We start from the raw sequence: 288358 nt of genomic DNA, 5'->3' as shown, positions 1-288358 counted from the left end.
TTAAACAAAGCCCAAGAAACGGTGTAGCGAGGAAATTCTGGGATAAATTAACAACGCAATTACATTACACGACAGGCTGCAAGATGGATGAGGAAACCTTGGCTGGTATTATGTTCTGTTTTCCAAATTGCAATTTATTTGAGGGCTTTAATGGATGCCGTATTAAAACATCCCGGGCTGTGGTCAGGTTTCATTGTGTGTCACGCGCCGGTGATTGATGAGCCTCTCTCCTTCGCTTCCATCCTCCCCCCACACACTATTCTCAGCAGATTTGTAGGGGATTTTAAGCATTAGCTACATTTATACGAGAGCTGGAGTAAGCCATTGATTTTCTGATCAATTCATTTCCTTACTTGCTGCATTATGCTGATAAATTTCACAGCAATTAATGTGAAGGTCTCTCCGTCTGCTATTAGACTGAATCTATTCTAGCAGTACCAGTGCTTGTCTGCCATCACATCTGACCAACCGACTGTGTGTATGTGTGTGTCTTTGTCCTGCTCTGTCGTTTAGTCATTAACTCATATGCCATTTTTCTTTTTGTTTCTCTTTAATGAAAACATAATCATGCATTACTTCAGGGAAATAATACAGCTCCAGTAGGATGCCATCACTGGGCTGCTCATACTAGGACCATCTGATTTTCCTTGAATATTTCATTAAAGATACTATATATATATATATATATATATATATATATATATAATTCTTGTAAGGTGACATTGTTACAGTGTAATTACATATATACGCACTGAGTAATATTAATAGTTACAGTTTATTTTAGTGTCCTTGTTACAGTGTAATTATGCATTTAAACTGTTTAGTATTTGAACAATGTTTTAACACCAGCTCCAAACCATTCCACAACCTCATCCCACAAATCGAAATGCACATACTGGCCAAGAACTACATTATTTCTACTCTGTTTTATAATTGATACACTGTAGATATTTCCATTAATACCCCATGACATTTCTCATTCAAACCTGGTTCATTCAATAGTGTAGTGCAAAAATGGCATATCATGACACTAGTTAACAAACATCACTGCATCACACTGCTTCTGAAAGTTTGTAATGTAACGAATCACTGAATGTTAGACTGCAGAGGAACTATCATGTGGTCAGAAAGGCTTTGATGATGTCACGAATCTGGTCCATGCTCTCCTGTTTTACCACCACCAGAGGTCACCCGTTCACCACATTGACTCTCACACTACACAGCACACTGGACTCCATTTCCCACTATGCATTGCACAGATCACAGCTGTCACCATTCACTCATCACACGCACCTGATGCTCATTTCACAATCACACACACTATTTAAACCATGGACTTCCTCAGCATCAGGGCCGAGTATTGTTAGCGTTTATCACTCTTCTAGCGATAGCAACTCTACAGAGCCATAATTCTAGTCCTAGTCTTGCCTTGTTTTCCTGCCGTGTCTGACCCTGCCCGTGTTTCCTGGATTAACCCTTCGCCTTGCCGTTTGGACTCTGTTTGCTCCCCGTTTGGATTATTGCTCTCGTCTCTGGATTATCTCTCTGCCTTGCCCCTTTGGATACTGTTCGCCGATCGTTGACCCACGCTTGCTCCACGGATTGCTCTGTCTTGCCCTTGCCATACCTGTTTGCCGATGTCTGACCCTGCCTGTTTCTGACCATGTTTCTTAATAAAGCTTTGCACATGGATCCGCACGTCTCACGTCTCGTCAGCCCCGTAACAGAATACTCGGCCACACAAGGATCCAGCGGCTTTTCAAGAGGACATTGGCCAGGTATGGACTGTGCACGACTGTTATTAACCCTCGAGCAGGGCTCGCGACCGCTCGAGGATTATATTCAGGAGTACTTAGACCTCGCCTATTTTTCTGATCTGCCGGACTACGCACTTATTGACTTTTTTTGTGAAGGCATTAATCAGCCGCTCCGGTCAAGGTTAATCCGCGAGGGTCCCCGTTCATCTCTCAGTCAATTTATGGACTATGCTTTACTGTGTGTGGGCTCCTCTTTTACTGTGGGTGTCGCGGAGGAACGCGACACCTCACTCACTCACAAAATGGCGGCAGCAACAGCACCCCTTCACGTCGTCGCTGCCAAGCCAGAGTCTGCTCACGTCGTCGCTGCCAAGCCAGAGTCTGCTCACGTCGTCGCTGCCAAGCCAGAGTCTGCTCACGTCGTCGCTGCCAAGCCAGAGTCACACCACGTCTCAGTGCTCCAGCCAGAGTCTGTTACCACAGATTCAAGGTCAGTCCTTCGAGTTCTGATATCCAGTGTGATGGACCCACCACTGATGTCGGTGCGAGTAGCTGGCATTCCCAGGGCCTCAACCTTGGCTGTTACAGAGACTGTTCCCCTGACCTCAGTGCTTCCCGTTATGGCGGTTGCCATTTTGAGTGTGTGGGCTGCACACTGTGCTCCTGAGGCCTCTCCTGTCCACGAGTGTGCTGCTGAAGCCTCTACTGTCCACGAGTCTGCTCCAGTGCCTCCAGAGGTGGCGGCTTCCGCTGCAGAACCTCCCGAAGTGGTGGCACCTACTCCTGAACTTCCTGTCTGCCCTGTCACGGCCACGGAGGCCGTTCCTGACCTCATGGTCTGCCCTGTCACGGCCATGGAGGCCGTTCCTGATGTCACTGTCTACCCTGTCACGGCCACGGAGGCTGTTCCTGAACTCACGGTCTGCCTTGTCACGGCCACGGAGGCCGTTCCTGACCTCATGGTCTGCCCTGTCATGGCCATGGAGGCCATTCCTGAACTTACGGTCTGCCCTGTCACGGCCACGGAGGCCGTTCTTGAACTCACTGTCTGCCCCGTCACGGCCATGGAGGCCGTTCCTGAACTCACTGTCTGCCCCGTCACGGCCACGGAGGCCGTCCCTGAACTCGCTGTTTGCCCTGTCATGGCCTCGGAGGCCGTTCCTGTACTCGCTGTCTGCCCTGTCACGGCCACGGAGGTCGTCCCTGAACTCCCTGTCTGTCCTGTCACGGCCAAAGAGGCCGTCCGTGAGCTCACGCCCTGTTCTGTCACGGCTCAAGAGGCCGTCTGTGAGCTCTCGCCCTGTCCTGTCACGGCTAAAGAGGCCGTCTGTGAGCTCACGCCCTGTCCTGTCACGGCCAAGGAGGCCGTCTGTGAACTCACACCCTGTCCTGTCACGGCCAAAGAGGCCGTCTGTGAGCTCTCGCCCTGTCCTGTCACGGCTAAAGAGGCCGTCTGTGAGCTCTCGCCCTGTCCTGTCACGGCTAAAGAGGCCGTCTGTGTTCTCTCGCCCTGTCCTGTCACGGCTAAAGAGGCCGTCTGTGAGCTCTCGCCCTGTCCTGCCACAGCCATAGAGACCGTCCATGAACTCTCGACCTGCTCTGTCACGGCTCCTGTGACCATGGGGACTCTCTCTGTGGTGTCTGTCTCTGTTCTCCCCAGATCCCTGATCCTGTCATGGCTTCCTGACCAGTCCGCTCTGCCGTGGAGATACTCTGCCCTGTCTACGCCACACTGCTGGGCTCCGGCTCCGTCTACTCCGCCGTGGTGGTCAGTTGTCTGGCTCTGGGGGTCTCCTGCTCCGCCCAGGTGGGCTCTGGTCCCGTCCTGCCCTGCAACGAAGACTCTCCCAGTGTTGTCTGTCTCTGCTCTCTCTGTGTTGTCTGTCCTTGTTCTCCCCAGATCCCAGTCTCTGTCATGGGTTCCTGCCCTGTCTGCCTCCCTGTGGTGGTCTTCTGCTCGGGTCTGGTGGTCGTCTGCTCCGCCATGGGGGTCTTCTGCCCGGGTCTGGTGGTCGTCTGCCCCACAGTGGTGGTCTTCTGCTCGGGTCTGGTGGTCATCTGCTCCGCCGTGGTGGTCCTCTGCTCTGGTCTGGTGGTTATCTGCCCCGCCGTGGTGGTCTTCTGCTCGAGTCTGGTGGTCTTCTGCTCGGGTCTGGTGGTCATCTGCTCCGCCGTGGTGGTCCTCTGCTCTGGTCTGGTGGTTATCTGCCCCGCCGTGGTGGTCTTCTGCTCGAGTCTGGTGGTCGTCTGCTCCGCCCTGGTGGGCTCTGGTCCCGTCTGCTCCGCCCTGGTGGGCTCTGGTCCCGTCTGCTCCGCCCTGGTGGGCTCTGGTCCCGTCTGCTCCGCCCTGGTGGGCTCTGGTCCCGTCTGCTCCGCCCTGGTGGGCTCTGGTCCCGTCTGCTCCGCCCTGGTGGGCTCCGGTCCCGTCTGCTTCGCCCTGGTGGGCTCCCGTGCCGTCTGCTCCGCCCTGGTGGGCCTCTGCTCTGTCGGTCCTGAACTGGTCTCTGGCTCCGCCCTGGTTTCCTGCTCTGCCGGTTCTGCCTCTGTCCCCGGTCTTCCCACTTCCTCAAGGACCTGGCCCTCCGTTCCCTCCCCCTGTACCGCCTCCGCTCCACCACCCTCCTGGACTATATAGGAGCGTCTGGAAGCCGCTCCTTGGGGGGGGGCTATGTCACGAATCTGGTCCATGCTCTCCTGTTTTACCACCACCAGAGGTCACCCGTTCACCACATTGACTCTCACACTACACAGCACACTGGACTCCATTTCCCACTATGCATTGCACAGATCACAGCTGTCACCATTCACTCATCACACGCACCTGATGCTCATTTCACAATCACACACACTATTTAAACCATGGACTTCCTCAGCATCAGGGCCGAGTATTGTTAGCGTTTATCACTCTTCTAGCGATAGCAACTCTACAGAGCCATAATTCTAGTCCTAGTCTTGCCTTGTTTTCCTGCCGTGTCTGACCCTGCCCGTGTTTCCTGGATTAACCCTTCGCCTTGCCGTTTGGACTCTGTTTGCTCCCCGTTTGGATTATTGCTCTCGTCTCTGGATTATCTCTCTGCCTTGCCCCTTTGGATACTGTTCGCCGATCGTTGACCCACGCTTGCTCCACGGATTGCTCTGTCTTGCCCTTGCCATACCTGTTTGCCGATGTCTGACCCTGCCTGTTTCTGACCATGTTTCTTAATAAAGCTTTGCACATGGATCCGCACGTCTCACGTCTCGTCAGCCCCGTAACAGATGATGTAACTCCTTCAAATACGATGTCAGATCGATCAAAGCAGTATTCTTTAAGGGACATGTTCTAATAGACAGCAAATCTCAATGTGAACACACTGAGATCCAAGTGACAGTAAAACATAACGGCTTTCACAAATAGACATGAGGTATAAAAAAGAGTGTCCAATGGAGGTTTAGTTTTGAGAGATTTCAGCTCTGACTTACATGACAACAACCCAACAAACGTTCATAATTCACTGTCAGCGCGGTACAGTAGAGACGACGAGGTGTCTTTCAGTTCTCTGTGCTTTCATCATCTGAGTCAAACACGTCTCACTTTGGTCACTTTTGAATTATAAAAAATCACAGCTTCATCAAAATTGTACCAAACAAGGTGACTTTTATGGCATTTGGAATGTGAAAACACACAAAAAAAACTGAGGGCATGATTCGAGCAGACTAAGTGGTCGTAAAAAAATAATCACACTTGTGGTCTTCGGTCAAAAATGACCGACCATAGGAAATGAATGGGAAATTGACAAAAACACAAATATTTTGATTTTTTTTGTGTGTACAATCTTCAAATCTGCCACAATGCAGAAAAAAGTATTATTATTATTATTATTTATTATTTAGTCATTTAGCAGACGCTTTTATCCAAAGCGACTTACAAATGAGGACAACAGAAGCAATCAATTGTAATATTAAAACAACTAAAAACAGATCCAAAACTAAAAGCTAAAACTTTATAAATACTACCTATACACATTTTAAAAATAAAGAAATAAAACAAATTACAAATGCATACAACAAAATTTCATATTAAAGAACAAAAGGTATGAGTATAATAATGATTCTAACATAACACTAAGCCAAACACACAAAAAACAACTATATACAGGTCCTTTTCAAAAAATTAGCATATTGTGATAAAGTTCATTATTTTCTGTAATGTACTGATAAACATTAGACTTTCATATATTTTAGATTCATTTCAACACAACTGAAGTAGTTCAAGCCTTTTATTGTTTTAATATTGATGATTTTGGCATACAGCTCATGAAAACCCAAAATTCCTATCTCAAAAAATTAGCATATCATGAAAAGGTTCTCTAAACTAGCTATTAACCTAATCATCTGAATCAACTAATTAACTCTAAACACCTGCAAAAGATTCCTGAGGCTTTTAAAAACTCCCAGCCTGGTTCATTACTCAAAACCGCAATCATGGGTAAGACTGCCGACCTGACTGCTGTCCAGAAGGCCATCATTGACACCCTCAAGCAAGAGGGTAAGACACAGAAAGAAATTTCTGAACGAATAGGCTGTTCCCAGAGTGCTGTATCAAGGCACCTCAGTGGGAAGTCTGTGGGAAGGAAAAAGTGTGGCAGAAAACGCAGCACAACGAGAAGAGGTGACCGGACCCTGAGGAAGATTGTGGAGAAGGACCGATTCCAGACCTTGGGGGACCTGCGGAAGCAGTGGACTGAGTCTGGAGTAGAAACATCCAGAGCCACCGTGTACAGGCGTGTGCAGGAAATGGGCTACAGGTGCCGCATTCCCCAGGTCAAGCCACTTTTGAACCAGAAACAGCGGCAGAAGCGCCTGACCTGGGCTACAGAGAAGCAGCACTGGACTGTTGCTCAGTGGTCCAAAGTACTTTTTTCGGATGAAAGCAAATTTTGCATGTCATTCGGAAATCAAGGTGCCAGAGTCTGGAGGAAGACTGGGGAGAGGGAAATGCCAAAATGCCTGAAGTCCAGTGTCAAGTACCCACAGTCAGTGATGCTGGTGTTGGTCCACTGTGTTTTATCAAGGGCAGGGTCAATGCAGCTAGCTATCAGGAGATTTTGGAGCACTTCATGCTTCCATCTGCTGAAAAGCTTTATGGAGATGATTTCATTTTTCAGCACGACCTGGCACCTGCTCACAGTGCCAAAACCACTGGTAAATGGTTTACTGACCATGGTATTACTGTGCTCAATTGGCCTGCCAACTCTCCTGACCTGAACCCCATAGAGAATCTGTGGGATATTGTGAAGAGAAAGTTGAGAGACGCAAGACCCAACACTCTGGATGAGCTTAAGGCCGCTATCGAAGCATCCTGGGCCTCCATAACACCTCAGCAGTGCCACAGGCTGATTGCCTCCATGCCACGCCGCATTGAAGCAGTCATTTCTGCAAAAGGATTCCCGACCAAGTATTGAGTGCATAACTGAACATAATTATTTGAAGGTTGACTTTTTTTGTATTAAAAACACTTTTCTTTTGTTGGTCGGATGAAATATGCTAATTTTTTGAGATAGGAATCTTGGGTTTTCATGAGATGTATGCCAAAATCATCAATATTAAAACAATAAAAGGCTTGAACTACTTCAGTTGTGTTGAAATGAATCTAAAATATATGAAAGTCTAATGTTTATCAGTACATTACAGAAAATAATGAACTTTATCACAATATGCTAATTTTTTGAAAAGGACCTGTATATGTATATGTACAACCACACACACACATACATATATGCATATACATATACATGCACATTTATTAATTCAATATATATATCATTTCATTTCCATTTAGTTTGTTGAAGTATTAACATAACTCAAATTAAATAAAACTAAAACGTAATAAAAGACCTATACAGACATAATAAATTCAGACATTATTTAACTAAAATTAAAATAGATAACAAATACAAATCACGACAGTATAGTTTCTCAGTAATCGGTACACACGGTAGAGTCGATGGTCTTTACACTCTTCGGTCTTCACACGAGGAGGCCTTCACATGACAACTGCCACGACCGCTGCCACAGTAAACTAAGCTTTTTTTTTTACACCCATCTAGCAAAATACTAATTGAATTTAGCTGGACACACTTTCATTATTTTTTCACAACAAATGGCCAAGCAAGCGCAGACACTGACAAGATACGCGAGACAGAACAGACCAAATGCGATATCAGCACATCTCCACACAGTAAAAAAAAAAAAAGTACACAGCAATGATGGGGTGAAACTCTAAAAATTCAAGAGTGCAAAACAGACACATCCACACACACATACACAATTATACAAACTCAAATGAATTGGTATGACTATAACCATATAGCCAAAACGAGTTAGAAAACTGAAATCAGATCAGACCCAGAAGAATTAAGCTCTGATAAAACATTCCTGTTCAGTTTTGTTACATTTTTATTGAATTTGAATGTTTTGTGTAACAAAATGCTTTCTCTGTGTTCAGGTTTGACTGAAGTAATAATAATTCAAAAACTGACGCTTCAAATCAACATTTCAAACCAAAAAAAAATCTAAACCTTTACAAAAGTTGTCTTTGAGGATGTCTAAATATATATCTAAACCAGGGGTCACCAGACTTGGTCCTGGAGGGCCTTGAAGTTTCAAGTATACCAAGAAAGACCTTGATTAGCTGCTTTAAACATTTTTAGGTTTCCGGTCACTTTTGACCGTGAATATCACAAGTGTTACTCCCAAATGAGGAGCACCAGAGGGTTAATCAAGCGGCTACGGCTAACCTGTAGCTCAGTATATGAGAGGCCATTTTATTCATCTGAACGGGGCTATTTTATGACCTGGCGTCACCTGGCCGGGGCAGGAAGGATTCCACACCGATGAGGTGAGGAGCTGTCAGCACACGAGTGCCGTGATCAAAGCCTGACAGCAGCTCCTGAGGAGACCAACCGCAGCAGAAAACAAAGCCTTCACTGTCAGAGAGAGAGAGAGAGAGAGAGAGAGAGAGAGAGCATCCTCACCTCCACATCATCAAACCACCATGTGATAGAAGAACAGGCCAATAAGAGCCGTCCCTGGAAAACCCTGACACTACTAAATACTACACAATGATGCTTTCTGGCGCTCATTTTGACCTCTGTGTTTAGCAGAAAATATGAGATTGTTTTTGGTTCATCATCTGATTCTTATAAAGTTTCAACTGTCATCCATTATGAAATGATTTTGCAGGTATGTTCATATAAATATTTGGTGTACGGTTGTCTTGGAAAGGTCTTGCCTTTCATGAGACTTTCTCCATTGTCTCAGGGCTTTTGGGGGAAATTCTTCCCTTTTTTACGTCTGTGATCATGAGTGTGATGCTACATGGTACAAGTGTTTATCCAGAACTTTAAAGACAAAGTTGTTCCATCAAATAAGAATTTGCTCAAAGGTTGTAGGCCAAGGTCTTGAGAAACTTAACTTATAACAGTAATATATTAAAAATCATCACATTTCATGATGCACTAAATGAAAGACTGGTTCCACCTGAAGAGAGAGGGCTGTTGATGGATTTGCCATGCAAGGAAGTATTTCCATTGGTGCATTGCAACACTGTATTTCAACTCATCACTTTTTCTTTTTTTTTTTACAGTATTCAACATTTCTGATTTTGAGAAGTATCATTTCATATTGATAGCTGTATTTTGTTGTGCATTGTGAAATGATTGATTGAAAAAATATATTAATTTGACCACAGGTTGTAGTGTCTGGTAGAAATATTTGCTTTTGTTGCATATATTTAAAGTTTTGAGAGTGTTAGGGTATTTTGCAAACAACATTCGTCATTTTGGCCAGTGAGCTTCAGTTTCAGCCTGTGTGTTAACAATTTGGAAATGTGATGTCTGAGTGGACAAATGTGTTCAAGTAATCAAGAAAAACCCTAAACCAGAGATACAGAATTCCACAGTTCAATCAGGATAATATATATATATACATACATAAATATATATATTGATACATACACATACATTTAGAAATGAAGGCAAAGATAAATCTAATATTCATAAGGTTTGATCCCAGCATGCTTTTAAGGAGAGTAAACTTTTTTAAATTTTAAAGTGTTATGTCATGTCATGCTCAGTATTAATAAAGGGGGAGATCTTATGCATTATTCAATATATTGTAATATATTTACACAATATATTATTCTGTATGATTTCTAATATACCGTTATGTCATTTAATATATAGATCATTCCTATATTAGGAAATCTATTTCCTTGCGTAAGGGTACTTGGTTGTCTCATTCAGTTCTTTTGTTAATCGTATCTGAAGGTTTTTCTGTGTTAGATACACATACTCTCTGTGCTGTTTTTACAGTGTTGTACTGCTTGCATTGCTCTTACCTGCATCTGTAACGTTTTGTTTTGACTAGTTCATTAAATCTATAAAAATACTATTTATACCCATTATACCAACAAATCCAGCTCTTTAAGCTCTTTAAGTTGACAGCATGCAGAATGCTGATTGTTTTTTGTGATTTTGCTGCAGAGGCTCTAGATGTTTCTCAGTGTTGGGTGTAACGCGTTACTGTAATTAAATTACTTATCCACTGAAAAAGTAAAGTAAGGGATTACTGTTCATTTTTAGGTAATTTAATTACAGTTACTTATAAAGTACTTGCGTTACATACAGTAAATAATTTCAACAGTTCTAAAAGCAATATTGAATTTGAAATCTAAATTTACCGTCTAAAGATATTGAATGCAGCGGCTTTAACCCTCCGCCTGCGGGTGCGTTCACTTTCAGATTTTCCTGATTCACAGAGAAACCTTAAATACTCAAATCAGGGCCGGCACCAAGAGGGGGCATTCGCGGGCAGAGTTACGGTGCCCCCCACTTTCCATCCTCTCCCCTTCTTGCTGAACGTGATTGTTTCGAAAGCGAAAGTGAAACCGGTAAAACAGCGCACATAAGAAAGCGATTGCACGCTTTAGCGAGCGTCAGAAACTGCACGCAATCACAGATTGCACGCTTCCCATCCCACCCCGAACCCCCACCACCACCACCCGCCACACACACACACAAAATGTGATTTGTGCCCCCCCCCCAGAAATTCAAATGCCCCTCTGATGGAGGTGCCCTGGCGCCGGCTCTGACTCAGATACATATAAGACTAAAATCAATAGAATCTAAAAATCTTGAAGTGTCTACTTGACACTTGAACGAATTCAAATTAAAAACTAATGTTTCTGATTATGCAATCCGTATGAAACTAAAGCAAGGTACAGTCTTTCCCGTGTCTGAGCTCATTATATGCAGTCACCTGCGCGCATATGCCCTCACCTAGATACAAAAAAAAAAGTAAAATATTAAGAAAAAAAAAAATCATCTAATATTCATCATTTTTGAAAGAAGACCTGCTATGAGAAATTTACCTCATAAGAACAGCGCGATCTGACATTATTCAGCAGAGAAGATCATTTCTGTAATTTATTCTTTCCTACATTAGTTAACGTGTTATTTTGACATAAACCTGTACAGATTTTACTAGTTGGGCTTTTCCTGAACATCTTGCCAAACTGAAATGTACTGTTTAACTTTTAAGCCTTTTTGTTATTCAGATATTTTGCAGAGTATTTCTATTTGTTAACCAAAGGTGGTTAAATTTTTTTCATAAAAATGTTTAAGTATTACAGTTGTTTTAAAGCTAAAAGGCTAAACTATTCTATGTTTGACTCGAATTGAAAGAATATAGAGTTTAATTTCTATTAAGGTTTATAGGGATTTTAAGATGTAGCCTAATTAGCGATTTGAATAATTAAGTTACTTATTGAGTAACTAAGTTACTTTTCAGATAGAGTAATTAGTAAAGTAATTTAAATACAATATTGATGAAGTAATTAGTAACTGTAATTAATTACTTTTTGAAAGTAACTTACCCAACACTGATGTTTCTGCATATCTCTGAGACGATCTTGCATTCTCTGCGATGGTTTTTATTTTTCCAGCGTGTTCCAACATCTCCTGTATCAGATATCAGCCGCCTCCCAAAATAAATTGAGATGCAGTAATTAAATTTGCAATCAACTTGCTTTTCCGTTCTGTCGTTTTTAATTTGGAGTGTCACAGTGTAGTAAGCGGCATATTTCTACAGTGAATAAAGGAGCTCTTTCACATATGTGAGTGTTTTAAATCCTTCCACACTCATTTGGTTCTTGGCTGGATTTTACTGCGTACAGAGAAACCACAGGATGTTTTGAGCTGTAATACATAGACTAAATGTTTATCAGTTCCCTGAAGAACATGTGAGGGGCGTGTCCTCTGTTCCCTCCGGTTAAGAGTCTGTGGGATTTTTCACTTCCAGCAGGTGAAATTTGCATCTTACTTGCGTTAGGCTTTTTGTGACCCCTGTGAAAAATAAGCACACTTAATTGAATTAACTGTGCTCTTCAAATCTTTAAAGTCTATTATGTTTTTAAAGTGCACTTTTAAATAATGTCAGATTTTTATTTCAAAGTACGTTAGGGCAGTCGTGGCCTAATGGATAGAGAGTTGGACTTGTAACCTGAAGGTTGTGGGTTCGAGTCTCGGGCCGGTGGGGATTGTAGGTGGGGGAGTGAATAACCAACACTCTCTCCACCCTCAATACCACGACTGAGGTGAGACCCTTGAGCAAGGCACCGAACCCCCAACTGCTCCCCGGGCGCCGCAGCATTGGCTGCCCACTGCTCCGGGTGTGTGTTCACTACTGTGTGTACACTTGGATGGGTTAAATGCAGAGCACAAATTCAGAGTAAGGGTCACCATACTTGGCCACACACCACTTCCCTTTCCCTTATTATAAATCATGGTGTTTTAATAATCTTTAGTTGTGCTTTAATAAAGTACACTTATTTTACTGGGCACTACTAAAGCACATGTACCCTGTCATTTTGTTTTCTCTTGAAGAGCTATTTCTACCTGATTTAACCCATAAAACTTTTGTAAAATTATAAGAAGTTTATTATTGATTATTATTATTATTATTATTATTATTGATGTGTTTAGGTTGATTTGGCAATATTAATATATATATATATATATATATATAAATAAAAAATCACAAAATCACTATAAAGTTCAACTAACTGCACTTAATATAAATTTAAACTATAATACATTTTTATTTAATCATAAATAATATGCAATTAAGTGTCTGAAATCATTAAATTCTGTTCACAGTTAAGTATACTCTTTTAAAGTATATTATTTCTGTAATAAGTCCTCTTTTTGAAAAAGTATGCTAATGTGTATTTCTTTTTCACAAAGGGCATACATTAAAAAAATAGGGGGGGGGGGGGGGGTGCAATAAGAAATAAAGGCACTGGATCATGTACTCCAGCATTCAGTGACGTCTCCAGGCTGAATGTGCTGAAATGTAGTTGTGTGTGCAGATTTCGTCAGTTTATGTGTGAGCACAGTGGGAGAGGAGGCTCATTACCGCAGTACAGCCGCAGTCTATTTAACCCCTGTATGAGGCTGATAAAATGTTTATGTTCACTGTAAGGGCTTTATGGACTCCTCAGGCCGTTCACAATCAATGACTCTCTCACCGCAGCTCAGCACGAGCGTGTGTGTGAGTGTGTTGTGTGTGTGTGTGTGTGTCACATCACATCACAACTGACAGCACACACACACACACACACACACAAGATTAATTTCTGGACAGACACTGAACTGTGTAATCAAGCTTACAGACAGCTTTTAAAATGTAAACACTTTTACAAATGAACAACTTTAAAGAAATTCTGTGATGTTTAGAAAATATCAAATACATGGATTTAGGGCTGATCGCACTGTAGGCTATTTATAACAAATTACATTACATGTTTAACAGCAACAATAATAATTTCAGTTTTTATGTGTCTCTTTAATATAATTTTTCTTAATTGTAAATCAGTGTCTATCAGTCATACTATCTTACTAGCGGATCCTTATTATACGCTTTTCAGTTTTAATCATTAATCAAATTAATTTTAATTATTAATTACATTAATGTTTAATTAATTAATTTCTCATAGAAGTGATTTTTATGTATGGGATGTATGATTTCAATACCATCAGTATTGAACATAAGATGGTGCATAGAGGATTCATTTCTGACATATATTATAATATATTTTTTATTGTTATTGCTTTTATGAAAAGAAAAATGTAGACAAAAAACAAAACTAAAGAAAAAACATTAAAATGGTTCCATTCCATTGTTTGAACCACTGTGACACACAGTAACAAATCAGTAAATGAGTCAAATGTTATACTATAACATCACTCATGCTTATATTTCATACTCTTAACAATAATTGAATTCCTCCATACTGTCACGCTAACACTCAGTTTGGACGTTGTTTTCAGTTTGCACCCTTTTCCTTAGTTTGTGGTCATGGTTGTTAATTGATTTGTCGTTTGGCTCAGCTGTGTTCACTTCATTATCACCAGTACTTAAGTTCTCTCAGTTTCTGTTCAGTTTGTCTGGCCATGTTAATGCTTTGTAGATGTTACCTGTGTTTCTATGGATTGAGTGCTATATTAAAAACACTACTGTCTCTTCGTCATCATCATGTTTGTTTTCGAGTTTACTACAAACCGTGAAACACACAGTGTAAATGATTGCATTATTCGAATCTAGATTTCATTCAGAAATGAAGTTTCCCCATCATTTACCGTGGCTAAGTTGTGCTGTGGGATTGTGTGTGTTTTGACCTCCATCACTCTATCCATCACTCTTCTGATTCTTTGTCGCTAAAGTTTCTCTTATATAGAAGTGTTTGTGTATTAACGTCTATCCAAACGTGCATACAAACCCTTACGAACGCTAATGCGATCAGCTCATACAGGAGAGCAGCAGTGAGAGGAAGACTTTCATCTGCCTCAATATGAGATGAAACGCTGCATGTGGCGAACACACTCTTCATAAACATCCTTCAGATCCAATTTAAGCGAATCCATCAGCGTCTGTACTTCAAGTGCTCTCTGTCCGTCCCGTCTCATGAATACAAAGGAAGTGCTGACCATTTGGTCATTATTTAATTCCCGCTGTCTAATGATGGCGACCCATCTGAATGAAACGACCTGCGCTTGTTTGTTTTCAGTGTCTCAGCAATGGATGCTCTGCAGTGAATGGGTGCCGTCAGAATGAGAGTCCAAACAGCTGATAAAAACATCATAATAATCCACACCACTCCAGTCCATCAGTTAACATCTGGAGAAGACTCTCATTCTGACGGCACCCATTCACTGCAGAGCATCCATTGCTGAGACACTGGTGCAGTGACACATTTCTCCAAATGTTAATTTTTAGGTGAACTGTTCCTTTAAAAAGTTTCTGTCCCTACTGACTCTTGTAATGTAACACATCAGTTCAGATGAATTTGTGAAAATCTTCAGAACAGATTTCAGTCCATAAGGACTCTGGACGTGAAATGAGACTCAGGACTTCATGAACACTAGAACACTAGAGAGACGTTCGGCTGATTCAAAGGAAGTGCTGACCATTTGGTCATTATTTAATTCCCGCTGTCTAATGATGGCGACCCATCTGAATGAAACGACCTGCGCTTGTTTGTTTTCAGTGTCTCATCAATGGATGCTCTGCAGTGAATGGGTGCCGTCAGAATGAGAGTCCAAACAGCTGATAAAAACATCACAATAATCCACAGCACTCCAGTCCATCAGTTAACATCTGGAGAAGACTAAAGCTGAAACAAATCCATAATTAAGATGTTTTTACCATAGAGTCCATAATCCATAATAACACTTCCTCCAGAGAAAAAGTGTTCTGGTCTGAATCAGGAGAGAAATCTGCACATTATTATTTTTCACTGGAGGAAGCTTTATTATGGATTATGGACTCTATGGTAAAAACACCTTAATGCTGGATGTGTTTCAGCTTTAGTCTTCTCCAGATGTTGACTGATGGACTGGAGTGGTGTGGATTATTGTGATGTTTTTATCAGCTGTTTGGACTCTCATTCTGACGGCACCCATTCACTGCAGAGCATCCATTGCTGAGACACTGATGCAGTGACACATTTCTCCAAATGTTCATTTTTAGGTGAACTGTTGCTTTAAAAAGTTTCTGTCCCTACTGACTCTTGTAATGTAACACATCAGTTCAGATGAATTTGTGAAAATCTTCAGAACAGATTTCAGTCCGTAAGGATGCTGGATGTAAAATGAGACTCAGGACTTCGTGAACTCTCCTATATAGAGAGACGTTCGGCTGTTTCCCATATGAGTTTGTTGTTGTCACTTCAGTATCTCCTCTTAACAGCATCAGTGTAATATTCTGTGAGATTTACCAGGTCAATCTGAACAGCTAATTAGAGAAGACGTCCTCAACAGCAGCCGGTTAGATTAGACAGCCACCAGACAATTCGCATCCCGACATTAATGCTTAAACACACCAAGAGTCAATTATGATTTGCATGTTCCTTTTGCTTTTCTCTCAGTGGAAATGGTGTTTAGTTGCACAGCCCAAGGCTTCAAGTGAATTGGCAAAAGACAGTGAAGCAACTAAATCTGTCCAAGAACAAGATCCTCATACTGAATATTCAAATACATCATGTGAGCGAAAAGCTGCTTTTGTCTTCCTTGATTTGATTTGAAGTGTTTAGTGTTTCTCACACTGAGGTGTGGACACAGCTCGTTCATGTTTATATGGGACATCACGTTTCATTAATTAGATCACTTCAACATAAAACCACACAAACATAAACAGACAGACTCATAGTGACCTTAGAAACATAGTGTCCAGCCGGACTGATCAGCATGTATGTGTTTGTGTTGTGAATCCAGCAGATGAGAAGGTGAATCGAGCTCTGGCACAGTGGACACACACACTTCTATCATGCTCATTCATCAGCGTTCATGCTGGGTTAAAACACAACCCACTTTAAATCATTCTCATGCCGTTTTGAGCCAGCGCTGGGTTGCCAGAATGACCTAAATAGTTTTGACCCAGCTGGATTGGGTTAAATGTTTTTCTGTTTCTTTTCAACTCTATTGTTTAAAAATGACTATGTAGCTGGGTTATAATTGTAAAATGAATACAAAATGGGTTGTAAATTAAAACTCAATCTCAACTCAGTTTATGTTGAATAACTTATGTTTAAGACTAAATTTAACCAGGGAAGCACTTTATTTTAAGGTGAGGCAGTTACATATTGTCAGACCTCTGTTGTGTGTGTCTTGTGTTTCCACGTGCTCCCTGTGTTTCCATGCCCATATTTGATTTGTTTCCTGTCCTCGTCTAGTGTGATCATTAGTTAATCCTTGTCTAGCTGTGTTTGTCTCGTTATCTCTGATTTACCTGTGTATTTATAGTCCTGTCTGTTCAGTTTCGTTACCCCCGGTGTTTGATGTCTGTGAGTTTGCCTTGTCCTGCCCTGTCTCCAGTAAAGTCTGTTATTTTGAGTTACATCCTCGTCTGCATGTTCCTTGTTCCTCCCTGCTGTGTGCACCGTGACACACACACATATATATATATATATACTACAGCAAATTATACATATATTATAATCAAACAACTCCAAAGCCTACAGTAGTCTTAGCCCTATAGTAAATCAACTAATAATTATTATCTGCTTATACTACAGGACTGTTGAGTGCTTGAATCTGATTGGCTGATGAACGTTATAAGGTGTGCAATTATTTTTAGGGAAATGCACAGCAAATAGTTCCAGGCAGCTCTTGACTGCATTACATGTCTGTATCACTTCGTCAATTGATTTCAGTTATTTCAAATATTATTACCGCCTCAAACAGAAAAAGAACCAAAATCAACAACGACACTGAGCAGGGAAGTAAATAAAGTAAACAATAAGATAAAAATGACAAATTATTTCCATGGGTTTGCCACAAAATTACTCCACTTCATGGACCATAAACATGGTCACATCCCCTCCTCGGGTGTGCATTATTTTTTAATAATTCAACGGCCTGTCGTCAATTATTCCTTACTTCTTCTCTCTTCTTCCTATGAAAATAGTTGTTTGCACTTTACTGTACAGTATGTGCACGTACCTAAGAAAGTACTGGGTTATGTAAGGTAACTACAGGGTTTAAGGTTAGGTTTAGGGGTAGGCTCAGGGTTGGTACCTATTATTACCCAGTTATTGTAATTACTATAATAAGTACATAGTATGCACATGCAGAGTCGCACTGAGTCACACTGAGAATCAATCCTCAGGCTTTGAGTGCAACCAAGAAACACACCGACTGAAAGTCAGGGATAAAATATGTATTATGAAGAATCGACAGGATTAAAGCATATTAAACGACTTCTCTTAAAAAGTTCCACTCTGGCTATTTTTAAGTTCTCACCAGTCACCGCTCGAGTGGTTTTCGTGTGAGAGAAAATATTCCAAACACTTGAGTTTTATTAACCCAAATTGGCTCAAATTTAGCACAGCTTCCTTAACCCAGTGTTTATTAGAGCGTAAGAGTAAGAACAACTCCCAAAACATCCAGATGTTCCTCAGAATCTGATCAGATAATGTGTCCATATGTGTCCAGCACTTCTCTTCGTGAGAGAAAATGAAATATTATCGCAGTCTCCTCACTCCAGGAGTGCCACTGATGCGTCATTTCTACTTCAGTACCAAAACATGAAAGAGAACCGTGTCCGTATTGTTTGTTGTCCTGCGTGCGGAGCGGTGTGAATAAATCTGGTAATGCTGCGCTCTGTAGCTGGACTTGATCAAAGCGCTGTGATTAGCTCCGAGCTAGGGCCAGTTTCTGCTGAAATCTTCTTAAGGTATTGTCAGGCTAGCATTACTGACAAAACTGCTGATGTGCGTTTGGAGGAGATCAAGTCAACACTCAAGGTTTGAATCGTGTCTTGACTCGTGAGCTTGTTTTATAACATTTCACATGAATGAATGTTGTGCTCTCTGTGTTCAAATCCAGTCCAAAAAAAAATCAGCACTGAGAACATCTGAACAACTGATCATCCAGAGTCGAACCCGCGGCTAGAGTCAGCCAACAAAACACAATCAGTGTCATACTCACAGGAAAGAGCTGTCACAGTTGGGAACTCAATGTTCTCAATGTCAACAACTCATTTACTCATAGATTTAAAATAAAAAGGTATTTCAGGGGAAAACAACTACTTTTTTCAAGCAAATTAATGAATGACAATGATCAAGATTTAAAAAATATCATAAAATTCTTTGCTCAGTCAACTGTGTTTGACTAGTTGGGACAACATTTGGGGGATTCTGTTGGTCTAAGATGGTATTTTTATGTAATTCATATTTCTTAGGATTTGGGATTGAAAAGGTATTATATTGTGTTATTCCCTGAAAAAATAACCAATTGCATTACTTTTTATGGAAAGTAATGCGTTACATTACTTTTGTGTTACTTTTTCTCACCTGGCATAGGCTTGCTTGTTTGTTTCTATTATAAAAAGTTATATTGTTTATGTAAAAGCACTTTCACACCAAGAGTGAAATGAATAAGCCTCAGGCTGAAGGAAATGTAGGTACAAAATACAAGCGTGTCAGCTGTGCTGCTGTTCTGGATTGCATGAAAAATCAGACGCAAGAGATTTATTTATTTTTTTTAAGAGAAAAAAAATGTTTATCTAAAGTCATTTTTTTTTTATTACGATTGAATTGCATCATCAAAGGTCAGCAGTAAAGCCATCGGTTAATGAAATGGGATTAAATACTTAAAGGATATTTCTGATATTTATCATATTTATTCATTGCAGGTTTGCGTCATATTTTGAGTTTACAATATTTTTTTATTCATCTGTTTTTGTTCGAGTGAGATGAGAACTACAGCATGTTCACACACAACGCTCTGCACTTACTCCTGATTTCTCTCAACATGGCAACCCCAGAGCTGTCAGTCAATACATCAGAAACACAGGAACCGGTGTAACTTATTTGAAAAAGTTACTCAGATATTTCCTTCTAAATTAAAAAGTAATGCTTCACTTTAGTAGGTACTTGAAAAAAAAATCTGATTACCCACAACACTGACTATAATGTAATATTAATACTCAACTTAAAATGCAAGCTTGGATCCACAAATTGTTGAGTTTATTGAACGCTATTATGTTAGTTGAAAGGATAGTCTAACTTTAAATATTAGGTTGACACAACTTTTTTTTTTCTCAGAAAAGCTCTGAAACTATATGCCTCAAGTTTTTACGTTTTTCCTACTTCTGATTTTTTTGCAAAAGAGGAGAAAGCGAGCGATTAGGCAGAAGGTGTTTAGCACTGAAGCCCAGTGGAACGTGTGGATTGTTTTTCTGTCTCAGGTCTGTGGGTGCCGCTGGTATTGAGAAATAACTCTGTCAATGCACAGCACTCCGACTATACCAGCATCATTCCAGCGTCACGCGGCGTCCATCATTTCCTCCGTCTGTCTGCCGGCCTTGACCGTCTCTGGGATGAGGGAATTCCCTAATTCCTGCCTGGAAATGGAGCAGACTGAGAATAAAGCGAGAATGGCTTCACAAGAACCCGCAGGCCTCATTCATAACGTGTGTTTTAACTGGGGAGAGCGTGACTTTCCAATGTTTTTACCCATCCGTCAAATGCTCGCGTGGGACAGCTCTCTCGTTTTGGACGGAGCAAACAGAGCTGCCCTTCATTACCTCTCTCAACAGGTCCAGCGTCTCACAGCCGTTTTCATTTCCCGTCTCTGTACGGGGGGATATCACTTAGAGAATTTACATCGCTTCATGCGGCACAAAACTGATTAAAACCACTTATTGTGGGCTCTCAAGAAAAATGGCCATCGAGCCAACATTCATATCCTCTGTGGGCTAAATAAGTTTTCCGTGGCCTTTCTCTGGAAGCGCCGCTCTTATTCTTTTACGACGACATATTGTGTCAATTAGTCACCGAGGCCGTTCCCGGGAACATCCCATAAACTTGCCTTATTCAGTGTCTTCATCACAAGTCTTTGTTTAACATTTATGTTTATTGATACATGAAGATACATTTAAATAATTCAGGGAAAACATTAGCCGTGTGGTGGCTTATTAATAATTGATAGGCTGTGGAATGGGCCGTGGCACTCTGGGAATTGATGATATTGTAGTAATGCAGGGCTGCAGCACGTGTAATGGATCTGCCTGCTTTAACTGATGATGGTTATTGTGGCTCAGATATGCTCCGAAGGCGTTCTGGGGGGGGGGCGGCGGGGTTGACTTGCACTCGGCACATAGGAGCTGACACTGCAAATTGTGGCTTTAATAGCATGTGCTCTACTCAGGGCCCTTAATGGACCACGCCATGATTAGTGCGAGAAGAAAAAAAGCATGCGGCGATATTAAAGGGAAATCCAAGAGCATCCTCTGAGTTCCTCTGTCAGGCTTTCCTTAGTCTCCCGCCTCTGATCTGCTTCTTCATTGCTGAAATCTCGTATCCGGTCAGTCCTGAAGCGCACGTCACATTTGTGCCATTCAGACGCACGCTCAAACATAACCTCAACTGACAGACGCAAACAGAGAAAATATTTGCAAATGTCTGGCAGCACTACTCTTCATTTCTACCGTTTAAACAGTAAATTAAATTGAATGAAGCCTCTGAATCATCGCAGGATAATGTTTCAGACTTGAGTTGAAAATCTGGACTTTGCTTCGGGGTTATTATAGTTAAAGAAAACTAAACCAAAAAAAATTGTTATTTGGAAGAAAAGAAAAAAGAAAGAAATAGAAAAAAAGAGGAAAATTTTAACTTATTTTTGCTTGTTTTTGCTAGTTGCCAAAGGAAACATTTCTTGTTATTTTAGTACTTTATGTTAAACTAAACAAAACGGTTTAGCTAACTTTAAGTACTAAAATAACTCAATTTATTTATATAATATTAATATATAATAAATTAATAAAAAACAAATGGACACACACACGCGTGCTCACACACACACACACACACACACACATATACTATATATATATATATATATATATGTGACCCTGGAGCACAAAACCAGTCATAAGTGTCAGTTTTTCGAAATGGAGATGTATACATCAGCTGAAAGCTGAATAAATAATTTTTCCATTGATGTATGGTTTGTTAGGATAGGACAATATTTGGCTGAGATGCAACTATTTGAAAATCTGGAATCTGAGGGTGCAAAAAAATCTAAATATTGAGAAAATCTCCTTTAAAGTTGTTCAAATGAAGTTCTTAGCAATGCATATTACTAATCAAAAATTAATATATTTTGATATATTCATGGTAGGAAATGTACAAAATATCTTCATGGAACATAATCTTTAATTAATATCCTAATGATTTTTTTAATTTTGACACATACAATGTATTGTTGGTTATTGCTACAAATATACCCCAGCGACTTAAGACTGGTTTTGTACTCCAGGGTCACACACACACACACATATATATATATATATATATATATATATATATATATAGTTACAGACGCAGACTCCACACACGGGATACAAAAACAGGTAAGGTTTATTTTAAGGCAGATGAGCAGAGACAAGAATGTACTGTTGAAGGCAGATGCAAGGATGGAGTATGATGCGATGGGATTTCTCACAGAACCGTGGTGTATTCCGACAGGAGCTCGAGGACAGATGGGAACCACACACCTCAATGCTTCGGGGGAAGCTTCCAGGAAGGACAGACTGGGGTCCAGGACACGGATGGAGACAACACTCGGAGGAGACACAAGAGGTAAGTTCACAGGTATGTATATCACAGGTAAATCACAGAGATAACACTTAGGAGTCCACTGCGTACGAACGAGACCAGACATTTGGCTGTTGTGAGGTGTGTGGTTATATGGGGTGTCTTGATGACGTGCAGATGATGTGCAGGTGTGCTGATTAGTATTCCGGTGAGGGTGCTCGTTGTGATTGGCTGGATGGGGAGCCTGGCCGATCTGTGACATTACCCCCCTCTCCACGGCCCGCTCCAGAAGGCCAAACGCCCCGACGTCATGGTGGCCTACCGCTTCCTCTGGGAGCTGGACGGTCAGGATGGGTCGCATGGAATTCCTCCAGTAGCATTGGGTCCAGGATGTCATCTCTGGGGATCCATGATCTCTCCTCTGGGCCATAGTCCTCCCAATCTACGAGGTATTCCAAGCGGCCACCACGGTGCCGTGAATCCAAGATCTTCTTCACCTCATACACCGCTCCGTCTTCCAGGATTAATGGGAGAGGGGGTTCCTCACTCGGACCAGGCTCTGTGCACGGAGAAACAGGTGGGTGGTAAGGTTTCAGGAGGGATACGTGAAAGGTAGGGTTAATACGGTAGTGTGGGGGCAACTGCAACTGAAATGTGACTGGGTTGACTTGCTTACTGATGGTGAAGGGGCCAACATATCTGGGACTTAGCTTTCTGCAGGGCAGGTGCAGCTTGATGTCCCTGGTTGACAGCCAGACCTTCTGTCCTGGTTGGTATTGGGGGGCCTCGGATCTGCGAAGGTCTGCTGTCATCTTGCGCCTGCGTACTGCTCGCTGGAGGTGATAGTGAGCATTGTCCCAGACCCTCTCGCTCTCCCGGAACCAGTAATCCACTGCAGGCACTTCAGAAGGTTCTCCAGACCAGGGGAATAGTGGTGGCTGGTAGCCGAGCACACACTGGAAGGGAGTGAGTCCAGTGGCAGCTTGACGTAGGGAGTTCTGGGCGTACTCGGCCCAGCCAAGAAACTGGTTCCAGGAGTCCTGGTGGCTGTGGCAGAAGGTTCGCAGGAAGCGGCCAATTTCCTGAATCTTCCTCTCCGTCTGCCCGTTAGTCTGTGGATGGTACCCTGATGACAGACTTACGGTCACATCTAGGAGTTTGAAGAAGCCTTTCCAGACTCTGGAAACAATCTGAGGACCACGATCAGAAACAATGTCTTCGGGGATGCCGAAATACCTAAATACGTGATTGAAGAGCAGCTCAGCTGTCTCCATGGCGGTAGGCAGACCCTTCAGAGGAAGCAATCGACAGGACTTGGAGAATCGATCTACAATTACCAGGATGCAAGTGTTTCCGTCCGATGCTGGCAGGTCGGTGACAAAATCCACTCCTAGATGTGACCATGGACGGTTGGGAACAGGCAGCGGGAGGAGTTTGCCTGCTGGTAAGTGGCGAGGGCTCTTGGATATGGTGCACTCCGCACATCCCTGAACGAACCTTCTCACGTCCCTGGCCATGCTGGGCCACCAGTAACGATCTTTCAAAATCGAGAGGGTACTGTTGGCCCCTGGGTGGCCAGTGCCCAGAGAGTCGTGAGCAGAGCGAATGACAGAGATGCGTTGTAATCTGGGAACGTACTGTTTACCAGGGGGACAGCCCGGCGGAGTGGCGGTAGAGGCATTGGCAGGAGTGGTGGGTTCTTCGGTCCACTGGATGGGGCAGGTGAAGATCTTCTCCGGGATGATTGACTCAGGAATTTCCTCGAATTCTTCGGTGGCGTGTAAACGGGACAGGGCATCGGCTTTGGTATTATGGGAACCAGGGCGGTATGATATGGAGATGTTGAACCGGGTGAAGAAGAGGGCCCAATGTGCCTGACAGGGGTTGAGTCGTTTGGCCGCCTTCAGATATTGCAGGTTCTTCTGGTCTGTCAGCACGGTGAAAGGATGTTGGGCGCCCTCTAGCCAATGACTCCATTCCTCTAGGGCGAGTTTGATGGCCAAGAGCTCCCGATTGCCGATATCGTAATTCCTTTCCGCCGGGCTGAACTTCTTGGAAAAGAAGGCACATGGATGGAGTTTGACTGGATTCCCCAGCTGCTGAGATAGAACTGCTCCTACTCCAGAAGTGGAGGCGCCTACCTCCACAATGAAGGGTTTCTGGGGATCAGGATGCACGAGGATAGGAGCGTGGGTGAAGGCTTCCTTCAATGTCTCGAAGGCCTCCGTGGCAGCTGGGGTCCAGGACAGAGACTTGGGCCTATTTCTGAGCAGGTTGGTGAGGGAACTTGTGATGGTGCTGTAATCTTGGATGAATCTTCGGTAGAAATTGGCAAAACCTAGGAATCTGTGGAGTTCTTTGATTGTGGAGGGAACCGGCCAGGTTTGGATGGCCTCCACCTTCCCCTCGTCCATTCGGATGCCACCACTGTCAATTATGTAACCCAGGATGTGCACGGATGGTTGATGGAAAGAGCATTTCTCGGCCTTGAGGAACAGATGGAAATTCCTGAGTTGCTGGAGGACCTGAGGATGTCATCGATGTAAACTAGCATGAACCTATGGAGATACTCCCAGAGGACCTTGTGCATGAAGTCCTGGAATACGGAGGGGGCATTGACAAGGCCGTACGGCATGACCAGATATTCATAATGCCCAGTGGGTGTCACGAAGGCTGTCTTCCATTCATCCCCCTCACGTATCCGGATGAGGTTATACGCGCTGCGGAGGTCCAGTTTGGTGAAGATGGTGGCACCTTGGAGATGTTCTAATGCAGCTGGGATGAGAGGAAGATAACATAATTTGACTGTGATCTGGTTAAGAGCCCGGTAGTCTATGCAAGGCTGCAAGCCTCCGTCCTTCTTGGCCACGAAGAAAAAGCTCAAAGCAGCAGGGGATGTGGACGGACGGATGTATCCTTGCTTTAAAGCCTCGTCGAAATACTCCTCCATGGCCTTCTGCTCTGGAAGTGAGAGTGGGTAAATTTTACCCTTGGGCACTGGCTCACCTGGCAACAGATCGATCGCACAGTCCCATGGCCGATGAGGAGGTAGATTGGAGGCTTTCTTCAGGCTAAATACGTCACTGACGGGGGCATAGCAGGTTGGAATTTCAACATATTGTTTCTCGACTGGACTTTCTACGGTGGTGGAATTCACGGGGATCTTGGAACAGACTTGGTTGAGTGGTTTCGGGAGGTTTGGGAAGCAGTTAGGGAAACAGTGGATGCCCCACTTCAGGACCTCCCCAGTGCGCCAATAGATGTGGGGCTCATGTTGTACAAACCAGGGGCGTCCGAAGACGATGTCAGTGTGCGCTCCCTCCAGAACCAACAGGGTGATGTCTTCTTCATGTAATTGACCCATCTTGATATGAACCGGTCCAGCACTGAATCGGACGGTGGTTCGCCCAATGGGCTTTCCGGTTATTGCATGGACTTGGTAAACGGTTTGGTTGGTGACTGTCAGGAGCTTGAGTTGGCGGCAGAGGCTACCGGAGATGAATTTACCGGCGGAACCGGAGTCAAGAAGGGCTTGCACCGGAAGGGATACATCGGAGGCTGTAAGCAATACTTCAGCTGTGAGTGGCTTCATATTCTGAGAAATAGGTTGAATGGCACTCACCAAGAGCTGCGGTGGGCGAACGGGGCAGGTTGCTCGAATATGTGGATGGGTAAGGTGAGTACGATCCGTTTGCATTGGTTCAGGGTTGGGTTCTGAAGGGAGACTGACCCCTGGTTGGGCCAAGGGAGGAGTACAACGGGCTGACGGTGAAGCAGGACTGCATACGGGTGGAAACACGAATGGCTTGCTGAATGAATTTCTCTATCCCACAGGAATCATCCACATTTGCCAGCTGCAACCGCAATCTGGGCTCTAGACCTTGACGGAAGGCGGTGAGATCATTCCATCCACTAGCGGCCACCAGTCGATGACCCAAATATTTAATATTAGACAAATATTATTCATTAATTTTATTAAAGAATCTTCAATGACATCATGATTACTTAAATGTTTTCTATTGATGATTTGAACATTTATAAGAATTAAATAATTATCAGAATTATATAAGGCATCTGCTCATTCTCATTTAAACGGTGGAGTCTCTGTTCTGTTCAGCCCTGTTATGCTGTGACATCTTCACATAATGCTTTGGTGTTTCTGCAACATATTTAAGTGAGTGGACATACCGTATTTCTTTTGGACTTTATAATGTTAAATGGTGTAATGATATTATGAGCTGAGGCCATTTAGGCTCTGATCTTCAACCCAATAATACTGAATATAACAGTAACCTTTTCAAATCCAGAAATCTAGAAATGTTCTAGCACAATTGGCAGTGTTTCCTGTGAATTATGATTACTGTACGGGGCAGTGTGAGGAGGAACATCAGAGGATGAGAAGATCTTCACATCACAGAACACATACACACAAACATGCTCATCTCCCCTCCAGCACACACCCTTTAGTGCTCACTCAACACACTTATTATGCTTTAACTTATTCATGTATTGCTGAACACGGCCTCCTCCCTCACAGCGAGTCCAGTATGATCCATTCTTCTCTGGAGATCATCACAGACATCACTGCTCTGCACAAAGCGTGACCTGCTGAACACGGATCACTCGGGTCATGCCTTTACTGTGTTTAAACTCACATTCGTATCAAATAAAATGTATCATTTCATTTACATGCCAAACTAACAGCAACGTCTTGGCATTCGGACAAACATTTTGTTTTATTCAAAGCCCTCAGTGAACCGCAACTATTTACAAGACCATGCTGTCCGATGGGGTGTGGTGCATTCTGGGATGCCTTCACCATTACATCTGTATACAGTAAATCTTGAAATTACAAGAGAATTGAACCTAACAAATCATTCAGATCACACAGTTTAGAGGGTGTAATGTACTCTTCTCTCATTTACATTGATGCATTTGGCACATTCATTTAATCAAAGCAAGTTATAATACATTCAAAGTAAGCATTATTTTAAACAGTTCATGCTCCCCATTGGAATCAAACCCATGACCTCGCTCTACTCATGCTTTACTGTTTGAGCTACAGGAGGCAAACGCAACACATAACCTTTACACAACTATATCGTATCTGTATAACCTGTATGAAGTTCCAAGTTTGTTTGAGATGAACAAGCACTACAGCTCAATGAACGCTTCCTCCAGTGAAAAAGTGCATCTCCTGTTGTCTCTCACAACATCACAAAATCCAGCCACATATCTGTTTAGAGCTGTTTTGGCTTGTAAACGGTACTTGATCTGTGCAGATTTCTCTCCTGATTCAGAACAGAACACTTTTTCACTGGAGGAAGAGTTATTATGGATTATGGACTCTATGGTATTTTAGTTAAAAACATCTTAATGCTGGATTAGTTTAATCTTTTGTCTTCTCCAGATGTTAACTGATGGACTGGAGTGGTGTGTATTGTTGTGATGTTTTTATCAGCTGTTTGGACTCTCATTCTGACGGCACCCATTCACTGCAGAGCATCCATTGCTGAGACACTGATGCAGAGACACATTTCTACAAATCTGATGAAGAAACAAACTCATCTATATCTGGGATGGTATGAGGGCAATTTCAGCTAATGTTCACTATTGCTTTAAGAACACGAGATTAAATAAGACAAAATGATGCATGTGAGAGCTCCATTGAGTTTTGTGGTCTAGGACTCAAGAACATGCAAAGAGAGATGAATGATTTGCGGTGATCCACTGCTGATGATGCGGTTTCACAGAGGTTAACTCACCACACACCATCACTAACTACCCAACGCGAGTCCTGACCTGCTTCAAAACATCACGAGTGTGAGCGGCAGCTCTTTATAGCCCACGCTCGGCCACACGGCCTCCTTTAATGCAGCGACAGCATGTGTACAGTGACAGCGCTCATTTACTCACGGCTCCAGGGAACGTCTCGCTGTCAATAATTTAGGGCCGAGGTTCATTTGAACCTTTTCCCCTCAAACAAAACAGCCTTTGTTTCGGCCGTGTCTGACAACAGCGTGGGCTAACAGAAATGCTGGAGGCCTGAAGCGCATAAAGCGCATTATTAGCCCAGACGCGCTCAGAGCCGTTAGACTCACGCCAGACGACGCGCTCTGATGCAGCACTGTTGCTGATGCTGGCTTCACCTGTCACACGCCTGTGATGTCATCAACACACACGCTCATACATAACCAGATCTATCTATCTATATATTGTGACGAGTCGGCTGCCTCCCCCCTGTCCATCATCACCACCCCGTCCCATATTCGCCGCCCTTCACCAGGCTCCCGACAGGAGTGGGTGTGTGAGAGAGGAGGGGCGCTGAAACAGCCAGGGCTGGCGGCGTGTGATGAGGAGCACCTGACGTGAATAGAGCCTCATCACCGCCGCCGTTAAATGCCGAACGCGCCTCTCCTCGGGAGACCGGTCTCTTCCCCGTGCATGCACGCTAGTGTCCTCGTGGGTCCAGTAAGGGTGCGTCGAGCAGGACTGCCGCACCCGTTAGGCGGCTGACGGGCCAGGATGCCGAGCCGCCGAATCCCCCAGAAGTGCCGGGAATCCAGGAGATGGAAGGAGCCGCGCAAGAGATGCCGCCGCCACTCGCTCCCGGCCCCGAGAGGGGAGCGCGTGCGGCCACCGGACTCCGCCCCTTCCCTGGACCCTTCCCTGACGAACACTACCCTCCTTCACTAGCCCCGCGGCACAACGAGGACACCAGATTCCCCGTTTATTTGGACACTTTTCCCCTTGGACACTTTATTTTCCCTTTTTATTGTTTAATAAAAACCTCTCCGAGGCTTGACGCCCCGCCACAATATCTATATACAGTGCCCTCCAAAAGTATTGGAACAGAAAAGACAAAATTGCTCTGTTGGCTGTGGAGTCAAGACATTTACAAATATGATTACAGTTTTTCTCAGTCACTTTGGTGCATTTCTCAGATCAGAAATGAAATTTTCAAAACTACTTATTCAACCTCCACATCATCTAGTCACTTGTACACATCATAAAAGCAGTTTCTCATTCTTTTGAACAAATTGCGATTGCTTTGGTACAGTCATGCAACTGAGTATGTACATTTGTCTGTGGTTTCCTACATTTTCAGTTGCTAATATCATGTTGCTCAAAAAGTATTATATAGTTCTCTGTGCTATACCCTTTCCCCTCAAAACATCTAGTCATTAATTCATCGTATAAGTCATTAGATGCAAAATGCTTGATCTAGTTGTCATAAACTGTCAAGCATATTTCTACACATTTCTATTAGACTTTTTGTAAATTTGCCATGAATTGTGCAGATGAATCTTGACTTTCAGTAATGAAGAGAATATAGATCAACCAATTGTAAAACAATTCTCTGAAATAGCTCAAATGTGCATTTCATGAACCTTCAATTGGAAAGCATATATAGACAGAGGACTACACAAAAGTTACAAATTCTGACGATGGATGAACATCCAGAAAATGATCAGGGTCAACAGCCTAGAGGAAGAAGATGAGTAAGGATGCATGGAATTGTACAGAGGAAAAACAGAGGAAGAGGCAGATGAGGCCAAGTATATAGTCACATATCAGATCAAATAAGGGCCACTATTGTGGACCATGCTGTCAATCATGGCCTTACAATGGCTGAAGGCTGCAGCTAAATATTGGGAGATCGACCATATCCTCAATAATTCAAACATTTCTAAACCGTCTCTTTCAATCAATTTCCTACATAAAGTAATGTGTAAATTTGCACTTTTGAAAGGATATATGGCATACATAAGAAGTGCAGCCTTCTGCATTTGTCATCTAAAGTGTTATATAAAGCAGGAATTGTGCGCGCTCAGAACAAACAAAACAAAAGTTCTCAGGTGCGTAGAACAAAAAGTAGAACGTTTTTAGGGAAGTGGTGTGTGGCCAAGTATGGTGACCCATATTCTGAATTTGTGCTCTGCATTTAACCCATCCAAGTGTACACTCAGTAGTGAACATACACCCAGAGCAGTGGGCAGCTAATGCTGCAGCGCCCGGGGAGCAGTTGGGGGTTCGGTGCTTTGCTCAAGGGTCTCACCTCAGTCGTGGTATTGAGGGTGGAGAGAGTGTTGGTTATTCACTCCCCCACCTACAATCCCTGCCGGACCTGAGACTCGAACCCACGACCTTCAGATTACAAGTCCAACTCTCTATCCATTAGGCCACAACTACCCCAATAGGTAGCTGAATTTGTCTGCACACTGCAAAAAAAAAAAAAAAAAAAAAAAAAAAAAAAACAGACCAAAAAAGGTCTAGCAAAAATCCAATTATTTATTTTTCATATGCAAAAGTGAAAAAGTGACAAAAGTGTAAAATGTACTAAAAAACAGACCAGAGAGCAGACGTTTCAGCCCATGCTTTCTTCAGTGCTCATGAACTTTTGTCACTTTTTCACTTTTGCATATGAAAAATAAATAACTGGATTTTTGCAGTGTCACATTTTATTATTGGGTGATTCAACAGATAGATGTTTTACCAGCTAAGAAGTTCAGCACTTCTATAGTTTAATCCCTCTATCTGATGTGAGCATAAGTATTGGAGCAGTTGCCTCACAGGTCTTTCTAAGTGATCAGCTGTGTCCTGTTGCATTAATTCTTCAGATATTAAAAGCAGGGAATGTGTTGTATCAGTTATATACATTACTTCTCTATTCTGCATTCGATGATGACACACAAACCAGGATGAAGATGAGGGAGCCGACTTTGAGAGAAAAGCAAGCAATTTGGATGCTAAAAGAAAAGAGGAAGTCAGTTAGAGCTCTAGCAAAAACAAAGGGCATGGAGAAATCAAGAGTTTGGAAACCACCAGCGACACCAGCTACCAACAACGACCTGATCGGCTGAGAAAACAACAGTAGATGATGACAGACAAATCATAAAAGCTGTGAAAATGAATCCTAAAAGACGTGTCTGTAAAATCAGCAACAACTTCCAGAAAGCTGGGTGATGCTCTGACAATCTACTGTCCTCAGGAGACTTTGACACAGAATTACAGATGCTACACAGCAAGATGCAGACCTCTGACCAGCACCAAACATAGAAAGACAAGAGTTTGCAAAAAAGCACAAAGGTGAGCCAGAAGAGTTTTGGAACTGTGTTTATGGACCGATGAGACAAAGATGAACCTTTATCTAAGTGATGGGAAAGCAAAAATGTGGAGAGAAAAAGGGAACTGCAATGATCCCAAGCATCCAGCCTCATCTGTAAAGCATGGTGGAGGTGGTGTCATGGCATGGGCATGCATGGCTGTCTCTGGAACAGGCCCTCTCAACTTTACTGATGACTTAATGTATGATGACAGTAGCAGAATGAATTTGGAAGGGTACAAAACCATCTTGCCTACCAATATTCAAGAAAATGCCACCAGATTCATTGGGAAGTGCTTCATATTGCATCAGGACAATGACCCAAAACACCCTGCCAGTTCAGTCAAGGAGTTTATAAGAGCAAAGAAATGGAAAGTGTTAGATTGCCCAAGCCAATCTCCAGATTTAAATCTGATTGAACATGAATTTCAGCAGCTGGAGAGGAGAGTAAAGGCAGAAACTCCCCAAAACAAGCAACAATTGGGATTGGCTGCATTAAAGGCTGGGAAAAGTATTTCAAAGGATGAGAGCAAGAGTCTGGTGATGTCTATGGGTCACAGACTCACTGCTGTGATTGTGTGCAAGGGATCTGCAACTAAATAATAGCTTTTAATCTTTTAATCTTTTATATCTGCCTTATGTTCAACTGTCCCAATACTTATGCTCACATCAATGAGTGGGATGAACTCTAAAAGTGCTGTTCTTTTTATTTGGTAAAACATCTGTGTGTTGAAACGGCTAATAATAAAATGTGACATTCTGTAGTTTTGTCTCATATTCATCTTTTAATCATATTTGTAAATGTCTTGACTCCACAGCCAACAGAGCAATTTTGTCTTTACTGTTCCAATACATATGGAGGGCACTCTATCTATCTATCTATCTATCTATCTATCTATCTATCTATCTATCTATCTATCTATCTATCTATCTATCTATCTATCTATCTGTCCGTCTGCCCGCCCGTCCGTCCGTCCATCCATCCATCCATCCATCCATCTATCTATCTATCTATCTATCTATCTATCTATCTATCTGTCCGTCTGCCCGCCCGTCCATCAGTCCGTCAATGAGATGATTGTATCCAATCCGTGTAAGAAGGTGTTTTCTTTTACCTCTCAGTAAACAGCTGGTTTGGTTTAGGGTTTATTGCTCAATCTATTCTTCAAAACTTCAGTTCTTTTAATAAGCGTGAGGTCGGTGTGGTTTAATTCATGAACAATAAACACCCTCCAAACAACAAATGCATTCATTGCACATGCACACTTAAGTTCTCGTTGTGCTTGTAAAATCTCAAATCAGAAGCTTCAAGATTTGTTCTTCTTAATCGTTAATTGAAATTAATAGGCCTTTCCCACAATAGACGGCAGACCTTTCCAGTGCTATCAGGGCCTGTGAGCTAACACGGCTTTTACTTAATGGATATTTTGGAAAAATGACAGGCAACAATGTGCTTTTTATCCTTCAGCTTGTGAAGAGAGCATAAAGACGCTTGTGACAAAGGAGGAGGCAAATGCCGTATGCAACCCAGAACATCTGCAAGGCTTTGAGAGCCAACAAAACAACCTCTGTTGCCACAATTTGGAGAAACTTTACAAGCTCTTTTCCAAGTGTGATGAGCGCTTGCCAGTTGAAAGCACTAATAGCTTGTGGATGAAGGCAGAAAGACACGGCAGTCTTTAACCAGAGATCTCAGAGTTACTGCAGAATGAAGCCAGACCTCGCAACTCTTCAACACAAGCAGAGCGAAAACAGACACTTTCAACCCAGTTAAAGTTTCAACTGCATGGAAGTTTATGAACAACCCCCTGTTTGCTCCAGGGACACAAAGAGGAAAAGTAATGAGAAGAAGAGCACACACTTCTGAGAGAAATGAAGCACACTCAGATTACATAAGAGAGAAGATTCGCCTACTTAAACCAATGTTTAACACGTCTTTCTTTACTCTAAACAGACACTAAAGATCGCAAGCATTCACCAGCTCAGACTCAGTATAGCTGGATTTGAGAAAAGCCACGAATATAACAAACACAATCAGAGGCGCAGGCAGAGCTACACGAGAGTAATTGTGGCCTTGGTCCGATGCACCGTGTAAATTCATCCCCGGCGTTTGCATCAGTGCACAGACATCAAAATAATATGGAAATTCTGTCTGAATTAAGTGAATAAGCCCTTTTCATCTGGTGCCATAAGGCATGTAAAGCAATGACGTGGAATAATCTGTCATTGGTTTTTTGTGGCCGTCAGCACTAAAATATGAGGCTTTATTCCACTTGCCTTCAAACGCCTGTAAGACTGTTTAATGTGTTAACCAAACGCCCCGCAGGACTCACGCTGATGATAATGGATCAGGAAAAACAAGCAATATTCTGCTCGCATAAACTGATTTGTTCTCTGAGGAGATGCATAGAGAAATTATATTTACAACTGAGATATCAATAAAACACACATCCCTCCGAGAGAGCAGAAAAACATCTGAGAAACAAATCACATTTCAGAAAATATTTCATTAATGATATTTGTGCAGGACTCCAATTATATCTTGTTTATGCACTAAATCAAATCTATATCTTGTTTTCTAGTAAAAAATACAGAAATATCCTTAAAATAAAATACATTTAAATTTGTTTGTAAACTATTGCATTAATAATTGAAATAATAAACCTCATTTAGTTTTGTTGCATTTATGTTTAAAACTTCATTCAAACTATATTCTCGGAAAACAAGACTTTTAATCAATTAATTTTTTTTGCAAGTGAAGTTCTCTTGTTTTGAAACAGAGACACAGATTCTAATTTTTGCCTTGTGATTTACTAATCCTGTTAAGCATCATCGCTGAAGTTAGCAGTGAGTTGAGATTTGGTCACCGTCTTTGTCCTAAGCTCGTCTCTCAGGCTTGGATCATATAGCTCATAAATCCTGCATCGAATCTAGTGATCAGATTACATTAAATGCTTTTTTAGTACAAGTCATATGTGATAAATTAAAGCCATGTGAGAGGCAAGGAGTGAATTTCATTTTCTCTTCGCTTCATTCGTGGTAATACAACCTCTCTGAGCCCGACACACACACACACACACACACACATGCACTGCAAGCAGTGACATTAAAATGGAGCATTGAGATTGAAAACGGGACGGGGCATCAGATAATGTGGTAGAGATATAATGAAAGTGTAAACAAAAAACAGAAGAGAGATGGCTGCTCAAGAAAACGCTCGAGCATCTCTCTCACGGCAGATCAAATCTCACACTCTTGCTCACAAACCTTATGAATTGCTGACCAAATTATGCTTTAAAAGTTCTGAACTGATCTGATTTCTTTCACCTCACACAGACTCATATAGATTAAAAAAGACAACAGGAGTTTTACACACAGTTTGTAGAGACTACAAACACAAATGCTATAAATATCCGCATAACAGTACTATCTGGTGCTATCTGGAGTACATCTTTGAATATTCACGTTACTGTAACAGAAATACCAAAACTCAGAGAAGCGAGGATCTGATTAGCATTTTACTGTGGCACCAGACACCATAAATAAGAAATGAGAAATCAATACAAGTCATTATACAACTATGAAAGATGAAATATTAACAAGTTGTGAAACTGACCTGAGTTTTGGCCAAGTGGCCAAGCTTGTTGGTAACACACACACACACACACACACAAATGAAGAGCACATCTGTAACAAATCATGTGTTTATTGCTGCTTTTTGTGCTTGTTTGTTTATGCGGGTTCAGTCTGACACGTGCACGCTGTAATATTCTCCTCTCCAGCTCCACGTTTCCACTGGTAGAATCAAGGAGGATTTCACAAACAATTTACGGTAAATTGTAGGAAAATTGGCTGCAGATCCTGGAGAAGAAAAAACTGGGTTAAGATGATTTGGGTATTTATTCTCTGAGACTCTCATGGCTGTTCCTCAGGGTTCTCCTCTTTCAAAATAACCCGTGGCTCTCCCCTCATTTGCCGTTTCAAATGTATTAATGGTCCGGAACTTTCCTGTATGATCTTGGACCTCTCCCTAATGAAAACGCTCTGTGTCCGGGTCCCAGTACAGTAATCAGCCGGGGCCTCTGGAGCAGCAGCAGCCGCTCGGTCCTGACCTCGAGCCGAGCACATGCAGCATCGCAGAGCAATCACTCATCTGTGGGGCTCACAGATAAACCACCAGCTCCAGCAGCACCTGTGACACACAGCACCTGGACCAGGACTTCTCAGCGTTTAACTTCTGATCAAACACTGAACAAGCTCATCAAGGTCTTCAGGATCACTAGACAGCTGCATGCAGGCCAGTTTGATCAGGATTGAATCAAAACTCTGTAAAATTCACTGGAACGCAGCAGAGTAATTAAACTAGATCTACTACTAAAACCATATAATAACTTTTGTTACTTAAAATATCATATCGATATAATACTGAGCTCACAATAAAATTTGATGAAAACAATGATATGCTCTGGAGAAATATATATATATATAATATATTTTTCATCCATGTTTTAATACAGTTCTGTTTGTACAGCATTAATTGGACAAAAAAATAAACGTGCAATGTTTTGTTGTAAATTATTGTACTTCTCAAAATAATAGTAATATATGAAGAGTTCTGTCAGAGTCACCGCAGTCTCCACCAACGTCACTCACCAGATCCCAATCCGCTGATATCTGATCATCGCCATCTGTCAGCACTAATCATCAGCACTATATCCCTGCATTCCTCTCGTTCATTTACTGTCTGGTCTCAAACTTTCCATGTTGACTAACCTGACCCACTTACCTTTTGTCTATCTACCAGTAGCTCCTGTGTTCCTATCCCTGTTCTCCACCGTCTCCACGCTCTGCTGTTCCCTCTGGATCCCCTGGATTAGGAAACAAGGACATTTACACTCAGATAAGCCCCAAGAGACTTTCCCATTCCCCGCCTGCTTACCCGGACTTACTGCTCATCTCATTCCCCTCTGCTGCTTTTCAATAAACCTGTTGTTTGTATTGCACTTACCTCTATGTCCCGTGTCTATCTGCTGACAGATCAGATGCAAAACCTTCTAAGTGCCATCTGAATTTGTTTCCTAAAATGAGCATTTTTATCAGGCTGCTATATGTATGTTTAGTATTTAGTATATATTTCACTTTAATCGCAAAGAAAAGGACCTATACATTGCCATTAGAATGCATTTACTGAACCTAACATAGGAGCGTTACAAAAATGCTTATTTTAGATTAAACTTCCAAACGGCTTTTGCATCTGAACTCTTCATATATATATATATGCAGCATCTTATTGGACAAAAAATAAAAGTGAAATATTTTTTTGTAAATTATTGTACTTCTCAAAATAATAGTTATATATATATATATTTCATCCATGTTTTAATACAGTTCTGTTAACATTCTAAAAAAATAAAAGTGCAGTGTTTTGTTGTAAATCAATTGTTATATTTTCATTGGATTACTTTTTAAATGATTGATTACATTGTTAACTTTATTAATTCCTTTCATTAGACACCAATTTTGATGATAAATTTGTATGAAGTCATAAAACCCTGAATCCAGGAATTGATTCATTTGCAAGGTCTGACAAATATGTGGAAAGCATCTGCTTCCCCATTAATGGTAAATAAAATCATGAGAAATATCGATATAGTATGATATATTGCTATATCATCAATCACTACTTGAAATAAAATATTTCAAAACAAAACAAGGCAACAGTTCTCGTTTTCATTTAGAGGATGTAATAAAAACCAAAACTAAACTAAAATTAAAAGTAAAAGAGAGCTAAAAAGTTAAGTAAAATTAATATGAAAACAGAAAATAAATAAAATAATTTTAATAGTATCTCAACTATACTAAAATAACACTGTAACCCAGCATTTGAATATTTCCTTGACCATTTTAACTGACCTTGACTGTTAAAGACAGACAGTGACCACAAGGTTCCACGATCCAGAGCACCAACACTTCGATACACCATAACGGCAGTATTCTGTTGTGCCTTCAGCTCAGAATTAAACATGGTGAGGAAGCAGATACTGAAGTCAGCGCGAAGCACATAAAACGGCCTGCATTATTCAGAAGTGTGAGCTGAGTGTTTACAGGGAACTGTCCCGACAGCTTGATGGACTCTTTAATAGTGATTCACTGCTCATCTTCAGACACAAAAATGGATTTCTAAAAGATATTTAATAACAACATAAAGCATTTAGCAGGTACAAAAGCCTGAGGGTGGGCTTCTGGGCTGTGTTTGGTGAACAAAACTGAATTACTTTAAACTTTTACAGGCATTCATGTAATTCAAATTGTGCATTTCACTGAGGAATATAACCATGGACCAAAAAATGGGTTGAGTTCCTATTAGTGTCAGGGTTCTGTCACTTCGGTCTAGTTTTTTCATGGTTTTGTGGTGGAGCCCTGACACTTCCTTCTTGTCTTGTTTTCTGGTGAGCGCGCGGCTTCGAGTGTGCTCTGTTTCATGTTGGGGTGTGGTGTTCGGATCCCGGCACTCCCGTCTTGTTCAGGCTCAGTTCTGGTTTCGTGTCGGGGTTCGGACACTCACGCTCCAGGTTTGTTCTCGCTGTGGGAGCGTGCGATTTCGAGTTCGCTCGGGCCGTGCGCTCCTCTGTCCTCTGTGTGTGTGTTTTGTTCGGCACGCGGTTCGGTTTCGGCCTCGTGCTTTTTCTCGTGTGCTTGTGTTTTTGTTTTGTGTAACCACATGGCTTGTCTTGTTTGGTTCGATGCGCCATGTGCTCTCATGTTAATTGTCTTGACCCCACCCACCTTTTTTCCTGCTTGGTTAATTTGCCCCACCTTTACTCGTTACCCTCCTCATTTGCTCCCTTTATAATCTCCTTGTGTTTGCAGTCCTGTGCTGGTTCGTTGTCAATGTTACACTACAGTATGTGAAGTCCTGTCCAGCCTTGTCCTGCCTATATGTCTGTTTTCCCCTGCGGGGTCGTTTTTGTTTGTTTATTTTATTTTATAATTAATAAAGCCCTATTTCCTCCTGCAGTTGAGTCCTCGCTCTATCCCTTGACCCACACCTGACAATTAGCATCATAATATCAAGCATAAACGTGACCATAAGATGGATCCAATGATCTTTTTTCCCTCCAATAATCTTATTAGTTTTCACAAAAGATCTCATGAAACAATTAAGGTAGAGTAATTGATGAAGGCTCACTTGGTTGTCTCTGTTAAGTCTACAAACCTGGCACAAAATACGTAATGTTAAACATCATGTAGCCATTTGCACCTTCGTATGGAAGATGAGGCTGTAATACAGAGGTTTTATTGATTACCAGCTTCATATATCTTTAATGAGGGCATTAAATACTTGTTTAGGAAGCACAAGTCTGGGCTTAAGTGGTGTTTGTTGCAACAGCTCATAACGGTGGAAACCCAGGCTAAAATCTCCCTATGGTGAATCAATTCACTTCCAGGGAAGCTATTAGTGCAATGATGTCATGGTGTCCTGCATCATCCAAGGGCAAACAGCAAGACATGCATTATAACCGGCTGAAAAAAAAAGAGAAAAGCATATGATAAAGGACAGCTAGAGACCTCAGTGGAACAGCTGCAATTCATAATCTGTTATAAAGAGGAAACACTAAAACGATACGGACAAGATGATGCAGCATGAAGCTGGTAGGTGGTGTTGTGTGGATTAAAGTCATAATGCACAGCAGCATATCGATTATCTTAAAATCTCACTGTTGAGTTATCATCACATCGTTAGCATCTGCTCCATGAGGACTTTTGGCCGGGATATGGCAAATGGAGCTGCTATTGATCTGGAACGCCGGGGCAAACGGCAGATGGAGAGAGGAGGCAACAGGCGGGTCTGTTGGGTCTCCTTTGGGTCCTGCTCCAAAAGTGACGTCCCATTCACCTCCAGCTGAGGAAATCCTGGGAGACATGAAGCTCGGGTCTAGAAATTCAGTTTTGCAGTTTCAATTGAATAAATGTTAGTGTTGATACTGTTTGTTATGGGAATAAACATGGCATTAAGCTTAAAACAAACAAACAAACAAACAAAAAAGACCACCAAGAATACCCTAGCACAGACCTTGGCAACATCTGCAATCTTTGGCAACCTACAAATCAATCCCCTAGGAACAACCAGAACACCACAGAAACCATCTAGTAATGTCACAAAAAAAAACTCTAACAAAGTAGCCTCAAAAACTAACCCACAACACATAAACAGCTACACAGAACACCCTAGCAACCACCTACAAACACCCAACAACCACCCAAATTTCATTTTGGCAAGATCCAAATTCTTTGGCAATGTGCATAGCAACGCCCTGGCAACCACTTACAACACTCTAGCAAAGTTCCTAACAACCAGAACACCCTAGCAACCATCTTGTAATGTCCTAAAAACACAAGCAACTACTCAAAACATCCTATAAATCACCCACAACACCTGAACAACCACCTAGGAACACCCCAACAACCACCCAAATTTTAACTTGGCGATGTCCAAATTCTTAAGCAACGCACATAGCAATTCCCTGGCAACCACTCACAACACCTTAGCAACGCCAGAACACCAGATAACACCAGAACCAGAACAACCCAGAAACCATCAAATAATGTAAAAAAAACCCCACAAAAAAACAGAAGACCCTAGCAACCATATAGAACACTCTATTAATCACCCACAACACCTTAGCAACTACCCTTAGCAACATCACTATAGCAATGCACAGGCAACCAAACATAATACCCTAGCAATGTCTTTGGAACCACCTCAGAAACCATCTAATAAAACCTTCACTGTGATTTCTAAAACACCCTAGCAACCACACTGACAACTTGCCAAAAGCTGCCAGGAACACCCTAGCAACCACTCAGAACACCATAGCAACTTTCAATAAATAAATAAATCAATAAATTATATTAAAGACAGAAGTCAGAAAGAGCTTTACTACAGAAGTACTTTTCCACACACAAAGAATTTGACTTGGCGACAAGAGCGTCGTAGAATTACACAGTAGAGATTAACACCAATATAAGAAAAACTGAAAATTAAATAATAATGCACTGAATACAGAAAAAAACATACAATTGTTTAAATGAATGTACAGATATGTTATTTATAAGTGTACTGCTTATGTATCTTACAATGTAGAATTTCCAGATGCTATGCTAATAAATAAAAAAATAAAAATAATAATAATCTGGAACACTGTAGCAGCCAGATTACCCTAGTGAGCATGCTGCATGTCAGTGTGCTAATACTCTCAGAACACCTTGGCAACATGCATAATGATATACTGTAAATCACGCACAATACCTTAGCAATGCCCTAGACGTAGCATGGTAATAACCACCCACACAGCAATTCCCTGGCAATCACCAAAAGTATAAACAATGCAGTTATGAAATGATTCAGAGATACTTGATTGGTGAGATGCAGTTGATGTGTCCTCACAACACCCACCACACACCGCTCTCTGTGCCATTAAAACAGCAGATAGGGACACGATACTTCCTGTCAGGAAAGGGATATCCTGAGGCGCAACCATATAGACCTTAAGTGCTGACAAAGAGTATCTAGTGTTTTTCCCACAATGCCTTTTGAATGTGCTGGTGGACAAACACAGAGTTCAGACTGGTCCTCCCAAGCTCTGCTCTTTTCATGATACACACGTCCATGTTTAGGACATTAGGACGCCCGCTCTGACGCATCGACACGGCCCAAAATAAGGACAGATTTCCTCTGAGATCATCTCGTCCAGCAGCCAAAGTTTCTTTCTTTCTCTGCGCCCATTTGTTTTGTAACGCCTGATTACCTGAGAATGTTCTCAAATATACGTATTGTTTCCGCACCATGAACGATGTCGTAAATATTTGCTGTGCTCTAAATATTTTCTCAGGCAATCAAAATCCTTTCAGCACCGCACATCCATGTGAACAAAGACCAACACAAATAAACGTCTTGAGCATGCAGGCGGAGGAAAACACGTCAACGCGCCGCTCGTCGAAGAGTTCCTGTCTGTCAGGTAAAGCTGACTGGCGGCTAAGATTAGTGAGGATTTGGTTGATGTAGCTCAACTTTGACACGGAGCTGTGAAATAGTTTCACGCAACATTCTGAGCGAGGTGTCTGTCAACTCTTCTCGGCTCTGACGGATGATTATCGAAGCACCGGTCTAAGGTGCAAATCTGGCGGCAAACAAACGCTTGTTTTGGCATCACATACTAATGCAAGGATTACTCACTGAAGTGGATCAAAACTTTTCATCAAAGTTGTCCTAAAACCAAAATGCATTCTTGTCTTAGGACAACTTTGATTAACTTTTTTGATCCACATCAAATGTTGACTACTGTAATTCGAAGCCCACAGATGTTGGAAGAATGCCACGGCTGAGCTGAACCGTAGAAAGCGATTTCACAAACAATTTCACCTTTCGTTGTTCGAGTCCTTCCTCTCGTGACATGGTCCTGAGAGAAGTCCTTGAGCGCGAGCCATGCCAAAGACTCCAGCTGCAGAGGATGTGCCCTCGAACCGACCGCCGAGACCCCGACCGCCTCGTTTCTGACTTTCTGTTCATTTGAGCCACTGCAGGTGGATCCTCAGTCTTAGAGGGTCATGTGACGCTTCAAGCTGGTACCAAACACTTTTTATTTTTGACAGCGGTGGATAGCACTGAATTGGGAGGCGATGTGAAACTCACGTTAACCAGGAAACACATTTTTCAATACAATACATTTCGGGAAGCACGTTTCTCAAATATCTGCATTATTAGTTAACCTCAAACTGCAGGTCACATGCATTTCACAAAATGTTCAAGGCAGAGGAAAAGCATTTAGGAAGGGTATCATTTAGCCTAGAGGGAAAATCACAAACAAGATATCATTAACATCTCGACTGTTTCTCATAGACAATTAGATAAACATGGAGATCACATAGATACTTTTGCCTTATTTTCCAGAGGGCAGTTGCATAAACCTAGCCACTATGTTAAGACTGTGTCTTAAGAACTAGTCTGACCAACTAGCAGTTAACTGAGGGTTAAGTCCTTTTTTTCTGATTCCAATTGCACCGATCTACATTCTTATGCAACCGAACCAAACCAAAAAATAAAATTATGACCAATCTTGAAGAAAAAAAAAAATTGACGACTAATTAACGACGTAATACGTGTTTAAGCATTTTATGCAACCGACCACAGTTTTCTAGATAAAGAAAACTTTCCCAAGTTGCAACCAAGTTTAATTGTCTCAAGTTTGTTGAATGGCATGTTGTAATGGCCAAATGCAGCATATGTATTAAAAGAATCTGAAAAGGTAAACTGGAATGTGTCAAGTTCTGCAGTAAAGAATGTCATAATTTACTTGTGAGTTCAGTTGAATTGTTCGCATAACACACTGGGACCCCTAAAACAAACAAACAACTTTAGAGCTGTCGTTTCTCGCCTGCAGTGACACACGCTGTACAGCAGGCCATCAGACAAAAACGAGCAGTTGTGGAAGCCCTAATATGAATGCAAACATCTCATTGATCAAATCATCTGAGCTGCCATCCACATTTATTTTACAGGTCTATACTTTCACGGCATGTCTCCTGAGCTATGGAAGAGGATGTTCTGAGCAATAGACACTTCCCTCTGGGAGGCTGCAGTGCTTCTAAAGAAAGATGAAGATGTGGAATAAGAAGAATCTTATCTTATGTTAAACAATCCTATGTTAGAGCGCTGTGGTTAATCTCAGGTTGAGTCAGAGAAGTGGATGGATGACAGTGCAACAGAAGGAGGCTCTAGATATCAGGTGACTCAGTGCACAACACATGTTTGGTTCTGGCTTTATTTCTGCAATATACCTGACCTGAGAACATGAAACGAGACACTGAGATGCCTCGGTAGAGAAATGACACATTCATGTATTGTATCTGTGTAGGGGAGCATCTAAGAATCAGATAACCCGCCGGCTAAAAATAAAACAGCAATGGTGCAAAAGATTGTGGGCAAATTCTGAGAGTTGTTACAGTCGGCAGGAAACAGAATTCCATACTTTTCCTCATAAGTTTTTCCACTCGGTTTGAGAGGAAGTGTATGTGTTCTGCTACAGGAACTGAGGTCGGCCCTGTCTTTCACACCCCACTGGGTAAAGAGCGGATACTGGGGTGTCAGCACCGATGCGTGCTCAAGCATGACCTCTCGCATGAGGGCAAACAGGAAAAGATGAATGGCCACCTAATAAAGCGCTGTTATTGTTGATAAGTGGATGAGGATAACGTGGCGAGACGTCCTTAGGACGAGCTGCTGATGCTCATCTATGGAGGTAAGACTACAGCGAGGAAAGTTATCAAGCAAAAGCTGACTCTGGTTGATGTGGGACGACTTGACAAAGGTACGAGTCAGAACATGCCTCTGAAACTCTACAAAGGCCTGCGGGCCAATGAAGACTGCGACGGAAGCGCAGTGCTAACGGGATCCGGCTCAGAATTTCCCTCAGGGTGCTGGAATAAAGTTGTGCCTTTTGAGCCACAAGAGCAGCCCTGACAAGCACTGGCATCCACTTTGACATCCCCTCATCTGTCCCATGATGCCACAGGGGTCTTCGGAGGGCTTGAGAGGAGGACACAATTAGGAGTGAAATCGCCCGGTGGCCTAGCAGCCTGATGAATATGCATGCTGCTAAAACCGAACGGGGCATGTTCATCAGAAAACTGACAGCGGCACTTTGACTTCTCAGGACTGTCTACCTGTCATCGGCACTGACATTTGGGGGACAAAACCGCAGAGATCGAACAGACGTGCTGTTTGAGAGACACGGGAGCCTCGGGCTTCTGATTAATAACATGCTCCATGCACATCAGAAAGGTTCAACACTTGAATATTTACTGTGGAGAGAATGAAGTCGACGAGTAACATGAGGCATGTATTTCCTGACATGGTAATTTCGATTAGACATCGGGATGCAGTCTTGAGTGTTGAGATGTTGGCAACAGCCTTAACAACTACAATCTGATACTGCTGCAACTGGCAGTGCATAATTAGCTGGGTTTCCATTCAAAGTTGTGAATTTAAAATATCGATTGCTTAAAACATTTCCATCCAATGAGTCAAAGAGAACAAAATCGTCACTTCCTGATAAACTGGCACTATATATCACTAAGAAAAGTAGGAGAAGCCATTGAGTATAATAATTTTCATATATAATAAATTACTTGCGCCTCAGAGCGAACAGACGAAACACAATAAATGCGGTCATTGCTTTCGGAGGTGGATGCCTGCAGTCGTATAACACTTCTGGGAGGCAATTATACAGAAATACTTTGACAACAGACTTTGCTCAGGCATTTAAGAACGACCATAACAACATTCCGTCCCATAACACAGTCACATGACTTTTTTTGATGCACATTGAGGAATTTATTCAGCAAATGTGTTTCCATCACCCATTATTCGCATTAACCCTTTTTCGCACAAGTCAAAAACCACCTCAAGCGAGTGTAAAAACTTTTTTTGGAAATTAAGGGATTTTCATTTTGAAATTTGGTGTTTCCATCACTCGTTTCTGGTGCAATACTTTAAAATGCACATAAAAACAGGGTGATGGAAACATCGACAATAGACTGTAGGCTCTGATAAAGGGGTGTGTATCGAATAAAAGCAGGCTAATTTATTTTAGAAATAAGCGATAAAATGATTCTCCAGACGTTTCTTAGATGATCCAATAAATCACTGAAGAAGCTCAATAATTCTCTTTCTCCATTGCTCTTCATTTTGCCGTACTCTCCACCACCACCATCACTCCACCCAAAGTCAGGATGCTCCTCAAAGCTGATTGAGGTTAATTCAGTGGACAATGACTGAACCACTGGCCTTCTGTTCCACATTATGTTCCTTAGTGAGGATGTGAAGCATTGCCTCATAATAAGATTCACCAGATACACACGTGACCCAACATATGGTATCACTCTCTCAGTCTGGTGGCATCATCAACATCACCATCCTCTCAAATAATTCCTCAGTTTTTCCTTCTCACAACACATACTCTTTAAAATGCCTTTGCACAATTTGTTGCTTTCCTTGTGTTGAACTTTCAGGCTTGTGAGGAAATGGATCTCCTGTGGTGTGGGTTAATGGGAGGTCAGATGAAGGTGTTGACTGGTTAAGGATGACCCGAGACGCCTGGATATGTGTGTGATCACGTGATGTCCAGCCTCGGCATGAACGCAGGTGCTGCGACTGACCTTTCAGTTGCTGCTCTAAAGGAAATGTTTTGCAGCTGGGAGACACGGATGCTCTGGATCTCGTGTCAACACAAATACAGGGTTTATCTGGAAGCCTTTGGAAGCGGACATAAGACAATACTGAGAGGCAACAGCTTTACACTACTACATTTGCAGTTCCAGAAGGAAACAGCAGTGCATGCAAAGCAGCAGTGGAATAGTGTTAAAGGTTTGGATTTTAGATTTTGGTTCCGTGTAGACAAAACACAATCGCAATTCAGCATTCAAACAGATGTCAAATGAAGACCAAGATACTGTATAAAGTTTACAAAACCTCAAAAAAGATGCACACCTGAAACTAATATGATGTATGTGAGAATAGAGGGTTACACTTTATTTTGATAGTCCACTTTAGACATTCTACTAACTATAAGAAACTACATGTCAACTAATTCTCATTCATTTGCAACTACATGTCTACTAACTCTCAGAGTAGACTGTTAGGTTAGGTTTAGTAGAATAAGTTAACACATACTTGCAAAGTTTCTAATAATCAGTATGTTGTGGACCCATCAAAATAAAGTGTATTAATAAAGTAATAAAGATATTAAGCAGACGGTCTACTTATACTCTAATGACTGCTAGATGACGTGTAGTTGCAAAGTTACTTACTGTTAGTAGAATGTCTAAAGTGGACTATCAGATTAAAGTCTTATAATGAGTACACTGAAAAAATTATGTTCTTCTTTGGTATTTTTGACTTATTTTCCAGTACAAATCAGGATGCATTTACTCAAAATGCACAATGACTAAGATTAAGTCTTCTTTTCTGAAGAATTTTACAAAATTAAGTTACGTGTTGTTTAAAACAATAAAATGTATCAGAAAATATATGCCAATGGGGTAAGAAGAAAGGGTAAAAAGTGAATGATTAATTGAAATGTCCAAATGCCTTGAATGTACTGCATTGAAAAATAATATATATATTGTGGCGAGCGTCCCGAACCCTCATCAGCGTTGCCCTGGAGACGGACGAGAAACATCTGCACCCGCTCATCAATGGCTGATCGGCCACAGCTGAAACCGGTTTGCCTGCGGCCAGATAAGCCGTGCGAGGCTGGCTGGAAGGGAGTCTGAACTCCCTTATGCTGAGAACTAACGTACCTTCTCCTCTTGATTTCCAGAAGCCAGTGTGTGACCGATCAGCACCGCACGGAATCACCACTCACAGGAAACCCTCACGGAGAGCACGTACCCACCTCAGCAACCCACTCTGCACCTTACCACCCTTCTTTGTGAATAAATCCACCCTCCGGGGTATTTATTTTGAGCTCTCCTTGTCGTGTGATTCTTCCACCCTGTCACAATATATATATATATATATATATATATATACAAAAAAAATTAAGGTAAGTGGTTGCAATCAATTTATTTTAGCTACATTTAAATAAACAAATTTAGTTGAATAACTTAAAGCAAAATTTGTTTATTTAAATGTAGCTAAAATAAATTGATTGCAACCACTTACCTTAAACAAATTTAGTAAATTCAATGAATAATTTTTTCCAGTGTGGATGCAAACTGTAAAAAGACACAAGAACAAACCCCAAGCAAAATGCTTGGTGTGATTAAAATGTTTCCATGACGTTTCAGTACATATTCTTACCAGCAAGCAATATTCTGTATAATGCACAGATAAAAATGGCACCAAATGTTCTTGTCGTAACGTGAAATGCTCACTTTCCATTCTAAGTCACACATAACGCCGGCCTCAGTCGGCTCATGAAATGAAAGCTAGGAAACCCAAGCAAGCAAGCTGTGCCGAGACAGACAAAAGCCTTCTGTGCTCTGGGCTCCTCTAATATGCCCGTCTCTCTCATGGCACCGGCCCAAGCGTGGCCCCACGTCCACTCAGCCCCCCAGTGCTCCAGGAGAGCCGTGTTTGGCTAAGCCCGTCTCCACTCATCAAAGTGAGCGGAAACGTCGGATTGATGACCTCATGCACAGTTTGATGGATTTATCTTCCCAGAGCACTTCCATCGCCGCTCCGTACATGCTAGAGAACACAGGATTCCTCTCCTACATGATCAGAATATCTGGTCCAAAAATGCGCAAGCTCTCTGCGGTCTTACATGAGTTCATCGCCTATATATGCATCTCGTTTGGCCTGAGCCTTGTGCCCATATTTCATGCGCTCAGTGTATTTGCCAAACGCTAAGCTCGTGAGTTGTTCAGGGAAAATATTCCTCCAGAGTAAATAAACCAGGCAAAGTTGAGGGCAAATATTTTGCAAGGGGGTCTGGATCCGGGCCAGACATGTGGGAATGCACCGTGCGCAGGCCTGTACAGTTCCTCGCATGCTGTGTAATGCATCGAAGTGTTTTGAGAAGTTGAGCTCACCTGCGCCTGAGGCTGAAGCTGTCACTTCTTTATGCCTGCTGGACCGGCTGTTGAATGAAGCCGTCCGGGTATGAAGCTTTGCTAGCGCTCATCTGTCTTGTTTAGAAATACACATCCATCAATAACGTGCCGCAGGAGTCATTAGCACTCGAGGCTTCCAGGGAGACATGTAAAGCCAGGGATGTTGATAATGGGGTGAAAGGGGGAGTTCTGTATTTGGTGAGTAACAGAGCCTTGAGAAGGTTCAAGGGGCGAATCAGAAGGAGTGAGTGCACATTTTGAGTACCAGGCATATACTGTCCAAAGTATGGGAGCTGTTGTTGCCTAAAATGGTTTCTTTGTTCATTGAGTTCTGCCTGAAATGTTCACAAGAAACAGAGTTGCTGTTTGGAGGAATGCATAAAGCATTGCCCTTTGAGTTTACACCATTATAATACTTTCCGGTAACACTTTATTGTGATAGTCCACTTTAGACTCTACTAACAGTAAGTAACTTTGCAACTCCATGTCAACTAGCAGTCATTAGAGTATTAGTAGACTGTCTGCTTAATATCTTCTAACACTTTATTTTGATAGCTCCACAACATACTGACTAACCTACTTTTCCAAAATGTTAATGTGCATTAATGCTCTTTTTATTTATTCACTGACAAATACAACTGAAAACCCGTAGTCACTGCAAGCCAGAGATGCAACGTGACGTGACAAATCTACCCTTACATCCAGAGGGAAATTAAAGGTTGTTCAAGCCCAGTCATTCAAAAGTAAGTAATGCATTACTTTCCATAAAAAGTAACAAAGTAATACAGGAGCAAAGGTTTTGGGGGACATTATAAACCCCAACAGAATGGCTAATTATATCAATCACTAAGAAAGGCGAGCAGGTGTTAGCCTCTGCATGATTGATGCTTACTGTTGCGTTTTGACGCAAAAGGTTAAGTGATCTGATTTCTTTATTTGCACTGTGGCTGCATTTGTGAAGTGTACTTCATTGTACTGAATGTGCACTTGTATGTGTACTTCAAATCTTTAACAGGTTTTTTTTTTTGTATCTGTACTCGCAGATAATATAATATTAATAAAATTAAAAGGCCACTTGAGTGTGCTTAAAGAGAGACACTTCCATGGCCATGTTTCTAGCACACTTAAGTACATTTACAATTGTAATAATGCAAAATTAAAAGTTTTTAATTGTATTTTAAATCATTATAAAAAAAATGTCATACTTTAAAGAAGTACACTTATTGTGACTAACATACTAAAGCACATATAACATACTCGATTATAATTTTAACGATAACACTATTTCGATACTCCACTTTCTACTAACTATAAGTTAGTCTACTATTATTAGTAACTGCTAACACTTTATTTTGATGGTCAGACAATATACTGACTATAAGTAAGTATTCTACTATCTCTAACCTAACAGTCTACTAATACTCTGATGAGAGATAGTTGACATGTAGTAACTTTTAGTTAGTAGAATGTCTAAGTGAACTATCAAAATAAAGTGTAGCCATTTGAACTGTAGTGTGTTATTCAACATTACATTCAAAGTCAATATATTTCAAATGTATTAAACTGCAACTATCATTATAAATGCTACAAATAAATTTAGTTACATGACATACAAGTTTTAAGAAACAATGGCAAAAAAGTGTATTTTAGTTTATGATAAATGCTTGTCGGTACATTCAGCAGTACTTTAACCATATTTCAATGACAATAGAAGTAATTATGAAATTACACATAAAGATGTACTTAATCCTGCTTACAGTAATGGGTCATAAAAAGCACTCTAAAGTTCAGCTAATTGCATTTAAAATTTATTTAAACTATAATAAAGTTTGGTTTAATTGTAAACAATATACAATTAAGTGTCTGAAAACATTGCATTCAGTTCACACTTACATATATACTCTTTTAAAAGTATGCTAAAGTGTACTTCTTGTACAAGTGGAAGCACAATGAATCTAGTAAAATGTGATTATTTCCCATCATGTATTCTGTGATTTAACGCTCCTGACTACAGAGCAACCAGGGCAGCATCAGAACAGATCCTGCTCCATTATATTAACCGGACCGTGTGTTCTGAGCATGCTCAGTATCTGCTGCATTCAGACGATCTGTCCAGAGTGAACGTATAGGAGACCCGCGGGGAGGCTCCGCTCCCTTCCACTGTCTCCTGATTAAAAACCACACACAACAAGAGGACAAGCTGAGCAGCTGAGCTTTTGTCACTAATATAAATGATACCCATGTGACACTACATAGGTATAAAAGAATCCTCTTTCAGAGCACCTGACTTCCACATGAACACGCTGCAGGTAATGATTAAAGTGGTATGCATGGTTAAATATAACTCATTAATTCTGTTGGGAGGAAAATAGTGTCTAGCTCTGCAGAATAATTTGAAATAGTGTGTGCGCTACGATACACATGGAGGGTTATGAATGACAGCGCAAGACAGCTCTGCCTCTCATTACCTTCAGCCGTCTCTGACACACACACACTCAAACGCTCATTTCAAACCCAGCACTGCCGAATGAATGGCAAACACCTCACAGACGCTTGACCAAACCTTCAGCAGGTTTCTCTTCACACACTGGAAGAGTTCACTGTTCACTGTTGCCTTGCTGGAGGATGTAATTTATCTAACACATCAGTCCAGCTCATCTCATCTCATCTGACTGTCATCTAAAACAATAGAGCGCATTACTAGTGCTGCCCGCTTTTACAGCAGCGCTGCTTCTGTTTTGCACATTCATTTTTTTCCTACAGGGATTTTAAAGAAGTCTTTGTTGCATCATCATAAGCCATGAACCAAAACAGCCAGCTACGAGGAGAATCACAGCATTACAAAGTTTAGATCTGAAGCAAAACTCAGACAAAAACACAAAGGTACAAGTCTATGAACTTAATGGTTGTAGTGAGGCAATGAACTGCAGTGCAATCTCATGAAACAGTGCAAATGACATAATTAAATAAAAAACTATATGCTCAAATATAAAACTATTCATTTAAAGTTGTTTATCTATATAGAATATATTGTAAGTGTGTTGCAAAAATATGCATATATATATATATATATATATATACAGGTACATCTAAAAAAATGTGAATATCGTGAAAAAGGTCAATATTTTTTGTCACTCATTTCAGAAAGTGAAACCCATATATTATATATATATAGATTCTCTATGGGGTTCAGGTCAGGCGAGTTTGCTGGCCAGTCAAGCACAGTAACACCATGGTCATTGAACCAGCTTTTGGTAGCTTTGGCAGTGTGGGGCAGAAGGAAGCATGAAGCAGAAGGAAGCATGAAGTGCTCTAAAATCTCCTGGTAGATGGCTGCGTTGACTGTGGACTTCAGAAAACACAGTGGACCAACACCAGCAGATGACATGGCAGCCCAAATCATCACTGACTGTGGAAACTTCACACTGGACTTCAAGCAACATGGATTCTGTGCCTCTCCACTCTTCCTCCAGACTCTGGGACCTTGATTTCCAAATGAAATGCAAAATTTACTTTCATCTGAAAAGAGGACTTTGGAGCACTGAGCAACAGTCCAGTTCTTTTTCTCCACAGCCCAGGTAAGATGCTTCTGATGTTGTCTCTGGTTCAGAAGTGGCTTGGTAGCTCTTTTCCTGAAGACGTCTGAGCGTGGAGACTCTTGATGCACTGACTCCAGCTTCAGTCCACTCCTTCTGAAGCTCTCACAAGTGTTTGAATCAGCTTTGCTTGACAGTATTCTCAAGCTTGCGGTCATCCCTGTTGCTTGTGCACCTTTTCCTACCCAAATTCTTCCTTCCAGTCAACTTTGCATTTAATATGCTTTGATACAGCACTCTGTAAACAGCCACAGCTTTCAGTAATGACCCTCTGTGACTTACCCTCTTTGTGGAGGGCGTCAATGTTCATCTTCTGGATCATTGCCAAGTCAGCAGTCTTCTCCATTATTGTGGTTTCAAAGAACAAGAGATACACGGATTTTATACTGTAGAGATGGTCATTTAATCAAGCTCAAATGTAAATATTCTAATATTTTGAGATACTGATTTTTGACTTTCATGAGCTGTAAGCTCTAATCATCAAAATGAAAACAAAAAAACTTTTGAAATGTTTTACTTTACATGTAATGAATCTAAAATATATGAAAGTTTCACTTTTTGAAATAAGTTACAAGAAAATAACTTTTTCACGATATTCTATTTTTTTTAGATGTACCTATATATATATATATATATATATAAAATAATATATATAATTATTTTGAAAACGTAGCAAGACTGAATCAAGTACATCATTTGTGGTGCTTCAGGGGAGTGACCGGGGCTAAAGAGCTCTTTTGGTGTGATTTGCTTGCTGCGACTTTCTGATTGCTGTACAGCATTATGGGTAATGTTGCTTTTCCCCATAAATCCAGCATTTAAACATGGATTATTTTTAAGACAAACTGAAATAATGCAAATTGACATTAATCATCGACATCATCGATTAACAAGCTGAGAGCTCACAGCAGATCTGTCTTTAATGGCTTATAAATGATCATTAAAAATGAAAGGAGTTTTTACTACTGAACCAGAGAGTTGTACATGTTGCACTGTTGCTCATTCTGTCCTTATTTACTCACCCTCAGGTTGTTCCAAACCCAGATGGCTTTCTTTCTTCTAAATGAGATGTTTAGCAGAATGTCCATGCTGCTCTTTTCCATAAAACAAAAATACATGTTGACCAGGGTCTGTCAAGCAACAAAAAAGACTAAAAGCACCTTAACAGTAGTGCATGGCTTTCTTAAAGCCTAACGACAGCCGTAGGCGATGAACAGACAAAAAGTCAAGCTGTTATTCATTGCTTCAGCTCTTTTTTGCACATGTTTATACTCAAACTGGCTGCATTGTAATCATTCATGTGACACTCCAGAGGCATTCAGCATCAGTGCTGTCAAAGCCATCATGAGGTCCTTCGTGATATTTTTAGATTGCTTTGGTGCTCAATACACACTCCATATTCACTGTCAATGATGGTGGACATGCATGGCCTCTACCAGGGGAGCATAATGTTATATAGCTCTATATGTGTGTGTGTGTGTGTGTGTGTGTGAATTATTGCACTGTTAAATTGTTGTTCAAAATGGTTAAAGGTTGCTATCCACCCTACTTTGCATCGTGAAAGAAATGTATTCTCTGTGAATGTACAAGACTTCATTGGCTGCTGTAGGTAAATAACTGGAAGAATAACAAAGTACAGTGACGATAAAACTATTTACGCTACAAATCAGTGTGTTTATGATTTTGATAATAAATTATAATAATATAACAAATCACACAGCATAACGGACTGTTTTTGAACAGGTAAATTAACTGGAAGTGAATTAAGCCGTGCACATTCAAGATACAAACAATCGGGAGTCTCTTGTTAAAAATAAGCAGGACTGAAAATATGTGCTGTTCATGGAATTAATGCAACTTCACCGTTTACCAGTATATTTTAAAATGTTTTTATATTATATTAAAATTTATATATATTTTATAACAAAATCCATTAACATATTTGCAAAATATATTTTGCAATTATATACAGTATATATATATATATATATATATATATATTATTTTTTTATGTATTTTTTTGATGTATCACAATTACCAAATATTAATATGAGTTCATCTAGAATGCCTTTGCAAATTAACATAATGTGATGCAATGCATATTGCAATGGTACTATGGTCTTACTACTATGTCAGTAGTGTTTTGTGATATATAAATATATTTGTTGTGTTTTACATGGTTTCATGTATTGAGGAGTTTCGAAGCAGGATTCAGTGTGAGTAGTTTGCATGCTGACAAGAGCGATTGCTATATTCTCTTAATAAATATTTTGCAGAGAACAAAGTTCTTTGATATATGCAGCCCTCTGTGAGTCAGTGCCCTTTATGCAGGGAAGTGCTGCGGATGCGTACTCTGGAGATGTTTGTGAGCGAGTGCACTGCTAAATACAGATGCAATGGCTCAAACCAAAGCTGAACCGGAGCACACACATGAAATGGAGAACAAATAGACAATATTTCCCCCCCAGTTTAACCCCTGTATGTGTAAGCAGGGCATGTGTGCGAGTTGATTGACAGCAGGGTTTCTCCGCAGCATTCCAGAGCAGTAAGAGCATCCCGCCACACATGGGAATGCCAGCAAAGCCTCTGGTTATTGATGATTGTGGGGCACAGCTGAACAGGGGAAGAGCGCTCAGTCTCTGGGCTCTCGTCCTCGTGGGTCTGGGCCGCAGATGAGACGGATTTTCTCTGGAGGCTTGATTGAGTGCTGGAGATCTCTGATTGAGCTCTTCTGGAGGACGTCCTGAAGCAGGCATGTGTTCCTCGGAGCCAAGCGATGCCCGTTTGAGTTCAGCTCCCGCTGTGCTTTTTATTTTTGAGCTAAACTGTCATCTTTATTTGTTTAGGCTGACAAACTGAAAAATAAATTGTGTATGACTGACTTTGAAACAGTTTTCACTCAGAAATCGCTAGTGAATTTGAACAAATAATTACAAAGCAAGTAGCATTGAGGTAAATGTGAAATTTTGAAGTAAATAAAACAGTATTTTACAATGATCTTCATTAACAAACATTTTTTTATGAAGGTTTAAAAATTGCAAAAGGTTTCCAGACCTCAAATAATAAACAACACAAATAACAGAAATTTGGTTTCTCAATAGCACCGTTTAGAAAATGAATCACTTTGTCAATCAATGTTCTCAATAATTAAATGCCTGGCAGTCTGTTTTCTGTTTGCGGTCTGCCGATACACGCTAAATTTATGACTGAGGTAAAGCAGGAAGTCAATTTTTATTGCTATTCAATTTTTGAGAGGAAAGCGAATAATTTGAATAGGGCTGGATTAGAGGATTCTGAATTCATGGCAAGGCGGATCAATAAATGCTGTGCTATAGCTCTGACAAACATCATCCGGGACACTGCTTAGCAGTCATCCTTTACAAAACCAGTGTCTCTAGGATAAATTAGTTTGTGTATTTGACATCAAATGTTGTGACTCTGATGGGTGTTTTCAGGGCTGGTGCCATCATGCTGTGCATATTTCTAGAAACGAATCCGGTCCACCACTGCAAAGACGTTCTGCTGTTCTATTCCAGTGGATTTCAGGGCTAAATATAAGCAAATAATCTGGACAAACGGAAAGAACTCCTGACATCAGGAGCCGGGACAGAGTGAGACGACTCTGCACTTCTTCAAACAAAGGAGACAAAAATACCCTGCAATCACAGAGATGTTAATCAAACCAGCTGCTTAAAGGAATAGTTCATCCAGAAATCAATGAATATTCTGTCCTCATTTACTCATGTCAGTCCAAAGACTTACGACTTCACACCAGTGTTAATTTAGTATCACTAATATGCTGTTATAGTTTTTGTTAATAACCTGAGTTAGACTATTATATATATATATATATATATTATATATAAATATATTTAACATAAACAATGCATTTTTCATAAATATATGCATGCATGTTTTTGTATATATATATATATATATATATATATATATATATAAATATACACAGCACACACACATAAACAAACTTTTATTTTGATGCGATTAATCGTTTGACAGCACTAATATATATATATATATATATTTATATTTTTTATTTAAGTTTTAGTACTTTTGTTCTGTTTTGATCATTCTTAATTACTTTTTATATAGACTATGTAGTTTTTAAAATTTTTGTTTTTAGTTTTGTTTAATATTTCGTTTAGTTTCCGTTTAATATTTCAAACTAAACAAAACAAAAATGGCTGAAATCAAATCAAATAAAAAAAAAATTATATTTTAAACACACACACACACACACACGTTGGTTTTTGTGGTTTATGGGGACTCTCCATAGGCGTAATGGTTTTTATACTGTACAAACTGTGTGTGCTATTGCCCTACACCAACCCTACACCTAAACTTAGCCCTCACAGGAGACTTTGTGCATTTCTACTTTCCCCCAAAAAACTCACTCTGTATGATTTATACATGGGGCAATATCCTCATAAGTCACTTTCACCTTGTAATACCTGTGTCATTATACACATGTCCTCATTTGTCGCAAAAACGTGTGCGCACACACACACACACACACACACACACACACTCACACACACACACACACACTCACACACACACTCACACAAATGGTTATGCAAAGCATGCTGTCCAAGTTGTTTTTTTCCATAAAATGGCAGTGATTGGTGACCATTTTCAAGGCATGAATTTCAGGCTATTTCTCACACAAAGCTGTTATAACACTTTGAACATGGAGCAGTACAATTATACTTGGTGCAATGTTTTTTTGTTTGTTTGTTTTTTAAGCTTAAAGGGATAGTTCACCCCAAAATGAAAATGTCCTCACCCAACACAAAATCCAACAGTCTAAACAGTAATCAAACAGTCGACGGTAGCCATTGACTTCCATAGTATGGAAGAAAAAAAACATGTTAATGGCTACCAGCAACTGTTTGGTTGTACACATTCTTCCAAATATCTTCTTTTGTGCCCAACAGAAGCACGAAACTCATACAGAACAACATGAGGGATATTAAACGATGATGTAATTTTGATTTTGGTGTGAATTTAGCAGTCTCCACTCCCCATTGGCTTTCAATAGCCTATACGTAGAAGAGCTGCTCTGCTGCTTTGTGTTTCACAAGAGAAGAAACATTTGGACTGACACGATGGAGAGTAAACGATGACAGAATGTGCATTTTTAACGTCTCTGTCTGACTCTGGATATCACAGGCAGAGTCAAACAGCTTTCAGGACTCTATTTTTGACCCTCTCAAACTCCTCGGGAGAAAAAAAAAGAGATGTTGATGGAACGCAGCCATTTCTGTGACCCGCTGGCCTCTCTGGGAGGAAGGCCGGAGACAGGTAGATATATGGCCGGTTTGTTATTGTGAATTCCAGATCTGCTGGTTATCTGGGAGCGTTTTTTAATCTCAGATTCCAGAGACTGTTCACCCGGGGTGTCGCCGCTCACCTTTCCCTGACCTACGGGAAAAACCAACGAGGGGAAAGAAGAAAAGAGGCACCTTACAGATTCCAGGGCCCGGATCGGGTTTCGTTTTAATGTCTGTTCGCATGTGGGCCGTTTGGCGGGGGAGGACGAGGGCCATTCCCACAGCAGCCATCCGTTGGGTGATGTCACAGAGAGCCTGACGAGAAACAGCCGCGTGACCCATTCCAACGCATTTATTTTTACTGTTGACCAAGGCATCAAAACGCTCGAGCTCTCCGAGAGCACCACAGACAAGACAAACACGCATCGCTCCGACAGCTCGCTCACATCCACACAGAGAGAATCACCTTTCTGTGAGCCGCTGGAAAGAGAGAGCGCTGATTGAAACCAGATAAAGACAGAATGGAAGTGTAGAGCAGAGTAATGAGATTCCTCCAGTGTGTGTTTGGATTAGCTGATTACAGAGGGGTCTCCATCGTCCAGCTCCAACTCACTAGTTTACAACAAACGCCAAAAGTCATGTCCCCAAAATGGAAAATCGACATCTTTGCCCTTTATTATTAAGCATTTTGTAAGCATATTGCGTAGTTGCATTGTAAAAAGTGATAAGTTGACTTAACTTTTTTAAAACTATTATTATTATTATTTACTTCATAATTTTAAGGCAACGGGTTTGCTCAATTTTTTTAAGCTAAGTTTTTACAGTGGAGTGTAAAGCTAATGTATGCATTGAATTGTTTAATTGTATGATGCGATTTGTCATGTTTTGCATTGAAACAAATTACATCATGCAAAAAAACTTCTTTAGTACTGCCTTGGAGAAAGGCCTACTAAATATTACAGTTTTTTCAGCTGCTTCCACAATCTTTCCTTGTCACACAGTTTCTGAAAGCTGTCACTCAAACAGCAGAAGCACTCTCCAAATCTACAAAACCAGACACTAATTCTCAGACTTTGACTCATAAAACACTTTTTGCAAAACACAACACAATTCTCTCTGTAACACACAAAACTCTAACAGGAATTTATATTAAGGCAAAGGTGTTTGCAAATGTTTGAGATGTATTTGTGATATTTTGAATGCAGAGCTTCAGTTTGCAAGAGATGTGAGGTGTGTTGCATTTTTGTGTGCAATTCTTGAATTTGTGTGTAAAGTTTTGAAAAAAAAGAGGCAGAGTTTTGAAAATGTGTGTAAGCAGCTGAAAAACTGTAATAACTGATTATATTCTTGTGTTCATATTTCCTGTGAGCTTTTTGTTTTCCTATGCTTTTTTATATGCATGTAAAACTCCATAAGCTGTAGTTTTGCAAAATAAAATGCTAAAATAAATTCAAAAGGAATTAATCAGTTAAATACTTTAACCAAGTTAGATCTTTCTTCTTCCCAATATATTCTGATCTTGAAAGCAAATGCCGAGAAATATCCTCCGGACAACACTTTTGGCCACTGCTGTATGTGAAGCAGGCAAAACGCAAGCAATCAGCAACTGATTCATTTTGAAGGTCTGCAGGACCTGACAAAGTCCATGAAATTAGACTTTCTGACTAATTAACTTTCTCAGCAAGATCACAGTTGTTGTTGATACAGTATTGAGTCTCTTGCAGTGAGAATGCACATGTATCTGCGTCGCATTAATAACACACCATAACAGTGTGTGAAACCTGGAGCATCTGCGCTTGTGTGGAATATGACTGCATATTTCTGAGTTCATCCCACCGCTTTTATTCACAAATCGCCTCTGCACGGTTTTCAAATGCAATGAACTCCTGGTGTAAAGACACTTCACAAGGGAACGATGCACTTTCTGTCAGTGAGGATTGAATATGTTTTCCCAAACTACACAGGGACACTTTTTTTGTTTGCCATTTTCTCAAGCTAATATATTTTCACAAATCTTAGTGCTAATTTCACAACAGATTTACTTCTATTCACACTTTTCAGCATGTTTTCAATTGTGTTAGTATGAAACACAAAATAAATGCCTTTCATAATATTAAACTTTTCATTTGCCTCTCTTCTCGTTCAGTTTACAGTGTTTCTCAGTGGCTTTGGTGCATTTCTCAGATCAGAAATTAAATTCTCAGAAGTACTTGTTCAACCTCCTCATCATCGAGTCACTTGTACACATCATAAAAAGTTTCTCATTCTTTTGAACAAGTTGGGATTGCTTTGGTACAGTCATGCAACTGAGTATGTACATTTATCTGTGGTTTCCTACATTTTCAGTTACTAATATCATGTTGCTCAGAATCTATTATATAGTTCTCTGTGCTATAGCCTTTCCCCTCAAAACATCTAGTCATTAGTTCATCGTATAAGTCATTAGATGCTAAATGGTTGATCTAGTTGTCATAAACTGTCAAGCATATTTCTACACATTTCAGTTAGACTTTTTGTAAATTTGCCATGAATTGTGCAGATGAATCTTGACTTTCACTAATGAAGAGAATATAGATCAACTAATGAAGAACCAGTTCTCTGAAATAGCTGTAAGGTGCATCTCATGACTCTTCAGTTGGAAAGCATATATAGACAGAGGACTACTTAAAAGTTACAAATTCTGACAGTGGACTTTCTGAGTTTTTATTTCCGCCTTTATGCCCATATTTCTTTTTCTTTTCTATATCACAATGATGTTGTAATGTGTTTTTTGTCAGACCACTAGTAAAAGTGTAACTGTGAATCCTATCCAGTCTCTTTCAATCAATATCCCTCAGACAGTAATGTGTAAATTGTACTTTTGAAATGAATATATGGCATACATAAGAAGCACAGCCTTCTGCATTTCAATACAGTAACTGTCATCCAAACTGTTGCCATAGTACACTGTTATATTGACAATATATAACTGAGCATCTTGTTTGAACAATGACACGAGGATTTTTCATTCTGATGGCACTGATATGTTCATTGACATATATATTTACTTTTGAGAAAGATTTTGAGTAAGTTGCAGGCGTTTGCAGGTAGTCTGTCGTGTGGTGCTGTTTGTACGAGTTGTTTTGAGAAATGCACAAACTTCTCTGCAAATATTAAGGATGATTCAAGAAATGCACCAAAGCGACTGAGAAAAACGAACATGTTTGTCATTGTTTTCTGTTGAATTAACTGATTGTTAAAAGTACTGAAAGAAGAGCATACTGTTGTGTTTTGGTGATTTGGTGAACTTCTGATGTAAAGACACTTAATGAGGAATGATGCACTTTCTGTCAGCGAGCTGAGGACTGAATACTTCTTTCCTAAAGCAAGCAGGGCCACGTTTCTATTCTCGCTTAATTCGCCCCATTTATTGCATGGGTTAACAGTCGGAATGAGTTCATGAATGAGGAATTATCATATCAAAGTTAGCGCTAAGATCACCGTAAGGCTGTCGGTTTTTCCGTGACGCTTCCTTTCGGCTCTCAGCTTGACACACAGAGGTTTAAAGTTTGCCGGCTTTTGCCGAATGCATCATTTAGCGGCTGCATGCTCCTCCTGAACTGCAGGGACAGCGTCGCGAGCGCAGCGCACTTCAATAACAGCACGTGTGTGTATATTGCGCCTTTGAAAAGTTTGTCAGCATGACAGCGTCACCGGGGTTTTTGACACCATCTGTCACGCGCTGTCAGCCCTTATCAGCTCGCGCTCCCGAAGTTTGCGCTCGCAAATATTAACATTCTTCCAGCTGTCTGGGGAGAAATATGAAAGTGTTCAATAATCTCTCTCGGTTTTATCTGGGAGCATCCTTCATCCGAGAGCTCGACATTACGGATTTTCATCCCTCACTCAAATGAAAAAGAAGGATATTAATGTTTTGATGCTCATCTTTTTGAAGACGAACCGTGGCGTGCATCGGCGCTGCATGACAACCCAGGCGAGCCGATTCTCTGCTTAATATGTGCCCGAATTATTTCAACGCACCCCGGGTTAAACGGTGGCGTCAAAAATGACTGCAGATGAATTCTTTTTGTGTGTGAAACAATAGCGCGGGGATGCGGGGGCGGCTTACATGCGCCGTTTAATTGCATTACAAGACCCACATTTAAGAGAAGAATGCAAAACAGCAGAGGCGCGATTTTACAGCGGGCGCTCGCGCACGCAAACAAGAGCCTCCAACCTCAGATCGATTCGAGCTCATCAGTCACAATGCCCTATCAGCGAGGTGCAGGGTAACCTGATTTTAGGCCGAGTTATGGGATTTGAGTGCGGGGCGGAGGGCTTCGGCGCTCCAACAAAAGGCCCGCGATAATCGCTGGCAGCGGCGCGGCGACGCTCGGAAAGCCGGTTACGGGGCGCTCGCTTGCCGAGGAAACGATTGCGCGATCCGCGAGGAACCGGCTGCCACTGGCGATGTTCTTCCTGCGGCTGTACTTGTCAGGTGTAATCATTTTGTCCTGCTTAATGTTTTATGCAAATGCGCTCGGCTAGGGTTGGTTGGGGGCCTGTGGGTGTGCGGCGCGCGCATCGCATCACGGGGGTGTGTTGTTGTTTTTGCAGCCGCTCGGAAAATAATATTTGCATTCCTCTGAACGCCTCGCCCTGATTATTTCCTCTATGCGTCAGGGGTTTGTGTGAGGCCGCAGGACACATCTCGATTACGGGCTTCCTGATGAAGAGCGTCGGGATACAGGAGCATCCTCATCCTCACCTCAAATGCTCACTGAAGCCACACACGTGACATATCAGTCATGTACTCTGGTCTTCAAAGAGTAGTTCCATGCAAAGCCAAAAATATTTCCATTAGTGAAAATACACCAGGATGCACTTTCACTACACCAGTGAAATACAGCTGTGCAGAGAGGGAAGAAAATGCAATACGACTATAGTGTTTCCTATTTAAAAAAATTACCTTCCCTTCACGTCGAAAAGTGACGCGAAAGGGGTACCTTGAGCGTCAAAAAGCGACGCAAAAACCAAGCGTCAATATGTGACGAGTTGGGATGAGACTGTGTTATGCATCTAAACAAATATATGAATAACTGGAGATGTTGAAGTTAACTTACTCATTCAAAGACCTTATAGTGCATTCAAATCCTCCTGGGAAGTTTGTATTTATGTAATTACGACATCATATGCATTGAAATCACTTTGGTCAGAGAAAGATGTGATGCTAAAAAGATGTGATTTTTAACCAAATTATTACTGATAATGAACATGCATTGGGAGTGTTTTGCTGGTAACACTTTATTTTGATAGTCCACTTTAGACATTCTCCTAACCGTAAGTAACTACATTTATTATAGTATTAGTAGACTGTCTGCTTAACACTTTACTTTGATGGCTCCACAACATACAACATACTGGCTATAAGAAACTTTGCTTTCTAAGGTCTACATTTATCACAGTTCATGTCTTTTTAACATAATGCACTTGTTTAACGCCCTTCTTTTTTGTTTTGTTTTTTTTGTTGAAGACTGAATATTTACAACAAAAATATGAGCTATGAGATTAGGCTAATCATAAATACACACTTACATTATATCTATAAATATAAATAATACACTATGTTAACACATCGCCCTTCACACAATAGAAGTGTTAGTTGCTGCTTTATTAAAAGCGCTCTGGCAAAATAATATTTCCTATTATATTATCTGTCAACACTGACCAGTGCAGTCACAGCGATGAATTAATGCCTAAAGCTGATTATTTCTCTCCATGAATAAGGAAGGCAATCATCACTAAAAATCAATGAAGAGGAAAATATCCCAGGCACGGAGCAAATGTAACATGGCCTGCAGTAAACTCCTTCCCCTTTAACCGTTTTATTTTGCCGATATCTCTTTTATGGTTCATTATCATCATCAGATGTGATGTGAAAATCAAAGCTGAGGCTGCGAGCTCATCTTTAGCCTGAGGTTTCTCTTTATTTCTGCTGACAGACGGACTGCAGGTGAGGCCGATTCTCTCTTATTCTCTGACCTCAGATCAGCTGGTTTGTTTGCAGACAGTATCAGTGGGTTTATTTCCCAATCTGCTTCCTCAAAGCTGCTTTCAGGAGACATGAACGAACGTTTCTGCTTCTCGACGAGTGAAAATGCGACCGTGTTTTGATGGAGCCGTCAAAGATCATAAAACAGTCATATTTGGGTCCATTAAACAGCCGTATTTGGGTCCGCGAGGTGCGGAGTTAAATCCTGTTAAGATGAATTTCAGCGTAACGCACCGTGATGTTTCACTTTCTTCTGAAAGCGTAATGAGGGCAGAGATTTACACGGCGGTCTGTAATCACATCAGATTGCTCATCTGATATGGAGGCCTTCAGAAAGTTCACCTCCATTATGGGCCTGTACCGCTGGTAATGACATTGCGGCTGCGATCGTTCCTCTAGTAAGTTAATAACAAATATGAGGCCATTGATTAATGTCTGTGGTTGTGTGTGTGTGTGTGTGTGTGTGTGTGTGGATCTTCTGTCTTCAACTACCAGTGAAATCTCTTGATATTACAGGTCATTTATCATCTCCCTCTGACATGCTCATAAAGCAGAACATACAGTAATTAATTTTGCCAGAGCGAGCGAGACAGACGCTGAGAGAGAGACAGGGATGAGTGAAATGGCAAACATTCACTCCAAACAAACACACGGTTATTACGCTGTCACAAAAGTTTTAGCGCAGGCCTCGCACGCGTCTGATAAAACACCAGAAAGTGCTTTTCACGTTCTGGAGGTGTCTGACAACGCATGAAGAAACCCATCAGCGGCGAGACGGCGTGAAGAGATTTCACTCTGACATCGATGAGGAGAGTGAGATCAAGAAAAACACAGACGCCAACTTACAATCACAGCAGAAAACTGACCACTAATGTCCACTTCATAGTGCACAGAATGTTTACTTGTGATGTGTTATGAATCACACTCTCACACGCTTTCAACACTGAGCGACTGCATTCACACCGAAGACTTGTCGCACTGGAAGTACATGCTGAAATCTTCTCCCAAATTCTGTCTTTTTCAGTTTTACTGGCCTGGATTCTGTTTGAATGCTCTCACTCATTTTTAGTAATCAAAAAGCATGTTAGACCCTAAACGTGGCTTCCAACAGAATACGTTTGGGGGCTGAAATAATATGAAAATAAATATTTTCACTTTTATGTCAGCAACCACAGGTCGCACTTTTTTTTTGCAGCAATTGCAGCGATGCACTAGCCACATTTACATCCAAGAGTTTTTATGCAAAAAAAAGTTTAGCACATCAAAACGTTTATTGACATAGCTCATGGAAATGGGGAAAAAAATCAATTAATCTTTAACCTTTAACACATAAATTCTATGATTCGTTTTATTAAGGATGATGTAATTCTGCATTCCACTGCAAACCAGTAAGACTGAGCTGCAAAAAGTGGTAACCTAACAATGGCAACTGGTTAACTTAAAAATAGTATTTAATATCACTGCATCAACCTATATACAAACATTTATACCAACAACACATTTTTTGAGTTTAAATTAGGTAAAAATATCTTTTTAAGGTAACAATATAAACTCAATCTCATGAAAGTGCGTATAAATAATACAACAAATAAAAACAAAAGCTCGTGGTACTGACTGGACTGGACTTTGGTGTATATATGCTACGCAATGGGCAGAATTATGGTTGTGTAGTAAATGCGTATCATATGTGCGTAAAAACCGCGTATCATATGCACGCCAACAAATTTGGTATATGCATGCGAAAACTGTATTATACAGTATGTACCCCAAACACGTGTGTATCATATCAACTCAATTTTTGCGTATCGATACCACGAGTTTTTGTTTTTATTTGGCGTACTATTTATACGCATTTTCATGAGACCAGGCTCAACAATTGCAGGCTACCACTTTTAACAGTGTATATTAATATGCAATTATTTTTTCCAGGGGTCCTATTATGCTTTTTCACTATTTTAGCTTTAGTGTGTAATGTTGCGGTTTGAGCATAAAAAAGATCTGCAAGGTTACAACGTTCAAAGTTCACTCTCTGAACAAAAAACACTTTTCAAGAACTAGATATTGTTCTTCCAGATATTGTGACATCACAGAGTCCCTCATTTAAATAATCCCACCCACTGGCGAGGCCTGGTTGAGCTGCGCTAGAGAAGACGAAGAAGAAGAGCTGCTTTAGGAGCGTGTTGTCGCCATTAATAACACATTATTGGAATATTCAAGCATGAAAACATATTCTAGTACACCTCAAAAACTAAATCAAGACTTTGCGAAAGGGCACAATAAGACCCCTTTAACTTTTTTAACACATTTTCATTTTGTCAATGGATGGAAACTTGCCTAGCGAGTAGCGACCCACAGCAAGCACTGATATTTACAGTTTATTTCATCCAACATGTGAAATTGTACGTTTTATCTGTCATTCCATTTCTGTGACGCTGTTTTGCAGAAATCATCAGGCCAAATACTGCGAGTCTGAGCCGTGATGCATCACTGGATATGCGGCGTACAGAAACACTTCACAAGATTGTGTTACCACACAGAAAATAAGCCCTCAAATATCACTGAGGGAAGATAAAAACCTCTTTTCGTGGCTTTCATATGAAAACGCAGCGCTGGGCTTTGAAGCGGGTGGGCCTGCTGAGGACACGAATGTTTTTAATCACAATGTCCTCCAGCGAGACGGCCTGCATTCACAGCGCAGCTTTGTAGAGCTCATCTGGAGAGGAGGACATTTGTTTGACACCATCTTTAAACACTACAGCATTCAAATACAGAGCTGGAATATTTATTTCAATAACCTTCACCCCGCTGAGAGCGGCACGGGAAAACACGCACACACGAGACTCCTTCACACTTCCTCAACAAACAGCAACTTACAACCCTGACGCCGTTTGTTATAGCCACTGAACATGTTCAGTCTGTGTTTGTCGGCTTTGTCGTGGGATGTTTGACCATAGTTCTGTCCCTGATGTAATCTGACTTGACAATGAGGTAAGCGTCGCTGCCGACTGCACAGAAACGAACCTGCAACAGCCTCGACATGCTATCTAACCTTAAGATCGCCTCTCAATCACATGCAAAAATCACCTGAAACATGCAATGCATAACATACACTTAACTAAGCTCCTTAAAGCATTAGTTCACCCAAAAGTGAAAGTTCTGCCATCATGTTCTAAATGCATTCATCTTTTGTTCATCTTTTAAACTCAAATCTGAAGATATGTTTATTGAGAGATTTCTGGCCGTCCACTGAAAGACCATTACACCAAAACTTAGACACGTCAGGATTTTGTAAAAGCAATCCATATGAATCGAGTAGTTTAATCCAAGATCGCTTTATGGGATGAACAGATTTAAAGCTTGTATTCACATATAAAAACTGATCAATGCACGTACACTGAGCTCATCAAATATGGCAAAGCGTAACATCCCAAATTAATCTTTAACATGCAATTCATTTAATTAAGCTTCTTAAAGCATTAGTTCATGCAAAAATGAAGGTTCTGTCATCATTTACTCACCTTGAACCCATAAGTCTTTCCTTCATCTTCGAAACACAAATGAAGATACTTTTATTGGAACCTGAGAGATGTCTGGCCCTCCAGTTGAAAGACCATTAGACTAAAACTTTGGCACCTAAGAATTATGAAAATTGAGTAGTTTAATGCAAAATCACTTTATGTGACAAACAGATTTAATTTAAACTGTATTAAAAAAAAAATCATCGACGCATGTTCACTGAGCTCATCAAATATGGCAAAGCGTAACATGCAAACTTCATCTTTAAAATGCAATTCATAACACACAAGCTCCACGTCATCCACGACCCCTTTTGACTAGTTTTTGACCAGTGCTTTGAACTGCTGGTGTTTGTTGAGAAAATGGAGAACTCTATAAATTGTGGAGAACACACTGAGAACAGGAACGTTTGGCCGTGTTTCTGGGCTCATCGGTGCAGTGTTTACAGGACAAACACGAGGCTAAACCTCCTCGTCCTTCCTGCGTTCCTCACCCATTGGTCACGGAGCTGTGGGACGCTGGGAAACGCGTTCGGCCGCAGGTGTTTCCCATTTCTAAATCTCTCAGTGCAGAGTGGTTTTAGGTGACTCTGACAGGCCGACACTCTTGTTTATCTGCTGAATAAAACTCTACAGCACCCAGAGAGCAGAGACGACACGTGTTTTAACATCCGACCTTCTTCTGTCCCGTCATCCCCAACTAACAGAGAGCACATCATTGCATCTGGGTGATAGCCTGTTGGTTTATTGGATTATTGCATTTTAGTTATTGAGTGAGAAGATCCTAAGATCAGAAGTGATCTACTACGTTTTGATCATCATTCTGAATCCGATCTGGACAAAAATGCTATTTTCTCCGTTTATTGCTCAAAATGTTGCTTTTGTTTTAAATAAAACTTATCCACATTTAAGTGTTGATAAAATAAAATCAAAAATCAAAAAAAGATTGCATGAAGCTAGAATAAAACAGGTTTGTTTTGTTGAAAAGCAGAGGCTCTGTTCTTTCTTTTGACATATTGCATGTTCAGATATTCACACAACAAAATATTGGCCATGGAAATCTTGTGAAAATCATTAAAAATGCTGACGACAGCTGGCAATTAAATAAATAAATTATTTGTTTATTTTGTTTATTTAAATAAATAATTGTTTATTTATTTATTTATTCACTTTTTAGTTATTATCAGTTTTCATTTGTTTAATTTTCTTTCATTTTGTTATGTGCTTTTGTAATTTGTATTAGATTTTTATTAATTATTTTACTATTTAGGTTTAATTTATTTCAGTTTTACTTTTACTTTTGTCATTTTTTTCCAGTTTGTAATTTTAGTGCTTTAATAAAAAAGTTTGTCACAGATTCACCAACCACATCAGCCACATCAGCCACATCAGCCACCTACACCCGTTCACAGTCCCCTGATTACTGATTACAAACACCTGATTCCACTTACCTTGGCCCTATATCAGTCTACTGACCTCAAGCCCTTGTCGGCTGGTCGCAAGGTTACATGCCGTCTCTCACGCTACGACCCACCTGTCTGTGTCTCCTGCCTCTTGCAGGATCTCCCTGAAAAGGATTGAGATAAGGACGGTTACTCTTCAGTTTCATGAGCTTAAGTTATGTTGCTGTTTTGAACTCCTAATTTGATGTCCTCCTTCAGTTTGTATTATTAAAGAAAGTCTGAATCGATCTTCCTGTGTATGCCGCTCAGTCCAGACTTGACAGATTGCATGTTTAAAATGTTTACATTTTCATATTTCAGCTTTATTTCAACATATGGTTTTAGTTAATAATAACCCTGGAGTGAACTATCCCTTTAAGTCAAAGTTGCTCTGAAACAATGTCCATTGTGAAAAAAAAAAAACCCTAAAATTCTGTTGACTAATACATGGATCAATGATAATAAATGAGAGTAAATCTGTTCAACATCAGCAATATAACACAACAGAACATTTACTTAAAGTATTGTATAGTTGTATAAAGAATTCTTCCTATAAGAAGGCAATTGCTCTTTTTTGCCTGGCTGTGTACAAACGGTCTTCTGAAAAATCACAAGCTCCAGTCTGATTGGCTGGATTTCTCAAGCTCCTTATGTCGGTCTGTGTGGTACCATGTTGTTAAATTTGACAAAGTTTGTCATATTGTGGCATCAAATCTTTCAAATATTTTAGCATTTTGATTGAGACATTCTCTACACTCTTAAAAATAAATGTGCTTCACGATGCCATAGAAGAACCTTTTTGTCTAAATAGTTTCATAAAGAACCTTTAACATCTGAAGAACCTTTGTTTCACAAAAGCTTCTTTGTGGCGAAAGAAGGTTCTTCAGATGATAAAAAGATAAGAGATGGTTCTTTGACTGAATGGGTCTTTGTGGAACCAAAAATGGTTCTTCTATGGCATCGCTTGAAGCACCTTTTAAGCAGCTTTATTTTTAAAAGTGTAGCAAGTAAACTTCACAGAATATTGTGATTTCTGTTGGTCAAATAATTGCCATTTTCAGTTCATGTCTTCATTATTGTGCTATGATTGTCCATCAAAACAAAACCATGTCTTTCAGATGTTCTTCGTTGGAATGACCTGACGTTATGCTGACTGTGTAATAACACCAGCAGCACAATGTCATGAGCGTTTGGAAATCAGGAGCGTGTGACATTGACGGCTCTGTAATTCTACCTACGTGATTGACTTTATGATGGCTGGAGTGACACAACCAGTCGTTATGCTTTCACGCCGAGCCAAAAGTTTCCTGTGAGAAAGTGTGCAGAAGCAGGCTTGAGGAGGAGGGCATTTGTTGACACCGCCGGGAAGCCGCTCACCTCCCCACTTTTAATGGCACAGAATTACAGGCCTGGCTGGAAGGCAACAACTGGCTTAAAACGCAAGATGTTGACAGGAATGACACGGCCACTTTCTGGCTCCATTAGAGGAGCCGGCGGCTCGTAAAGACCTGACGTGGACATCCCGCTCCTCCTCCTTGACCATTATCCTCTGACACCTCTTATTTTCTTATTGACATGTGTTTAGAGCCGTCAGGAAATCAGGCTTCCTGAGCGATATGCTGGATGCTTTTAATGATAATAACACGAGACCGAGACGAGCAGAAGGGATTCATCCAAGAGAGAAATCTACACGAGTTCTGCTGCCATATTAAACCACGACTGGCTGCAGATAAAGCTACAGATCTAGATGCATTTCTTATTTTTGACGTTCTCCATATCACATTCTCTGCTAAAAAGATTTACATCGCCAAAGCATTGGTAACATTAAAATAAATGTATTTATTTGTTCATTTGCAAAAGGCAAGCAAATTCTGAATGCACCTTACAAATATAAAATTTTATTCTTAATTATTAATATGCATGTTTGTAGATATGAATCTGTCCAAAACAGTGTAGCAGAATGTATTCACAAGTTAAATTTGTCCATTTTTCACTTATTTTATGCTTATCAAAATGACCATAATTTGCTTAGTTTCATATCACCAGCAAAAAACATCACAAATATAAAATCAGTGTTCAGTTTATCACCCTGAGTGTGTGATTTTTTTTTTTTTTTTTTTTTTTGGTTAAGAGCTCTGAATGTTGATTAATCACTGAGTAAAATCAACTAAACTATGAATATGCATATGTACCAAAAAAAAAACAAACAAACAAAAAATTGTATCCATAGGTTGCATCAAAGTTTTTTATTTTAAATCACTATATATACTGTATTTATATGAGACTTTTCCTTTGCTTTCTTTAATTTGTGATTGTGGTTATTTGGTTGCTATCCACCTTATTTCTTAATGTAAGACATTTGAACCTTGAATGTGCGCAGCTTCCAGTCGGACTTTCTTCTAGTTGTTTTACTTGTTCAAAAACAAAAATCTGTCATGCTGTGCGATTGCAAACTGGTGTTTGTTATCCTTTCATTTTAATTTATTATCAAACATTAACACACTGGGTTGTAATGCAAATAGTTCTACATTTTACTGCACTGTATTATTGTTCTTCTAGTTATTTCCCTATCATACATCTAATGAATCAGAACACATTCACACACAACATCTGACTTCTGCACTGTAAATGAAGGTGGATATTTTCCTCTCTTACACGCTCTGGTCTCACTCTTCCAGAGCGCTCGCAGACATCGTCTACATTCTCAAAGACATCATGAGCACTTTCCTGGAAATGCCTGGATGCATCGCAGGACTGTATGATTGTGAACTCATTTGGGCTGCAGCATGAAGAGTCTGGAGGTGTAGATCAGTCTCTGAAGTCTCTGTGTCTCTGAAGAGCGGATAATCCATAATTACAGCAGCAGAGATTAGTTACTCTAAAGCCCCATGAATTCCACTTCACATGGAGAAACAATGGCGAGTGAATTCACCCGCGACGCATGCACACAGGAGACGCTCGTGTGGAAGGATTGAGTGTTAATTTGCACGCTTGCAGGTAAAAAGTGCATGCATGCTTGCAGATAAACATCATGCATTCAATTGTGAATTTGATCAGTCATTTCACCAGCAAAAATGCATCAGCCCTGCAAAAAAAAAAAACATATGCTGGTTAGGTATGTTTTGAAGCATGGCAGCTGGTTTGAGCTGGTTTAAGCTGGTCCTAACTCATGACCAGAACCAGCTTAAACCAGCTCAAACCAGCAGCCATGTTTCAAAACATACCTAACCAGCATAGGCCTATGCTGTTTTTTTTTCAACAGGGAGTATTGGAGGAAAAAACAACAACCTGTACAAGAGAATTATGGGTAGAAGCTGTGACAGCTTGTGATGTAACGGGGAAAGATTTTAGATTTTGAGCACTTATGATTTATTTTCTTTCTGCCAGACCAACATCAAACTCACTCACACAAAGGCCTATGTGAAGAGGAATTAAAGCGCGGTGGTTTTGTAGTTGGGATGGAGGCTGAGCTCATTAGCGGCCGTGATGGATGAGCTGCTGTCACTCATTAAATATTGCGCTATTAATGCTGTTTGTGTGTTTATTATCAGCCACACAATTAGCACACGATGGTCAGAGCGCCGGAGTATTTTTAGACTGGGTTTGATTTCAACCTGAGATGACATGAAAAAAAGAGACGTCCCACAAGACGTCTTCAACGGCTGGATTGCTTTTTACAATCGGAAGAATAAATTATGCATCCCTAAATTTAGACGTCTGTCCCATTGTGTGGAAAAAAATCATTTCCTTTGAAAGATTAAATGCAAGATTATTTGTGGACGAATGGATTGCTATTTTTACATGCTGTGTTGTGTCTATTTAAAACTGCTATTTACAAACCATCCTCTGTTTAACTTTTATAAAAAGCATGCAAGATCATTATAATAGTGACAGACACAAATTAGCATCAAAACTCAAAACAAATGTAGAAGCTCATCAAAAACAGCAGCATGGAGAAATAACTGCAGGATCACGGCTTCACGTCTGTCTGGACATTTGCTAATTTATCAATCGGATTGTTTATTTTCATTAAATTCAATATTGGGTTCTGATAATGAAATGTAAATGGAGTTCTATAAATGATCAAAATAAAGCAGGTGTGTATAATTAGATGTATCTCTTGGAGAGTGACAGAACAATTCGTTTTACAATTAACTTTGTATCTGGACACTGTCAACAAAAGTCAACCATTCTCCAAAAGTGCAGAAAATATAAAGGTTTAATTAATTCAGATCTCAATTAATGGAGTCTGTCAGAACAGAGACACTTCACCCGTGTGTCCATCATATCTGCCTCTAAACAGTGAGATCACTAATAAAATCACAATTATTATATGCTACTGTTTCAGTAGGGTTTTATATTTTTTCAGAATGAAATGAATACTGTTATTCCTCAAGGATGCATTAAATTGATGAAAAGTGACAGTAAAGACATTTACAATGTTACAGTAGATTTCTATCTCAAATAAATGCTGCTATTCTGAACTTTCTATTCGTCTGTGAATCCTGAAAAATAAAATGTATGATGGTTTCCACAAAAATAGCGTTCAGCACAACTGTGTTCAACATTGATAATAATCAGAAATGTTTGTTGAGCAGTAAATCAGTATATTATTATGATTTCTGAAGATCATGTGACACTGAAGACTGCAGTAATGATGCTGAAAATACAGCTGCAGATCACAGAAATACATTACAGTTTAACACATATTCACATAGAAAACAGCTGTTTTAAATTGTAAAATATTAAATATTAAATATTTCACAATTTTTACTGTATCTTTGATCAAATAAAAGCAGCCTTGGTGAGCAGAAGAGATCTTACTGATCCCAGAATGGTTGTGTATGACCACTGCTATAATAAATCAGACATGAACAAACTCCATGCCACTTTCAGCCGACAGCTACAAATAAACAGTACATGCATACATTTATATCATTAATATACATATATATATATATAAATATATTTGGCCGTCTAAATGCAGACCAACAAACAGCATGAAATCACACAGTCTATCACCATGAAATGAAAACTGACTGCATTCCCTTTCTTTTATTTCTTACGGTGCACAAAAGTGCTTTCTTACAGGTGCATCATCGATCTCTGTTATTATTAGCCACGTTCATATGTTCACAGGTCCCGCCCTGCATTGTTTCGCTCAGAAATACGTCACATTATGGGTTACAAACGCTGCTTCATGTGGTCTTTAAAGCCTGGACTCCGACTCTCCCATTATAATATTTGTCCTCTGACAGACGGTAAATCATGCAGCAACTGTGTCATTATTTTGTGTAATTCTGTATGCTTATATATTTCTGTTAGTGTAACGCTGCCCAGCATCGCAGTCCCTGCTTCCACGGTGCAGAAGACACCTTCATGTGAAGGACGGCGCATTTTCAACAAGCCCGAGATATTTATAGTCACTCAAAAACAAGCCAGACAGGACTATAAAAGCATGTAAATAAAAATATAGAAAAAAAAGTCTTCTCTGACAGGCTGTCACGCTCTTGAGTGTTGATGCGGAGAGCGGCGCTTCACTGCACACGAGGTACTGAGATGAAGAGAACGAGTGTGTGCTTCTATATGTTCCTAAAGCAGAGATGTTTAGTGCATTTATGCCCTCGATGACTAAATGATATTAGTGTGTTTAACCAGCAGGTTTGAGGTCAGAGGTCAAGCACTGATCCGCACACACTCCTGAGGTTCGGGATGCTAATCTTCACTCGTGTGATCAATGAAACGCATGTGTGTTAGAGGAGGTGAAACACTGGCAACAGCTGTGAAACTACAGCACACACACACACACACACACACACACACACACTCTCACACACACACACACACACACACTGAGTCAAATGATTCATTTAGATGTGCAGTACTCTCAAAAATCAGAAGTACTGCACTTCTGTTACAAATAAATGTTTTAAATTGCAGTGCTTCAGCATTCTGAGACGTGCTAATTCATATTGTATATTTATACAGTAAAATGACATTCACTTTAGATTTCGGTTCAAAAAAGATGATTTAAAAATTCCACAGGTTTTTAAGTAATAATAAAAATGTATTTAGAGCTTTTACAAAATCAAGAGTGAAATAGGCCTACAGTAAATGTCTTAAATTGCAGTGCTTCAGTATTATGAAATGTCCAAATTCATATTGCATATTTTTACAGTTCAATCCATACTGACATTAATTTGAGAATTTAGTTAAAAAGGATCATTTTAAACAGTTCTCAGGAATTTGTAAGTCATGCAAAATTGTATTTAGAGTTTTTATATTAAAATCCAGGATGCATGCTACAAAATAAATATTTCCCCTGTAACATTTGAATAATATCTTGCCAAAAAGATAAATTAATGGGATGCACTGCACCAGAAGAACTGTATCTTGCTGTGTTTTGTCCCCAGCGTCGGTCCTGGCAGACACGTCTCTCTGTGCATGTGTGTAATGAATAATGATAGGGCTGGTAAATGGCTAATGAATGAATCCAGTTTACATTTGAGTGATAGAGCTCTCGTTTGATTGGTGTCCCATGAGACTGCAGCACTAGAGACCGCCCTGCCATCCTCTATAGCCCCTTTAATTGGTCATTTGACATGAGTAACCTGACTGCACATCCATGCACTGTCAGCCGAGACGTTTAAGCCCCCGCAGAAAAACCCTGAGAAGGAAATAATAACAACAAAAAAACAGCACATGAAGGCACATTAATGACCGATTGAAACTAAATTCTGGACCAGAGAATGAACACATTCATGCATATCATTTTACAACATTAATTCTGCAGGGCGTATTCTGAAAATCAGCCATATTTACCCAGAAAACGTGTTGTTCGGACGAGCTGTTCCTCTCAGTGTTTGCAGAATTTGAACACAAGCACAAACACAGTCCAGTGTGTGTTACTCCGGACACATTTACTGCAGCTGGACACACACACACACACACACACACACACAGAGGCCCGGCCGGTGGCTCCCAGTGCTGTGGACGGCCAGCAGGGGACAGTAGTAAGTTACGGACGGATGCAGGCGCCTGAAGGAAAACTGCAAACAAAAGACTTTCTTTGTTGCTCCAGATAATGAAAGAATGCCGGAGCAGCTACTTCACAAAAGATCCGCACAACACGGCGGCCAATAACACACAGAAACAGCCCTGAGTTTATAAGATCACACCCAACACAAACCGTGCTGCAGAAACACAAAATCACTTCATATTCCCAGTGGAACCAGCACAGGCAGTCACATCTCACAGAAAAACACAAAATACAAACATCTGCATGCATTTATTCCCTGCAGGAGTTACACGTATACTTCACACAACTTACCCTGAATATGTGGAAATAGACATTCCTAAAATCAACAAACACTAAAACACAGCATTTATCTTCTAGTTAAAAAAGGACACGAAAACAAACTGAAAATTACACGATGTACAGCAAAGATTAAAAAGGATGGAAGTATTTCACAATCATTTGTTGTTGTGAAACTGTCGATAAACAACATTTCTTCTGTATTTACATCTACACACACACACACACACACACACACACAGTATAAATACTCATACAGTAACAGTGTTCAGCTTCCTTGTAGCTATAATTTTTCTGCTACTATTTACAGTCACATTTATTCATCTACAAACAGACAGAATTAACATTTTTGAAATTGTACGATTCTAATAAAAAATATAGAGACAGTACACACATTTGTTAATTTAAATAGTACATTTCTAAATATATTTTTATATTTATAAATGTAACAAAATAAATAATAAATAAATCAAATGGTAAAAATATGTGCTTAAAAATCCTACAATATTTGTTGTAATTCTGCATAAATACAAAACATATATAGAATTGCTTTTAAGGTTTTATTAATTATTGGTTTATTTTAAGAGGTTTTATTCATATAAAATACTGAATTACTTTAAGGTTATTTGTGACGTTAATTTGACAGTGAATAATATGAAATGAAGCTGTCCTGAAGCACACAGAATGTGTATTTTGTCCATCAGTTTATGGATTCTAGAGAATAAATATAATAAATGTAAGGTGTAGATTAATATCCAGTGCGCTTCATTTTCCTGTCACACACACACACACACACACACACACTCACACACACACACACACACACACACACACACACACACACACACACACACTCACACACAGAGTTGAGTGGCACCGGGTCGCTTGTGTTAAAATAATGAGTGTGTTATTATGAGCTGCAGTGTTTGTGTCGGTGTTGTGGCACTGCGGCTGCTATCAGCGCCACTCTTCAAATACAAACACATTTGTCAGAGTTATTGACCTTTATCTCTGCACTTTCTTGACAGCCTTCTCCAGTTATTGACAATACAAACACAGGGCAAAGCATAACCTTTCATTTAGCCACCCGTCTGCCTCTCTCTGTCTGCCTCGCTCTCCAAATGTGTTTAAATAAGACGCCGCACAATGCCTCTGCTCATATCTGCCATTTTTCTCTGCTTTAGATTTGACTGGATAATGTCATTAGAAAGATACAATGCCCCAAATCTTCCATCACGCTGTGACACGGCGAGGGCTGCTCGGCTGTTTGTTTGCTCGCCGTGTCACGAATATCATGGGTTTTCAATCGCTCACGAATGTCGTATGCAAACATATCAACCATTACAGCAAAAAAAAAAGAGAATCACGGGAGCAGATGTGAAAGAATGAAATCAAACATGCTAATAGATTCATTTACTGAGCTTAAGAAGCCATGCACAATGAAGATAAATGAGTGAAAACACTCTAACGATGGTCCTGAGAAATGACCGCATGCGTAAAACACGTGCCTCTCCTTCAGAGACCAACGCTGCAGTTTCAGTGCTTGCCGTTAATCATCCCCAAACAAAGACATCAAACAATATTTGATAATGAGGAAAATGCCTCTAGGATATTAGAAATGATGGAGAAAAAGGAAAAAACCCAGCGTGAGGCGTGACGACACACACACTCACTTACTAATGATAGATAGATAGATAGATAGATAGATAGATAGATAGATAGATAGATAGATAGATAGATAGATAGATAGATAGATAGATAGATAGATAGATAGATAGATAGATAGATAGATAGATAGATAGATAGATGCATCTGCCATAAGAAGGCCACACTGTCCAGGGTTTACCGTGTTTGCTCTGGAGCGGTGTCAGAGTAATTAGTACTCAGCAGAAGCAGTGTTTTGGTGGGGTCAGTCTGTCAGGAGGCTGGGCCCTGAGTGACACGCCGCTAACGCTTCGCAGGAATCGAACAGCATGCACCGCTACTTCAGTCATGCAAATCGCACCCAGCTTCCCCTTGACAGAGATTAATGAGCTTGAGCCGCAGTCTTTGTTTCGGCGCGCGGCCATTTAGTGTGAAATACAATCCAAAAATATTATCTATCCCCAATTAATCCAGCAAATTTGCTCATACCACACATGTTGTTTGGGCCAATTTACAAGCATGGGGGAGGATGTCGCAAGCACAATTACATTTAATTACTTGCCATCTAATTACGTTCATTAAAAGCTAATAAAATAAATGAGTGAAGCAGCTTTAAAATCTCAGAGTCTCGTACTCTTTCATGTGAAATATAGCTGTGGGATTTCAGGGGCGGCAGTGATATGACGGAGAGAATTTCCCGGCGAACACTGCAGCCGTTTGTGCTTAAACCCGTGTGAAAGCATTGAGAGCTTGTCGTTTAAGAAAACCTCATGCAATCAGATGACAGTCAGAAAGAGCTCAGCAGCATCACGGATGGCTTCACTGGACCGAATATAATTACCACCAACCGGCTTATGAGGGGGAATAAAATAACTACAACAGCAAGCTGGAGTCCTGAATGCTGCTCTATGGACAGTCCCAGCCAAACCAAAATAATGTTCTGCTAACATTCCCATTAAGTTCTCAGAATCTCAGAAAAGTCATGTTTTAAAAATGTTTTTCTAGGTTATGTGAGAGTTAAGGGCATTTTCTTGGGTGAAAAATATGGCCAAAAATATTATTACAATTTGATCCCCCATCATTGTCATACAATATTGATATTTGGTATTCATTTACCATGAAAAGGGAAGTAAATGATCCACAGAGTAAGATCTCCTGTAATTTAGGGGCCCATGAATCCATTTGATTTTCCTCTAATTCTGTGTTTTCAACTTTATTTTTTTTCTGGATCAAATGTATCATTAAAATATGTCTATTGAAATTAATTAATAAAACTAAAAATTAATCCATCTTTTAAAATGTAATTAAATGAAAATATAACAATTCATTTACAAAAAAAGATTTCCTTTTAAATTTTTTTGTCAAATTTTGATGAAGATGCTTCACAACATAACTGTATAAATTAAAACATGAATGAAAAGATATCTTGGTTGCATGATATTCCAGACAATATAATATTAATAATAATAACAATAATAATAATAATGTAATCAATAAGATCTTAAAGAGAGAAACAGAAAGCGTTTTAGGAAAAATAATATTTTAATTAAAAAAGGCTAAATTTAGACTGAATATAGATATTATTGTTATTACTTTGAGAAGTGTATTTTAGTCTACAATAGTAAAATATTTCTGTCATAATGTCTTGTTAAACCAATCTTTTATTTTGTGGGTTTGTTGAAGATCTGAGTCTCAGTGTGTGCTGCTGAAGTCACTCTGAGCAGCTCTGGAGATGAAGCTCATGTGTGCATGGCTCATGTATTGAGCTGAACACACTGCGATTATCACGTGTGTGTCTGATTTTGTGTAGCAGAGAACACTATGGCACTCATTCACACAGAGACACAGAACACATGTTCTCTGAATCATCTGAAACAAGTATCATGTAGTAACATTTAAAAAAAGATGAATGTCCAGCTAAAACGTTTCAGAAAAACGTTGTAACATGCTTGTGCTAAAGTGTTGTTGAAAGTTATTAAAGACCAGATAACTTTGAATCAACCTTCTATTAATGTTACTGGAAGAATGTGTGTTCAGAACGTTGAGAGAATCTTGCCAGAATGTTCAATGCTAGTTAAAACGAGTAAACTATAGCCTAAATAAGCACATTTTAGAAGTAAGCACGTAAAGCAGAGTTTTACCGGTGCACACAGCAGCAGAGTAGGTTCATGGTGGAAAAGCTGGGAGGAGTTAAAAGAGTGCTGAGGGAATTATACAAATTAATACATGAATGAATTAATTATATGAATGTTCCTCTGAAGGTCTTCAGAAAAGATTCGATGGCATTTTGTTTTCATCATTCATGCTGCTCCATAAGCGCCACCTGCTGTCAGAGAGTGGATTTACAGAGACTCACATTCACATTCAGTCTGTGGGCAGTTCTGTCTGGACTAAAACAGACCGGATTTGCATGCCCTGCTGTACATTTTGACCGGTTGATGAAATTCTACACATTTAAACAGTTCAGATAAGTTATCTAGAATTATTTATGAAGCATATAAAATACATATAATCATTTATCATTTTGACTCAACCCATTTCTTTATTTAAAGACTGAAATATGAGGTTTAACATTTTATGAAACGTTTTCAAAGCTTTATTTGAACATTTCATACATGTTATTAGATAAACTGTTGTCAGTCATGTTGTTGTTTAAAATTCGGCCATCATTAGTAATGCTATTGTTTTAGTGTTTATGCAAACAAAAAGTCATTTTATTTGTTGTTAGTTGTTTTTAAATATAAAACTTGTTTTTTGAACATTTCCAGCACAATGTTCATACCGTTGTACGAACTAATAAAATAAACATGTACATGCTGTGCACACTCACACACACACACACACACACACACACACACACACACACGCACACACACTCACTCACTCACTCACACTACACACTTTCACACACACACACACACACACACACACACACACACACACACACACACACACACACTCACACACACACACACACACGTTGGTTTTTGTGGTTTATGGGGACTCTCCATAGGCGTAATGGTTTTATACTGAACAAACTGTGTGTGCTATTGCCCTACACCAACCCTACACCTAAACTTAGCCCTCACAGGAGACTTTGTGCATTTTTAGATTTTCAAAAAAACACCATTTAGTATGTTTTTAAGCCTTTTGAATTACGGGGACATAGGCAGTGTCCCCATAAACCACCTTCATATTGTAATACCTCCGTCATACCCATGTCATTATACACATTTGTGTCCTCATAAACCACATAAACATGCACACACACACACACACACACACACACACACACAGACACACACACACACACACACACACACACACACACACACACACGCGCACACACACACACACACACACACACACACACACACACACGCACGCACACACACACAGATACACACACACACACACACACACTCACATACACACACACACACTCACACACACTCACACTCTCACACACACACACACACACACACACTCACACACACACACACACACACACACACAGACACACACACACACACACACTCACACACACACACACACACACACACTCACACACACACACACACACACACACACACACACACACACACAGACACACACAGACACACACACACACACACACACACTCACACACAGACACACACACACGGCAGCTCCTCCAAGCATCACACTCCCCTCTGATCTGCTTCTGCAGACATTGCTTTCTGTGATTTGATCTTGGAGAGCATTGCAGTACACTGATCCTCTGATTCCAGAGCACAGGGGCTTTCTCTATCCCTGATGCTCAGATACCTGTGAGGCTAAACCCATTCCACGTGGCCTGACCTCCGCTTTCACAGCAATCAGCCCCACGCCGCCTCAGGACCCCAGATGTCTATCTGCTTTTGTCCTGGACCCTTTCTCCAGCCGGCGCTGAGGACCGCTCATTGATTCAGGAGTCAAAGGTCACGCTCTCGTATCTCGCACGCCGAGCCTCCTTACAGACACTGGATTACTCACAGAACACATTTAGGCCGGGCTGTTATCAGAACTGGCTTTCATTCGCCGAAATACAATTTACCAGCTCGGGTGACGTGTATTTGGTCATTTGCACACGGTGCCTCATGTGAAGGAAATGACAGTCCTGTATTGTGAATATTGTGATTAATAGTGAATCAGCATGCAGTCAGAACGCTATAGTTACAGCACATAAGACTCATGCATGCTCTGTGTGTCTCCAGACTATTCTGAAAGAGAAACTAGAGGAGATGCATTAACACAGTAAGAGGTTTACAGTTTTTTACAATCACTTTGCTACTATTTTCAGAACCTTGATGTCATTTTTCACAACTCTAGACACAAAACTCACAACCAATGATCAAAATGCACATTTTTCAAAATTATTTTCTCAGTTGCTTGGATACAATACACATAAAACTTAGATCATTTGTTCATTCAACAAAAATCACCTGTTCAATATGACCTTAACATCAAAGTACTACTATTTCAAAAGGCAATTCACACATTACATTTCAAATGAGTGTCTATTAATTTCCTTACAATGATCTAACTATCAATTGATACAACTGCTCAAAATGATAAGTAACTGTTGCATTACTCTTAATGCATAGTTGTATGGAAACAGACAAACAATCTTCCATGTTTAAATCATCAGAGTTTCAAGATACTGTAACGAGATTCATTGTCACCAATTAGCGTGGAGCATGAACCAATTAGACTACAATATCCATGGATGTAGCTTAATATTTTATCATAATGCTTCATCAGACACTGTGTCTATGGTCCCAAATACTGTACAACCTTTTCAGACTATTTACAGTATTGACAGTACTGCACTGTATAGATGCAGGCCCTTGTAATTGCTTGTCCAATTCTGCCAACTCGTTACTGATGATTGAGTGCACATTGTGGAATGAGTATATAAAGAGTTGATTGGGATCCAATTGCAAGAGCATAGTGATACGTAACATGGAGCCAGCAGGTGATCCAGGTCACAATGGAGGTCAAGCAGTGGTGGGAGGAAGACGAGGAAGACGTGTTGGTCAAAGGAATGGCAGGGGACAGGCACCCCTTCTGAGAGGAGGTCGTGGGCCTCGTTTGAGAGGTGCGGGGGAACGTGGTAGAGGACAGGCACCCCTTCTGAGAGGTGGTCGTGGGCCTCGTTTGAGAGGTGTGGGGGAACGTGGTAGAGGACAAGGCCACGGATCAAGACAGCAGCAGCAACAGCATAGAGTGTCCAATGAAATTCGGGCAATAGTTGTAGACCATGTCATAAATCATGGCATGACAATGACTGAGGCGGCTACAATGATACAACCAAACCTCAGAAGGTCAACCGTGGCCTCAATAATCAGAACTTTTCCATAATGAGGACCGGTAAGTTATCAGCATGCACTAAACATTATGAGTAATGTGTATCACAGAATAGGTGATGTGACCAAGTGTCTTCTTACTCTAATGTTCCCTGTAGAATTGTGACCAGGCCAAATAGTGGAGGCAGAGGCTAAATTCTAACTGACCAACAAGAGCAGGCTGTGGTCGATTTGGTTCGGGCCAGAAATGATATTCGCCTTACAGAAATTCACCAGCATATCTTGGACAATGAAGACATGTTCAACAATGTGGGATCCATAAGTTTGCCGACTATTGCACGCATACTGAAAAGGCACCAGGTATCTATAAAACAACTATACCGTGTGGCTTTCGAAAGAAATGCAGACAGAGTGAAGCAAATGAGGACTGAGTATGTTCAGGCAAGTTCAGTTTCAAGATGGCTGTTGTAAAAACATTCCCAAAAATTCTACATTGTACAGTAATCTCTTTCCAAAATGTATTTTTAGAGGGTGATGGAGCTGGATGCTGATGACGACCATCACAAATTCATATATTTTTTAATATATTAAAAAATAGGTTTTAATCTGGCCAAGACAAGGAGAAGAGGTCTGAATTTCATTGGCCAGCGGGCAACCATCCAAGTACCTGGACAACGTGGGGCCAACATTACCATGTGTGCGGCTATATCAGAAGATGGTGTGGTGGGACGCAGACCTCATACTGGACCATATAATGCAGCTCTCCTTGTCACCTTTCTTGATGAGCTCGATCAGGTTTGTAGAGCTGAAGGTGTGACCTATGTCATTGTGTGGGACAATGTCAGGTTCCATCATGCTCATGTGGTGCAAGCATGGTTTCAGGCCCATGCACCTTTTACCACCCTGTATTTACCCCCATACTCTCCCTTCCTTAACCCGATTGAGGAATTGTTCTCCGCATGGAGATGGAAGGGTCATGATAGGCACCCTCATGAACAAGTCACTCTTCTCCAGGCCATGGATGACTGCAATGACATCACAGCAGACCAGTGTCAGGCCTGGATTCGCCATGCCCGAAGGCTTTTTCCAAGATGTTTGGCTGATGAAAACATCCATTGTGATGTAGATGAGAACCTGTGGCCAAATCCACAACACCGAGTTGATGACAATGTAGAAGTACAGTAATCACTCCTGTTTTGATTCTTACAGTACAAGCAAGTTGAGGAACACTGCATTTGATGTTTTACAGTACTGTCTTTTCTTTTCTATTTTGTAGCTAATTACTGTATTTTTGCTTTGATTCAAATCAATATGTTGTGATTGTACTGTAGTGTTTTGCATCAATATATTACAAACTTTGTTCAATGATTCCACTGTGTCTGTAGTATTCTCTCCACTACTGCAGTACTTGTACAGAGATGTATTTACTGTACATGTAGTACCATAATGAAACCTGTATCATCTATTCTGTTCTACTATATTTAATGATTGTACGAACAATGACACAGTGAAACTATCGGTTGCTTGTGTGTGGGTGATCTATAGTTATGTTTCAATGGTATTTCACAGTAAATTTGTTTTTTGAATCAAGGATTGTGCAAGAATTTAAAGATGTGATGCACAATGCAATGTTTTGAACATTAGACAGCCTGTGTTACAAGTGATAACCGTATTAGATTAGATTAGATTCAATATCCCTACATTGCATTCCTGAATATAAATAGGAATGCAATGTAGGGATTGTATGTACATTATGATCAGAGCAATGTGGGATTATATATATACACATTATGAACAGCAGAGACGTGAGAACAGTGGTAATAAATAAATACAGCTGGATGAGTGTGTGCAAGTATTGATAGAACAATGTATTCTATGCAAAATAACAGTAGTGCAATATTTTATAGAAATAGTTTACTGTGCTTGTACAGTAACAATTTTAGACAGTTTATATTGTAATAACTTTAACAATGTGCAGTCTGTGCAAAATATGAGTAGTGCAAATGCATGTGTGTTTTGTGTCTAGAGTTGTGAAAATGACATCAAGTTTCTGAAAATAGTAGCAAAGTGATGGTAAAAACTGTAACAGAGGAATGACATGCACTGAGCATTAGAGCAAGTTCTGATAAAGCAGCACTAAAAATAATGAGAAAACACACACGAGAAGATATGTCTAACTAAATTACACTTCAAACACTGTTGATTATCAAACACTGAACGTGTCCGTTTATAGATTCAATATCAAATCATGCTGTGGCATGTTTCTGCACATAATGTACATTTAGATACAATATTGCTCTCAGCTTGAAGATATAATGATTCTACAGATGAGCAAGACGAGGAAAAAAACACTTGAAAGAGAGAAATTATCGTCACGTATGAATTATTCTACATATAATGTCGAATGTTAATGAATGGCTCATGAATTATTTATCCTCATACCAACAGCAAGAGTCGCGTCAAAACCTCCAATCAGCTTCAGCTTTACTCAATGTCAATAATCGCTCCGGCCAATCAGGAGCGCCTTTACTCTGACGTGGCGTTTGAAGTCGTTGGCGGGAGTAGAGCAGGAAGTGACGCTGTTGCGAGTCTGAGGTGTTTACAGTGTTGTTTGGATTGTAAAGTGTTTTTAATCATTGTTTGTGTGTTAGCGATGGATTCTGCCGCAGGTACAGTGTGTGTGTGTGTGTGTGTGTGTGTGTGTGTGTGAGTGACAGCTCTCTTTCTCGCCAGTGATGTAGATGTGTTAGTAATTAATTTCTGTGCAGTAGCGTTAATATACAGATAATATACTGAAGCACATATTACACGATAATCACTGATTACACAGGCGACTTATCTTCTCATTTATTTAGAATCAATCATTTGAAACCTGACACAAGTCTTAGGTCGATGTCAGTAAATAAATGAATCAGTCTCTCTCTCTATATATAACGTTATATTTATATATCTGTCCCTGCAGCACAAAAGCAGTCATGAGTAACACAGGTATATCTGTAGCAATAGACAACAATACATTGTATGGATCAAAATTATACATTTCTCTTTTATGACAAAAATCATTAGGATATTAAGATCATGTTCCATGAAGATATTTAGTAAATGTTCTACTGTAAATATAAACTTTTTTGCTCCCTCAGATTCCAGATTTTCTAATAGTTGTATCTCAGGTAAATATTGTCCTATCATAACAAACCATACTTTGAAACATGGACCCTTATGGCTGGTTTTGTGGTCCAGGGTCACAGACGTGTTTGTTTTGTTCCAGATAAGCGGGTGAATGGGATGCAGGTTTGCAGAGCCGAGTACCGAGCGATTGGGCGATTCGTGGAGCAGCTGCGACCCACAAGGCAGTGCATGAAGACGCTGCAGACTCAGTTCCCACAGTGAGCTCCATCACTACAGAACGCCTTACATGCTCGCCTTCACACCGATGAATCTCACCTATTGACCAACAGCTTTGAGTCATTTACAGAGATTATCATCAGTGTGCTGCTTGAGTGTAATGCAGGCTTATTAAATATATTTGTGTTATTATAAATATGTTATTACATATATGATATATTTGCTCAGAATAAGCCTGATTTCCTTCTTTCTTGGGCTGCACGATTTGACCCCCCTCCCCCCAAATAAAAATAAAAAAACAAATAAAAATAAAAATCTAATTGTGATTTTCTGAGAGAAAAAAGTGAATTAAAATGCAATTTAAAGAAGAACAAATTCTAGATTTGCTGTGATTATTGTAGGGCTGATTATAATAATTATAATTATTGATAATTATAATAATAATGTTATTATTATTACAAAATAAAAATATTAAAATGACAAAATAAAAACAAATTAGGAAATATTACTGTTGGATTAAGACTGCACAGTTTGGCCAAAATGTTGTGATTACATCAACACAGCAATAAATAATAATAATAATAGACTTATTATTATTATTATTATTATTGTTTTTATTGTTATTGCAAATTAAAAATACTAGGGCTGCATGATTTGACCCAAAAAATAAATAAAAATAATTATAATTGTGATTTTTCTGAGAAAAAAAAAAAAAAAATTAAAGGTGCCATAGAATACATTGATACAGTATTAGATTTTTTTCTCTGATATTTACATAGAAGGTATGTGGCTTAGGTAAAGGCAAAAAATCTCCAGAAACGATTTTACATGTCTATTTACAACCCTAGGATTTCTCCCTAGAACGAAACGGTCTGTTTTTGGCTTATTTGGCAGGGTCATGAATAATAATGAGCTCTGCTCTGATTGGCTGTTTCCCAGTGCTGCTCAGTGTTGAGCTCTGCTCTGATTGGCTGTTTCACAGTGCTGCTCAATGTTGAGCTCTGCTCTGATTGGCTGTTTCCCAGTGCTGCTCAGTGTTGAGCTCTGCTCTGATTGGCTGTTTCCCAGTGCTGCTCAATGTTGAGCTCTGCTCTGATTGGCTGTTTCCCAGTGCTGCTCAGTGTTGAGCTCTGCTCTGATTGGCTGTTTCCCAGTGCTGCTCAATGTTGAGCTCTGCTCTGATTGGCTGTTTCCCAGTGCTGCTCAGTGTTGAGCTCTGCTCTGATTGGCTGTTTCCCAGTGCTGCTCAATGTTGAGCTCTGCTCTGATTGGCTGTTTCACAGTGCTGCACAGTGTTGAGCTCTGCTCTGATTGGCTGTTTCACAGTGCTGCACAGTGTTGAGCTCTGCTCTGATTGGCTGTTTCACAGTGCTGCACAGTGTTGAGCTCTGCTCTGATTGGCTGTTTCACAGTGCTGCACAGTGTTGAGCTCTGCTCTGATTGGCTGTTTCACAGTGCTGCTCAATGTTGAGCTCTGCTCTGATTGGCTGTTTCCCAGTGCTGCTCAGTGTTGAGCTCTGCTCTGATTGGCTGTTTCCCAGTGCTGCTCAATGTTGAGCTCTGCTCTGATTGGCTGTTTCACAGTGCTGCACAGTGTTGAGCTCTGCTCTGATTGGCTGTTTCACAGTGCTGCACAGTGTTGAGCTCTGCTCTGATTGGCTGTTTCACAGTGCTGCACAGTGTTGAGCTCTGCTCTGATTGGCTGTTTCACAGTGCTGCACAGTGTTGAGCTCTGCTCTGATTGGCTGTTTCACAGTGCTGCTCAATGTTGAGCTCTGCTCTGATTGGCTGTTTCACAGTGCTGCACAGTGTTGAGCTCTGCTCTGATTGGCTGTTTCACAGTGCTGCACAGTGTTGAGCTCTGCTCTGATTGGCTGTTTCACAGTGCTGCACAGTGTTGAGCTCTGCTCTGATTGGCTGTTTCACAGTGCTGCTCAATGTTGAGCTCTGCTCTGATTGGCTGTTTCACAGTGCTGCACAGTGTTGAGCTCTGCTCTGATTGGCTGTTTCACAGTGCTGCACAGTGTTGAGCTCTGCTCTGATTGGCTGTTTCACAGTGCTGCACAGTGTTGAGCTCTGCTCTGATTGGCTGTTTCACAGTGCTGCACAGTGTTGAGCTCTGCTCTGATTGGCTGTTTCACAGTGCTGCACAGTGTTGAGCTCTGCTCTGATTGGTGCGGCTCATTTCAGTAACTCACAGCAAGAAGGAAACACTGGGAGGAAAATATATATTTAAATACTTTCTCTTGCAGTTATATCGTCGGGTAATTATACTGTAAATAAAATGCGGTCATCAGGGAGCAGCTATTAATATGCAAGGCATTGATACTGCTTTCATTTCACTTTCAAGAGATGCGATCGCACAAACTATGTTTAAATTATGGAGCGGCAGCAGTACTTACCACACATTTCACAAGATCAGATGCTTCTCAGTGGTGCTCAGGATCTTCCTCATCTCTCCTTACTCAGTTAATGTGCTAAGTGAAATCTTGTGTACTGTAACAGGCTACAGCTAGCAACTCCGGGCCTTTCTGAATACAGACACCAACCCATCCCTACACTTCACACCCCCTGCACAGCCTGGAACATAACATTTATTTCCATGGTCTGCCATGTTCGCTGTTGTCCGCGCTTGTTTCTTCACAATACCTGCAGGACTTCTGATGGTTCGGCTGGTGGCTGGCCTCGTACAAGGGCAGGTTTATGCAAATGTTGGGGGCGTCGTGATCCCGACTGTTGCGTCACAGTCGGTGTTATGTTCTGATTCGCCTGTTTTTCAGTGGTCTTTATTCACGAGATTTACATAAGAAGGAGGAAACTATGGTGTTTGAGGCTCACTGTATGTCATTTCCATGTACAGAACTGTTATTATTTAACTATGCCAAGGTAAAGACGGTTTTTCATTCTATGGCACCTTTAAATAAAATGCAATTTAAAGAAGAAAAAAAATCCAGATTTGCTGTGATTATTGTAGGGCCGCCAAATTTGGCCAGAATTTTGTGATTATATCAATATGACTGTCAATAATAATACTAATAATAATATCATTATTATTATTGCAAAATAAAAATCTATAAAATTACTAAATAAAAACAAAATATGACACATTACTGTTGGAGTAAGGCTGTACAGTTTGGCCAAAATGTTGTGATTATATCAACACAGAAATAAATAATAATACAAATAGTTCTATTATTATTGTTGCAAATTAAGCATAAAAATTACTAAATAACAAAAATAAAATGAATATTTAAGAAAAATAGTATAATAATACTATAATAATAATAATTGTATTAACATTTATTAATATTAATATTTTAATAATTAAATTTTATGAATACATTATAAATACACTGATATTTATTGCTGTGCTTCACTGTGAAACATCCAGCACACACGTTTAATTAAATCAGAGCCTTTAGACAAAGCCATATAATGATTTCAGTTTTATTTGAATTAATCGTGCAGCTCTCCTTCTTACTGTGATGTTTTATTAGACCAAATATCTAGAGACGCAGAACCTGACACGTTTGAGCTCAAGTCTGTATGGATCTAATCTAATCATCTGCCATCAAATAGCGCTTTCATTTGGTGAATATGCTGATTGTTTGCGTGCATGTGTGTGCTGTGTCCCTGACAATGAGCGCGTGTCTTTATTGAATGTAACACATGTAATCCCGCCAGACCCCTGAGACGCCGCCGCTCTTCAGAGGTCACTTAGAAAGTCATATGAAGCAGGAGATTCCTGTTTTCATCGTGCTGTAATCACAGCTAGAGTACGACCCCGTGTCCCGCAGGAATACACGTCTACCCTCAGCGCGCCGCTCTTATTGGCGTCAGCAGTTTGGAGAATGTAGTGTGTATTAGTCCCGTGCCCCAGATGTGCTGCTTTATATGCCATTGTCCTCCTGGAATATACTGATATATGGCCTCGTTCGTTCGTGCTCGCGTGTTTTGTCTTGCAGGCAGGTTCAGCGCTTGCGTTTATTTCTCTGACGGCCAGAAGTACAACCCAAACCGAATCCGGGAGTGCTGTTGGTGTTATTTGAGCGGGCTGCACCATATTTAGTTTCAGCATCGATATCAGGTTGTGTGATGTTTAGTATACTGATTATTTATACTAGTGCCGTCAAATGATTAATCGCCGTACAGTTTACTATAAAACGTGGAATGTCATGGGATTTGTCAAATTAACAAATTAATCAAAAGTAGGTCATTACACGAAGTCAAATCACGATATGGACTAGTATCTGTAAATATTAAGCCGATAAAAGATTATTTTATATGAATCCTGTATGTTCTGCATGTCTGTGTGAATGACATTTTTTGTGAAAGGTTTGTTTGGGAGGCACATATGCAAACTGTTGTAATTCCTACACCGTTCACCTGATTTGGATGTAAATACCCTCAAATTAAAGCTGCCAGTCTGCAGTTAAAGCTCATCTTGGTCGTTTCATTTGAAATCCATTGTGGTGGTGTGTAGAGCCAAAAATGTTAGAATTGTGTCGATGCCCCAATATTTATGGACCTGACTGTATTATGTGCCGCCGCTGTTATATTGTCGGCACGGAAAATATGTAAATGCGCATGCCCAGTAGCCACAGCTGTATCTCTTCTAGCCTTAACCCCAAATCAGATAGGAGTAGATTAACTTCGGTGGACTTAAAATGGACTTAAAACCTTCTGATGTTTATTCATGTTCATTTCGTGCATTAAGTAAATATGAAAAGACGATCGGTTGACGTGTTTGAACTGAGGTGATACAGTGATCTGTCACGACACGTTGAAGAGCCACAAAAAGGTATTTATTGTTTGAATTTCTTTAAAAATGACTCTTTTTTTAAGTCCTGAGACCTTGTTTCATATCAGCTCTGTCTTCTCTGTCAGTGTGTGGTCAGTTTCCTCTGTGCTCTGCGATGTGTTTTTCACTGCGTGAGAACATGATGTGTAGTGTGAGAGTGTTTGTCGGTCATGGCAACAGTAACTATTGGTGGTTAATAAAAAATATAGCAGCCAAAAGCCTTTGAAAGAGAGTGAAAGACGCTTATGTGCAAAAATATAAGCCCTTTCTTTAAGCAAAGTTGCTGCTGTTGTTTTTCTTCCGGTGACCTCAACCCATGCCTTGCTCTCTCATTGGCTGTAGCTCGTCACCACACCTGACACCACGTGATGTCGAGTCGGCCGACCGGTCCAGATATTTGGCATGCTAGATATTTGTTTGGCGTCGGCGAGGTGTCAGCGAGCCTCTTTGATGCATCGTTGTGTAGTTCACACCAAAGATTGCGAAGCACCGATCACCCGCTGATTTCCCCCCGATTACAGCCCGACCTGTCGGCGAGCTCGTTAACTTGCAAATCGGGCTTAAATCGGGCTTAAAATCCTGTAGTGTGAACTAGCCTTTACCTGAAAAATATAAAGCACTGTTTATTTCATTTGTATCTTTGTTCTATTTTATTCATCTATGCTTGTAATTAGTTTATTTTCTGAGCTGATTTACCCACCTGCAAAATCATCCCAATCATTGATTATTATTTTTTCCAAATAGAGCTATTCAAATCATCTGGTGATTATTATATGTATATTTTTTCTCTTCATATCGCAATATATATATCGCAGAAAAACTAAATATCGCAATGTGAGATTTTTTTCCAATATCGTGCAGCCCTAGTTGTCACACAGTCATTGTGCTCGTCCAATCAGCTGAGCGGCGCTCTGGAGGCTTCGTGATTGGGCTGGCAGGAATCTGGGCTCTTAAGACACAACACATCGACTGGGCCATCCATCATCTCTTAGCATGTGCTCAGGCCTGCCAATACACCCCCCGTTCGAGAGGCAGAGCAGGCCTCCGTAAATACTGGCGTCTTCTGCCGTTCCTCATCCGTTCTGTCAGAGTGGCCCTGAGCTCATCCCGACTGCATGCTCTGTCATCTCCTGAACGCTGCATCGCTGCACACACACCCATGTTTAACCTCAGCCTGTCCTTTCAGATGCACACACACACATCTATAGGTGCCATATTCATAAAGTGATACCGTGTGCAAAATGTTTTGTCGAATATACTGATTTTTTGTTAAGGCTTATGTTATATAACTAAATTAGCAGCATCCACAGCAGAGGATGATAATGTTTTGTTTATTATAATCGCACTGCAGTTTTGCTTCTGTCACTTTAAATGCACTGGAGGTCTTTAAGGCAGGGTGGATTCTGATTGGCTGTCAGTGTTTTGAAAGTGATTCCAGTCAGGGATATTATAGTTAACTACAACAAAAATTAAAAACATTAAAAAAAAAAAAACATTCACTGAAATGAGTTTAAAACTATATATATATATATCAGTCAGTAAGATTTTTTATGTTTTTTTTTTAAAGGATTCTGTTCTGCTCACCAAGCCTGCATTTATTTGATCCAAAAAAATTGCAAATATATACACACACACACATATTTATATATATATATATATATATATATATAGGTAAATAGATATTTACTACTATATATAATCCGAAAACTACTAAAAATTAAAAATACACAACAAAATTACTAAAACTTTAAGTAAATTGTTTAAATAATATAAAAATAAGAAATGATTCCAAATATGAATAAAAACTATAATAGTATTTCAGTGGTACTAAAATAAAACTGATTCAGCGATATTGTTTGTCTGTGATGTTATCGTTATAGCTTTAAAAATGTTAAAGAATTCTACATTTTAAATAATTATTTTTAAAAACATTGGGTCTCATTCGCTAATAAGTGCGTACGTTTTTCGTATTTATACGCACATTTGAACTTCTCACGAAAACTTTCCGCCTAATTCACAACAGGTGCGTACGCACATGAGCTTGTTCTTAATCTCGTTCTTCTGTTAGTGAATAGTCTTCTAAAAGAGCGCCCGCGTGCACGAGGTTAGTGATTAGCATAATACACGCCCACACCAGCTCCATATAAGGGCTTTCCGCAAAGCGGCACTCGTCTAGAGAAAGACAATTATGGCATCAAACAAAAGACAAAGAAAAATACCTTTAACGACAATGAACGTGAGGTTTTGCTGTTGGAGGTGGAAGCCAGAAAAAATGTGTTATTATATCTGTGCGCCAGCAAACATATCTGTGAGCCAGAGCCGGCGCCAGGGCACCTCCATCGGGGGGCATTTAAATTTGTAGGGGGGGGGGGGCAGAAATCACGTTGTGTGTGTGGGTGGGGGTGGGGGGGTGGGGGGGTTGGGTGTATTTGTGAAGAGCATGCAATCGGTGACCGCGTGCAGTTGCTGACGCTCGCTAAAGCGTTCAATTGCTTTCTTATGTGCGCTGTTTTATCTGTACTTTCGCTTTCAAAATGGATCGCGTTCAGCAAGGAGGGGAGAGGATGGAAAGTGGGGAGGCACAGTAACTCGTTTGGGGGGGGCACGGCCCACGAGTGCCCCCCTTGGCGCCGGCCCTGCTGTGTGCTCTCTAAAGACGCGCTCTCTCCTTAGAGCACGCGCCACAATGTCTTCAAGCAGTACCAAGTGTGCCATGCCTCCAAACACAAGGTGAGAAACAATAATCACCGTTTATATAAACATAGATCAGGTGATTTGTTGTTTGGACCTCTAATTTTATATATATATATATATTTATATAATTGGACCTCTAATTATACTTTATCAATTTTAACGTCTAGTTACTTTTCACCCACCCTGTAAATAACATATCTAATTATATGTGGGGTTCTTTATACATGCTTGTTAGGCCCCGGGCGTACATGATTATTGCGTACGTGTGGTATAAGTTGTTCTTGAATTTTTTCATACATTTAGAATAAATTTTAGTACGAAAGTTTTTGATGAATCATGATTTATTCGTGAAAACGTCCGTACGCACATTTCACGCAAAAATTTGTGCGTACGCATGTTTAGTGAATGAGACCCAATATCTTTATCATTATCGTTATAAATCATCTTTGGTGTGGGCAGGCATTTATCGGGTTGAGTGTTTGGATCTCAAGTGAATTTGTCAAGAAAATGAGAAAGTTGTGCTTGCCTGCAGTGTTGGTCTGTATTTCTGAGGATATTTGAGTTCTCTCAGCCGTGTTGCTAAGGTGTTTTGGGTGGTTGCTAAGGCAGTGCAAGACTGTTTCTTACTAGTGCAAGTCAATAGAGGTCTCCTCCAATGATCTCCATGATGCTCTGATGATCTACAGCAGTGTTTCTCTAACTTTTTTTGTCAGCTGAATATAAATATAAAATCTTAAATATAAAATATTTACTTAAAGTCCCCTCTGAGATTAAATTCATATTTCAACAATTTAACAACACATTTCAATGTTTTTGTTTAAATACAGTAAGTGGTGCACGTTGCACTTCTAAATTCATGTTAAACTCACAGCGGATGCAGAGGAACCGAGCCGATCTGAGACGCTGAAAACACCGGATCATGAACCACGCAAATAAACACAGTGACACACTTCACTCTGAGACACAGAAGTAATCACACATTCAAAGACATTAACGTAATTCAATGCAATTATCAGCCTTTCATCAGCTCTGGAACTACTTCAGTTCTCTCATGAACCCTGATCTGCAGATGTTTGTCTGGTCTCTAAACTAAAACATGACTGCCAGCATTTAGGTGACTAATTACAGATTTGTCTGATAATGAAGGTTGTTCAGAAACATACGAATATTTGTATATTTATTTATTTATTTTTGGTATGCAATTTTTCATTTATACTTTATCTGACTACTTTATCTGTGAGTAGTGAATTGGACGTGAAATGATTTGCAATTCCACGAGCGAGTCTGTAATCACTTTGAATCCATTGTGAATCTGCCATGTTCATAGTTTTTTTTTTCTTTTTTTTTTTTTAAGGCTGAACGATTCATAAAAATAAAAACTAAATCACCTATATGACTTAATTTGACCATCAAATCTCAGATAGTTCGATTGAATCAAATATTTGCTGCATGTTTCAGAGTGAAGTGCGGTGCTCATGCACACATTCAGCTTATGACAGCAGTGTTTCAGTCTCACAGCGACTCACGCTGAATCTCTGCATGTGCTGTGAGTTTCAGTCGCTTATCACTCATATTCAGGAACGTAATCTGAGACAGCCATTTCACCAGATTTGTAATGAGACACTTTAATAAATCTGTTGCAAAGTCCTGTAAGGACTTCCTGTGGTTTACTGCCAAAATAAAAGCTTAAAGTTTGTTTAAAAATTTTGAGAAATTAAAATGTAAATATTGGTATTGTAATTTTGTGGTTTTACCATAAAATAAAATTAATGTGGTTTTTATTATATACATGTTTTATTTAAAATTATTCCAATAGTAATAATATTGTAAGAATATATTTTTTTTATGGTGGTAATACATTTGTCAAAAGGAATAGAAATGTGTTTTTTTTTAGCAGCACACTAAAATCTGCTCATTACACCTTAGCAACCACATAGCAATACCCTGACAACCACCCATAATATCTTAAAGGTGCAATCTGTAATAATCACAGCTAGAGGTTGAAATGGGTACCATAGTCCTAATTCAGAGTATTGAACTACATGCAACAGAAACAAGTGCAACTCACAATGGAAAGTGACAAGCCTTACACTGAAAGTTGATGGGTTGATTTATGTTGTTTTAATATTCCGCTTTTAGATCGTCATGTAGAACCTGCTGTCTCTGATCCAGATCATTTGCTGGCCTCCATGACGGCAAAATGCGGTTTTCCACCAGCTGGCAACCCAGGGTGTCGAAACACTATTGAGTAAACTGGCAGTGGGCGGAGTCACACAGAACAAAACAAAAACAGACATTCCGACACGGAACGCTCATTTTAAAGCAGAATAACAGCTGTAGTGTTGTTTTTGTTTTTTCAGAGAAACCTAGATATTAGCATGCTTCCTGAATATCTGCAAACAGGGGTCATATGATGCGAGTTTTCCTTTCTCTTTGTAGTGTTACAAGCTGTTTGTGCATAGATAAGATCCGTAAAGTGGCAAAGACTAAAGTCTCAAACCCAAAGAGATATTCTTTCTAAAAGTTAAGACTTGTCCACGCCTTCCTGAAACGTTCTTTTTAAACACACCCCCACATATCTACATCACGGTGTGGGAAGATTTGCATAACACCACCCAAATGTTTACGCAAAGAAAGAAGGCGTAACTTTTATTCTCACTGTGATATTGTTGTCATGGAGACTCTGTGTTTCCAAATATGGTAAGGGGCGTAACATTTCCGTGTCACGCTTGAGGTATTCAGCCAATCACAACGCACCAGATAGCTGGCCAATCAGAGCACACCTCGCTTTTCAGAACGATGAGCTTTGTAAAAATCGACGTGTTTCAGAAAGGCGGAGCATAGAGGAGCAACAATAATATGTGGTATTTGCAAAATAATGTGTTTTTCAATGCAAGCACATTGCGTTACACCAATTACACAAAATAATGTTCTTTTTAGCATCATCATATGACCCCTTTAATGCTTTAGTACAGTCAAAAAATTACAAAGAATTAAAGCATCTTTAACCATCAGCCAGAACACCCCAGAAACCTAAAGCGATGTGCTAAAAGCACATCAGAAGTTTAGCAACCGGATGGCAGCTCCCATTAATCATTGAGATTAATAATGTTCTCCTTAACAAATGATAAACAAAAATAGTACTAATAGCCCCCTCCCCTTTTTTGGGGGGTATTCAACATGTGAATATATTTCTTATTACAAATGTTAATATGCAATTAATTGTGATTAAATGACATCTGTGCAGTGATTTATATGAATAAATCCTCATATGCGTCTGAAGCGTATGCATCTAAGCAGTGTATCCTCCTGCTCCCGTAACACAGATGTTGGAGTCATCTATCAGCCATGCCTCTCCCGAGCTCTGGCTGTTCTGAAGGGAGTGTGAATTGGACACGGTGCTGTCAGTCTCCCCGTCTCACAATGGAGACGCATGCAAATCCCACGCGGCGCGGGCCGTGATGGGCGGCTGGCGAGGGTGACATCGGCCCGGCCTTTCCTCTGACTCCTCTGCATTAGAATTGGAAATGAAGCGCTCTTAAGAGTGCTGTCCGAATCATATGGGGTGCTGTCACTCCTCCCCTGAGAGGGGCCGCGGCCGGGCCCCGTACAACCCCATGAATGAATTTGGGTGTAATGATCGGCCCTCTTTAAAATGCCGTTCCACCCAGTTTGCATATGTCTCCCGAGCCGGAATGAGGAGGAATACGGGAGATGTTGGGAGCGGGACTTGGCAGATGCTCCCTGTTTGGGCGTGTTCGAGTCTGCACACACCAAGGCCCTTAATGCGTCTGAAACGGGCCCTAATGTGTCGTTTTCATCAGCGCTGAGGCGGGCTGCAATATGGTGCCAGTGGCTCGCTTGGGGAATATGAATTTTGATTAAGGATGCACTCAGGCTTTTGAAATCCTGAAGAAGTGTCAGAATAATGGATGTCGAGCAAATGTCAAGCATTTGTTAATTTCTCTGTTATCGGGGGTTTATCTAGCGCGATCCGTGCGGAGGCCGCTGTGCCATTGATATGCTGATTGCTTGGCTGCAGACGGTGTGTTTGTGATGGCACACTCGCAGAAGTGCTCCTCATTGATTATTTATCGCTCATCTGCCCGTTATCCTCCCATTACATGCCTGTTAATCCAGCGGCCGAGTGGGACTGACGTTAACCAGCCTCATTTGACCAGGCCTGCTGAGTCTGACTGCTTTAGCGGCACTTGTGTGTGGTTTGGCTGCTGTTTCATGAACTCAGAAGCAGACTGTACTATGGGAACGAGTACCTGAGGACTCAGAAGTGACAGCAATTAACAACTGAGCAATTAGTTCAGTTGACTACACTGGAACGGCCCTTTGATTTCCATGATGTGCAAACTATCGTCAAATACACACACATCTTCACACAGGTCTTCATGATAACCTGTCAAAATACAATATTGATTTAAAGCAAAAACAAAAGAAAATATTTAGATTACTAAAATTTAATATACACGGAATCCAGAAGAATTAAAAAAATATATATATAATAATTTAAGGGGGGAAAATGGATTTCATAAGGCCCTAAAATTTTAATTTTTGTTATACTTTTTATATTTATATCGTCTGTGGAAGGTGTAAGACCATAAAATGTTCATTCAATCATATTTCTCGGTCCGAGGGCGTGAACGTGTGTATTTGCACCCCTTCCATTTTCAAGGATGGAAGGGGTTATTACTGTAATATTACGCGCTTTGTACTGTAATGCTTTTCAGCGGTGAATGAGACATGAGCTAACCTGACCGTGTTGATGCCTTCTCTCATCGTGTCACTGCTCCACCTGCGCGTGGTCATGTGTTCTGGAGGAGGCGTGGCTTTGGAGAGTGATTTGCAGGGAGGGTGGAATCTTATGCTTTCAAAGTTAACTGAAATTGCCTGCTGAATAACTCTGAAATTGCCTACCCTATCTTTAATAAATTGTTGTTAAAACTGAATGTAGCTTTTAACATGGAATCACAAAAAATGAAAATAAAAATAATTGAATCTAGTAAAATTAAAATGGAGCAAACTGAATTTGGGGGGAAAAAACCATTGTAATGATGTAATTTATTAATTCATTGATGTAATGAATAAAACCATTTTTTGATATTACCCGAAGTTTATTGGTGTTGTTCTCTTATTCAAATGATATAACTAAACAAATGAATAATTAATTAGGTGAAGCTGTGCCTGAATTTGTCTTAGCATCATGCAGTGTGGTGAATTATTGCTCATCATTGTCTATTGGCTATTTTTGTAATTTAAATAACATAGGTTAATATATTATCTAATATGATTATATTATCATATCTTAATATATTAATTAATGACATTGTAGTATAATATTACACCACCCAAATATGTATTTACTTCCTTCTAATTCTCGCCGTCAGTGCAGGCTTGTTTATATTGACCGCTATGAAAAGTGATTAGTAGCCTGCGTAAAAACAGCCTTGAACATAAAACAGGACAAAAATATAGTTGATGACTAGACAAACATTTCATTCTAGACGCTTATTTGTGAAGACAGTAGCATATAATACAGTGAAATAATATGTTCTTTAGCCATATAAAAACCGTTGTAATATGCGTGGGTAAAATGGACCCGCTGGCGGTTTTAGGTATACAGCGACCCCTGGCGGTTCTAGTGTTAAAGCAGAAAATCAAGTTGTAATTATAACTGAAAGCAACTTTTTTTTTTCATGTATAATAATGAAAAGCTTTAAAGCAACATTAAGGCGTGCCGATTGCAGAGCTTGTGCAAAAATCCACATCGCTACGATCAGATGCTTTCTTAACTGCTGGTTTCTAATGCTGTCATTTTTGTTGTGCATTCATTTCGTTATTGAGAGTAATAATAATCCGCTCTCATCAGTTTTGGTATGTTTGCTAACAGGAAAGCGCTGCTTACATATACCAAACTTTTTTTTACCTTTTAAGTGAAGAACGAAAAAGACCATTGTGAGTGTATTACACATAGGGATGGGTATCGTTAAGGTTTTACTACTCTTATCGATACTGCTTATCGATCCGGTACTTTAACGGTATTCTTATCGGTACTTTTTGTTTTACTTTGTTTCTTTGTTCATATTCTTACAGTATCTTATCTTATGTATATAAAACACTAAAAATGCCTGCACTTCATCAATTTGTAAATGCACCAGTGTGCAGGTATTTTTAGTGTTTTATATACATAAGATAAGATACAGTAACAACATGAACAAAGAAACAAAATAAAACAAACTGACAAATACAATAAAACAAACACACAAACGAAATGAAATAAACAGTGCTTTAATTTTTCCATGAAGGTCTACTAATATTAATGTTCAGGTAAGTAATAGTTACAAAAGTAATCAAATGTAAATGAGCACTGCATAGTTTTCACTGTATGTACTGATAGATTTATGCTTATTAAAGCTATAACGTTGTTCAGATTAAGAGCTGTGGGTGATTTTCTCTTTGCATTTTGTTCTTTGATTAACATTGATGGCTCAAGCTCCAGTCTGACACTTTAAGACAATATACTGACACGCATCGGATTTTCTCCCAACTGTTCTCGTCCACTTAAAACGAGAATAACCATAACCGGCCATTTTGACACATTGTGTGTGTATTTTTTGGCATATTTGTGTGTGTTATTTCGACGCGCCCGAAGCTCAAAGTGTGCTTTGCTTGTCCGTTTTGGAGCACGCCGCCGCGCAGGCACACGCGCGCGCACACATTTCAGCCTGGGGAACAGCAGATTGTACTTTCAACGTTTTACTATCAAATATGTCCTGCAATGTAGCAACAGTAAAGACGGCATTTTATAACAATCACTGATTGAGCAGATTCAGATGTTAAGTTTTGGTTCGGAGGAACGAATCCGCGCCGCTATGAAGAGAAGGGAGTTGTGCTAGAAGAAATGCGGCTATAATCCTTCGAAGCCAAAATCGAAAAAAAAAAAAATACTTAGCTTAATATAACAGCCATAGGAAAGTGTGAGCAGATGTTTGAATAGTTGGTTCTCTCTTCTATCATAATTAAACAGGACTTTCATGTTGCATGTGTTGAAGCTCCTCCGCGTGAGCGCGATCTGGCTTCTGAATTGCGCATAGCAAAAATGCATCATAGACAAATGTTTGAATATTATTGCACATAAAAACAGCTGGCGACATTATATATATATATATATATATATATATATATATATATATATATATATATATATATATATATATATATATACATATAGAGAGAGAGAGAGGGAGAGAGAGAGAGAGAGAGCAACAATAAATGTATGTGTGTTTTCTTAATTTCTCCAATACAGACAGAAGTACCGATAACGTCAGAGCTTATCGATACTCCGGTCTTTCATAATTTAGCCCCGAGACCGATTTAATACCGAGTTTCGGTACCCATCCCTAATTACACACGACCGCTCTGTTTGTTTGTAGTTTTGTAAAACGTTCCCACAGTCTACTGCAGGGCTGTGACAATAAATTGCTGCATTGTGAATCAAAAAATGATTCAGCATCGTTTAGGAGAATTTCCCAATGCATCACGATTCTCTCTGAGCTTAGTTTTGAACAGCAGATGGCGCTACATGCTTTAGAAACAGCCGTGCTCTGCTAGCTTCCAATTCCTTACACATGCACCTAAAATAATCATTCATAAAGTTTGAAAAGTGAATTACAAGAGTGTTTACAGTGGGCTGGGTTTACAGTAATTTCACGTCATAAAAGCATAAAAGCAGAGGTGCAAGTATGTTTAACCACTTCCATGACTCAACCTAACGCACAAGTGCTCTTCTTCGTGAACATTTAAGTGTGCGCCATCTGCTGTTAAAAACTAAACTCAGAATCCATTCCAGTGAGAATCATGACGCATTGGGAAAATCTCAGAAACGATCCACATTGATTTATCATCCCAGCCCTACTCTGCTGGTTTGGTTTAGTTTGGACTTCTCTTTCTTCTGTTGGTTTGCAAGCAGGAAGGTTGAATTACAGTTTTGTGCTACAGTGCTTCACTCTGGTCAAACCACGGTACTGCAGGCCCTCATATAAAATCAAACAACTATTTAACAAAAATGTTAAAACTTTAGTTATTTTAACTTGAGATGCTCATGTTCCAAAACACTGAGGAAAAAACACGAGAGGCGATGCAACGGATGCTCAGACAGTCAAGATGTCCAAGATGCTCCTCCCAGGACTGTGCTGCGTTCAGACGCTGGTGCAGTGACGTCAGATCTGGAGTGCAGTGCTCTCCTCTCCTCTCTCAGTGTGAACAGAAGCGGATCTGTCAGCTCAGGCCTGTGGCTTCTCTCTTTAATCACAGAGCTGCCAGCGTTTATGTGGTCAGACCAGAGGAGAACAGCTCCGTGAAAGAGGAGGCTGTGAGCGAGAATGCATTTCCAGGGTGTCAAGGCTGATATGTTGAAAGCATCCTTGATTTGCGAGAACCGGAATGAAATTCTTCCGTGTAGTGAGTCCTGTCATGCTTTGCCAAGATTGTGCGGTGAGGAGAGAACAGCATACAAACACAAGAATTATCTGACCTCCTTAACTGCATCCACAAATTAAAATCAGGTCATCAATTTGACACAGTCTGTTGATTTGCTATTCAATTTATTGTGCTTTTATTTTTCTAATTAACTTATTATAATTATTAACAACAGTATAATATTCATCTGTGTTACCAACCTTTTATGTACAGCTGTTTGCAATTCCTCTCACCCCGGCTGTCAGAAAGATGGTAATTAATAATTTTGACACACAAGACGTGACATCATGTGCACTGTTTCTATAGCATGCTAATATTGTCCCTTCAGTGTTTCCCACAGGAAAGGGGTCGGTCTCTCTCTACATCTGAAAGTTAAGTGCATCAATCTGGTGCACACAGAGTTCGATATGAAGAGTTCAGACCAATTTTCAGCGTCCAGAACTGAATAAAGTAAAAACTCTTTGCATTGCATTGCTTTGTAGCTGGACTCAGGCAGGTTGTGTGTTTGCATACTGGGATCAGTTGCAGTGCTGGAATGGTACTAATTGTCCAGAATGGCACAAGCGTCAGTAGCGTTGCTCCAGGCAGCAGGCTGCTGGTCAGCGTAATCTGCTTCCTCCCTAGATGCCCAGTGCATGATGGGTAAGGGAGGCTGTGCTGACAGTTTTCAGGAGAACTGCAGTAATGACTCTTGGAGGCCAGACCAAAATAACTTTAACACGTCCTGTCACAGAAAGCGCTACGAGTGCCACCTTTCACGGCCGATCATAATTAGCGCTGGGATTGTGTTATACGTGTCTGTGTTTGAGGTGACTATTGAGAAACCTCTCCGACAGCTGGAGAACATCTCGTGTTCATTTAAGAAATGACTCTCTGTGAATGTCCTGTGTGCAGATTCTCTTCTACAGAATTATGCATTCATTTGAGCACTACTGTTTTTGTTAATACATTTCTATTAAATCATTAAAGAGAATCTAGAAAAACAATATGTCAAAAAATCTGGGGAAAAAACTATTTTAAGAAATTTTTAACTCATTTTAAGAAATTTTTAGATTTTTAGAAAATGTTAAATTATTAAATTTTTCGGTTATTAAAATTAAATTAAAGCATTACAATTAAAATTAAAACATTAAACTTGGAATGTAGGAAAAATACAATCAGAATTTTGTAAAATTTGTTTTCTAATATTGGTTTTGAACTCGAAATATGAAATCACATGATATTTGGATTTTAGTTCAAGCTACAAATAAAAAGAGAAAGTAATCCAATGACATTCAAGCATAGACATCCTCAATGAAAATATGATTAAAATATGAAGCACTTTTGGGTTTAGTTTCTGTTGTGAAATGACTGATCAGACTGACACTCACTTCATCTCAAATATACTGTGATGACCATAACATGAGATGATGGTGCTTCACGCGGTTTATTATGGGTCCACATTCAGATATTTATTTTAGCTGTGTGTAATCTTAGCTTTATCACATCACACAAGACCTTCAGACGGTTTGAACACTTTTCCTCTTCCAGCAGAAGAGGTTTGATTCTGGATGTGACGAGACGCGTGGCTGGAGTTTGTGTCTGCGCTGTTGTGCGATACGTCACATTCATCATAGCTGACTGTCGATGGAGGCGAGGCAGATGTTCCTTTGCACTTATCTGCATGTGTAATTAGACCAATTTGCATATGTAGAGCATGAGGCACAAACACAAGCGTTTTTGCTTTAGTGATAAATATTGACTTAGGGGGGAAATCTTGGTAAAATGGGATTATCAGACGTTACACACTCGGACCGCCGCTGCAGATTTGTTTACGCGTGCTTCTGTCTCCAGATGTTTACTGAAGTTGTGTCTTTAGGTTCACTCACAGTTGTTTGCACATTAAACTGCATTTGATCCTGCTAACCTTGGCAGACAGTCAGGAGCAATTGTGACATTAAATGCTTTTCTCAAAGGCCTTAAATCATTGGGAATAAAATGATCTCCGGCTTCGCCCTGACAGATGTGACGGGATCTTCACGTATGGATCTGTGGCAAACGCTCATTATTATCAGAACATATGACGTGCCGGCGCTCCATTAGCCAGGTGGCATTCATTAGGTTAATTGCTGCCATTTCTTATTATTAATAGTTTGTGAAAGTGGCACGCTTGGAAATGGTTCAGTCCATGATTAAAGACATCAACCAACTGAAAGCTGAAAAGGTGTTATCCTTATCTTCTTTTCTGTTTTTGACAGAAGTGGAGGTTTGATGCTGATAAGCCAGTGCTTTAGTGTTTGATTGTGTTGTTCATTTCTCCTCTTTGCTTCTGAATGGCTGCTGAGTTGTGGAGTGAATCCGGATGAAGGTGCGGAGTCTGTTTCAGACGCGCTCGTATTAATGCATCATACACGGCTGTCAGGAGGGTAATTATGGCCAGAGCGGCTGATTCCCAAAGCGCTCTTGTGTTTCCAGACCTTCTGTTTTATCATGTTGGGAATGACACGCTGTAGGCCATCAGCATTACGCTCTTTATGACCTTCTAATGATGCTCTGTATTTGAGCACGGCTTTTCCCTAAATTCAGGAGGATTGTGGAATATGATTTTTTTTGCTGTTCTGTGAATTCCTCTTGATTAGATTCATGAACGATTTTTGCAGATTCAGACTGTATTCGATTTGATTTAATGATTTGATTCTATATTTTAGGTGCATTCATAGGATTACAGATATGCTTCTGCTATTGTGTCTTAGGAAAGAAAAAGAAAAAGACAGACTACTGTAGATTGTTTCTTGCTTCAAGCAACTTGAAATGAAATGCATTAAATTTACATGAATGTATTTGGCAGATACTTTTATCCAAAACAACGTGCCTTGCATTTAAGGTATACATTTACATTTTATCACTTCTTGCTTAAATATTATTTTATATTATATGTGACCCTGGACCACAAAACCAGTCATCTGAAAGCTGAATAAATAATCTCTCCATTGATGTATGGTTTGTTATGATAGGACAATATTTGTTTCAGATACAACTATTAGAAAATCTGGAATCTGAGGGAGCAAAAAAATCTAAATATTGAGAAAATCTCCTTTAAAGTTGTTCAAATGAAGTTCTTAGCAATGCATATTACTAATCAAAAATGAAGTTTTGATATATTTACAGTAGGAAATTTACTAAATATCTTCATGCAACATGATCTTAATATCCTAATGATTTTTGTCATAAAAGAGAAATGTATAATTTTGATCCATACAATGTATTGTTGTCTATTGCTACAAATATACCTGTTACTCATGACTGCTTTTGTGCTCCAGGGACAGATATAATAAACATTATATAGAGAGCGCTGAAAGTATTCCATTTGTCCCTCTCAGAATCTGCAAAATGTTATTTACTTTATTAAAATAAGATCATGCAAAATGCATGTTATTGTTTATTTAGTACTGACCTGAATAAGATATTTCACATAAAGATGTTTACATATAGTCCACAAGAGAAAATATTAGTTGAATTTATAAAAATGAGCCCGTTCAAAAGTTTACATCCCCTTGATTCTTAATACTGTGTTGTTACCTGAACGATCCACAGCTGTTTTGTTGTTTAGTGATAGTTGTTCATGAGTCCCTTGTTTGTCCTGAACAGTTCAACTGCCTGCTGTTCTTCAGAAAAATCCTTCAGCTCCCACAAATTCTTTGGTTTTCCAGCATTTTTGTGTATTTGAACCCTTTCCAACAATGACTGTATGATTTAGAGATCCATCTTTCCACACGGAGGACAACTGAGAGACTCATATGCAGCTATTACTGGAGATTCAAACACTCACTGATGCTCCAGAAGGAAAACTTTTGAACAGAATTTAGATTATTTTATATTCTTATTTTGCCTAAATATCATATATTTTTCATTTAGTACTGCCCTTCAGAAGCTACAAAAGATAGTTAGCCTACATGTTTCCCAGAAGACACAATAAGTTAAATTTACCCTGATCTTCAAATTCAAAAAGTTTCACCCCCGGCTCTTAATGCATGTTTTTTTTCCCCTTCTGGAGCATCGGTGAGCATTTCAACCTTGAAAGGGGGATGTCAACTCTTGACCTCAACTGTATAAAGCACAAGATGAGTACAATTGCTTTTGCTTTTTCATAGAATATATAAATATTTTTTGTTATGCAGTTGGTCACACAGAACTTGTGCATGCTGTGCACACTCTAAATACTGTATAGTGCTAGTAATATGTGATTATGAGCCCACTTATACTACACTGTTAGACATTTCAAAGGGTTTTTACAGTAACACTGTTGCCAGTAAGTTACTGTAATTAAGATTTACAATAGCAAACTGTATTTCTGATTCCAGTAGTACTATTTCCAGTAGTATACAGCAATTGTAAAAAAAAATACAGTAATGCAGTACTCTGTATGTGGGGTCTGACGTCATAGAAAATTCCCATGATGCAAAGGCTATTACAGTTATTTACTGTAAAGGGAATTTTCAGTGTTATACTGGGTGATATACAGTAACTAACTGTGTAAATGACAGACATGTCTAACAGTGTATTTGCTTCTGAATGTCTGAACACTAACAGTGTGCTCTTCTCTAGATGAGTGCCGGCTCTTCTTTTGACAGGTTCATCATAGTTTGATTTGCGCTGGACTTAGACTTCTGTAGAAAACAGAAAACAATCATTTTCAAGGCTGCTATCAGTCAATTATTATGATCTTATGAAGTCTAAATTTCATCTGAGTGATACATCTTTCTGTCATGCACTGGAAATACACTTCCGTTCAAAGTGACATTGTTTTTGAAAGAAATTAATACTTTATTCAGCAAGGATGCATTAAATTGATCAAACGTGACATTGAAGACATTTATAACGTTACAAAAGATTTCTATTTCAAATAAATGCTGTTCTTCTGAACTTTCTATTCATCTGTAAATCCTGAAAAATAAAATGTACGACCGTTTCCACAGAAATATTGTGCAGCACAACTGTGTTCAACATTGATAATAATCAGAAATGTTTGTTGAGCAGTAAATCAGTATATTATTATGATTTCTGAAGATCATGTGACACTGAAGACTGGAGTAATGATGCTGGAAATACAGCTGCGCATCACAGAAATGCATTAGTTTAACACATATTCACACAGAAAACAGCTGTTTTAAACTGTAATAATATTTCTGTGTTTTCACTATATTTTTCATCGAGTGACTGCAGAAGACACTTCTTTCAGAAACAGAAATAGCTCTGCTCTGATCAGTAGTGTGTTGTAGTGAACAGGTTGGTTGTCGTGTGTTTGCTGAAGGAGTGTTGATGCTGATTCAGATGCACAGTATTTCGAAGCTCTCTTTCATCTGATGATGTATTTACTCGTGGGAAAGCCTTTCAGACCTTAAACGGTGCGTCTAAACAAGCCCATAATTCAAAGTTCGGCCCATTGTTCAACACAGATCTGTTTTCACAGATATTAAGGGCAGTTTACCTCCTCTTAACTCAACAGGCTAAAGATTTAGCCATTAGGCCCTAATCACGATCATTATATGGAGTAATCCATCTGAAGCCTAGCAGATGTGTGAATGCGCTGGTCAAGGTCCGGTGTAGATGTGTTCACCTAATGGCTGTTATTTGGCCGGTGCTCTGGTCACTCGTGACTGGGATGTTCTCTGATCTTCATGCTGGCTTTGTTCACTGCCAAAACTCAGTCAACACTTTGGGATTTAGATTTCTCTCACTTACTTCTTAGTGTTGTTCTTTTGAGATTTAGTCAACCGCAGGCGTGAACAGCTCCACATATCAGGACTTTCTGTTGGTCGGTTAGTTTCTGACCCACATGAGTATTCTTATCAATTCCTAGTTTCTATTCCAATAAGATAAAACACATTTAGATGTCAAACATTTATTGTCTTATTACAAAGCATTCTGTTGCAGTTGAATAACATGAGCAATAATCAGCAGCCTACAGAACAGTCTGAATCATTGACTCACTTGATTCGTTCAAAAGCGTGGATTGATTCAGTCAGGAAACACCGCTGTGTTGCTCGGAGACATGCAGCAGTTCTGCTGTGGCTTTGATTGGAACTATTTTCAGCGAAATTGAGCAAAAGTAGCAAACATTGTGTCTAAAATGTAAATAATTTTAACATCTTGTTTATTGAACTACTATTGTATAAAATCAGTGTCACGTTGCAATCACGTTGATATTCGGGTTAAATATCTTGGTCGTGCAATGCTTTGTACCTGAATCATATATTATAATTTTCTTTTTCTACTGCAGTATGCATCTATAACTTTGTGTGTGCTCATTTGTTTTGATTTCTCATGCAAGTCTGACCAATCAGCACTGAGAGCGGCTCAGACGCTGAATAAATGAGCGGAGGAGGGTTTGGAGAGCAGGATATTCCCGTCGGATCTGTTTTCCAGGTGCATGCCCTCCGCAGGTGTTTGACATTGAGCGCCGCTGAAGATGAATGTAGCTTATGGCCATCCGTGGAATTGAGCGGCCCTCGGGAGCCGCAGCTTCCTGCCATGAAAGGCTCCTCTTTCAAAGGCCATCGGCTGCAGTGGGAATGTTCCCGATATCCCACAAACTCCAGCCATCATCATCATCATCCCAAACAGCCCAGCTGCTGACGGGACTCAAGCGTCAGTGTCAGTGCCTGCAGACCACCCTAGGATTCACATGCGCACACACAGTGGGCTCAGAAATGGATTTATACATACAAATAAACACATGCTTTTATGATTCTGAAAAAAAAAACCTGAAGAAAGTTAGGACGTAAAATAAGAAATGGGTCAAACACGTGCTGCTCATTTGTTGTCCATTTTGTAAATGCAAATTCACTGACTTGAATAGATCTGTTATTTTCTAATATTTCTTGGAGAAAACAAACTGATTATAATATTTGAAAAACTAGCTGCCAAATCAGAGTCATGTGGTAAAACAAACATGCAGAAGAAAAAGACCATAAATCAGGAAATAATATCATATAAAACAGGAAATGATAATGATGATGAATCAGATGTCAGTGTATTAGTGACTCCTTTGAGCAGATTTGTTTCAGCCATCGGGGAGATTTCATTCATAGTTTGATCTGGATTTGATCTCTAAATGCATTTGTGGTTCCTGCAGGATTCAGAACCTGAGCAGATGATTCTGATCGGCATTAAACAATTATATCAGTCTCAAATATGTTTCATTAAGCTCATGTTTTGTGTCTTGATTTGATATGATTGAGGAGACAGGTGAGGAATATGGACGGATGCAGGTTTGATTTGAACCTGAACCTAAAATATCAGGGAAACTTATGATTTTCAGGCCTGGAATGTCACCAAAATGAATGAAAATTTAAAAGGTGACATTCTAAACTATTTCAAACTGCATTTTTATAATTATTTTTGTAATAAAAAACAAAATGATATTTTTATGATGTGTCTATAATATTTTTACAGTTATACTTGTATATTTAATCTAATTTATTATTAAAAGCTCATGTTAAATTTGTACTCAAATATAGTACAAATCAATACAGTGTTTTGTAGTTGCGCGCGTGTGCGTATTTTTATGGTTTACGTCTCTTATGCTCATCAAGGCTGCATTTATTTGATCAAAAATACAGAAAAAAAACTAATATTGTGAAATAGGATTACTTTTAAATATAATTTATTTCTGTTGTATAAAGCTGAATTTTTATCAGCCATTGGTCTTCGGTGTCACATGATCTTTCAGAAATTCATTATTAAAATAGAAAACCGTTATGTAAAAAAGTGTGTGTATATTTCTACTGTTTAGTATATATTATAAAGAACCATTTCAAATGAATGAAAAACCTATACAGTGTATGTTTGCGCATCAGATGGTGTAGATGACGTTCTGCTTCAGCGACTCGGATGTCTTGAGCTTTTGTGAGTGAGATCTTGAGGTCTAAAGGTGTGTTGCGTTCATACAACACTATATTCCTCTGGTTTCTCAGCGTAATCCTGCGTCATCTGTCCGGGGCGTTCATCTGGAACAGCTTTGCCACACTTGTTTCCATGTTCCTGGAGATTACAGGCCGGCTGCTCGCAGAAGCACTGCTCTCTCTTTGTCTGCGTGCAATGCACTCTGGTAATTAACTTTGTCCTTCTTTTATTTGTTCCAGTCTTCCTCCGTCCACTCTTCTGAGCATCTTCTCCCAGGAGTACCAGGTTAGAAGTTTTCTTCCTTTGTGCGGCCTGACAGCTGCCTAATTGAATGATGAATGTCCCCTTATTTCTATGTAATTGAACTGCCAACTCTCTGATTGGTTTGGAGGATTCCCCCCCGACCGACACACACACACACACACACTCTCGCCTGAGTCTCGGTGGACCACTGCCAACCCGGCCCCTCCATCTGTCTAATAACATGGAGCCGCTTCTTATTTGCCGGACCTGTAATAAATTATGCTAAACCATTATTATTCTGACAATAATAATTTCCCGGTGCAGCGCGGCTCGGTGTGCTAAATGTTTGCTGACTCGCGCTGTCGCGGCCGCTTTGGGCGTCTGACAGCCGATGATGATCGATGGCCGCTGCTGCGGAGGCACAAAACAGAGCCATTCATCATCCGGCCGACAGCTGTCACTCACTCGCTGTGTCTCCGCAGAATTACTTTTGTAGTTTTTAAATAAGTTGTTTTTAAGCGCCGCTCTCGCTGTCCTCGGGTTAAGCCGCCGCTGAATCGCATTAGAAATGGTTGTAGTTTAGTAGAAGAGGAAATGAAGGCGCAGGGCCACCGGACCCTCAGAGCCACAGCGAGTGCTCATATACACATCACAGGAGGAGCCGGTTCATATCACGCCAAGAACAGCTCACTACCGCTCAGAAGTTTGTTTTTAATGAAAGTCGTCTCTTCTGCACTTTTACATCTACACTGCTCTCATTTGAGGAAAAATAGGGTTAAAGGCACCTTTGATATTATTTTCCTCTAAACCACTAGATGACACACAAACGTGGCGTAGCACTTTCCAAAACATCCGCTTTTCAGGATGCAGGTGTATATTTGTCTGATCCTTGATGTCATCACACACAGCAGCGCAAAGCTGATTCTGTGCTTACTTGATCTAATATTTTACGTTTGTTAAATGTTGTTGATTTAAGTAGCAAATGAGAATTGATCAAATTAATGCATATATTTTGAGACAAATGCATATATTTTATGATTTTCAGTTTTGTTTAAGATAATTAAAGCAACAGTTTTTAAATAACGAAATGATATGTAGAAGTATGGTATTTGGGGTAAAAAGCGCCCCTGCTGTTGGAGCTAAAGGCACAGTAATTAACATGATAATTAATAGATGGCTGACTTCTCCATTTGTTGACATGACATGGTTAGTTTCAGATGGTAAATATCATTTACATTTACATTTATTCATTTAGCTGAGGCTTTTATCCAAAGCGACTTACAATTGCTATATATGTCAGAGGTCGCACGCCTCTGGAGCAACTAGGGGTTAAGTGTCTTGCTCAGGGACACATTGGTGTCTCACAGTGGATTCGAACCCGGGTCTCTCACACCAAAGGCATGTGTCTTATCCACTGCGCCATCACCACCCCCCATATCATATATTATGTTGGGTGTCCATATTAGAGATAATCACCATGTGTAGAATGACACCATCATATTTAAAAACATGATATTAATCATATCATATAATAAAATATCATTTGTTGTTACTACTGTAAATATTTAATTATTATTGGATTGCCTTCAATGCTTGTAATTTATAGAGAATGGGAAACTATGCCACTGCACACAGCATTCTGGGTAGTCGCTGCCATGTTTAGGGACACACTAAGTAGCGTACAATGACAACAAATGCAAATCACCAGAGGAAACAAATGGCTGTATTTGTGTTCATATTTTGAAGAGCTGCTTGCATTTGACTAATATTTCAGTCAATTATCTCAGTCGTGTGGCCAGGACACCACACATAAACAACATGATACACACTCACAGAAATCAGATGGTTTCGTACCACACACAGGACCACATTGCTTTCTCTTTTGCAGTTTTGAATAACTAGGTGGCATTGATATATCTGCCAGACAAAATAACCCCTATAGCTTGATCTCAGCCAGCTGATCATGTATTTCAGTGGTTCTCAATAACAGTCCTCTGCATGTTTCTCTAGTCACTTCAGACGTTTAGTGAAAATCACAGGATATCCCGCCATGATTCCAGCTCAAATCAGCTCTGGAATTAATTATATTGTGAAAGTACTACACCAAATAAGTTTTACTGGACTTAAATGGAGCAAATACAATTTCTCACAAAGACTTGCTGAACAATGAATCAACGGCTGCTTTATGAACACGGAGAGTGATTCATAAATACATAAACAAAGCAAGTGTTCTCCATTTTAATGTGTTTTTAACGGATTAATATCAATTTTAACATCTACCTCCACTATTACCCAGTCTCTACTGTAGTGTCCGTGTCCCAAAGTCCCAGAATGCCGTGCGTTGCTGACATCATGTTCCCATTCTCTGTTTCTGTGATGCGCAGCTGTATTTCCAGCATCATTACTGCAGTCTTCAGTGTCACATGATCTTCAGAAATCATAATAATATACTGATTTACTGCTCAACAAACATTTCTGATTATCATCAATGTTGAAAACAGTTGAGCTGCACAGGATTCACAGATGAATAGAAAGTTCAGAAGAACAGCATTTATTTGAAATAGAAATCTTGATAGTTCACTTTTGATCAATTTAATGCATCCTTGATGAGTAAAAGTAGCAATTTCTCAGACAAAAATAACTTTTCAATGGTAGTGTAAACAAAATGTTTATTATTTTAATAATCCCATCTTAATTCCTGTTTTTGTAGCTTGGTAACCAATTGATTCCTGTCATGAATTGAGTGTAAAAACAGGTTTGCATTATTAAACCACCGAGTTCAAAACAGTGCAAACTATTCTGAAACAGCTACAGTACATCAGTTTGATTCCAGATCAATGTCTCAAGTTATACACACATACACTGTGGCAAACAAAGCCTCTGTAATATTGCTTGATCCTCCTCTCATCTAGTTGAGTTCTGGTGCAGGTGTATGTTTGCATCACTCTTTGCTCTCACATGTAAATATCATCACGTACTCCTGATAGCCATGCAGATATATTGAGTAGTTAAAGCAAAGTCAGAAACACACACTCTATATACACGATGACTGATTAATGATGCTGATATTTTACATACACAGGATATAAACTGGTTTAAGTCCCTGTGTATGTGTTTGTTTCAGAAGAGGATGAAGCGCAGCATGGGGAGGCATCACGCTCCTGATGTGGTCAAAGCATATTACCAGAGGTAAGAAACAGCCCTACACACATCACACTCATGTGTTCCTGAAGTACATTTAGAAGAGTTTAACACTGACCTGGCAATGATCAGACAGCAGAATCCAGAGCGTAATGACCTCCAGCTGATCCTACTCCTGAATACAGCGTATACACACAATACATCAAACCAGTAATGCCAATTAATCCATGAACCAGCTGACAATGAAACAAAGCGTCTCCTTTGTTGCTGTGTGTGTGCCTTCCTGTGTTTTTCAAATACATATAAAAAGCATGTACTGTCCTTGTTTATTATGACTATTTTTGACATTAGTGCAGTGAAAAAAAGTAAATTAAAGTGTGTGAGTAATGTATTGCTCAAACATACCAATCCGGAGCTTCTTTTCTGTGTAGCTCAGAGCTGGTGGGTCAGAGTTGTCCTGTCATAAACTCTGGTGTGGCCATTGAACCATATCTTCAGTTATAGTTTATATTTCTGGTTTTTTTCATTGAAATGTAAACAAAAAGATTAAATTATTATTATTTTGTAAGTTCTTTTTTGTTTTCTTATTTTATTTTAATATAATATAATGAGATATAATGCAGAATTAACTTTCGGTCCACGACCCTCAATCAGGTTTGGTTTTTGTCTTCGTATTGTGTCTCTGCTTGTTCTGAGCATTCACCAGATGCATTCTGGGATGCTTTAAACACTGATGATGCTTCTCCTTCACTATCTGCTACAACTCATTCATTTAGATGTATTTATAATTTAGATATGTATGTATATATATTGTATGTGTGTATGTCCATATTTATTTGATTTTTTTAAATTATTTTTTTTGCTAATAATAATTTGCGTAATTGAAGCGGAAGGGTTTTAAGGTCATGGACACCTGTTGGAGATGCAGAAAGATCAGTTATAAAAATAAAGCTCAGGTGGGACGCTGCTGTTTGTTATTCTCCCAAAATCCAAATCAGATGAAAGCAGATGATCTCTTGACAAACACGCTCGTATCTGAAGGAAAGCTGCGTTACGCTGCTTGTTAGCTCTTATTGTGATGTGAGTGTGGCGGATCTGTGAGGGCTTTGTGGTTTGAGGTTAATGATGGGCCTCGTCTGGTTTGGGTTTTGGAGCCGTAGAGGCTGAATCCATCAGGGAAACTGACATGTCCTGACTTGTTGTCCTCTCTTCTCATTTGTTGTTCTTTGTGGTAATGAAGGTACCGCAGCGAAGCCAAGACTCGTCCTACGGCCCCGCTTCTGCTGGAGCTCGCCAACCAGGTACTGAAATACACGCTTTATTATTCTCCAGCACAAACATAATTAACCCAGAAGATTCAAAGATTCATTGGGAGTTTTCCCAGTCTGTTAGTACTTATAAAAATTGGGCTAATGGTTCGGCCTATTAACCAATGATTTGGTGCAATTATCCTTCATGGGAAAATAGTTCAGTGTCATTATCATAAGTGACATTTCTAAATGCGTCTGCGCTCTATTATTGACACAGAGGTCAGTGGTTAATATCTTTATTCAGGTGTGCTGTTTACATGTTGAAGCTCTCTCTTACTTCAGAAGCTTCATTAAGTGTTGGAGTGATTCCTGTGTCGGTGGTGGATCTGAGGGTGTGTGGGATTGTGCGGGTGAGTCTGAATTACAGTGAGAGGAGTCCACACGACTCTCTCATTACGGGCTGATCTCCTGTCATCATCAGAGAGCAGCGTTTACTCACACTGATCTCATGAGAAATAATGATACAGCCTCCATTCATTACTGCAGGAACCATGAAACCTATCTTCTCCCAAATGCATGCTTTGAAATGATCATATCGTGAGATTTTGATATGGTTAAATCCTTATAGTTATGTCTGTGATGATCATATCCCTATAGCTGTTTGTGAATGGGCTGAACTGACGTACAGTTTGTTGTTGAAGGATCTGAACGCTCTTCCTCATAAGTGTCTCATGACTCAGTTTAATGCGCTACTTCACATTTACGCTGTGCTCTCATGGCGCTCCGCTCGCCGCTAATTGCTACAGTCATAGCGCTTTATGGCACAATATATATCGCCAACTGAGCTACACCATAAAAACTGATGAGAATTCGAGCCCATTGCTCGTCTGAGATCTGACACACAAACTCCCGTGAATCCAGTCCAGGGTCAGTTATTTAACCTGATTAAAGAGTGATGAATGTGATTGGAGCGTCATAAACGTTACTCACATGTTTCAGACGAGAGATCCGCTCATGATTAATTTGAAAACGATGAGGATGAGCACCTGAATGAGGCGGGGAACCTCACGCAGACGTCATTATTCAGTGTCAGCTCTGGAGCGTTCACGCCGTCTAATAATGACTTCTGTTTCTGTTCAGCTGCTGTAGTGAGTCAGACCTCACAGCACTCATTAAACACCATCAACAGTCAGTCTACCTGTGGGTTACTTTAAACTTAAAGCAGTAGTTCAGTCACAAGTGAAAAGGTGCTCACCATCAGGTCATCCGAGATCAGGATGAGTTTGTTTGTTCATCAGGTTTGTATAAATGTGTCTCTGCATCAGTGTCTCAGCAATGGATGCTCTGCAGTGAATGGGTGCCGTCAGAATGAGAGTCCAAACAGCTGATAAAAACATCACAATAATCCACACCACTCCAGTCCATCAGGTAACATCTGGAGAAGAACAAAGCTGAAACAAATCCAGCATTAAGATGTTTTTAACTAAAATATGAGTCCATAATCCATAATAACTCTTCCTCCAGTGAAAAAGTGTTCTGGTCTGAATCAGGAGAGAAATCTGCACAGATCAAGCAGCGTTTACAAGACAAAACAGATCTAAACAGATATGTGGCTGGATTTTGATGAGAGACGACAGGAGATGCACTTTAGGAAGGAAGTATTATTAAATAATATCTTTCAAATTAAAATTTGATTTATATCAGCTGTTATGATGTTAAAATATGTGACACACAAAACTGATGTGCTTTTTAAAATGACTAATGATAGTTCTCGCTGTTATTTGTTTGTAACTACAGTGAATTGAATGTAAACTCATTCCATTAATTTCAAATGATGGCGTTGTTGGATGCATTCGAGCAGATGAAGGCGTCTGAGTGTGTGCTGAAGCAGGTCGATCGATTACACATTGAGTACTGATGATCAGTGAATGCAGGTGTGTGTGTGTGTGTGTCTCTGTCAGGTGGACCTGTCTCCGGCTCTCCTGGCCCGTCTGATCGTGGAGTGTTTTCTGGAGGAGCGCGAGGCTTCAGTCCGTGAGTAGAGGTGTTTATTTCCTAATGAGAGACAGCATTACCTGCGGCACATGAGGGGCAATTAAGTGTCCTGCAGGCCACCCGCCACTTAACTGCTGTGTTATTTATAGCCCTCCATTTATTCTGGGTCTCTTCTCCTGCTCACTCTCACTGCATCAGACACACACCCTGCAGAGCATTTATCTGTGCTGATCAATGGTGAGAGCTGATCGGTTATTTCATCTCATATTTATTGCCATTTTCTGTTCTTGCTTAACTCCAGCATTCAGAAGCTTTTTGTGACGTTATTTTGAGCTCTGTTTCAGACACACACTGTTTCTTGTATAAACACAACTAATCCGTTTAATTGGCTTGATCTCTCCTCACTGTAACATGATTTTTAGCATTTGCAAGTAAAACGAAGATTATTGGATTATGTCTTAAAAGAAAATACCAATTCATTTTTTTTATTTTATTTTTTTACTTTGCTTTAATAAAACAAGTATTATTGGAGATCTTTATACAAGAAAAGACTCTTTAAAATTTCATTTTTAATTCAGTGTGTTACCTTTAGTGAAATTTACTAGCAATTTCTGAGTGAAAACTGCTTCAAAGTAAAATCCTACACCAAATTTATGACAGTGCTCATTATTATTATTATTATTATTATTATTATTATTCCTTGTTCAAACAGGAGACTTTTATCTATAGTGGGAAATAAGAGTCATCCAATTTTTATAATGTACATACTGTTGTGATGCATACATTTATTTGTAGCATACTAATTTTATTTTATATTTTCATATTTAGTTTAATTTTGACAATATATATTGGTCATTTATCAGTTAATTTCCAAAACATAAAAAGTGATCTTATTGGTATCATGCAGAATGTCATTATTGGTTCATCAGTATCCAGCATTGCATGTACAGGAGAAAATATATCTTTATATGTATCAGTGTGTGTGGAGTAGTGTGTCTTTGAGCACCAATATAGACATTTTAGCCAATATCAATATTTGATGATTATTGTTGTGATTGCCAAAATAATAGGCTAGTCATTTGTGTGCAAATTGAGCAAATTAGATATTTCTTTATTGCACATTTCCAACAAACTATCTAGCAATCAAAAGATTATTTTGTTTAAAATCAGAAATATTGATTTCATAAATTAATGCTAATGCAAACAAATTAAAAATCAAGAACAAGCTTGCATTAATAGGCGCAATAAATTCAGTGCCATTTAAAGATAATTACTGCTGTGTTATGGTTGATGGCCAAAACAATAAATCTGAACTGTTTTGTCTCTTAATGCTTCCAGACTTTATAATGCACTGGAGTAAAGATGGAGACCTCAGCTTTGCTCCTGAAAGATACACTAGTGTGTGTGTGTGTGTGTGTGCGTGTGTGTGTGTGTGGTCAGTGTGTTTCTGTAGTTTTTAGCAGCTGGATTTCAGTAGAAGTGGAGGACGCTTGTCCTTTGAGCATTCAGTGAATACAGACCCACATAGCGTCCGCCATCTTCCTATCTACACACACACACACACACACACACAGTGCGTCAGAGACACGTTTGCTGGATTTAATCAACAGAGAGATTCCAGTGCATGCATGCACTCGTATGTCAAAGTCAAGCGTGTGATTGCTTTGGAGCGCTGTTATCCACCGCTTGTCAAAGCACTCCTGCCGTGTGTAGAACAAGGCAATACTGTGTGACGTAGCCCACCCTCAGTCTGCTGGAAACTCATTATAAATCACAAGACTTCACTGACCTGATGCTGTGGCAAACACACAGCCGGATCTGTTTAGTTATGGCGTATCATCATTCTGATGAAGCCGATTGAAGCTCTAACACTGTACAGCACCACACACTCTGTCGACAATTCTTCATTACTTTATTTTAGGGAGATTTAGGGAGACTATCCGATAATATTTCAATCTGTCAGACTTGTTAGTGTTGATTCATTAAGTATAATGAGCTTCTGGACAAACTTTGTGTGAAGTGTCTTCCAACTACTGTGCACTAACATTTATGCACTTGTTTTTAATGCACATGCACATACATGTTATTATGTTGTACTTGCATTTAAAAATACCTGCAATCTGTAATTAAGTTCTGTAGTTACACCTATGATTACACCTACACATACCTCTTAACCCACCCTTAAACCAACCCATACCACTAAACATGTCCATAAACTCACCCATATCCAACCTTAATAGCAGTGCTTGTGCAGAATAAATACATTGTACTTATCATTTATGCAAGTACATAGTAGTTAAAAATATATCCCAATATAAATGGTGACCAAGTTTCTAACCCTAGCAAAAAAAGTGATATATTTAAAATGCATTTATTTCATACTAAGTACAGTTCAAATCTATTAAGTTCAAGTTGAAGTTGAGCTTTATTGTCATTCTGCTACATGTGGGGACATACAGTGGAACAAAATGTCGTTTCTCGCAGGACCACGGTGCTACATAAATACAGACATACAACAATGAAGTAAAAAACACTATAAACCTATACACAACTAACTTACTGACAGATTTAGCTATAAGTATACTATATATAAGTATTAACCCTATACAAACTAAAAGAATAAAGGATAAAAAATACAAACTATACGAATGCTTCACAAATACTGTACATGTGCAAAGAGAGACATTTTGAGTCAAGCAGCTGGTTGGGGAACAGTGCAGGATGATTTGTAGTGCATGAGGATGTAAACATACATATATTGCTGAGTCTTTTGTGGGATTGTGTACACGCAGCAGTGTGTGTAAAGTGTCTAGTGCACATAGAGGAGAGTGTGTTACTACAGATGGTTTGTACAGGCCCACTCACCTGTGTGTAGCACACTTCCAATTGCACAAAAAAGTTCCATACAGTTTTTCTTTGGTGTGGTAAGTGTTTGGGGTGGGGGGTGGTCCATGTTTCAGGAGGTAGGGGTTTGCATGGGGTTACAGAGGGGGGCGGGTGATTTGAGTTCAGGGCTCTCACAGCCTGGGGGAAAAAGCTGTTGAGCAGTCTGGCGGAGCGGGCTCTGATGCTCCGGTACCGTCTTCCTGATGGTAGGAGCTGGAAGAGACTGTGGGAGGGATGGGTGGAGTCCTTCACGATGCTGTTGGTTTTGCTGAAGCATCGTGTAAGGAAGATGTCCAGGATGGAGGGGAGAGGGGCACCGATGATCTTTGCAGCTGTGTTCACTGTCCGCTGGAGGGTCTTGCGGTCAGCAGCACTGCAGTTCCCGTACCAGACAGTGATGCAGCTGGTCAGCACACTCTCAATGGTGCCTCTGTAGAATGTGGTGAGGATGGGTGGAGGGAGACTTGCTCTTTTCAGCTGTTGTGCCTTTTTGGAGAGTGACATGGTGTTGGTGGTCCAGGTGAGATCCTCTGTGATGTGCACCCCCAGGAATTTAGTGCTGCTGATTCTCTCCACAGTCGAGCTGTCGGTGGTCAGTGGGGGGTGTTGAAGATATCTGTTAGGACATCTGTCAGCTGTGCAGCACAGTCTCTCAGAACACGGCAGGTATGTTGTCAGGACCCGCAGCCTTGCGTGGGTTAATCCTAGATAGGGTCTTCCTTACATCGGCTGGAGACAGACAGAGCGCCCGGTCGGTGGGAGGTGTGGGCAGTTTTTGTGCAGGTGTGTCATTCTGCATTTCAAACCGTGAATAAAAGTGGTTGAGTGCATCGGGGAGGGATGTGTCATCATCACAGGCCTGTGGCGGGGGCTTGTAGTCAGAGATGGTCTGAATGGCTTACCACAGGCTCCGTGTGTCTCTGCTGTCTGTGAAGTGATTGTTGATTTTTTTTGAGCATATGACCGTTTCGCATTTGATGCCACAGGACAGATTGGCTCTTGCTGTTTTGAGGGCTGCTTTATCTCCTGATCTGAATGCTTCATCTCTGGTCTTTAGCAGCCCACGAACCTCTGCTGTCATCCATGGCTTCTGGTTTGCACGTGTGGTGATGGTCTTGGTGACTGTCACATCATCAGTGCACTTTTTGATGTAAGCAGTCCCAGTTTCAGTGTACTCATGCAGGTCTGTGTGGTTGTTGTAGGTGGCTGCCTCTTTAAACATGTTCCAGTCTGTGAGGTGGCATTGTCTGGCCATACGGTGATCTGCTTTTGAACTGGTTTGGCGAGTTTGAGTTTGGTCTATATGCTGGGATTAGCATAACAGTGATGTGGTCTGAGTACCTGAGGTGGGGGCGGGGTACAGCCTTGTAAGAGTTCTTTACTGTTGTGTAAACAAAGTCCAGTGTGTTGTTTCCCCTTGTTGCAAAGTTCACATGTTGGTAGAACTTTGGCAAAACTGTCTTTAAGTTTGCGTGGTTGAAGTCACCGGCTATGATGAAAAAGCCGTCGGGGTTATTTGTTTGTTGTTCACTGATGGCGCTGTACAGTTCACGAAGCGCGTCCTTAGCGTTTGCACACGGGGGTATGTAGACCGCGACAATACCAATGACCGTGAACTCCCGCGGCAGATAGAACGGTCGACACTTCACAACCATAAACTCCACCAGCGATGAACAGTGTTTTGATAATACCACAGCATTGTTACACCAGTCTTTGTTGATATACACACACAAGCCACCTCCGCGGGTCTTACCAGACAGTGATGAATCTATATCCGCTCGGTAGCTGGTTAGCCCGTGCTGCTGAATGGCGGAGTCCAGGATGTTGTCGTTTAGCCATGTTTCGGTGAAAACAAACACACAACAATCCCTTGCCTCATGCTGTGTAGACCGACTGAGTTGAATTAAGCCCAGTTTGTTTTCCAGAGAGCGAATGTTTGAGAGCATGAGTGTTGGAAGAGCCGGTCTTGTGGGGTTGGCTCTTAGCCTAGCTCGTATACCTCCGGGCTTACCGCGCTTCCGTCCTCTCTCACACCGCTTGCGACGCTGCCTTGTGCGGGTAGCATCAGTAGGCGAGGCCGCGGTCTCGAGGTCCAGCTCCAGCAGTAAACAAAGGCCTCATAGCTTCTCAGTAGCCGCCGGCGAGAGTTGTTGCTCATACGCGTTGCCGATATCCAAAAGGCTTTGCCGATCATATGTGATTTGGATTGATTTACAGAGTTAGCGGTAATTTTACACTATTTGGAGACCAACAGACGACATTAAAATACATAAAAGCACCGTCTTTGGGACCCGGAGCAGCCGCTGCATCTGATCGCGCCGCCATCTTGAGTCTAACAGGTTTTTTTTAAAGATTTACTGACATAATCTTTAGTTGGACTTTAGTACTATACTTCCACGCAATTAAAGTGCATTAAGAACAAAATTAGTTAGCAGACTTTAAGGTATACCAGTTTAGTATACCAGAAATAAATATTTTTAGTAAGTACATAAATATGCACATGTATTTGTAGCATACTTATCATGAAATATATATTTCAAATACATTTTAGTACACTTATTTTTCACTATAGGGAAGAAACACTGATATCTGCATTACAGTGATTTACAAGAAAAACTCCACTTTAGTCCACTTTAGACATTCTACTAAATATAAGTAACTTTGCAACTACATGTCAACTAATTCTCATTAATTTGCAACTACATGTCTACTAACTCTCAGTGTACATTGTTAGGTTAGGTTTAGGGTTAGTAGAATAAGTTGACATATACTTGCAAAATTTCTCATAGTCAGTATGGTGTGTTCATCAAAATAAAGTGTTAGAAGATATTAAGCAGACCGTCTACTAATACTATAATAACTGCTAGTTGATATGTAGTTAAGTTACTTACTGTTAGTAGAATGTCTAAAGTTTATCGAAATAAACTGTTATTTTGAAAAACGTTTTACTGCAATCATACAAGAGGAGAGATTGAAATCACATTATTGAGTCAGTCAAACTATGCTCAACCTCGTCACACCAGCCAGAGTTAACCAGTAAAGCATCGTTATCCTGAAGTGGGTCATCTCAAGTCAAACTAGTTAGTCAGAGAAATGTGGAAGCTGTTACAGACTCAGTCTTCTCAACCCAATTACATGACAGGCCAAAATCAGGATAAAATCAAAGACCATATTAATGAATGTAATGTTTCTTGTTAGTTATGTTAGCAGAAATCTCACAAAGGTAGAATTTCTGCACACATTCTGAAAACAAAGATGCCAGTGATGCACAGTTCATCTACTTCTGGCTTCAGCGTAAAAAATAAATAATACAAAAAAATAGAGAATTTACATTTGGTTTTGTAGTCATTCATTAGATTTGAGGGACACATGCGCAGTGAGCAGCTTTTGACTGTGTAACAAGGACACCTTAAAATAAAATGTAACCGAATTATAGCGTAATTATACATTTAAGTACTGAGTAATATTAATTAACTACATGTACTTACTATATGGTTAGGGTTTAGCTTAGGGTTACGTGCATGTAATTATGCATCATTTATTGTTATTATAATAGCAAGTACATGTAACGTGTAACAAGGACACCTTAAAATATAGTGTTACTTATAATTCTATATTTATCTAAATATATTGTCCACAGTGTTATTTTAGTACCACTGAGATACTATTATAGTTTTATTAATATTTGACATTATATTTTTATATATATTTTTTCCCCTTTTCATTGTAATTTTAGTTAATAGTTTTGATAATGTTGTGTTTGGTCAGTTTTATTAGTTTTTATTCATTTTTATTTCATTTTTAGCTATTTTAGTACATCGATGTAAAATAAAGGAGAAATGTTACTTTGACATCTAGCTGATTATTATATATATATTTATTATTATTATTATATATGTATTTAGTTAGCATTTAATTTTTAGTAACAAATGTTTTATGGTTTTAGTTTTAGTTAGCTGTAATAATCCATAACTGAGAATTGCAGTGTCCATATCAGACAACAATTCAGAATGATAAACATGTTTTGTTGGTGGTTTAAAATGTGTGATGATACACTGCAAGGGGGGGAACTGTAGTTTTTACAAAATAATTTTGGCAGCTGAAGTTGCCAGAATAATTTTGTATAAATATACAGAAAAACTGTACAAACATTTATGGGCAAAAAAAGGGTAATTTTTACAGTATAAAACTGTAAATTACAAACAAGACAATTTGAATGTAAACCAGTAAATCCAACAGCACACACTGCTATTAAAGTCTGTTTTGTACCTTTAACATATACTGAAAAACACCATAATAATGCAGGTGGTATAAGAGAAAGCCACATGAAGAATCAAAGCTCATCACAAGTAGCTTCACCACAAGCAGAAGTATAGACTAATATATAGAAGCTGCACAGAGTCATTCATGCAAACACTAAACACCATCATGGTAACACACACGATACTTAAATAATGCAGTAAACTTTCATTAAATAACAGATGTAACATAAAGCCCAAATGTACATAACTGATAGCAAAAACTGTTAAAAAAACATGAATATTTAAACAAAATGTGTCAAATGTTCAAATGTGTCACGCAGGGAATTCTGGGAATATCAGTTTACAGATTTTGACAGTAAATTAAACATTGATTTGTTCTTTTTTTTACTTCTAAAAACGGTACAATTACATTTACATTACATTTAGTCATTTAGCAGACACTTTTATCCAAAGTGACTTACAAATGAGGACAATGGAAGCAAACAAAACCAATATAATATGCAAGTGCTATAACAAGTCAGTTAGCTTAACGCAGTACATGTTGCAAGGTTTTTTAATTATATAATAAAAAGAAAACGGATAGAATAGAAAAATAGAGCAAGCTGGTGTTAGAGACCTTTTTGCTTTTGTTAATTGTATAATAAATAAAAAGAAAAGGAATAGATAGAAAAATTATAGAGAAGCATGAATAGAGTGCAAGTCTAAAAAGGGCATGTTTTTTTTTTTTTAATTCACAATTAACAGCATTTTACTGTAAAATTACATGAAATGTCTGGTTAGATCTTTTACAGTTTTTCCCTATATATAGTACGGGAACTTACTCTTAACATATTAACAGGTTTTTTTTAAAGTTTTTTTTCGTAGCGTTTTTACTAAATTTTACAATTAAAATTGCACTTGTACATTGTGTTTAGAAAATGAGCTGAATATATGTAATTAAAGGACAATGCTTTTATTGGTTCAGTTCTTATAGTGTGAGAGGAATTGATCATCTTCGGTCTGAGGTGTTTTCTGTTCTCTGTAGTGTTAGCATCACATGACCGCACTAGCCCAGCTCCGATTCTAATGGAAGTGACGTGTATTTTGACACGCCATCTTCTCCTCCAATGACCCGGCTGTCCTGCGGCACTGAACTTCTTCAATTACTGAATCTCCCTGTGTGAATATTAGACTTTTGTAATGTGTTGCTTTCATCAAACAATGCCTAGGTAATTGTCTTTGCTGGCAATTAGCTAACAGGTTTGTCCGGCGCTATCGGCAAGCGCATCCATCATTCCCGGCTCGCCCAGCGTTTCCAGCCAGTGCACGGATCAATAGCCTCATATACGCCAGCCACGGCCCTCGCACACCACCATCTTTTATTTTCTTTCATTCCTTTCTTCCCTGTTTGCATTTTAGAGACGCAGAAATTGTGCCTTTGGGACGGCTGAATATATCCACTCACTTCAGCGGGATCAATAGAGAGTTTGAGATTGTTTCTGAAGTCTTTTCTCTTGTGAGTGTTGTGTCCGTGTTTTCCCCAGACCGCTCCAGCGGCGCGCGGGCCAGATGGATGCGCATGTAAATAAATCAATATGTTCAGGGCATTTTCAGCACATATCGAATATGATATCAACATCTATAATCCTTCCTCTCCTGCAGACGTCTGGGAGGGGATCTTCTGAACGCCAGACTTTCCTAGAAAGCACTGCTGGGCGTTCCTGAGATTTTACTCCAGTCTCTTTGGTGTTTTGTGGCTCTGGGCTGGACACCTCGTGTTTAAATGAGATTATTGTTACATTCTGGCTCTATTCACAATAGCTTTTCATTTCTTTAAAGGCATTTGTGCCTGGATATCCAGTGAATAGTTCCTGCGCTGATGGCTGTGGATGACTGACAGAAGCAGTGCTCATTTTAGCTGCACCTTTTAAAGTCAGATTGTTTTTCCATTTCTCTTCCACATTATGTGATTATTAGATGGGCACCAGTTTGATGAGTTGACCATCAATCTGCCCATTTTAGACTTCACATGCACATAATTAAACCATACTGTTTATGAAAACGATATTAGAGAAATAACACCGCTAGTTATTATAAATAATGCATCAAAGATTTTGGAAAAGAAACAGGAATAGGATTATTTCAGATAACACAATCATATTCTGTAATGTTGAGCGTTGCTGTTTGAGCTGAGTGAGTTAAGGCTGATTCAACCAAACCCATCTTATGTGAGAGAGATGTACAACATAAACATACAAAGTACAACGTACATCTGCACAAAAAGGATGAGATTGCACAAGTGAACTTTAACAACTAACAACATTATATTACAGTTGTGTTCTCATTATAATATTATGTATATGACCATCCAAGTCATAGTCCGTTATTGCTGTTTGAGCTGCAAGAGCCGAAAGTGATATAAACACTGATAAACTTAAGCGCTTTTGGTAGCAGGTTAGTTGCTCAAACACATCCCATATGAGAATAATACGGTATATAGTATACAACATCAATGTAATATTACAGTTTACAGATTGGCACTTCACACTGTGTTTTCATTTTCAGAGTGATTCCAGGCATCAGTGCAGACTTTCAAAGCCATGGTTTCACTTTAGCTCTCTGGTGTGAGATACACTGTTAAAAATAATATGAGAAATGTAAAAACAGCAGTGTGGTTGCCATATCTTTACTGTAAAAAATACAGTAGCAACATTTTAGTTTTCACATATCTTAAATTTACAGTAAAAAGGAAAAAAGTATGACATAAACTGATGTAATGTTAATATACCAACCTACTGAAGTACTAAAATCAGTTTTGCAACTTTATTGTACACTGACAATAAAAACACACGATAAAGAGAAAGACACATGAAGATTCATCACAAGAGTTCGTCATAAGTAGCTTTCCACAAGCTGAGCTGAAGACTAACTAGAAGGTGCAGAGTGTAATACCATCATGGTAACACACAACACTATGCAATAAACATTCAATTAACAACATAAGATGAAGCCTAAAACCTTAATGCAAATAATAATTGATAAAAAACAACAAAAACAAAACTAAGAACAAACAGTAATTTCAGTGAAAAAAAAACGTGAAATGTGAGCTCCCACACAGGGGATTTTGGTTGTTGTTTCTTCACTGTAAATTATACGATTATTTTTTCTTTTTCTATTACAAAAATCACCATACACGCTTAAAAATAAAAGGTGCTTAAAAGGTTCTACACAGCGATGCCATAGAAGAACCATTTTAGATTCTCTTTCTTATCTTTTTATAATCTGAAGAAACTTCTTTAGCCAAAAAGCTTTTGTGAAACAGAAAGGTTCTTCAGATGTTAAAGGTTCTTTATGGAACCATTTAGACTAAAAGGCATCTTTTTGTCTAAAGACTTTTGTCAGACTTCTATGGCATCGTGAAGCACCTTTATTTTTAAGAGTGAATAGTAAGGAAGCTTACAGTTAACCAATTAACAGATATTTGCTGCTGCATTTTTAGTCTTTTTTACCAATTACAATAATTTATAGGGTGTACAAAATGCCACCTTAACCAATTAGAAAAAGAAATCATTGTTTTGATTGACCGTCTCTTTCGAGTGGTCCAGTACTCATGCCCATCCCTGCAACAAAGGCAGATCTCGGTGAAGGTAAGTGCATCAGGCGGATGAATCTGGCCTTTGAATACTGAGATGCAGGCTCTTCATTAGCGGGTGAGGTAAGCAGTCGCCTTGACAAGTATACTAATTACTAGCGCGGAGCATAGTCGTGGAGCTCCGAGACGGGCTGAGCTGCAGCCCTGCTATCAGACACAATCAGACGGAGGAAGATCAGTTCTGCCCCACTAACCCTGCTGGGAGCCCCAGCACATCACCGCCGATCTCCAGCGCACCAGAGGCGGAGGAAACTAACACGAGCGCCGCTGCTCCTCATGTGAGAGGAGGATGGGTTTAAAGAAGTAAATATGAAAATCAAATGAGGGCTTTAGGCAGCCGCAGAGATTTTGCAGAGCTGTCCTCTGGCGTCTAACAGCCTCATCCATCACGGCCCGCAAGTAGTCAATTCCTCTAGTATCTGTAAATGTTTTTAGATATTAGCCAATTTATATGCTCCCAGATTCATCATGGAAAATCAGCTTTAGCAGGGGCGCATTATCAGCCAGCGCCTCTCGTGCGCATCATGAAGTTTGATGTACGACGGCGTTCACGGGGCGCCGAGGAGGAGGGGGCGTCTTTATTATAACCATAAGAAGAAGGGTTTTTAATTAATAAACAAACTCCGGAGCTCATCAGCGTCAGGGGCGATAACGATTGTCATTCGTTATATTTTTTTTACGACGATCGACCCTCGATGCACGCTGCCTTCTAATGAGCTTCTGTCCGCTTCTTCAGAGTCTGATAATGGCGAGACGAGGTTGTGCCGGCTTTCTGCTGCCCCATTCGTCATTTCATCAGGGGTTGTTAAAGGTGGCTGTGTTTTTGGTAAACAGCGCTTCCCTGCTCCTGAACAACTCCCGGCGGAGGGCGTCTTTCCTCTTTAATATTTCCCTCCTCAGATAAGGACGCCTCTGTCAGAATTTATGTCGACACGGGACAATTGCATTAAATTCGCTGTGTGTTTACAGTGTCGAGTGGAGGCGTCTTTAATAAATGCATGCGGCAACGTGTGCGCATCTTCGGCTCTGTTGTTATTTACTGCGCTGTTTGCACGCTGTGGATCCGCCGCTGTAAATGGCATTACGGGCCGTGATGAATGAGCGTTAGAGTAAACTCATTTTAAAAGCGACCTGATTTATTAGCTCTCTGGCCTCCATTTTCTTCAGGTCAGTGCTTGGCTGAAACCCCACAATGTCAGCCGCAAGGTCACCCTCTTTTTACGACTCTTCTTAACCCCATTGCTCAGAAAATGGAGGAAACGGCCCTGGGATGGACGGATGGACGCGCCGGCCATTTGAGGCAGGTGGTGTTGTGTGATGTGTGAAATGCGATGGTGGTCAACCTCCAATTACGAGTCCTGGTAAGACAAGGCCCTTAATGGCTGCTGCTTGCCTTCGGGGAGCTCTATTACACACTGCTGTTTTGCAGGACCAGCATCAAATCTATAAAAGTACCATTAAGAGGAAAAAATCAATCAAAATGCCATTAAAGTGGAATAAGTTGCCAATATTGCTGATGTGGTTGCGGCTTCTTTGATTTTCCCTCAGATTATTAGGCGCAGCGGCGTAGTGACTTTGTTAAGGGAAACGAGTGTTGTTGGGGAGTAATATGTCTCCCGGCTTCATAAAGTTTGCGGCCTCATATTTCCCGCTTTATTGATTATCCATTATCATTTGTCACGAGGTGTCCTAACTCAAGGGGAAATATAGCTCTGTTCATTGCAGAGCGGAGCGCCGGAGCAGCGTATGGATCTGCGTGTGAAGGTAGCAATCTGGGAGAAAAATGAGCTGAAAAACAAGGCGCCGCCGGTGCAGAGGACTGCTGACTTGGCTTTGTTCTCTCTTCCTCACGTCCTCTTTCAGCAGGAGGATAAAAAAAGATAAGATCGAGCGTTTGTTCTTCTCCAGCAGGGTTTTGATGTTACGACAGAGAGAAAGAGAGACCTCTGAGATGCGACCAGGGAGGGAGGATTGTGTGTTTCTGTGCGGCTGGATGCTGATGACAGGGGTGTGTAACGAGAGCCTAAAGAGCTCCAGTCTTAAGGTCTTTGCACACCGAGTCCAACATTTTCATCCGAAATATTTGCATGTTAAAAAAAATTCTGCGTCAGAAACAGGTAGCATGTTTCGAAGCTTGGTAATGTTTCTAAGATGGAAGAATGCTGTTTTTGTAACATGGGAAATATGATTTTCAATATAACAATAACTTAAATAATTAAAATAATAACTAATATAACACCCAGATTTTTGACTTTAGAGGACGTGACAGTGCATCCATCTAGTTGCAAATTGTAATCCAAGAGATTCTGTGTACTGTTTTAATATCTCTGTCTTATCTAAATTAATAGGAGGAAATTATTGGTCATCCAATCTTTTACATTTTTTAACACAATCTATTAGCTTAGATAGTTTAGAAGTTTCATCTGGTCTTGTTGAGATATATAGTTGAGTATCATCAGCATAACAATGAAAATTAATCCCGTATTTTCTAATAATATTACCAAGGGGCAACATGTATATTGAAAATAGCAGAGGACCTAGGACAGATCCTTGTGGTACTCCATACTTTACTGGTGATAATTGTGATGATTCTCCTTTTAAATGAACAAAGTGGTAGCGATCAGACAGGTAGGATCTAAACCATCTTAAAGCCTGCCCTTGAATACCAGTATAGTTTTGTAATCGATCTATCATGGTCTATAGTGTCGAACGCAGCACTAAGATCAAGTAATACTAGCAATGAGATACAGCCTTGGTCTGAAGCAAGAAGCAAGTCATTTGTAATTTTAACAAGTGCGGTTTCTGTACTATGTAACCTGACTGAAATTCGTCATTGAGATAATTTTTTTGCAAGAAGGAGCAAAATTGAGCAGACACAACTTTAAAGAACCTTTAACATTCAAGGGACCTTTCCATTCCACAGGAGGTCTTCTATAGAGAAATAAGGTTCTTTAGCTTATTGAAGTGTTAATTGCAGAGAAAACAATGGTTCTTTTAAGAACTGTTTGCTGAAAGGAATCTAAAATTGTTGTTCTTCTGCATTTCTGTGAAAACACCCTTTATTTTTAAGAGTGTGTAAGATTATTGATAGTCAGAATACATGGCCAATTTTAATTGTCTCTCATTGGAGAAAGATGCTTTTTAGAAACATGCTAACCAGCCAAGCTTTGACCACTTTCATATCAAGAATATGCCCCTGGTCTTGGTCTGGGTTTGTGGTCTCCACGGTCCGGTGTTGTAATGACTTCAGATTGCTGCAGATCTACTGCACACAGTTTTTGAAACGACTGTGCCAACAATTCTCTGTTTAAGTTTATTTGAATAGGCACCCTCATTTTGTAACCGTGTGTTGATCTGGACCTTGAGGGGTCTAGTCTTGGTCTAGCCTTCTCAGGTTGGAGATTTAGAGGTTAGCCAATAATAACAGAGGTCATTTACACACAGAAGTCTTAAAGCTACAATTGCAGGGCTCACTGAAAAAAAAATGGTCTTGAAAATCAAAATGATGACAAACTTTGACTTGCATTATAGTTGACTAATTTTACTCATTTATTTCTCATCACTATCTATTTGAGCTGAACAAGGCCTCATATTTCCCATCATGCACTGCCTCTGTCGCTCTCATATGGATATATCATTAGAATGACACACAATGATTCAATCCATTAAATCTGAATATGTTTGAAAATTATGGATTTTGTGTTGGAATAATAGGGAATCAATCCAAGGGCTCGTGGGCTGATTTATATGTTAGTGCAGCATGAATGGAGTGAGACATGCAGAATATTCATCCAAACCTCTGTATGCTCGTATCACAGAAATCCGGCAGATGTACCTGCTGCAGCTGAGCTCTGGTCTTTCATCTGGAAATGTCTAATGCATGCGCTGTAAAAAATAAATAGTTGAGAAAAGTTTTTTTAATTCTTCTCTGTAAAGATACTTTGTTTAGCCAATGTAAATTTGTTTGTTCATGCAATGCTGATTGCCTTATTTTGCCAATAGAAAAATTGTCAAAAAATTGTTTGTTTTTTTCTGTTTCCTGGAAGAAAAAAAAAAGATGTAAGTCACCACATTATCGATTTTAAAGAGATAGTTCACCCAAAAATGTAAATGATGTCATTAATTACTCACCCTCATGTCGTTCCAAACCCGTAAGACCTTCATCTTCGGAACAAAAATTAAGATATTTTTGATGAAATCTGAGAGCTTTGTGACCCTCCATAGACAGCAAGGATCCTCACACGATCAAGGCTCAGAAACGTAGTAAGGACATCGTTAAAATAATCCATGTGACATCAGGGGTTCAACCGTAATTTTACAAAGCTATGAGAATACTTTTTGTGTGCAAAGAAAACAAAAATAAAGACTTTATTCAACACTTCGTCTCCTCCACGTCACCCTATAGTGCCATTTTGGAGAGTATGAAATACGTAAACAACGTATGCTGTTCTGTGTCAACAGCACTGTACGCAGATACGCTGTTTGTTGTTTACGCTTTGATCTGAACCTAAACAACGTATCCACTTACGTTGCATACATTGTTCATGTATGTGATACTCTCCAAAATGGTGCTACAAGGTGACGCGGAGGAGACTAATTTTTCAATAAAGTTATGTTTGTTAACTTAGTCTATGTAGACAACATTGTCTTTGTTTTAGGGATGTTCATTTTAATGGTTTAACCGTTAACCGACCGATAAGAATTTTGACCAGTTAATACAATCAGTTAAACGGTTTAAAGTCACATTTATTTTTTTCAGTAATTTATCAAAATATTTTAAAAGGTTTGCTGCGTGGTTAAAATAAGCTACGCGTATAAAAAAAGAAAAAATGTTTTTAGAGAGAGAGGAAAAAAAAAAGTTGCCTATAAGTCAGAAATAGGCCGACGCGAATGACAAACATAATAAACACTGTAAACATAGCTAGGCTATTTTAGTTCCCCTCACTCCACAACAAATCCTTTCAATTAACAGTAGGCTATTTAGAATAGAACAAGAATTAAAAAAGTAAGAAGCTATATATACGACAAACCAAAACAAATTAATTTAGGCTAAAACAAAACTGAAACCAATGTTGGTTCTCTCGTTTGACACAAAATCAAATGTTTCCGTATTCGCGATGTATTTGAATGCCAAAATATTATTTACCTTTTAAGTATAGGCTAGGCCTCACTCGCGTTCCAACATCCACGTAAAACTAAATGTTTTGCATAACTTCACGGCGGTACGGTGATAACGCTTAACGGCACAGATTTGACTACATATTTAAACTGAGCAATGTGGGGTTTTTTCCATATGTTTGACGGATTGTTTTTATAATGATAATGAACAGGCTGCATTGTCAAGGTGGAATCACTTGATCCCCCTCCCCCTCCCTTCTAACAGCGGAAGCAAATACTCCTTTTAGTCATGAAGATAATCGGAATTGTAAAAGGTTTGCTTTTATTTGTCTACATTCACAATAAAAACAAATGTTTGTGCTTTTGTCAAATAAGCCTAAAAAAACCAAATGTTAGAATTTTTAACGGGTCACAGACACTTATTCTTTCTAATTTAGAATAATCTTATCGGTTAATAATCGGTTAATGAGCTTCGGTTGTTGGTTAGGAAAAATAACCGAAATGAACATCCCTACTTTGTTTGTAAAACAACTTTCAAGACTAAGATATCGGATATAAGTGGTTGAACAAACTCTAGGCCTCAAAACTAGACACACAAACCTCAAGAACGGTGGCAATCAACAAATGTTAAAAAGATGAGCTCTTTACATCGCAGTACAACAAATAACTAACAATAATGACAAAACAACAACAAAAAAGTTTAAATGAAGTCAGCAAAACAATAATCCTATATCAGTAACTGCATAATTTATTCATGCTGCAGTGCATGATGGGAACTCACAAAGCCTTAACATTTCAACAATATGAAATTCTTTGTTCAGACAACTGTGTTTGACTAGTTGGGACAACATTTGGGGTAATTTTGTTGGTCTGTCAAGGGTTTTTATGTCATTTCAAGAAAATAGTGTTTTTTTAGTGTTTGAGATTCAAAAGGTGTCGTAAACTGGATAATGTGCTGTTGCATTTTTTACAGTGTGTTCCTGCTCAACTCTTCTCTCTCCATCAGCAGCTTCCAGACACATCCTCAACAACATGCTGCGCGAGCCGTACTCAATACCAGACCTGCTGTTAGCCAAGCACGTCGAGCAGGTACCATCTAAGATGTTTAGCAGAATGTTCACGCTGCTCTTTACAGTGCAAGCAGACTGTGATCAGAGGCTGTAAAACTATACGCTATCATGCTCTATATTCAGTCTTCTGAAGTCATGTGATCATTTTATGTAAGGAACAAACCCAAATTTTTCTGTTTTCATATTCGTTGTTTGGTGTTCTTGTAATATTCTTTATGCTAATTATATAGTGCTCAGTGAAACACTGGGAGATTGTGTGTTAGTTTCTGAGATGTTCTCGTGTGAATCCATCACTAGTCTGACATGTGGCGGGCTGCACTGCATGATGGGTGTTTGCAATGGATGCTGAGGGGCCCGTCCCCTCCTGACTGTAATATTTCTTCGCTCTTTTCAGTGCACAGTAAATGACTGCTGTTATGGACCGCTGGTCGACTGCATCAAACAGTATCCTTCCCATAAAACTTTAAGCCTGAAATTGACGAGGAGCTATTCAGAGGGACGAGATGTGCAGAGCTGCACCTGACATAAAAGAGTGTGTGTGTGAGATCTATAGTGTTCACTGTCTGTATCATGCCGTCAAACAGCCCTTACTTCCTGTGTGTGTGTGTGTGTGTGTGTTTGATTTCCTCACATGTGCAGGATTATATTTTAGCACACGATTTTGTTTCACCTCATCATCGTAAGAAATATTTCCCATTTATTTCAATTTCAGCACTTTCTATTCAGTAAATCTGACTGAATCCAGATAATTTCAGCAATTTTTTTTACTTTTTGATTTTGTATTATCACATCGCTTCTCGTGTGTTTTTTTTGTCCTGCCTGACATACTGTTTAGGCAATGATCAATAATCTAAACCGCTAATATTGGCCGTGAGGTAAGATACTCACCTACATTTCTCTGACTATACATATACTATAAATACTATAACTACTATACCTAGTTGCCTAGACATACACAAACTGAGACTGTACAAGAACTTTACATATATACTGTACATTAAATTGTGCAAAAAGATAGAAATAAAAATAAAAATTGTATATATATTTCGTACATTAAATTGTTGTGCAGATTAAAGAGAGATTTTGTGGGAAGCAGCGCATAGTGCAAAAAGATTTGTAGTGCAATGCTCAAGTAAACATTTTTTATTGAGTCTTTGTAGCAGGGAGTGTTCATAGAAAGTGTCTAGTGTGCATATAGTGGGATGAGTGCGTTACTACAGGTGGTTTGTATAGCCCACTCACCTGTGTGTAGCACACTCAGAATTGCATTTAGGAAAAGTTGTCAACTGTATTAATGAGTTTGGGGGTGGGGGGGGGGTCAGAGAGGGACAGGGAGATTGGAGTTAAGAGCTCTCACAGCCTGGGGAAAAAAGCTCTTGAGCAATCTGACAGAGCAATCTGACCTTCTACCTGATAGTAGGAGCTGGAAGAGGTTGTGGGAGAAATGGGTGGGGTCTTTCATGATGCTGGAGGCCTTGCTGGAGCATCGTGCAAGGAAAATGTCCAGGATGGGGGGGGGCACCAATGATCTTTGCGGCAGTGTTCACTGTCCAGGTCTTGCGGTCAGCAGCGCTGCAGTTCCCATACTAGACAGTGATGGGTGGAGGGAGACTTGCCCTTTTCAGCCGGCGGAGAAAGTGGAGGCGCTGTTGTCCCTTCTTGTTGAGTGACGTGACGTTGGTGTTCCAGGTGAGGTCCTCTGAGATGTGCACCCCCAGGAATTTAGTGCTGCCGACTCTCGCCACGGTTGAGCCGTCGACGGTCAGTGGGGGGTGGTCAACGGAGTTTCTCCTGAAGTCCATCACAACCTCTTTTGTCTTACTCACATTGAGGGACAGGTTGTTAGCACCACACCATTTCGCCAGCTGTGCCACTTCCTCTCTGTAGAGCATTTCATCGTTGTTGCTGATGAGACATACCACTGTTGTGTCATCAGCAAACTTGATGATGTGGTTGGAGCTGGACTTGGCAGTGCAGTCGTGAGTCAGCAGCGTGAAGAGCAGCGGGCTGAGCACACAGCCTTGTGGGGCACCTGTGCTCAGTGTGGTAGTGCTGGAGGAGTTGCGGCCGACATGGACTGACTGAGGTCTTGCAGTTAAAAAGTCCAGGATCCAATTACAGAAAGGGGTGTTAAGGCCCAGCAAGTTTAGTTTGTGGGTGAGCTGTTGTGGGATTATAGTGTTGAATGCTGAGCTGAAGTCAATGAACAGCATTCTTACATAAGAGTCTTTCTGTTCCAGGTGAGTAAGAGCTAGGTGGAGAGTGGTGGATATTGCATCGTCCGTGGAACGGTTTGGACGGTATGCAAACTGGAATGGGTCCAGTGTGTTTGGGAGACTGGACTTGATGTGATGCATGACTAACCTCTCAAAGCACTTCATCATGATTGGGGTCAGTGCTATGGGACGATAGTCATTCAGACAGGACACGGGTGACTTCTTTGGCACTGGAAGTATGGAGGTGGATTTGAGACACGTGGGGACGACTGCCTGGCTCAGCGAGGTGTTGAAGATATCTGTTAGGACATCCGTCAGCTGTGCAGCACAGTCTCTCAGTACACGTCCAGGTATGTTGTCAGGGCCCACAGCCTTTCGTGGGTTAATCTGGGACAGGGTCTTCCTTACGTCAGCTGGAGAGAGACAGAGTACCTGGTCGTTTGGAGATGTGAGTCGTTTCTGTGCAGGTGTGTCGTTCTGTATCTCAAATAGTGAGTATAAGTGGTTGAGTGCATCTGGTAAGGATGTCTCATCATCACTGGCCTGTGGCGGGGGCTTGTAGTCAGTGATGGTCTGAATGGCTTGCCACAGGGACCGAGTGTCTTTACTGTCTGTGAAGTTGTTGTTGATTTTTTTAGCATATTGTTGTTTTGCCTTCTTGATGCCATGAGACAGATTGGCTCTTGCTGTTTTGAGGGCTGCTTTATCTCCTGATCTGAATGCTTCATCTCTGGTCTTTAGCAGCCCACGAACCTCTGCTGTCATCCATGGCTTCTGGTTTGCACGTGTGGTGATGGTCTTGGTGACTGTCACATCATCAGTGCACTTTTTGATGTAAGCAGTCACAGTTTCAGTGTACTCATGCAGGTCTGTGTGGTTGTTGTAGGTGGCTACCTCTTTAAACATGTTCCAGTCTGTGTCCTGGAAGCAGTCCTGCAGTGCTGAGGTGGCATTGTCTGGCCATACGGTGATCTGCTTTTGAACTGGTTTGGCGAGTTTGAGAAGTGGTCTGTATGTTGGTATTAGCATAACAGTGATGTGGTCCGAGTACCCGAGGTGGGGGCGGGGTACAGCCTTGTAAGAGTTCTTTACTGTTGTGTAAACAAAGTCCAGTGTGTTGTTTCCCCTTGTTGCAAAGTTCACATGTTGGTAGAACTTTGGTAAAACTGTCTTTAGGTTTGCATGGTTGAAGTCACCGGCTATGATGAAAAAGTTATTTGTTTGTTGTTCACTGCTGGCGCTGTACAAGTAGCCAAGTCTGTAATCTCTATACATATATAGAGATGTAATGATCCAAACATATAATGCAATGCAATGCTGATTGAGAGATGAAGAAATAAACGCTCCTCAGAAGATGTGAGATGAAGATCATTCCTCCGCTGAGGAACAGTGAAAGTAAAGCTTCTGGAAACAAACGCTCCTCAAAAGATCCTGATGATCAGATTTGAGACGCACTGATTTTTCTAGAAAATGATTGATGGAGAATCAAGTAAAGCTGAGCTGCTTCAGTCCAGTAAGTGTTTATCTAGAAATATGACTGCAGTTATTCTGATGTTTACTTGATCAAAATCAGTCAAGATTTGACAGAAAAAGACACGAGAAGCAGCAGCTGAAGCTGGACGTTTCTACAATTACACTAAAAGAGCTTTTATTAGATAAAACACTCTAAACTATTGATCGGGCGACAGAAGACATGGAGGAGATTGAGTGTGAAACAGGTTTAACAGCAAAGACGGATCATGTTGATCATTTAAAGGCCACAAATGTATGCATTAAATATGATAGAGTATCTTTATAGGATTAAAATACTCTGTAAGGTTCAGGTTTGTGCTGTTGTAGATACATGTGCATCTCAGACTCATCACTCTTTGTGTGTGTGTGTGTGTGTGTAGTCGGGGGTGAAGGGTCACAGTGTTTCTCTGTCTGAGGTCACTCATCCCTGTCCCTCCACTCTTTCTCTCTTTCTCCATGTCTTTTCATGGGTCAGCATTCATTCGCTCTGTACATCTACGGGGGTTCATTCGAGTCTCCAAGCAGAACCGCCCCATCAGACCGTTACGCCCTACAAACACAACTCTTCAGCACTTCATCACCTTTGTGTTTTTGCTGAATGTGTTATATATGCTATTATACTATACCTGGGTACACAGACAGCATAGCAACACCCTAGCAACCCCTCAGAACCCTCTATCACTGTAATGTTGGCCTGTGTTGAGTGATGCTACATTCACTCCTGATATTACAACAAACACACATTCCTCTGCTGTTGCCACAGCAACCCTGCCCAGCTGTCAAAGTGTTTCCATGGCAACTGAGCACAGGTAACATAGAAACGGTTTGTGAAAGTTTACCATCCCTTCAGCTCCCATGAGAATGAGAAGAGAGCGCACGAACTAAAGTTGTGTGGAGTTTGTCCTTAACTGTAGTCCCCCAGTGCCATCGGTCTGGAGCATGAGGACCTGCTGCGAGACAAACTCCGAGAGAGGAGCCTGTCGTTCTTAGGTAAGCCTCCGTTTACCTCAGGAATATAAAACAAATAGTGCTGTCAAATGATTAATCGCATCCAAAATAAATTTTATGTATACTGTGTATATTTATTATGTATATAATTAAATACACACACATGCAGTATATATTTTGAAAATATTTACATGTATATGCATTTATATGTTTATATTCTTATATTTTATATTATATAAATGTTTAATATATAAACAACATATTTTTCTTAAATTTATACATGCATGTGTTTGTATTGTGTTTGTATTTATATATACTTAATAAATATATACAATGCACACACGTGTTATGTAAACAAAAACTTTGATTTTGGATGCGATTAATTATCTTTTTTCAGATTTTTTTCAGAATCTGTATTGGATTTTTTTGTCCATAAATGAATTTAATTTATCAGGTTTATCAATAACTACAAAACCAGAATTCAGTCCCAAACTAACAAACCCCTAATGAGTTCAATTTCAGCCACATCTGATACCCATTCTGGCATTGTTTTTTGTTTTGTTTGTTATATTATTATTGTTATTTTTTTTTATATATACAGTGAATCTTGATATTTTATTTATTTATTTTTAAGAAAAAACGTTTAATTTATATAGTGAAACCAAGCAATCATGTAGGCTTATGTTTGTGATTAAAGCAGAACACTAACATGTTATATTCATAATTTTAGTTTAAATGTTCAAGTAGGCATGCATGTTTCTTGTTTTCAGTGTTACAGTACTTGACTTCAGATTTACTCAGTGCAATCCTTACTCATTTTTGCTGCTTTCCTGCTCTTACACACTCAAAAGCACATATCCCAACCCAATATTGCCTTCCTACAAGCATGTAATATCAAATCTCCTTTAAATGAATGCTCTCACACACAAAAATATATTACTATTACTTCCTTGCCTTCACTCATGGCATAGTTTGTTTTTGTTTGTTTTCTTTGTTTGTTATATTACATTTCTTCAGACTCATATTTTTGTATACACAGTATAATGTGTGTGTGTGCAGAATATAAAGCTCATATAATAATGAAGCATATAATCTTTAGAGTGACCTCAGGTTGAGTATCATCATTGACTGTTGAACAGAAAATGACTTTTTCTAGCTGTATTGTGCTCTCTGCTCACGTCGTTTACTCTCAGACTCATTTATAATCCGTCTTTATAGATGGGCATAAGGCTTTCTTTCTGTTCAACATCTTTCTTTCTGAGCTCAGACTTTGCCTTCTGTCTTTCAATGACTGTATTACTCATATATGACTGGTGATTTTGAAGTTTTGTTAAATGTTTGAGGAATACAGCAGCACATTATTATGATGTGTCCTGATGCATGTGTGCGTGATGTTCCCGTTGTGTTTTTATGTGTGCTGTTTCTGGAGCGACAGTAAAGCGAGTTCTGACCCGACTGAGGGTGTTCGGGCTGGCGGGTCACGCGGCCTGATAAATGGATTGGAAATGAGCTCTGCAGCAGCTGAGACAGCTCATTAATTCTAATCAAAGGTGATGTACAGAGACGATCTGCCAGGCGTGATCAGACCCCACACTAAGCCCTCGCCCCTCTCGGCCGACTGACGCGGAGTGACCCGCTCGCTATGATTTAATGGAGAAATCAGGTGTTTCACCAGGACTCAAGGTCACTCCAGCACGGATATAACACAGAGACCTCTCACCTCCATCAGCACAGCCACTGAAGAGACGTTTGTGCAGCGCCAGCAAACACTGCTCTCATCCTGCGTCTGTGTCTTTACTCTCTTCAGATGACTTTGCTTTAGTTGCGCTGACCGAGGGCATCGATGAGCCTTCACTGGATGCCTGCTGCTTGGTTTTAAAGAGTTTTAAAGGCATAGAGTCGTTGGGAATCAGTTTCACCAAATACATTTTATAACTAACTTAGAGAACTAACTTAACGTTAATAAAGTAATAAAACCAGTTACTGAAACTATGTCTGTGTATTGCAGTGTAATGTAGCTTAGCAAACAGTCTTTAGTCATTTCCCATTAATATATTGTACCCTATTAATTGGAAATGACTAAAGACTGTTTGCTAAGCTGCATTACACTGCAGTACACAGACATAGTTTCAGTAAATATTTATTTAATCATTCATTCATTCATTCAGTTAAAGGGTATTTTATTTTATTTGTTTTTTTATATATATATATATTTATTTATTTTTTATTTCCCTGTTACCAAAAATTGTGACATGACTAAAATACAGTTTAAAGCCCTGGTTTATGTGAATTAGCATTTTCTAGCATAGAATAGTAGCAGTTCAATGTGACTAAAATAATTTTATTGACACAATGGCCCAAAGTCCAAGTAATTCCTGTGCATCATAATTTAAGGAAATAGGGGATTTATCTATGGGGGAAACCATGCAGTAACAGGGTTGTGTCACAGAATGGCCCGTCTCCACCTTCACTGATCACGTTCACCTGCACTTCATCACTAATCATGCGCACCTGATCCTTGTCACCATCGTTCAGAACTGGATATAAGCACTCACCTCAGTCACTGCGATCGTCCGTTCTTGAAGTAACACTGCAGCAACGACGTCGATCCAACAAGGACCCACGCTTCACAGAAGTTGCTAGCTGAGTATACTTACCTGAATTCCTTACCAGATTATACTTACCTTCTGTTTTGCTCCTCTTCATCTTCCTCGCCTCCAGATTGCCATCATAGCGTGAAACTCTTGGATTACACTGGCCTTCCGGGATTCCTGTTCGTCACGATCCTGCAAGGAACAGAAGCTCAGTTAGAATCCCAGCTCACTCCCTTCATTCCTACCAAGAATAACTACTTACCTCACTCGAAGACTTTCACCTTTGTTGTTCTTGAGAATACCTGTAATAAACTCACTCGCTTCAACACTTACCTGTGTCTGACAGTTCCGTTACAGAAGAACGGACCCACACCAACGCTCAACAGTATGGAGGACAGGATGAAATTCATTGCCCTTGCCTCTTCGTCTTTGGACCCACTAGAGTTCACGAAGGCGTTCATTCCCCTCGCCCTTTCTAGTTCCCTGGAGGATCGAGTCCTCAAAACCCTGTTCCGGCTCGGGATCATATCTAACCTTTCCATGAAGCTGCCAGACACCACCAACCTAAACTGGAAGGAAACTATCATCCGGTGTCTGGAGTTTCTTAGATCCCGAGCCGGAGAGGACCCCGTATTCGCCAATCCTCTTCCAGTTGAAGGAATCTCCATTTTAAAGTCCCACTCAGACCTGATCGTGACCAAGAGTGACTCGCGTGCCCGTAATTGGGTTTCCCACAGTGCTGACCTGGGGGCTAAAGTTTTTGGCCCATGCTTAACAGCTATCCGGTCAGCGCTGAAGTCTGCCCCTATTTTCTCAAACCCGCCGCCGATCGCGGCTAAGGCAAGCCCACCTGAGTCCCCGCTGGTCCCGTCCAGCCCACCTGAGTCCCCGCTGGTCCCGTCCAGCCCACCTGAGTCCCCGCTGGTCCCGTCCAGCCCACCTGAGTCCCCGCTGGTCCCGTCCAGCCCACCTGAGTCTTCGCTGGTTCCGCCCAGCTCTCCTTCATCTCCGCTGGTTCCGTCCAGCTCCGCGCTACAAGAGTGGCCCTCTGAAACCGCACTACAAGAGCGCCCCCGAGAATCCAGTTCTCAAGTCACGGCCAGGAGTGCCGATCCCGATCCCCGAGAATCCAGTTCTCAGACCACGGCCAGGAGTGCCGATCCCGATCCCCGAGAATCCTGTTCTCAGACCACGGCCAGGAGTGCCGATCCCGATCTCCGAGAATCCAGTTCTCAGACCACGGCCAGGAGTGCCGATCCCGATCCCTGAGAATCCAGTTCTCAGACCACGGCCAGGAGTGCCGATCCCGATCCCAGAGAATCCAGTTCTCAGAACACGGCCATGAGGGCCGATCCCGACCCCCGAGAATCCAGTTCCCAGACCACGGCCAGGAGTGCCGATCCCGATCCTCGGAGATCCGCGCTCTCGAAGCACCCCACATGGCCTCCCGTGTCCCCGGATCCGCCATGGCCTCCCGAGTCTCCAGTCCCGCCATGGCCTCCCAAGGCTCCTGATCCGCCCTGGAGGCTTCCCTGGTCTCCTCACGGTCCTGGCCCTGTTCTAGCCTCCAGAGCGCACCCCCCGGTATTGTTGTTACATCGCGAGACGCGCCGTCCGGGAGGGGGAGGTAATGTCACAGAATGGCCCGTCTCCACCTTCACTGATCACGTTCACCTGTACTTCATCACTAATCATGCGCACCTGATCCTTGTCACCATCATTCAGAACTGGATATAAGCACTCACCTCAGTCACCACGATCGTCCGTTCTTGAAGTAACACTGCAGCAACGACGTCGATCCAACAAGGACCCACGCTTCACAGAAGTTGCTAGCTGAGTATACTTACCTGAATTCCTTACCAGATTATACTTACCTTCTGTTTTGCTCCTCTTCATCTTCCTCGCCTCCAGATTGCCATCATAGCGTGGAACTCTTGGATTACACTGGCCTTCCGGGATTCCTGTTCGTCACGATCCTGCAAGGAACAGAAGCTCAGTTATGGATACTAAATGGCGCCGGTGAGATCGGCTGCCGTCACGACTGCTCCGACCAAACTTTGTCTTTTTTTGTTATTTTTTCGTATTGTTAACTATAAACACCGGTTTCTTTTTGTAAGATGGCCATTCTTACATACGACAGGGCCACTCTTATTTCTATTGGTGCACAATGCACTAACCTTTCGCCGATTTTGAACCCGGACCCATCCTGGCCAAGCGAGATCCTGAGGAGGAACAAAGGACGCGACCCGTACCGGCGTCCTCGAGGGAAACGAGCCGGCGTCAGGAACAGGCTGAGGGCTCGCGCACACCGCGCTCCCTTACCAAGTGTCCTGCTCGCCAATGTCCAGTCGCTGGATAACAAACTCGATGACCTCAGGGCAAGAGTCAGGTTCCAGAGGGACATTCGGGACTGCAACCTTCTCTGCTTCACCGAGACATGGCTGAACCCAGCGGTACCAGACCACGCCATCCAGCCGGCCGAGTTCTTCTCGGTTTACCGCATGGACAGAACGCTGGACTCGGGGAAGACTAGGGGAGGTGGAGTATGTCTGATGGTGAACGAACACTGGTGCGACAGCGCGAGCATTGTTCCCCTCTCACGCTCCTGCACACCGAATCTTGAACTTCTGACCATCAAATGTCGCCCTTTTTATCTCCCTCGGGAATTTAGCTCGGTCATCGTCAGTGCCGTTTATATTCCACCTCAAGCGGACACGGACACTGCGATATGGGATTTACATGAAACACTACACCTTCACCAGACACAGCACCGGGACGCCGCATTCATTGTTTTGGGAGATTTCAACAGTGCCAACCTCAAGCGTGCACTGCCGAACTTCCATCAGCACATCAGCTGCCCCACCAGGGGCGAAAGGACATTAGATCACTGTTACACCCCATATAAGAACGGCTACAAGGCACAGTCACAACCACCGTTTGGGAAATCGGACCACGCCGCCATCTTCCTCATGCCTGTTTACAAACAGAGGCTGAAACAGGAAGCCCCGGTGCAGAGGGAGGTCCAACGCTGGACGGACCAATCGGTGGCCGCTCTGCAGGACGCGCTAGATGACGCAGACTGGGACATGTTCCGGCGCAGCTCTGATGACGTCAGCTTGTTTACGGAAGCGGTTGTGGGATTTATAGAGAAACTAATGGATGATACGGTGCAGAAAACCATCATCAGGACGTTTCCCAACCAGAAGCCGTGGGTGGATAAAACCATCCGCGACGCCCTGAGATCCCGCTCCGCTGCCTACAACACAGGGCTCATCACCGGGAACATGGATGATTACAAGGCTGCATCTTACAGCGTGCGCAGATCGGTGAAGGAGGCGAAGCAGCGCTACGGGAGGAAACTAGAGTCGCAATTCCAACATGGCGACTCTAGGAGCCTGTGGCAGGGACTTAGAACCATCACGGACTATAAAACACCACCCTCCAGATCGGGGAATGCGGACGCCTCTCTGGCTGACGAGCTGAACACTTTTTATGCTCGCTTCGAGGCTGCAGCTAATCTCGCTAACGGCGCTAGCAGTGCTAACTGCATGCACGCTGAGGAAGCCGGTGAGGACAACGTATTCACCATCACGGAGCATGACGTGAGGAGGGCATTCAGGAGAGTGAACATCAGGAAGGCAGCAGGACCAGACGGCATCACAGGTCGGGTTCTGAAGGCCTGCGCTGACCAGCTAGCACCGGTGTTCACCGAGATCTTCAACCTCTCCCTGGAACAGTCCATAGTCCCCTCATGCTTTAAGCAGTCCACCATTGTTCCTGTCCCCAAGAAACCGCAGCCCACCTGCCTAAACGACTATCGCCCTGTAGCCCTCACATCAGTGGTGATGAAGTGCTTTGAGAGACTGGTCAGAGACTTCATCATTGCATCACTACCAGACACACTGGATCCACTACAGTTTGCATACAGACATAACCGCTCCACGGAGGATGCCATCTCACACCTCCTCCACACCACAACAAGTCACCTGGACTGCAGAAAAGGGAATTATGTAAAAATGCTGTTTGTGGACTACAGTTCAGCGTTTAACACCATAATTCCCTCCACACTCACCTCCAAGTTGGAGGTCCTTGGTCTCAGCACATCCTTGTGCCAATGGATCTCCAGCTTCCTGAAGGACAGACAGCAAGCCGTACGGATGGGTAAACACACCTCATCCTCCATCACCCTAAGCACTGGAGCCCCTCAAGGTTGTGTTCTGAGCCCCCTGCTGTACTCACTGTACACTTATGACTGTGTGGCCACTTCCAACTCCACCACCATCATTAAGTTTGCTGATGACACTGTTGTGTTGGGCCTGATCTCAGACAACGACGAGACGGCCTACATACAGGAGATTAAGAACCTGGAGAGTTGGTGCCAGGTGAATAGTCTACACCTGAACATCAGCAAAACTAAGGAGCTGATAGTGGACTTCAGTACGAAGCAGGAGCGGTCATACCAGCCGATCACGATCAGCGGGACTCCAGTGGAGAGAGTGGACAGCTTCAGATACCTGGGTGTTCACATCACGCAGGACCTGACTTGGTCCTGTCATACCAGCACCCTGGTGAAGAAGGCCAGGCAGCGTCTGTACCATCTGAGACGCTTAAGGGACTTTAGACTTCCCTCTCGGGTGCTTAAGACTTTTTACACCTGCACCATCGTTCAGCGGAACGTACCATTCACACCGAGCTCCCTGACCTGCAGGACATCTACAGCAAGCGGTGCCTGACCAGGGCCAGGAAGATAGTGAAGGACCTCAGCCATCCCAACAATGGACTCTTTTCTCTGCTGCGTTCAGGGAGACGCTTCCGCTCCATGAAGGCGAACACAGAGAGAATGAGGAGGAGCTTCTTCCCGCAGGCCATTCGGAGTCTAAACCACTCTCCACTCTAATCACATCACCCCACACTTCCACTTTGCACATTTTTCAAGTACAATCTGCACTAATTTGTAGAAGGTTACGAAAGGATAAATGAGTGGGACTTACATACCATTTGTCTTTGTCTTTAGTATCCTTTTACTCACTTATACACTTTACTGCACTGCACAGCACACGGACACTTTATCACTGACATACACTTTACTTTTTATAGAATCTATATAGAATCATATTCTATTTTTTATTCTCATATCTATTTGTTATTTTATTTTATTGCTAGTTTATTCTATATATATGTTTACTGTACTTTTTCTATTTGTATTTTGTAAACTTAAGGTTTTTCTTAACTTTGTTGGACAATTTGTTGGACAGTCGTACAATACATTTCACTACATGTCGTACTACGTATGTATATGTATGTGACAAATAAAATTTGAATTTGAATTTGAATTTGAGTTAGAATCCCAGCTCACTCCCTTCATTCATACCAAGAATAACTACTTACCTCACTCGAAGACTTTCACCTTTGTTGTTCTTGAGAATACCTGTAATAAACTCACTCGCTTCAACACTTACCTGTGTCTGACAGTTCCGTTACAGGTTGCAGTTTGTGTGTAAGTTCCTTACTTCACGATAAGGACAGTCAGCCAAAAACATCCAGTTCAATTCTTAGGGTCAACAAGAAGTCTCAATCATCACTTGCACAAAAAGAAACTCTTCTAACATTGTAAAGTAAACCTTTGTGAAAAAACAAAGATCATAAAATGAGTTGTCCACACAGATGAGAACCAGCTCCGTGTCAAAGGCTACGACAAAACCCCTGACATCATTCTGGAGGTGCCCATAGGTGAGAACTGATAGATGGTATTTACTTACTTATTAGAAAAAAACGACAGTTTAAACCAGTAACTTGTTCAGTCCACAGTGTCAAGATATCTGCTGATTTCATTAACTCTACTAAAGTAGACATTTTTTAAACAGATTTCCTATCAATTCGGTTTTGCATGAAAATAATCTGCCATTTTGCACACAGACCAAAGCAGACTAAAAATGCTGTGTAGTTTGTGTTTGTGCTGACTTTCTTTCTCAGTTTAAACACTGCTAGTATGTAGTTCACCTGCTCTTGAGATAACTCTGTGTTGTGTTCTTCTGCAGCTGTTGATGGTCATATAGTGCACTGGATTGAGAGCAAAGCTTCATTTGGAGACGACCACAGCCATCGCACGTACCTTAACGAGCAGTTCTGGAGCTACTGCAACAGGTCAGACCCTAGACAATCTAAAACTAAAATATTAAAAGTCTAAAGATGACCCAGACATCTGTCTATTAAACCTGCTCATTTTGAATAGGTTTGCTAACAGTATTAAATGCAGAACTGTAATCGTCTTATACTGTGTGAATGTCATCAGCAATTAAGGCCTATTTAGGTGAGGCTTACTTTTACTTTTATGCATCACAAACACATTTCAAGCCACTTCTTCTTTCTTTTGCTTTAGTGTGCCAGAAGTAAATATCAGTTTTAGATTTCCGAACATTTCTTTAGCATATATTGTAATAATTCAGTTATAATTCATTGTTTTTTGGTGAGAGATTTCACAAATATATGATTAATTAATCTCACAACAGTTATGTTTTCACAATTTGTTTTTATTATTTATTCTGGGATGGACTTATTATTAGTGATCAACCGATATTGATTTTTTTTTATAACCGATACCAATTATTTGCATGTTTATGTGCCTGGTAACCGATATGCAGAACTGATAATCATTTACTGTTATAAAGTAAATAAATAACTGAGTGAAGTAAGTGTTGAAAATAACAGTTTTTCATGTTAAATTTAATCTTCATATTACAACAATAAAAACATTTTATTTATAAAAAGCATCAGCAGCAACACTAATATTAACAATAGCAACATAAATGTAGAATGTCTAATGTTTTCAAATGGAGAAAATAAAGGACAGGAGTCATTTGAACTGCATTTTAAACTAGTTTTAGTAGGTTTATAAGCTGTTTAATAGGCTAAAAATTAAATGTTAATTCACTGAATAATATTCTCTGGCATACGGAAATATAACAAACAAAATATATTTTATTGCATTTCTCAACTGGTATGTTATATCAGAATTATTAATGTTTTTGTCGTTCTAGATTATGAAAGGCCTGCTGACAGTGTGGTTTATCTATGGATTTACACAGAACTAAAACTGCAATGGCAATCTGAGATAATAAACAATCAATAGATCATTTTAGCCTACGTGACTCCGACTTCACAAGACTAATGATGAGTATTTAGGCTAGACCAGAGAGAATTAAATTCAGCGCTTTTATTTGCAACATCCGCTCATTCATGGCTGTATATCATATAATTCAGGGAAAGTTATGTCTTTATTGGGACAGGACTTGAAGGATTATCTTACGTGACTCCATGTGTTCGTCTCTATTTCTTAAAGCCAAGCTGCATAAACTACATATCAGGCATTTATGTAACACATCTAATTTGTGCATTAATGGCTATGTTATGTTAAATAAACTACGGCAAATCAAGTAAGTGTACTTAGCTTGTGCACATTGTTGTTGTTGTCTCGTCTCCCCTCAGACGCACAATTCTCAAAACACCCACAAGATTTATTGGTGAATCCCATATTACAAAACCGATACCCGATTATGGTAGACTGCTTAAATATCAGTAAATCGAAATATCGGCGATCTCTACTTATTAAATGTCACCGATCTTAAGGTGTTTCAAACACTGGAACTCTTCCCGTGAAATCACTGTGTGTTTGTGAGATATAGAGCACTTTAAAATATGCTTTTAGTCAGTCATATTGGAGAAAATGTGATGTAAACGGACCTACTGTACTCAGTGGACTAGTAGAACCGTCTCTACTAGTAGGTCCATGTGTAACCACACAATGTGACTAATACTCTTTAAGCTCTGGGGGTGGGGGAGAATGGAATGTGCTTCTATATGACTGAAAGCATAAAAACATCCTTTTGTCCGTTACGATCCATCACGAGAAGTCACTGCATCCATCTGATCTGATGCGCATCAGCGGCTCCATTAAGTCGTATGGATCAGATTTTCAGCGATTCTCACGTGTGTTTAGACGTGACACGGCACATGCTGTCATGTTTGTGCGCTGCCTTGTCAGATAAACTTTGGCATGTCAAAAAAAAAAAATGTCAGGCCCTTCAGAGTGCACCTTTCAGAGCTGCTTGTAATTTTTAATTGACATTTACATTTGACATTTGCAGTGCTCTCGGAGCAGAGGACCGCCTGTGTCCACCTTCCCGTCGTCTCCTCTCACTCAGCCAATCACGTTACTTCATCTCCTGTGTTTATATGAGTTTGAGAGAAATATTGAAAAGGTCAGCGAGTTTCCTTTCTAGTGACCTTCGCCGCCATGTTTTCAATTAGCGCGGCGCATGAGAGTGACACAACTCCTTATTTGCTTATTTTCAAGCATTTGTGTCGTCTGCACCAAATGGCAGCGCTTGCAAGCGCCGTTAATTATTCCTCGTTCTCCTTTAAGTGTTGAGAACCAAGTGAAAAACAACACGACTAATTTCCTCTCCAAAACTGGCAGCAGCCGCATTCATCATCCAAACAATAGTGTGGCCAAAACGCTAACCTCATAATAAACTCTCGTCAGTGGAGTCATGGGTAATGATGCTTCACCTATAAAGAGCGAAGCAGAGAGACTGTCTGGATCTGACGCTCAAGATCCGTCGTCCTCACCTTCCCATCAATCTCCGCCAGCTTCGGCAGGCTCCGTGACGGATGTGCGCATAATTGAGTTATCCATCTACTCGGCTATAAGTTGCATTAAAAATTATTCAGCTGATAGTGAATATTAAGCACATAATAAGGCTTGTGTATGTTTTAGTAGAAGCGGCTGAGGTTAAATGTGTCATGTAATGAAATGCGACTCTGGACTGACGCTCCACTGCTTGGAGCGAATAAGAAACACGCACATTACACGTGTCCTTTCATAAGCTGTTTGACTTTTATATTAAAGAAATAGCTCGCACACAAATGAACATTCTGTCATCATTTACTCTCACCCTCAAATCTCATTTGTCTTCACGCATATTCGTTTTGGCATCAATGACATTAACCCTATAAAGCTGCTCTATTATATTATGAATTTCTAATGGTGCGTTCACACCGGACGCGAATGAAGCGTTAAGCGCGAGTGATTTACATGTTAAGTCAATGCAAAGATGCGAATAGACATCCTGCGGCGCGAATGACGCAGCGCGAATTGAGCATTTCAAGCGTTTGACCCGCGAATCGCGCAAGTTCAAAAATCTGAACTTTGGCGGATATTCGCGCCGCGCTAACCAATCAGGAGCTTGCTCTAGTAGTGACGTGATTACGAGCGAGGCAGAAATCAAAACAACAATAGAGGACTAAATCATCGTAGCTGTATCCGGAGCTGTACTATAGACCAAAGATTACCTGTTAGATTTACCCAAAACAAATTATATCTTGTGTTTATCCACTACAGAGACATCAGAGCCAGCGGCAAATGTGAGAAGGACTAGCCGAGGTTATGCTCCTCTCTTCGGGATACATGAGCATGAGCGCCCGGTGATCGCGTGGAGCTCACGGCTCCGAAATCGGTGAAGCACATTTTCAAATAGGGGCTGTTTTTATAAATAAACCGCAGATCTGAGTTTTAAACAACTACATTCTCGGCTGAAATACAGGCGTCCAGTGTTTCTATAGCACATAAAGGGCTGATTTTATTTGCCAAATTCTATACATATGCTCTCTGTGGCAGAAGCCCCGCCCATGACGCGAATTCGCGTCTGTTGTGCAGTGAATTTCATGCGCGAATGAAGCGAGTAAACCCAAAATGTTCACGCGTCCAACTACGCGCGAATAGCGCGATTTATTCGCGCAAGTCGCGTCCGGTGTGAACGCACCATAAGGCCTCTAAATGATCAACATGATCAGTCTTTGCTGTTAAACCTGTTTCACACTCAATCTCCTCCATGTCTTCTGTTGTCTGATTGAGTGTTTTATCCAGTAAAAGCTCTTTTAGTGTAATTGTAGAAACGTCCAGCTTCAGCTGCTGCTTCAGTGTCTTTTTCTGTCAAATCTTGACTGATTTTGATCAAGTAAAGGTCAGAATAACTGCAGTCATATTTCCAGATGAACTCTTACTGGACTGAAGCAGCTCAGCTTTACTTGATTCTCAATCAATCATTTTCTAGAAAAATCAGTGCGTCTCAAATCTGATCATCAGGATCTTTTGAGGAGCGTTTGTTTCCAGAAGCTTTACTTTCTCTGTTCCTCAGCGGAGGAATGATCTTCATCTCACATCTTCTGAGGAGCGTTTATTTCTTCATCTCTCAATCAGCATTGCATTATATGTTTGGATCATTACACTCTCAGCTTACTGAGACATATTATTGGAGATATAGAGCGACCACTGATATTTAGATCATTTTATGTCAGTATCTGCTCTACTGTTATAAAGATCTCATTGATTTACATCACAAGCAGCAGAATTTAAATATATAAATTTCATAGTCTACAACAAATTTGATAATTTTGCTCAGTTTGAGCCTTAACATTTAATTTCCTCCATATTCTCACTATAGCAGACTATACGAGCCGTGAAAGTGTCAAATATGATACAAAACACGTTCAAGTTTTTTATTACTTTGTGTGAAGGCTCAATAAACTGTCAGTGTTTTGAATGAAAAAAAATATATATAATAATATTCACTGTATTACTGCTGAATCTGAATCAATTATTTCCAGTGATTCCAAATGCCGAGGTAACATTTAAAGTCAGGAATAAAATTTGAGGTATCAATAAATTAAGCTTAAATCGCGCACAAAACGGTGTTGTCCAGGCGGTCTCTCCTAATGCACACTCGTGATTTGGACAAAGCAAACATGACTGTTTAACTGTGAGGCTGGGCTTCTGTTTCTACATCTGCCGTATTGAGCATTAGGGTTTCTTCCATTCATTTTTATGAGTGGATTGGACCATCTCCTCTCATTATAGTGTTCAAACACAAAGGAGATTTCAGAGCATGTCTAGTTGTGCATGCACTGTGTGTAATCAAACATGTTTTATAATGTTCTAACATGCGTTTCATCTAGAAGTGAAGCCCTCACAGATATTAGCTGATTAATAACAAGTGTTTTATGTTCCTGATCAGACGCACGGATGCATTCGTCTCATGTCATACAGCACAATATAGAGAAGCCAAACATCAGCTGGAGGCTTACTGTGAACTACTGTGTTCCAAACTCTGTTTATTATTGCCTTTATCTATTTTTGATATTTTTCTCTGCAGTTTATTGTAATATTTTTTTCCTAAAAAATGCAAACATGTACATCCATCTTGGTCACATATTATTGTAGCACAGTTTGTGCTGAATACAAAAAAAAAAGTTTCTCAATAGTATAAGTAGCTGAAATAAGCACATATCAAGGCATGTCAAAACATCTCAAGGGCCCCAAAATCACCTGGGACCCCAGAGGGTTAATGCATACCAGCTGAAGTCCAGTGGTTTAACATGTTGTTAATGAAGGTTATTCCAAATGAAGTCGAGTTTATGTCTCAATGTCTGTTTTCGTTCCAGATTTTTTGGTTTTGGCCAAGGATTTTAATTTCAGTGCATCGTTAATTGAAGTTAATTTTGAATGTGCATCTTAATATGAGACTGCCGTCTTTTCTGGGCTGTGTAGATGAAGGTTTTCTCTGCGGCGCTCGTGTATCAGAGCTGAGCGTGTTAGCGCTCGTAATAGAGGCTGCTAAAGGTTAGATCTGATAAAACGCTGTCAGGACTTGACAAAGATGATGTATGGCCATATAAAGCACAGTATGGCTCATTTCTCCCTTCGGTCAGATAGGGTTAATACTCTCAGTTTTGTCATATATATTCTGTGGCTTGGCCTCTTGGAAATTGTTGACCCGAACATTTGTGTTATATTTTCTTGAAATCTTTTTGAGACATTTTTTGATGGCTGGTGGCTTTGACAATCGTTGGCAATAACATTAGACTCCAATAATATTAGGCCCCCAGACTGCATCATTTATTTCATATTTTCAAAGAGCATGCGAGTAAACAGTCTGACATACTTTATACCTTGATCACATCCTGTTCATGTATAATTTGAAGGATGTCCTGAATTCTCTTTGAAGAATCGGATAAATAAATGTCTTTCTGGTCAGTCAGATTGCCTGTTTCTAAGGCAGAATATCAGACAGCTTATTCAAGATTTATACATTTGTGTGTTTTAAAATGAAAAATATATTAATTTTACTATTTTAAATTGAAAGGTTGTATACATTTCAATGTTTTATATCCGATAGGCTTTGACTTCTCGGTTCTGTTTGGTCTCTTTGTAAATAAAATGACATGTTTCCTTGCACCGTTCGCTTGTTCTGGCAGTTTATGGCCACTGTGTGATGGTGGCCCTTCATCTGTGTTGTTTTGCTGGTGTTTAGCAGCACACCTCTTATATGTTTGGTCCATCCTTGCATTTAACACAGAAACCATGCTGCTTTGCTGTCAAAGTCATTGTGACAGTTTTTCTCCTCGTTTTAAAGAAGTAGCAGAAGCTTTACTCTCTCTCTCTCTCTTTCTTCAATTCCTCCATATCCTTTTATTCTTTTTTCCATTAACCTTTTTTCAGCAGAATCTTTACTCGAGCTTGTGTTCTTGTGACAGTTTAACCGTAAAGAGCTCTGAAGAAGCAAAGTTGACACGACAGTATGACGTCAGGAAATCTTTTTGGGATTTGCGGTCGCTGGCATATGACATTTAACACCGCAGCACACCCCAGTGCAGCGCAAGACGTCTGACACGCACCCCTGAATGCTAATACCACATGACAAGATGCTTTCATGCTTTAAGGATTTCAATGCATATTTAGGGACATTGTTTAATGCGCTCCGCATGTAATCCGCACACTTCAGGCCCCCATCAGCTGTGGGATTTAGCTCCTGCTAAGCCTCCATTTCATCTATTTATTTTCCAGGTTTGCTCCCGACACATTAAACAAATTTGTCATTTCAAGTTGAGGTTAAGAATGATTTTGACACCAGCACTCTGCTTAAAAACGTGAAAATAAAACACTTCCAAGCTTGGGGAAGTAAAGCAGTATATGACTTAGTGAAGTTTGAGAAGAAGGCCTACAGTGAAATAAACTTCTAAAAAGCTAACTTTTTGTCAATTTTGCTTTGTTTTTCAACACATTTTTATTCCAGGCTCTTTGTAAAAATCAGTCTAATGGGAGAATTTTGATATATATTTACATTTAGTCATTTAGCAGATGCTTTTATCCAAAGCGACTTACAAATGAGGACAATAGAAGCAATCAAAACCAACAAAAGAGCAATATGTCAATTCTGTGCCATTAATAATATATAAATATTTAATAAATGCTATATATATATGTATATCTCAGCACATCAGTAACTATTATAATCATTGCTATCAGCACACGCAAAGGTCTGAGGTGTTTTATTTCATATTTTAATAAATATCAGAAAAGAGTCACTGTTAATAATCAGTGCAGCAGAGAGTATCATCAAATCCTTTTATCTTCTCATGTCTCGATTGCTTTAGTCTTTTATAGCTGAATTGTTAGTGTGTCTGGCCTTGATTATATATTAGTTAAAGTCTAATCAGAGATGTATTAGGATGGGAACTTTGACCTTTGATTTCCCTCATTAATCCTCTCTAATGTTTGCAGTCATTTGAGGCTCATATATGCACTGAACGTCACGTGGAGGCTGGAAGCTGCCGGTGACCTTTGCTCTTTTATACGTTATAAAGACAGGCCAGAGTACATCTGTGTGACATTCTCCCATCCGCCCTCTACAGAGATCTGTGCTGAAGACATCTCTTGATAAGACCATGTGTCTGTGTGTTACACAGAGTCCTTACTGTCAGGTCACCCAGTTCCTTCAGCTCAGACACGGAGGTCATGGGTTTGATTCCCCGGAAATGCTTGAAGTGACTTTCAAAGCAAAAGTCATTTTGGATCATTATTAGTGATCGACCGATATTGCTTTTTTTTTTATATATTACCGATTCCAATTATTTGCATGTTTATGTGCCGATAACCGATATGCAGAACCGATATTTATTTCCTGTTATAAAGTAAATAAATGACTGCGTGAAGCAAGTCCATACATCACTTTGGTTTTTCCTCCTTTCAGTCATCTTAACAAAAAATGTTTTGAGAATTAGCAGTCTTTCATGCAGGGCTCTAGACTCATTCTTCCCACTGATCTCACTTTTGCAACTAACTTTCTCAGTTGGTCTCACGAGCACATAATTTGGTTGCAATTTGTTTTTGCTACAACTTTTGATTAATCAATGCATGCTGATGAACTTTTATCATAGTTTATAGTTATATGGTAACGAAAGTGTTCAACATTCAACTCGTTCTTTTTCATCTGTATTATTTGTGATTTATATTTTGTGAACGGATTCCTTTTTTCGTGCGCTTTCACTTTCAAATTTGTGATCTTGGTGTCATATTTTACAAGAAAAGATAATTGTCTTTTTTGCTTATATCTATACACCTTTCATTTTTAAGACTAAAACAAAAGATGGATTCATTGTTATTTTTAATTAAAAAGCACAACAACAATAAAACAGTAGGTTGACAATGACAAACTAGCTTACATAACATGTATTAACAAAAACGAATAAGACAAAACATGGCACAGCACACATCACATGCTGTATTATATACAGAGTATATTACAGAATGTTTAGCAAACTCTGAGGAAGCAAATAAATATTATTATTATTTTCTTTTTAATTAAGGAAAGCCTCCATAGCGTAACGTGAGGTAAAAAGCAAAGATAACAAGCTTCTCAAAACGAAAACAAAAAGAAAAGTAAAACTAAACTGCTGTAGCTGACAGGACTTGCATGTTTTTTCTACAAGAACACCAGCATGTTCACCTTCTCTGGTTTAAGAAGCGGTCTTTTACTTTAGTTTGAAAACAAAACCATCCGTTGCGCTCCATTCGCGACGCGCACCTTCACGCTCGTGCTGACGCGGCTAGTATGAACCAGGCTCTACCCACTAAAAGCGCTCGTGCTGAAAGCACCTCTCTTCACGTGATCAGTGAAATCTGACTCCTGCTATAATGTGCTGCGGCTGGCAGCGCGCGCTGTATGAAGCAGACGCTTTGGAGCAGCGCAGACCAGGCACTCGTACAAATGCGACCACGTCAAATTTTAACTCGCAAAAAATTACCATTTTGGTCGCAGTCTAGAGCCCTGTCATGTTAAATTTAATCTTCGTATTACAACAATAAAAAACATTATTTATAAAAAGCTTTAGCAGCAACACTAATATTAGCAGTAAGCAAAATAAACGTAGAATGTCTAATGTTTTCAAATGGAGAAAATAAATAAAGGAGTCATATCAACTTCATTTTTAACTGCAGTTTTAGTAGGTTTATAAGCTGTTTAATAGGATAAAGAGTGAAGAATAATTCACTGGATAATGTTAATTCACGGAATAATATTCTCTGGAATATTGGAATATAACAAGCATTGTATTTTATTGCATTTCTCAACTGGCTTGCTCTAAATTATGCTGCTGACAGCGCGGTTTATCTGCATTTACACAGAACTATAGGCTACTCAAACTGCGATCGATTGCAGAGAATTTCCATAGAGTTGTATTAATTTAGATGTTTATAAACAAAATAATGGTTATATAGTAAGTGTTAATACAATTTGGCTTCAAAAAAGTGAATCTTGTTAAAAGTTACATGCAGTGGCCGTGCTGAGCATTTCTTGAGCATCAACCGCTGAGTGAACTGCAATATGAAAGCGGCTTCACGAGACTAATGATGAGCATATAGACAACAGAGAGAGCATTAAATTCAATGCTTTTCTTTCCAACATGCAATCATTCATGGCTGTATTATTTAATTCATGCAAAGTTACGTCTTTATTGGGAGAGGACTTGACGGATTATCTACATGACTCCGACTTCACGAGACTAATAGACCACAGAGAGAATTAAATTCAGCGCTTTTATTTCCAACATGCTCTAATTCATGGCTGTGTTATTTCAGGCAAAGTTATATCTTTATAGGGACCGGGCTTGACAGAGTATCTTATTTATCATATTTCTTAGAGCCAAGCTGCATAAACTATATATCAGGCATTTATGTAATATATCTAATTTGTGCATTAATGACTGTAATATTAAATAGTTTACTAACTACAGCAAATCAAGTACCTGCACGCCGTTGTTGTCTCGTCTCCCCTCAGATGTGCTGCAATTGCGATCCTGCGCGCAATTCTCAAAACGTCCACAAGGTGTTTATCGGTGAATCCGATATTACAAAACCGATATCCGATTATGGAAAAATGCTTAAATATCGGGAAAAATATCGGTAAATCAATATATCGGTCGATCTCTAATCATTATCCATCATGTTGTTTCATATTTCTTCAGCGGCACACAAATTCCATCATAAGACCTGGAATATAGTGCATGAGTCACATGGTGACTTTTGCATGATAGTTATGTTTTTGGAGCTTGAGAGACATTGGTCACCTTCTGCTTTCACTGCATGTAAAAGAGCAGCGTGAACATTCTGTTGAACATCTGCTCGTGTTCCACTGAAGAGAGGAAGTTTGAGTCTGATAATTCTGTTTTGAACTGTTCTTGTAATGACAGAATTGCATCTGAAGTGTGTGCTGGTGTTTCTGATTTAAGAGTTGAGTTGAGCAGTGAAAGCTGATCGCATCTTCCATCTTACATTCACTTCCTCTCTACGAGTTTGAAAACTATTACCATCAGAAGCAGTTTTGCTGTCCATGTCTGATGTCCACCGTCTCCAGATGTCCAAACTACAACTGTGCAGATCTTCAGATGTGTGGATGTGTTTATACGAGTGGAGCTCTCAAGTACAGTCGGTGTTTCCACGTCCAGGAACGTCTCTTTAAATCACAGTTGGCTCTAGAACCCATCTGCAGGGCACCTTCCCTAATTTGGAGATGAGTGTTTGGCTAATCAGTGAAGTTGACAGCAGTTCACCCTCTCCGGAGAGTTTATATCTCTGAATAGCATAACAACAGCGACCTGGGCCAAATCCTTACAGCTGCAGCTCACCCAAAACTGAAGCCTGCCTTCATTTACTGTCGTGTCGTTCTGACCTTTCTACTGTGGAACACAAAACAAGATGTTATGCCAAATATTTGAGCTTCTCTTTTGCATTCAACCGAAGTGTTCAGGATTTAAATGTCCAAACTTCTCAAGGCATCATGACAGTCGTCCATATGAGTCAAGTCTTCTGAAGTTAGCTTTTTGTGAGGAACAGACCCAAATTTCAGATGCACATTCCACACCTTATTGACATTGCGTATTAAACTATTGCATTTAGATGTTAGACATCATTGGTTCCAAACGGATTTGCTTCCTGCATGTTAGAAAGGTTGGTAACACTTTAGTATAGGGACCAGTTCTCACTATTAACTAGTTGCGTATTAGCATGCCTATTATTAACATATTGACTGTTTATTAGTACTTAAAAAGCACATATTCTGCATGATCATATTCTGCATCCCTAATCCTACCCAATACCTGAACTTAACAGCTACCTTACTAACTATTGAGAATCAGCAAATTAGGAGTTTATCAAGGCAAAAGTTGTAGTTAATGGTTTATTAATAGTGAGAACTGGACCTTAAAATGAAGTGTGACCGAAAGGTTGAATATATGAGATTTTAGATTTCCAGGGAAAAATGATTTCAGAAAATATTTAAATTCAAGTTTTTATGTATAGCTCTTTTCACAATACATATGACTTCAAAGCAGCTTTATTGAAAGGCTTGTTTATAGTCCTGCGTAGTAAAAATTGGTGAAATTTTCTCGACCTGGTAAGAACTGCATTTTGGGCGACCACCTAGTAGCTCCAAATCATAAATGCATGATAATAATGCAGATTTGGAACAACATGATGGTTAATGTTGATGAAACTTTTTTGGTTGAACATTTCCTTTAAGCTGTTGATTTTCCTCTGCCTCGTGTCATGTCGTGTCATGTTGATTGGAAATATTTGCTGGAAGAGTCACCTCATGTACGCAATGGAAAAAAAACCTGTCATGGCCTGAGAGAATGTTTGTGCAGTTCGCTGAAATACGACCGAGCTTGTCAAATGGCAGTTTGAATTAGAAAGCAAACATATTTTAATCAAGACTCGGACAGAAAGGGGTCACCGAATCACAGCGTTTGATGTCACACTCGCTCTTTGCCTCTGTTTCGATGGCACGGCGTGGAAAGTTACCCGTGACCCCGTCCTAAAAAGGAAGCAGAGGGATGAATGAATAACTGCTGCGAGGTCTTAGCATGTTAAATGCTGTAATCTTCCCAAAGCGTTCCTTCCTGTCGGCCCTCCTCTCAACTTCAACCTCCAACCCCTCCCTCCATGCATCACGGCAAATGAAAGCCGCCCATGGCATTAGACGGGAGGGCAGAAAGCCCCTGGGTCTCGTCCAGAGACTCCAGCAAAGAGTCCCGCCCGCCAGCGCCTGCCCGGCCGTAACGACTGTTTTTAACGGCGCATGGGGAGGAGATACGAGGGGCTGTAAATTGTGTTTGACAGTGTGGCTATAGTGGTTTCGTCATCGCTTGTCTTTAGTTATTACTGCGACTTCCTCGCTGCGCAGATAAGGGCCGAGACTTCGGCATAACAAGGTGCACACTGTCGACACAGCACTCTTATCACCTTAATTGATTTAGAGCAAACGCCTTTGACACAGGTCATTGTGCGCCGAAGTTATCCATCACCTGGGCGTTTGATTTCTGCCCACGTCTGTCTCCAGTGTGTCTGCATGGGCGCCGGCGGAGGAACTGGTTCAGAGGGCACCGCATGTCACCGCAGAGCCGTTCCTTAATAAACACGCTGATATGCACAGAACATGCACAGACACCAGCTTTTCGTTTGGACTCGTCGGACTCAGTCCTTAAATTATTCTTCCATAGCCCTTGAGACTCTTTCTTATATTTGAATTCCCACGTTCAGAGAAGAAAAGTCTGTTAAAGTGCCCCTATTATGGATTTTTGAAAATGAGCTTTCTTGCAGTGTGTAACACAGCTGTAAGTGAATGAAAACATCCTGCAAAGTTTTAAATCTGAAAGTGCACAAAGTTATTGTCTCTCAAAAGAGAGAGTTGACTCTGAATCACTGAAACGAGTCGTTTTTAAAATGAATCCCAAACAGTTTTATGTTGACATCAACATGAAACATTCGCATATTGCTGCCCACTTGAATGAAAATGCTAATTCATTCTTTGCCACTAGGTGCTGCTTTTGGAGGGTTAGAAATAGCTGTTTCCCCGGTAACGCTGTACACAAAGCAGCACTGTGCTCACAAACACTGCTTTAAATGAAATCGACCAATCGCCGCAGATTAGTGTCAGGCAAAGGAGGGGTTTGGAAAAATGAATCGTTGAGCAAATCGTTTGGGAGTCGTTGAGCAAATAAGGTAAAAATAAATGCATATTATAAGAAAACGAAAAGTGTTTTTTGACCTTGCATGCATTTCAACCTGTTGTTGGGGACTTCCAAAACCAAAATATGAACCTTTCATTACCCATAATTTCATTACCTTTTAATTGTGACCCTGGAGCACAAAACCAGTTGTAAGTAGCACAGGTATATTTGTAGCAACAGCCAACAATGGGTCAAAATTATCTTTTTTTTTTTTTATGCCAAAAATCATTAGGATATTAAGTAAAGATCATGTTCCATTAAGATATTTGTAAATTTCCTAGCATAAATATATTAAAACTTGATTAAAAAAAAAATGATTAGTAATATGCATTGCTAAGAACTTCATTTGGACAACTTTAAAGGAGGTTTTCTCTTCTTTTTTTTTTCTTTTTTTTTGCACCCTCAGATTCCAGATTTTCAAATAGTTGTATCTCAGACAAATATTGTCCTACCATAACAAACCATACACCAATGTATTCAGCTTTCAGATGATGTATAAATCTCAGTTTAAAAAAAAAAAAACCCTTAAGACTGGTTTTGTGGTCCAAGGACACAATTGTGTGTCCAGAGGATGGATGTTCACACGGACTCGAACTTGAAGTTTAAGTGTCAAGTTTTTCCTGGAACGAAAACACTGAAATTATACTTCATATTTGCCTGCTGGAATCATGCCAAAATCATGCCTGCTGGAGTGACAGAATTGACAGTTGCATTTTATGAATGCTTAAAACAGTTTCTGGAATAAACAGCCTTTCTATCGTGAGGACTCGCTGACACGTACCTCACCTCTGCATTAGTGTGACTGCGGTAATTACATGTCACTTCATAATCATATCTGTGGCAGGTAGTCTGCGAGCCGCTCGATTTCACGTGGCGGATCTCGGATAAATACGTGGTCTGCTTAAAAACATTTTTATGGTTCTCTCCTCACATTAAGCATCTGGGAGACCCGACTCTAAAACACGTCCGATCTCATTACACAAATGTGGATATGCTAAATTAGGTTGAGTGGGCTTATGCCCACCGCCCCCCTTGAACCCCCACAGACTCTCACGTGTTCGCGGCAAATGTAGGTCTTTAGCTCATGGAAGTTGTCTCAAGTTTTATCCCTTTGGAAGATAATGTGGTTTTGCAATTCAAATATTTGCTCGCTCTGTTTCCCCATGCAAAGCTGCTTTGAAGCCGTCGCCGGTGACAGTGCGAGCGCGACAGCACCAGTTGATGCTCCGTATTAAAAATACTGCAGGAACGCCACATCAAAACCCCCATGCAAATGGTTTGCTTTTGGTTGGCGAGGATTCTCGGATAAACAGGGCTACTTATGACGGCTGATGGGTTGACGAGTCGCTTCAAGAGCTCTTCAGTCTGGAGTGCGCTTGATTCCTCATTAATTAACCCAACTCTTTTCCTTCACGGCACACAATGGATGTCTCCTCTAGTGGATCTGTAGCTCTACACAAACACTACTTGACTCTTTTCAGTGAGAGTGGACACAAACCCACGCTCCGTACTCAAAGGGCTCTTGCTTTTGTGAAGGAAGCGTCCCGTGAGCAGCTGTAAACCTCAAACCCGTCGCCGGCCAGCCTTTCTGAATGTACAGAATATATAAGGCAATTAAGAATTGCTGTGGCGGCGAGAAGGCCCTGCTCCCGGAACCCTGTAATTTCATCCCGTTTTTATTCTTCCTCTCGTCTTCTCCTCCCCCCAACAGCAATTAATCTCATTTTTAGTACAATTTCCAGCCCTTTGCTGGAGTCAGCCGGAGTCCTGTGTTTTGTTCCTATTTGGCCCGGTTCCTGTGCATAGTCATTAAAGGCCCAATTAATGTCACCCTGTAGCTGAAGAGTGCTCATTTTTATTGGGGAGCTGACAGTTGCCGCCACGAGTGGCACAGTGTAATATGCATTAATTGCCCCGTAACACTGGTAATTACCAGTTCTTCAAGCCTCTCAGTAAACTGTCATGCCCAGACAAGACTGCTTTGAAATAGATTACTCATTAGGGAGAGCTGCCCTATTTTCCAAAGGGGCTCGCTGTGTTGGCAAAAAAAAAAAAAGATTTGAGTACTAAACAAATAGTTGCCAAGAGCAATTTCCTATTACAACTTCCCAGTGACGGCCTTTCTATCCCGTCTTTCTTTTTGTCGCTCATGGGAGGGTTGCGTCGTAATGACCCATAGTGCTCACTGGACACCTGTTTCTGTTACCCACACATGCTAATCGCTTCTGAAATGGCCGGCTGGATCCTTTAGCTCCGTCTCAAAATCTCATCCACCATCTAACGCAGGAGTGAATACCTGAATGAAGCTCATCAGACGGGTTTGGGGCTCCAGAGTTTGACATGCCTCTCAGCTAATACGGTGGTACTCCGAAAACAAGGATTACTGGAGTACGTTTCACAAGAAAATCCATTTCAATCTTTCTGCTTCAAAACGTTTAATTTAATGTGGTCCTTGCTGTTTCTTTGTAATTATTTGTGAAATTTACAAGCGATTTCTGAGTGAAAATGGTTTCAAGATAAAGCCAACCTTTTTCAGTGTAGTAAGCATAAATACGCAGATATTGGTGTGTTTTTAATTAGACTACACACAAATGCATTGCTGGCAGATGCGTGATAATTGAAAACGTTCTAAAATCAGCTCAATTGATCAAAATTATTATGATTGATCTCGTCTGACTGGATTGAATCAGAGTTTCAGGGAGCAAAAAAAAAATCTAAATATTGAGAAAATTGCCTTTAAAGTTGTCCAAATGAAGTTCTTAACAATGCATATTACTAAGTTTTGATATATTTACGGTAGGAAATTTTTTGTCATAAAAGAGAAATGTATAATTTTGACCCATATAATGTATTGTTGGCTATTGCTACAAATATACCTGTGCTACTGATGAGTGCTTTTGTGCTGCAGGGTCACATATATATATATAAATAAACAAAAAAACATTGCTCACGCCTTCTCGCTATCTTGGATGGCTTTTTCGCAGATCTAAAATATAATTTTCACCAATACTGATATCTCAGAGTTTACGCAAAATTCAGCTTCAAGCTGCTTTCTGTTGGCCTGTGTGGTGAATTGAAGTGACCAACCTGAAAATGAATGAAATCTGTGTGGGGAACATTTTCCCAATCGCGCGTGTTGCTTTTGTAATGGCTTGGTTTCTCTGAGCATTGTTGAACGTAACCACACCTTAATGCTACCGCTTGCTCTGTAAGGTTTGAATCTGACCTCTCAGTTCAGTGTGTTTCTATGTAAAGAGTGCGTGTTAATATTGACCCAGCGTACGTGAGCTCAGAGGATGTCAATACAACAGGAGCATGTGTAATGATGGCGTGGGCGTTTACATCAGCCTTTGATAAGAAAGGAGACACCAAACCAAACATCGACTGCAGCTACAGCGACCTCGATCCGCTTTGCTGTTTATTCGTGGCAGTATTTCTGTGTGGAGGTGTTTGGGTGGTGCATTTCTGCCCTAACAGAAGAGCGTGTTGTTTTATCTCCTCGCCGCACCTGCTGCAGGCAATCTGTCGTCCGTCCCTTCAAATGAGTTTTGTCAGAGGCTTTCACATGCTCAGCCTGCGATGTGCTAATGAAAGGAGATGGTACAATTTCCAGAGCAGGTATCAGAGAGCTCGGCCCAGCTGAGAGAAACCGCGACCCTCTGTCACTGATGAACCTTATTATGCCTTTCATTAAGACATGATCTCTGTGTGTGTGTGTGTGTGTGTGTGTTTGTGTTGCTTGAGCACTTATCAAATTGTTTATGACAGAACTAATTGGGCTAATTGAAGACATTAAGATTACCTGTCAGCTATATGTACCCAAACCGCATGTCCGGTTGACAGCCGGTGACAGGCGGGGCCCCAAACCATCATACAGGGGACGGGGCCACTCTAATTTGATGTGGAAAGGCTTCACGGGGCAGAGCGAGCGGCTAAATGGAGCGCCTGTGGGGGAGCGCCTCCGCTCCGGACCGCTCTAATGGAGTCCCCTTTGGCTCCCTGACAGAGAGATGAGGCAATTTGAGGCGAAAAGTGAAAAGGGCTCCGGCCTTTTTTTTTTTTCCCAAGTGTTTAGGAACATCAGAGCAGAATAAATGTCTGCGGGCTGCCGTTGCTTCAGCTTTAACAGAGGACACAACTGCAGCTGTCACTCTGATGCATGCAGCGCTTTGTGTACTTATACATGAACACATTTATGCATATGTGTTGAAATATCATATGTGACCCTGGACCACAAAACCAGTCTTAAGGGTCAATTTTGTGAAATTGAGATGCATTATCTGAAAGCTGAATAAATAATCTTTCCATTGATGTATGGTTTGTTAGGATCGGACAATATTTGTCTGAGATACAACTATTTGAAAATCTGGAATCTGAGGGAGCAAAAAAATTAAATATTGAGAAAATCTCCTTTAAAGTTGTTCAAATGAAGCTCTTAGCAATGCATATTACTAATCAAAAATGAAGTTTTGATATATTTATGGTAGGAAATTTACTAAATATCTTGATGGAACATGATCTTAATATCCTAATGATTTTTGTCATAAAAGAGAAATGTATAATTTTGATCCATACAATGTATTGTTGGTTATTGCTACAAATATACCTGTGTTACTGATGACTGCTTTTGTACTGCAGGGACACATATGGCTTGAAAGAACGCACAATAACTAGGGTCGTCAGTTAAACAAAAAAAACCTGTTATTTGTGCAGACCGGTCAGAAAATGCGATCAAGAGGAGACGTTCACATGCACAGCACACTGAGAACTGGACACAGCGTCTTCAAAAGCTCAGTCTGCATGTGTTCTTAGACCGAAGCATGCTGAATGAACACTGCTTGAAGACTGGAATACCACTGAATGACTAAAGCGCCGGTCACACTACACATTTCATTCCATTGACTTCCATTCATAAACGTGAATGCAGGAGCCCAGAAACGCAAGCTCTTGTGAATTTAGCTGTTTCAAAGCTTAAGTTTGGTGAACTCTGTCCTGCGAATTCGTATCACGGATAAATGCATGACCAGTAGAAGTTGACTGGTCTCTTAGTTGAATTAAAAGAACTCAAACTTTAAATCTGCAGGTTTGGAGCATTGCACTAAAGTGGATTACACATTTTTATATTTTGGAGGTATTGTATGTAGACTTCTTTGAGCGTGGCTTAAGGGACACTTAGTACTGTGAACACTAATAGGTCGTTCAAGCAGAAACAAATGGCAAATGGTGTAAGAACCGCCCTGTCTGTCAGTATGCAGGAAATAATGAAATGGTCAATCAGTCTGTTCTGTTGGTAAGGCCTATACAACCTTCAGACTTAAACACTATTACAATCACATTTTGTGGCTAAAACATAGCTTGCTCTCTGAGTTTCATTCCAGTTTATTTTCCTACTAATGTGAGCTTAAATTCAATTTTGAATTACAATTCTACATCCTGTTTGCAAACCTTAATTCAATTCAAATTGATGAACTGAATTGGACTTTAAAATGGAATTTCTCAGTTTAGATTCATTTTCCAGCAGGACAACCGCTCAAATCCTTCTGAAAGCCCTCTAAAGGGTCGGTCACGCTGGATTTACTGTTCAGTTCACTTCCATTCATATGTGAATGAGGGAGAACGGCCACGCAAGCACTTGTGCAATAGGTGATTTATATTCTTACCTACATATTTGTATAGGAGAAAGACATTCAACCAATAGAGCATCTAAACTCCATCGACTGAAAACCAAACATGAAAATACAACAAAACCTTTAGAAGAAGGTGTGTAGTGTCTTAGGAAAGATTTGTATATTTATTTCTCTTTTTTTTTTGTACATTTGGAGGTAAATTCATTTATTTGAATTGTTGCCCATCATTTGGTAATTTTACAGTTTTTTGTTTTGTTTAGTTTTTTTGTATTAAAAGCATTTTGTTTACATATAAATATATAGTTGTTGTTTTTTTTGTACATTGAGGTAATTTTATTTATTTGAAGTGTTGCCCATCACTTGGTCATTTCACTGTTTTTTGTATTAAAAGCATTTTGTTTACATATTAATATATAGTTTATATATAAGCACGTGTTATATATTTATAGCAGGGGGAGATGTATTTGACAGAAGTCTCCACCCCCCTTCCTCTTCCCGTTGCTTAAGCTCTGAAAGGTCAGCGCTGTCATCCTCGGAGAGCCGTCTGTTTGTTTCCTTTTGAAAACAGGGTTAAACTGTCGGACTGACAAACCCCTGAGCCCACCAAACTCAACAACCTCCCAACCAGTGACAATCAGTCCAGACCGCCCGAGGGACGTGGCTTGGCTTCGCCGTGACCCCTTCTTGTTGCCGTTTGATTCCTTTATTCCATGTTTGGAGTATTTAACGTCCAGTTTGATCCTCTGGATGATTAGTTTAGCTGCGCTCTCATGTCTCGCAGGCTTCAGAGGCCCAGAGGTGGACGCTTCACCCACTTGAGATTTGTTTGCTTTGCAAATGTTTTTAAATGACAGTGAAATCTGATTTGCAGAGCAGCTTGTTTGTGAAAACATTGAGCAGCTTTTATCTGCAGTGCTGCTTCATCCGTGCAGCCAGTCACACGCTGACGAGGTCTGTTTGCTCAAATAATACCTCTTTTCATATAGTGATCAAAAAAATCAGCGTTTGATGGTGGATTTTGAATATTGCACATTTATTCGTATTTTGTGTGTGTGTTCTTGTTTATGGTACATTGTGGGGACCAAATGTCCCCACAAGGATAGTAAACCTGAAATTTTTTACATTGTGGGGACAATTAAAAACAGTAAATGATGTTTATCAGAAAACGTAAGAATGCAAACAGGTTTTCTGTAAGCATTAGGGTTGAGTTATAAAAGTAATAGAAGTCTATGGGAAGTCCCCACAATTCACAGAACCCTAACGTGTGTGTGTGTGTGTGTGTGTGTGAGCACTTTCACCCAAATAATGCCTAATTGGAGAAGATGAGATAGCAACTGGAATTAAAGTTTCTCTATTTCTGCCATTTCTCGATTAGAAATGTTTTTGTATTTTAAGGCCTGGTGAAAAGCTCTCATTGCTCATCAACTGTTGAACTGAGCTGTTTTCTTTGACTCTCGTGTGTGTTTATGTGTGAGGGGCCTCAGTTTCCCACCCAGACATTCAGGGTCCAGCACTAGTTAGTTGACCGCTGAGAAGGGCCCCGTGGGGTCCCATGAGTCTCGACCCCCAGAGCGCTGAACATTGAACTTCAGTCTCTGATTGTTGGTAAGATCATGATCTGATGCTTCTCAATGGGCAGGATTATACACACACACACACACACACACACAGGATCTTTCCACCCTCGCTCTCCTATTTCAGTAACGGCTCAGTATTATCAGTGTTTGGAGTGAAGGCAGTGTTGAGATGCATGAAGGCGCTGACATGTTGATTTAGTCGCAGTTACACCAGCAGAGGTGGCGACTTGGACGAGAGCCAGGCCTGTTTTCTCATTGGACGCTTCACTTATTTTTAGGGTCCTTTTCCTGTGTTTTTTCTCTGGATGTCTGACAGCCAGCTTGCACACCTATTCATAAGCGCTCTTCCTCCAGCTGTCAGTGGAACGCCATGATTCAGATTCACCGCTGAAATAAGCTTCTAGTGTCTCATGACGTTCTCTTCTAGGATTAGACACACCAATCCCTGTTATTTGCAGAGAGACTATTAGACGTGAAGCAGAAATAGTATCTAGTTTTAAACAATGTCTGTATTATAATCTGATGATATCGGTCTCCCATCTCCATACAAATCACACAACAATATCATAATATCAACTGCATTATTTTTCACGATTGTTATTTCTACAGATTTGAGGCCCCATTTTTACAAATATTCTAGTGTTGACTGCATTCATCAAGCTCTGTTAAAATAAAAAAAGATATTTAATGATATTTAATCTTTTTCATTTATGGAAAATGGCAAGCCATTTCAACCCTGTTACGGCATTATTTTGCCCCATTACAAAAACTTGGATATTCCTTCAAATTATGGTACATAGGTGATGTTATTTTGACAGCTCATTCGATCCCCTGGTTATGCAAATATTATACTGTTGACTGCATTCATCAAGCTCTGTTACCAAAGTTATTGTAAGAAAATTATCATTTGTCTTTCATTTATATGAAATCCATAAGCTGTAATTTCAGCACTTTTATCCATTCTGACTATCAAAACTATTTAATGCTAAGAGTTTTTAATGTTTATTTCAAGTAAAGTTTTCCCAAATTTTGGGAAACGTTAAATGAAACAAGTAGTCTACTAAAATGTATTTGCATGGCGCTTTTAACAATATGCACAATATGCATTTTCAAAGCAGCTTCACAGAAAATCATGATGTTAATGTTTATAGTATCTTAATATATTTATGCCTTATAGTTGCATTTAGCAGATTAGAGCTGGATGGTAAGATTACGATAAGGTTACATTTAGCAACAAAATAAAAAATCAAGCAGTTGGGCTTTGCTATATAGCAGGGGTCGGCAACCTTTTGGTGCATGAAGTTAGTGCCAATTTACAATTTTTGTTTTGTGAATGGTACAGTCAAACCAAAAATTATTCAGACAGCAGATATAATTTTTAATATTTTTTACTAGTGAGTGCAGGACGCTATAGTTAATTTATGTAAGTGAGGATAGCAAAATAAAGTAAACTGACATATTATACCCAAAAATTCTTCATACAGTGGACTTTTTCTTTAACTGCTAATGCAACCTTTTTCCACCACAGACTGAACAAAATTAAGCATTGCTTGGTAATTGGCTGACCTAAATTGGTATTATCTAAACCGAATTCATTACCTAGTTCCTGTCATATTTTATTACCATTTTCTAAACTGTAGCAAATAAACTGTGATAATGTGAGAAATGTTGATGTCTGAATAAGTTTTGGTTTGACTGTACATAATAAAGCTCTGTTATCATATGTGACCCGTGCTGGCAAAATGAGTGCGAATGTGCACGGGCTAATTTTGAGCTACAGGCAAAAAAATAGATTTTTGTCAAATTTGAAGTTTGCACAAACATGAGTTCATTAAACATTGGATGTTTAACATTAAATAAGATCCGTCTTAATATAGGCGGTGCATTAATGTTAATCAAACGATAAAAGAATAGAGCGAATCTCTCGCTGCTCTTGATTGAACTGCGTTTGTAGTTTTAATAATCAATTTATTTGTAATGAACACACTTAAGTGATTTTTACATTTTATTATTTGTTTTTCTTACTTGAATGCTTATGTTTAGATGTAAAATGAAAACAGTAATACACTATTCACTATTATATACAGTCGTGGCCTACTGGATAGAGAGTTGGACTTGTAACCTGAAGGTCATGGGTTCGAGTCTCAGGTCCGGTGGGGATTGTAGGTGGGGAAGTGAATAACCAACACTCTCTCCACCCTCAATACCACGACTGAGCTGAGACCCTTGAGCAAGACACCGAACCTCCAACTGCTCCTCGGGCGCTGCAGCATTAGCTGCCCACTGCTCCGGGTGTATGTTCACTACTGAGTGTACACTTGGATGGGTTAAATGCAGAGCACTAATTCAGAGTATGGGTCACCATACTTCCACACACCACTTCCCTTTCCCTTTCTTTCTTATATTTGTTCTTTTTTTTGCATCTGTTCTTATAACAATAAAGGTAACATAAAAATAGCTATATTGTGCTTATTAATGTAGTAATGATTATTAAAGTGCCCCAGTTATGGGTTATGAAACGTTCATATTTTGGTTTTGGGAGTCCCCAACAACAGGTTGAAATGCATGCAAGGTCAAAAAACACTTTAATTTTCTTATAATATGCATTTATTTTTTACCTCATATGCCCAACGACTCCCGAACGATTCGATTTGATAATTTGGTCATTGTGACTCATTTTTCCAACACAGGTCACATATAGTTATGAACAGCATAAACTTATGTAATGTTTAGTTCGACCTCCTAAACCTGATGGAGGTTTTCTGAAGATCCAGCGCCCCCTTTCACGGATCATTAGTTGAAAAGAAGCACTTTTAGAGTCACATGTGGGTAGAAACTGGTGTTTATCTCAGAGGAGGGTCTGGAGACGCTGGACACTCCAGCACCGAGGCGCCTGGGTCTCTGGCCAGACTGCGCTCGGGTTACACTGCAAACCTCTGCTGATTACAGCGGAGCTCGCCGCTAATTGGAAACACATTAGCACACGGGGTTAAGAGCGGGATTAGACGCCGCTCACCCCACAGGCGGCCCTATGCAGAATGGAGGCCATTTGAAGGGATTTGTTTTGATGCCCCCAGAGAGGACGGCTAATTATTCACCGGGGCTGCTGGGAGTTCTGTGTAACAGGTTACAGGAGCCGATGATCATCAGCAGCCCAACACTTACCCACAATGCAATGGCTTTTCACTATGATGACACGAGGTCTCGTCTGGTAATGAAGAGCAGCTATCGTCCCGATGTGTTTCTTCTCATTTGTCCTGACTAATAGATTCTGCTGTTTGTAGCAGATGATTTATTTCCTGCCTTCTGAAGTGGGTCTTGGTTTCATTATGGACCATTTCATACATCTTATCTGTGAAATTAAGTGCTGTAATGTTTTAATGAATTCGCAGGAGGTCTTAATGAAAGCTTTCACCCATTTATGTGATGGAAAGCAGCACTGAGGTCAATGGAGAGCAGAGCGCTCCACTCCTGCTGAACTGTGGGTCATCCGACACTCCAAGGCGAGAGGTCAAAGGTCAGCCTCTTACGAGCCCACGCTCTCTAGTAGTGCGATAGCTGACCTACTTTTATCCTGGAGTTGGTGTGACATCAGCTCCTTCATATGAGCAGTGTTGGGGGTTACGCTTTACATGAAAAAAGTAATCTGATTACATAATTTGTTACAAGTAACTAGTAAAGTAACACATTACTTTTTTATCCATTTGTTGATTGAAAGCTTTCCTGACCCCATGTTGAGAAAAACTTTAATGCATGTTCACATTTATTCTAGAACTAGTTCATCTCACTCACAAAAAAACTGATTCAGTGTTCCTCAAAATGAATAAAAACAGTGAAATGCAACACAATATGACGCAATCTGCAATAATTAAATATGTTAAATAATACAGATATCCTTTATGTATTTAATCCCATTTTATGAAATAGTGTTTTGGCTGCTGACCATCGATGAGCCAGTTCAACCATACTAATAAGCAAAAATTACTCGAGATTATCTAACATTTGTTCTTTTTTTATTACTGAAGAGTGTTGAACTGTCGTCTTCTGCATTCTACAGACCTGAATCTACATTTCCTTCAGTCTGAGGCGGATTCACTTCACTTTTGGTGTGAAACAGCTTTACATTTGTAAAAGAAGAACTTTTTATATTAAAAACAAACAAGCAAACCCTGCCCAGATTTAAAAAGTAACACATTACTTTCAATAAAAAGTAAATAAGTAACGTAATTAGTTACTTTTTTAGGGAGTAACGCAATATTGTAATGCATTACTTTAAAAGTAATTTCCCCAGCACTGGTCATGAACATAGATGAGCGGAAACATCTACAGCTCACAGCATCTTGATGGTGGCGTCTGTGAGGTTCTCCCTCTGGATGGTTTTCTGCTTGTGCCTGTATGAACAATTCCTGAGCGAACCTCTTAAAACGTGTCCGGGTCATATCTTACCCCAAAACCTAAATAAATTAATAAGAAGTAAGATTTTTCCTAAACAAAGGCCCATTAGCTTATTTGTTTTCATTATGATGGTATTTTCATGACAAAAGTCATATTTAATCACAAAATAATCAATGTATACATTTAACGTTTCAAGTTTGGAATAATGTTTTGTTTTCTCTCATGCACACCTTTTCTTTTTATGAAATCCTTCGTGATCACCAAAACCCTATTTATTTAATAAAAAATACAGCAATATTATGAAATTTTATTGCACTTTAAAACAGCTGTTTTCTGTGTGAATGTATGTTAAACTGTAATTTATTTCTGTGATCTGCAGCTGTATTTCCAGCATCATTACTCCAGTCTTCAGTGTCACATGATCTTCAGAAATCATTCTAATATACTGATTTACTGATCAACAAACATTTCTGATTATTATCAATGTTGAACACAGTTGTGCTGCACTATATTTTTGTGGAAACTGTAATACATTTCCCTTTTAAAAGTAAAAAAAAAATTATACTTTTATTCACCAAGGGTGCATTAAATTGATGAAAAGTGAGGATTTATAATATTACAAGCGTTTGATTTGGGCTCTTGTTCTCTTCTGTCCGCCCGCTGTCGTTGCGGAGGAAATGATGTGGCTAAATCTGGAAGTGCCATCTCCACAGTCATTATCGCAGACAGGTCAGGCGTTTATTGGGTCTCACCTCACCGATAGTCTGGCGATCATTAATCCATAAGCACGAGATAATGAGCGCTGAACAGATTTATGCAATTATGGCCACACGGCAGATAGAGCAGCTCTCTTTAGCCCAACGCATTAATGAGCTTATCAATATGTGTCGCGGGTTCAGGGTTCGAGCGGCCGTTAGCCGACCCTGATGGGACTAAATGAGACGTGAGCTGTAAAGGCCCAGAGATGTTTCCGAGGCGTTTAGATAGAAGGCTTTAATCCTGCTTTAATCTCAGCCGGCGTATCGACAGGAGGTACATTTCACTTCCTCTGCGTCGCGTCTGGATTGAAAGCTCATCAGCGGCGGGAAAATAGAAGCATATACATGTCGTGTAGAGTTACACTTAAAGGAAGATTGCTTGCTCTTTACAGCTGTCTGTTCCAGCTTAATGGACCTTTTTCATATTTCCGTGTTTCTCCGCAGCGGAAGTCATCAGTGAATGGGAGTACCACAAATATATTTTGGCATTCCCATTTGCTCAAATGCGTGACCCCGGAGCACAAAAGCAGGTGTATCTGTAGCAATAGCCAACAACACATTATATGGGTCAAAATGTTAAATTTTTTCTTTTATGCCAAAAATCATTAGGATATTAAGATCATGTTCCATGAAGATATTTAGTAAATGTCCTACCGTAAATATATCAAAACTTAATTTTTGATTAGTAATATGCATTGCTAAGAACTTCATTTGGACAACTTTAAAGGTGATTTTCTCAGTATTTAAATGTTTTTGCACCCTCAGATTCCAGATTTTCATAATGTCTTTCAGATGATACATACATCTCAATTTCAAAAATGTGACCCTTATGACTGGTTTTGTGGTCCATGATCACAAATAGCAAAAGAAAAACTCCACGATAGTGTTTTCACGACTTCCAATAAAAGGAAAAAAATTTGAGTGAGGCTGATAACGGCAGTCAGAAGAGAGAACGATGTCAAATGTACCGTCCCTCCCATAGACGCTGCATTAGAAACACCCATGCTTTAGCAGTTTTTTTGTAATTTGATGTAAAGGTAATACAAAGAATAGTGTTATAAATGTACACACATTTTTTAAACAATACAAATATGAAAAGCTGTTGAGGATTTCCGATGCTGATGACTGTTAAGTGCGTCATCACAGTCTTGTGTAAAGAGTTCATTACAGCGATTGTGTTTTGTTTATTGGTGGCCAGCGGGCTCTTCGATAACAACAACCAAGCGCAGAAGGAAACCTCTCCAGCATCATCACAGTGTCACATGGATGTCAGGATGTTCACCTTATTTCTGGAGTAGGACACAGCGTTTATTTATCGTGGGCTGTGTAGCGTCCGTTCGAGGCTGCGTCTCATGCTCTCTTTAAACATCCTGTTTGTGTGAAGGCTTTTTTTTATTATCGTGACCATGCTCCTGAATGCAGGCCCCGGGGCCGGTCCAGTAAAATATGCGAGACACAGGTTGTGTGCTGATATCTCCTCGCTCGCAGCCTTGAGTCGCTTGAGCTCTATAAATAAACAGCAATTAATCAGCAGCCGAGAGGAAGCCCTGACCGGAGCACTGACGCCATCGTCCTCTGCTCCGGCCCATGCATGAGGACTGAATCCTTTCTCTCTTTTGAGTTGATGTGGTCATACATATATAAAGGGGAGGTCGTGGATGAAGGGGAAGTCGTGGCCTAATGGTTAGAGAGTCGGACTTGTAATCCAAAGGTTGTGGGTTCGAGTCTCGAGCCGGCAGGGATTGTAGGTGGAGGGAGTGAATGTCCAGCGCTCTCTCCACCCTCAATACCACGACTGAGGTGCCCTTGAGCAAGACACCGAACCCCCAACTGCTCCCCGGGCGCCGCAGCATAAAATGCTGCCCACTGCTCCGGGTGTGTGTTCACGGTGTGTGTGTGTTCACTGCTGTGTGTGTGTGTGTGTGTGTGTGTGTGTGTGTGTGTGTGTGTGTGTTCACTGCTGTGTGTGTGCACGTTGGATGGGTTAAATGCAGAGCACGAATTCCGAGTATGGGTCACCATACTTGGCTGAATGTCACTTCACATATATATATATATATGTATATGTATATGTATATGTATATATATATGTATGTGTATATGTGAAGTGACATTCAGCCAAGTATGGTATATATATACACACACACACACAGTATATATGAAGAGTTCACTTGTCAACAATTTTCAAAAATCATGTTTTTTCATTGTACATTCCAATTAATCTCAATCAAACTGTAGTTGGGTTATTTTGATGAGGTAAAAAAATTACAAAAAATACAGGTAACTAACACAAAACAATAAAAACAATAAAAAATATGATTTTGGAAAATTGTTAAAATCAGAGTTATCTGTTTTTGCAAATTAACTATATACAGTGGGTATGGAAAGTATTCAGACCCCCTTAAATTTTTCACTCTTTGTTATATTGCAGCCATTTGCTAAAATCATTTAAGTTCATTTTTTCCTCATTAATGTACACACAGCACCCCATATTGACAGAAAAACACAGAATTGTTGACATTTTTGCAGATTTATTAAAAAAGAAAAACTGAAATATCACATGGTCCTAAGTATTCAGACCCTTTGCTGTGACACTCATATATTTAACTCAGGTGCTGTCCATTTCTTCTGATCATCCTTGAGATGGTTCTACACCTTCATTTGAGTCCAGCTGTGTTTGATTATACTGACTGGACTTGATTAGGAAAGCCACACACCTGTCTATATAAGACCTTACAGCTCACAGTGCATGTCTGAGCAAATGAGAATCATGAGGTCAAAGGAACTGCCTGAAGAGCTCAGAGACAGAATTGTGGCAAGGCACAGATCTGGCCAAGGTTACAAAAATATTTCTGCAGCACTTAAGGTTCCTAAGAGCACAGTGGCCTCCATAATCCTTAAATGGAAGACGTTTGGGACGACCAGAACCCTTCTTAGAGCTGGCCGTCTGGCCAAACTGAGCTATCGGGGGAGAAGAGCCTTGGTGAGAGAGGTAAAGAAGAACCCAAAGATCACTGTGGCTGAGCTCCAGAGATGCAGTCGGGAGATGGGAGAAAATTGTAGAAAGTCAACCATCACTGCAGCCCTCCACCAGTCGGGGCTTTATGGCAGAGTGGCCCGACGGAAGCCTCTCCTCAGTGCAAGACACATGAAAGCCCGCATGGAGTTTGCTAAAAAAGACCTGAAGATTCTCTGGTTTGATGAGACCAAGATAGAACTTTTTGGCCTTAATTCTAAGCGGTATGTGTGGAGAAAACCAGGCACTGCTCATCACCTGTCCAATACAGTCCCAACAGTGAAGCATGGTGGTGGCAGCATCATGCTGTGGGGGTGTTCTTCAGCTGCAGGGACAGGACGACTGGTTGTCCAAATTGGGCCCAATTAGCCATTTTCTCTCCCCGGTGTCATGTGACTCATTAGTGTTACAAGGTCTCAGGTGTGAATGAGGAGCAGGTGTGTTCAATTTGGTGTTATCGCTCTCACTATCTCATACTGGTCACTGGAAGTTCAACATGGCACCTCATGGCAAACAACTCTCTGAGGATCTGAAAAAAAGAATTGTTGCTCTACATAAAGATGGCGCAGGCTATAAGAAGATTGCCAAGACCCTGAAACTCAGCGTGTCAGAGCGTGTGTGGCGGCAATCAGGTGAGGAGTACAAAGACAAGTGTGTCTTGCCTACAGTCAAGCATATTGGTGGGAGTGTCATCCTCTGGGGCTGCATGAGCACTGTGGAGCTACAGTTCATTGAGGGAACTGTGGCGGGGTGGAAGGAACACGCAACAGCAAAACTCAGGTGAAAGCCCCGGAGGGTGGATTATATATATATACATATATAGCAACGCTGTGAATATGAACAGCACATAACAGGCATACTGGTATAAACAGAGATATCGGAGTCCCATGATTAAACATCATCATAGTGATCAAATATCTCCACTCCAAACAGTGTTTTCAAATTGATTCACTTGGGGGAGTGTGTTCAAAAAGCTCTGTTTTATCAGAATAAGAACATGATCTCACTGTGGACGGGAAGCCAAAATATAGGGAAAACGATGCATTTTCAGATGAATCCTTATTAGTGAAGATTAATCCAAGACTCTTGGGAAGGCAGCAGCCAACAGTGGATGAAGTGTTTTCAAGTGGAAACCTCACCAACACGTGATTTCCATGTTATAACCATCTTCTGACCTCACCTGTGTAGTTATATACAATCTTTCAACTGTATGATGACATTATGCTGGAAAAACCCTTGTACAGGCTCACCAGAAGCTGTTTACACACAGAGTAAACTCCATCCATAGTGAATGGAACAATGCAGAGCCACTTCACAATGACAATAAACACTCAAACAAAGTGATCACACAAAAATAAAGCCTCCAGAACGTGTGTTACTGCTGGTGAAACCTGAAGGACTGTTTGAGTGTGGTTTGTGTTCCTCAATCGGAGGGATGTTCACGTTTAGATGTCAGCGCACTCCCGCTCGGATGAAGAAAGGTATCTTCTGGAAGCTGCCAAGATCCAGCGGGCGAGCAGAGATGACACCGCGGAGGGCTGTAATTAGTTATTCAATTACGCTGTGATTATGTGTGTGCATTGATGAGGAGGAGGGCCACTCAAACGCCGGCTTACTCTCTCTCAGCACCTCCTTGCAGCTTTTTGTTCTTAAGTGCTGCGCACTCATTAAAATGCCTTTTAACCAGCATGGCACCTGCTTTAAAATCAAACGCGGGGCGCTCGTTACGCCTAATGGCAGCGTGTCTGCCAGCGACGCTCTCAGTGGCATCCCACTCTCTCCGCCCGCCAAAGCCAACGCGCTCCAAATTAGCTACATTTCACAAACAATTTCACTGACTCGTTACGCAGTTAGATGTTTATTGGAAGATCACTGACTTCCCCCGAGCGATACTTGTGCCAGATTTAGGTAGCAAAGCGGTGGCCCACATAATAGACCTCAATTATAATTGGAGGCCCGTGTCCGTTTATACCTTTATTTATGGAACCTTTGCATTGAAGTACAGCGGCCTTTGTGTTGCCTTCAGAGCGGAAGCTGTTCAGACGCCTCCCTCGAGGGTTACAAGCGCGTCTATTTAACCCGAGACCCTTCGCCGCCGGTGCGCTCTGTTATTTGAAAGCGCGTTCGCTTCTGTTGGGCTTGTTTGTACCCCTGACCTCATGATATCAGTTGTGCTGATGAAGTCAGCTGCTTGTTTTCTCATCTAAACCCAGCAGTCAGTATTCATCCTGTCCCAACCCATCTGAGGTTAGTTATGATGAATCAATAGAGTGAGGTGATTTCAATTTAATGCCGGCAAATCGGAGCTACTGTATGACATTAGGTCATTTATTTCCTTCAAATACTATTAAAATAAAACAGGGACACTATTTCCACTAGCATTTATGCAACGACTAGATCAGTGTTCCTGGAGGCAGAGAAACATGATTTTGGATGACAGTGTTTGTCCAGGAATTGTGTCGAGCAACACTGATAGATAAATTAAATTAAAATTGATATAGTCCCTCAGGTTTTTATACCTTTTTCAAAATATTCCTGTTTACAGTCCCCAGATTATTGCAAAATTGCACATCATTAAAAAAAAAAATATATATATATATATATATATATATATATATATGTATATATACATATATACTGCATAAATACTATTAATATCTATAGTATTTATGCAGTATATATGTATATATACATATATATATATTTTTTTTTTTTAATGATGTGCAATTTTGCAATCAGTATATAATAAAATACTATAGATATTAAATAATTAAAGAATATATTCTGCTTGAATAATGACTAATTGGAAAACTTGTCATTTGACTTTGGAAAAACATTAAAGAAACAGGCCAGAATAATGGAAATGTATAAAATTGTAAGAAAAAAAAAAAAAGAATATAAGAAAATACATGAGGTGGAATAAAGCTAAAAACTGCAGGAAAAAGGTGTGTGTGTGTGTGTGTGTGTGTGTGAGAGAGAGAGAGAGAGAATAAAAATTGCCAACAAATATTGACTAAATACTAGGCCATGATATATTACAAAAGGTCTTTTTATTTTTGTAATAAATAAGAGTACTTAAATTCAATATAAAATGCATGATATACTGTTAACTGGCATACAGTATATTATATTTAAATCTGGTCTCGAGGTGATTCTTCATTGATGTTTGGATGCATGTAGTTCATCACACTAACAAATGAAGATTTGATGTTTCTCACAGTGTCCAAGACTTTTCAACAATATTTGAATATTTATATTTTCTGATCTTGGTTTAGTTTGTTTAGTCTGTTAAATCATGAAGTGGAAATATCCTTCACACAGAAGTGACTGTTATCCAGAATACTAACGCTGTTTCTGTTTGGGTGGAGAAATACAGTAAGACGAATCAGAGTAGGCAGCTGTCAGGAGTGAATGTGTGTAATGTGCACAATAATCACTCTCTGACACCTCAAAGAGCAGCTGAACTTCTGATGACGTCTCGCTGGGTCACAGTATATGAACTATCAGCCTGATACGTCAGTGTTAAGAGCCTTGAGATCTCAGAGCCTTAACAGAACATGAGGGTTAATTAGTTAAAAACAACACTGTAATAACTCTCCGTGCTGAAAGGCCTTGATGAAGCGTGTTGTTCCAGATGTGCGTTGGTGAGATCACAGCTCTGTCTTATCTGATCATCAGCACTTCTCTCTCTGTCCAGATCTCATCCCAGCCTCCATATGCCTCAGCTCTCGTCTTATAGCATGTAAATGTTTACATTGTACCTCCACAACATCTCCATAAAAAGGATGGGATTCTGGTAATGAAGGAAACGTCCGCAGTTCTTTAGTGATGGAAGGACTGTTAGTTTTGGCTGGTTCATGGGGTCCGGATACAGGACTGTGAATCAGTGTGTGATAAAGACAGCGCAGGAATTCACATGTGCACTTTAAACTGAGCTGTAACCTGAGCGTCTGATCTGAAATCTCCTCTTCCAGTCTGACTGCATGACCTGACACAGTCTCCAGTTACTGTGGTAAAGCTGACTGTAGCCGGGTTTCCATCCGAAGTTATGAATTTAACTTGTGCGCAAAATTGGAATATCGCAGAAAACATTTGCGAATAAGCACTGTTTCCATCCAACGAGTCAAAGAGAACAAATAAACTGGCACTATACACTCACTGGCCACTTTATTAGGTACACCTTGCTAGTACCGGGTTGGACCCCCTTTTGCCTTCAGAACTGCATTAATTCTTCGTGGCATAGATTCAACAAGGTGTTGGAAACATTCCTCAGAGATTTTGGTCCATATTGACATGATAGCATCACGCAGTTGCTGCAGATTTGTCGGCTGCACATCCATGATGAGAATCTCCCGTTCCACCACATCCCAAAGGTGCTCTATTGGGTTGAGATCTGGTGACTGTGGAGGCCATTTGAGTAAAGTGAGCTCATTGTCATGTTCAAGAAACCAGTCTGAGATGATTTGAGCTTTGTGACATGGTGCATTATCCTGCTGGAAGTAGCCATCAGAAGATGGGTACACTGTATTCATAAAGGGATGGACATGGTCAGCAACAATACTCAGGTAGGCTGTGGTGTTTAAACGATGTTCAATTGGTACTAAGGGGCCCAAAGTGTGCCAAGAAAATATCCCCCACACCATTACACCACCACCAGCAGCCTGAACCGTTGAGACAAGGCAGGATGGATCCATGCTTTCATGTTCTTTACGCCAAATTCTGACCCTACATCTGAATGTTGCAGCAGAAATCAAGACTCATCAGACCAGGCAACGTTTATCCAGTCTTCTATTGTCCAGTTTTGGTGAGCCTGTGTGAATTGTAGCCTCTGTTTCCTGTTCTTAGCTGACAGGAGCGGCACCCGGTGTGGTCTTCTGCTGCTGTAGCCCATCTGCTTCAGGGTTTGATGTGTTGTGCGTTCAGAGATGGTCTTCTGCATACCTCGGTTGTAACGAGTGGTTATTTGAGTTGCTGTTGCCTTTCTATCTTCTCTAACCAGTCTGCCCATTCTCCTCTGACCTCTGACATCAACAAGGCGTTTTCGTCACACAACTGCCGCTCACTGGATATTTTCTCTTCTTCGGACCATTCTCTGTAAACCCTAGAGATGGTTGTGTGTGAAAATCCCAGTAGATCAGCAGTTTCTGAAATATTCAGACCGGCCCGTCTGGCACCAACAACCATTCCACGTTCAAAGTCACTTAAATCCCCTTTCTTCCCCATTCTGATGCTCGGTTTGAACTTCAGCAAGTCGTCTTCACCACATCTAGATGCATAAATGCATTGAGTTGCTGCCATGTGTCAGGTTTTGCAGTCACATAGCACAAAGTCACATGCATTTTTTTGATGTGCAGGGAGGAATTTATTCTGAAAATGCATTTCCATCTCCCATTATTCACATTATCTCTTGTCAAAAACCACCTCAAGCGAGTGTAAAAACTTTTTTGCGGATTAAGGCATTTTTATTCGAAATTCAGTGTTTCTATCACTCAAAATGTGCATAAAAGCAGGGTGATAGAAACATAGCTAGTGAGAAGGTTTAGGGGTAAATCAGCTGTTCAGAGAAGCACATTTTATGACCTGATCATTCACAGCCGTGTTTACATGAGCAAATGCTTTTCCTTAGTATAAAAAAAAAATAAAAAATCTTAAATCAAAATGCTTTTGCTATAGAAGCAAAACTTAAGTTTATACTTAAAAAAAAAAAATGGAAATGGATTATTTTTCTATTTGAAAAAGTAATAAAAATGCAAAAAAAAATATATATATATATGTAGCAGAATTCTGAAGTCTGAATTTTGAGATTTAAAATGTTGCAATTACCTTTTTCATTTTTTATCTCATGGCAGTAACAAGCGTCAATTTTTGTAACTATTGACTGATGTTATATATAAACTCACTACATTTGAAAAAAATTCAGAAAACGAGACTTAATAGCTCAAGTTCTTTTTATTCTCAAAGAGATGTATTTTGATGTTTAGATATTTGTACTGGAAAACAAAACAAAAATACTGAGGAAGAACACCTTTTTTTTTGCAGTGTAACAGTTACCTAATGTTAACATATCAGTGGTTGCTAACATTTGTTCTGTCATAAAATCATCACCTTTTCTTCATTGCTGACCACAGGCTTGACTTTATAACGTTTGCTGCTGATTTTAAATGTGCTCGTCACCCCAAAACTTTTAGTGTGCAATTTCTTCAGAAAAACTAATCTTTTCTGTGCCGTTTGCAGGTTTGGTCCCGGTCTGGTCATCTACTGGTATGGGTTTGTATCTGAGCTGGACTGCCAGCGGGACCGAGGGATCCTGCTGAGAGACGGATTCCCCTCGGACATTGTAACCCTGTGTCAGGGGCCGGCGCGGAGCTGAGTCTGACCCGTCACGGGGCCGTTTGTTGGTGTGGATATGAATCCGGAAGCAATTTAGCTCTCCTGCAGTGTGAGACTCCTGGCAAACATCTGTGGTGAACTCCAGCTGAACTCCAGCGGCTCGAGAGAGAAACCCCGGCGCCTCAGATCCTGCTGAGAGACAGGTGACACACGTCACACTCATCTGCCCTCGGCGCTCCGCACGGGCCGGGTTCACTCAGAGACAGCGATGCATGCTGGTTTGCGATTGTTTGTGTTTGATGATAAAGTGTAATAAAGTTGCGAGCTCTTCATATATTCTGTGTCGAGTGTCTGTGTATCTTCTGAAGCTTTCTTAAAGTCGAGTCCAGAGTGACGCTCTCCAAAACTTCCTCTTCCTCTCTTAAGAGCCGAGGAGAGATAGCAGAGATCTCAAGAGTTTCCTGTCTGTGCACTATTAACCCAGTTGACGCCTGACGTATGATATACAGTCCAAAAACAATTTGCATGTTTTGTTTTGCATCATATTTGATGCATCAGGCGTTTATGGCTCACATGGTCTGATATAGTGAGAAAATGGAGAAGAAACAGCTCAATTTTATTTAGCAGCTCAAACTGAGCAAAAATATGCAATTTAGTAAAGAAAGATGAAATTCTGCTGCTTGTAATGTAAATCAATGAGATCTTTATACCAGTGTAGCAGATGCTGACATAAAATGATCTAAATATCAGTCAAGTCAATATTATTTGTATAGCTCTTTTAACAATACAAATTCTCAAAGCAGCTTTACATCGCCTTGATATAAAGCTGGGTGGCCATCTTGTCCCGATGGGGGTCTTCACTGGGGATCAGTCTCTGGGGCTCATCTAGGTGTCCTGCTGTAGAGGTCATCTCTAGGTGGATACAGTCTGGATCTGGTGACCTAGGAATAAGAAAGAAACAGACTAATATTAGCGTAGATGCCATTCTTCTAACAATGTAACGAGTACATCAGGTGTTTTGGGAAGTGTTTCTGGTTCCGGTTGATCTAATTAATGCAGCCTAACAATCCTTTAACGGATTTGAATAATAGAAGTGTATTAGTGTGTTATGTGTAAGCCAGGTTAAAGAGATGGGTCTTTAATCTAGATTTAAACTGACAGAGTGTGTCTGCCTCCAGAACAGTGTTAGGTAGATTGTTCCAGAGTTTGGGTGCTAAATATGAAAAGGATCTGCCGCCCGCAGTTGATTTTGATATTCTAGGTATTATCAAATGGCCAGAGTTTTGAGATCACAGGGACGTGAAGGACTATAATGCGATAAGACTATATATAATAATAACTATTTCCCTGCATTTATCACATGTGAATCCCTCGTCGCCGACAGAGAGAGATGTAGATGTGGCAAACAGTGCAAACAACAATAGCAGGAGAAGAAGCCATTACTCACCGTGATTGAAGAATGATTCTCTTGCCACTGTTGTTTGATGAACTGGTGAAAAACAGAGCGAGAAAAAAGAAAACAATAATAGGCGCAAATAGAAACGCGAATGGAACCGCGAGTGACAAGCTAACCGGCTAACGAATGCTAACGCGCTGCACTCATGGTTTTAAAAAGCGCACGATCAAATTAGTTTGATTGATAATACCAGAAATATGGTGGGAATTAAGTTATATATTATCACTTTAAACAACAGAGAGTGAAAGTAAGAGCTACAATTGGAGCTACAATCGCAAACCTCTCAGCAGCATGACAGACAGCGCTCACTCTATATCTCCAGTAATATGTCTCAGTAAGATGAGACTGAAATGATCCAAACATATAATGCAATGCTGATGGAGAGATGAAGAAATAAACGCTCCTCAGAAGATGTGAGATGAAGATCATTCCTCCGCTGAGGAACAGTGAAAGTAAAGCTTCTGGAAACAAACGCTCCTCAAAAGATCCTGATGATCAGATTTGAGACTGATTTTACTAGAAAATGATTGATGGAGAATCAAGTAAAGCTGAGCTGCTTCAGTCCAGTAAGAGTTCATCTGGAGATATGACTGCAGTTATTCTGACCTTTACTTGATCAAAATCAGTCAAGATTTGACAGAAAAAGACACTGAAGCAGCAGCTGAAGCTGGACGTTTCTACAATTACACTAAAAGAGCTTTTACTGGATAAAACACTAAACTATCTATCAGAAGACATGGAGGAGATTGAGAGTGAAACAGGTTTAACAGCAAAGACGGATCATGTTGATCATTTAGAGGTATGTGCGTATCAAATCTGATACAGGAGGTTTTATAGGGTTAATGAGATCCTGACCCACAGTGACCAGTCTCTCTCTCTCTCTTCACCAGTCCGCTGTACAAATGTCTCTGCTGTGAAATCACAGTAAAGTGTTGCATGATTTGTGACTCTTAAACATCTGACCCATGGGTCTCACCCGGGCCCCATTAACGACCGGCTCCTAATGGAGTACAGAAAGAAGTAAAAACACGGTAAACAGGCGAGTCAGTTCCTCTGGAGAGCTTCCTGTCATTGTGTTCATAATGCCTCAGTGCATGTGAATTACACTGTGCTCCGAGCGTCCTGATGTTCCCAGCTGCTCATAGTTCATCAGCGTCTGCTTCTACTTTTAGATTGGGTGGTCACTGGGATTTTAACACTGGTGCTCTTGAAGCTTGATGGGTTTGATGTCACGAGCTCTCATTAATGTGTGTCAATAAACAGCATTAAAGGAGTAGTTCACCTACAAATGGTAATCGTCATCACTGGGGCGGGACCCTACTGATTTCTGAAGATCATGTGACACTGAAAACTGAGTAATGATGCTGAAAATTCAGCTTTTATCACAGAAATAAATTACATTTTAACACATACTCACATAGAAAACAGCTATTTGAAATTACAATAATAGTTCACATTTTTACTGTATTTTTTTATCAAATAAATGCAGCCTTGGTGAGCAGAAGAGACTTCTTTCAAAACTCATTGGATTTCATGCAAATATCTGACCCTGCAGCACAAAAGCAGTCATGAGTAACACAGGTATATTTGTAGCAATAGCCAACAATACATTGTATGGATCAAAATTATACATTTCTCTTTTATGACAAAAATCATTAGGATATTAAGATCATGTTCCATGAAGATATTTAGTACATTTCCTACCGTAAATATATCAAAACTTCATTTTTGATTAGTAATATGCATTGCTAAGAACTTCATTTGAACAACTTTAAAGGAGATTTTCTCAATATTTAGATTTTTTTGCTCCCTCAGATTCCAGATTTTCTAATAGTTGTATCTCAGCTAAATATTGTCCTATCATAACAAACCATACATCAATGGAAAGATTATTTATTCAGCTTTCAGATGATGTATACATCTCCATTTCAAAAATTTGACACTTGTGACCCAGGGTCACATATGGCTGAATGAGGGTGAGTAAATGATGACCTTAAAACCTTTAATGCAGGAGATCTCAAACTCCCCCAGATCAACAATCGTGATGTTTTGGTGAAACACTGGTTTGATGAGCGTTTCCACAGAAGGAACAGCAAGCAGATCTGCAGTGATTCGCAGCTGTTTCTGCTCCGTCATTAACATATTCATCTCTCAGCAGCGCAGCAGGTGTGTTATGATGTGCTGCTTCACTCTCACACACTTCACACACACACACACACACACTCATATTCTCTGCTGGCAATTAACCCTGGCTTTTCTGATCGGCTTTCCATCGCAGCTGAAATCTCCACTGTTTAATCCAGCTCCATCAGTGGAAAACAGCACCTCAAACTCTTAGCAAACACAAGACATATTAGTCCTGTTTAAATTAAATAGATCAAACATAATATGAATGCTATAGATAAACTATGAATTTTTTCTATGAACCATACATTATAGAAAATGCCATTAAATAACTAAATGAATAATGAATAACCATTTCAATAACCGAGACAAAAAGCTCTCACCAAGGCTGCTTTTATTTGATCAAAAAATACAGTAAAAATGTTGAAATATTATTCTAATGTAAAACAGCTGTTTTCTGTGTGAATATGTGTTAAACTGTAATGTATTTCTGTGATCTGCAGCTGTATTTTCAGCATCATTACTCCAGTCTGAACACAGTTGTGTTGCACAATATTTCTGTGGAAACCGTCATACGTTTTATTTTTCAGGATTCACAGATGAATAGAAAGTTCAGAAGAACAGCATTTATTAGAGATATAAATCTTTTGTCACATTATAAATGTCTGTACTGTCACGTTTGATCAATTTAAGTTATTTCCTTTTTTTTCTTCTTCTTTTTTCAATTTTACTGATGCCCAAGTTTTGAAATGAAGTGTACATTATTGGGTGGCGTTTCTGTGAAATGCTGCTATATTCCTTGTTCCACAGCTGATTTGTAGTTGTGTTGTGAGTGAGATGGTGGTGTTTCTGTAAGTGCTGCTTGTTCCTCTCAGTCCTCTTCTGTCTGATTGTTGATGTGGGAAGTTCTGCTGGAAACTGTTCCTCACACAGATGAAGTTCAGTCTTTGGTGGCTGTAGTGTCGTCTGTCAGCGTATGCTCAGGCGTTTGCTCTGATTGTTCTGGATTATTGTGTTTGGCTGGAGGGATTCAGTCCGGCCCCTAAAGGTCAACGGCACGAGTGGCATTTGGGTTCTGACAGGTGACCCAGATTCACTGATATTCCTGTTCTGTCCATGAGCTGCAGTCAGAGACGTGACTCCTGGAGAATGAGCTTCAGCTTCTAGCCTTCACACCAGTGACACACACACACACACACACACACACACACACGGATTCATTCAGCTCAAGTCATCAGCCTGTTTGTTTCATACCTGTGTGTGTGTGTGTGTGTGTGTGTGTGTGTGCAGACCTGGGTAGATTACTCACAAATTGTAATCCGTTACTGATTCCAAATTACATGATAAAAAATGCATTCAGTAACGTAAACCATTACATGACACATTTCAGGTAATTTAATCAGATTACTTTTGGATTACTTTTGACCTAACTCGTTTATCACATTGATTTAAACAGGATAATCTTGCACCATATAGATGTAAAAATACAAAGAGTGAGAAAATACATTCCTTTCATTGTAATTAACAACATTAAGTGCATTAAACATGATATTGCATCAAGGTTTCCCAAACTGGGGTTCGTAAAGGATCTGCAGGGGGTTTGTGAGCATGTAATTAAATCATAAAAACGTCAAATTAAAATAACAAAGTAATTAATTTACTCAAAAATAAATATTTTATGTTTACCTGCACACCATATGACCATTAACCAATGTCAGAGAACCATGAACATGCAAATGTGATACTTAATTATTAAATATTTATTTAAAAATCTCAGGGGTACTTAAAGGGGTCATTGATTATGATTTCACTTTTTGAACTTGAGTTAGTGTGTAATGATGCTGCTAGAGCATAAACAACATCTGCACAGTTAAGATGCTCAAGTTCAATGCAAAAGGAGGTATTTTACAGCATTGCTGATTGACCAGCCTTTAAAGTAAATATATTCGGTGAAAGAGGCTCAAAAAGTTTGAGAATGTCTGCAAAAACAAAATAACAACAATTTGGACATTTTAATGAGTTTGAAAGACAAAAGCCTTTCAATAATACATAATACATGGTTAAATAACGTACTGAGTGATCATTTCAATCAAAGTGAATGTGTTCACCAGTAGTTGATGCAATGTTGAAACACTTCTTCAACCTGAAATGATTTTTGTAAATGATTGATCAAATGCTGTGTCGCACCGGACTAATGACTGATCTCTGTGTGAAACTGCACTTTCTGAGTGTATATAAGCAGAATATTTTAGAGAGGAACATTTAAAAGATGAAAAAAAGGAATTAGAGAGAAACAATAAATGATGAATAATTTATTGTTATTGTGTGAATAATATGTAATCAATAAAAAAGTAACTGTAGTCTGATTATGAGTATTTTAAAATGTAATTTACTCTGATTAGTAGTACTTAATTTTTGGAATCTGATTACATAATCAGTTACTACCCAGGTGTGTGTGTGTGTGTGTGTGTGTGTGTGTGTGTGTGATGAACAGATTAATTTTTATTTATATATATATATGTAGCTATATATATTCTTTTTTTGTGTTATTGCAGAAAATCCCATATCTTATCTCATGTCTTCAATGTTATATTATTATTACTACAGTTTTATGCACGTGCAAGTTATATTTTATTTTAAACAGCTGCGCTTAAACAGGATGCGGGAAGAATGACATCATAAATCTCCGATGTAAATGGTGTTGGCTTCTGCAGATGAAGGTTTTGGAGGAAATCGACCACACACTGTCATTAATTCATCTCAGTTCATTCACAATTAATGACATTTACTGCGGGATAACACTCTCACAGATATAATGTCTTTCTGTTTCGATGCTTACGGTCTTTAACACTGGTTGTGTTTAGAGATGTTCAGCCTCACCTCCTGATCATGTCTTCATCCTCCTCCTCTTCCTCCGTTGATTCAGGCTGCAGGATCAGACTCTCGATTATTGAAGCTGTTTTCATAACCGTGTGTTCGTCATCATCACAGATATTCCTCTTAGCTCGGATCGAGATTGAGAATATTTCTTCACTTCTGTTCATTCATGTATATTTTCACCCAGAAGGGGTCGCTGCGATATTGGGCCCCGGGGCTTGTTCAGCGTCTCCGTGTCCCTTCTGTCAAGCACGCAGCCTTAGTTTATTATTATCTGTTTTAATCTTTTTTTTTTTCTCTCTCAGTATATATATATATATATCCGTAACCTCTGAAAAAATAAGCTGGTTTCATTGATTAACCTAACTAACCCATTAGGCTATTTAATTTAAAAACATTTAATTCGATCAAACACTGATGAAAATCCCGCAGACATGTTCTGCAAATGTGTGCTTCTGTTATTTATTATTATTATTATTATGCTGCCATATACAAAAACAATAGAGATACCCCGAGATCCAATGAGAAATATTATATTTTGTGCTTCTGCTGTTTGTGTGACACCAGATCGCTGGAAATTCTTCATCTTTAATCAGCATTAATTATGAAATTACCCGAGAATAAAGGTTATGTCAAGTAAATTAATCCATTTAAAATAAAAACATTTTCTGCCAAAAAAAAAATAATAATAATAATGAAAGATTAAATAAAGAAATAGGCTTACAATACAAAAAAAAACACAAATAATAATTATTACTATATAATAATAGCTAACTACAATACTCACATGAATAATAACAGCATTAATAATAGGCAGTATTATTTCCAGAAATGGTATTTATCTGATACAGTAGCGCCCATGAATGATCGTATATTTGATGTATTTCTTGTGTTTTATCATCGGTGTGTGTGAAGATCCACTGATGCAGCTTCTGTTCTTTACTCTGCTCGCGGTTTCTAAATGAAGAACAGAAGGAACAGAGCGCGCCGGTATTATTTCCCTGCATGTGCTTTATTGATCAGTGACTGTGAGCTAATGTCATTATCCTCATCAATAGAGAATCACTGTGATGCTGACAGTGATTAATGACCAGGGGCCTCTGCGCGTGACCCCCGGGGCCCACAAACACACACACACACACAGAGCAGATGCCCCTTCAGCTGGAGCATGTGATATATGTAGAAAACATGATCAGAGTTTGTGTGGATCTCTGCTCAAGACTTCACGTGCTCGTTTTCTCCTGTTTACTGCCAACATCTCGCCTGCTTTTGTGTGTTCTTGCATTCCCGTGACTCTGACATGATGATGATGATGATGATGATGAAGGCTGGATCATCCATCATTCCTGTCACAGGCGCAATTCAATCCGCCTCCTGTCCCCTATTAATATTAAAATCAGCTCACAATGATGCCGCCCTTCCTTTCACTTCTCTTTCTTTCTTTCAGATCAGATTCTACCATTTCTAAATTAATTATTTGCACGTCTATTTTCTCGGATGAACAATCATTAAAATTATATTTCTTCGTTTGTGATTCTTGGTTAATAAATAAGCACGTAAATAAACACAATACATTTAAAGAAGTGCACGGTGCAAGTTATTATAGACATTTCAGTTCTTTAAATTAAAATAAAAATGTGCACGTGCACCACGTTAATAAAAAGCAAAACGCACATCTTGATTTATTTTTCTTCACATAAACATGAAGACCTGCAGAGGATGAGATCAGTGTTTATTTGCTGTAGTTTGAGGATATGACGCTGAAACGCAGCGGATGCTCACCGATTTATACTGTACTTACAGCGATGCTATTATTTTATAAATTAATAATTACCGTTGCTACACATTTAAATGATGAATACTGTAATTCAGCTTTTCACAAATAATTCAAACCCTTCTGCTTTGGGAAAAACGCCTGTTTCTCGTGAAATGAGACATTCGGTGCAAACGAACCCTTCAGTAAAAATTCAGAAAAACATATTAAACATTAAAGTAACGAAGAAAAGACGAACTTTCACAGCAAGCTCTTGAAACATTTGCTTATGAACACGTTTGTTTTTCAGTCCGAGCTAATATTGGTCTCTCCTGGAAATGCGTTTGAATGCGTTTAGCGCGTTTCATTCGTTGCGTTCATTGCGCACCTGAGCGTCTTCATCACTGCAATCGCCATTCATAATTTTACTAGCATGCATAAATGCTGTTTGTAATAATAATAATAAGAAGAGGAGTAGGCTGCTGTTGTGCCGTGGTGCAGCGGGTGTAGTGTGAGCGAGCTCCAGCAGGAGGCGCCGCGGAGACTCAAACCTCCTTCTGTTCCTGGAGACACCAGCACTGTCCAGTTACCCCTCAAACCTCAAACTGCCCCTCGAACCAGCGGAAGCTCAAACAAACATCTTAAAAGGAGGATCGGATTTAGAGAACATTAACGCGCCATGATGCCTTACACAACAACAATACTGAAAAAAGACTGTCCACCATAAGCTTATTAAATAAGAATATATCATGCATTATTATATATCAGCTATTATTTATGTATTACAGATTTAATATTATTTCCATGTGCAACACACTGTACAACACACAAGAATCTACCAAAATCAAAAATGAAATATTTATTACAGCATTTGTGACTGAACACCTTTGAAACATTACGCCACAGTCCTCAAACAAGTATTGAATGTATTTCTGACGAAGCTCGAGGGAGACAGTATTTCATCTTCTAGTGAGGAGCACGTGCTGAGAGAGGAAGGGAATCATGGACATAACAATATCAATGCCACAGCAGATCTGAAACTAGCAAAAACATTCTTCAATTGAGGTAAACACATAGAATATCTAACATGAAACAATTCATAGACCGAACTCTGTACGAAGTTTCTTACAATATTGTCTCAGCTTCTCACCGAGCTTTGAGTTCATAATTTAAGTTCTTTTTTTGTTTGTTTTTCGTCGTTTTAAAGTTGTTCACCGCGTCGATCGCTTCTCTGCTGTATGTGCCAAAGAGTCCAGAGAATCCGCGCATCGCTGTCGTCCTTATGGAGGACCATTGATCCCCAGGCCTTACACTGCTGCAGGGGGTGCTTTTCTCGAGGATACACGTCCTTCAGAAGGCTCTTACTCTGAGAGTCCGAGATACAAAATTAATCATAATAATATTAATAATAATAATAAAATAAAAACGTATAAAAGCAACACAATCCAGTGCTTGGGCAATTCAAACGAAGAACTTCACCTACAGGGCAACATTCATTCATGGACCAAAAAGGGAAAATGCATGAGGAAAAAAACAAAAGGAGGAGAGGTTTGGTGAAGAGAGCAGGCTTCAATCGGCAGAAAGTCTGATGGAGGAGGAATCATCGTTATCACCGGGAACCGTGGTCCGTTTCTCCCGTTATTGCTGCGATCGGAGCTCCTCTGCTTCGGGGATCAGCACACACAGTGTGAAAAACAGGGCAACGTTTTACTCTAAGACTAGCTCATGAAACATAAAGTGAGTGATACAAATGTACAAGATTTAATTTACTTTCTATGCTTTATACTACAGTAGTTTCAACTCTTGGAGTCTCTTTTGTCTTTTTTTTTTCATTATCATGTCTGTGTGTGTGTGTGTGTGTGTGTATGTGTGTGTATGTGTGTGTGTGTATGTGTATGTGTATGTGTATGTGTATGTGTGTGTGTGTATGTGTGTGTGTGTGTGTGTGTGTGTGTATGTGTGTGTGTGTGTGTGTATGTGTATGTGTGTGTGTGTATGTGTGTGTGTGTGTGTGTGTGTGTGTATGTGTGTGTGTGTATGTGTATGTGTATGTGTATGTATGTGTGTGTGTGTGTATGTGTGTGTGTGTGTGTGTGTAATAAGCTGAAATATCCTCAGTTGATCTAAACAGACAACCAAGACTTTACAAAGTGTTTTTTGTCAGCTCTTGGTCCTCCAGCAACAAAAGTAACAAAATTCACAAGATAAAAAAAACGATCACAGCTCCTCTGGAATTCCATGTGAAGTTTCTAATTCTGCTGTCGGATGCTTCGGGGCATTCTCTTTTCCTTCACAAATCTTTCGTGGGTTTATTGTCCAGTATTGGTTGGTTCCCTTCAGTCATCGGCCGGTCCAGCAGTGCTGTGGTCAGGGGGGTCAGAGGAGTCGTGGTCGAGGAGGGGGTCTGTGCATTAGCATGGCCACACGGGTCAGAGGGTGATGAGGAGCTCGGTGTGTCAAACGCAAGAGATGAGGTGATGCCCACAGGACCACGCTGAGGTACGAACTCCCCCGGCACGCCTCGATTCACCTGAGATTCAGAGAAACACAGTCAGCGGTGCGAGACCAATGCGATCGCAGCACCCTGATCTACACTCAGGCCACGTGTCTGCAGCTAATGCAGATATTTCAAACAAAGAGCACACTTGAGCAGAGACGTTTCATAACGGCCTGCATCTCTGCTCGGTGTATCGACACGCGTGTTAGACGATACCTACAGTCAAACCAAAATTTATTCAGACATCTTCAACATTTCTCACGTTATCACAGTTAGAAAATGGTAATAAAATAAGACAATAAGTCAGAGTTAAACTGCATCAGAACAAAAAAAAAATATATATAGAAAGATATGTAATAGATTACAATCAACCAAAAATTATTCAGCTGTTACATTCAAGAACACAATTAGATAAAACCAATTTAGGTCAGCCAATTACCAAGCAATGCTTCATTTTGTTCAGTCTGTGGTGGAAAAATGTCTCATAGCAATTAAAGAAAAAACACATAAGCAAAGCATGCTCAACTCAAAGTGTCTCAATAATTTTTATTCCCAAATTGTACTGGTAGTCCACTGTATTTTGCTATCCTCACTTACATAAATGAACTATAGTGTCCTGCACCCACTCGTAAAAAAATATCAAAAATGATATCTGCTGTCTGAATAATTTTTGGTTTGACGGTAGATGCGGTGTTCATTTCACTTATCCGTCCTCAGTCACACAGCAGAACAAGACCGTTCAAAATGCATGCATTTTAAATTCTCTGGGAATCGAACCCATGACCTTGGCGGGAAATGATGTGGATCTTGCAGGAACAACCTAAAATGTGACCCTGGACAACAAAACCAGTCATAAGAGTCTATTTTCTGAGATTTATACTGAATAAATAATCTTTCTATTGATGTATGGTTTGTTATGATAGGACAATATTTGTCTGAGATACAACTATTTGAAAATCTGGAATCTGAGGGAGCAAAAAAATCTAAATATTGAGAAAATCTCCTTTAAAGTTGTTCAGATGAAGTTCTTAGCAATGCATATTACTAATCAATAATTAAGTTTTGATATATTTACAGTAGGAAATGTACAAAATATCTTCATGGAACATGATCTTTACTTAACATCCTAATGATTTTTTTCATAAAAGAGAAATGTATAATTTTGATCCATACAATGTATTGTTGTCTATTGCTACAAATATACCTGTGCTACTGATGACTGCTTTTGTGCTGCAGGGTCACATATATATCAGCTCTCAGAGCAGTCAAATACTACATGAAATTAGTGACAGAACGAGCTGTGCCGCTGCGAACTGATTTGATCCAAGTTCCTTTACGAACTCACTAAATTATTTAGGGGCTGGTTAACACCGCTCAGAGAACAGAGCAATATCTGCTTATTATACAGGACAAGAGTTTACACGGGAAGCCATTAATTGAGCCGCAGACCATAAAGAAAACTACAAGCACAGATGCACATGCTGGTCGAATACATTTGTAGCACTGAGCTGCTCAATCTCTAGTGTTGAGGTGCAGGGGAACGAGGCGGTGTTTTGTAACGTGACCCCTGGGGTTATTACCAACAGTCATTTAAAGGAGGGGGACAGGGTCACTCCAAGGTCATCAGGCACTCACTGCACATTCCTGTAACGTGGTACATCACAATTAAAGAACAGCGTAGACCAAGTATTTGAGCGGAAACTGCATGCATTCTCCACACATTCATCAGATGTGCACGTGTTTATTAAAGCGATCTCGTAAAATCTTGTGAAGCCACGCAGTATAACCTGCAGCTCTTCCTTTTAAATATGCAGCAGATGCGTATGATGCTGTAAACCACCGTCATCTGCATCCTTCAGTAACAGCACACCTCTCTGAGCGCGCTCCAACACCGATCATAATTAAACAGCAAATACGGCATATTGTGTGTGTGCGTAATCGAATCAGAGATGGCTAATATTCCTCTGTATTAAGCTATTAATCTAATTGCTCATGAAGCATAAAATATGTTACGTAATTAAATAGTCTCAAAATTATCCCGCGCCGATAAAATTATCCATGCTGAGCAAATGTTGTCTCTGCGGCTGTTTTAGGGAACACGCTCGCCACGTTTCCGAGTCGATTAACGAGGGGGTGGGGGGGGCTTCGTCACAGCATCGCTATGGTGACCTACAGGAAACTGCCGTCTATTTACATATAAAGGGTTCTTTTAATCAAGCAAAGTGTTATTATATTGAGGCTCATTGAGCAGGAAGTAGAGGTGTTAAATAAAATCTTCTCTGCCCTGCCACCTTTGGGACGCCATACGTCTTGATTTCTCAAATGTCAGTGGCGCGGCGCCGGCGGGCAGCGTAATGGGTGTCTTAATCAGACGAGGACATCTCTGCGTTTACATGCGGTCGTTCTTTAATGCCATCCTCCCGTAGCCCACACGCTCCCATCTGCAGATATTCCCATTCCATCTCCCTCCATTCCCAGTAAAAAAAAAAGACACGCGGCTTCCCCCGGTGAAGGATGGCTGTGTCACCCGCCGTCTCTATATCTCTCTCCGGGAGCGTAATGTACTGCACTGCTCCCGTCTTTGCATATAAGATAATTTGGGCATCAATCCTTCCCCTGACGGATTTATGTCACTCCGAGGACAGTTTCACTTCTCCTTTTTTATCGCTTCACTGGAGCCCGCTTAATTTCACCCCGTCATATTCTACCCCAGGAGATGCCATTTTTTTCCACCCAAATGTCCAACATTTGCATTGGCCGCATGAGACGTGGAGCACGGCGCCGCTGCAGCGATAAATAAATTCCACTTTAGTGCTTTTCTGCCTTGTTTTTGTTCCAGAAACATGGCACGCCCCACGTCTCACCTCACTCATTCTGCTGCCCTGATGGTCAGCAATCACAGGGCAGCCGCATCTGTGGTGTTATTTTGGGCTTTCAGGGGAATTTTGACAGGAAACGGACAGGAAAGACTCTTGAAAAAAAGGCAGAGGAAGAAAAGAATCCCAGTGTACTTACTTCCCCCTTTTCTTTACTGTACAGCTGTTACATGTAGTGCCACTGGCCATCCATGCCCATATTCATGCCCATGCCACTCATAGGACCTACAGAGACAAACAGCACAGACAGTCAGTGCCCAGCAGAGCCCAAACACACAGGAGAAGAACAAACTGACAGCTGGGGAAACAACCCAGAGAACGTTTCATTCTCAGTAGTTTTTCATTTTATTTTATTTAGTTTAAATCTAGATTAAAGACACATCTTTTCAGCCAAGCATTCACACAATGTATCTCATAACTTTTGCTTGGGTTGAACACATCATCTTTGCTTGGTTAGAACAGCAGCTACGCTAATTTTGTCTCTATTTGCTTCTCTGTTTAGGAATTACACAAGCCTGGATCCAGTCTGGATCCAGCCCTTACGAAGACCTGAGATGATCGAACACTGAGAAGAGATGATGCCAATCCCCCAGAAGACCTCAGATGATGCTAACCCTGGAACAACATATAAAACTACAAAATGTTGCTTAATCGCAGCGTTTAATCGCAATCACAAAGTTTAATCGCAACATACACTCACCTAAAGGATTATTAGGAACACCATACTAATACTGTGTTTGACCCCCTTTCGCCTTCAGAACTGCTTTAATTCTACGTGGCATTGATTCAACAAGGTGCTGAAAGCATTCTTTAGAAATGTTGGCCCATATTGATAGGATAGCATCTTGCAGTTGATGGAGATTTGTGGGATGCACATCCAGGGCATGAAGCTCCCGTTCCACCACATCCCAAAGATGCTCTATTGGGTTGAGATCTGGTGACTGTGGGGGCCATTTTAGTAAAGTGAACTCATTGTCATGTTCAAGAAACCAATTTGAAATGATTCGCGCTTTGTGACATGGTGCATTATCCTGCTGGAAGTAGCCATCAGAGGATGGGTACATGGTGGTCATAAAGGGATGGACATGGTCAGAAACAATGCTCAGGTAGGCCGTGGCATTTAAACGATGCCCAATTGGCACTAAGGGGCCTAAAGTGTGCCAAGAAAACATCCCCCACACCATTACACCACCACCACCAGCCTGCACAGTGGTAACAAGGCATGATGGATCCATGTTCTCATTCTGTTTACGCCAAATTCTGACTCTACCATCTGAATGTCTCAACAGAAATCGAGACTCATCAGAACAGGCAACCTTTTTCCAGTCTTCAACCGTCCAATTTTGGTGAGCTCGTGCAAATTGTAGCCTCTTTTTCCTATTTGTAGTGGAGATGAGTGGTACCCGGTGGGGTCTTCTGCTGTTGTAGCCCATCCGCCTCAAGGTTGTGCGTGTTGTGGCTTCACAAATGCTTTGCTGCATACCTCGGTTGTAACGAGTGGTTATTTCAGTCAAAGTTGCTCTTCTATCAGCTTGAATCAGTCGGCTCATTCTCCTCTGACCTCTAACATCAACAAGGCATTTTCGTCCACAGGACTGCCGCATACTGGATGTTTTTCCCTTTTCACACCATTCTTTGTAAACCCTAGAAATGGTTGTGCGTGAAAATCCCAGTAACTGAGCAGATTGTGAAATACTCAGACCGGCCTGTCTGGCACCAACAACCATGCCACGCTCAAAATTGCTTAAATCACCTTTCTTTCCCATTCTGGCATTCAGTTTGGAGTTCAGGACATTGTCTTGACCAGGACCACACCCCTAAATGCATTGAAGCAACTGCCATGTGATTGGGTGATTAGATAATTGCATTAATGAGAAATTGAACAGGTGTTCCTAATAATCCTTTAGGTGAGTGTATAATAATTGCAGTTAATAGTGTTCACCGTCTGTTTGATTGTGTCATTTGTAACTAACTGCATGATTCTTACTGTTTTGATTTGACATTTATGCCATAGTCACCACTAATAACCTACTCCTAAATATAACGTAGGAACTTAACATTTTCTGTAAAGCTGCTTTGTAACGATTTGTATCATGAAAAGCACTAAACAAATAAACTTGAATTGAATTTAATTTTATCTTCCTAAACATCGGCTAAAATCAATAAGGTGTGTTTCCCAAAAGCAACTATGGTCGCAAGTTCCATCGTTACCAACAGAGTTCAGGGGAACTTGCAACCATAGTTAGCTAACAAAGCTTTTGGGAAACGCACCCATAGATAGCAGCAGAGATCATTTGAGCTTGAGAGAATCTAAAGAGAGATGAGTCTTTTGACTGCAGACTTCTGAGCAGTCTGAGATATTGTCTTTCCTGAAATTCTATGGCTGATGATACATGGGGCAACTTTTTGAGAAATTTTGCCAGGCAACTTTTTTTGAGCAATGTTGCTTAGGCACTTTCGCATTGAGAATGGGTAACACCCTGTGTCTCACCTGGTTGCCTGTTGATGGCAACATTGCTCAAAATGTTGCCCCAAGTATCATCAGCCTATGGTAGACACATGAGATTCCTGGAAGAGAAACATCTGAGAACCAGGACATCCCAATGTTTTCTTCAATTTATCTCATTACTAAGACAGGAGTGTCCAATCCTGCTCCTGGAGGTGACCTGTCCTGCAGAGTTCAATTTTAAGCCTCATCAAACACACCTTAACCAGCTAGTCAAGGTCTTCGGGATTACTAGAAACTTCCAGGCAGGTGTGTTAGGCTGATGATACACGGGGGCAACTTTTTGAGCAATTTTGCCAGACAACTTTTTTTGAGCAACGTTGCTTGGGCACTTTCCCATTGAGAATGGGTAGCAAATTTCTATTTGGATATTTTAGATCAGTCGTGGATCCTGTGTCTCACCTGGTTGCCCATTGATGGCAACATTTTTCAAAAAGTTGCCCCGTGTATCATCAGCCTTAGAGCAGGTTGTAGCTAAACTCTGCAGGACATTGGCCCTTCCAGAGGAGGATTGGACACCCCTGGTCTAAAAGAAAGAAGTGAGAGGTTGAAGAGGTGATCGCAGGAGGATGGTCGCTGCATCTCACCTGCCGGCCGGATGCCCATGTGTTGCTGTCCGTCCAGCACGAAGCTGCCCATGGGCTGCCCCTCCGGACTGTACGCTGCTCCCTGGCTCACTGAAGGATCAAGAAGAAAACCTGAGTGAAGTCAAACGTGGACAGCAGGGGAAAAAGAGAGAAGACACACCAGACAATCAGCGATTATCCCAGCAGCAGCCCAAACACAATGAGCTGTTCATCAGCCACACACACACACACACACCATTCTCCAACGTATGCATCAACAGGACACGAGGAGGTTACATCAACATAACTGTCCAGCAGCACAGAATGATGTCTATCTCTTGACTTGCTTCACTGGTCTTGGGTTCAGTAGAGAGATCTAGAAACCACGCAGTGGTGTTCATGCTTTCGCTGGAACTTTGCATGAAAATCTACATATAAATTCATGTGCTGGTGTTTTCATCAATAAAAACACCACTGCTACATGACCTGTCCATTTCATTCAGATGTTTACCGTTTATCCCAGTGTTCACTGCAGAAATCCTAATAGATTCATTTGTGCTCGAATCATCCCAACTTCAGCACAGCGAGAAATAGTAGTAAGCCATCAGTAACTCAAAAACTAGAGAATTTCATTTATGTTTCTGGTGTGAATTCATGAATGCTTATGCAAATCGCTTCCCAGCAGGCACCGGACGTCTATATAACATCAAGATGGTGTTGGACATGATGTAGGACAGACGTTGCATTTTGGTTGAAAATGAAAATCGGGCTGAAAATCGGTCAATTTGATGTTGACAACGTTGGATTTTGGTTACACAACCTAAAAACAACTAAATATAAACATCAGCTGACGTCGGTATTGGATATCAATTTAACATTGACATTAGATGTTGAATTTACATTGAATGTTGGTCCCACGACGTCGCAACCAAAATTTAACCAAATATCAACGTCTTATGACGTTGTGTGCCTGCTGGGTTTCTAATGTACTGTAGCACAAAGAGAAACAGTGAAATGTTCCAGAATTACTGTAAAGTTCTCCTGTGGCCAATTAGCACTGAGTTGCACTAATGTCCCTCTAACCAGCGAGATGGAGAAACATCCAATTAGATTCAATCTGCTCTCATTGGAGCGTATAGACACAGGAGAGACTCTAAAGTGAGACACAAACAGTGTTGAGAACATCAGAGAAGATGATATGATGTTTACCTGCTCGATTTGACTGGTCAATCATGGGCTGCACTATTCTTCTTCTGGCATTAATGAACCTGCAAACACAGAAGAAAAACAAGACCAATTACATAATCTGCCATCACAAACCTAGCATGTGACTGATATAAAACTCTTAGTAGGTTTAGCAGTAAGCAGTGTTGTAGTACTCGAGTCTGGACAAGACCAGACTAAATATTGAGTCCAACATCATACTTTCTGGAGCATTTGGACTCGGCCTGGATTCGAATGAGCTGGTCTTGGCTAATCATAAAATATATATCTTGGACTTGAGTCTAAACTCGAGTACTACCAGTCCAGGTAAACCAGAAAACAGCATACAACTCAGGATGGTTCATATTTGGTGAATTTGAAAATGAAAATGTTTTCTGTAGTAGTTTTAGTTTATCAAAGCTCTGCCTCTAGAGATGAGATCTGGAATGGATTCTCCAAGACAGCAATCAGAAAAGTGGAGACGTCATCTGAAATTCTCAAAACACAATCTCACATGTGTTTTAAAGGAGATCTCATCAACATGCTCAGATCTGCCAAGAGAGATCACAACCATTTGAGCTGTTCTCCACATTCATTTTAAAGCTCTATACTCTTCTGGAGAAACTTATAAGATGAAGTTGATCATCAAACAAGCAACTTCTGAGACCACACTGTAGCCCCAACCTCACGCATGCACAAACATTATTCTTCACATGTTAGCGCTCATAAGTTTGCGATACAAGCGGCTCTTTGTGTGGGTCCCCTGCCCCATGGTAAGGGCCCATGGCAGGGGTCTCTCTCCTCTCCAGCTGTCTGTAAATGAGCTCCAGGCTTTCAGCAGCTATTGTTATGTCAGCGAGGCCATCAATTAGCCTGTCTGAAGTTTTATCACCAGCACGGCAGCAAATAAGCGCAGCTCCACAAAACCTCTCCTGCAGCTTTTGAGCGCCGGGCCGCTGGGGTCATCGGGAGGTCAGTGCCAGCCCAGGGAACCGTTTTAATGCGGAATGGGCCGTGTCAAAGGCAAAATGGCCGAGAGACCCGTACTAAAGGAGCAAGCGTTAAAGGCGCCCACATGTGTTTGATATTAGAGCGAGGGTTCGGATCATGCTGGGGCTATCCCGCATGAAAGAAGCGGGCGAGCGCACACAGGGCGACTCTAAGGGACCGGTCATTAGATACAAGCAGGACTGGAATCAATTTGAGCTCTAATCCCTCCTGAAGCCGCTGTACATGCTCTTACCTTCCATTAACTTAAACGCCCGCAATCTGCGCTTGCACAATGACGCACTGAAGTAACTGCACGCACAGCTGGGAAAAGAGGAATAAGTTTGAAAGACAGGAGCGCTACTAAAAGAGCACTAGCACCGAGCAACAGATAGCAGATATAACTAAGTGACAGAAAGAAAATCATTAACATGAGTGTAAATATATATTGTATGGGTATTGAGATCATGTCACATGAACACACACCTGTACGATTCATCACACACACACTCACACATTTGTTAAATAAACAGCAGTAATTTACTATTGAGCTCTATGGAACAAATGTGATTGGTCCATGGCATTACCCTGTGCTCAAATATTTGTGCAAGATGACTCTAAACTGTACTGATTGTTTCCATTTAAAAGTCTGAGGTCAGTTTTTTTTTTTTTTTTTTTGAAAAAGACAAAGAGAAATTAATAATTAATTCTAATTAATTAAAATACATTTATAATGTTATTATAATGTTACAACAGATTTCAAATAAATGCTGTTCTTTTGAGCTTTCTATGCATCAAATAATTCTGAAAATTAAGTGTATCACAGTTTCCACAAATATATAAAGCAGCACAACTCTTTTCAACATTGATATATTTATGTATATAATGAATGATTTTTACTGCATTTTTGATCAAATAAATGCAGCCTTGGTGAGCAGAAGATACTTTTTTCAGAAACATTAAAATATGTTGCCGATCAAAACTTAAAATTATTTTAAATAAATTGATTTGCTGTATTTGCTGGCCTGTAAGTAATAGTAAGCAGCATAACGTATGGTCAGTCAGCCATTATCACAAAATAAGCACCCGATGCTGATTATACATTATCACTTAAATTATATTTGTTCCAAAAAAAAAACTTGCCTCATAAACGAGAAATACCAGAGAGAGACAGAAGAGTGATTTATGAATTTCTTTAAGACTAGCTGCTGGGACTGACTGACCTCTTGCACACACACACACACACACACACACACACACACACACACACACACATAGTGTCTGTTTCGCCTCTCCAAACTGTTGCCACAGTAACCCTGCAGGAGCGGCCCAGCAGCGCTGCGGCCCCAGAGCGCATTTTATCAGTGTGAGTAAAGCCAATTGAGATTATCAGACCTGCCTCTGATAACACTGTTTCACCTCCTCCCATGAGCTGCTAATGGGGTGTGCTTAGAACAACACCCGCCAGCACACACACACACACACACCACTTCTCTTCAAACTCAGGCCCTCATTTCTGTCTACAAATTTCGATTTATATTTTTCACAACACAAGAAATAAAACAAACATTTAATGGATGCTTAAAATGCATTAATTATAAAGACATAAAACAAATATGAACACACCAAAAATGTACAAACAACAAAACAAATGCACCAAATACTAAAGAGATGCCAAAAAATGGTAAAGCATAGCTTACATAATTATTGAACTAATAAGGTGTTTAACAAGATGAATAGGCGTAGAGATGATTCAGTACATCTATCCGTTATCTGTTTTACTGAAGCTACATAAACTACAGCAGCGGAACTGAACACACACACACACACAGTCCCCCGCCTGCGTGTGTGCTCCGCATGGGAACCCCATGCTGTCTTCAAACAAATAATTAAAGGAGAGGTGAAGGGTCGTGGCAGGGTCATTTCTCTGGATATGCCACAGAATGTGTCCTTTACTGCCGCTCGCAACAAAGACAAACACTCCATGAGACGCAGCACAGAATATTCAATGCTCTGGAGTCCCATACACACGCCGTGTGCTCCTGACACTCTGCATGTGCATGAGAAAAAACATTAAGAATAGTGCCACATTCCACTAACAGAGTCCCACTGCCTTTTAAATAATAAGCCAAAAATCCCATGTTCTTTGGAGGACTATTAATCTAAGATTTAACTAATAATTGTGATGCAGTAACAAGCTAGAATTAAACAAATCAAATATGTGTAATACCTTTCTAAAATTATGATTTTTGTCTGTCCTGTTTCAACAGTCTTAACCTTTAATTAATGTTGAATATATATATTAAATTCACTGTAGAAAATATTTTTTTCAACCCACATCGTTTTAAATATTTTTTTAATGCATAATATTTGCAATAATCTTTAGAATATACAGTATATAATATTTACCATTAAATAAACCTCTTTATCAAACCAGCATTTGTTACTATATACTGAATGACAGCTTTATTTAGGCTACATGTTCAACCCTGTACATGCGGTTCTGTAACACACATTGTAGTATTTTTTATTATTTTTAAAATAATTAATCTGTTTATAATTATTTTTGATTATTTTTTACAAATGCATATATATGCACATATTTGCACACACACACACACACATATATATATGTATATGTATGTATATCGGGTGATTCAACACATAGATGTTTTACCAGCTAAGAAGTTCAGCACTTTTAGAGTTTCATCCCTCTATCTGATGTGAGCATAAGTATTGGAGCAGTTGCCTCACAGGTCTTTCTAAGTGATCAGCTGTGTCCTGTTGCATTAATCTTCAGATATTAAAAGCAGGGAATGTGTCGTATCAGTTATATCCATTACTTCTCTATTCTGCATTCGATGATGATACACAAACCAGGATGAAGATGAGGGAGCTGACTTTGAGAGAAAAGCAAGCAATTTGGATGCTAAAAGAAAAGAGGAAGTCAGCTCTAGCAAAAACAAAGGGCATGGAGAAATCAAGAGTTTGGAAACCACCAGCGACCAACAACGACCTGATCGGCTGAGAAAACAACAGTAGTTGATGACAGACAAATCATAAAAGCTGTGAAAATGAACCCTAAAAGACGTGTCTGTAAAATCACCAACAACTTCCAGAAAGCTGGGTGATGCTCTGACAATCTACTGTCCTCAGGAGACTTTGACACAGAATTACAGATGCTACACAGCAAGATGCAAACCTCTGACCAGCACCAAACATAGAAAGACAAGATTAGAGTTTGGAAAAAAAGCACAAAGGTGAGCCAGAAGAGTTTTGGAACTGTGTTTATGGACCGATGAGACAAAGATGAACCTTTATCTAAGTGATGGGAAAGCAAAAATGTGCAGAACAAAAGGGAACTGGAATGATCCCAAGCATCCAGCCTCATCTGTAAAGCATGGTGGAGGTGGTGTCATGGCATGGGCATGCATGGCTGTCTCTGGAACAGGCCCTCTCAACTTTACTGATGACTTAATGTATGATGACAGTAGCAGAATGAATTTGGAAGGGGACAAAACCATCTTGCCTACCAATATTCAAGAAAATGCCACCAGATTCATTGGGAAGTGCTTCATATTGCATCAGGACAATGACCCAGAACACCCTGCCAGTTCAGTCAAGGAATTTATAAAGGGAAAGAAATGGAAAGTGTTAGATTGCCCAAGTCAATCTCCAGATTTAAATCTGACTGAACATTAATTTCACCAGCTGAAGAGGAGAGTAAAGGCAGAAACTCCCCAAAACAAGCAACAATTGGGATTGTCTGCATTAAAGGCTGGGAAAAGTCTTTCAAAGGATGAGAGCAAGAGTCTGGTGATGTCTATGGGTCACAGACTCACTGCTGTGATTGTGTGCAAGGGATCTGCAACTAAATAATAGCTTTTAATCTTTTAATCTTTTATATCTGCCTTATGTTCAACTGTCCCAATACTTATGCTCACATCAATGAGTGGGATGAACTCTAAAAGTGCTGCTCTTTTTATTTGGTAAAACATGTATGTGTTGAAACGGCTAATAATAAAATGTGACATTCTGTAGTTGTGTCTCATATTCATCTTTTAATCATATTTGTAAATGTCTTGACTCCACAGCCAACAGAGCAATTTTGTCTTTACTGTTCCAATATGGAGGGCACTGTATATACAGGTGCTGGTCATAAAATTAGAATATCATGAAAAAGTTGATTTATTTCAGTAATACCATTCAAAAAGTGAAACTTGTATATTAGATTAATTCATTACACACAGACTGATATATTTCAAATGTTTATTTCCTTTCATTTTGATGATTATAACTGACAACTAATGAAAGTCCCAAATTCAGTATCTCAGAAAATTAGAATATTGTGAAAATGTTCAATATTGAAGACCCTTGGTGCTACACTCTAATCAGCTAATTAACTCTCAGTCTAGTTCTGTAGGCTACACAATCATGGGGAAGACTGCTGACTTGACAGTTGTCCAAAAGACGACCATTGACACCTTGCTCAAGGAGGGCAAGACACAAAAGGTCATTGCTAAAGAGGCTGGCTGTTCACAGAGCTCTGTGTCCAAGCACATTAATAGAGAGGCGAAGGGAAGGACAAGATGTGGTAGAAAAACGTGTACAAGCAATAAGGATAACCGCACCCTGGAGAGGATTGTGAAACAAAACCCATTCAAAAATGTGGGGGAGATTCACAAAGAGTGGACTGCAGCTGGAGTCAGTGCTTCAAGAACCACCAGCACAGACGTATGCAAGACATGGGTTTCAGCTGTCACATTCCTTGTGTCAAGCCACTCTTGAACAAGAGACAGCGTCAGAAGCGTCTTGACTGGACTGCTGCTGAGTGGTCCAAAGTTATGTTCTCTGATGAAAGTAAATTTTGCATTTCCTTTGGAAATCAAGGTCCCAGAGTCTGGAGGAAGAGAGGAGAGGCACATACTCCACGTTGCTTGAGGTCCAGTGTAAAGTTTCCACAATCATTGATGGTTTGGGGTGCCATGTCATCTGCTGGTGTTGGTCCATTGTGTTTTCTGAGGTCCAAGGTCAACGCAGCCGTCTACCAGGAAGTTTTAGAGCACTTCATGCTTCCTGCTGCTGACCAACTTTATGGAGATGCAGATTTCATTTTCCAACAGGACTTGGCACCTGCACACACTGCCAAAGCTACCAGTACCTGGTTTAAGGACCATGGTATCCCTGTTCTTGATTGGCCAGCAAACTCGCCTGACCTTAACCCCATAGAAAACCTATGGGGTATTGTGAAGAGGAAGATGCAATACGCCAGACCCAACAATTCAGAAGAGCTGAAGGCCACTATCAGAGCAACATGGGCTCTCATAACACCTGAGCAGTGCCACAGACTGATCGACTCCATGCCACGCCGCATTGCTGCAGTAATCCAGGCCAAAGGAGCCCCAACTAAATATTGAGTGCTGTACATGCTCATACTTTTCATGTTCATACTTTTCAGTTGGCCAACATTTCTAAAAATCATTTTTTTTTGCATTGGTCTTAATTGATATTCTAATTTTCTGAGATACTGAATTTGGGACTTTCATTAGTTGTCAGTTATAATCATCAAAATTAAAGGAAATAAACATTTGAAATATATCAGTCTGTGTGTAATGAATGCATCTAATATACAAGTTTCACTTTTTGAATGGTATTACTGAAATAAATCAACTTTTTCGTGATATTCTAATTTTATGACCAGCACCTGTATATATACATATGTGTGTATTGAAATTAGGGTTTTAAACTGTATAACTATGATTAGCCATCTTAAATTCTGATTACAGGATTGCAACAAAAGTAGAATTAAGCATTGTAGAAATGGAAAAAATAAATTTTTATTGCCATTTTTTGAACCCTGTTGGCACAAGTTTTCTTGGCTCCTGGTTTCATAAAGCACACGTGTAATCAGACAGTGCACACACACACACATGGACTCGCTGCGGCTGTGAGCTATGGACTCAGAACTGCAGGAGGCCACTTGACCTCGCTCTAGCGTGGAGCTGCATCAACATCCACAAACCTCACTTCAAACACACCTTCAGCAGCCAAACTCTCATGAGAGGAGCAACGGCCGACAGACCGCGAGTCTCCGGGGCCATTCGTGGAATTCCTGACAAAGAGCAGGAGTCACGTGAACGTGTGTGTGTGTGTGCATGTACCTGGTATTTATCACATTTTAGCAACCAAATTTCCCCACAAGGATAGCACATTTTGGGGACATTTTTTAGGTCCCCATGAGGAAACAAGCTTATAAATAATACAGAATTAAGTTTTTTGAAAATCTAAAAATGCAGAAAGTTTCCTGTAAGGGGTAGGTTTAGGTGTAGGGTTGGTGTAGGGCGAGAGAAAATACAGTTTGTACAGTATAAAAACCATTACACCTATGGAGAGTCCCCATAAAACATGGAAACACAACATGTGTGTGTATGTGTGTGTGTGTGTGCACTTGTAAAGCTATCTTTGTGAGGGCTGGTTTGAGTTTTAGACCGTCGGAGTCAAGACAATCTTGTAAAATGAGGACGTTTTGGCCGGTCCTCATATTCTGAAGCCTGTTTGAGGGTCAAGACTTGGTTTTAGGGATCAGGTTATAATTGGGTAAAGGTTAGGTTTAGGGTAAGCGTTTGGGTGAGGCACTTAGTTCTGATGGGTAGGGTTAGGGTAGTGAGCTAGTGATTGCATTGTGTCAATGAATGTCCTCACAACGATAGCTATACAGAGTTTCATCTGGATGCTGGCCAGCAGCGCTCGCCTGGCCCCGGCCAATCACGGCGGGAGGGTGAAACGAGAGCCCGGCCAATCAGCAACAGGGTCTCCGGTTTGACGCATTAACGAGCGAGAATTCAAACCCAGCGCACCCGCCTCACCCCGCATCTGCTCATCAATAAAAGCATCCCGTCCTGCTAGAAAAACAGACCCAACCAACCAAAACTAATGAAGTTACTCTTTAATGAGGCTCAAAAACAAATACACAGATAATGAAATAAACAGAGAAAACAGTGACGGCTCGAGGGAAGAAGCGGACAGCGCTGCTGTAAACTTTGACCTAGGAAGTGTGCGCAGATTAATGCCGGGCGGCACAGGTTTAATCAAAGCAAACAATTCCTCAATTTACACCCACTAACAGGGTCAGACGTGTGTCCACAGGCCAAACACACACCAGAGCTGTCTGTCCATTTATCACAGAGAGACAGACTGTCTCTCTCTCTTCTTTAAGTTAAAACAGGAGTGGTGAGACGAGCATTACCTCACCCGCTGTTTGATTTACTGCAGATGGACAAGCGCAGCATGTGTGTGTTTGTGTGTGTGTTATAGTGTGAGTGTGTGTGTGTGTTAATGTTGTGTGTGTGTGTGTGTGTGTGTGTGTCTGAGGGTGTTACAGTGTGTGTGTGTGTGTGTGTTAATGTTGTGTGTGTGTGTCTGAGGGTGTTACAGTGTGTGTGTGTGTGTGTGTGTGTGTGAGTGTGACCAAATGTCCCCACTGGCCTGTGGTCCGCACGAGGGAAAGAAAATTATTAAAAATAGTAAATGATGTTTATCTGAAAGTGTAAGAATGCAAACAGGTTTTCTGTAAAGGGTCGGTTTAGGGTTAGGGTATAGAAAATATTTTTTTTTTCACAATTCACAGAAACCTAATGCACACGCGCATGTGTGTGTGTGTGTTTACATAGTTTTGTGCAGCGGGAGAGGAAAAGTTTCACTCTGTCTGTGTTCTCCAGCTGTCTCACTCTCTGCTGTCTTCAGTGCAGCTCTCGAGGAGGTTTCTGTCTGTCTCTGTGTTTTAGGTTCTGGGGTGCAGAACTCATTAAAATCCCGGTGGAAAACCAGACTCAGACTTATATGTTTGTTTTGCAAACTGATGCGATTTAACGAGCTGCTAATTAAAATAAATCAATAGCACTGCGGCACAGACTCATCCTCGCTGTCGCTCTCTCTGGATTGTACCGAGTTCTTCTCCTGATCACAACAGGTGGGAATCAGACCCGTCCTGAGCGGCAGCAATGCACCAGTTTTGTTCAAATAAATTGTAGGTTTTCTCCAATCCATTTGGATTGGTCCACAAATGCAAGAAGACTTTGTGGGATGCAATTCCCGAACAACAATGCAACTTGCTGCTTAACAACCATAGTATAATGCATTGTTGGAGTAACTAACTAGTTCAGTTTCCTGAACTTCACCACTCCTCTGTCATTCAAACCACGAGAACTATATTTTATATATATGATTTCGAATGCATTTACCACTGCCACATGACCTGTGTTTCGTGCCGTGTCAGTAACATTCTAATATGTGTATGTTGTTTTACCGTATCTGTTATGGCCCAGGTGTCTCCAACCCTTTATGTTAACCAGCTTTGACTATTTTTTGGTTTAGTATTTGCAGCAATCACGGTTCAGATGCATGGACCGTCTATACTTGCTCAACACAATGTTTAACCTGCATGTGGCAGTGGTTAATAAAGTCGGATTTGCCAAACATTTGGTGCCAACCATTTTCTTGCAAAGGCGAAACATTTTATCAAAAATCACCTGAAGAAAGTCTACTTTTTAGTTTTGGCGCTCTCTTGAGGAGCACCCTAGCATGCACCCATATAAAAGCAGCGCTTGGAGACGGCGGAGAGAGTCCGGAGGGTCTGAGTCGACCCCAGTTGTCAGCTGTCCGTCAAACACCTGGGCCAGGAAGAGCCGCTTGTTGCTCCTTTGATCCGGCGAGTAGCAGCTGCTGGTTTGTACAGCAAGACTTTGTTCTGGCAGTTCTGCTGTCTCTCTGTCCTGCGGCACAACAGCAGCCAATCTACCACGCGAGAAACACCTCTCCGCGTTCACTGGCTGCATCAGCAAGCTCTGACAACTGTGGCAGGTTTGTCTTGGCCCCAGTAAAGCTCACAGACATCTGACACTGCGTCCTTAAAGACATGATAGTCAGGGCTCAAATCAGAGCCAAAGACGCCCCGGGCGTCAACACACCTGTGTGAGGAGCCTCTCTCTCCGGCTGTCTCACCCTCCCTCGACACCTTTGCTCTGCACTGTTTTAAAGTAGTTTTTGATTATCACAGAGGCTCGTCACCGCTCTGACCCGACACGAGGCTTTCTCTCTCGGGGGAGATGTTGGCACTTTGTTTTGGGTCTCGGGAAAAGGTGCTGTCTGTGTTTTTATTCATTTGATCAGTTTGGTTTTAGTAGTTACTGCAGAATTTCAAGAAATCATTTATGCATTTGGTAAACTTTGCTTTTATCCAAAGCAACTTGCATTGCATTCAGGGTATAATTTTGATCAGTTCATGCATTCCTTGGGAATCAAACCCACTACCTTGGTGTTGCAAACATGATGTTTTAGCTACAGGAATGCTGGAAGAAATCAGACTGTCCTACCTCAAATCCAAAGTACCGTAACTACTATGGACGCTGGGGATGTGTCCCATCTAATATGCAGAATAAATGATTATTTATTTATTTTTTACTTTTTTTGTATTTTTATTTATGCATTTGGCAGACAATTTTATCCAAAGCAATACCTTATTTAAGGTATGCATTTACATTTCTTTCGGCTCTTGCTTTCCCTGGGAATCGAACCCGCAGCCTTCACCTTACTAATCCATTCTCTACTGTTTGAGCGTTATTAATAACTGAATAAAACCTAAATTATTGTCACAGTGATTTGGATTATCATTTGAAATACATAATTGCAAAATCTGCACAGTAAAAATATTTTTCAAAGTTGTAAATATAGATTATTGGAGTATGTTTTTCAGGAAAATACTATTTCAGTTTTTCTACTTTATTTCACTGTTACTAATTATTTGTGAAATTGAATAGCAATTTCTAAGTGAACATTTTTTCAAAGTAACTCCTACAATATTCAGCCTTTTCTCAAAACAAGCATAGTCTATTTCATTGTTTAAATGTAACAGGGACATAAAAATGACTCAATGCTTAGAAAATGGAGTGATTTTTTTCCTCTCACTCGAGCGCTGGAGGGTAACACTGGTTAATGTGGAGTGTAAGTTACGGCGAGGAGCCGCTGCAGGGCACCTGTGCCCGAGATCTGCCCGTCATCAGTGAAACCTCTCAATTAACCTCCTTTCACTTACTGCCGCCTGCAAGGACTCCGTCATTACCCTCCACACCCCATCACCCCATTCAATCTCAGAATCAGCCCTTCTCTCAGACCCTAAAGGGGCCCTCTCTGTGTCTCATGCCCAAACTGATAATGAGAGACCAGAGCTTTGGATCTCACTGGAGCATCCACTGAGAGCCAGTCAAAGAGACACCTCTATATTTTTGCCCCGTCTGGAGTCGGAGTGTGTGAAGACGGTTTGGAGCGAGTCCAGTTTCCAGTGTGTCGTGTTCTGGCATCATTTCTGCTGCTACTTCATCCAGAACATCTCGGCTCGCTGGCACGACGCGCTTCAATAAACAAACCTGAAGTATTCATTTATGATAGCGCTGCTGGCGTGGAGCTCACAGCACGGGCCATACATTGCTTTTTAGGAAAACAGATCTCAGGTAAGAGGATTGTGTTTGAGAGAGAACTGATCAGGTTTGGAGTCTCGTACCTGTAAACACAGGTTAATATCTCATTATGTTTTAAAGCACAAAGCTCAAGGGTTTCCAACGTTACTGTAAGAAAACTTATTTCATATTTTTCTTGTATGAAATATGTTTACCAAAAACTACAAGCTGATGTCATACTGACAGACAGCTTTTAGACTAAATCTGAAAAAAAATAACATCAGCACCTATTTATGTACTATTTATCATTTTAAATATATTGATTATTTGTTTGTAATTAAAATAACTAAATCACATATTGTCTGTTAACAAAATCACACAAAACAACAACAACAACAACAACAACAACAGAGCTGTATTCAGATAATCCCCAAATTTTGGTTGCAAAAAAAATTGCAACCTTATATAACATAAAAGAAAATGTATTATATGGATTTATATAATACATAATACAAATATAAATTTATCAAAACTATGAACCAGATTCAGTCACAGCTTCATTTAGGCAAAACCTGCACTAATTACCCATTAGTGCCCTTATTTACTTTTTATTACATTTTAATTCATTTATTGTTTATTTGTTTGCACAGCTGCTTTGAAACAGTCTGGATTGTATAAAGCAATATAAAAAAATGTTTATTGCAAGAAAATAACAAAATCACATCTGTATTACAACTGTACACAGTCATTCCCCAAATTATGGCGGCAGAAACTCAACCTTATACAACATAAACAACAAATACTTTTCTTATGGGAAATACAACAAATAACAAACACTGCAACACTGTTACCTATTAGCACCCTTATATTAATCTCAGCTGTGTAACACGTGTATTTAGACATTGTCCACAATTTGTTTGCAAAACATAATACATGATCATTGTTTTCTGAAGGTTCAGCAGATGATTTCACTGGCCAAAAAAGAGCAAAAGTTATTCTGAGCCCTGCTTTGTGACGAGTGAAGTGAATCCCACAAACCTGTTCAGTCTGAAACCGATAAACTCGTTCCTTCAGTCGTTCTTCTCTCCAGGGCCTCCCTCTCTTTCTTTTTCCTCTTAACTTCCTCTGAGCTCACGCTATGTTCATCTGCAGCGTCAGCAGAAAGACGCCCGCTCTCTCTCTCTCTCTCAGGCTTTATTTCACTAATGTGGGCTGTATTTCTCTCATCCTCGGCGTGAGCAGCAGCAGATCTGGCTCTCTATAAATAACTGGAAAAAGCCAACTGATCCGTCTGAGAGCGAAACACAGGAAGCTCTCAGCCATACATCCTCCACAGAACCGGCCGAGCCCGACACAACCAAAACAATCCCCGAGACCAGAGACGGCCGACTCCACATATGAAGAGCAGTGAACACTAAAGCACAGCGGCAGCTCATAAACACAACCTTGGCAGTACAGACTTTATATTTCAGCTTTAAGTGGGTTTCCCTTTTACAAGCTAGAGTCCAGAGAGGATGTGAAGGGTGAGTGCGCATTTATTTTTCAGAGATAGCACAGAGCTCAGCGCTGCTCCTGTCCGTGACATCTCTCCTCGTTTCCGACGTCTCATTAACAAACAATACTGCTGTGAAATTGCTTTAATGACAATGTAATAAAATTGCTACTCGGCTCACAGATGGCCCGAGGCGCAGCACCATCCTACAGCGTCTCTCTGTGTGCTGTACCTGCAGACCGTATACATTAACCCACTTATTCACCTTCTGCTCTCAGATGCTTCTCTTTCTTCAATCTTTCTCTGTTTGTTTCCCCCTCAAAACAAAACGTGCCATCCCAGAGCATGAAAGCGTTACACCCCTGTGGCCCGGCTCACTTTCATTTGCATTCACTGCACTTACACTTACAACACTGCAAAAAAAACATTCTCTTCCGCAGAATCTTTGTCTTGCTTTCCAGTATAAATATCTACATTTACTGGAGAAGCAAAATTACTTAAAATACTTGGATTAAGTCTCAGATATTTTTATTTTTTTGTAAATAATGCATAACACACACACACATATTCAGTAACACATATATAGAAATACGTTTATACTAGTGCTGTCAATTGATTAAAAAAATTAACTAATTAATCGCACATTTTTCTGAAATGAATCGCGATTAATCCCACCTAACATTAAAGGTTTTAAATATACTTTTATATTGCAATAATTGCACATTCAATCTTCAAATTAATGTACAAACAACATAAAGACAGTACATTTTTAAAAATATATGTACCACTCTGTCTCTGGAATAGTTTTTCCCCCAGTAGCTATATAATCATTGATTAGCCATTCAACATTACCAAGCTTTCAATTTGAACATTTATTAGACTTAAAAAATAACTTCTAATTTAAGTGAACTTAAAGCAATCTTCACATAAACCCATTATAATGTCATATTTACCTGTGCCCTTCAGCAGAAATATACAGAAGTTATCAAACACATTCTAAATTAAATATAGATGAATCCTTAAAGCTATAAAAGTAATTTTTTCCTCTTTTTTCTTTGTCTTTTGATTAATAGACATCACAGCAGCTGGTTATAAGGTTATTTGGCTGCTATTTCTTTAAGAGCTGCCGCTGCTGAACGTGACGCGGTTCTGACATGCATCATAATCTCTCTAAACTCTTTTTACCTGTGCTGACACACTTCAGGTCTTAAAGTCTCTATTAATGAGCTGACGAGTTCAATCGGACGTGTTAGATGAGGGAGACAGTGCTGGGCTGCTCCAGGACAGTTTTGAAAACCATTTCAGAGACATGTTCTTAAATGTGACTCATATAAAATTAGGGTGACCATACGTGCCATTTTCCCCTGGCCAGGATTTCTATATTGCTTTGATTCAAAGTACCTCGAGAGCGTTTCGAAAACATAAGGAACCGATGTCATACACAGATCGGTTTGCACACGCAAACAAAGCCAAATCCTAGATATTTTAGGCAATATAGAAATCCTGGCCAGGATGCGTCCGGGAAAAATGGCACGTATGATCACACTATATAAAATATATTACATGCATGCACAGTTTTAAGGCTTTAATCGTCTTTTTGGTAACGTCATGACTTAACTGACCACCACATTGCATGCACGTAGTTTATTTCGCGCTTTGATATGAATACAGGCTACAGCGCACGCTGGCACCATTGTGTGTGTATTGAAGAGGACGCGCTGCGAGCACAGTACGGTTTCCGCGCTCGTTTGACTCGCGCCTGGCGCTGAAGTGAAGTGGAGTGCGTGTCTGAAACGTCTCCCGTTTGATGTGGTCGTAAAGACGATCTGCGACTGAATAAATGCGCTTCTTGTCAAGAGAAAAAGTGACAGAAGCAGCAGTTGTGAGAGGGGTGGTCATCCCTAGCCCCGCCCCTGCGTTAACTGCGTTAAATATTTTTAACGCGTTAAACTGAAAAAATTAATTGCATGCGTTAATGTGATAATTTTAACACCACTAGTTTATACATAAAATATGTTTATTTTTCTGACTTCATTGGGAGATTTGTTTGTTTTTAAGCAAAAATGGTAAAACTTTACAGTAATTGTTTGAGTTATTATTAGTTAACAGCATTAGTTAACATGGACTAATGTCTGTAGTATTCATTAATCTTACAGGTTTTCTTTTCAACTGCTTACAGACAAAATCTTTCCTTGTCACACAGTTCCTGAAAGCTGTCACTCAAACAGCAGAAGCACACACCAAATCTACAAAACCAGACACTAATTATCAGCCTCTGACTCAACACACAAAACACAACACAATTCTCTATGTAACACACACAAATCTAACAGGAATTAATATTATGGCAAAGGTGTTTGCAAATGTTTGAGATGTGCTTGTGATATTTGGAATGCAGTGCTTCAGTTTGCAAGAGATGTTAGGCATTTTGCATTTTGTGTGCAATTCTTGGATTTGTGTGTAAAGTTTTGAAAATGTGTGTAAGCAGCTGAAAAAAACTAATGTTACATAATTTTTTTTTTGTATCTGTTAACATTAGTTAATGGACTGTGAACTAACACGAAGAAACGATGAACAATTGTATTTTTATAAACTAACATTAACATTAGGTTAATAAATGCTGTGAAAAAAACATGAAGTGTTCACTGTTAACTAATGCATTAGCTAATGACAACAAATGAGACGTTACAAGCAAGTAAATGTGTCTTGATTTGGAACGTTTAGATAATTGTACTGGAAACAAGACAAAACTCCTGAGGAAGAGAAGAATGTCCAGCACATTGACAGCTACACTGCAGTGGTGAATATTACGGTTGGTCCTGCTGTTTGAAGAGCAGTGTTTTCTGGTTCTCTGTCTCTGTCCTGCAGGAGTTTTCCTCTCTCAGCTGATCCTGTGATGAGGATCTTTCTGATTTGGTCTAAATGTGCGGCATCCATCGGCCAGATGCAGACTAGTGTGCCAAAAGCGGATGGGTGCTCTGGTGCTACGAGAGATATCAGATCAAATGAAGCTGGAGCGGGGGGGGGGGGGATGAGTGAGAGTGGCACATGGGAACCAACAACTGAGTCAGTTCTGCTAATTAACTGCCAATTAGCGGTCCCTAAATGCAAGCAATGCTGACGATGCTGTCTGCCAGCAGCTCGCGCCGCCCATCTCCACTCGTCCTCTTGAGTGGTATATTTAGAAAGAGACACCAGAAAATACTGGATGCTCTCATCTAGGTCAAAGTTAAATGGATTACCAGTAACTTCAGTGGTGATTGTGCCAGTGTGTAACACAGAGACAGACAGACAGACTGTGTGTGTGTGTGTGTGTGTGCGTGTGTGTGTGAGCGCAGATCTGAAGGAGACGTGTGTTTAAACTCAGTGCCTCCAAACTTTCTCATGCTCTGAGGAGGAAAATCAAACATCTTCACATGCCAGTTTATACTTTTTACATTACATTTGGAAAATATTAAGCCATTATTATGAATTTCATAACAGCTGGTCGTGCCAAGTGAAAGGGTCATAAAAAACATAAAGCTGACCTGCTTGTTCATGACTCATTTGAGTTCAGGGAAGGAGAGAGAGTTACGAAACCCTTTCTCCAGTCGTCTCAGTATAAGCAGACTAGGACGAATCCCTCATGATGATTATTCATATAAAGACTAAAACAGAGCCACAGATTGGACGCTAGCACAGATGGGTCAGTCTGAGACGCCTCAGCTTTAGATGTTGAGACACAACTGGTGAAACAACGACAGATGACCAATAAAGAGACAAATACAGAGTGTGTGTGTGTGTGTGTTTCTGTGGGCATCATGTAAGATCAGATCCACAAATCATGCAGATGTCAAAGGTTGTTCATAAGTCACCTATTCCACTCCATTTGTCAGCTCATTAGTCAAATGAGTTTCCATGAGTGACAATACAGAGAGAGAGAGAGAGAGACGCAGAAAGAACCCAACAAAACCCATCAGGTGGACATTAACACAATAACTTGTTCTTCCATCACATTTCAAATCATCATGTTTTCTGTGGTGGAAATTACATTTGAAACGGATTCCTTTGTCTAATGTCATATCTAGCGTTTCATGTGTCCAAAATACAATTAAATCATATTTTCACACTTTTTGTTTTTGAAGAAATTATAACTTGTTTGTAAAAGATACACAATAAAAATATTCAGTAAAAAAGTGCACTGACTTTTGAAAAATGTGGTGGAAATTATGAGTAAAAATGCTATTTATCAATTTGACATACTGAAATGGTTTGTGATTATTTCACCATTTGTTTGGATCACAGTTGTATGTGTAATAAGTAATATTTGTATAGTATCTTTATAGTTAACTCTTGATCTGTGATAAAAAAAAAAAATAATAATAAAAAATAATACAAAAATTATGAAGGCAGGGTGAAAGATTCCAAGACAGTTTTAATAAAAGTTAACCCCTGGGACATAAAAGTTCCTGAAGTTGAAGAAACACCCAGAAATGGCTACAAGAGCAACCAATAATGGGACAAACCCGCCTCTCTTTCATAATGCTGTGTGTGTGTGTGTGTTTAGCAGAGGCGTGTTGCTGTCAGCATGTGATCAGGCCTCATTTAGACAGATAGAATAACACACACACACACACACACAGCTGCACTTATGGTGTGTAAAGTGTCTCTCTCTCTCTCTGAGGTCAAACGGGATTGCTGTGCAGTCTCAGATTTAATTACCCATTGCTACATAGTGAAGCACCAACACCAGTGGCCGTCACACACATGCAGAGCAGAAGATCAGATCCCCAGCACAGAGAGAGATGGACAGGTAGATGGGCTCGTCAGAGCAGGAGACGCGCTGTCTATTGACACGTTACACAGAGCGCCCTTGTGCCTCCTCCAGGTCTGATTGTGCCTCCAAACAAAGACCCGATTCAGGATTCGTCCATGCAAACCTCGTCCTGTCCGTCTCTCTCCCCTGTGCTCTATATCAAAGCAGGATCCACACAATGACCATCACAGGAGGAATCCAGGACCATTCCGGCCCATCAGCAGGAACATCATGAGGATCTGAGAGCAGAGCAAACGCTACCGCAAATACAGCCTGACCTCAGACGGACGATAGATAGATTAGTCTTTCAGTATCTGGAGTCTAAAACTGAGAGCGTTGATCTGGTCCCACTCGCTCGTTCTCTCTAGGTGGTTCTTTGCGGTTATTTCAGCATTAATCAGCATGAAACAGGCAAAGCAACTCAATTTTCTGCTGCTGTAGGTGTGTGACGGCACCAAAGCTCGGTTACCACCGTAATTAAAACACCATTCAGCCGTAGGGTGCGTGAAAGGCAGATAACGGCATTCCTGTGGCCAATTTAAGTACCTGGCCAGATCCAGCAGACAAATCACGCTCATTCTCCAGGCGTGTTGCTCATTGTGAGCCGGCACCAGAATGAGGTGTAGGGGAAAAATGAATCACAAAAGCAAAAAAAATCAATTGACCCCAGGGAGGCGCGCGAGCCCGCGGGCCGATAACGCCGAGAGCCGCCGTCTGTACCCGACAGATAGAGCGCCGCGTAAATGAGTCCGCTTTGATAAATACATTAAGGGAAGCTGTGAATAAAAGGCAGGGACTTCTCATTTGTAAATAGAAGCTCCACTACACGGAATTAGACTGATAAAATAGCACTCCGTATAATTAAGTTTGTGTAAGGCCAGAAAATCCGTGCAAATACCTTCCCGGTGTTTTGAAAAGAAGCTGTCAGCTCAATTAATCTGAACATCGGCTGCAGAATGTAGCGAACGAAATTAAGCCTGTGATAAAAAAAGAGCCCGGCCGAGTATTTTGATAAATAATTCCTGTATCATTTCTTTTGCTCTGTGATCATTTTATTTAATCCACCACCTCCAGTTATGAGCTAAGCCATCTACAAAGACGCCGCCGGTCAGAGCGGTCTAATCCGGCACAGAGCGATCAGGGAGGAGGTGCACCACTGTCCTCTTCCCCTTAATGCATCAAAGGGACACAAATGTGTGTCGAACGGCAAAGAGCCGCGGCGATAATGCGTGAGTTGAGTCTGCGCGGTCAACGCTGCTGGCAAAAGAGATGAAAAGTGACTCGACTCACCAGTTGTTTACTTGTAAGATGGTGAGGCCTGTGTCTTGAGCGAGCTGCTTCTTCTGTTCTTCTGAAGGATACGGGTGCTGCAAGAGAACACAAGAGAACACGCTCCGTCAGGATCACGGGAAACTACACAGAATCAACAAACCAGTCATATTCACAGAGTAAACAGTACACAAATGACTCACAGCTAAACGACAGCAAATAGTGCACAACGAAGTAGCAACAACGAATAGCGGTGCAACCTCTGCTAATTATTAGAGTTTGACCCAATCGTTAGAAATGGTCACAATGCAGCTTCTGCGGTGCTTCATTACGCACCACTCTGTTTGTTGTTAGGATGACCAAAAGCTGTCTGCCTCATCAGTGTCACAAAAACGGAGATAGCCAATCATCTCAAAGAAGGCGGGGCTTTACTTTAGGCGGGGGAATTCCATCACAACACTTCAGTTTTAACAGTCAAAGAGTGTGAGGAACAATATAAGTACCTAAGCATTTAATATTTGCTAATAACGTTAACAAAAGAAATGTTAGGCAGACAAAGCAAATTATGCTGTTTGACTTTGATTTTCAGGCTTCATTCATGAATTAATTTTTTTGTTAACAATAGTCCTCTTTAGACTAGCAGGCATTAGAGGATTAGTGACTGTCTGCTTCATCTCTGATAACACTTTATTTCGATGGTCCTCAACAGACATTCTACTGACTATAAGTAACTTATATGTCAACTTATTCCACTAACTAACCCTAACCTAATAATGTACTAATACTCTATTGAGAGTTAGTTGACATAGTTGACAGTTGAGAGTCAACAGATTGTCTAAATGGGCCAAACAAAATATAGTGTAACTCCTTATTTATTCCCCTTAAATATTTTAATTATAGAAAAAAAATTGGTTCTACCCCCCAGTGTTGAAGTCATGGTGCTAGCGATGAGGGTAAGTGTCCTATATGCAGTGGTTGTGAATCCAGCCTTGCACAGGCATCTTTCACAATAGGTTTGCAGCAAAGGCAAGTGTCGTTCTGTGTGTGTTCAGTTTTATGAGTGAAAGACTGAAGCTGGAGTCTATTTGTCTGTGTTACAGTGGTCAAGTGCTGCTGCTTCTGCTGCTTGTATAATGCAAACACCAACATGACAAGAGATCAGCAGGGTGAGGATGCAGATGAACTAAGATAGGACCGATTTAACAGAAGCATGCATAAAAACAGCCGCAGAAGATACTGCACACTTAACACACAGATCTGCACGGCACCGCAGTGAATACTCCAGTCAGATTAAACGCATCGCTCGGAGCAGAAAGACGAAACATCCTCCTTTCCTCGACGGTTAGAGAAATGACTTGAGCTCGTCCCTTGTGCTGCTGATGAACGCAGGCCAAGCGCTAAAGCAAGACGTTTCTGCAAAGGTCTCTTATTGCCAGGAGTCGCACCTGCAAACACAATCCCCGCGCGGGATGCAATGATACAATTTGTGTCACTGTTGATCTACCAAATGTGACATGATAGAAATGGCAGGATTGAATTTGTGCCGAGCGTGTCTCGAGCATGACAAACAATAGTGATCCGCACTGACAGATGTCTTTAAGAGGCAGATTAAGAACCAAACAATCCTCACGCTCCACTTTGATTCAGCCCTCGCCACACATGTGCGCCCACACACACACACACACACACACACACACACGCACGCGTGAGGATAAACCAGGCTGTCTGCAGTAGGGTAGGTGTAGGTGGCACATCTCTCTTCTAGTAGGTCAATCTTACAAATTGTATAAAAGTCACTGGGAACAAAAGCATAAAATAAGATCGACTGAAACGCAGTTTAATTTTGACCCTGAGCGCTCACGTCAAGAAACAAACGGCCGAGGTTTAATTAAAGAGCGGGAGGAGGGAACATTTCTGGAATGTGTCCAATTAATCAGAAAATAATTGTAAGATTGAACAAATAATGAATGAAAAAGAGACACATGAATCAGATTTCTACTTGTGCACACTGGAGCTTTTAATATGCTAAAATCATTAACAAAGAAATATGATAATGGGCACATAGAAATACATTTTTTGATTGCAAAGTGCTGACATATGCTTGGCAAGACAAGGTCTGTTTTTCTGTGAAGCACACATACACTCGTGTGTGTGTGTGTGTGTGTGTGTGATCCTCTCACAGACAGCAGCAGATTCTCTCTCTGCACTGAACACACACACACACACTAAAAGCTGAATTCAGTCTTACAGTGTGAATGCATCCAGGTCATCATACAGAATACAGGTCATCATATGCTGTCAACCAAGCTGATTCATGACACACAGACACATACACACGCACACACACACACACACACACACACAAAAACACACACACGTCATCAAAATCCACCAAAAACCAATCACTAGTAAAAACCAAAAAAGTTTGTTAATTTTGAATGTAAGTGTTAATTTAATCTCATATGCTGTCTTAAAACTGTATATATGTGTCAGTGTTATTTCAGGCATCTCTTCTGCATCACTAAAACAATCCCATATTGGTGATAAATACTACATCGCTGCACATTTCCTCCAGCCACCACAAACCCAATGATTTCAACTAACCAGAGACACGTTTCAAGGAGTGAGATGACATTATATCGTTTCTCCCGCACTAGGAAAAAAACAGAAAGCGCATAAAACCCTTCAAACCCAGTTTAAGATATCCTGACCGCAGACACACAATATACAACAGATCCGGTTTCATTGAGCTCTGCTCTACAAATCACTGTAAATACAGACCTTGGGCCTGATAAACGATGCACATGGCCATGGAAATGCGTACATGATTTGTATTGCACATATCAGGATTTAGCTAAATTAAAGGTATGTTAAACTTGGTGCTATAACATGAATGGAAACGTGCATATGGATTACGCAGGCCATGCACAGAGAAATTATTTAGATTATGCATAAGATGAAACCTATGCAAATTATTGTACATGAGGCCCCTGATCCCTACCAGTTCAATTATACCTCTGTCTCTCTCTCAGTATTATTCAATATAGACACTGTTGCTTTCTGTAAGTACAGATGCAACCAGAGTAATGCACGTCCGAGTGACATCGCAGGTCGAGTCTAGCACTGTAAAATAAAGCATCAAATGACAAAACAAGTGAAACCTGAACAGAGCACTACCTTAATATGAATTATTAATTTCCTCCAGCGGTGTGCATGACACCCTAACAGCATGACGAAGAGTAAACTTAGCATGAGAGATCAGAGAAAGATTGAAAGTGTTCCTGTCGCTTTAAACTCAATCAATAGAGTGAATTACTAAGAGCCGGAGCAATATCCTGAGAAACGGACTGACCACAGAATGTGAAGAGGTGCAGTCTATAAATTATTAGACAGAAAAATGAGCAGCTTATTTTATTGCAGATGCCAGCGCTAGCCTGCAATCGAATCAACTGTTAATTACGCTGCAGCCTGTTAATGGCACCGGCTTTTTGCTGCTCGTGCCATTCTGAGCGCACACACGCGGTCGGGGAAGGAGTCCTCTGGGATGTGTCAGTGCATCATACAGTCCGCAGCAAGTGCATGTGGGCTGATTTTATTTCCCAGAGTGCATGTGTGTGCATGTGTGTTTGCACTCTATTGGCTAAATTACAGGGTGTGATGTGCTCTTCACCGCAACTCAGTGTAACATCGAGCCTGAACCCCCAGTGCCCCCTTCACACACATCACCCCCCCTTCACACACACACACACACACACACTCCCCAGCGGAGCGGCTGACCTTGCGCTTGATGAATGACTTCATCAGTACGAGGCCAGACTGCAATGAATTAAAGAGTCCTGCAGCCTAATGAAACCCAGCACTTCCCCCGACTGAACTACAGAACGCTGCAGCCGATTCACATGCTATAGGCGAGATAAGAATTAGTGAACAGGAGTAGTATGTTGAAAACAGCAGGCTGAATGATGCAGTGCATCTATGAAGCGTGCATCAGTGCATGCTTTTTCGGCTATTGCAACCCACAATCCATTGTGCAGTGGATCGGTATCCTTTTGACTCTGCATTGGTGTTTAAATGCACAAACCTAAACGTAATGCATTTAACAAGATGCTAAAATGATCGCGCAGACAGCTGTACTGTCATACGACGCACTTTTTTTGTTTTGGAGGTTTGCAGAACCGAAATTAAGGCCACATTCTCAATACTCCATTGCCGCTTACCAACAATTTCAATTATTCTCCAACTACTCCATCATCGCTGAAGCATTTGAGTTTCCCCGTGACGCGCAGCTCAAATTGACTGTGATCGTCTCTGTATGTTTAATCAAACTGAGCACAGCAAGATAACAGACTCCCAATAAAATCAATCAAAGCCCAGAATGACATTTTAATATCTGCTACAGAGACATCTGCAGAAAGATTGGCACATTTTAAATTTAGAGAGGCTGTTAATAATGCATTTACATATGTGTGTTTCTGCAAAAATGATATTCCAACCAAATGAAGACTGCAGGTTTATTTTGATAAGACTGATTTGAATATATATATATATATATATATATATATATATATATATATATATATTCCATTTTACGAGGCAAATTCATGAATAATTGTAATATGGTGTCTTTGTTGTATTTGTAATAAGAAGGAACGCTGCATTTACTGCGAGAAGGACTTAGATTTCTTTAGAAAGTTAACTTTGATTATGAAATGACTCATGAAGCGTGTGTCAGGGGTGCTGTGTTTGATTTCTGCTCAGCAGAACAGAAGCTAAGAGACTGTTTTGTTTAAAAGATGGATAAAAGGAGCTTGCTTCTATGTACTCTAGCTTGTGTGTGTCTAAGGTTAAATGTGTGTGCTTAGGTGGTGTTTTGTGTGTGTTTGATTTTCTTCAGCACTTCGCTGCATCCAGACAACAAGAAGGAAGCCGGCAAGAATGCAACTAGACTCACTCACACGCACACACACGCACATGCATGCACAAAAGAGAACACGTCCTCGGTTTTATGAAATGCACCATCGAAAATACACCCCCGATGCTCGAGCGAAATGTATCTTCATGCGGCTTTAGGATCAGATTCAGTCATGACTGACACGCTGGGTTTTTTCAGAGGTAAAACAGTTTCAATTTATTTGGCTTCAAAGGGGCACCTGGAGCCCAGCGCGCCATGAAAAGCTATTGAGGAGAGCAGTTAGACTCTCTCTCTCTAATTCTTCCTCTCTCTGTGCCCCCACAACAATTGCTGGCTGGGCTGGGCTCGGAGCCGCTGGACTGCTGCCAGCCCCCCTGTTTGCTCTACACCAATAATTTATGTTCACTGAAGATGGTGCAAGGTTCTAGAGCGACTCTAGCTATCAATTTGCCTGCCAAGCAAACTGTTGCCCTGCAAAAACATGGATTGGCAAGGCCAGGCGGAGGGGGATGCTGGGGGGGTGGAGGTGGGCACCCCCGTGAGGTTGGCCTGGAACGTAGTTGCTGAGGGTAAACAAGCATTAGCGCTAAAAATCAATCACTCCCATTCTCAAGGCCGTCAGAGAGAACCGCGCAGGGGAACAAACACACACCCACTGCAGTGAGAGATACACACACAGTCCAATACACACAAAACAAAACTGAGAGATACAAACAATTAGAGAAAGCTTTGCTCTTTAGCGGCTGTTGTTAGCTATAGCTGTTCCAGCAACTGACATGTGCTCTCTCAGTTATAATACTAGCGAAAACCATTAGACAATAAAACAATGGCTAAATGAAGCTAGCAGCATTGAATGTAGCTCCTGTGCCTCTTAAAGGGTTAGTTCATTCCAAAATGAAAATTCTGTCATTAATTACTCACCTTCGTGTCGTTCCAAACCCGTAAGACCTTCATTCATCTTCAGAACACAAATTAAGATTTTTGATGAAATCTGAGAGCTGTCTGACCCTGCATAGACAGCAACACAACTGAAATGTTCCCAGACCCAGAAATGTAGAAAGGACATCGGTAAAAATGTCCATGTGACGTCAGTGGCTCAACTTCAATTTTGTGAAGCTACGAGAATACTTTTTGTGTGCAAATAAAACTAAAATAATGACTTTATTCAACAATTCTTCTCCCCCGAGTTACCGACTTCAGCCATTTTGGAGAGTACCACGACGCATGTACACACTTCCCCCAGAACATAAACAACGTTATCATCAAAAATATCTTAATTTGTAATTCTTATAGGGTTGGAACGACATGAAGGTGAGTAATTAATGACAGAATTTTCATTTTTGGGTGAACTATCCCTTTAAGATGGAGCTCTGGCACAAATGGTTATGTGCTGAAGTTCACTGCTTGGTGTTTGGGGGTCGTTCAAATCACTAACCCTGACTAGGTGTAGCATTAATAGAGATGCCTGCAAACCCATCGAATAAGAGCGAACGTGAAGGGTGTAAAGCAGCGGGGGTTTGTGTAGACCTTGTGACTTGGACACAAAAAAAAACCTTGACTATGTGTGTGTGTCTGGATGTGGCCCACAGCCATAGTGATGAGGCTAGTTAATCATCAGATCAGGTTCATGTCTTCTCTTACAGACGCGGCCAGCCGGCTCTTTCAAGGGGAGAGGAACCTGATCTCTATGTCCTTGCGTAGGGAAAGGGGAACAGAAGATAGACTGAATCTCTTCTCATCCTCTTAACCCTCTGGCTTTAGGGTGTACATTTGACCAAATTAAAGTCTCACCACAACATCCCTAGAATTTCTCTTTCCACCTGATCAGGCAAACCTTTCTGGGGCAGGAGTTTAACTTCATTTTTACAGCAGGTTCCATCATCAACTGGCTAATTTTTACTGCATGTGCATGCAGGAATATTCCCTGCGATGCCTTAACAGAGGTTTTCATTTCAGACTGGAAGAAGTGGAAGGGAAAGAGTCTTGTCAGTTGACACTACTGGCTGTCATAAAGTCACATGATCACTCATGCTCAGAGGCAAATTGACAAATCAAGTAGATAAACATGACCTGAGTTCACACTGTAAAATGAAAGCCTGTGAAATGAAGCAAACAACCTGCTGGCCTCAGAACAGATTTACAACTGAAAAAAAAAAAAGAATAATAATAATATCTGGCCTAACAAGAATTCTCTCTTGTCGCTGCCTTCACCAGTCTGTAATGACTTGATTAGTCTAGATGGCACCCGTGAGCAACGGAGCCGAGACCTCATGGGTCATGTTCATTAGGCCACTGGGCTACTACCTATGGCTTACTGCTGTCCAGCCCCCACCTTCCCACAGGGCAAGACTTACTTACGCTATTCTTTAATATATTTTGCCTGCATGAGAGAGAAAAGGATGTTTATTGCTCATGAGGTACATGGACTGGGCTGGAAAACAGAAATGTTGTCCAAAAGGCCACTGGACAGCCAAAGAACAACGGGGTCGTTCTCCTTGCAGGCAACAAAGTAGTTCAGCAAACCCTCAATATTCCAGCCAAACCCTTTTATGTGAGCAGGTCTTGGCAGCACGCAGTATTGTAAGTCTCTTTTTGTGCTGGCATTTGAGGCTGAAGGACAAAGCATTAGCACAGGCTAATCTAAGATGCTGTATACATTGCACATATACATAATTTAGTTCAGCAAGCTTTAAAAAGTTGTTAGCCAATTTCTTCTTAATGAGGAGAAGGGTTATTTGCACATGCTGTCTCTGTGGCCTGGTTTGGGAGCAGCAGTCAATGGCATTTTAGCATCTTTTATCCGGCTCTGAACCCATAATGTCATGTTTCATTTGTTACACTAGAAAACTTGAGTTGTCAAATCTGCTTTTGAGTCAAAACTCACAGTAGAGGAAACCTCGATGTTTAGCCATTAGCTTGGAATGTGGAGCAACCAAGCAGCCGGCAAACAGCTGCAGGGGCAATTTCCTGTAGGTTAATGATGCTAAAAATGTAGAAGTCAAGCATGGCGCCCATTTAACTGACTCTCCAAGAGGACTAAACAAAGCATCAGCATAGAGAGGCTGTCACGGAGGGTTTCGGTAAACTCAGCCTCGCTAAAATGATCAAGCCAACTGAAGCAGGACAGTATAAGCCCAAGAAATCTCATGGTCATGATCGCAAAAACCTTACGAGACAAACTTAAAATCATACCTGTTGTTCCTACTGCTTTCGTCGTTTATGACCTCTCAGAAATACTCTTCTTTACACAGGGCTTTGTTACCTTTGAAAGAAAATCAAGGCCTCCCGTCAGCACTGTACACTCAGGCAGTGGATTGCTGTGATCCCCGGGGACTCTCCACTTTTGATGTTTTAGTCTAAGGTATGTATGAAGAGTTTTAATGGCTCTAAGAGCAGCAGAGCTAAGGAACAGAGCAAAGGGCCTCTTTTAGGTACATTCCAGCCGCCTGTGCTCTCCCCATAGTGCTTCTCTGCTCAATCCTGCCCTGAGGCCTGCTGACCTCTGACCTGACTGACCGGCTTGGCTGTAGGCTTCTCGTTTGTTACCAACTTTATCCACTGACAAAGCAAGCAGGAAACTGGCAGCTACCCAACAATCCCATGAGAGGATGACCAACAGCTTGCTCAGCTTACCGTTTATTAGTGAACGGGGGTCAACAGGCAGCACAAATAAGAAATGTAGCCTGCTTTCTTCTTTTTTTAGCTAAAAGTTTCCTACCTAATGAAACCGCAACGTTTGAAACCTGAAAGGTCAGTGAGAACTGCAACCTTGAATATCAGAGCAGATTAACAACTCTAATGGTAGTTGTGCAATAACTGCAGTGTTGTTCAAACCCCAAAAGGAGTGATTCATCACAGGATTGAGTTTCCCTATCACTGTGCCTTTGAGCAAGGAACTTGACTCCTGGTGGACTGTCCCTGTAGTATATGTACTGTAGGTCCACTAAACAGTAAATAAAAAAAGTGCATGTCAGTTCTGGCTCGGTCTTTCTTCTTTTTGCACTTTGCATGGCGCATACTGAGGCATCAAAGGGAGCTACAGTAATCCAAACACCGTCGTTACTTTGAGAGTTTACACGCTGCCCTAGAGGGAGAGATAAAAAGGGATTGTCAGGATCCACTTACAGCTTTTTGGACTGATCCAGGCCACAAGCAAGAACTGTGAGCTCAAACGCAGCAGAGTGCTGCTGGTGCACTGGACTCCAGCAGGATGGAAGAGCAAAGGGAGGTCATTAACCTCTGCAACTAAAATGCACTCAGATGGCTCCCTGCTCTGGAGGCTGATGACAAGCGTCTGTGTTCTTTTCAACAACTTGTTGAGCTGTCTCCACCCCCACCTCTGAAACCAACACCAGCCATCCCCATCTCAGGAATGTAACCCAAGACCCGCTCCTCTCCAATCACTTTGCAGAGAAGCCTGCTTGAGGTGTAAGACAGCTGTTGTTGCGTTCTTTCCATTGTGTTTGTGGATTTTCGAACTCTTACTTTTTCCTTTACTTGATCCCCTGCCTTACCGCTGCACAATAATTCATGATCCAATGCAGAGCTGAGCGCAGTACAGTCAACTTTGACTGACGGGAATCGAGCGGCGTGCCTCTATAATGGTAAAAGTGCTTCAGTAATGGCTATGCCATTGAGGGTTGGGCTCTGTAGAGGAAGATCTGGTGCAGAAGTCATTACCACATACTAAAACCAAATGAAGCCAAGAGCATTAAAAATAAAGCTCTGCAGGGCAGGAAAAACTGTTTCCCATCAGGTTTTCAATGTGGTTCCTCACCTTTAACTCTAACAGTTTAGACTCTTGGGAAGGTCTGGGCCATAAGGCTGTCTGCTGATTCACGTAATGTCTCAGGAAGTTATTTTCCTGAAAGAGCCCCCCCCCACACCCTTTCAGCAGGGCCATGACAGAGGAGAACAGAATGGTAGAGATGCATGTACTGGCTGGGACATTCATATTTCTCAAATAGAAGGCAAATCATGGACTGCCGTTTGTCCAGAGACCTATAACAGACTATCGAACTGGCTTTATAGATCACTCTAATCCTGGGGGCTTCTGATGATCTTCCACATTTCCATTGCTGTCATTGGTTACTAAATCCCAGCAATTGAGGTCTCGTTGTAAGGTTAGGAAAACTACACAACAAAATTGCTAACATCTGCAGAGTTCCCTCCATGTGTCAGGGGCTTGTCTTTGCTTAAGCATTTTTTTTTCTTCCAGTTGCCACAGCTTGTTTCAAAGACATATTCCACATTTGTTTACTTAATTCTGCTCAAACCATGCCTTACAGAGATTCCTCGCTGTTAGAGTCCAGATAACGTAAAATGATGCGTGAAGTCTTGCCTTCCTTTCCTCCGTAGGCTTCATTACTTTTTAATATGTGTGCAGGAAGAGGGAAAAATGGCGTGGAGATAATCAATGGTACAGAGGCAGTAGCCCATTAATCTCCCCGTGGATTCCGTTCTAATATGCACACTTGCTTGGGCAAACATGGGCTCTGCTGTGGTGCACGTGTCTGCCTGGATGGGCCACTTAATGAAACAGCCAGCCTTCGCTTCCTTTTGAGGAGATTTTGCTGAATGAAAAATTAACTGTCTGATGTTCGCCACGCCAAGGAGCTTCAACGTTTTATTGAATTCAGGTGGGAGTTGTACATTCCCCATGCAAGCGAGACAAACAATGAGAGCAGAAGGCAGGAAATGGTGTGAGCACTAGAGCAGGTCCCTATGGAAATTTTATCAAAGATCCCTAATGCAAACATCAGCACAACTGACCGGGGGAGGCATACGAAAGCCCAACAGAAAGAAAGGTGACCTGCAGCACTGAACCAGGACAGAGGAAGAAGATAAACATGGTAGAGAGAGAGAGAAAGAGAGCATGTTGTGTGGAGGTGTAGATGTGGAGAGGATGTATACAATGACCACCAGTTGGGCGGCTCTGAAACCAGAGCTAACCGCCGGCCTCACAAGCCCTCCTCTCGATGCGCAAAGAGCCACCTGTGGACAGAATTAGCCGATGTGACTGTCTCCAAAGGTAACCGAAATACACCTGCCGGGACCCGCTCACTCCTGCGCTTGCATCACGTGGATGTATCGTCAGATGGGAGGAAGGGAGAGGAGGAGAGAGAAACAGAGTGGAGTAATCTGGAGGAAAGGGTGGGCGGGACAAACAGCAGTAATTGTGCGACATAAGCCAGGGTGAAGTTTGATACGTTTTCTATGTCGGAGGGTTGCTGGTGGGTGAAGGCAGACAAAAAGCCGTGGCTAAGAGGATTGCGAGGCAGGGATAGTGCATGCCAGAGCCCCGAGGTGGCAGAGATTTGTGCTTGTATGAAAATGTATGATTCACCCCCCCAGCAGTGCGCTCCGCTTCCGTGAACACGCTATACTTCATTTGCTGGTGATTATGCGGGTTGCTGGCCCTCTAAGCCCCTTTGAACTTGTAATTGCCACCGGTTTCAAATAATGAACATTAAGGGAGATTCAGAAGAGTGTGTGTAATTACAGGTTTTCCCTGCTTTTCTTCTGCACCCCAGTTGTAGAGGGAGAGGAGGAGGAGAAAGAGGGAGGAGGTTCTGCTTGCTGAAATCCGTAATGTCTCGCCAAGTCTCTTTATCTAAATCGCTGTAGATTTGAGCAGGGATTGCCGTGCCCCGGGGACATTATAACTACAGCGATCTGATCAATATTCACATGCATTTGAATCTGGAGCCAAAACGCTCCGGTTTGATTAGGATATCTGTCTGTCTTTTATTTATCTCGGCATCTATTTATTTCTTTGGCATTTTGTGGATGTTTTTGATACTGCTCACCAGTTTAAGTCATCATGAAAAACTCCCATATGAGCCTGAACTGAACAGTGAGGATCACACTACAGTGTGGTAGCCCAGGCGATAAAAGGCCTCAGTTTGCCAACGTCTTGGGAGGCTGAACGGAAACCACAACAAATTGGTGTGTTTTGTTTGTAGCCTTTGATGCACCATTCGAGATATGAAATGATATTGTGCAGTCACAGCGCTTGGTCGTCATTATGAGATAGAAAGGAGGTGCAGACAGAGCTCAGAGGGAGGCCCGTGAGGAGAAGTGCTGGAAAAACAAAACAGAATAAAAACAGCAGCAGAGAATGGGCGGGAAGATCACAGAGCAGAAATAGAGCTCTGGGATTCAGAGGAGCGCCAGTCCCCTGACAAACTAAACAGAGAAACACAGTCTGGTTTTGATTTTTGCTCCACACACATACACACACACACACACACACACAGAACCGTCCTTTCTTAGTTTTCCGCTTCTATGTCTGAGATGTCTCTTCAACCACACCCCTAGTTCCTCCCTCTTTTTAGCCAGAGACATACTCTACATAAGTATGTGAATGCATGCATTGATTTCACACAAACACAATTTATTAGTTACAGCTTTGCCAAAAGGGTGCTACAGCAGGAATTAGTGTCTTCTAATATCACAGGTTTCCTCTTTTACATCAATGGAGGAGCAACAGTTTGAAGAGAATCAGGCTGAGCACGTTAGTTAAACTTTCAACAAATTTATATCAGCTTTCTGAAGAACAACAAATCTGGACCACATGATTGCATTCTTCTGGACGGACATTGGCACCTTGTGTACTTGTCTGGGTGGAGGTCAGTTTGAGGTGTCCAGTGAGATGTAGAGTTAATAAAGTGAAGTTCTTGTTCTCCTCACTGTTTATGTGCATTTCAGGCCAGAGCAGATGCATTCCCCTCACACACACATGCATGGAACAGCGTGTTCCAGCCTGTTCAAGCCATCTTTATTAATACCAACTCAGTCTGGGTATGTAGGAACATTCCAAGTGTCAGCAAGGTCATCTCTCAACTGAAAGATTTCGCTCTGTCTCTGAGGTTTACAGAGACTCATTTATCTCTAAAAGCATTAAAACATGATAAACATGCCATAACTTACACATCATACAGGATGATGCTCAAAGACAAGAAAGAGGATTGCCTTTAGGTTCAAAATGTTATTACAAAACAGCCATATTTCAAGAATAATTTAGCTGCAACAATTCAAAATATGGACATGGTGATCTGAAAGCAAATCCCATTAAAGAAGTGCCTAAAATCAGACAACAATCAAATTTACTTTCATTGCCATTGTTGCCTAAACTGCACCTAAGAATGCTGAAGCATGTTAGTGTGTGCTGCAGATCTTTAAATGTCACAGACATGAATTTAAGAGGCAAGTGAATGCTGATGTTGAACAACTTAATGCCAAATGCTAGCTGATGCCAAAGCCTCTTCCCAGGAACACTAATAACTAGGGTTGACAGCTTCAGAAAAGGAAAATAAGGGACAACTGTGATTCTTTATAGGATAAGGGACCGCTCAAAATATTTGTACTTTACCACATAGTGTATGTCATTTCAGTGTGTCTGCAGTAAAGTATATGTATAAAAGGCGTATGAAAGGTTCTCAGAAATAATCACATTTGTTTGCTTAACTTATATGTACAATTATTCTAAAAGGAATTTTAATGTCACAAAAAACATCAACTATCAGTAAATTGTATGACTATTGAAGTGTGACTGCACAAGTGGTGTAGTAATTTGAGAGGTGGATATACTGTGAAATGACATACAAATGGCATAAAATTTGAAAGCATAATAACTGCACATCTATGAAACGTCTGTCAGTAAAGCATTTTTTAAAACAATGGCACTTCAAATTTTGAACTAAAATTTTATTGATAATAAAGCAATGATTTGTCCAAAAAGGATGATTGAGAATTTGTTATTCGTATGGTGGCCATATGGCATATGTCGCATTTCTTTACTGTCTTAAATTCGGGACAATTCTGTATTATATTGAATGGTTGACAAAACTACTGATAACCAAGAATTGCAAACACTGCAAACACACACAGAAAGTAACTATTTTCAAGTCCTTGCATATGACAGAGGAAGGTGGATGTGGCTTCTCATTAAATTCCACGACCTGCAAGAATGAAAGAGTCACTCGATACGGACATCTGAACTTTCAAGTCTCTCTGGTTCGGAGGTTCTGACAAACTGACTGCAGCAGTGGCCGTTTACTGTGACATACTTGATTTCTAGATTTACAACTCAGCGAGATCAGAAGGCATCAACAGAACAAATGGCAGACAGCAGCCAGAGTGTGTCCTTACAGTAGGGTGACTATCCAACACACAGCTTCACCAAAACTGTTTTAAAAGCACACATTAGTGTAAAATGGCTTCTTTTATGGCCAGTTTTCACTTTCAAAATATGATAATACTGTTACTGATCAGCTAAGTCGTAATGTTAATAGTTACTTGATCAATAACACATCAGATGTAATAGTACACACATTTGAAGGTGCAGCAGGGTAAATTATGTTTCTGGTCTTCAGGTTTGCTTATACATGCAGACACACACACATTGAACAGAACTGTTATATAGGCTGCACTGGTGACAGAGGGCAAACAAGCCCATGATAGATTAGTGTTGCCCTACTGCAACCCCTGGAGCGTCACAAAACAACCTCGCTGGGCCTTAAATGAAACCGCTGCTTTAAGAATGCCCTGCATTACAGCACACATTGATGGAGGACGCCTCTGCTGAGAAAACCCAGAGTTTACATGCGGTGGGGGGGGAGAGAACCTACTGACCACATTTCATGTTTGTGTGTGTGAGAGTGAGGAAGAATTTGACTGAAGTTTTTAAGTGTGCCTTTTGTGTTTGTGAGTGTGTCCTTTGTTTGAAACTATTGTCAGATGTGCTGCAGTGGAAATGAACACTGACGTGAATCAGACATATAAACCGCTGCAGTCAGAGCAGATCAGCCCAAATGTTTAGTCTGAGATGAGCCTCAAAAATGGGTCTGTTTGCTTTACTGCGTGACTCTACAGGCTGATCCTGTTTATTTGCTTACACAATTATCTGATGAGGCGTTTAGCTCATGAACAAAGGTGGCAGATGAGAAATGAACTTGTGACTCTTGCTTTATATACATTTAATAAGTGCTATTCTGTAGAAAGCATCACGTAATAACATTCGGTTTCACTTTATTTTGATGGTCCCTTTAACACATTCTGTTAACTATAAGTAATGTTGCAACCACATATTTACTAACTCTCATTAGAGTGCTAGTTGAGTATTAGTAGACTGGTAGGGTTAGGGGTAGAGTAAGTTGACATGTACGTGCAAAGTTACTTATAGTCAGTAGAATGTCGGTTGGGAGACCATCACAATAAAGAGTTAGCAGATATTAAGCAGACAGTCTACTAACAATCTAAAGAGAGTTAGTAGACATGTAGGTCCAACATTACTTATTGTTAACAGAATGTTCAAAAGGGACCATCAAAATAAAGTGCTACCTAACATTCTCCACTGCTGAAATTACTCTTCAGCTAATGCAAAAGCTGTGTTATTGGGTAAAAATAACATTAGCCAATAATAGCACAGCTCACTTTTCATAACCCAGTCAATTCCAAATGGATAAAGGGATAAAGATTGGCAGGTTTTATGGATTAGTCCTGCCCCACATTATTTTTTTCCACTAAATATTCAGTTTTCCCCAGACGGTCCCACCCCAAACTCATGCCACTGGCTGATTCACATTTCAGGCTTATTTATTTGCACAACTTCTTGAAGGTTTACCCAAGTGAAAGGACAGCACAGGCCTGGAGTGCTATCTTTGTATCCGAGTGCTTCCTGTTTTCATTGCAGGCTGACCCTCGTCTTAGCAGGGCGCCGACCGACTAATTGAGAGGATTCAAAGTTTGTCTCCATTAAATTGTTGGGTGACCCTGCAGCGATGTCAGTACAAACTACACTTCACCGCTGCCCTGCGTTTCTCTCCGAGAGCCACGTAGAAGGTTCTTCTCCTTCTTGCTCATTAAATATGAAGCCTAATAGAGCAATACACCCCACAGTGGAGTTTATCTTTCCGATAACATAAGCTCTGTGCCGTATGGGAAAGCTTACAGCAGCCAGCTGGGATTTCCTCCTGCTAATGGCACTGGAAGAGATCCAGAGAGCTCCAGGAAGAAGAGCACATCTCTGGGGCTTCGACTGCAGCGCTTTCTGACCCAAACTCTGGAGTTCTGCGGAAGCTCTTCGGTCGGGTGCAGAATGTGCCACATGCATCTCCTGTAGGTCCATGTTTTGCACCCCTGTGGGATTGGCTGTTGGCTCAGAGAGACTTATAAGGGCGGACTCAGAGACTTCCTCGGAAGAGGAGGCCATCGATTTCAGCCCACAATTGTAACTGTTAGCCGGCGCATATTTTTTTGTGAGTGCGGGGGATGGAAACGGGGGAAGGGAAGGGGTTACGTCCTTTTGAGCCCCTCAGAATAGGTGACAATGGCTCAATGTTGAGAACATATGTAAAGGGACCCCCACCGCTCATGGAAGAGCAGCTCCGCTTTGGCCCCGCGGTTGAGAAAATACAACCTCGCCGCTTTTCTTTTGCCCCTTCCAATGAATGGTTGAATGGAGAGCTGCCGCTACGGGCCATTCAGGGCCAAAGTCCCCATGAATTCACCCGCACACAAATGCATCCTGAACTGGAAAATACATTTGCTTAACAAATTAAAATAAAAGGCCTGATGTGTTAGTGTGTGGCACGGCAGTGTGGTGTAAAGGATTGTGAGGGGGGTTGCGGCCGGTACTTCGGGATAATTCAATTAAGTCTCGTTGGTCGGAAAAGGAATGGAAAATAATAGAAAGGTGGGATAAAAAGGATGGATTATTGCTCACGCTCATAAAAGACTTCTGCAAAAGGAAACTTCTGCATTTCCACTAATGAAAATTCTTACGTTTTCATTGCATTTAAAACTATTCTAAAAGAACAGGAGTGCGTCTCTTGTGAACGTCGTGAATGAGGATCTCCCGAGCTGCCAGTAAAGACGCCTAATGATCTTTGAAAAAAGCGCGAAATTCCTGCGTGATATGGAGCCAAGTGAATGAAGTGAGAGGCGTTTGTGGGTAAAAGCAGCGAGGTAGGTGGTGGGTTGACGCCTCCCTCTTCACTGCTTTACACACAAGCTGAGCGCACCAAGCGGTTCTGGGAGCGTGAAGGGGACGACAAATGAAAAGAGCGCAAGAATAAAGCAGAGAAAAGCGAGGCGTCTTTGTCTTTCTGTCAAATTGGGCTGCGGAGGAGTCGTTCTGATGATGATGATGATGAGAGTTATAAGCGCATGGCAGAGTTCAGATTATCCCGCGGCAGTTTCTAATGGATTTACAGCCCTTTTAATTAGCTGTGTTTAAGGAGCGTTATTACTTTGGCTCGGGTTTGATCGCCGGGACCAGTTGGGCGTCAGGGTTTGCAGGGCATGTCCCTCACACACAGTTGGCGGTTCTCAGTTTCTTGTGGAGCACACGCTGTGTTCACGTGCTCAGGGACGGCAGCACCTCCCTCAGAAACCCGACCCTTCCTGTCCTGATCGATATATCCTGAGCCGTGGATGATGTAGTGACATCAGAGAGGCAAATGGAACACGACCCTGCGTGCCACCTCTCCAAACCGGCACACATACTCTCAACAACTAGCGTTTAGACCTACACTCAACCCAACAAATGCTCTTTAGGAAGAACTGATGAAAACAGGTTATCCTTTATTTTAAGGTCTCCTTGTAACAGTGCTGTTATACTTTTAAGTACAGAATAATATTAATTATCTACAGTGGTGGCCAAAATTATTAGAACACCTGACAGATCTGAAAATATTTACCTTTTTTGCCTCCAAAACATGATTTCATTTCATAATGTACATGAAAAATTCAGGTGGTTGCTCTGAGCACAACAAACATCATTTTATCCACTTTTAACTAGCACATCTCTCTGGTATAGTGTCAATATATTTCCTGAGAACTTCAACACTAATGTTATCCCATGCCTTCTGCAGCTCAAGCCAAAGGCTTTCATTTGAATCTACAATAGATCTGTGCATTTTATTTTCCAACTCACCCCAAATTTGCTCAATGGGGTTGAAGTCTGGACTTTAAGGGGCTAGTCCATCATTTTCAGTGTTCCAGCAGATTCCTTCCGTCACAAGTTCCGGCAATAGTTTTGATACCCGAGTTTCCGAGTTCATAAACTTTAAACATGGTGGAGGGGACAACCATTGCTGCTGTCACTGTTCTCACAACAACTACATCCCTTTGTCTTGTCGCTAAAGTAGTGTATTTATAGGCTAGATATGAACGATCATTTGAAGCAAACTTTGCGTTTTATAAGCAGTGAAATAAACATGTATTTGACCAAAATTCCAGAATTGTCAGCAAACTGCATGTATATGATTGCCAACCAATGGGATGCTACATTTTATTTTTTCCGACATCAAAGCACTTGAATACGAGAAGCTCGTAATCACGACTTCATAAGTAGGAAACAGGAAGTTTCCGATAGCACATGAAGGGGGGAAGTGGTGTGTGGCTAAGTATGGTGACCCATACTCTGAATTTGTGCTCTGCATTTAACCCATCCAAGTGTACACTCAGTAGTGAACATACACCCGGAGCAGTGGGCAGCCAATGCTGCGGCTCCCAGGGAGCAGTTGGGGGTTTGGTGCCTTGCTCAAGGGTCTCACCTCAGTCGTGGTATTGAGGGTGGAGAGAGCGTTGGTTATTCACTCCCCCACCTACAATCCGTGCCGGACCTGAGACTCGAACCCACAACCTCCAGGTTAAAAGTCCAACTTTCTATCCATTAGGCCACGACTAGGCCATGACTGCCCCATTGGGCTGTGATTTAGCTGTGTACACTGTGCACTTACTGCAAGTGTGAAAATGCTTATATGTTGATACTGAAATTAATATTGAATGACATTACACACACAATATGGCTAAATAATTTATTTCTGCAACACAGTCAAGCAGAGTGATACAAACAGTGAAAAGTCCCAGTGCTGTTGGCATTCTTTCATCAGATTTGAGGGCTGGATCTAACTGGTGTCTTTATGTCAATGACTGTGTATTAATTCTAGTTTGTAAGAGTTCAGTGTGAGATCTCAGCACTTATATTCATAAAAGAGCTCACAAACAGAAAAAGAGACTTACTGTGAGATGCTGGAAGAGCCATGCCCGCATGATGTTGGTGGCGACTTTGGGGAAGATGCCCCGTTTTTTCTGTCGCTTTTTGTCCTTGTCTGGATCATCGTCGTCGCCTGTGCCGGGTGAGGCCACGCTGTTGTCTAAACCATCTCCTGGACAAAAGGAGAGATTTTTAGAAACGTGGCACACATTAACATTACACAAACCCTCAAAGACAAATTCTTATTTTGCTTGACATCATGCAGGACGGTTGCGAAGACAAAAGCAACTGCAACGTGATAAACACAAATGCACAACCCTGCAGCCCCTCCCCTTCCTGCACCTCATTTACATATCATGTCTGACTGATGTCCATCAGCGTCCGTCTTGTGCATGTGTGAGTGCAGCTCATGTCTCTTCATAACCTACTTCCCAGACTTACTTTCTTTCTCCTCTGCCATTAATTGTGCATTAGCAAAAATGATTTACTTTTAAAAGTCAATTATTTTTTCTTGGCCTTAGGCGAAAATGCCTTGAAAGCCTTGCTTCAGGGCATCTAAATTATGTATCTGAAAAACTCCTGCACTACGCTGCGATATTCCACAAATTTACACTTGCACGTCTCTCTGTTTTTGGAGAGACATCAATCACACGCACCTATATAAGCAATAATCACGCATTAATATTTCAACTAATCACTTTAAAAAAGAGGAAAGAGAACAGATCCGATGGGTGGCACAATCAAATGCAAAATACATGAAGAATACAAGGACAGTTGAAAGCCTTTCCTTCCCCTTTCTGTTTTAATCTATTATTTCTCTCTCTAGTGCTGTTTTATCGCCCTCACCGTGTGAATCAGTGCTAATGTGGAAGTGACCTCACAGCAAATGCCCGAAATCCACACTCATTCAAACTGCGAGTTCAGAGACGCTCAGGATAACACCGGTGTGGTGGTTAAACGCAGGCCAAATGGAGCGCGAGTTCAGGCGTTTGCTCTAATGACATTAGTGGAGGTGGTATGTGTGTGTTTGGGAGTGTAAACTCGTCTTGTTGTGGTGTGTTATGAGTGGACCACAACGAGCAGTCCTGGCCAAAAGGTGGACAGATTAATTTAATGACGTTTCCATTTTCACTGCAACATGATAGCCTACTGCTCACAGTGGCTGGAGCGACCCACGTGTATTTACAGACCGACCCGTCGCTTCATTACCCTACGGCCCCTGACCGCTTGGGGTGAAACCAGACGCCCCTCACACACACACAAACACACAAACACACACACACTCACTGATAACCAAGTCTATATGTACACAAATTAAACACACACTCGTGTCTGGAGATAAGACATAAGACACACTCATGTCTCAGATCTAGCTCAGAGTAAATCAAGTACACATCATGCAATTTAATGACAGAGAATCAAATGTACACAAAATTGCTGAAATGCAGTGGACACTCATTTTACATATAACAATTACATTACCCTGTTTGTACATTTGAGTATTAATAACAGGGTGTGTTTTTAGCTGATACCAATAATCTATCCAAAAATCAGCCAATAAACTGGCCAGTATATCTCGCGCTATCACTAGTGAAAATATGCTCTCACACATGACAGTGAGTCAAAGGAGTGGAAATAATCAAAAAAATGATGCAACGGGATTAGTGGCATGAAACAAAGACAGACAGAGAGAGTGAGAGAGAGACAGAAGAAAAGAAAAGAAAAGAAAAGAAAAGAAAAGAAAAGAAAAGAAAAGAAAAGAACGGGCAAACTTGCTCATTACATGTGAAGCTGCTAATCTGCATGGCCCCCCCGCTTACTGCAGCGCCGCAGGGCGAATCGTCCCAAACGCTAATGGCCTCTGACTGTTCCCTGGCAACTCTGCCATTTGAACCTGTGCGGATGTGAACTCCAGCACAAAACATGAGGACGGCACGAGGAGAAGAGGAGAGGGGGAAGGGGAAGTATCCCATCATGCACCTCTGAGATGGGGGCAGATGAGGAGGGGGTGGCTATTAGGAGACGCCCTAAGGCCTCCGGGAGACGAGGTGCTGCAGTCTCGCCCCAGGCACTTTTGGAAAAGCAGTACCCTTGGAGAAGGAAAAAACATGCCCTCTCTCTCTCTCGCTCTATCCCTCTGCTTCTTTCTGGCTCAATCGTGACCACTATGTACACTATGTTCACTTTTGAGTCTGTAGAGAGAGAGAGACAGTGTGTGTCCACATTAAACTGGATCCCATTGACCCACATAAAATAGACAACAGCAAAAATGACCATAAAATGCAAACTAAAGTTCAGTTTCTCACCATTAAAGACTAATGATTAAATATAGATCTACATATCAGCCTGGGTTCCTGGCCAGTGTTGCCAAGTCTGCGGTTTTCCAGAGACATTTTACTACTTTAACACTGTTGCTGCGGGTTGTTTTCATGTCTGCGGGTTTAAGCGACCCCAATAACGTGATATTTAGCTCCTAAAATGCAAACATTACCAGGGGAACCCTGCCAAAAAAACAAATACTTTACCCCCTAGGAACTCGATTTTTACCGGTGGACCCCCCTCGAAACACAATTGGGCTAGATTTGGCTTTGTTTTGAGTAGTAATTGAACGGGTTTTGTTGTGAAAACGTGGCAACCCTGTTCCTGGCAATTGATCAACCGAGTGTTCAGTGATGAACACATCCAGTGATGTTAAAACATTATTTAAAAATTATAGTTATATTATAGTGAAGTCTATATATACTGTATATATATATATATATAGAGAGAGAGAGAGAGAGAGAGAAGTCAATTCTATTTGTACAGCTTTTCAGAATATACACTGTCTCAAAGTAGCTTTACAGAAATTCACAGGCAATGTTTAAAATATCTTATAGTCACTTAAAGAGTTGAATGATGGGATAATGTCCAACACCCTGCAGCTTTGACTATATCCTCTATATATCATGATCTCAAGAGTTGTATTGCTGAATTATAACAACAGAAATTTACATAGCCGATTTGTTTTAATTACACTGAAAAAAATGATAACATCTAAACTGGTTATATTTAAGTTAAAAACACTACTTAATGTAGCTGAATTAACCTAAATACATTCATTTGTATCAACAAAACAATTTTTATGGATTAAATCAGGTATAGCTCATCAATATAATAATTACATAATAGAGGTCATGTTCTGTAGACGCTGAAGCAGAACAGTTAGTTTAGAGTTGAGCTGTGCTAGTCTCGCGTAGCCAGAGCTTCAGACTAACCAATCACAGTTCGTTTCGTTCATCGTCACGTTTCGGGGCGTGGAAATGTCGCCACAATAACAGACAGTGTAAAACTCTCGGACGTATTTTAAAGATTCTATGCCGCGAACTTTAAATATTTCACATGCTTTTGAAAATCCAGCGCATATTTGATCCTGATAAGCGTTTGTCGTCACAGTTGTAAACTCAACGGCTTTCTTCTTTCATGAGGGGGTTTGGCACCACAGCATCTTTGTTTCCAGGCGGAACGTTACAGAACGAGACACACACGTCTCCTAGAAATCCTGTATAATTCAACCAATCCGATGACGACTTCGAAACTCCTGAAGTGTTTGTACTTTTGTGTGCCATATGCATCAGATGTTTAGCCAGCGGTCCGTGGCCGTTACGTCTGAGGCTGAGACTAAAGCTGTGCTGACGATTATATAACATATGTAGGGCTGTCGCGATTCGTCGATTTTAGTCGACGATTTTTAAAAATCGTCGACTTCATTTTGTTTGCATCGACTAACCGGCAAAATACCGGAAGTGGCGCATTTCACGGACGAGAATCCATAAAACACATTATTAGACTATTTTCCAAGGCTGCATGATATATTAAACACATTTAAAAATCATAATTAAGCAGAATTCTGAATTCACAAACGCTATGATTTAATTAAATAATGATATGCGATGCAGTTCTAATACAGTATATGGTCTTTAATTATTTCCATGCGTGTAGTTAAGCATGTGCGTCTCACAGCGGCTCCTCAGAAACTGTTATTATTTATTATATGTGGAGCGACTCAAACTCATCTCTGCATGATGTTCTGAGTTTGTGTTTATTATAACCTTCATCTGGGAATGCAATGTGCGCCATTTCATCAGATTTGAGAGGTAAATCATTAACAAATCTACACAAACACAGGAGAATACATCGCGATTTCAAAATAAAAGCTCAAACCCTCACTCTGAGTTACACGGTTTGATGTCCACATATTCATTTAATTACAGCGACTGTAGCATTTCTGTCCTAAAGAAATGGCCAAATATTAAAGATTAAGTGTGCGTTTGAATTAAATGGTGCTTGGTCAATATTAAACAGTAATGTGTAAAAATAATCATCAGGCCGTCGGCGCCCCTACAGGTCTTTGTTGTAATGTGTCATCTACATTAACTCTATTGTTTATAATGTATTATGTATTTTAACAGTTTTGTTCAATAAAACCATATGATTTCTTGCTTTTGATACTTTATTTGAACTAATTATTATTGCATCATTGCATCATAAAACGGATTTCATAGGGCCCTATAATTATAGGGCCCTATGAAATCCGTTTTATTCCAAATTCAGTTTTTTTTAATTTTATTAATCAAAATAAAATTACAGTTAATTACAGTTTTACAGTTGTATCTGTACCAAATTCTGTTTTCCACTATTTTCTGGATTCCATTTGAATTGTTCCATTACATTTGGATAATAAAAAGCATCTCCAATTAATTGATTTTATATTAAAAAAAAGTATTTTTTCAGAAATAATGCACATTTACATTTTTCACGTAACATTCTGGTAAATAATATTTCTGGTAAATGCTCCTTTAAAAAGTGTTTTTTGATTATAATGTTATTATTATTAGACTAGAACGTGTGGATATGTTGTCTTTCTTACACTATAATACTGAACTGATTTCAGTGATCTGGATATGAGATGGACACTTGCTTCTTGCACTCTCTGCTGCACTTCACTTTTGCTTTAAAAAAGGATTTCATAGAAATTTGGATTTCATTTGGTTTAATACCATATTTTTTAATTAAAATTGTTGATTTTCTTTTGCGGGAAATTAATCGTTTAGATTTATCGGTTCATTGAAAAATTAGTCGATAGATTAATCGAAATAAAATAGTGATTAGTGGCAGCCCTAAACATATGTAATCACAACAACTGCAATGGGAAAAGAGTAAAAAGGCAAATCAAGTGGGCTGAAGCGCTTCACATTTTCCAGCCTTTGTCTCGAAGAGAGTTGCAGTCACCGATTAGTTTGGCTCGGACATTTGTTTCAGGCTAATGGGGCATGAATGTGGAGGCAGTGCCGTCAGAAGCTGAGCTTAAAGACACTAATTACAGCCTCCTGCTGAGACGCCATCTACAGCACCCTGCCCCTCACGGACTGAGCTGAGGCAGCGCTCGATGGAAAGCAGTGATCCAGACCGCCGCACTCAGAGACCGCACACTTCAGCCCTGCGCCCAACATGACTACTCATATTCACTAGTCCTCTCATCCAGAGAAGTGTTTGCCTAATGCTAATCACTCACCCACTCATGCTTTCATCATATTTTGAGTTTCAGCTTGATTTTCTTCATCATTGATTGATTATTTTTTATGTTGTACATTTTTCAGGATCGTCAACACAGACAGTCAACCACTTCTCCAAAAACATACACAAGAAAAAGTTAATTTAGCTCTGAATAACGTTCATACACACACACATCTGCACAAACACTCATGTCCTCGGACAGCTGCGCTCTCACAGTCATTCTCGTCATGCTGTTTTCCTGCAGATGTAATGTGCGGTTGTTGGCACTGAAGAACTAAAGCTTCTCTTTTGGTTGTAAATGAAGTGGAATAAAATGCTTTAATTAGACGTCTGTATGCGGAAGCAGCTTAACAACACACACACACTCACAGTCATGTCAGTGTCATCCCAGGAATGCTGCGGATTTCTGAATCTCCAAACCTTTTTCTGAACAAATGAAAATGGGGCAGCACTGTTTGGCTCATGCTTGGAACGAGAGGCATCATGGGAAAAAATGTTTGAGAACCTTTAACAGAGCGGCCTCCCGAATGACAGGAGAAAGTAAAAGGAGCATGAGCGTTCAAAGGTTGAAGATGATAATCATATGCCAATAGTGTTTCAGAAGAGCCAGCGTGAAGCGCTTAAGTAATTACACGTGTAATTAACCTGCTACCTGTAACAGCAATTATCTCATTACATCATAAACAGGGCCTTGGAGGGACGGCATCTGATCGTAGTGCTGCATTCCCGCCACCCCTCATCTCGTCTCTTCATTAGTCTGCTAATCACTCTGATGAGTTTATGAGACATTAAGTGCTGCGGCTGTTTCCTGCATCTTTGAGCTTCTGGCCCGCGTGAAAGACAATCACAGGGAAACAACATCCCGAGAGACGGTTTAAGGAAGCTGCGCATGAACCAATGCTGCAAGTACAACTAATTCAACACTAATGCAAAAACAGGCACGGATGCAGGGCAGAAGCACAGTTCCCAAACACGTTCCTGGAGCACCACCAACACGTCTCCATAATCAATCACGCCTGATTCAACTCATCAGCTCATTAGTAGAGACTCCAAGAGCTGAAATGGGTGTGTGAGAGAAAGGAGATTTGGAAAATCACTGGCGTATGGAACATTTACTTATAAACTTTGTATGTATAAACTTATATTTTAATATTGTCGACTTGATTGCACAAGTACTATTTGAAATGTACTGAACTGGACGATGACATCACTGAATCAATGATAAACTGACTTTAACTGGAAAATTTAGTGTTTTCTATCATCCTCTTGCATTATCAACACACTATTTTCCTGTTTAATACTGTAAAGCTGCTTTGACACAATCTGCATTGTTTAAAGTGCTATATAATTGGTCTAACTGTCACTGCGAGCAGGACTAATATCAGTGAATGTGTGATGCCTATGAGTGTCCACCTTAGAGTCTGGTGAAAGAACTGAAATTCACACACCCATGACAGCCCAAGCACACTCCAGCTGCCCCTAAACACACCCCAACACATGCTACATGCCCCACAAACCCAACACACACCCTACACTCTTCATGCAGCCTGTCATCCAAATCAAATTACAATAATTGGCCCCAGAGGTTACTGAGGTGCATCCAAGTCTATTCTCTCTCTCCAGTCAGTATCAGCACACACTTGTATTACGGCGGAAAGCAATAATGACTGCGCACATGAGAGCCACTGGAGGAGCCGCAGCACTTTCACACCGCAGTCATTAGAGAGTTAATTACTAAGATAATTACTACTGCAAATTACATCAATTTTCACCAAAACAGGATTTCTACGGCCTGTGAGCGTGATATTACAAACCACACGAGCAGAGGGAACAACTGAAACAAAGCTGCGCTGGATTGAAGTCCTGCCCTGAACCACTATGAAGATTGAGGAGGGTCCGATTCTACACATCACCACACCAAACCTGCATTTATGGAGATTCTCCACCCTCAATTGCACTTCAGACTAACACAGACCCGACAGACACCTTGGAGTTATTACACACAAAGCCGAGCATCAGCGATGGGCTTTCGAGGGCCATAAGGCCACGAGACACGAAGAGGCCAAAGAATAAAACTTCTACACCAACAAGTCAACCATCAGATCGCGGGCTCCATTCGGCAGGCCTCTCTCATCAGCCGTCTGGCCTGAACTTTCACTCACAAATGTCCTGGAGGCACAGAACAAAGCAAGCAGAACTGATTGCTGCACCGCGGCCCCACTCCGTTCCGTTGCGTCTCGACTCTGTTTGGCTTCCTAATGAGCTCACTAAAAACCCAATTCATCACCCATAACCCCTTCTCAACCCTACTTGAAATGCAGTTTGGAGGAGCGCTCAAGGGTGAGGTGGGGGTGTCTGTAATGGGGCGGACCACGGACGAGCGACAGTTCAGTCCCTTTCACTTTAGGAATGCGTGCCTCTCTCCAGCGGCCCTACAGCGGAGCTTTCCACATTAATACCCTTCCTCATCCCTGGGAAGACTGGAATTTGGTGGGAAGGGAATGCGGCGGAGGGGTTCTGCGCAGATGGAGATACAGTTTAGGAAGGCAGATGTGTGTGTGTGAGAGAGAGAAAGGGGTGTGTGGGGCGTTAAGTCCCTGAGTTCCTCATTACACTCGGTCAGAGCGATTCCTAAGGGCACCTGAGCTGAAAGCAGGAGATTAAAGCATTGATGAAGCCTCCGTTTAAAATGCAGCTGTTTTATTCTGCTTTGGTAATTAATTCTTTTTCCGATAACGTATTGATTAAGCGCAGCCCCTGATGAAGTTCAAACTGAGAAGAGCCCCCCCCCATGGGCCTCGGCTACCTCATCGCAGAGTCAATGAAAACTTCCTCTGATTCTCTCTCTCGCACGCACATGTGCAGTTTGCACTCATGAATTAGTCAGCGTTCTGTTGGCTGCAGCTGTCCAGTGCTGCTGTTCTGCTGTCTAGGGCTGGGTATCGCCAACTATCGCCAACTATCGTACGATACACGGTCTAACTCTAAAATTGGAGTGTGATTGAAAAAAATCTGCATGATCTTATTCATGTTATTATCTATCCAGATTAAGCGAGCAAATGTATCACGATATGTCGACATGCACAAACATGACCGTCCTCCTGTAGTTCAGAGACGCTGTTCACCGTTGGGAACACCTCCAGAGTTCCCGTGTGCGATCTTCTCTGCAGCAGCTGTGAGCTCCCATCACCCCAGCGGCCCCTCTGGGGACCCAACTAGCAGAGAAATCAGATACCGCTTTACAAGAGCAGGAGAAGCTTGCGTCTTATCCATACAATTCTACCCGCTCCTTTACAAGTCAATAACCGCGGCCCGCTGTCCTTCCCACAGTCATTCCCAGTGTTCAAGCACTCTTCCACAAATGTAAAAATAATGAGCAGAACTGCATTAATGGAGGGAGAGAGACTTGTGTTAATCAGTCGGTGATGAGTTTTCTATCGACTGTCTCTTGTGTTTTAGATAAATTCAGACACTCATTTCATTCGGGCAGGGTGCAGTCGGGTGAATTTCATCTTAATGTCACAAAAGTGGCCTGGCTGAGCTGAATGCACCTTAATTATACTCACTGGAGAGGCTCAGCAGCGCTGCATTTGAAGCAAGATGATTCTCATTCCTAACCAATGTTTCCCAGCAGCAGGTTCAGATTACAGCCACTCCAGCGTCCATGGAGTTTCTAACGTTCATCGCTTGAGTCCTCCATCGGTCCTTATAAAACAAAGATGGAAAACGTTTGCCTGGCGCGGGTGTGGTATATGCATGTGGCGTACGGCATTTAAATTAATTCATTGCACCCCTGAATTAGTCCAAAAACACATCTCAAATCTACGAGCAGCTTTATGTCTGTCTGCTTCTTCAAAGCTGTTATCTGCTTTGCTTTTCGCCCTCTGTGTATTTTTTTCTGTCTCACTCTTTTTTGCTTTTTTATTGATTTTCCAATTTTCTCTTCCTGTAAAATCTCAACAGCAGATGCAGCCGTTCCCCTAAAGCTCCTGAGCGGAGGCAACGACTTCAACCATCAGGAAAATCAAAGGCGGCGAGAAAGAGAGAGAAACAACAGCTTCTCTTCGGTGTAATGCACGTGTTGCATGGAAAGAGGCGAATTGGGTGGATGCGGACCGCGCTCCGACCCGGCGACCCCAGCGAGGCATAAGCGACGGAGCATGAGACGAACCGAGACGAGATGCCAAAGATCTCCAGCCAAAGATCGCTCTAGCTGCAGCCGCCGCCTCTGGAACTGTGGAGAACGCGACTCATTTAGCGCGCAACGATGCGCTTGGACGCCGGCCCACCCAACAGCAGGTGCTGTGACCAGCGGCTCCTCATCAGGCCAGCGTAACCTCTCCAGCACCGAGCTGCTCTTTACTCATAAAGAAGGAAAATGATCTCATGGGCATCTGAGGAACACAGACCGCCAGGCCTTTGAGGAAGAAACAAAACCGTTCTGACGCTTCGGCCGGCTCTGCCTGTCTCCCTCTTGTTCTGTCTCTCTCTCTGTTTCTTAATAGCACTGGAGTTTGTCCTGCGGGCCGTGTGAGGGCTAAAGGCAGCATTCCCTCACTTCAGAGCGCTTCTGAGGGTCGGCGGGTCGGATTCGCAGATGTCTCCCGCAGACAGTCGGTTGTCTGAGGACCGCGGCCCAGCGAGAAACACACAATGAAGGCCTGACCCCGCAACACCGCTAAACACAACATGTTTTTTTGTCTTGTTTGGTTTTGAGCTTTGTCTACACTTGTGTTTTCCCTCATGACTAGTAAAGCTTTTCCACTGGAGGATGTCGAATGTGGAAAATCGGTTGCTATCGTGAGATGCCAATGTTTGGTATTACATTTCAGACATCTAAACGGTCTCTCCTTGAACTTCCTCCAATTGTTTCAAGAGATTAAGTCATTCTAGTTCTGAGGGGACGAGGAAAGATGCTTTCAAGAAGAAAAAGAGGGAAACAGTGGACAGAATAACTTCAGCAGGAGAAAGATGAGCATTGCCGTGCCACTGCAATTAAAACCAAATGGAACCAAAAATGGTCCTCATGGGAACATGCGTCTCAGGAGTGAGAAAATCAAATTAACTCTAGTTTCTTAATTCATGCTTCTGGAATGATTGTGAACAATTCACCAGCGCACAAAGAAAAAAAACCACCAAATGATGACCGAGGTCAGTTAAGTTTCACAACTGAGTCCTGCACAATTTGCCGCAAACTCTGATACAAAACACCCACTCAGTTGCAGAAGAATAAAATCTTGCCTTACATTTTATTTTGTGTTTCACTATGAAATACATTTTAAGATCAGAGGAAAAGGAGCATTTAGCATTCAACAGCCTTAAAACATGGGAAGTGTGTAATTGGAGCTACCCGAACAGAACAGGAGGCAGTGTTTGAACACCAGCCTCATTTCCTCATCCTTTTTTAATGGTTTATGTGTGTTTGTGTTTGTGTGTGTACAGGCCTCTATTCTGAAATTGATAACATTCTAAATGAATTATCATGATGCATAATGAGCGTTATCTCGGCCTCCTCCCTGAAGCCCGAAGCCCTGCGTGGCACGTTGATTTGTTTTGTTGCACATTAGCCTCCGTTCTTCTAGAGAGCTCACCGCTCCAGGCGTGCAAATAAGAAATTATCCTTGCTGACTAACACTCCTAATACCTCCTTAGGGTAATTAGAAATTATTAGGCGGCTGCCTCCAATAACGAGAGCTAATAGCACTAACCGGCGTCAAACCCCTCCATCCCTGTCTCCTCAAACGGAACGTCAAGACGGTGCGCTCTGCACGCGGACAGACGGATGGACGGACTGGCGCTCTTCCCCGACACGCTCCCCCGTGCTCGACGACTCATTATAGCACACGAGGGAGCAGAAATCAGACTATAAAATGAGCTTATCTGCAATAATGCCCAAAAAGATTTGCATAAATACGTTAGCGGTGCTCGGGAAGGCAGCATCTCTTTCTCATCCACCCACTCGTTCGAGAGATACCTGTAGGGCATCGGCGCTGTGATGCGCTTCAGAGACCACACCGCCGAGCACAAGCCCTTCACGAGCACTCTCTGTGTTTGGAGGGAGGAGGCAGGTGGGATTAGGGCCCGTTGGACAAACACAATATAATGGAGGAGAAGAGGTTAATGCCAAAATAAGTACACCTTCAATAAGCAAAATGAGCAGGTGGGCCTGGCAGTGAAGGTCTCACAGGAGTGCTTCTCAACAATGAGAGCTAACATACAGATGTAAACAAAAACATACTTACGAATGAGCATTGGAATTAATGCGAAATGCATGAAGCCAATAATATGAATTAACATGTTATAACAATAGTAAGTATTAACTTTGGCTTTTAGTTTTAATCTGTATTTACTGTCTGGGTTGTATTTTGTTTGACCTTGTGTAGTTTTCTTGATGGTTTTTCAGGATAAGGGTGTCACACAATCTGTCTATGCTCTGTCTGATACCAAATGACAGATGAATTTGTGTCTGTAGAGTCTGATCAACAGTTATGATTACTATTAATTATGCATAATTACATGGAAGTAACCTTCAATCAAATCCTAATCCTAATCCTAACCATATAGTAAGTACATGTAGTTAATTAACATTACTCAGTACTTAAATGTATAATTACAATGTAACAAAGAAACCTTAAAATAAAGAGTAACCTAGAAGTGTTTTCTCCTCCATTTGTTTTGTTATTCTAACTACAGAATGCATGATTATTTACAGTATACTATGTTTGTTTATAATTGTGTTATTCCTACTGTCTGAGACCCATCAGAACAGACCTGAGACACATTTTTGGGTCACAACCCACCAGTTGAGAAGCACTGCTTTAGAAAGCGCTGGCCTCACTAACCCCTCGCCGGCACAGAAACACGGGTCAGACTCTCATGAGAACAGAACCGCTCTTGCCATCCGGGGAAAACAGCTCTGGAGACTAGTGTGATGGGATTATCACCTCTTAAGGGTGACTTCTTGGCTGACCCCCTCGGGCACAGCGTGCTAAAACAAGAGCCCAAAAAAACACTCAGCGCAGCAGCGGCGTCGTTTAAAGGGCCAGCGCAGTGCAAATAAAGCTGCTAGAATTGAGCAGGCATGTAAGGTATTCCCTTGCTTTCATTAATCTCATTTCTCTTCTGTCTGTGAGGCTTACTGTGCTTGATATTTGTCTGCAACTGTCACCAGCAGTGTTTAATCATGACCACGTCCATCTGCGGTCACACTGTGCTGCAATACAGATGATACAGATGTGACTGTACTGCAGGGACCAGGGGTCTGGAGGTCATGAACATCAATGGTTGTTTCACAGATCGAACGCTTCTCACGAACAAGCATGCTAAATAGGAAAGATGTGATTGTTGTTGATGTTTTCTAACATGACATTGATAACTTTAAAGCTTTTAAAGCACAGATATTTCTACAGACATATTTCTATTGCAAAGAATCCATAGTTGCTCAGGTCTGCCTCAAATCAACCCATGAGATATCCCTGCTTTCCATCAGTCTGTCTGTGAAGCAAGACAGTTCGTGGGTCAGTTTTGAGTTTAGTAAGAGCTGATCTAGAGATCCAGCAGACTCCAAAAAAAAACAAAAAAACACTTGTTTACACACACACACATATGTGCAAGAAACACACAATGACTCGTTACTTTTACTGAACGTTACTGAACTTTTACTTTTTTTTTTTTTTGTCTTTCTGTCTATGGTATAAACTTTAACATTATAGAAAAGAATAATGTCTGAAGAGAAAACAAGTCTGAGGTCAGACCTGCCACAAAAACTGGACACACAAAACCCCCAACCTCACGTGTATGTGTGTGTGTATGTGTGTGTGTGTGTGTGTATGTGTGTGTGTATGTGTGTGTGTGTGTGTGTGTGTGAGGGGCACAACTAATATTTCACTTTCCTAAAAAACTGCTCTGGAAAAGGGCAGAAGATTCCTGCTCATTGCAGCCAGTGAAATGAAATCTCTCAGCCGCTTCCAGCACAGTGAACAGAAAGAGTGTGTTTGACCGGATGACACTGAACACACTCGCGTGTGTGAAGATAGACGATGGTCTGATGGCTTCATTAACTCATTAACACTGGACAGACACGCTGCTGTCGTCAGTTAGCAGTGATTGCACACAGACAGAGACGGACAGATCCTTCTGTAATGACTGATATTAAGTCAAGTCAAATGTATTTGTATAGCGCTTTTCACAATACACATGGTTTCAAAGCAGCTTTACAGAAAATCATGATGTTGTGTGTATAATGACTGAGTGCATAGTGCCAGTTTTAGGGCTGGGCAGTATGACCACATTTCACAATTTTTATTTGTTTTTGCTTTTTAAAAATGGTTTTTAGTCTATTTATTTTAATCATTTTAGTACTTCCACTTAAACTAATAAAAAAATGAGAAATGTTGCCTTGGGAATTAGCTGAAAAAAAAATTTTTTTTTATATAAATATACATTTTATTTTACTAATGTTTATTACAATTTATTTTATTACGAACAGACTAATACACTGATCAAACTGATAGCATACACTATCAGATAAAACAGAAGGAAACTGGACAAATCTATGAGTCTTCAAACAATGAGCAGCTCTTCAAATGTCCTCAATGCACTACATCTGTGAGGACATTTCAAAGCATTTGACCCTCAGAAGTACAGACAATCACACACTCTCATTTATATTAGAACGATGCTGTGTAAGCGTATGTCCAAACCAGCAGAAGAATACAGTCCAGAAAGCTTATTACCTGTCTGTGTCTCTCACACACTTTTCAGAACTGTCCCAAAATCTTTCTTTTAGGAACTCACGCTTGTCTCATGTGTGTGTGTGTGTGTATGTGTGTGTGTGTGTGCACTGGGTGCTGAGAGTGAGCGAGCGCTTCAAGCGTGAACATAATTGAAAGAATGTGAGAAATGAGGTGTCTGTTCTGCTGGCCGGGGTGAAAGGTCACAGAGCGCTGCAGGACAGCTGCATTACTGCACCACAGCACCATGTCTCTGCCTCCTCAGGACATATACATACAAACATATATATATACCTAAAAAAATAAAATCCATCTAAATAAATGAAAAGATAAAGTGAGTCAGTTTAGATTTAACCTGTTTAACACCTAACATTGTGAATGCTAACACAAAATTTGCAGCTGTGTTGTCATCTTCTCCAAGTATGAAGGGCATTTTCTCAGTATCACTAAGTTCAGTAAATCTCTCTCTGTCCTGACTCTCTGTGTCCGGTCTCACTCTCTGTTTGGTTTGGTTTGGGCCAGGGCTTGACCGGATGGTTTCGAGGCAGTTCTGCGTGCCGTACCGTAAGTGTGTTAGCCCATATCGACCAGCCGTTACTGGATCCAGTGTGAGAGAGTCGATAACTGCAGCGAGGAGAACAGCTCACTGGTACTTATGACTTCAGCGTGATCAATAACACTCTCCTCTGCCTCATCACACACAGCTGTACAATGGATCATACACTATATTATATTTCTATTATATATTATATATTGCTATATCATTAGTAGGCTATACAATTTTTATACTGATCTAATGATATTTTTTATTGCCTAACCCTGAAGGGCCTGTTCGCACCAAGAATGATAACTACAGTGATAACTATAAAGTTTTAATAATGACTCTAACTCTAAGAGCTCACAGGAACCAGACGAGTCCTCTGCACAATCTGACTTTGCTGCAGCCTAGAATTAAACTGCTGGTTTGTTCTGGCCAGAGGAGAACGCAACACTATCTCGACACACTATTTCCTTATTTAATTCTGTAAAGCTGCTTTGTAAAAAGCGCTATATAAATAATGATGGCTTGACTTAACTTAAGAGAATAGTGAATCCAGACCACAACGATAACGATAACGACACGGGAGAATGATTTCATTGGAATCACTTTCAAAACATTTTTTTTCCAGCTAATGAATGCTAAAAAACTGCAGAAAGCTTAGAATAAATATGACTTTATTGTACATTGATATGTATGCAAATATAGCAATCAGTATAGTTATTGTTCTTGGCGTGAATGGACCTCAACTCTACCCCTCAAAGAAAACATTTTGCCGCTTTATATTTTAATTAAAACTTTATTAATCTGTTTTCCTCCTGGGGACTGTGGGACGGTATTATACAGTGTAGCTGACGTGAGGTTTTACTATCCTAATTGAGGTTACACACACACACACACACACACACACACACTGTAACCAGGGCTGCATGTGCAGGAAACAGTGTTTACGTCACATATCTGATATGGTTCAGTAGCGTGATGAAAGTACAGGTACATCACAGGACTCACCTTGTTCGCTGCTGTTGTCTCCGCTCTGCGATGCGTGTCCTCCGCTGGAGGGTCCCGGCGTGCCAGCCGAGTGTGTGGACGTGGCGTCATCGTGATCTCTCCAGGACGCTGGGTTCTGGAGACGGTCAGAGCGGATCCATCCATCCACATTCCCCATCCACAGCACAAAGAGAAAGAGAGGACTCATGAATGAGCTGGAGCCACAAACCCTTCACCATCTTAAAGACTCAGATGCACATCTAAACACCAAGTAAATGTTATTTGTATCGCACATTTCATGAAACTCATTATATCAAAGCAGCTTTACTGAACATCAGTTAATGTTTATAATATCTTCATGCCTTGTCGTCACATTTAGAAGAACTGGACGGTAATCATATGTGACCCTGGACAACAAAACCAATCATAAGGGTCCATTTTTTTAAATTGATCATCCGGAAGCTGAATGAATAATCTTTCCATTGATGTATGGCTTGTTATGATAGGACAATATTTGGCTGAGATACAACTATTTGAAAATCTGGAATCTGAGGGAGCAAAAAAATCTAAATATTGAGAAAATCTCCTTTAAAGTTGTTCAAATGAAGTTCTTAGCAATGCATATTACTAATCAAAAATGAAGTTTTGATATATTTACAGTAGGAAATTTAGAAAATATCTTCATGATCTTAATATCCTAATGATTTTTGTCATAAAAGAGAAATGTATAATTTTGATCCATACAATGTATTGTCTATTGCTACATATAATTACATTTTGCAACAATATAAACAATCGTGAGATTTGTTGTTATACCATATATATTGTTTTATGTGAGCATACTGTATGTAAGCAGATAAAACTGCATATAATACTGTATCTGACTTTATGTGTAGAGTTGTGTGATAATATAGTATACATTTTGCAATGATATAAACAACACAATACCAGCTGTCCAACAGTGTCATAACCACATCAGCATCCTTAATGCAACAAAACAACAACATTAACACTTGTTATAACGTATTCACCTTCATGTTAACTTTCTTCTTTGAAACACAAACAGATGTTTAACAGAATGTCTGAATGAAACCACAGCTGTCAAGAAAGGTTGTCAGGGAATGAAGTGTTTGTCTGTTCTTCATGCAAAGCAGAACATGACTTTAGAAGATTTTAAATATAGTGCATAAGTCATATGGATGGCTGTTATAATGCTTTTGTCATTTTTACAGCTCAAAAGCATCCTCCCTCATGGACTTTCATTATACGGAATAGAGCAACTTGGACATTCTGCATAACATGTTCTGTTATGTTCCTCAGAAGAAAGAACGTCTTTGGAATGACAACAACTTTGCTGAATTCTAACACTCAACTTAAATGTCTGTGTTTTGAGCAGCAATTCATAATTTTCACTGTCACAAACAACAAACACAGTATCTAATCTGAAACACACACACAGCGCTGGGCCGGTTTGTCATGAGTAAGAGGGCATCTCCTCCTCACCCTTCCTGAGGTTTCTCAGGGTCCGATCAGCCGCGGGGAAACAGGATTTGTACTGTACAGGAAGAGCTTTATCTGTGTTACACATAGACGAGCAAGAGGAGGAATTTCCTTTGCCACTCCAGTGAGAAAAAGACATTACTATCCCACCTCACACACTCAGTGAGTCACCTGCATGTACACTGTGAAAAACTCTAACCTAAAAATGGCAACAATTACATTTTTATTGAAGTCAGAAATATTATTTAACATCACCGAATCAACCTAAATGAATTTATACCAACAAAGTTCATTTTTAGGTGTCAAATCAGGCAGAAATAGCTCCTTAAGGTAACAACTGCATGTTGTCTGTCACTTACGAGTGTGAAGTGTGCGTCTGATGCAACAGAGTCCCGTCCAAACAAACACATTAAACTCTCACACACACCAGAGACACAAATATCTGCAGAAAGACAGCGAGCATTTGCTATAAGCTCATTAAAGACAAAGCTCAAGATTTAATCTGAGAGCAATCGAGTATGTGCAGCAACACACACACACACACACACACATACACACACACACACACACACATACACACACACACACACACATACACACATACACACACACACACACACACAGACAGACTTAAGTGTTCTTGTGAGTCTCAGTAGTGTAGGTCTGCTGTTAGTTCACTACACTAGAACCGAGTCAATCCACACAGTCTACAGACACAATCACACTCATAAAGCTCTACCACAGATATAATATAATATAAACTATAATTATAACAAATTATATTATTATAAATTATTTAGTATTATGCTAAGTTATAATGGTTACTCTCAATCTAGTTCTATCTACTACTACTATCCTTCAATAAAGGCCTGTTCACACCAAGGATGTTAACTTTAATGATAACTATAAAGCTTTAATTATCCTTCCAATTCTATGAGAACAGGAAAGTCCACACCACAACTATAACGTTAACGATTATCATTGGAAACACAATCAGAACGCTTTTTTTTCCCAGCTGATGAAAGACAAAAACAATAACAGCCAATCAGGATCCATCTGAATTTAAAAATACTGAGCATTTATAGCAAAACTGCAGTGCCACTTACAATAAACAGAAAGATATTGTTCATTAGTGTGGACACTAACATAATTATCGTAATAGTTATAGTTATTGTTCTTGGTGTGAAGCAGCATCACAAACAATGTGTACTGCTCAAACTGTTCAGATCAGACGCAGATGATCAGGGATCTTGTTGAAAATACACTTGAGCTGCTGGAATTCATCAGAAGTATGTTTTCATATTACATCAAACTATTTTATTCCAAAAGATCACAAAGGGTTTATGATTTATGCCTTTTTTAATAACATTTCCCAAACTGTGTGAGGATTCTGCCATGTGTTTCTGAGATGAATATCAGCTGTTGTTCATGTAATTGTTTTGTATGACCGCAGCAAAAATGACGTTGGCTCCATCAGAACATTCACAGAACGTCTTTAGAGTGGAAGGAAAAACAGCCGTCTGTGTAATGCAGCTCAGCTGAAGCTTTGTACGCTGAGAGCAAGCTGGTGTTGTGCCAAGCCATGAAAATGACTGGGTTCTGTTTCCTAGCCGAGATGCCCACCGCCGCAAGACAGGCCTAAAAACACACACGCGTTCCTGTAGTTCCACTCGAACACGGCCACAAGTCCGTTTGTGCTGATGGCTACATGTTTCCCCAGCACACATCCATGCGAGCTTCCCAGAATTTTACAGCTGATATCCAGTTTCCTCACGCCACTCGGCAGCAAAAAAGCAACAGCCCTTTTCTCTCTTATGAATAATGCAGCCGCCCCTCTCTCTCTCTCAGGCCTCACATCACAACAAAACAGTTGTCAGGGCTCCCAAGAGTCCATTAAAGTTCAAACAAGCTGTAAAGAAAGCGAGTGAGAGACATCGTGTGACCCAAACGGCTGAGAGAGCCTCCACCCCACCCAGGAAAGAAAGCAGCGAGCATGTGACTATTCCCCATCGCTGCGGATAATTAGGAGTCAAACGCAGCCGCTGTGTGCTCTGCTCTAATTGTGTTAAAGAGCGCCGTTACCAGGCCGCAAACACAGCGCCGGCACAATAGAGCAGATACAGAATAAGATAGAGGGTCGCCGTGTCTCCGGGGGCCGGTCTCATGGGGTCATGGACTCGATAATGCCCGATGTAATTAATATAAAAGTCGGAGACAATGGCGGAAGGAGAGCGGATGATCTGCTGCTGACCCGCACCTGGCCTGTCCGTCAAAGAGCTCGCTCAACTCTCATTCACAGTTGTCACTAGATACCACGCACTTTCAGAAAAATGTATGTTGGATCGGGAATGGCTGCAAACGCGTAAAAATGACACAAGCGAGCGCATCTTTGGCCCCTGACCTTTCGCCGTGCCTCCTGTGTGTCAGATCCACAGCATGCAGCTCTGTTGCATTTAACATGTAATTACACCAGCGCACCCAAAACATGTTAAAGGCACGGTCTGAAGCATCTCAGAATGACTATTCAAAGCGAAACTGCCAATTATCTGACAAGAATGAGAAAGCAGCCGTCGCTGAGCTGGAGTAATTGACAATCGAGCATTTTAAGAGACGTGACTGAATGCTCTTCTATTTGACACAGAATGGCAAAAACACACCTCACTTGAAAACACTTGAAACACACTGAAAAAAAATAAAATGGTATCATCGAAATTAAAATGTTATTTAACATATCCAAATCTACCTACATACATCAATTTACACCAACAAAATACTTTTTCTATGGGTTGAAATAGTTAACAATTGCATGTTGCCAATTGATATTTTCCGCATGTAGTAAGTTCCTTTTCTGAAATCCATATATTTATTAAACTGGAAAACCAAGCACTGAGCAGAAGCCGCAGCACTGAAGCACAGCAACAAGTGAGTGTGTGTCCAGACGAGAGCAGTCAACCCCAGATCACACAGATCAGATCGGTGCTGCTTCATTAAGACAGGAGGATGATCTGTATGAATGAACTAGATGACCTGTGAGCTGTGCTCCTGTAAACAGGCCATCATGACAAATCACCACTTAAAACAAAAATAACAATTAAAAAAAAGAAAACTGGTCTCTAAGCTTATTGCATGAAACTGGCCATTATATATTTGAGAGAGATCACTACAGCAATGACTCTAGTGTCTTATATATTTCTGTATGTGACTTATATTACTTATATATTATCAACATAAAAACTACTGACAGCAACAAACAATTAGGAGGCATGTGGGTGCCAAAGGCACATGTCACAATATTTCATAACGTCACAGCCAAATCAAAATGATGACACTGAGACACAAGCTGCACCTATTTTTTTTTTTTTTTTTTTTTTTTTTTTTAATGTGCAGCTATGACAGAATTTACAAAAATAAATTTCAATCAAACTAAAATTAGCATCTATATTATTAACTGGTTATTAACAGATTATTCATTAGACAAAGCCAACAGAGAAGCCAGGTGTCACATCAATTATTTAAAAATAAATAAATAAATGAATTGTGCAAATCTCTATTGTACCGCTGTGTTGAATAACATGGATACATTGATTTAATTTCTAATCTTAATTTTGAATAACCGCAGGATGAAAGTTTTTGAGAGGCTGGACAGTAACAGGAGGCAAATCAAAAATATAATGGCATCCTGACAAAGGCCTTGTATACTCTGACAGCACTATAAACCACACTCAAAGACAATGTAGCGCTCAATAGTAAATAAAAGTGCCTATATTCACCGCCTTCAGCAGGTAAAGAGAGAGAGAGAGAGCACAAGGCATGTCCTTCATCCCCAGCAAAGCAACTTTCACCAACTGATGGAGCCTCAGGCAAAATATATTAAAAATGCATATCAAAGCAGAAAAAAAGGATGAGATAGTTACAACCTAAATAAATTTGCATATCCAACTATCAAACTTCTGTCCTCAAACATTAAGACGAATAGAAACACCATATAATAAATTGCAAGATCCAAATGAAATTAAGAAACCTAAAGCTCGTAATTTCGATTTGTAATATAATCGGAGCATCTGAACATCAGGCCAGTGTGTCGCTTATGAAGCTGTGTGTTCCTCAGTTTGAGGAGCAGCAACAGGCCTGCGATCATTTATTCTCATTAACACACACACACACAGTACTCTGCTGCACATACAATCTAATGCTCAGACATATTTAGATATTTATAAAACACAGCAAACAAACAATAAAAATAATCCTTCGCAAGCTATGAAATCTTCCTATCAGACAAACATCTGCAGCGTTACTCGTGTAAAGTGCTGGCGATGCAACATGCACACGATACCACCGTGTTTTAAATGATAACCCGAAGAAATGTTAGGCTACAAGCCGCGTAAAGGGGATCTGAATCCACACAATACTAAATGCAATTTAGAAGTCCAGTCTAATGATGAACCAATTATCAGAATTAGCTAACCAGCAATCAGCTTATTTCTACACTTACAAACACATATTTTACACTACGAGTGAGTTGTTAATATATAGAAATTAGTTTGACTGCTTCCCGGTTTAGAATCGATTCACTTTAATGCAGTATAGTGTGTGATGCTCAAATCTGCTTTAATTCTGCTGTGAACTCCATATATCGACTCGCTGCAGGACGCGTGATATGAACTACACGACGCGGAAAACTTCCTTTCCCCAGCATTTCATTTACAACACCGACATCAACACGTTTAAACACGCCAGCTGTCATTTAAATGCAAGAGTCGCCATTGAATTCTCTATAATGGAGCATCGGGCCTGTAAACCGGACTCAAACCACAGCAAAAAATAAATAAGAGACAATTAAACACATTAACATCATCATCATCATCATCCTGGCAAACTATAGAGAAGCACATTATAAACCTGACTCTCCAATACTTTAAACAAAATAGTGTGCATGCTCGCATAATAAAGAGGCACACATAAATAAGTTATAACGCCATCACATATATATATATCCGTCTCAGTTATTATTTGATTTTAAAGCAGTCTTATGCAATGCGCGATTACAACATCGAAAGATACAGACATACTACAATACAAAACACTAAATAACAGCTCTACATCAACTACCAGCACTAAATGAAAAAAGAGATTATTCCACACACACACACACACACACACACACCGTGTTTGCTCACAAGCCACAAGTTCAGAAAAATCGCATGAAACTTTCAGTCAAGAGTCCATTTTACCATTTCATCTGAATTAAGATCATCATATCTTCAATTATCAGCCATTTGGATCATTCTCGTTCCTATTTTATGGTATGATTATACATATAATATCCAGCGCAGACAGAAACAATGAAACCATCCTGTTACTTACATGATCGGCTAAATTAGTAGAAGATCCCGAGATGTCCTCGTGGTCTGATTTTGAGCTGCCATCCCGTTCATCAATCACTAAATCTATGGGCATTTTTCCTTTCAAACAACTGATGTACCGATGGCAGAAATTGTCGCAGAGTTCGTGCACCTTTGAGCAGAGAAAAGAACAGCTCTGTCAACAGCCGCTCCAGAAAGAAGCACAATTAAAGGCCATTATGAGCAAAGACTGGGAAACAATAGAGAAACTGAAGCGATGCCTGTTATTCTCTAGAGACTCGTGCAACAAGTTAATGGACACAAATAAACTCTAGAGACGAGCATCATTCCGCAGAAACTATACGATGTCCGTGAAAATATTTATTTATGTGTAATAAAGAAGAATATTTCTATGCCACATTCCGTTTAAACCAGTATCTACGGAACGTGGAAATAAATTAAACAACATGCTTTTAATATCAAATTATGTTCGGAGTAATTTTATCAGATAACACACACACACACATATATATATATATATATATATATATATATATATATGTATGTATATTAAAAAAATATATATATATATACACACACACACACACACACACATATAGCCTATATAATTTTTTATTACACAAAGTAATGCAAAATCTGAATTATTAATTAAAAGAATTAACAAAAAAAAATTCCCAAATTGGTGACGAGAAGTAAATCCATCCAAATTATTTCTAAAATTAAATCAATACAAACCAATAAAAGATTACCTTTTCTAACTCCAAAAGATGAAACCGTAATACTTGTATGGCTTGTATCATCTGTAAAGAGAAACGGACTTCGTTAGCTGTGTGTCTTCTTTGCAATTTAATTTTAATATTCGTTGCATTATATTTTGCATAAAACAAAAAACCCCTATTTCTAGAAAAGAAAAGAAATAATTCAATAATGTGTTTGAGAAATAAAAAACAATTATTCTTGATATGTAAAATTGCAGGTGGAATGATTGGGCTGTGTGAAGTGTTTAGAGGGTGATATCAGCCCTATAATGAGTGACTTATTTCAGACTAATACCCTCCACTCCACACCGCTGTGAGCGGCTCTCCTGCTCACCTCAAACAGCCCTGTCACCCACCAGACCCCTCGAATTTACTGTCACTATCTCCAGATCCAATGCAAAAAACAAAAAAAAAAGTCTCGAAAAAATGAGTCAGACTCATTTCAGAGAAGTAAAAGTGCGCGGCTATTCTGAAGACAATCAGTGCTGAAGTGTTATCTTACCAAATTATCCAATTCTGGATTTGAAGAAAATAAAGGTTTTTCTGCGCGGACCTAAAACATACCAGAATGAGAGTTAATAGCAATCGATGAAGATATATGCAGCAATTCAGTCGTCATTAAATAATAAAAAAAAAACATTACAATTTCAATCGTCGCTAATCTGATTAAAGTAGAAAAACAGTCGCTTATTGTAGCTACTTACAACATCCAAGTGCATTCATGGAAATATAATTAGCGGTCTTAAATGAAAAAGGATCGGCTATTTTTGTCTTTGTTTGAATGCTTTAAATACGTCTGGAAAGGCTCGAGGTGTTAGATGTGAGAGTCGTGAGTGACCTGTTTGGCGAAGACAGCGATGTCCTCGTTGAAGGAGTCTGAGGAGCACACGTCTCCTCCAGCAACCCCAGGCTCGCGGGGAGTGCATGTGGCCAGCTCACACTTCTCAAAGACCAGAGCCAGCAGAGGAAACAGAGGATGACTGCAGAAACAACAGCGACACGCTAACCTTCACATCAACTGACGAATACAACGAGTCCCGAAACAAAGCAGAAATTCCAACTAGCCTTCTACAGTTCAGAAACGACTTAGAAATCAAACGCACTTTACACTCGACGAGAATCGGGTTTCGTAACTTTGTTTTGGGCTGCAGTGATTTGGAACGGAAGTGGAATTAAAGCAGCAATCTCCCGTTTATCGTGAAATTATTTGAAGCGTGAGGTTGAAGTTTGCACGCCAATTTGTCAAGCAAATAAAAATAAAAATCCACATAAATGAACGCGCAAAACAAAGTGCAATGCTAGTACAAAACGCCGTACAATAATAATAATAATAATAAAAAAATCCTAACACCAACTACTTAAAGTTTCAGGAAAAAAAAAAAAAAAAAAAAAAAACTATTACGGTAAAGAGAAGCCCGGCTAAAAGGTGTTCACGGGTCCGGTATGAGTATGGAACTCACCCGTAAATTTGATCTTTATCCCTCTTTAACACGTCGTTGACAGCTGAGCCCATGCTGGTGGGCATGACATTGGGATGGGGGGCATGTGTGCCGTAGTGCTGGCTGGCGTGGAGCGGCGGTCCGTGATTCAGATGATGGACCTGCGGCAGCGGCCGAGGCGCGTGAGGATCCCCGTACATACCGACTCCGTCCATGCCGCCGTAATGAGCCAACTCATCGTACTGCAAAAGAAGCAGAGAGTCAGCACAAAGAGCACAAAAAGACAAGACAAGGCTGCTAGCGTGAGGGGAAAGAGAAGAAAAAGTCTGGCACGGAGTTAAGGTTTGCTGCGCATTTGCGCGTAATTACCAAAAACATGGTCAAGTTGCGCTTTCCGAAGCGAGCAAAGCGTCGCGCGGCGAGTATTCCCAGCCAAGTGCGTCAGACTGAAGGAGAGGCCTGTGATAGATAATGTATTAGTGGAGGTGAGTGCTGGAGATTTTAAACCTACCCTTTGCGCCATCAGCCTGCGCTCCAATAAACCTCTGGATCTGTGTCGTAGATTTAATTTCCCAGTCCGCTCACAAACTCATGCGCTGCGAAAGATCCCCTTTTCGAGCAAACTTGGCGAATTCCTCCTATTCTCCAGTACTACGGCTGAGAACGAGCGCAGGCATCAGGAAGAGTTTTGCAATTATTCTTCTTTTCCTCTTTGCCCCCCAGAAAAGAAAGAAAGAAAAAAAAAGTCAAGCGCCAAACTGAAGGTTACAGCCGGCCCATCAACAACCTGCGTGTAACTAAACTGTCGCGTCTCATGGCTTTTTGCCACTCCAGCTGTCAATCAAAGCCAGAGGTTGTCAAGGTAATGAATGAATGATGGTTGGTGATGATTTTCAAGAGAGGATGAATCTTTTTAGCCCCGTTTTCATCCCACAAGTCCCTGTCTCCTTTATGCCTCCGGTCCGCTTTCTTGTTTTATTACTACAGGAAAAAAAGGAAAAGAGGAGAGTTTGTGGAAAGCGCGGAGATCTCTGGCGCGGTCTGAGATGAGTGAGTGTCAGTGAGTGCTGGCAGGTCGGCCGCTCGCTCGCTTATAGAACGCAGAGAGTAGAGCTGCGCGCATCGGCGGGAGAATGAAATGACGGAAGCCGGAAGTGGCGCTGAGCGCAGCCAGTCCTGCGCGAGCTCCACGCCAAAGCCTGCGCGCGAGGCGAGCGTCCAGTGCGCGAGGGGGGAGCCACGCAACTCAGCGCACCGCAGATCCCACTCACATGTGCTCAGAACTAAGAGGCGTCGCGGCGCGTTGGGCACGCGTCCAAATCTAAAAAGAGCGATATTAGTATCTTTATTGGACGAAGGAAAGTCATTCCAGCCCGACTTTGCTTAATGCATAACTGATACAACCGCTATCGAGTGTCACGTCCTCTATTTTTATTTTTTTTCTCTCTTGTGCACAACAAGGTTCAAAAAATGCATACTCAGACGGGCCCCTTTTAGAATAAAGTGCACTTTTCCACACGCGAGAAGACACAAAAGCGAGGTTTATGTTTGGAAACTGTCTCTAGTCCGATTGCATCTGAAGATTGAAATGTGAGCCGTGCATCGCGCCGCTCAGTTATCAAAGAGCCCCGAGATCATCAATCATTAGGAAGGCCTGAAGTTTCAGAGGAGGAGCAATGCTATCGATTGTGCTACAGATGGCCCCTAATACCACAAACAGACCCTTAAAATACTACTCCTCATCAATGATCATATAGATCATCGCGGCACATGTGACATCATCGTCCTATCGATCGCTTTTTACATAAATGTCTACATTTCGCGCGCCCTGACTTGTTTTGTTGTTGAAATTAACAATTCTCGGGTTAGTGGAGCCGAACTCGCGCGGGATCTCAACAAACAAGGTCAATAAAGTGCTCCGCAGACGCACGAGCCCAGTTCTAATGAAGCAACAATTAAAACGGATTTCATAAATGCAACAACTGCTCAGTTTATGACAGAGGGGAGGGAAGACCACGAGGAGAGAGTAGAAGTGAAGGGTTCACTGTGCAATATCGACTGCAGTGGACACAGAGCGCGCGCTGTCTGACCACTGCTTCATCGCGAGGAAGATGAGGACCATTTCTATAGAAACGCGGTAAGTCCATCGCATCCTTATAGAACAGAGTGCGACTGCATCACAGCAACATAAAACACAAGATTTGATTTCATCTGGAGCAACTACAACTTTCCAAATAATGCGTAAGAATCTACTAAAGTCATGGGCTACGATAAATGAATGCTCTGTTAGTTCATGTTTTCGGTCGAATACATCAAATGTTTTTGTGACGCGTAAGAGCAGCCTATGATGCGCATTGCTTTACTTGTCCGTTTGTTAATCCACTGCATCACCGGAATAATCTCGCTGGGTCTCACTGAAAACAAACTTTACCGACACAGAAAAACACAAAACTGTCTGAAACACTATAACCGCTTCCTCTTTAAAACAAAAAAAGATACATCAAATCAAATATTTCGTTTTAAATAGAACCTACCGAGCGAATCTGTTGTATTTAAATGTGTTTGTGAACGGGGTCCGTGTCTCCGGCAGAAGATGGCATGAACAGGCGGTCGAGTTTCATCTGCTGCTGTCAAACCGAGCGCATTTTAGCCTTAAAGCATTTCAACGCAAACACTTTTACAATTATAAACTCATCTCCTTTCAAGATTTTTGTGAAAAAAAAAACAATATAAAATAAACCTAAAAATATAATCAAAATGTAAACCATAAATCAGAGTCATGGCTATAGTTTTGTGAAATAACTTTATGTAACCAGCTTTATCCTGGCAACAAAACTTAATTCTGTTAATTAAAGGCTTCGGGGCATTGCACACGTCTAACTATTTGATCCTATCTAATTCTAATGGTTTTGTTCTAATATTTTAATTATTGTTTTATAACAGAACAACAGGTCTCCAGAGAGAGAGAGAGTTCACATGAACGCGCGCAACGAAAAACAGGCTTTGTGCTGCTCGCTCCTATATAATAATAATAATAATGATAATCAAGTTAATTATGATTTCTAGATTAATCTTCTCTATTTGTAAATGTTCCATCATTTTAGTTGTGATATGTGTGGAGGTGTCGTGAATATTGATGATGGATGATGATTTCTGTGTCCACTGCTTTAGCTCCATCTGAACTCTCTCTGACTCAGGAGCATCTCATTCTTCTGTGTCCACTGCTTTAGCTCCATCTGAACTCTCTCTGACTCAGGAGCATCTCATTCTTCTGTGTCCACTGCTTTAGCTCCATCTGAACTCTCTCTGGCTCAGGAGCATCTCATTCCTGTCCCTGAAGGAAAGCTGCGCAACTCCAATGTTTGTACAAGTTTCGTGAGTAACTGTACATTCTTGTGTGAAAGGCCTATTTTCCTTCAGTGGCATTATTCTCACGGCACAGTGAGACGCTCCGTGTGTGTGTGTGTGTGTCCTCAACACGAGTCTGCAGCTCTTTAGCGACACCTGCCGGATCAATGATACGCCGCACTGCATCCACTGTAAACTCCAGCTAAATTAAAATAAAGAAACACTGATATCCTGAGAGAGAAATAGAGATATCATCGAAATTTGTTTGTTTTGAATTAATTATATTTATTTGACCAAAGCTTGCCATGGGCCAGTTGCTAAGAGCGAAATAACCAGATTAAAGAGTTTGCGCTTAGCCATTTCTGTGCGCATGTTTTATTCGTTTTTGTTTCGTAAGTTACGATGTTTAAAGTGTCTTTTTTTGTTGTTGAGTGCTTTACACTATCTTCTACAATTAGATACATTTCATTTTAGAATCACGCGATTGTTTTCCCCTCGGGTTAAATCCATAAATATTAAATATACTTGTAGATTTTTCATCACTTATAGGTGAACAACATCTATAATTATTTCCTTAAAAATGAATGCATTAAAATGTATCACACAACTGCAAAATGGGTACGAACCATTAGGCGTGGTTATTATTGCTTTTAATAATCATTTTCGCCATAGCTTGGAAGTGCAAACGTATCTGATGATATCGAAGATTAAAAAAGGGGGAAATAATATGATAATCTTTACAACACTAAATAAAATAGTATTATTTATAGGTCGAATACAATATCACTAATAAACGAGCAAGCATTAATAAAATACTTCATTTTAAGATATCCTTGTTACACGTTACATGATGCTACTATTATAATAACAATAAATGATGCATAGTTACACGCAAATTACCCCAAACCCTAACCATACAGTAAGTGCACGTATTTAATTAATATCACTCAGTACTCAAATGCATAATTACACTGTAACAAGGACACCTTAAAATAAAGTGTAACCGAAATAAATGAACAATACATAAATAAAACTCATTACAGCGCCCGATCAACTCTTGTAAAATATCTGCTTTGACATGCATCTTGAAATAGGCCTATATATGCCGAAAGCGTTCAGTGTCCGCGAGAAGAGTATTAAAAGAAAGAAATGCTGGATTATGAATGATCTTGGGATAATAGGTCATGTGTTATTTGTGTCGCTCGTCTCGTGTGCGTTAAGAGACTTAAAGCTCTGACATCTTTACATTCAATTCAGCAAACAGCTTTCATTTACACTCATATCCCGCCACAAGAAGAAAGACATTATGGCACATATCTTTAATATCTTCCCTGATTAGATCCGATTCGCTTCTTCATTTCTTTCTTTCTTTCTTTCTTTCTTTCTTTCTTTCTTTCTTTCTTTCTTTCTTTCTTTCTTTCTTTCTTTCTTCTTTCTTTTGTGGGCATTGCTTTATTATTATTATATGCAGGCTAATATGCGGCGAGAAGTGTAATAATGTGTATTCATGTAAAAAGGCCTACATTGAAAGTATGGATCACCCAAGAGTTATTTTCATTTTAGAGAAAAATATATATTATTAGGTCTAATTATTTATTTGAAGAGATGCGGTTCAAGGGGTTAAAGTCTTGCACATTAGTAATGATACACAAGCCACGCCCACTTACGTCACCGACGACTCATTAGTGCTAATCATCTGCTTCTAAACTAGAGGACACAATGATATCGCTAATGGCTTCTTGGTCATTCGTTACTGTGCAAGTATTCCTAATACACCGAACTATAAGAAGCCTCCATGCACTTTCCACAGCTTCAGGTTCACTCATTATACAGCTCCAGGAATCACGGGCCCCTCAGGACTCCTGATTTAAACAAATACTCGACACTTCAGAAGAATTGTTTTCCATCGCCACTGTTCAAATTAAAGGTGTAAAATCCACACAGCTGTTCGCAATGTGTTCAAATAAATGCCGTTGCCATCTTTGTTGTTGTTCTGTTTTTCTTACATCTTCCCATTTGACTGTATCTCCCTTGGTTCTGGAGGAGTTTGCACGATCAAGCGGGGAGCCAGGTAATTACCGCACACTGTCAAACACAGGGACCAGTGATTCAGATGCAGAGTGAAGTATCAAAGAGCAGCGTTCCAGATCTACAGCGGGCTGAACGGGCACCGATGCCCTCCACAGAACCCAACTATCCCCGGTGTGCAGTGCAACCATAACATCGATTTAGAGTCGGGTTAAAATGCCATTAATTATAGTACTGTTTACACTGAAGAGGTAACCATGCAGTTGCTATTAAAACGCTATTTCTGCCTCACTGAACTAGTTTTGCTGGCATGCATTCGTGTATTTAAGTTGATTCGGCGCTATTAAAGAGTACTATTTGACGTCGGTGAAACTAATTACCATTTCCAGTGCAGATGTATTAATTTAAGATCGTGTCGAATAATATAAACGTACGGTTTAGGACGGTTTTACGCTCATATTACAGCTACAGATGCTGGATTATTCAAATGCGTATCAATAGCACGATTTTTTTTCTTTGTATTTTACGTGCTATTTATACGCATGTGTTTGACGTGCATATAGTACGCATTTTTTGGCATATTATATGCGCACCCCTAAACCTACCAAACGCATATCATATTCACGCCATAGTCCAGTTTTGCGTATAAATAAATAACTTTGGGCCAAATAAAAACAGAAAATCGTGCCAAACGCACATTCATGAGATCGGGATATAATGTGACATTCCACCAAAAATAAATGCTTGTAAATTTTATTGTATACATTTTCCTCAAATGCATAATAGAATAATCTCACTCATCTCAAGGAACTGCAGTTTATTTAGTCAAAATTAAATGATGAAGCAAAAAGGCAGTATCCCAGTTGCTGTGCAAAACTGTTGGAATCTATCCAGTCTGGAGGGACGTTTGAGTGTTTAACATTATAAACATGCCCCTCTCCTCCAGCTCCGAGGGATACTTTACATGTAAATATTCACACAGCCAAAGAGCAGCCCATGAATTATGGAGCGCTGTAAAGAAGTAAAATGTCTCTGTGTTTGAACTCAAGAATGGACAGGTAGAGAGAGAATTATCCAAAAGAAAAGGTAATTGGGGAATGATGAAATAAAGGCTATACTGGTTATTTCAGTGCACACACACACACACACACACACACAACACCACATCTATAGGAGTGTGTATGTGTGTGTGTGTGTGTGTGTGTGTATGTTTATGTGGTTTTTGAGGACACACATTTGTATAATGACATGGGTATGACAGAGGTATTACAATATGAAGGTGGTTTATGAGGACACTGCCTATGTCCCCGTAATTCAAAAGGCTTAAAAAACATACTAAATGGTGTTTTTTTTGAAAATCTAAAAATGCACAGTCTCCTGTGAGGGCTAAGTTTAGGTGTAGGGTTGGTGTAGGGCAATAGCACACACAGTTTGTTCAGTATAAAACCATTACGCCTATGGAGAGTCCCCATAAACCACAAAAACCAACATGTGTGTGTGTGTGTGTATGTATGTGTTTGTGTGTGTGTGAACAGGCCTATATGTGAATCTACACGGACAAAAATCATACGTCAAAACTTGTCAAAGTTTCCTGGTGAAGTGAGTTGGGCTGTTCTCGTCTTTGTTGTGTTCTGGCCTGTGGCTGAACACTTGACAGACTGTCAGGAGCTGATGGGATATGAGTGCAGGCACTAGAAAGCGTTCATTTCTGTGGTTGATTCACCACTCTATTCTTTATTATCAAACAGGTAACAGCAAGAGAAACACACAGCTAATGGGACGCACGGGTGGAGATCTGGGATTATTGTGTTTGTGAACACTCAAATGTAATGCGTGAGGTTTAGACAGAATGCTTTTCAGTGTTTAAGTACGGTGGAATTATGGCTTACAATAACTGTGCATTGCCAACATAAAGCAGAATTAAAGATTTAGTGTTCAGTCATTCTCAAATCATGTAAACATTAAGACTCTGTTTACTGCATGACCTCACCACTGAAAACACAGAAATGCATGACTCTAATAAAATATCCCAGCTCAGCACAAGGCTTCCTAATCCCCATACTACTATTAAGTAATTGTACATTTCTGTACTATAATTGTGCGAGTAAACTAAATGTCTATTAGCAATTTAACAGCACACACACACACACACACACACACACACACACACACACACACACAACACACACACACACACACACACACACACACACACACACACACACACACACACACACACACACCAGGGCACTAAACAGACATATATTCCTCCACTTGTGGTCCTGATGTCTCAGAGGACTTTTAATATGTATGAGCAACATCAGAGGAATATCCTGACATGTGGCACCTCCAAATGATCAAGCTTATTATTACATATATGCAAATGTTTTCCATTTTTGTTGCTCTCTGTTTGTGTAACTGCTGTGGCAAATACAGATGATAGTTAGAAACACCATTGATTATATCTAGTGAGCACTACTTGCATGTGTTTTTGTGCATCAAGCTCATTTTCTCTGATAAACTCTGAAGATACACCATGTGTCATTTTCTATGAGAAGATCATTATGAATTGGTTTTGTGTGATTTGTAATAAAAACCTTTGAAGAGATGCTGCAAATAAATAAACGAAACCTCTGATTATGTCCTGTTCAGACACTCGCCATGTTTCTTTTTTATACCATATTCTTTCATTAGTTTCACATTTTTATGGGTCATTTAAAGGTGAATAAAAATCTCCTGATGCGAGTACAATAACAGCGCAGGCTTTTCTACAACATTAACGCGAGTGCTCTATAACAAAAGAATACAGCGCTGAATTAAATTCAAAGAGGAAAGTATGTTTTATTATGAGCTCAACTCTGGTGCCAGATTTATAATATCAATCGTTTTCTAAATGTGTCTCTTGAAAATCACTCAGATCTCCTGCGATGTTTACTTTTATTCCATTTTAACATTTTATTACAAGCATTACAGATGTTATACTGTATGCATTTATCAAAACTGAAAGAAATGACCTACTGTCTATTCACAGTGTAACTTGAGAAGCCTTTTAATTAACTGCTTGTGGTTAATTGATTGCTTATGACATATTCTTAAATATATTGATATAACTGTGAGAGCTTATGTCGTTTCAGGTGCCAAGCCACCAATATAATAACAAATATTAGTATGAGGTCAGATGACCTTTTTTGAAGACTAGCGGCCTTCACACATCATGAGTGTTTGTGAAATTCAATTCAATTCAATTCAATTCAATTCAATTCAATTCAATTCAATTCAATTCAAGTTTATTTGTATAGCGCTTTTCACGATACCAATCGTTGCAAAGCAGCTTTACAGAAAATATTAAGTTTCTACATTATATTTAGGAGTAGGTGACTATGGCATAAATGTACAGTAAGAATCATGCAGTTAATTACAAATGACACGTAATCAAACAGACGGTGAACACTGTTAACTGCAATGATTATATGAGGCGATTAAGCTAAATTTGGTAGTTTTATATGTTGTTCCAGGGGTAGCATCCTCTGAAATCTCTTCTTAATCAGAGTCTGTCATCTGGGTATTGGAATAATTTGTAGAGAACAGTCTGTAAGTGATTTTTTTATCTCTGAAATAAACCTCAGGCCTAAATAACCAACCTACCGATTGGACACATGGGTCGATTGGACCACATGCAATAAGCTTGATTCGCTGGAACCGGCACCAATCCATCAAGCCGTGTTCAGTTGACGGTTTACCGAGTTGCTGTCAACGGTCCAGCAGAACTGAGGGAATCATCCTTTTGTTCCTTGATGCAGCTGCGTCTCTTCGCCGAATCTTGTATTCTCCTTTAATAGTCAGTAGTAGTTAATTATTAAAGGTATGTATTTGAATTATAAATATACTAGTTATACAGAAGTAGGCAAAGCAGGCATAGCGCCTCAGGCTAAATTCCTCCATTAGCCATTATTTTCCAGTCTCCTGCCTCCATTTCCCTGCCTCCTAGTTTTATGTCATCTCCAAAAAACAGCCAGGCATTCCTTTGTACTTGCCATCTCCTCCCCGCTATGGCCACAAAACCCTCCCCTCCATACATAGAGCTGCTGCCGCCGCCTTGAAGTGGGATGTCATACCTGTCTTACATTTAATGAATCGCTTTCTTCAGCGTGTCCCAGAATTCCAGACACTCTCCTCGGAAAGCTGATGGCGGCCTCCTGCGTGTCAGCAGTCATCCGGCGTAGCGCGCATTACCGTACATCATTAGCCGTGTCAAGAGCGACGCCGCTCTCAGGCCACGCATGGCCCTGCAGACCCAGCCAAAACAAAGAACTTCTACACTCTTCTCCGGTCCGTCTCCCTCTCCTCCGCTCGACCATCATCTCTTCCACCTCTGGATTTATGAATAAAATACGACACGCTCAGAATAAGAAGATGGCACTGCAGTAACTGTCAAATGCCAAGATGAAATAATAAATTCAGGTGCCTTTTTCTGCTCTGTTGAAGGAAACTTTGTTCTCTCCAAAGGTAGCTTTTTCGTCTTGGTTTCTCTCACTTGCCGCTCGCTCGTTTTTAAAAATATTTCCCCCCATATTTCTGCAAGTTTTTTTCTCACCTCCTTCAAGCAGTTCACATTCCCTTTCCATTTACTCGATGCTTCTCTTTTAAAGCTTTCATGGAGTGATTGATGACATCTGAAGTAAAATCAGTGCGATACTGTTTGTTACCTCCATCAGAACATCCATCTGCTTTATGTCTTTAAATGTAATAAGAGTTGGGCTGGACAGGTTCAAACTAGGTCAAACTCATAGCAATGTTTGTGTCGCTTTATTAAATGTGTGTTGTGCCATTAGCCTATATTTTATTTGCGTGAAACACATTTTCCATAGCTACATATCTGTCAGTCGCTTTTATCCAAAGTAACTGAGAGTCTATATATTTTATCAGGTTCTCTGGGAATCAAACCCAGTTTCAGGATTTGCTGATGGAGCTGCAGATAAAATGAACTTTCCTTGTTGCTTCCTTTCTACATTTTCCTGTGCTGGTTTCTGATTCAACCCTGGTCCAAATCGCCTGTAATACACTGAACATGGTGTGATCCTCCCCATCACTCTTTTAGAAATGAGACAGAACATTGACTATGGTATGGCAAAAGCAATGTAAAACATTACAAGTTAACAGATCATTTTATCCAAAGCAACTTGTGGAACAAAAGCAATTTGTCAAAAAAAACACCAATATTTGTTTTACACAATACCAAATTTATTAGAGTAGATAACTAGGTTTGGAAAAATAAAACTATTTTACAACTTGGTGGTTTAGATATCAAATTTTTACCATTTGACTAATAAATGTATTATTTCTAATAATAATTAAAAAAAAAAATAGCATGCAGGTCCACCCCTGAAAGCGGAACTAAAAAAGTAGAGCAGAGAAATGTACAAATATACCAGCAAATTATAAAATAGTTAACAATTGTGATGGGAGTGTTTTGGACACCTTCGGTCAGTCGGCAGGAACCAGTGCAGATCCATGAGGAGATCATAACCCATAACTGACTGATAGACATCTACAGCTCCTGCTGAGCAAAGAACACTCAATCTGTATTTACACCTGATGGAAACATCTCATTTTGTATTTAAACTCATGCATGTCTGAATGTGTTTATGGACGGAATGTGTTTGTGATGAATGATTGATGATTCCTGACAGCACAACTCAATGTTTCCTCGAGGTTCATCAAACATACACACAGTAACACCTCAAAGATCTTCCTCCCTGCCACTTCCTGTCTATCTCTCTCACACACACACACTTGTGTCTTCCTCTGAGATCAAGGTAAGAATCTTAATGAGAAATATCCATGATATAAACACATCAGATCGCTCTACAGCACAACGTGCGATCAGATGATTTAAGTCAATCACTGAGATGTTGGGAGATTATTTAGCAGTTTATAGGGGAAGTGTGTCATTGCTGCTTTTCCTGAACACTCTCCTCCTCTCTGTCATTGGTCAGTCAGTCACATAGCCCCGCCCCAAGCTCCTGTCATTGGTTGAGTCAGAAGGTGAGATGTCAGGCCACGTAAAAAACCCAACATGGTTAAATGATTCCAGTGAACTAGACCATGCCCTTGGGCACAAGAAGCAAGATTACACGCAATCCATTCTATATCCTTAATTCCACTTGAATATACGTAAATAAAAATTCTATCTGTATATTGTTCTTTTTTGTCTTTTGAAGAACATGCATGTAAATTCCATGCATAAGTGAACCTCAGAGCATGACATGACAGGGAATCCTCAATAAATAAAACATCAGATAAAGCAAAATGTCAGGGAACAAAAATATTGCAGTAGTCCTCAGATGCCGTGTTTGTTACAGTAACATTGCAGCAAAATTACGTTGTGGAGAAAGCTGCAGGTATACAGGAATAAAGTGTATGCCTTGTTAGTGTACAAACACGTAAAAAACGAAGGGCTTTGAGTATATAAACTATAACAATCTGACCTCCTGTAAGACATGACTAACTAGTCTATTTCTCCAGCGATGTATTGTACTACGGTGGTTAAGCAGTGAGTTGCACTGTTGTATTGGAAAAGCATCTGAGATCTCACCGAGAGTGTGGAAGTGTCACAGAGTCAGTGTTTCACTCTTCAGCTAGCAGGGATGTCAAACAACCAGAGACTGACTGACTGACAGTGACTCTGAACATGTTCTCACTCCAGCTCATCACATATCGGCCTGGATCCTCGGCATCACTTTATCACACACCAGATGCTTCAGATGCAGACCCAATTCCTTGCATGCATTTGTAAAAGTAGAAATGATTTATATATGTTTGTTCTTTCATTGATATTTTTGAGCACCAAACCCCATGCCTAAACCTCACCACTTCTCAACAATATAAAAGGAAGATACATGTACAGTCACAGGTCATCTCATTCAAAAAATAAATCCAAAAATTTCCTTTGGTCATGAGACACACATGAACCAATGGCATTTCATAATCACAATCAGGTGGCGATTTTTGAATGTGTTTGTGATTTGAGCGTTACGGTGGATGGAGACGGTGACAGCTTTTGAGTCTGTTCCTCGCAGAAATCAAGATTTTGACCTCAGAAAACTTGAAATATTTGTAATTTTTGAATAAATTGTGACATAGCTGTATCTAATTGTAGTTGTCTGCTTGTTATATTCTGCATTTTATAAAGTTTTATGTTGAGAAGTGGTTAGGTTTCGGGGTAGGGGCTGGGTTAGGTGCTCAGAAATGCCTAAATAGTGTAAAGTAAATAAAATGATTGTAATATTTGAAGCCATATGCCAACATATATGTCAAACTGACAGCATTCATTTCTTGACTATACTTTTCCCATGCCCTTTGTGTCTGTGTATTGATGCCAAAGCGTTCTCATTGAAAGCAATGCACAATGAAAAACGACTCTAAAGGGGAACCCAGTGTGTTTCAAAAGTGATGCTAGAGGTCCATATGAAGAGTTTATTTGCAAAAACAGATAACTCTTTTTTTTATTATTGTGTTAGTTAGCTGTATTTGTTAGTTATTTTGACCTAATCACAATAACCCGACTGCAGTTTGATTGAGATTCATTGGAATGCACAATGAAAAAATTATTTTTGAAAATTGTTAAAAATTGAGCTTCAATCTGTTTTTGCAAATGAACTCCTCATATGTTACGAGCTGGGATTGAGAATGTGTTGGGAAATGACACAAAACATCTGAACGTCACACACAACAGCTGTAAGGTTAATTACCTGCTGTGATTGATTAGATGGTTCTTTGAAATATACCATGCTACTGAATGACACGATGCCATCCACGATAGAAGCACGGTTCATTTTTGTCACTTAGTTAGTTACGGTCAGAGACCCAGTGGAGAAACTCGGTAATCAGAAGACAAAACAACATTTGGTAACACTTTATTTTGATGGTCCCTTTTAAGCAGTCTGTTGACAAAAAGTAACTTTGCACCTGTACATGTCAACTAACTCTCATTAGAGTATTAGTAGACTGTCTGCTTAATATCTGCTAACTCTTTATTGTGATGGTGACATTTTATTGACTATAAGTAACTTTGCAAATACATGTCAACTTATTCTAACCCTAACCCTACCAGTCTACTAACACTCTAATGAGTTAGTATGTAGGTGAAATGTTACTTATAGTCAACAGAATGTGTTAAAGGGACCATCAAATTAAGGTGAAAGCCAACATTTAATATGCCGCCGAACACGACCGCCATGAGGAAAGTACCATTAAAGCGAGGCAAACTGCGTTCTTTTTACTAAGAATAAAGTGTGAGACATCACAGACAGTCACATCAGACCGGCTTCCTTCACTGTGAGTCATTTACAAGAACAGAATAATTTAAGAAAGAAGAAAGTTGGAGCCCTACTGTCAGACGTGAGCTTGATGGCCTCTTTGTCTCAACACTGACTCTAATTGCGTGTGACGTTTATAAAGAGCTCCGACTCCATTTCTTTTCATTTCCGTGAGTAAGATAGCTGTACATCCTCCCGCCATCTGCCGAGCAGCGTGAGGAAGACGATCTGTTTGAGAACACTCCATTCCGCTATGAAGATATAATTGTTCCCCCTTAGCTGCAAAACAAAGAGCAATCAAACTATGTGTTTATTTTTAATTTCCCATGCATGTTTTATCGCAGCATATGCCGGCAGGAGGACTCTATCTACACACGGCGAGAAATGACTTCTGCCGTGCATATATGTATGCGAGATAAAGACGGCAGAACATTATCACATTCCTACATTTCCACCGGCCTATTATCATCACTCATATGCATTTGCTCGCACCGAACGTCCAGGGAGGATAGCTGGAGTCTGTCGGCGGGTTCAGTCCGGCCCCAAAGCCATATTGCAGCCTCCGTACATCATGAGCAATTGGCCTGTCTGAGGCGGCCAGATTTGCCCTGTCACTGCCTAATACAGGGATTGATTCATGGCGAGAATGGATCAGGAATATGTCCTTCTGTTGAGACTATTACCCCTCTCAGCGCATCTCTCAGGCTCTAATGATGACGGCTGATGGGCCCTCAAATTTTTGTTCTTGCTGAGCCAAAGGTATTTCTATTGGTCGGGCCCTTCGGCCCCCTGAGCGTCAGCAGCTCGTGAAGCGACCCGTGACGCTTTACTGAGAGATTCCAGCGATAACGGCAAGTACAGAGCCGCTCTTTGAGGAGCTTTTATTCTGTTCAGGAATAGAGTCATAAAAAATTTGCAAATTTATTTATTGTAAATATGGTGCACTGTTAGGTTAGGGCTAGGGTTAGTAGTTGACATTGTCGACGTAAGTTGACATAAGTTTACATCAGGCACTTGTAAAGTGACTAGAAAGTGCATCAAATAACGAGTGAGCAGATATTAAGCAGACAGTCAACTAGTACTCTAATGACTGCTACGAATTCATTATGCCTTTTTTAGAATGTAATACATGTAATGTGCATGCGGTAATATAAATATGACAACTTTGTTGTACTGCGATGTACATCTTTGGCACCCTGTGTTTAGCCCCTTCTGGCTACTAACTACACCATCTGGCTGTAAAAATCATCTTCATTCATTAAAGCCCATGTAAAAGTATGTATTTTCACCATTTTGTGCATGCAGCAGTATTATATTAGTAGTGAAGCTGGTGTTATCGTGGCAGGTGATCAGGAGGACTTTATTTTACAGTGCTGTTACTCATGTACATACTATGTTCTTATTTGAATAATTACAGTAACTAGGTGAAAACTAGGTACTTACCCTGAACCTACCCCTAAACGTAACCCTACCCCATGTAGTTATTTTATATTACCAGTACTTTCTTAGGTAGGTACACTGTAAGTACACTGTAAGCACATGTAAGTGCACGTACTGTAAAATAAAGTGCAACCAGGTGATCGCTGGTTGAGTTTGAGGCCACTCTGTCACCCCTGAACGCTGCCCTCAAACTCACCCCCTTCACCGCAGGCCAGCGCTGAACACTAATGCATGTGGATTTCACTTTTGATGGCTGTTCATTTTACTGCTCATTTGAGCAGATTTACAGCGCACGTTCTATCTCTTGACCACAGCGCCACTCTTATCTGTAATGAAAGCAAGCCGAGCATTAATCAACAGCCCCGACCATCACATTAAATGTATTGTATGTGGGGGGTAAACACGCTCCACAACTCCTCCGTATGAGGCCAGTGGAGAGAGAACACAGCAGAAAAAAACCCTCATTATATTTGTCACAATTTCACATCTGCTGTTTTTGAAGCAATGTACCGTGAGGCCATAAACCGCATTACAACCGCGCATAAATTTGTCTGATTTGTGGCTGGAGTAACTAATTCCTTGAGTACAGTTTAGAAAAACAAGCAGCCAGCCCTGAAATTGCAATTCTATAAAGGCTTTAAATTACTGAGTATGGTATGGAGGACCGACCTGATGTGCGCGTTATGGAAAGCGTCGTGCTTCCCAAGATTGAGTCAATAAAAGGCAAGATGACTGAGGCATGTACTCAAACAGAATTAAAAGGAGACGAGACACCATGCTGCAGGAGAGCCATGCATCTCATTTAAAGAGAGAGAGAGAGCTGCAGGCCATGCGTTTCATTCACACGTCTGGAGCGCTATGACTCTCACATCTTCACAAAACCATGCATGCGCTTACAAACAGGTGTAGCGTTTGTTCAGCACAGTCCTGCAGATTAGTCTTAAATTTCAGGACTTTCCCCATCTTTCTTCTCACAATTGTTGTACAGATACTCCCAGAATTGCATGTAATTAAACCCTGTTTATGAAATTGAATGCATAACAACTATGTAACTCACTGCTTAACTACTGTACGATGCACTGTTGGAGAAACTAACTAGTCATAAATGTTTCCCAAAAGCATAGGAACTTTTGTCGTTTGAACTACACCGGAATTAAGTGTCATTAATGACATCAAGCAGGTAACTTCTGCTAATTAATCCGTTTGAGATCAAATTAATGTCAGATTTTTTTTCTGTAAACAATGAACATAGCATCTGAGGACAGGTGTTTTGGTTTGTTCAGCACAGTCCTGCATCTCCGTCTTAGCTTTTAGGAATCCCCCTTTCATACAATTATTTTCCAGATACTCCCATAACTGCATGCAATTAAACCCTGTTTATGAAATAGAATGCAAAACACTGAATGATTGCCCAGATCATGTGTGTTGAGGAAGAGAGTGTGATCATTTTCATCTGCTGGACCAGAAAACAGCTGAAACACACACACAGAGGAGGAACCCGAGTCACATCTACAGACCAAAGATACAGGACTCCTGAACTCCAGCAAGGAAGAACACACCTAACAACCATGCATAATACCTTAGCAACCACCTAGCAACACCCTAGAAACCTGTATCAACCTCTCCTTAGCAATAGAGTGAAGAGCGGTCATATTTTGTTTGGAAATGGAAAGTTTTGTTTATTTGTTCAGAAGCGATCACAGGATTTCAGCACATTGTTGAGCTTCAGATGACAAACGACGTTCTGAAGTTTACTGCTCGAGCAGCGCCTGCCACAAACAGATTCATCAATTATTTCTATACACGAATCTCCCTGTAATTCTGCTGGAGCATATTAATACCGTAGTTCAGATCGAAACAATTCTTCTTCGGAGTTCAGAAGAGGAATTTGGCGGAACGGCAGCGCAAAATTAACATAATTCCTCTTGTAGCATGTAAAACAATAGCACTTGGTTCGCTTTATTAAAATGCCCAATAATAACTGATTTAAAGGCTATAAAATAGTATTCATTAGAGGGTCATAGTTAAAGAGTTATTGGAAGTATACCTAAACGTGTCACTTTTATAGCAAGCGAGTGAGATCATATAATTTGAAAAGAGTGTGATTATATTTGAGATTTGTCCTGAAGCATTAGCGGGGAGCTCGTAAAGAGCTGAAATTTAATATGATGCTTTCAGTCAGTTTAATTGAATTTTAATTGCCACTTTGGGCAGAAGGTTTAGATCGGATCGATAAAATATTAAAGATTCAGTGTGCTGTGGATTTTGCTGTGGAATGGTCTCCGGTTTGGCGCGGCGGTGATCTGGCTCTGGGAAGAGCTGCTTGTTTACCATGTGTTTTGCAGTGTCCCGTGCCGTTCTGGACATGTCCGACGCTACGGAGTGGATAAATTAGACAGCGGCGCGAGTAGAGGATTGCATTAATTAAAGGACTGAGGGAAGAGCGGTCGGTCACCTTCAGAGGGAAGCCCTTAATGTGCCAGAGCTATAAAGCATCAGAGCCCAATCAGCCCCATAAATCAGCAGCGCCACACTGCCGGGGCCCAAAAGATGGCTCTTTGGTATTTTAGAAATAATTACTAACACAAAAAGGGTAATGAATGAAGCTATAAATTCCATTAAAAACAGACTAACAGGGGATTATTTGTTAAAACTATGCATTTCTCCAGGAAAACGGTCCTTACTGAATCACTCCTTCCAGCCGTAACCGACGTAAATACTGAAGCGTTTGTATGATGTCATCGAAGCGGCTGATTAACGGCCGGTTAATTGATCGAGCTCAGTGTTGAGTTACACAGAGACTGTGATAATAAACGATGTGACATCAGATTTAAAAAACTACATTAGAGAATAGAGTGCTACAGGGATGATGTATTTTTGTAGGCCAAACTGGAAACAAGCTTTTCTGCTCTTCCGGTTCCATCGTCCTGCAGCCAATGGGTTTCTGGTTAAATGCTGAAATAAGGTCTGTGTCTAACAGCTCGAGATATGTGTAACTCTGCTCTAGAAAAAAAGTGCAATGCTCGCTCTTCAGACAAATAAAAACAAAGATATTTTGGCCAACTTCAAGGCCTTCGTCTGACCTGTTGACTGAAATGGCATTGTTTTTAAAGAAATGGAGCTTAAAAATGTCACATTTATGTTTGAAGAACAAGGTTTGAGTGTTGCACTTTTTTCTAGAGTTGAATTTTGGATTGAGTTTTTAATGCTGTACAATTCTAAGACATAAAATACATCAGTAATACACCCTTACACCCTCTTGTCTTGATAAAGGCATTTGCTAACGAGTGTCTAAATGGGATAACTTGGGTTAAACAGCACACCAAACAGATAAACTCATCTACTCACTCGCTTTCATTGTGTTTATAATTGCTCTCTTGCAAACTATTCTGTTTCTAACTCAAACTTCCAGGGAAAATGTTTTTGAACACGGACTGCAGCAGTTGTGCTTTACTTTTGGTAATTCTATTTAGGCTTCAAAATTCATATAAGTGTTGTTTTCATTTGTGAAGATTATCATGATGGACAAAACATGTAAGAATCAGAAACTTTTGGGGGTCACAGAGCGTATTTTCTGCAATAATCCAAAAACCAATGAAAAAAAAAAAAATCCTATTGGGTTTTTGTGGGTGAAGCCAAGGGGATGCAAACTTACAGGTTGGTCATACAAACATATGCACCATGCACTCTGATGTACAATGTACCGTGTAAATGTACAAATACAGTGACGGGAGGTAAATCTACTGTTTTACTGTGTGATTAGACTTATGCATTCTGCTTTAGACTGAGATGGAACAATATGCATCAAATTCAGAATGAAATAGCACATTAAGTCCAATCTGAAGCCTACACAGCTGCATCTGCCCTGACTGTAAAGAAAACGCTGTGTATCTCCACTCACAGTGAACACACAAAAAAACACTCTGTTAGATTTATTAGCAGCATTAGTCCATCTATCCTGTCTGCTGAAGGGTTACGACATTGGAAACACATGATTTGCAGCAATTACAGAACCCGCCCATGACGAGTGCTCTGTGCTTCTTATAGAGATGTCGTGTGAATATGTATAAGCGGAGGACGGCTCTCCTCAGAGACACCGTATGACAATAGCTGCTGTCATGTATGGAGCCCATAGTGTGGAATTGCTTTAATACTGTTCCTTGTACAACAGCTGAAATTACTGAGCCAAAACTATACATTATGAATCATTTATTGTTCCCAGCTCATGTATTACCGCCCAAGTAAATCCCGGCGAGGGCCCAAGATCCTCTCTGATGGACATGCTATTATTCACAGGGCCGGCAGCAGCGATGAGAGACAGTAAAGCACCTCCAAGTCAAACTCAGCGTGCTCGCTTTAATCAAGTACCTTTTATCATCCACAGCATAGAAAATCTTCTCTTTACTGCACACAACGTCACACTGTCACTGTAAGGAATATGCTCTGTTATGATGAAGCAAGAATGTTTTTGGTGAGCCCTTGTGGAAGTGTTTGGCTGGAGCCATACAGTAAATGAGGACAGAAAAATATGCTTTATTCATTTACCATTTTATGTTCACAATTTAGTGCTGTCAAACAGCTAATCGCGATTAATTACATACAAAATAATCGTTTTTGTTTGCATAATATAGGTGTCTGTTCTGTGTATATTTAAAAATACACACACATACAGTATATATTTTGAAAATATTTACATGTGTTTACATGTCTATATTTATATTCATATAATTTATATCATAAATAAATATATTTAATATGTAAACAACCTATTTTTCTGAAATATATACATGCATGTGTGTGTACTTATATATACATAATAAATATACACAGCACACATACATATATTATGTAAACAAAAACGTTTATTTTGGATGTGATTAATCGCGATTAATTGTTTGACAGCACTAGTTCACATTATACTACTTGATCAGCAAGCTAATGTTCTTATTTTATTTAATGTTAAATTATTTTAACATTTATTTATTTAAAGTTATGTCATTTTTCATTTATCAGTTTTAATATTTTAAATGATTTTTTTTTACAATTATACAGATACCGGAAACAAGGCAGGGATAAAATCACAAATTCATTTGCTGGAAAATAATGGAATACATGGCAAAACACCACTGACTGGTTTATAATTTTTAAAGCATTCTTACTGAAGCTACCAAGACTTTCACTCATCAACATTAATTTTACCCAGCTGACAAGTTTAAAATTCGCTAAGCAGATTTCCCAACCAAATATAACATAGAAAACTTAAGTATAAGGTATAAAAATGCATGCACATGATCAAAAAGCTCAAATACACAGTGCAGTGCATATGTCCACTGCAGCAGTGACCAAGCAATGTCCAAACTGCATTTGAAATGATTGAAACATAGCATGCACTACATCCAGTAGGAAACCACAGACATGACTGAGGTGGCATAAATGCAATCTTATAATCCAATATATTAAACAACAAGAGACTAAATAAATGTGAATGGCACAACCTACATAACAAGTAGGCCTATGGGTTTAGAATAGGGATGCATACCTGAACCTTGCTTGAGATTTAAAAAAAAAAAAAAATATATATATATATATATATATATTATCATTTAATTTTTTTCTGGTTAGATTTTCAAATATTAATAAGCATGTAGTGAAGAATAATTTTTCCTCTTAAAAGCAATATCTATGTTTCCACTGGACTCTGATTCTGGATAATTACCTTAAATGTGAAAGTCAGCATTGCATTTGAATGCAAACCGGAGCCGAAGCCGGTTAGCATGTTTAGCAAGACGTTAGTTATTGACCAGGAGAAGTAAAGCTGCAGTCATAATTTTGCACGCTAAAAAGGTCCATTGTCAAAGGTGTGGGGATGTAAGAAGCACAGTAAGACACTTTCAAAGCACATCTGTGTTGATCAATGCATCAAATCATCGTAACCTACTCAATCCTGGATTTTAGCTCTCTAGCTAAATTCCAGATTGTGTGTATTTGTGTTGAAACTACTGGATTTCGCTCACGAAACGATGGTAAATGTGGCTGCAACTTAAGTAGTAAATAATTAATCAATTGCTGTGAACGGCAGTGATACTGCGACTTACCATCGGTCGAAATGAATTGTGTGAGTACATCAGATGATCACAGCGATGCCACTGTGTCTGCACGGGACTGTGAGGGATAAATGTGTTTGAATTAAACCAGAGAATATGGAAAAGCCCTGGCAGTGTGAATGCATAAAATCACAATCAGTTACAGTTTTATTTAAGAAGCTTTCCTAAATTTCTCTATGAAAGGGACTAATAATAAAAGACTATTATAATTAAATAACAAATTGTTTAATAGCTTTTACACTTTTTCCCATTTCCAAGCCATTTATCCATGTTTGTCATGTTTGCAAATCTACTTTCACACTGGGCTTTTCCAAAAAGAAAAGGCCATCAGCAGACTGCATTCCATGTTAGTCCAAAATCACATACTCACTGAGTAGGCACTTCTTTTGAAAAAGTAAAAAGTTCTATATAGTTTGAATGTGTGTAGTATAGATATACTATATCTGCCATGCTGTCATTGTCATGTATCAGCATCAGTTGCATCACTGCACTGGAGGCCTTTCTGTTCAGTAGTCCCTATGCAGAACACAATGTTATTGGACTTCTAATTAAGTGACAGCAAGAATTTGCAAATGTTTTATAAAATACACACACACACACACACACACACTACACAAAACAAAAAGTGCAACACTTTACATTTTACACAAATGATATGTATATCTAATTGAATTCACTTACACTGCCAAGTGTGCATTAAAGCAGTTAATTTCTAATAGCAGTTAATCAGTTTTTTCTAATGATTCTTTTTATTCAGTTGATGAAAGGAGTCCAGATGACTTCAGATTGCCAGGGTTTTCCAGTTTGATTTGCAAACACAGTGCAGGATTGGACCATTGTTATAATACTTTTAAGATGCTTTTGTGACAGTTTTTCTCATTTTAAAACTTCCTTTCATTATAACTGCATTAAAAAAAAGACTGAAGGTTTATGGGTTTGTGATGAATGTTAATTTTCTCGTGACCTGTTTGTAAGATAAAGCAGTTCCTGATGTGGCTCATTGATCCAGCTGAGAGGCAGACTTTGTTTCTTAGTAGTTGAGTCTATCACTTCAATTCAACATCCAACCAACTTCTAGTCTGTATATATATATATATATAGTGTGATAGAGGTTCAAATGGTTAGGGTGCAGTTTATCCCACGGAGACCGCTGCCAAACGTTCAAGAGTTTCTGAATCTTGCTAATTGTGGAAACTTTGTGCTGGTGTCTGCGCCGACAGATGAGATGAAAAGTTGCTGCTAAATTCGCAGCTGGCAGGCAAATGAATGCAGTGTGAAGCACGCCAGCAGAAGCGCAGGTTCCCGCTGCTCCGGCAACAAAGAGCCTCCGTTGGAGACATCTGCTGCTTAGTTATCAGGGATGTTCAGTCGCTCGCTCCAGCCCCACCGCTGCACTTCCATTAGCATTGCTCAGAGCTAGCGCTCGACCTACTCAATCTTTCCCTCCGCTTCGGAGGAGTCTCTCATTTGCCGTCGAGCTGGTGTTGTGTGTGAAGCCTGTGCGATGCTCACTAGTGCTGTTTAGAATCCTAATGAGCAGGTCTCGTGATGGAAGCAGAAGTAAATTGAGCTCACTAGCATGATAAATGATCCTAATGAACGCTATTGTTCTCGTCTGCGACCGCTAGCTTGGGTGGGAGCCAGATGGTCGGTAGTTAGCGCTCACTTTTTGTGTTCATATCTGATAACAAGCACTAATGCGTGTCCTTTCTCATGAAATTAGTTTGATTAGTGTTGATGTGGAGGCATTTCAGATTCGACATATATGCGTTTGAATTGTTCCTCACTGGTATTAGTTAGTGAAAATGTTTTGTTCGCAGTGTTGTTCCCATGATGTGTTTAGAATGCTTAGATGATATTTTCTCAACCTTTATTTGATGCTGATTCACAAAAGAATAATCCCAATAATAATCTACATGCTGCTTCTTCTCATTGGCCGCTTGTCTTCACTGTGGACGAGGCCAGCGCTCAGCGTCTCTGTTCGGGTAGCATGGGACAGAGACCACACAGATATTGTTCTCTCAGCGGCAGTCTTCTTCATCAGACTCGTGACGCCTCGGGCTTCACGCACATCTGTGACTCTCTCCTCCTGCTTCATCTGTCCATATCCCTCTCTCTGTCCTCGCCGCCATATTCCCATGATGCACATTCAGAAATATCAGCGCTAGATGGGCATCCGTAAGAAGCACTTTTCAGTTCTGCTGTCCTGATCATTATGATTTCAACTTTCCCTTGTTCAGGGTTTATTAAGTAACAAAACAAAACATAGTTTTAATTCATAGATAAATCTTTTATAAAATAATTATAAAACGTTATATAAAACTATTAAAAAATTACACACATTTTTGCAATTATAGCAAAAAAAAAAAAAATAAATAAGTTATTCCTCTAATTGTATCTAAACATCCTTAAACAAATATACATTTACTGGAGAAGCAAATTGACAAAAAGCAGAATGTTGTTTTTAGTATCAGAGATACTACTAGCATACTATACGTTTTTATTGCTTTTTGGAATAAGTTACTATGTTCTGTTACTATTATTTTAATTTTTGATTGTTTTAGTATATTTTTTGTGCGTTTTGTCATTTTTGTTAGGTTATATATTGTTTTTATTAATTCTTATTTCAGTTTTTGTTATTTTTGTACATTGTTAAACTAAATGGAAATGAGGAATGTTTCCTTGGGAACTAGCTGAAATAAAATAAGTTTAATATGTATAATAAATTGAGTTATATATAATTTTGTCTCAATTAACATTTATTTTATTTCAAGTAACAAATGTTTTTATGTTTTTAGTTAACTAATAACCTTGAGTTTATGCAAGAAATAACAAGAAATTTGATAATTTTATTAGTAATAAAAATAATCTAGTTTTCCCTTTGAATTAAATGTACTTTTCTGACGCCACTGACAGATATTTGTTCTTGTTTGTACTGGATGTTTGTACTGGATGTTTGTACTGGAAAACAAGACAACAGTACTGAGGAGGAACACTGAATTAAGATAACATTATGTCAGTAAGATAATGTAGCAATGATTCATAAAACTTTAGCTAGAAAATGTTTACATATGGCTCGAAATATTACTGATTTACTAAAATTGTCAAACCATTCTAAAGGATGCATCCCATACAAATAATTTGAAAAAATACAACTAATATTCAGTTATGTTGTTGATTTAACTGCACTGACATGATTGGATAAGAACTGAATTTGTTTCATAATTGATGAATTTGAACAATAACAATGTTATTTTCCTGTTTATTACTGTGAAGCTGCTTTGGAGTGATCTGTATTGTCTAAAGTGCTATAGAAATGTATAATGCAGGAGCGTTGTCATATCTCTCGATGACCCCGGCTTGTCTGTATTGTGGAGCTCTTCTAGACAGATCCGGTCTGATACAGGTCTAATAAAGACCAGCAGTTACTGTGTGACTGGAACACACCGCTCCCGTCTGCACAGGGAAACATCAGCAGAAGCATGAGGATATCTGGATGAAGCGCTCACACACACACACACACACACACACACACACACACACGAGTCACCCCCAGTCTTGTTTTCAGGATCATTAAGCCCCAGCACTCCACAGTTTGCCTGACAGGATGAGAAACAGCAGCGCGCTCTCACCCCGCAGGTATCTGCAGCCATTATTACTGCAAAAAACACTCTCGTTAGGGCCCTTGTTACAGCTCAAGGGGGAGCGGATAATTAGGGGGACAAACAAGGCTTGAGAATGAGTCGTTTACACCTGTGGACTCTTGAGTTTCTGCGAAGTCTCCGCTCCACCACTTCATTTGTGTCCCGTGAAAGAAGGGAAGCAAGAGAAGGTGAAGGACAGACGCTGTCAGCCGTTCCACTGGCTTTATGAAAATCATCTCCAATTAGCAGGAGCGCGAGGCTCTCCAGACCGGCCCGTTTTCTCATTAATGATGCATCGCTGAAGCCGTTTCTGTTCACAGTCCTGCAGACACAAAATAGTGTTTTGTCAGAACTTAGAAAGAAAAATGTAGCTCTGCGTACTCATATGGGAGACAATTCATTTCATTTTTTTTTCAGCTGTTTACACACATTTTGAAAACTTTGCCTCTTTTTTAAAAACCTTTACACACAAATCCAAGAATTGCACACACATAATGCCTCACATCTCTTGCAAATTGAAGCACTGCATTCAAAATATCACAAACACATCTCAGAAGCAAACATTCCTGTTAGAGTTGTGTGTGTTACACATAGAGAATTGTGTGTTGTGTTTTGCAAAAGTTATGAAATTGAAAAAGGCTGAGAATTAGTGTCTGGTTTTGCAGATTTGGTGTGTGCTTCTGCTGTTTGAGTGACAGTTTTCAGAAATTGTGTGACAAGGAAAGATTTTGTGTGGAAGCAGTTGAAAAAAACACTGTAAAAACCATCCAACAAGGACGTGACTTACACCAAATTATTATTCATTTTCCGATGATCAAATGCAGCCGGACTCGTGATGAAAAAGACAAAATAAGAGCAAAAGCAGAGACTGGAGGCCCGTGAAATCAAGACGGATCTGATGGTTTTTATGACCAGCTGTAATGACTGGCCTTTTGTTGAAACACGAGTTAGTTCCAGCGTTTAATTTCTGCTCGGCGCCTCCATCAGCGGCCCCTATGGGGAGACGCGCTCATGTCATTAGGCAGGAGTTAATGAAATACAAGGATACACTTCCTCATTACACAGATTACTGCAAGAACAACCGGGTGTAAATTTCAGCCGCCCGTCTGCACATAAATCGTAATCTTGGTGAGGAGACGAGCTGCCGTAACGTATATCTCCAGTCTGACATGAACGTGTTCACCAGCTTTCTTTTAACGGCAGGGCTAATCCGTCATATTTATATTACATTAATGTCTGTTTCACCTCTTACACCAAATCAAATCTACGCCTTTCTTTAGAGATAGCTACTGGTAAGTCAAGACATTACAGGCAAAATCAGTTTTTTGGTCTGTTTTGTTGTAGTGTTACATGTCTTTATACAGAAATAGTGGA

The 288358-nt window shown here is 40.4% G+C and overlaps 2 protein-coding genes across 17 annotated transcripts; one reads left to right on the top strand and one right to left on the bottom strand.

Annotated features, from left to right (window-relative positions):
• Positions 1-84804: 84804 nt before the first annotated feature.
• LOC306886327 (CDAN1-interacting nuclease 1) lies at positions 84805-181794 on the top strand. Of its 13 annotated transcripts, XM_079443358.1 has the most exons (14): positions 84840-84945; positions 85239-85264; positions 85417-85446; positions 85545-85662; positions 109730-109775; positions 112858-112922; positions 114115-114175; positions 116086-116158; positions 133026-133105; positions 133481-133530; positions 137737-137804; positions 146021-146086; positions 146395-146500; positions 181365-181793. In XM_079443358.1, exons 2-14 carry the CDS (start codon positions 85252-85254, stop codon positions 181498-181500), a joined length of 912 nt encoding a protein of 303 aa, XP_079299484.1. In that variant the 5' UTR covers positions 84840-84945; positions 85239-85251; the 3' UTR covers positions 181501-181793. The 13 variants fall into 13 exon arrangements, with proteins under 13 accessions (XP_079299477.1, XP_079299486.1, XP_079299487.1 ...); XM_079443351.1 differs by lacking the exon at positions 85239-85264 and having other exon boundaries at positions 84805-84871; positions 133023-133105; XM_079443360.1 differs by lacking the exon at positions 85239-85264 and having other exon boundaries at positions 84805-84871; positions 132990-133105.
• Positions 181795-191548: 9754 nt separating this feature from the next.
• On the bottom strand, positions 191549-263174 carry LOC306886325 (homeobox protein Meis2). 4 transcript variants are annotated; one of them, XM_079443345.1, is made up of 13 exons: positions 262614-263174; positions 262124-262344; positions 261502-261643; positions 261166-261216; positions 260655-260705; positions 259907-260056; positions 253064-253178; positions 237256-237401; positions 218334-218410; positions 199325-199383; positions 198137-198247; positions 195183-195268; positions 191549-192200 (listed from the first exon to the last, which is right to left on the bottom strand). In XM_079443345.1, exons 1-12 carry the CDS (start codon positions 262623-262625, stop codon positions 195210-195212), a joined length of 1194 nt encoding a protein of 397 aa, XP_079299471.1. In that variant the 5' UTR covers positions 262626-263174; the 3' UTR covers positions 191549-192200; positions 195183-195209. The 4 variants fall into 4 exon arrangements, with proteins under 4 accessions (XP_079299471.1, XP_079299474.1, XP_079299473.1 ...); XM_079443348.1 differs by having other exon boundaries at positions 198137-198226; XM_079443347.1 differs by having other exon boundaries at positions 237256-237398.
• Positions 263175-288358: the final 25184 nt, after the last annotated feature.

The sequence above is a fragment of the Barbus barbus genome (genome assembly GCF_936440315.1).
Source record: "Barbus barbus genome assembly, chromosome: 20".
In the NCBI taxonomy this organism is placed as follows: domain Eukaryota; kingdom Metazoa; phylum Chordata; class Actinopteri; order Cypriniformes; family Cyprinidae; genus Barbus; species Barbus barbus.
Note: the sequence above shows the minus strand (reverse complement) of the source record. Positions and strands in the feature narration are given on the sequence as shown.

Bases quoted from the DNA above. Each gene is read 5' to 3' on its own strand.
- LOC306886325 (XM_079443345.1), bottom strand. The intron at 253,179-259,906 runs GTAAGTAACAGG...GACCGTCTCCAG, and splicing joins CTACTAATTTAGCCGATCAT to AACCCAGCGTCCTGGAGAGA. The intron at 199,384-218,333 runs GTGAGTCGAGTC...CTGTGTTTGCAG, and splicing joins ATCTTACAAGTAAACAACTG to GTTCATTAATGCCAGAAGAA.
- LOC306886327 (XM_079443350.1), top strand. The intron at 109,776-112,857 runs GTTAGAAGTTTT...TGTTTGTTTCAG, and splicing joins TCTTCTCCCAGGAGTACCAG to AAGAGGATGAAGCGCAGCAT. The intron at 114,176-116,085 runs GTACTGAAATAC...TGTCTCTGTCAG, and splicing joins TGCTGGAGCTCGCCAACCAG to GTGGACCTGTCTCCGGCTCT.